We start from the raw sequence: 281,676 nt of genomic DNA on the forward strand, positions 1-281,676 counted from the left end.
CTGTGCACACAATGTCGTCTGCCTGCGGCAACGTTCTTCGCCCTCGTACAAGCTACCGCTCTGTCCGGCTCCCGGAGCAGGAGAAGCGGCTGCTTCGCGCACACAACAGCGGAGCGGCAGCCCTACGCTCCGAAGCGCTGCTTCAGCCGAAAGACGCCGGCCACCGGCGCTTCGCTTCGGACAGCTCCGGAGAGCCGTAGTGTGCGTCTGCACTAGACTGCATCATAGCGAAAAGCTTTGGCAGTGTGTCTCGCAGGGAGATAGCTTAGGAGCGCAGCGCACTTATGCCTCCCTTGCCCAGAAACACGATTTTACTGCACACTCCAAAAACAGTACTCTTCCCAGGGCAATATATAAGCTGCTTTCTGACGGCCGTGATCTTTCGATTACTCTTGCGCAGCTCGTTGTTTTAACGTGCACGTGCCGTCCTGGCATTCAGTGCACAGTTAAAGCAATCGCAAAAGTCCAGCAGCTGCTGACTCCCAAACACAAGGCGCTGGCTATGTTCTTGCTTCTCCACACTTCAACAGAGTCCTTCATTTCTGCAGCTGCCATCGAGTTTTCTGCATCTCGAGCCTTCTGGGACGAGCACCAATTTCCCAAGAGGGGCTGCATCAGGACGAAGTCAAAACCCAGGAAAGTTGTCTCGGAACACCTTCAATAAAGCATGCCAGCAGTGCATTGAAAAGGCAGGGAGCTTTAGCCACCGTCCTCTAGCAGTCGCAAGGCTGTGCACACAATGTCGTCTCCCTGCGGCAACGTTCTTCGCCCTCGTACAAGCTACCGCTCTCTCCGGCTCCCGGAGCAGGAGAAGCGGCTGCTTCGCGCACACAGCAGCGGAGCGGCAGCCCTACGCTCCGAAGCGCTGCTTCAGCCGAAAGACGCCGGCCACCGGCGCTTCGCTTCGGACAGCTCCGGAGAGCCGTAGTGTGCGTCTGCACTAGACTGCATCATAGCGAAAAGCTTTGGCAGTGTGTCTCGCAGGGAGATAGCTTAGGAGCGCAGCGCACTTATGCCTCCCTTGCCCAGAAACACGATTTTACTGCACACTCCAAAAACAGTACTCTTCCCAGGGCAATATATAAGCTGCTTTCTGACGGCCGTGATCTTTCGATTACTCTTGCGCAGCTCGTTGTTTTAACGTGCACGTGCCGTCCTGGCATTCAGTGCACAGTGAAAGCAATCGCAAAAGTCCAGCAGCTGCTGACTCCCAAAAACAAGGCGCTTGTCTACGTTCTTGCTTCTCGACAACTCAACGCAGCCCTTCATTTCTGCAGTTGCCATCGAGGTTTCTGCATCTCGAGCCTTCTGGGACGAGCACCAATTTCCCAGGAGGGGCTGCATCAGGACGAAGTCAAAACCCAGGAAAGTTGTCTCGGAACACCTTCAATAAAGCATGCCAGCAGTGCATTGAAAAGGCAGGGAGCTTTAGCCACCGTCCTCTAGCAGTCGCAAGGCTGTGCACACAATGTCGTCTCCCTGCGGCAACGTTCTTCGCCCTCGTACAAGCTACCGCTCTCTCCGGCTCCCGGAGCAGGAGAAGCGGCTGCTTCGCGCACACAGCAGCGGAGCGGCAGCCCTACGCTCCGAAGCGCTGCTTCAGCCGAAAGACGCCGGCCACCGGCGCTTGGCTTCGGACAGCTCCGGAGAGCCGTAGTGTGCGTCTGCACTAGACTGCATCATAGCGAAAAGCTTTGGCAGTGTGTCTCGCAGGGAGATAGCTTAGGAGCGCAGCGCACTTATGCCTCCCTTGCCCAGAAACACGATTTTACTGCACACTCCAAAAACAGTACTCTTCCCAGGGCAATATATAAGCTGCTTTCTGACGGCCGTGATCTTTCGATTACTCTTGCGCAGCTCGTTGTTTTAACGTGCACGTGCCGTCCTGGCATTCAGTGCACAGTGAAAGCAATCGCAAAAGTCCAGCAGCTGCTGACTCCCAAACACAAGGCGCTGGCTATGTTCTTGCTTCTCCACACTTCAACAGAGTCCTTCATTTCTGCAGCTGCCATCGAGTTTTCTGCATCTCGAGCCTTCTGGGACGAGCACCAATTTCCCAGGAGGGGCTGCATCAGGACGAAGTCAAAACCCAGGAAAGTTGTCTCGGAACACCTTCAATAAAGCATGCCAGCAGTGCATTGAAAAGGCAGGGAGCTTTAGCCACCGTCCTCTAGCAGTCGCAAAGCTGTGCACACAATGTCGTCTGCCTGCGGCAACGTTCTTCGCCCTCGTAAAAGCTACCTCTCTGTCCGGCTCCCGGAGCAGGAGAAGCGGCTGCTTCGCGCACAAAACAGCGGAGCGGCAGCCCTTCGCTCCGAAGCGCTGCTTCAGCCGAAAGACGCCGGCCACCGGCGCTTGGCTTCGGACAGCTCCGGAGAGCCGTAGTGTGCGTCTGCACTAGACTGCATGATAGCGAAAAGCTTTGGCAGTGTGTCTCGCAGGGAGATAGCTTAGGAGCGCAGCGCACTTATGCCTCCCTTGTCCAGAAACACGGATTTGCTGCACACTCCAAAAACACTGCTCTTTCCATGGTACTATGTAAGCTGCTGTCAGCCGCCCGTTCTCTTCTGCCCACTCTTGCCCAGCTGGTTGTTTTAACGTGCACGTGCCTTCCTGGAATTCAGTGCACAGTGAAAGCAATCGCAAAAGTCCAGCAGCTGCTGACTCCCAAAAACAAGGCGCTTGTCTACGTTCTTGCTTCTCGACAACTCAACGCAGCCCTTCATTTCTGCAGCTGCCATCGAGTTTTCTGCATCTCGAGCCTTCTGGGACGAGCACCAATTTCCCAGGAGGGGCTGCATCAGGACGAAGTCAAAACCCAGGAAAGTTGTCTCGGAACACCTTCAATAAAGCATGCCAGCAGTGCATTGAAAAGGCAGGGAGCTTTAGCCACCGTCCTCTAGCAGTCGCAAGGCTGTGCACACAATGTCGTCTGCCTGCGGCAACGTTCTTCGCCCTCGTACAAGCTACCGCTCTGTCCGGCTCCCGGAGCAGGAGAAGCGGCTGCTTCGCGCACACAACAGCGGAGCGGCAGCCCTACGCTCCGAAGCGCTGCTTCAGCCGAAAGACGCCGGCCACCGGCGCTTCGCTTCGGACAGCTCCGGAGAGCCGTAGTGTGCGTCTGCACTAGACTGCATCATAGCGAAAAGCTTTGGCAGTGTGTCTCGCAGGGAGATAGCTTAGGAGCGCAGCGCACTTATGCCTCCCTTGCCCAGAAACACGATTTTACTGCACACTCCAAAAACAGTACTCTTCCCAGGGCAATATATAAGCTGCTTTCTGACGGCCGTGATCTTTCGATTACTCTTGACAAGCTCGTTGTTTTAACGTGCACGTGCCGTCCTGGCATTCAGTGCACAGTGAAAGCAATCGCAAAAGTCCAGCAGCTGCTGACTCCCAAACACAAGGCGCTGGCTATGTTCTTGCTTCTCCACACTTCAACAGAGTCCTTCATTTCTGCAGCTGCCATCGAGTTTTCTGCATCTCGAGCCTTCTGGGACGAGCACCAATTTCCCAAGAGGGGCTGCATCAGGACGAAGTCAAAACCCAGGAAAGTTGTCTCGGAACACCTTCAATAAAGCATGCCAGCAGTGCATTGAAAAGGCAGGGAGCTTTAGCCACCGTCCTCTAGCAGTCGCAAGGCTGTGCACACAATGTCGTCTCCCTGCGGCAACGTTCTTCGCCCTCGTACAAGCTACCGCTCTCTCCGGCTCCCGGAGCAGGAGAAGCGGCTGCTTCGCGCACACAGCAGCGGAGCGGCAGCCCTACGCTCCGAAGCGCTGCTTCAGCCGAAAGACGCCGGCCACCGGCGCTTCGCTTCGGACAGCTCCGGAGAGCCGTAGTGTGCGTCTGCACTAGACTGCATCATAGCGAAAAGCTTTGGCAGTGTGTCTCGCAGGGAGATAGCTTAGGAGCGCAGCGCACTTATGCCTCCCTTGCCCAGAAACACGATTTTACTGCACACTCCAAAAACAGTACTCTTCCCAGGGCAATATATAAGCTGCTTTCTGACGGCCGTGATCTTTCGATTACTCTTGCCAAGCTCGTTGTTTTAACGTGCACGTGCCGTCCTGGCATTCAGTGCACAGTGAAAGCAATCGCAAAAGTCCAGCAGCTGCTGACTCCCAAACACAAGGCGCTGGCTATGTTCTTGCTTCTCCACACTTCAACAGAGTCCTTCATTTCTGCAGCTGCCATCGAGTTTTCTGCATCTCGAGCCTTCTGGGACGAGCACCAATTTCCCAGGAGGGGCTGCATCAGGACGAAGTCAAAACCCAGGAAAGTTGTCTCGGAACACCTTCAATAAAGCATGCCAGCAGTGCATTGAAAAGGCAGGGAGCTTTAGCCACCGTCCTCTAGCAGTCGCAAAGCTGTGCACACAATGTCGTCTGCCTGCGGCAACGTTCTTCGCCCTCGTAAAAGCTACCTCTCTGTCCGGCTCCCGGAGCAGGAGAAGCGGCTGCTTCGCGCACAAAACAGCGGAGCGGCAGCCCTTCGCTCCGAAGCGCTGCTTCAGCCGAAAGACGCCGGCCACCGGCGCTTGGCTTCGGACAGCTCCGGAGAGCCGTAGTGTGCGTCTGCACTAGACTGCATCATAGCGAAAAGCTTTGGCAGTGTGTCTCGCAGGGAGATAGCTTAGGAGCGCAGCGCACTTATGCCTCCCTTGTCCAGAAACACGATTTTACTGCACACTCCAAAAACAGTACTCTTCCCAGGGCAATATGCCAGATGTTCTCTGATGCCCGTGCTCCCTTCCTACTCTTGCGCAGCTCGTTGTTGTAACGTGCACATGCCGTCCTGGAATTCAGTGCACAGTGAAAGCAATCGCAAAAGTCCAGCAGCTGCTGACTCCCAAACACAAGGCGCTGGCTATGTTCTTGCTACTCGACGACTCAACGCAGCCCTTCATTTCTGCAGTTGCCATCGAGGTCTCTGCATGTCGGAGACTGAGAGGACGAGCACGAGTTTCCCACGAGGGGCTGCATCAGGAGGAATTCAAAACTCAGCGAATTTGCCCTGGAACACCTTCCATAAGGATGCTAGAATGGAATTGAAGAGGCAGGCGAGCGGCCACCACCGTCCTCTAGCAGTCCTTAGGGTGCGCGCAGAAGCCCGGTGCTCTGCGGCTTCGTTCTTCGCCCTCGTGCAAGCTACCGCTCTGTCCGGCTCCCGGAGCAGGAGAAGCGGCTGCTTCGCGCACACAACAGCGGAGCGGCAGCCCTACGCTCCGAAGCGCTGCTTCAGCCGAAAGACGCCGGCCACCGGCGCTTGGCTTCGGACAGCTCCGGAGAGCCGTAGTGTGCGTCTGCAACTAGACTGCATCATAGCGAAAAGCTTTGGCATTGTGTCTCGCAGGGAGATAGCTTAGGAGCGCAGCGCACTTATGCCTCCCTTGTCCAGAAACACGATTTTACTGCACACTCCAAAAACAGTACTCTTCCCAGGGCAATATATAAGCTGCTTTCTGACGGCCGTGATCTTTCGATTACTCTTGCGCAGCTCGTTGTTGCAGAGTGCACGTGCCTTCCTGGCATTCAGTGCACAGTGAAAGCAATCGCAAAAGTCCAGCAGCTGCTGACTCCCAAACACAAGGCGCTGGCTATGTTCTTGCTTCTCGACAACTCAACGCAGCCCTTCATTTCTGCAGTTGCCATCGAGGTCTCTGCATGTCGGAGACTCAGAGGACGAGCACGAGTTTCCCACGAGGGGCTGCATCAGGAGGAATTCAAAACTCCAGAAAATTGTCCTGGAACACCTTCCATAAGGATGCTAGAAGGGAATTGAAGAGGCAGGCGAGCGGCCACCTGGGTCCTCTAGCAGTCCTTCGGGTGTGCGCAAAAGCCCGGTGCTCTGCGGCTTCGTTCTTCGCCCCCGTACAAGCTACCGCTCTGTCCGGCTCCCGGAGCAGGAGAAGCGGCTGCTTCGCGCACACAACAGCGGAGCGGCAGCCCTACGCTCCGAAGCGCTGCTTCAGCCGAAAGACGCCGGCCACCGGCGCTTGGCTTCGGACAGCTCCGGAGAGCCGTAGTGTGCGTCTGCACTAGACTGCATGATAGCGAAAAGCTTTGGCAGTGTGTCTCGCAGGGAGATAGCTTAGGAGCGCAGCGCACTTATGCCTCCCTTGTCCAGAAACACGGATTTGCTGCACACTCCAAAAACACTGCTCTTTCCATGGTACTATGTAAGCTGCTGTCAGCCGCCCGTTCTCTTCTGCCCACTCTTGCCCAGCTGGTTGTTTTAACGTGCACGTGCCTTCCTGGAATTCAGTGCACAGTGAAAGCAATCGCAAAAGTCCAGCAGCTGCTGACTCCCAAAAACAAGGCGCTTGTCTACGTTCTTGCTTCTCGACAACTCAACGCAGCCCTTCATTTCTGCAGTTGCCATCGAGGTTTCTGCATCTCGAGCCTTCTGGGACGAGCACCAATTTCCCAGGAGGGGCTGCATCAGGACGAAGTCAAAACCCAGGAAAGTTGTCTCGGAACACCTTCAATAAAGCATGCCAGCAGTGCATTGAAAAGGCAGGGAGCTTTAGCCACCGTCCTCTAGCAGTCGCAAGGCTGTGCACACAATGTCGTCTCCCTGCGGCAACGTTCTTCGCCCTCGTACAAGCTACCGCTCTCTCCGGCTCCCGGAGCAGGAGAAGCGGCTGCTTCGCGCACACAACAGCGGAGCGGCAGCCCTACGCTCCGAAGCGCTGCTTCAGCCGAAAGACGCCGGCCACCGGCGCTTCGCTTCGGACAGCTCCGGAGAGCCGTAGTGTGCGTCTGCACTAGACTGCATCATAGCGAAAAGCTTTGGCAGTGTGTCTCGCAGGGAGATAGCTTAGGAGCGCAGCGCACTTATGCCTCCCTTGCCCAGAAACACGATTTTACTGCACACTCCAAAAACAGTACTCTTCCCAGGGCAATATATAAGCTGCTTTCTGACGGCCGTGATCTTTCGATTACTCTTGCGCAGCTCGTTGTTTTAACGTGCACGTGCCGTCCTGGCATTCAGTGCACAGTGAAAGCAATCGCAAAAGTCCAGCAGCTGCTGACTCCCAAACACAAGGCGCTGGCTATGTTCTTGCTTCTCCACACTTCAACAGAGTCCTTCATTTCTGCAGCTGCCATCGAGTTTTCTGCATCTCGAGCCTTCTGGGACGAGCACCAATTTCCCAGGAGGGGCTGCATCAGGACGAAGTCAAAACCCAGGAAAGTTGTCTCGGAACACCTTCAATAAAGCATGCCAGCAGTGCATTGAAAAGGCAGGGAGCTTTAGCCACCGTCCTCTAGCAGTCGCAAAGCTGTGCACACAATGTCGTCTGCCTGCGGCAACGTTCTTCGCCCTCGTAAAAGCTACCTCTCTGTCCGGCTCCCGGAGCAGGAGAAGCGGCTGCTTCGCGCACAAAACAGCGGAGCGGCAGCCCTTCGCTCCGAAGCGCTGCTTCAGCCGAAAGACGCCGGCCACCGGCGCTTCGCTTCGGACAGCTCCGGAGAGCCGTAGTGTGCGTCTGCACTAGACTGCATCATAGCGAAAAGCTTTGGCAGTGTGTCTCGCAGGGAGATAGCTTAGGAGCGCAGCGCACTTATGCCTCCCTTGTCCAGAAACACGGATTTGCTGCACACTCCAAAAACACTGCTCTTTCCATGGTACTATGTAAGCTGCTGTCAGCCGCCCGTTCTCTTCTGCCCACTCTTGCCCAGCTGGTTGTTTTAACGTGCACGTGCCTTCCTGGAATTCAGTGCACAGTGAAAGCAATCGCAAAAGTCCAGCAGCTGCTGACTCCCAAAAACAAGGCGCTTGTCTACGTTCTTGCTTCTCGACAACTCAACGCAGCCCTTCATTTCTGCAGCTGCCATCGAGTTTTCTGCATCTCGAGCCTTCTGGGACGAGCACCAATTTCCCAGGAGGGGCTGCATCAGGACGAAGTCAAAACCCAGGAAAGTTGTCTCGGAACACCTTCAATAAAGCATGCCAGCAGTGCATTGAAAAGGCAGGGAGCTTTAGCCACCGTCCTCTAGCAGTCGCAAGGCTGTGCACACAATGTCGTCTGCCTGCGGCAACGTTCTTCGCCCTCGTACAAGCTACCGCTCTGTCCGGCTCCCGGAGCAGGAGAAGCGGCTGCTTCGCGCACACAACAGCGGAGCGGCAGCCCTACGCTCCGAAGCGCTGCTTCAGCCGAAAGACGCCGGCCACCGGCGCTTGGCTTCGGACAGCTCCGGAGAGCCGTAGTGTGCGTCTGCAACTAGACTGCATCATAGCGAAAAGCTTTGGCAGTGTGTCTCGCAGGGAGATAGCTTAGGAGCGCAGCGCACTTATGCCTCCCTTGTCCAGAAACACGATTTTACTGCACACTCCAAAAACAGTACTCTTCCCAGGGCAATATATAAGCTGCTTTCTGACGGCCGTGATCTTTCGATGACTCTTGCCCAGCTCGTTGTTTTAACGTGCACAGGCCGTCCTGGCATTCAGTGCACAGTGAAAGCAATCGCAAAAGTCCAGCAGCTGCTGACTCCCAAACACAAGGCGCTGGCTATGTTCTTGCTACTCGACGACTCAACGCAGCCCTTCATTTCTGCAGTTGCCATCGAGGTCTCTGCATGTCGGAGACTGAGAGGACGAGCACGAGTTTCCCACGAGGGGCTGCATCAGGAGGAATTTAAAACTCAGCGAATTTGCCCTGGAACACCTTCCATAAGGATGCTAGAAAAGAATTGAAGAGGCAGGCGAGCGGCCACCACCGTCCTCTAGCAGTCCTTAGGGTGCGCGCAGAAGCCCGGTGCTCTGCGGCTTCGTTCTTCGCCCTCGTGCAAGCTACCGCTCTGTCCGGCTCCCGGAGCAGGAGAAGCGGCTGCTTCGCGCACACAAGAGCGGAGCGGCAGCCCTACGCTCCGAAGCGCTGCTTCAGCCGAAAGACGCCGGCCACCGGCGCTTGGCTTCGGACAGCTCCGGAGAGCCGTAGTGTGCGTCTGCAACTAGACTGCATCATAGCGAAAAGCTTTGGCAGTGTGTCTCGCAGGGAGATAGCTTAGGAGCGCAGCGCACTTATGCCTCCCTTGTCCAGAAACACGATTTTACTGCACACTCCAAAAACAGTACTCTTCCCAGGGCAATATATAAGCTGCTTTCTGACGGCCGTGATCTTTCGATTACTCTTGCGCAGCTCGTTGTTTTAACGTGCACGTGCCGTCCTGGCATTCAGTGCACAGTGAAAGCAATCGCAAAAGTCCAGCAGCTGCTGACTCCCAAACACAAGGCGCTGGCTATGTTCTTGCTTCTCCACACTTCAACAGAGTCCTTCATTTCTGCAGCTGCCATCGAGTTTTCTGCATCTCGAGCCTTCTGGGACGAGCACCAATTTCCCAGGAGGGGCTGCATCAGGACGAAGTCAAAACCCAGGAAAGTTGTCTCGGAACACCTTCAATAAAGCATGCCAGCAGTGCATTGAAAAGGCAGGGAGCTTTAGCCACCGTCCTCTAGCAGTCGCAAAGCTGTGCACACAATGTCGTCTGCCTGCGGCAACGTTCTTCGCCCTCGTGCAAGCTACCGCTCTGTCCGGCTCCCGGAGCAGGAGAAGCGGCTGCTTCGCGCACACAACAGCGGAGCGGCAGCCCTACGCTCCGAAGCGCTGCTTCAGCCGAAAGACGCCGGCCACCGGCGCTTGGCTTCGGACAGCTCCGGAGAGCCGTAGTGTGCATCTGCAACTAGACTGCATCATAGCGAAAAGCTTTGGCAGTGTGTCTCGCAGGGAGATAGCTTAGGAGCGCAGCGCACTTATGCCTCCCTTGTCCAGAAACACGATTTTACTGCACACTCCAAAAAAAGTACTCTTCCCAGGGCAATATACAAGCTGCTTTCTGATGGCCGTGATCTTTCGATTACTCTTGCGCAGCTCGTTGTTTTAACGTGCACGTGCCGTCCTGGCATTCAGTGCACAGTGAAAGCAATCGAAAAAGTCCAGCAGCTGCTGACTCCCAAACACAAGGCGCTGGCTTTGTTCTTGCTTCACCACACTTCAACAGAGTCCTTCATTTCTGCAGCTGCCATCGAGTTTTCTGCATCTCGAGCCTTCTGGGAAGAGCACCAATTTCCCAGGAGGGGCTGCATCAGGACGAAGTCAAAACCCAGGAAAGGTGTCTCGGAACACCTTCAATAAAGCATGCCAGCAGTGCATTGAAAAGGCAGGGAGCTTTAGCCACCGTCCTCTAGCAGTCGCAAAGCTGTGCACACAATGTCGTCTGCCTGCGGCAACGTTCTTCGCCCTCGTGCAAGCTACCGCTCTGTCCGGCTCCCGGAGCAGGAGAAGCGGCTGCTTCGCGCACACAACAGCGGAGCGGCAGCCCTACGCTCCGAAGCGCTGCTTCAGCCGAAAGACGCCGGCCACCGGCGCTTGGCTTCGGACAGCTCCGGAGAGCCGTAGTGTGCGTCTGCAACTAGACTGCATCATAGCGAAAAGCTTTGGCATTGTGTCTCGCAGGGAGATAGCTTAGGAGCGCAGCGCACTTATGCCTCCCTTGTCCAGAAACACGATTTTACTGCACACTCCAAAAACAGTACTCTTCCCAGTGCAATATATAAGCTGCTTTCTGACGGCCGTGATCTTTCGATTACTCTTGCGCAGCTCGTTGTTGCAGAGTGCACGTGCCTTCCTGGAATTCAGTGCACAGTGAAAGCAATCGCAAAAGTCCAGCAGCTGCTGACTCCCAAACACAAGGCGCTGGCTATGTTCTTGCTTCTCGACAACTCAACGCAGCCCTTCATTTCTGCAGTTGCCATCGAGGTCTCTGCATGTCGGAGACTCAGAGGACGAGCACGAGTTTCCCACGAGGGGCTGCATCAGGACGAATTCAAAACTCCAGAAAATTGTCCTGGAACACCTTCCATAAGGATGCTAGAAGGGAATTGAAGAGGCAGGCGAGCGGCCACCTGGGTCCTCTAGCAGTCCTTCGGGTGTGCGCAAAAGCCCGGTGCTCTGCGGCTTCGTTCTTCGCCCCCGTACAAGCTACCGCTCTGTCCGGCTCCCGGAGCAGGAGAAGCGGCTGCTTCGCGCACACAACAGCGGAGCGGCAGCCCTACGCTCCGAAGCGCTGCTTCAGCCGAAAGACGCCGGCCACCGGCGCTTGGCTTCGGACAGCTCCGGAGAGCCGTAGTGTGCGTCTGCACTAGACTGCATCATAGCGAAAAGCTTTGGCAGTGTGTCTCGCAGGGAGATAGCTTAGGAGCGCAGCGCACTTATGCCTCCCTTGTCCAGAAACACGGATTTGCTGCACACTCCAAAAACACTGCTCTTTCCATGGTACTATGTAAGCTGCTGTCAGCCGCCCGTTCTCTTCTGCCCACTCTTGCCCAGCTGGTTGTTTTAACGTGCACGTGCCTTCCTGGAATTCAGTGCACAGTGAAAGCAATCGCAAAAGTCCAGCAGCTGCTGACTCCCAAAAACAAGGCGCTTGTCTACGTTCTTGCTTCTCGACAACTCAACGCAGCCCTTCATTTCTGCAGCTGCCATCGAGTTTTCTGCATCTCGAGCCTTCTGGGACGAGCACCAATTTCCCAGGAGGGGCTGCATCAGGACGAAGTCAAAACCCAGGAAAGTTGTCTCGGAACACCTTCAATAAAGCATGCCAGCAGTGCATTGAAAAGGCAGGGAGCTTTAGCCACCGTCCTCTAGCAGTCGCAAGGCTGTGCACACAATGTCGTCTGCCTGCGGCAACGTTCTTGGCCCTCGTACAAGCTACCGCTCTGTCCGGCTCCCGGAGCAGGAGAAGCGGCTGCTTCGCGCACACAACAGCGGAGCGGCAGCCCTTCGCTCCGAAGCGCTGCTTCAGCCGAAAGACGCCGGCCACCGGCGCTTGGCTTCGGACAGCTCCGGAGAGCCGTAGTGTGCGTCTGCAACTAGACTGCATCATAGCGAAAAGCTTTGGCAGTGTGTCTCGCAGGGAGATAGCTTAGGAGCGCAGCGCACTTATGCCTCCCTTGTCCAGAAACACGATTTTACTGCACACTCCAAAAACAGTACTCTTCCCAGGGCAATATATAAGCTGCTTTCTGACGGCCGTGATCTTTCGATTACTCTTGCGCAGCTCGTTGTTGTAACGTGCACATGCCGTCCTGGAATTCAGTGCACAGTGAAAGCAATCGCAAAAGTCCAGCAGCTGCTGACTCCCAAACACAAGGCGCTGGCTATGTTCTTGCTACTCGACGACTCAACGCAGCCCTTCATTTCTGCAGTTGCCATCGAGGACTCTGCATGTCGGAGACTCAGAGGACGAGCACGAGTATCCCACGAGGGGCTGCATCAGGAGGAATTCAAAACTCAGCGAATTTGCCCTGGAACACCTTCCATAAGGATGCTAGAATGGAATTGAAGAGGCAGGCGAGCGGCCACCACCGTCCTCTAGCAGTCCTTAGGGTGCGCGCAGAAGCCCGGTGCTCTGCGGCTTCGTTCTTCGCCCTCGTGCAAGCTACCGCTCTGTCCGGCTCCCGGAGCAGGAGAAGCGGCTGCTTCGCGCACACAACAGCGGAGCGGCAGCCCTACGCTCCGAAGCGCTGCTTCAGCCGAAAGACGCCGGCCACCGGCGCTTCGCTTCGGACAGCTCCGGAGAGCCGTAGTGTGCGTCTGCAACTAGACTGCATCATAGCGAAAAGCTTTGGCATTGTGTCTCGCAGGGAGATAGCTTAGGAGCGCAGCGCACTTATGCCTCCCTTGTCCAGAAACACGATTTTACTGCACACTCCAAAAACAGTACTCTTCCCAGGGCAATATATAAGCTGCTTTCTGACGGCCGTGATCTTTCGATTACTCTTGCGCAGCTCGTTGTTGCAGAGTGCACGTGCCTTCCTGGAATTCAGTGCACAGTGAAAGCAATCGCAAAAGTCCAGCAGCTGCTGACTCCCAAACACAAGGCGCTGGCTATGTTCTTGCTTCTCGACAACTCAACGCAGCCCTTCATTTCTGCAGTTGCCATCGAGGTCTCTGCATGTCGGAGACTCAGAGGACGAGCACGAGTTTCCCACGAGGGGCTGCATCAGGACGAATTCAAAACTCCAGAAAATTGTCCTGGAACACCTTCCATAAGGATGCTAGAAGGGAATTGAAGAGGCAGGCGAGCGGCCACCACCGTCCTCTAGCAGTCCTTCGGGTGTGCGCAAAAGCCCGGTGGTCTGCGGCTTCGTTCTTCGCCCCCGTACAAGCTACCGCTCTCTCCGGCTCCCGGAGCAGGAGAAGCGGCTGCTTCGCGCACACAACAGCGGAGCGGCAGCCCTACGCTCCGAAGCGCTGCTTCAGCCGAAAGACGCCGGCCACCGGCGCTTGGCTTCGGACAGCTCCAGAGAGCCGTAGTGTGCGTCTGCACTAGACTGCATCATAGCGAAAAGCTTTGGCAGTGTGTCTCGCAGGGAGATAGCTTAGGAGCGCAGCGCACTTATGCCTCCCTTGTCCAGAAACACGATTTTACTGCACACTCCAAAAACAGTACTCTTCCCAGGGCAATATATAAGCTGCTTTCTGACGGCCGTGATCTTTCGATTACTCTTGCGCAGCTCGTTGTTTTAACGTGCACGTGCCGTCCTGGCATTCAGTGCACAGTGAAAGCAATCGCAAAAGTCCAGCAGCTGCTGACTCCCAAACACAAGGCGCTGGCTATGTTCTTGCTTCTCCACACTTCAACAGAGTCCTTCATTTCTGCAGCTGCCATCGAGTTTTCTGCATCTCGAGCCTTCTGGGACGAGCACCAATTTCCCAGGAGGGGCTGCATCAGGACGAAGTCAAAACCCAGGAAAGTTGTCTCGGAACACCTTCAATAAAGCATGCCAGCAGTGCATTGAAAAGGCAGGGAGCTTTAGCCACCGTCCTCTAGCAGTCGCAAAGCTGTGCACACAATGTCGTCTGCCTGCGGCAACGTTCTTCGCCCTCGTAAAAGCTACCTCTCTGTCCGGCTCCCGGAGCAGGAGAAGCGGCTGCTTCGCGCACAAAACAGCGGAGCGGCAGCCCTTCGCTCCGAAGCGCTGCTTCAGCCGAAAGACGCCGGCCACCGGCGCTTGGCTTCGGACAGCTCCGGAGAGCCGTAGTGTGCGTCTGCACTAGACTGCATCATAGCGAAAAGCTTTGGCAGTGTGTCTCGCAGGGAGATAGCTTAGGAGCGCAGCGCACTTATGCCTCCCTTGTCCAGAAACACGGATTTGCTGCACACTCCAAAAACACTGCTCTTTCCATGGTACTATGTAAGCTGCTGTCAGCCGCCCGTTCTCTTCTGCCCACTCTTGCCCAGCTGGTTGTTTTAACGTGCACGTGCCTTCCTGGAATTCAGTGCACAGTGAAAGCAATCGCAAAAGTCCAGCAGCTGCTGACTCCCAAAAACAAGGCGCTTGTCTACGTTCTTGCTTCTCGACAACTCAACGCAGCCCTTCATTTCTGCAGCTGCCATCGAGTTTTCTGCATCTCGAGCCTTCTGGGACGAGCACCAATTTCCCAGGAGGGGCTGCATCAGGACGAAGTCAAAACCCAGGAAAGTTGTCTCGGAACACCTTCAATAAAGCATGCCAGCAGTGCATTGAAAAGGCAGGGAGCTTTAGCCACCGTCCTCTAGCAGTCGCAAGGCTGTGCACACAATGTCGTCTGCCTGCGGCAACGTTCTTCGCCCTCGTACAAGCTACCGCTCTGTCCGGCTCCCGGAGCAGGAGAAGCGGCTGCTTCGCGCACACAACAGCGGAGCGGCAGCCCTACGCTCCGAAGCGCTGCTTCAGCCGAAAGACGCCGGCCACCGGCGCTTCGCTTCGGACAGCTCCGGAGAGCCGTAGTGTGCGTCTGCACTAGACTGCATCATAGCGAAAAGCTTTGGCAGTGTGTCTCGCAGGGAGATAGCTTAGGAGCGCAGCGCACTTATGCCTCCCTTGCCCAGAAACACGATTTTACTGCACACTCCAAAAACAGTACTCTTCCCAGGGCAATATATAAGCTGCTTTCTGACGGCCGTGATCTTTCGATTACTCTTGCCAAGCTCGTTGTTTTAACGTGCACGTGCCGTCCTGGCATTCAGTGCACAGTTAAAGCAATCGCAAAAGTCCAGCAGCTGCTGACTCCCAAACACAAGGCGCTGGCTATGTTCTTGCTTCTCCACACTTCAACAGAGTCCTTCATTTCTGCAGCTGCCATCGAGTTTTCTGCATCTCGAGCCTTCTGGGACGAGCACCAATTTCCCAAGAGGGGCTGCATCAGGACGAAGTCAAAACCCAGGAAAGTTGTCTCGGAACACCTTCAATAAAGCATGCCAGCAGTGCATTGAAAAGGCAGGGAGCTTTAGCCACCGTCCTCTAGCAGTCGCAAGGCTGTGCACACAATGTCGTCTCCCTGCGGCAACGTTCTTCGCCCTCGTACAAGCTACCGCTCTCTCCGGCTCCCGGAGCAGGAGAAGCGGCTGCTTCGCGCACACAGCAGCGGAGCGGCAGCCCTACGCTCCGAAGCGCTGCTTCAGCCGAAAGACGCCGGCCACCGGCGCTTGGCTTCGGACAGCTCCGGAGAGCCGTAGTGTGCGTCTGCACTAGACTGCATCATAGCGAAAAGCTTTGGCAGTGTGTCTCGCAGGGAGATAGCTTAGGAGCGCAGCGCACTTATGCCTCCCTTGCCCAGAAACACGATTTTACTGCACACTCCAAAAACAGTACTCTTCCCAGGGCAATATATAAGCTGCTTTCTGACGGCCGTGATCTTTCGATTACTCTTGCGCAGCTCGTTGTTTTAACGTGCACGTGCCGTCCTGGCATTCAGTGCACAGTGAAAGCAATCGCAAAAGTCCAGCAGCTGCTGACTCCCAAACACAAGGCGCTGGCTATGTTCTTGCTTCTCCACACTTCAACAGAGTCCTTCATTTCTGCAGCTGCCATCGAGTTTTCTGCATCTCGAGCCTTCTGGGACGAGCACCAATTTCCCAGGAGGGGCTGCATCAGGACGAAGTCAAAACCCAGGAAAGTTGTCTCGGAACACCTTCAATAAAGCATGCCAGCAGTGCATTGAAAAGGCAGGGAGCTTTAGCCACCGTCCTCTAGCAGTCGCAAAGCTGTGCACACAATGTCGTCTGCCTGCGGCAACGTTCTTCGCCCTCGTAAAAGCTACCTCTCTGTCCGGCTCCCGGAGCAGGAGAAGCGGCTGCTTCGCGCACAAAACAGCGGAGCGGCAGCCCTTCGCTCCGAAGCGCTGCTTCAGCCGAAAGACGCCGGCCACCGGCGCTTGGCTTCGGACAGCTCCGGAGAGCCGTAGTGTGCGTCTGCACTAGACTGCATGATAGCGAAAAGCTTTGGCAGTGTGTCTCGCAGGGAGATAGCTTAGGAGCGCAGCGCACTTATGCCTCCCTTGTCCAGAAACACGGATTTGCTGCACACTCCAAAAACACTGCTCTTTCCATGGTACTATGTAAGCTGCTGTCAGCCGCCCGTTCTCTTCTGCCCACTCTTGCCCAGCTGGTTGTTTTAACGTGCACGTGCCTTCCTGGAATTCAGTGCACAGTGAAAGCAATCGCAAAAGTCCAGCAGCTGCTGACTCCCAAAAACAAGGCGCTTGTCTACGTTCTTGCTTCTCGACAACTCAACGCAGCCCTTCATTTCTGCAGCTGCCATCGAGTTTTCTGCATCTCGAGCCTTCTGGGACGAGCACCAATTTCCCAGGAGGGGCTGCATCAGGACGAAGTCAAAACCCAGGAAAGTTGTCTCGGAACACCTTCAATAAAGCATGCCAGCAGTGCATTGAAAAGGCAGGGAGCTTTAGCCACCGTCCTCTAGCAGTCGCAAGGCTGTGCACACAATGTCGTCTGCCTGCGGCAACGTTCTTCGCCCTCGTACAAGCTACCGCTCTGTCCGGCTCCCGGAGCAGGAGAAGCGGCTGCTTCGCGCACACAACAGCGGAGCGGCAGCCCTACGCTCCGAAGCGCTGCTTCAGCCGAAAGACGCCGGCCACCGGCGCTTCGCTTCGGACAGCTCCGGAGAGCCGTAGTGTGCGTCTGCACTAGACTGCATCATAGCGAAAAGCTTTGGCAGTGTGTCTCGCAGGGAGATAGCTTAGGAGCGCAGCGCACTTATGCCTCCCTTGCCCAGAAACACGATTTTACTGCACACTCCAAAAACAGTACTCTTCCCAGGGCAATATATAAGCTGCTTTCTGACGGCCGTGATCTTTCGATTACTCTTGCCAAGCTCGTTGTTTTAACGTGCACGTGCCGTCCTGGCATTCAGTGCACAGTTAAAGCAATCGCAAAAGTCCAGCAGCTGCTGACTCCCAAAAACAAGGCGCTGGCTATGTTCTTGCTTCTCCACACTTCAACAGAGTCCTTCATTTCTGCAGCTGCCATCGAGTTTTCTGCATCTCGAGCCTTCTGGGACGAGCACCAATTTCCCAAGAGGGGCTGCATCAGGACGAAGTCAAAACCCAGGAAAGTTGTCTCGGAACACCTTCAATAAAGCATGCCAGCAGTGCATTGAAAAGGCAGGGAGCTTTAGCCACCGTCCTCTAGCAGTCGCAAGGCTGTGCACACAATGTCGTCTCCCTGCGGCAACGTTCTTCGCCCTCGTACAAGCTACCGCTCTCTCCGGCTCCCGGAGCAGGAGAAGCGGCTGCTTCGCGCACACAGCAGCGGAGCGGCAGCCCTACGCTCCGAAGCGCTGCTTCAGCCGAAAGACGCCGGCCACCGGCGCTTCGCTTCGGACAGCTCCGGAGAGCCGTAGTGTGCGTCTGCACTAGACTGCATCATAGCGAAAAGCTTTGGCAGTGTGTCTCGCAGGGAGATAGCTTAGGAGCGCAGCGCACTTATGCCTCCCTTGCCCAGAAACACGATTTTACTGCACACTCCAAAAACAGTACTCTTCCCAGGGCAATATATAAGCTGCTTTCTGACGGCCGTGATCTTTCGATTACTCTTGCGCAGCTCGTTGTTTTAACGTGCACGTGCCGTCCTGGCATTCAGTGCACAGTGAAAGCAATCGCAAAAGTCCAGCAGCTGCTGACTCCCAAACACAAGGCGCTGGCTATGTTCTTGCTTCTCCACACTTCAACAGAGTCCTTCATTTCTGCAGCTGCCATCGAGTTTTCTGCATCTCGAGCCTTCTGGGACGAGCACCAATTTCCCAGGAGGGGCTGCATCAGGACGAAGTCAAAACCCAGGAAAGTTGTCTCGGAACACCTTCAATAAAGCATGCCAGCAGTGCATTGAAAAGGCAGGGAGCTTTAGCCACCGTCCTCTAGCAGTCGCAAAGCTGTGCACACAATGTCGTCTGCCTGCGGCAACGTTCTTCGCCCTCGTAAAAGCTACCTCTCTGTCCGGCTCCCGGAGCAGGAGAAGCGGCTGCTTCGCGCACACAACAGCGGAGCGGCAGCCCTACGCTCCGAAGCGCTGCTTCAGCCGAAAGACGCCGGCCACCGGCGCTTGGCTTCGGACAGCTCCGGAGAGCCGTAGTGTGCGTCTGCACTAGACTGCATCATAGCGAAAAGCTTTGGCAGTGTGTCTCGCAGGGAGATAGCTTAGGAGCGCAGCGCACTTATGCCTCCCTTGTCCAGAAACACGATTTTACTGCACACTCCAAAAACAGTACTCTTCCCAGGGCAATATGCCAGATGTTCTCTGATGCCCGTGCTCCCTTCCTACTCTTGCGCAGCTCGTTGTTGTAACGTGCACATGCCGTCCTGGAATTCAGTGCACAGTGAAAGCAATCGCAAAAGTCCAGCAGCTGCTGACTCCCAAACACAAGGCGCTGGCTATGTTTTTGCTACTCGACGACTCAACGCAGCCCTTCATTTCTGCAGTTGCCATCGAGGTCTCTGCATGTCGGAGACTGAGAGGACGAGCACGAGTTTCCCACGAGGGGCTGCATCAGGAGGAATTCAAAACTCAGCGAATTTGCCCTGGAACACCTTCCATAAGGATGCTAGAATGGAATTGAAGAGGCAGGCGAGCGGCCACCACCGTCCTCTAGCAGTCCTTAGGGTGCGCGCAGAAGCCCGGTGCTCTGCGGCTTCGTTCTTCGCCCTCGTGCAAGCTACCGCTCTGTCCGGCTCCCGGAGCAGGAGAAGCGGCTGCTTCGCGCACACAACAGCGGAGCGGCAGCCCTACGCTCCGAAGCGCTGCTTCAGCCGAAAGACGCCGGCCACCGGCGCTTGGCTTCGGACAGCTCCGGAGAGCCGTAGTGTGCGTCTGCAACTAGACTGCATCATAGCGAAAAGCTTTGGCATTGTGTCTCGCAGGGAGATAGCTTAGGAGCGCAGCGCACTTATGCCTCCCTTGTCCAGAAACACGATTTTACTGCACACTCCAAAAACAGTACTCTTCCCAGGGCAATATATAAGCTGCTTTCTGACGGCCGTGATCTTTCGATTACTCTTGCGCAGCTCGTTGTTGCAGAGTGCACGTGCCTTCCTGGCATTCAGTGCACAGTGAAAGCAATCGCAAAAGTCCAGCAGCTGCTGACTCCCAAACACAAGGCGCTGGCTATGTTCTTGCTTCTCGACAACTCAACGCAGCCCTTCATTTCTGCAGTTGCCATCGAGGTCTCTGCATGTCGGAGACTCAGAGGACGAGCACGAGTTTCCCACGAGGGGCTGCATCAGGAGGAATTCAAAACTCCAGAAAATTGTCCTGGAACACCTTCCATAAGGATGCTAGAAGGGAATTGAAGAGGCAGGCGAGCGGCCACCTGGGTCCTCTAGCAGTCCTTCGGGTGTGCGCAAAAGCCCGGTGCTCTTCGGCTTCGTTCTTCGCCCCCGTACAAGCTACCGCTCTGTCCGGCTCCCGGAGCAGGAGAAGCGGCTGCTTCGCGCACACAACAGCGGAGCGGCAGCCCTACGCTCCGAAGCGCTGCTTCAGCCGAAAGACGCCGGCCACCGGCGCTTGGCTTCGGACAGCTCCGGAGAGCCGTAGTGTGCGTCTGCACTAGACTGCATGATAGCGAAAAGCTTTGGCAGTGTGTCTCGCAGGGAGATAGCTTAGGAGCGCAGCGCACTTATGCCTCCCTTGTCCAGAAACACGGATTTGCTGCACACTCCAAAAACACTGCTCTTTCCATGGTACTATGTAAGCTGCTGTCAGCCGCCCGTTCTCTTCTGCCCACTCTTGCCCAGCTGGTTGTTTTAACGTGCACGTGCCTTCCTGGAATTCAGTGCACAGTGAAAGCAATCGCAAAAGTCCAGCAGCTGCTGACTCCCAAAAACAAGGCGCTTGTCTACGTTCTTGCTTCTCGACAACTCAACGCAGCCCTTCATTTCTGCAGTTGCCATCGAGGTTTCTGCATCTCGAGCCTTCTGGGACGAGCACCAATTTCCCAGGAGGGGCTGCATCAGGACGAAGTCAAAACCCAGGAAAGTTGTCTCGGAACACCTTCAATAAAGCATGCCAGCAGTGCATTGAAAAGGCAGGGAGCTTTAGCCACCGTCCTCTAGCAGTCGCAAGGCTGTGCACACAATGTCGTCTCCCTGCGGCAACGTTCTTCGCCCTCGTACAAGCTACCGCTCTGTCCGGCTCCCGGAGCAGGAGAAGCGGCTGCTTCGCGCACACAGCAGCGGAGCGGCAGCCCTACGCTCCGAAGCGCTGCTTCAGCCGAAAGACGCCGGCCACCGGCGCTTCGCTTCGGACAGCTCCGGAGAGCCGTAGTGTGCGTCTGCACTAGACTGCATCATAGCGAAAAGCTTTGGCAGTGTGTCTCGCAGGGAGATAGCTTAGGAGCGCAGCGCACTTATGCCTCCCTTGTCCAGAAACACGATTTTACTGCACACTCCAAAAACAGTACTCTTCCCAGGGCAATATATAAGCTGCTTTCTGACGGCCGTGATCTTTCGATTACTCTTGCGCAGCTCGTTGTTTTAACGTGCACGTGCCGTCCTGGAATTCAGTGCACAGTGAAAGCAATCGCAAAAGTCCAGCAGCTGCTGACTCCCAAACACAAGGCGCTGGCTATGTTCTTGCTTCTCCACACTTCAACAGAGTCCTTCATTTCTGCAGCTGCCATCGAGTTTTCTGCATCTCGAGCCTTCTGGGACGAGCACCAATTTCCCAGGAGGGGCTGCATCAGGACGAAGTCAAAACCCAGGAAAGTTGTCTCGGAACACCTTCAATAAAGCATGCCAGCAGTGCATTGAAAAGGCAGGGAGCTTTAGCCACCGTCCTCTAGCAGTCGCAAAGCTGTGCACACAATGTCGTCTGCCTGCGGCAACGTTCTTCGCCCTCGTAAAAGCTACCTCTCTGTCCGGCTCCCGGAGCAGGAGAAGCGGCTGCTTCGCGCACAAAACAGCGGAGCGGCAGCCCTTCGCTCCGAAGCGCTGCTTCAGCCGAAAGACGCCGGCCACCGGCGCTTGGCTTCGGACAGCTCCGGAGAGCCGTAGTGTGCGTCTGCACTAGACTGCATCATAGCGAAAAGCTTTGGCAGTGTGTCTCGCAGGGAGATAGCTTAGGAGCGCAGCGCACTTATGCCTCCCTTGTCCAGAAACACGATTTTACTGCACACTCCAAAAACAGTACTCTTCCCAGGGCAATATGCCAGATGTTCTCTGATGCCCGTGCTCCCTTCCTACTCTTGCGCAGCTCGTTGTTGTAACGTGCACATGCCGTCCTGGAATTCAGTGCACAGTGAAAGCAATCGCAAAAGTCCAGCAGCTGCTGACTCCCAAACACAAGGCGCTGGCTATGTTCTTGCTACTCGACGACTCAACGCAGCCCTTCATTTCTGCAGTTGCCATCGAGGTCTCTGCATGTCGGAGACTGAGAGGACGAGCACGAGTTTCCCACGAGGGGCTGCATCAGGAGGAATTCAAAACTCAGCGAATTTGCCCTGGAACACCTTCCATAAGGATGCTAGAATGGAATTGAAGAGGCAGGCGAGCGGCCACCACCGTCCTCTAGCAGTCCTTAGGGTGCGCGCAGAAGCCCGGTGCTCTGCGGCTTCGTTCTTCGCCCTCGTGCAAGCTACCGCTCTGTCCGGCTCCCGGAGCAGGAGAAGCGGCTGCTTCGCGCACACAACAGCGGAGCGGCAGCCCTACGCTCCGAAGCGCTGCTTCAGCCGAAAGACGCCGGCCACCGGCGCTTGGCTTCGGACAGCTCCGGAGAGCCGTAGTGTGCGTCTGCAACTAGACTGCATCATAGCGAAAAGCTTTGGCATTGTGTCTCGCAGGGAGATAGCTTAGGAGCGCAGCGCACTTATGCCTCCCTTGTCCAGAAACACGATTTTACTGCACACTCCAAAAACAGTACTCTTCCCAGGGCAATATATAAGCTGCTTTCTGACGGCCGTGATCTTTCGATTACTCTTGCGCAGCTCGTTGTTGCAGAGTGCACGTGCCTTCCTGGCATTCAGTGCACAGTGAAAGCAATCGCAAAAGTCCAGCAGCTGCTGACTCCCAAACACAAGGCGCTGGCTATGTTCTTGCTTCTCGACAACTCAACGCAGCCCTTCATTTCTGCAGTTGCCATCGAGGTCTCTGCATGTCGGAGACTCAGAGGACGAGCACGAGTTTCCCACGAGGGGCTGCATCAGGAGGAATTCAAAACTCCAGAAAATTGTCCTGGAACACCTTCCATAAGGATGCTAGAAGGGAATTGAAGAGGCAGGCGAGCGGCCACCTGGGTCCTCTAGCAGTCCTTCGGGTGTGCGCAAAAGCCCGGTGCTCTGCGGCTTCGTTCTTCGCCCCCGTACAAGCTACCGCTCTGTCCGGCTCCCGGAGCAGGAGAAGCGGCTGCTTCGCGCACACAACAGCGGAGCGGCAGCCCTACGCTCCGAAGCGCTGCTTCAGCCGAAAGACGCCGGCCACCGGCGCTTGGCTTCGGACAGCTCCGGAGAGCCGTAGTGTGCGTCTGCACTAGACTGCATGATAGCGAAAAGCTTTGGCAGTGTGTCTCGCAGGGAGATAGCTTAGGAGCGCAGCGCACTTATGCCTCCCTTGTCCAGAAACACGGATTTGCTGCACACTCCAAAAACACTGCTCTTTCCATGGTACTATGTAAGCTGCTGTCAGCCGCCCGTTCTCTTCTGCCCACTCTTGCCCAGCTGGTTGTTTTAACGTGCACGTGCCTTCCTGGAATTCAGTGCACAGTGAAAGCAATCGCAAAAGTCCAGCAGCTGCTGACTCCCAAAAACAAGGCGCTTGTCTACGTTCTTGCTTCTCGACAACTCAACGCAGCCCTTCATTTCTGCAGTTGCCATCGAGGTTTCTGCATCTCGAGCCTTCTGGGACGAGCACCAATTTCCCAGGAGGGGCTGCATCAGGACGAAGTCAAAACCCAGGAAAGTTGTCTCGGAACACCTTCAATAAAGCATGCCAGCAGTGCATTGAAAAGGCAGGGAGCTTTAGCCACCGTCCTCTAGCAGTCGCAAGGCTGTGCACACAATGTCGTCTCCCTGCGGCAACGTTCTTCGCCCTCGTACAAGCTACCGCTCTCTCCGGCTCCCGGAGCAGGAGAAGCGGCTGCTTCGCGCACACAACAGCGGAGCGGCAGCCCTACGCTCCGAAGCGCTGCTTCAGCCGAAAGACGCCGGCCACCGGCGCTTCGCTTCGGACAGCTCCGGAGAGCCGTAGTGTGCGTCTGCACTAGACTGCATCATAGCGAAAAGCTTTGGCAGTGTGTCTCGCAGGGAGATAGCTTAGGAGCGCAGCGCACTTATGCCTCCCTTGCCCAGAAACACGATTTTACTGCACACTCCAAAAACAGTACTCTTCCCAGGGCAATATATAAGCTGCTTTCTGACGGCCGTGATCTTTCGATTACTCTTGCGCAGCTCGTTGTTTTAACGTGCACGTGCCGTCCTGGCATTCAGTGCACAGTGAAAGCAATCGCAAAAGTCCAGCAGCTGCTGACTCCCAAACACAAGGCGCTGGCTATGTTCTTGCTTCTCCACACTTCAACAGAGTCCTTCATTTCTGCAGCTGCCATCGAGTTTTCTGCATCTCGAGCCTTCTGGGACGAGCACCAATTTCCCAGGAGGGGCTGCATCAGGACGAAGTCAAAACCCAGGAAAGTTGTCTCGGAACACCTTCAATAAAGCATGCCAGCAGTGCATTGAAAAGGCAGGGAGCTTTAGCCACCGTCCTCTAGCAGTCGCAAAGCTGTGCACACAATGTCGTCTGCCTGCGGCAACGTTCTTCGCCCTCGTAAAAGCTACCTCTCTGTCCGGCTCCCGGAGCAGGAGAAGCGGCTGCTTCGCGCACAAAACAGCGGAGCGGCAGCCCTTCGCTCCGAAGCGCTGCTTCAGCCGAAAGACGCCGGCCACCGGCGCTTGGCTTCGGACAGCTCCGGAGAGCCGTAGTGTGCGTCTGCACTAGACTGCATCATAGCGAAAAGCTTTGGCAGTGTGTCTCGCAGGGAGATAGCTTAGGAGCGCAGCGCACTTATGCCTCCCTTGTCCAGAAACACGGATTTGCTGCACACTCCAAAAACACTGCTCTTTCCATGGTACTATGTAAGCTGCTGTCAGCCGCCCGTTCTCTTCTGCCCACTCTTGCCCAGCTGGTTGTTTTAACGTGCACGTGCCTTCCTGGAATTCAGTGCACAGTGAAAGCAATCGCAAAAGTCCAGCAGCTGCTGACTCCCAAAAACAAGGCGCTTGTCTACGTTCTTGCTTCTCGACAACTCAACGCAGCCCTTCATTTCTGCAGCTGCCATCGAGTTTTCTGCATCTCGAGCCTTCTGGGACGAGCACCAATTTCCCAGGAGGGGCTGCATCAGGACGAAGTCAAAACCCAGGAAAGTTGTCTCGGAACACCTTCAATAAAGCATGCCAGCAGTGCATTGAAAAGGCAGGGAGCTTTAGCCACCGTCCTCTAGCAGTCGCAAGGCTGTGCACACAATGTCGTCTGCCTGCGGCAACGTTCTTCGCCCTCGTACAAGCTACCGCTCTGTCCGGCTCCCGGAGCAGGAGAAGCGGCTGCTTCGCGCACACAACAGCGGAGCGGCAGCCCTACGCTCCGAAGCGCTGCTTCAGCCGAAAGACGCCGGCCACCGGCGCTTGGCTTCGGACAGCTCCGGAGAGCCGTAGTGTGCGTCTGCAACTAGACTGCATCATAGCGAAAAGCTTTGGCAGTGTGTCTCGCAGGGAGATAGCTTAGGAGCGCAGCGCACTTATGCCTCCCTTGTCCAGAAACACGATTTTACTGCACACTCCAAAAACAGTACTCTTCCCAGGGCAATATATAAGCTGCTTTCTGACGGCCGTGATCTTTCGATGACTCTTGCCCAGCTCGTTGTTTTAACGTGCACAGGCCGTCCTGGCATTCAGTGCACAGTGAAAGCAATCGCAAAAGTCCAGCAGCTGCTGACTCCCAAACACAAGGCGCTGGCTATGTTCTTGCTACTCGACGACTCAACGCAGCCCTTCATTTCTGCAGTTGCCATCGAGGTCTCTGCATGTCGGAGACTGAGAGGACGAGCACGAGTTTCCCACGAGGGGCTGCATCAGGAGGAATTTAAAACTCAGGGAATTTGCCCTGGAACACCTTCCATAAGGATGCTAGAAAAGAATTGAAGAGGCAGGCGAGCGGCCACCACCGTCCTCTAGCAGTCCTTAGGGTGCGCGCAGAAGCCCGGTGCTCTGCGGCTTCGTTCTTCGCCCTCGTGCAAGCTACCGCTCTGTCCGGCTCCCGGAGCAGGAGAAGCGGCTGCTTCGCGCACACAAGAGCGGAGCGGCAGCCCTACGCTCCGAAGCGCTGCTTCAGCCGAAAGACGCCGGCCACCGGCGCTTGGCTTCGGACAGCTCCGGAGAGCCGTAGTGTGCGTCTGCAACTAGACTGCATCATAGCGAAAAGCTTTGGCAGTGTGTCTCGCAGGGAGATAGCTTAGGAGCGCAGCGCACTTATGCCTCCCTTGTCCAGAAACACGATTTTACTGCACACTCCAAAAACAGTACTCTTCCCAGGGCAATATATAAGCTGCTTTCTGACGGCCGTGATCTTTCGATTACTCTTGCGCAGCTCGTTGTTTTAACGTGCACGTGCCGTCCTGGCATTCAGTGCACAGTGAAAGCAATCGCAAAAGTCCAGCAGCTGCTGACTCCCAAACACAAGGCGCTGGCTATGTTCTTGCTTCTCCACACTTCAACAGAGTCCTTCATTTCTGCAGCTGCCATCGAGTTTTCTGCATCTCGAGCCTTCTGGGACGAGCACCAATTTCCCAGGAGGGGCTGCATCAGGACGAAGTCAAAACCCAGGAAAGTTGTCTCGGAACACCTTCAATAAAGCATGCCAGCAGTGCATTGAAAAGGCAGGGAGCTTTAGCCACCGTCCTCTAGCAGTCGCAAAGCTGTGCACACAATGTCGTCTGCCTGCGGCAACGTTCTTCGCCCTCGTGCAAGCTACCGCTCTGTCCGGCTCCCGGAGCAGGAGAAGCGGCTGCTTCGCGCACACAACAGCGGAGCGGCAGCCCTACGCTCCGAAGCGCTGCTTCAGCCGAAAGACGCCGGCCACCGGCGCTTGGCTTCGGACAGCTCCGGAGAGCCGTAGTGTGCATCTGCAACTAGACTGCATCATAGCGAAAAGCTTTGGCAGTGTGTCTCGCAGGGAGATAGCTTAGGAGCGCAGCGCACTTATGCCTCCCTTGTCCAGAAACACGATTTTACTGCACACTCCAAAAAAAGTACTCTTCCCAGGGCAATATACAAGCTGCTTTCTGATGGCCGTGATCTTTCGATTACTCTTGCGCAGCTCGTTGTTTTAACGTGCACGTGCCGTCCTGGCATTCAGTGCACAGTGAAAGCAATCGCAAAAGTCCAGCAGCTGCTGACTCCCAAACACAAGGCGCTGGCTTTGTTCTTGCTTCACCACACTTCAACAGAGTCCTTCATTTCTGCAGCTGCCATCGAGTTTTCTGCATCTCGAGCCTTCTGGGAAGAGCACCAATTTCCCAGGAGGGGCTGCATCAGGACGAAGTCAAAACCCAGGAAAGGTGTCTCGGAACACCTTCAATAAAGCATGCCAGCAGTGCATTGAAAAGGCAGGGAGCTTTAGCCACCGTCCTCTAGCAGTCGCAAAGCTGTGCACACAATGTCGTCTGCCTGCGGCAACGTTCTTCGCCCTCGTGCAAGCTACCGCTCTGTCCGGCTCCCGGAGCAGGAGAAGCGGCTGCTTCGCGCACACAACAGCGGAGCGGCAGCCCTACGCTCCGAAGCGCTGCTTCAGCCGAAAGACGCCGGCCACCGGCGCTTGGCTTCGGACAGCTCCGGAGAGCCGTAGTGTGCGTCTGCAACTAGACTGCATCATAGCGAAAAGCTTTGGCATTGTGTCTCGCAGGGAGATAGCTTAGGAGCGCAGCGCACTTATGCCTCCCTTGTCCAGAAACACGATTTTACTGCACACTCCAAAAACAGTACTCTTCCCAGTGCAATATATAAGCTGCTTTCTGACGGCCGTGATCTTTCGATTACTCTTGCGCAGCTCGTTGTTGCAGAGTGCACGTGCCTTCCTGGAATTCAGTGCACAGTGAAAGCAATCGCAAAAGTCCAGCAGCTGCTGACTCCCAAACACAAGGCGCTGGCTATGTTCTTGCTTCTCGACAACTCAACGCAGCCCTTCATTTCTGCAGTTGCCATCGAGGTCTCTGCATGTCGGAGACTCAGAGGACGAGCACGAGTTTCCCACGAGGGGCTGCATCAGGACGAATTCAAAACTCCAGAAAATTGTCCTGGAACACCTTCCATAAGGATGCTAGAAGGGAATTGAAGAGGCAGGCGAGCGGCCACCTGGGTCCTCTAGCAGTCCTTCGGGTGTGCGCAAAAGCCCGGTGCTCTGCGGCTTCGTTCTTCGCCCCCGTACAAGCTACCGCTCTGTCCGGCTCCCGGAGCAGGAGAAGCGGCTGCTTCGCGCACACAACAGCGGAGCGGCAGCCCTACGCTCCGAAGCGCTGCTTCAGCCGAAAGACGCCGGCCACCGGCGCTTGGCTTCGGACAGCTCCGGAGAGCCGTAGTGTGCGTCTGCACTAGACTGCATCATAGCGAAAAGCTTTGGCAGTGTGTCTCGCAGGGAGATAGCTTAGGAGCGCAGCGCACTTATGCCTCCCTTGTCCAGAAACACGGATTTGCTGCACACTCCAAAAACACTGCTCTTTCCATGGTACTATGTAAGCTGCTGTCAGCCGCCCGTTCTCTTCTGCCCACTCTTGCCCAGCTGGTTGTTTTAACGTGCACGTGCCTTCCTGGAATTCAGTGCACAGTGAAAGCAATCGCAAAAGTCCAGCAGCTGCTGACTCCCAAAAACAAGGCGCTTGTCTACGTTCTTGCTTCTCGACAACTCAACGCAGCCCTTCATTTCTGCAGCTGCCATCGAGTTTTCTGCATCTCGAGCCTTCTGGGACGAGCACCAATTTCCCAGGAGGGGCTGCATCAGGACGAAGTCAAAACCCAGGAAAGTTGTCTCGGAACACCTTCAATAAAGCATGCCAGCAGTGCATTGAAAAGGCAGGGAGCTTTAGCCACCGTCCTCTAGCAGTCGCAAGGCTGTGCACACAATGTCGTCTGCCTGCGGCAACGTTCTTGGCCCTCGTACAAGCTACCGCTCTGTCCGGCTCCCGGAGCAGGAGAAGCGGCTGCTTCGCGCACACAACAGCGGAGCGGCAGCCCTTCGCTCCGAAGCGCTGCTTCAGCCGAAAGACGCCGGCCACCGGCGCTTGGCTTCGGACAGCTCCGGAGAGCCGTAGTGTGCGTCTGCAACTAGACTGCATCATAGCGAAAAGCTTTGGCAGTGTGTCTCGCAGGGAGATAGCTTAGGAGCGCAGCGCACTTATGCCTCCCTTGTCCAGAAACACGATTTTACTGCACACTCCAAAAACAGTACTCTTCCCAGGGCAATATATAAGCTGCTTTCTGACGGCCGTGATCTTTCGATTACTCTTGCGCAGCTCGTTGTTGTAACGTGCACATGCCGTCCTGGAATTCAGTGCACAGTGAAAGCAATCGCAAAAGTCCAGCAGCTGCTGACTCCCAAACACAAGGCGCTGGCTATGTTCTTGCTACTCGACGACTCAACGCAGCCCTTCATTTCTGCAGTTGCCATCGAGGACTCTGCATGTCGGAGACTCAGAGGACGAGCACGAGTATCCCACGAGGGGCTGCATCAGGAGGAATTCAAAACTCAGCGAATTTGCCCTGGAACACCTTCCATAAGGATGCTAGAATGGAATTGAAGAGGCAGGCGAGCGGCCACCACCGTCCTCTAGCAGTCCTTAGGGTGCGCGCAGAAGCCCGGTGCTCTGCGGCTTCGTTCTTCGCCCTCGTGCAAGCTACCGCTCTGTCCGGCTCCCGGAGCAGGAGAAGCGGCTGCTTCGCGCACACAACAGCGGAGCGGCAGCCCTACGCTCCGAAGCGCTGCTTCAGCCGAAAGACGCCGGCCACCGGCGCTTCGCTTCGGACAGCTCCGGAGAGCCGTAGTGTGCGTCTGCAACTAGACTGCATCATAGCGAAAAGCTTTGGCATTGTGTCTCGCAGGGAGATAGCTTAGGAGCGCAGCGCACTTATGCCTCCCTTGTCCAGAAACACGATTTTACTGCACACTCCAAAAACAGTACTCTTCCCAGGGCAATATATAAGCTGCTTTCTGACGGCCGTGATCTTTCGATTACTCTTGCGCAGCTCGTTGTTGCAGAGTGCACGTGCCTTCCTGGAATTCAGTGCACAGTGAAAGCAATCGCAAAAGTCCAGCAGCTGCTGACTCCCAAACACAAGGCGCTGGCTATGTTCTTGCTTCTCGACAACTCAACGCAGCCCTTCATTTCTGCAGTTGCCATCGAGGTCTCTGCATGTCGGAGACTCAGAGGACGAGCACGAGTTTCCCACGAGGGGCTGCATCAGGACGAATTCAAAACTCCAGAAAATTGTCCTGGAACACCTTCCATAAGGATGCTAGAAGGGAATTGAAGAGGCAGGCGAGCGGCCACCACCGTCCTCTAGCAGTCCTTCGGGTGTGCGCAAAAGCCCGGTGGTCTGCGGCTTCGTTCTTCGCCCCCGTACAAGCTACCGCTCTCTCCGGCTCCCGGAGCAGGAGAAGCGGCTGCTTCGCGCACACAACAGCGGAGCGGCAGCCCTACGCTCCGAAGCGCTGCTTCAGCCGAAAGACGCCGGCCACCGGCGCTTGGCTTCGGACAGCTCCAGAGAGCCGTAGTGTGCGTCTGCACTAGACTGCATCATAGCGAAAAGCTTTGGCAGTGTGTCTCGCAGGGAGATAGCTTAGGAGCGCAGCGCACTTATGCCTCCCTTGTCCAGAAACACGATTTTACTGCACACTCCAAAAACAGTACTCTTCCCAGGGCAATATATAAGCTGCTTTCTGACGGCCGTGATCTTTCGATTACTCTTGCGCAGCTCGTTGTTTTAACGTGCACGTGCCGTCCTGGCATTCAGTGCACAGTGAAAGCAATCGCAAAAGTCCAGCAGCTGCTGACTCCCAAACACAAGGCGCTGGCTATGTTCTTGCTTCTCCACACTTCAACAGAGTCCTTCATTTCTGCAGCTGCCATCGAGTTTTCTGCATCTCGAGCCTTCTGGGACGAGCACCAATTTCCCAGGAGGGGCTGCATCAGGACGAAGTCAAAACCCAGGAAAGTTGTCTCGGAACACCTTCAATAAAGCATGCCAGCAGTGCATTGAAAAGGCAGGGAGCTTTAGCCACCGTCCTCTAGCAGTCGCAAAGCTGTGCACACAATGTCGTCTGCCTGCGGCAACGTTCTTCGCCCTCGTAAAAGCTACCTCTCTGTCCGGCTCCCGGAGCAGGAGAAGCGGCTGCTTCGCGCACAAAACAGCGGAGCGGCAGCCCTTCGCTCCGAAGCGCTGCTTCAGCCGAAAGACGCCGGCCACCGGCGCTTGGCTTCGGACAGCTCCGGAGAGCCGTAGTGTGCGTCTGCACTAGACTGCATCATAGCGAAAAGCTTTGGCAGTGTGTCTCGCAGGGAGATAGCTTAGGAGCGCAGCGCACTTATGCCTCCCTTGTCCAGAAACACGGATTTGCTGCACACTCCAAAAACACTGCTCTTTCCATGGTACTATGTAAGCTGCTGTCAGCCGCCCGTTCTCTTCTGCCCACTCTTGCCCAGCTGGTTGTTTTAACGTGCACGTGCCTTCCTGGAATTCAGTGCACAGTGAAAGCAATCGCAAAAGTCCAGCAGCTGCTGACTCCCAAAAACAAGGCGCTTGTCTACGTTCTTGCTTCTCGACAACTCAACGCAGCCCTTCATTTCTGCAGCTGCCATCGAGTTTTCTGCATCTCGAGCCTTCTGGGACGAGCACCAATTTCCCAGGAGGGGCTGCATCAGGACGAAGTCAAAACCCAGGAAAGTTGTCTCGGAACACCTTCAATAAAGCATGCCAGCAGTGCATTGAAAAGGCAGGGAGCTTTAGCCACCGTCCTCTAGCAGTCGCAAGGCTGTGCACACAATGTCGTCTGCCTGCGGCAACGTTCTTCGCCCTCGTACAAGCTACCGCTCTGTCCGGCTCCCGGAGCAGGAGAAGCGGCTGCTTCGCGCACACAACAGCGGAGCGGCAGCCCTACGCTCCGAAGCGCTGCTTCAGCCGAAAGACGCCGGCCACCGGCGCTTCGCTTCGGACAGCTCCGGAGAGCCGTAGTGTGCGTCTGCACTAGACTGCATCATAGCGAAAAGCTTTGGCAGTGTGTCTCGCAGGGAGATAGCTTAGGAGCGCAGCGCACTTATGCCTCCCTTGCCCAGAAACACGATTTTACTGCACACTCCAAAAACAGTACTCTTCCCAGGGCAATATATAAGCTGCTTTCTGACGGCCGTGATCTTTCGATTACTCTTGCCAAGCTCGTTGTTTTAACGTGCACGTGCCGTCCTGGCATTCAGTGCACAGTTAAAGCAATCGCAAAAGTCCAGCAGCTGCTGACTCCCAAACACAAGGCGCTGGCTATGTTCTTGCTTCTCCACACTTCAACAGAGTCCTTCATTTCTGCAGCTGCCATCGAGTTTTCTGCATCTCGAGCCTTCTGGGACGAGCACCAATTTCCCAAGAGGGGCTGCATCAGGACGAAGTCAAAACCCAGGAAAGTTGTCTCGGAACACCTTCAATAAAGCATGCCAGCAGTGCATTGAAAAGGCAGGGAGCTTTAGCCACCGTCCTCTAGCAGTCGCAAGGCTGTGCACACAATGTCGTCTCCCTGCGGCAACGTTCTTCGCCCTCGTACAAGCTACCGCTCTCTCCGGCTCCCGGAGCAGGAGAAGCGGCTGCTTCGCGCACACAGCAGCGGAGCGGCAGCCCTACGCTCCGAAGCGCTGCTTCAGCCGAAAGACGCCGGCCACCGGCGCTTGGCTTCGGACAGCTCCGGAGAGCCGTAGTGTGCGTCTGCACTAGACTGCATCATAGCGAAAAGCTTTGGCAGTGTGTCTCGCAGGGAGATAGCTTAGGAGCGCAGCGCACTTATGCCTCCCTTGCCCAGAAACACGATTTTACTGCACACTCCAAAAACAGTACTCTTCCCAGGGCAATATATAAGCTGCTTTCTGACGGCCGTGATCTTTCGATTACTCTTGCGCAGCTCGTTGTTTTAACGTGCACGTGCCGTCCTGGCATTCAGTGCACAGTGAAAGCAATCGCAAAAGTCCAGCAGCTGCTGACTCCCAAACACAAGGCGCTGGCTATGTTCTTGCTTCTCCACACTTCAACAGAGTCCTTCATTTCTGCAGCTGCCATCGAGTTTTCTGCATCTCGAGCCTTCTGGGACGAGCACCAATTTCCCAGGAGGGGCTGCATCAGGACGAAGTCAAAACCCAGGAAAGTTGTCTCGGAACACCTTCAATAAAGCATGCCAGCAGTGCATTGAAAAGGCAGGGAGCTTTAGCCACCGTCCTCTAGCAGTCGCAAAGCTGTGCACACAATGTCGTCTGCCTGCGGCAACGTTCTTCGCCCTCGTAAAAGCTACCTCTCTGTCCGGCTCCCGGAGCAGGAGAAGCGGCTGCTTCGCGCACAAAACAGCGGAGCGGCAGCCCTTCGCTCCGAAGCGCTGCTTCAGCCGAAAGACGCCGGCCACCGGCGCTTGGCTTCGGACAGCTCCGGAGAGCCGTAGTGTGCGTCTGCACTAGACTGCATGATAGCGAAAAGCTTTGGCAGTGTGTCTCGCAGGGAGATAGCTTAGGAGCGCAGCGCACTTATGCCTCCCTTGTCCAGAAACACGGATTTGCTGCACACTCCAAAAACACTGCTCTTTCCATGGTACTATGTAAGCTGCTGTCAGCCGCCCGTTCTCTTCTGCCCACTCTTGCCCAGCTGGTTGTTTTAACGTGCACGTGCCTTCCTGGAATTCAGTGCACAGTGAAAGCAATCGCAAAAGTCCAGCAGCTGCTGACTCCCAAAAACAAGGCGCTTGTCTACGTTCTTGCTTCTCGACAACTCAACGCAGCCCTTCATTTCTGCAGCTGCCATCGAGTTTTCTGCATCTCGAGCCTTCTGGGACGAGCACCAATTTCCCAGGAGGGGCTGCATCAGGACGAAGTCAAAACCCAGGAAAGTTGTCTCGGAACACCTTCAATAAAGCATGCCAGCAGTGCATTGAAAAGGCAGGGAGCTTTAGCCACCGTCCTCTAGCAGTCGCAAGGCTGTGCACACAATGTCGTCTGCCTGCGGCAACGTTCTTCGCCCTCGTACAAGCTACCGCTCTGTCCGGCTCCCGGAGCAGGAGAAGCGGCTGCTTCGCGCACACAACAGCGGAGCGGCAGCCCTACGCTCCGAAGCGCTGCTTCAGCCGAAAGACGCCGGCCACCGGCGCTTCGCTTCGGACAGCTCCGGAGAGCCGTAGTGTGCGTCTGCACTAGACTGCATCATAGCGAAAAGCTTTGGCAGTGTGTCTCGCAGGGAGATAGCTTAGGAGCGCAGCGCACTTATGCCTCCCTTGCCCAGAAACACGATTTTACTGCACACTCCAAAAACAGTACTCTTCCCAGGGCAATATATAAGCTGCTTTCTGACGGCCGTGATCTTTCGATTACTCTTGCCAAGCTCGTTGTTTTAACGTGCACGTGCCGTCCTGGCATTCAGTGCACAGTTAAAGCAATCGCAAAAGTCCAGCAGCTGCTGACTCCCAAAAACAAGGCGCTGGCTATGTTCTTGCTTCTCCACACTTCAACAGAGTCCTTCATTTCTGCAGCTGCCATCGAGTTTTCTGCATCTCGAGCCTTCTGGGACGAGCACCAATTTCCCAAGAGGGGCTGCATCAGGACGAAGTCAAAACCCAGGAAAGTTGTCTCGGAACACCTTCAATAAAGCATGCCAGCAGTGCATTGAAAAGGCAGGGAGCTTTAGCCACCGTCCTCTAGCAGTCGCAAGGCTGTGCACACAATGTCGTCTCCCTGCGGCAACGTTCTTCGCCCTCGTACAAGCTACCGCTCTCTCCGGCTCCCGGAGCAGGAGAAGCGGCTGCTTCGCGCACACAGCAGCGGAGCGGCAGCCCTACGCTCCGAAGCGCTGCTTCAGCCGAAAGACGCCGGCCACCGGCGCTTCGCTTCGGACAGCTCCGGAGAGCCGTAGTGTGCGTCTGCACTAGACTGCATCATAGCGAAAAGCTTTGGCAGTGTGTCTCGCAGGGAGATAGCTTAGGAGCGCAGCGCACTTATGCCTCCCTTGCCCAGAAACACGATTTTACTGCACACTCCAAAAACAGTACTCTTCCCAGGGCAATATATAAGCTGCTTTCTGACGGCCGTGATCTTTCGATTACTCTTGCGCAGCTCGTTGTTTTAACGTGCACGTGCCGTCCTGGCATTCAGTGCACAGTGAAAGCAATCGCAAAAGTCCAGCAGCTGCTGACTCCCAAACACAAGGCGCTGGCTATGTTCTTGCTTCTCCACACTTCAACAGAGTCCTTCATTTCTGCAGCTGCCATCGAGTTTTCTGCATCTCGAGCCTTCTGGGACGAGCACCAATTTCCCAGGAGGGGCTGCATCAGGACGAAGTCAAAACCCAGGAAAGTTGTCTCGGAACACCTTCAATAAAGCATGCCAGCAGTGCATTGAAAAGGCAGGGAGCTTTAGCCACCGTCCTCTAGCAGTCGCAAAGCTGTGCACACAATGTCGTCTGCCTGCGGCAACGTTCTTCGCCCTCGTAAAAGCTACCTCTCTGTCCGGCTCCCGGAGCAGGAGAAGCGGCTGCTTCGCGCACACAACAGCGGAGCGGCAGCCCTACGCTCCGAAGCGCTGCTTCAGCCGAAAGACGCCGGCCACCGGCGCTTGGCTTCGGACAGCTCCGGAGAGCCGTAGTGTGCGTCTGCACTAGACTGCATCATAGCGAAAAGCTTTGGCAGTGTGTCTCGCAGGGAGATAGCTTAGGAGCGCAGCGCACTTATGCCTCCCTTGTCCAGAAACACGATTTTACTGCACACTCCAAAAACAGTACTCTTCCCAGGGCAATATGCCAGATGTTCTCTGATGCCCGTGCTCCCTTCCTACTCTTGCGCAGCTCGTTGTTGTAACGTGCACATGCCGTCCTGGAATTCAGTGCACAGTGAAAGCAATCGCAAAAGTCCAGCAGCTGCTGACTCCCAAACACAAGGCGCTGGCTATGTTTTTGCTACTCGACGACTCAACGCAGCCCTTCATTTCTGCAGTTGCCATCGAGGTCTCTGCATGTCGGAGACTGAGAGGACGAGCACGAGTTTCCCACGAGGGGCTGCATCAGGAGGAATTCAAAACTCAGCGAATTTGCCCTGGAACACCTTCCATAAGGATGCTAGAATGGAATTGAAGAGGCAGGCGAGCGGCCACCACCGTCCTCTAGCAGTCCTTAGGGTGCGCGCAGAAGCCCGGTGCTCTGCGGCTTCGTTCTTCGCCCTCGTGCAAGCTACCGCTCTGTCCGGCTCCCGGAGCAGGAGAAGCGGCTGCTTCGCGCACACAACAGCGGAGCGGCAGCCCTACGCTCCGAAGCGCTGCTTCAGCCGAAAGACGCCGGCCACCGGCGCTTGGCTTCGGACAGCTCCGGAGAGCCGTAGTGTGCGTCTGCAACTAGACTGCATCATAGCGAAAAGCTTTGGCATTGTGTCTCGCAGGGAGATAGCTTAGGAGCGCAGCGCACTTATGCCTCCCTTGTCCAGAAACACGATTTTACTGCACACTCCAAAAACAGTACTCTTCCCAGGGCAATATATAAGCTGCTTTCTGACGGCCGTGATCTTTCGATTACTCTTGCGCAGCTCGTTGTTGCAGAGTGCACGTGCCTTCCTGGCATTCAGTGCACAGTGAAAGCAATCGCAAAAGTCCAGCAGCTGCTGACTCCCAAACACAAGGCGCTGGCTATGTTCTTGCTTCTCGACAACTCAACGCAGCCCTTCATTTCTGCAGTTGCCATCGAGGTCTCTGCATGTCGGAGACTCAGAGGACGAGCACGAGTTTCCCACGAGGGGCTGCATCAGGAGGAATTCAAAACTCCAGAAAATTGTCCTGGAACACCTTCCATAAGGATGCTAGAAGGGAATTGAAGAGGCAGGCGAGCGGCCACCTGGGTCCTCTAGCAGTCCTTCGGGTGTGCGCAAAAGCCCGGTGCTCTTCGGCTTCGTTCTTCGCCCCCGTACAAGCTACCGCTCTGTCCGGCTCCCGGAGCAGGAGAAGCGGCTGCTTCGCGCACACAACAGCGGAGCGGCAGCCCTACGCTCCGAAGCGCTGCTTCAGCCGAAAGACGCCGGCCACCGGCGCTTGGCTTCGGACAGCTCCGGAGAGCCGTAGTGTGCGTCTGCACTAGACTGCATGATAGCGAAAAGCTTTGGCAGTGTGTCTCGCAGGGAGATAGCTTAGGAGCGCAGCGCACTTATGCCTCCCTTGTCCAGAAACACGGATTTGCTGCACACTCCAAAAACACTGCTCTTTCCATGGTACTATGTAAGCTGCTGTCAGCCGCCCGTTCTCTTCTGCCCACTCTTGCCCAGCTGGTTGTTTTAACGTGCACGTGCCTTCCTGGAATTCAGTGCACAGTGAAAGCAATCGCAAAAGTCCAGCAGCTGCTGACTCCCAAAAACAAGGCGCTTGTCTACGTTCTTGCTTCTCGACAACTCAACGCAGCCCTTCATTTCTGCAGTTGCCATCGAGGTTTCTGCATCTCGAGCCTTCTGGGACGAGCACCAATTTCCCAGGAGGGGCTGCATCAGGACGAAGTCAAAACCCAGGAAAGTTGTCTCGGAACACCTTCAATAAAGCATGCCAGCAGTGCATTGAAAAGGCAGGGAGCTTTAGCCACCGTCCTCTAGCAGTCGCAAGGCTGTGCACACAATGTCGTCTCCCTGCGGCAACGTTCTTCGCCCTCGTACAAGCTACCGCTCTGTCCGGCTCCCGGAGCAGGAGAAGCGGCTGCTTCGCGCACACAGCAGCGGAGCGGCAGCCCTACGCTCCGAAGCGCTGCTTCAGCCGAAAGACGCCGGCCACCGGCGCTTCGCTTCGGACAGCTCCGGAGAGCCGTAGTGTGCGTCTGCACTAGACTGCATCATAGCGAAAAGCTTTGGCAGTGTGTCTCGCAGGGAGATAGCTTAGGAGCGCAGCGCACTTATGCCTCCCTTGTCCAGAAACACGATTTTACTGCACACTCCAAAAACAGTACTCTTCCCAGGGCAATATATAAGCTGCTTTCTGACGGCCGTGATCTTTCGATTACTCTTGCGCAGCTCGTTGTTTTAACGTGCACGTGCCGTCCTGGAATTCAGTGCACAGTGAAAGCAATCGCAAAAGTCCAGCAGCTGCTGACTCCCAAACACAAGGCGCTGGCTATGTTCTTGCTTCTCCACACTTCAACAGAGTCCTTCATTTCTGCAGCTGCCATCGAGTTTTCTGCATCTCGAGCCTTCTGGGACGAGCACCAATTTCCCAGGAGGGGCTGCATCAGGACGAAGTCAAAACCCAGGAAAGTTGTCTCGGAACACCTTCAATAAAGCATGCCAGCAGTGCATTGAAAAGGCAGGGAGCTTTAGCCACCGTCCTCTAGCAGTCGCAAAGCTGTGCACACAATGTCGTCTGCCTGCGGCAACGTTCTTCGCCCTCGTAAAAGCTACCTCTCTGTCCGGCTCCCGGAGCAGGAGAAGCGGCTGCTTCGCGCACAAAACAGCGGAGCGGCAGCCCTTCGCTCCGAAGCGCTGCTTCAGCCGAAAGACGCCGGCCACCGGCGCTTGGCTTCGGACAGCTCCGGAGAGCCGTAGTGTGCGTCTGCACTAGACTGCATGATAGCGAAAAGCTTTGGCAGTGTGTCTCGCAGGGAGATAGCTTAGGAGCGCAGCGCACTTATGCCTCCCTTGTCCAGAAACACGGATTTGCTGCACACTCCAAAAACACTGCTCTTTCCATGGTACTATGTAAGCTGCTGTCAGCCGCCCGTTCTCTTCTGCCCACTCTTGCCCAGCTGGTTGTTTTAACGTGCACGTGCCTTCCTGGAATTCAGTGCACAGTGAAAGCAATCGCAAAAGTCCAGCAGCTGCTGACTCCCAAAAACAAGGCGCTTGTCTACGTTCTTGCTTCTCGACAACTCAACGCAGCCCTTCATTTCTGCAGCTGCCATCGAGTTTTCTGCATCTCGAGCCTTCTGGGACGAGCACCAATTTCCCAGGAGGGGCTGCATCAGGACGAAGTCAAAACCCAGGAAAGTTGTCTCGGAACACCTTCAATAAAGCATGCCAGCAGTGCATTGAAAAGGCAGGGAGCTTTAGCCACCGTCCTCTAGCAGTCGCAAGGCTGTGCACACAATGTCGTCTGCCTGCGGCAACGTTCTTCGCCCTCGTACAAGCTACCGCTCTGTCCGGCTCCCGGAGCAGGAGAAGCGGCTGCTTCGCGCACACAACAGCGGAGCGGCAGCCCTACGCTCCGAAGCGCTGCTTCAGCCGAAAGACGCCGGCCACCGGCGCTTCGCTTCGGACAGCTCCGGAGAGCCGTAGTGTGCGTCTGCACTAGACTGCATCATAGCGAAAAGCTTTGGCAGTGTGTCTCGCAGGGAGATAGCTTAGGAGCGCAGCGCACTTATGCCTCCCTTGCCCAGAAACACGATTTTACTGCACACTCCAAAAACAGTACTCTTCCCAGGGCAATATATAAGCTGCTTTCTGACGGCCGTGATCTTTCGATTACTCTTGCGCAGCTCGTTGTTTTAACGTGCACGTGCCGTCCTGGCATTCAGTGCACAGTGAAAGCAATCGCAAAAGTCCAGCAGCTGCTGACTCCCAAACACAAGGCGCTGGCTATGTTCTTGCTTCTCCACACTTCAACAGAGTCCTTCATTTCTGCAGCTGCCATCGAGTTTTCTGCATCTCGAGCCTTCTGGGACGAGCACCAATTTCCCAGGAGGGGCTGCATCAGGACGAAGTCAAAACCCAGGAAAGTTGTCTCGGAACACCTTCAATAAAGCATGCCAGCAGTGCATTGAAAAGGCAGGGAGCTTTAGCCACCGTCCTCTAGCAGTCGCAAGGCTGTGCACACAATGTCGTCTCCCTGCGGCAACGTTCTTCGCCCTCGTACAAGCTACCGCTCTCTCCGGCTCCCGGAGCAGGAGAAGCGGCTGCTTCGCGCACACAGCAGCGGAGCGGCAGCCCTACGCTCCGAAGCGCTGCTTCAGCCGAAAGACGCCGGCCACCGGCGCTTGGCTTCGGACAGCTCCGGAGAGCCGTAGTGTGCGTCTGCACTAGACTGCATCATAGCGAAAAGCTTTGGCAGTGTGTCTCGCAGGGAGATAGCTTAGGAGCGCAGCGCACTTATGCCTCCCTTGCCCAGAAACACGATTTTACTGCACACTCCAAAAACAGTACTCTTCCCAGGGCAATATATAAGCTGCTTTCTGACGGCCGTGATCTTTCGATTACTCTTGCCAAGCTCGTTGTTTTAACGTGCACGTGCCGTCCTGGCATTCAGTGCACAGTGAAAGCAATCGCAAAAGTCCAGCAGCTGCTGACTCCCAAACACAAGGCGCTGGCTATGTTCTTGCTTCTCCACACTTCAACAGAGTCCTTCATTTCTGCAGCTGCCATCGAGTTTTCTGCATCTCGAGCCTTCTGGGACGAGCACCAATTTCCCAGGAGGGGCTGCATCAGGACGAAGTCAAAACCCAGGAAAGTTGTCTCGGAACACCTTCAATAAAGCATGCCAGCAGTGCATTGAAAAGGCAGGGAGCTTTAGCCACCGTCCTCTAGCAGTCGCAAAGCTGTGCACACAATGTCGTCTGCCTGCGGCAACGTTCTTCGCCCTCGTAAAAGCTACCTCTCTGTCCGGCTCCCGGAGCAGGAGAAGCGGCTGCTTCGCGCACACAACAGCGGAGCGGCAGCCCTACGCTCCGAAGCGCTGCTTCAGCCGAAAGACGCCGGCCACCGGCGCTTGGCTTCGGACAGCTCCGGAGAGCCGTAGTGTGCGTCTGCACTAGACTGCATCATAGCGAAAAGCTTTGGCAGTGTGTCTCGCAGGGAGATAGCTTAGGAGCGCAGCGCACTTATGCCTCCCTTGTCCAGAAACACGATTTTACTGCACACTCCAAAAACAGTACTCTTCCCAGGGCAATATGCCAGATGTTCTCTGATGCCCGTGCTCCCTTCCTACTCTTGCGCAGCTCGTTGTTGTAACGTGCACATGCCGTCCTGGAATTCAGTGCACAGTGAAAGCAATCGCAAAAGTCCAGCAGCTGCTGACTCCCAAACACAAGGCGCTGGCTATGTTTTTGCTACTCGACGACTCAACGCAGCCCTTCATTTCTGCAGTTGCCATCGAGGTCTCTGCATGTCGGAGACTGAGAGGACGAGCACGAGTTTCCCACGAGGGGCTGCATCAGGAGGAATTCAAAACTCAGCGAATTTGCCCTGGAACACCTTCCATAAGGATGCTAGAATGGAATTGAAGAGGCAGGCGAGCGGCCACCACCGTCCTCTAGCAGTCCTTAGGGTGCGCGCAGAAGCCCGGTGCTCTGCGGCTTCGTTCTTCGCCCTCGTGCAAGCTACCGCTCTGTCCGGCTCCCGGAGCAGGAGAAGCGGCTGCTTCGCGCACACAACAGCGGAGCGGCAGCCCTACGCTCCGAAGCGCTGCTTCAGCCGAAAGACGCCGGCCACCGGCGCTTGGCTTCGGACAGCTCCGGAGAGCCGTAGTGTGCGTCTGCAACTAGACTGCATCATAGCGAAAAGCTTTGGCATTGTGTCTCGCAGGGAGATAGCTTAGGAGCGCAGCGCACTTATGCCTCCCTTGTCCAGAAACACGATTTTACTGCACACTCCAAAAACAGTACTCTTCCCAGGGCAATATATAAGCTGCTTTCTGACGGCCGTGATCTTTCGATTACTCTTGCGCAGCTCGTTGTTGCAGAGTGCACGTGCCTTCCTGGCATTCAGTGCACAGTGAAAGCAATCGCAAAAGTCCAGCAGCTGCTGACTCCCAAACACAAGGCGCTGGCTATGTTCTTGCTTCTCGACAACTCAACGCAGCCCTTCATTTCTGCAGTTGCCATCGAGGTCTCTGCATGTCGGAGACTCAGAGGACGAGCACGAGTTTCCCACGAGGGGCTGCATCAGGAGGAATTCAAAACTCCAGAAAATTGTCCTGGAACACCTTCCATAAGGATGCTAGAAGGGAATTGAAGAGGCAGGCGAGCGGCCACCTGGGTCCTCTAGCAGTCCTTCGGGTGTGCGCAAAAGCCCGGTGCTCTTCGGCTTCGTTCTTCGCCCCCGTACAAGCTACCGCTCTGTCCGGCTCCCGGAGCAGGAGAAGCGGCTGCTTCGCGCACACAACAGCGGAGCGGCAGCCCTACGCTCCGAAGCGCTGCTTCAGCCGAAAGACGCCGGCCACCGGCGCTTGGCTTCGGACAGCTCCGGAGAGCCGTAGTGTGCGTCTGCACTAGACTGCATGATAGCGAAAAGCTTTGGCAGTGTGTCTCGCAGGGAGATAGCTTAGGAGCGCAGCGCACTTATGCCTCCCTTGTCCAGAAACACGGATTTGCTGCACACTCCAAAAACACTGCTCTTTCCATGGTACTATGTAAGCTGCTGTCAGCCGCCCGTTCTCTTCTGCCCACTCTTGCCCAGCTGGTTGTTTTAACGTGCACGTGCCTTCCTGGAATTCAGTGCACAGTGAAAGCAATCGCAAAAGTCCAGCAGCTGCTGACTCCCAAAAACAAGGCGCTTGTCTACGTTCTTGCTTCTCGACAACTCAACGCAGCCCTTCATTTCTGCAGTTGCCATCGAGGTTTCTGCATCTCGAGCCTTCTGGGACGAGCACCAATTTCCCAGGAGGGGCTGCATCAGGACGAAGTCAAAACCCAGGAAAGTTGTCTCGGAACACCTTCAATAAAGCATGCCAGCAGTGCATTGAAAAGGCAGGGAGCTTTAGCCACCGTCCTCTAGCAGTCGCAAGGCTGTGCACACAATGTCGTCTCCCTGCGGCAACGTTCTTCGCCCTCGTACAAGCTACCGCTCTGTCCGGCTCCCGGAGCAGGAGAAGCGGCTGCTTCGCGCACACAGCAGCGGAGAGGCAGCCCTACGCTCCGAAGCGCTGCTTCAGCCGAAAGACGCCGGCCACCGGCGCTTCGCTTCGGACAGCTCCGGAGAGCCGTAGTGTGCGTCTGCACTAGACTGCATCATAGCGAAAAGCTTTGGCAGTGTGTCTCGCAGGGAGATAGCTTAGGAGCGCAGCGCACTTATGCCTCCCTTGCCCAGAAACACGATTTTACTGCACACTCCAAAAACAGTACTCTTCCCAGGGCAATATATAAGCTGCTTTCTGACGGCCGTGATCTTTCGATTACTCTTGCGCAGCTCGTTGTTGTAACGTGCACATGCCGTCCTGGAATTCAGTGCACAGTGAAAGCAATCGCAAAAGTCCAGCAGCTGCTGACTCCCAAACACAAGGCGCTGGCTATGTTCTTGCTTCTCCACACTTCAACAGAGTCCTTCATTTCTGCAGCTGCCATCGAGTTTTCTGCATCTCGAGCCTTCTGGGACGAGCACCAATTTCCCAGGAGGGGCTGCATCAGGACGAAGTCAAAACCCAGGAAAGTTGTCTCGGAACACCTTCAATAAAGCATGCCAGCAGTGCATTGAAAAGGCAGGGAGCTTTAGCCACCGTCCTCTAGCAGTCGCAAGGCTGTGCACACAATGTCGTCTGCCTGCGGCAACGTTCTTCGCCCTCGTAAAAGCTACCTCTCTGTCCGGCTCCCGGAGCAGGAGAAGCGGCTGCTTCGCGCACAAAACAGCGGAGCGGCAGCCCTTCGCTCCGAAGCGCTGCTTCAGCCGAAAGACGCCGGCCACCGGCGCTTCGCTTCGGACAGCTCCGGAGAGCCGTAGTGTGCGTCTGCACTAGACTGCATCATAGCGAAAAGCTTTGGCAGTGTGTCTCGCAGGGAGATAGCTTAGGAGCGCAGCGCACTTATGCCTCCCTTGTCCAGAAACACGGATTTGCTGCACACTCCAAAAACACTGCTCTTTCCATGGTACTATGTAAGCTGCTGTCAGCCGCCCGTTCTCTTCTGCCCACTCTTGCCCAGCTGGTTGTTTTAACGTGCACGTGCCTTCCTGGAATTCAGTGCACAGTGAAAGCAATCGCAAAAGTCCAGCAGCTGCTGACTCCCAAAAACAAGGCGCTTGTCTACGTTCTTGCTTCTCGACAACTCAACGCAGCCCTTCATTTCTGCAGCTGCCATCGAGTTTTCTGCATCTCGAGCCTTCTGGGACGAGCACCAATTTCCCAGGAGGGGCTGCATCAGGACGAAGTCAAAACCCAGGAAAGTTGTCTCGGAACACCTTCAATAAAGCATGCCAGCAGTGCATTGAAAAGGCAGGGAGCTTTAGCCACCGTCCTCTAGCAGTCGCAAGGCTGTGCACACAATGTCGTCTGCCTGCGGCAACGTTCTTCGCCCTCGTACAAGCTACCGCTCTGTCCGGCTCCCGGAGCAGGAGAAGCGGCTGCTTCGCGCACACAACAGCGGAGCGGCAGCCCTACGCTCCGAAGCGCTGCTTCAGCCGAAAGACGCCGGCCACCGGCGCTTCGCTTCGGACAGCTCCGGAGAGCCGTAGTGTGCGTCTGCACTAGACTGCATCATAGCGAAAAGCTTTGGCAGTGTGTCTCGCAGGGAGATAGCTTAGGAGCGCAGCGCACTTATGCCTCCCTTGCCCAGAAACACGATTTTACTGCACACTCCAAAAACAGTACTCTTCCCAGGGCAATATATAAGCTGCTTTCTGACGGCCGTGATCTTTCGATTACTCTTGCGCAGCTCGTTGTTGTAACGTGCACATGCCGTCCTGGAATTCAGTGCACAGTGAAAGCAATCGCAAAAGTCCAGCAGCTGCTGACTCCCAAAAACAAGGCGCTTGTCTACGTTCTTGCTTCTCGACAACTCAACGCAGCCCTTCATTTCTGCAGTTGCCATCGAGGTTTCTGCATCTCGAGCCTTCTGGGACGAGCACCAATTTCCCAGGAGGGGCTGCATCAGGACGAAGTCAAAACCCAGGAAAGTTGTCTCGGAACACCTTCAATAAAGCATGCCAGCAGTGCATTGAAAAGGCAGGGAGCTTTAGCCACCGTCCTCTAGCAGTCGCAAGGCTGTGCACACAATGTCGTCTCCCTGCGGCAACGTTCTTCGCCCTCGTACAAGCTACCGCTCTCTCCGGCTCCCGGAGCAGGAGAAGCGGCTGCTTCGCGCACACAGCAGCGGAGCGGCAGCCCTACGCTCCGAAGCGCTGCTTCAGCCGAAAGACGCCGGCCACCGGCGCTTCGCTTCGGACAGCTCCGGAGAGCCGTAGTGTGCGTCTGCACTAGACTGCATCATAGCGAAAAGCTTTGGCAGTGTGTCTCGCAGGGAGATAGCTTAGGAGCGCAGCGCACTTATGCCTCCCTTGCCCAGAAACACGATTTTACTGCACACTCCAAAAACAGTACTCTTCCCAGGGCAATATATAAGCTGCTTTCTGACGGCCGTGATCTTTCGATTACTCTTGCGCAGCTCGTTGTTTTAACGTGCACGTGCCGTCCTGGCATTCAGTGCACAGTGAAAGCAATCGCAAAAGTCCAGCAGCTGCTGACTCCCAAACACAAGGCGCTGGCTATGTTCTTGCTTCTCCACACTTCAACAGAGTCCTTCATTTCTGCAGCTGCCATCGAGTTTTCTGCATCTCGAGCCTTCTGGGACGAGCACCAATTTCCCAGGAGGGGCTGCATCAGGACGAAGTCAAAACCCAGGAAAGTTGTCTCGGAACACCTTCAATAAAGCATGCCAGCAGTGCATTGAAAAGGCAGGGAGCTTTAGCCACCGTCCTCTAGCAGTCGCAAAGCTGTGCACACAATGTCGTCTGCCTGCGGCAACGTTCTTCGCCCTCGTAAAAGCTACCTCTCTGTCCGGCTCCCGGAGCAGGAGAAGCGGCTGCTTCGCGCACAAAACAGCGGAGCGGCAGCCCTTCGCTCCGAAGCGCTGCTTCAGCCGAAAGACGCCGGCCACCGGCGCTTGGCTTCGGACAGCTCCGGAGAGCCGTAGTGTGCGTCTGCACTAGACTGCATCATAGCGAAAAGCTTTGGCAGTGTGTCTCGCAGGGAGATAGCTTAGGAGCGCAGCGCACTTATGCCTCCCTTGCCCAGAAACACGATTTTACTGCACACTCCAAAAACAGTACTCTTCCCAGGGCAATATATAAGCTGCTTTCTGACGGCCGTGATCTTTCGATTACTCTTGCGCAGCTCGTTGTTGTAACGTGCACATGCCGTCCTGGAATTCAGTGCACAGTGAAAGCAATCGCAAAAGTCCAGCAGCTGCTGACTCCCAAAAACAAGGCGCTTGTCTACGTTCTTGCTTCTCGACAACTCAACGCAGCCCTTCATTTCTGCAGTTGCCATCGAGGTTTCTGCATCTCGAGCCTTCTGGGACGAGCACCAATTTCCCAGGAGGGGCTGCATCAGGACGAAGTCAAAACCCAGGAAAGTTGTCTCGGAACACCTTCAATAAAGCATGCCAGCAGTGCATTGAAAAGGCAGGGAGCTTTAGCCACCGTCCTCTAGCAGTCGCAAGGCTGTGCACACAATGTCGTCTCCCTGCGGCAACGTTCTTCGCCCTCGTACAAGCTACCGCTCTCTCCGGCTCCCGGAGCAGGAGAAGCGGCTGCTTCGCGCACACAGCAGCGGAGCGGCAGCCCTACGCTCCGAAGCGCTGCTTCAGCCGAAAGACGCCGGCCACCGGCGCTTGGCTTCGGACAGCTCCGGAGAGCCGTAGTGTGCGTCTGCACTAGACTGCATCATAGCGAAAAGCTTTGGCAGTGTGTCTCGCAGGGAGATAGCTTAGGAGCGCAGCGCACTTATGCCTCCCTTGCCCAGAAACACGATTTTACTGCACACTCCAAAAACAGTACTCTTCCCAGGGCAATATATAAGCTGCTTTCTGACGGCCGTGATCTTTCGATTACTCTTGCCCAGCTCGTTGTTTTAACGTGCACGTGCCGTCCTGGCATTCAGTGCACAGTGAAAGCAATCGCAAAAGTCCAGCAGCTGCTGACTCCCAAACACAAGGCGCTGGCTATGTTCTTGCTTCTCCACACTTCAACAGAGTCCTTCATTTCTGCAGCTGCCATCGAGTTTTCTGCATCTCGAGCCTTCTGGGACGAGCACCAATTTCCCAGGAGGGGCTGCATCAGGACGAAGTCAAAACCCAGGAAAGTTGTCTCGGAACACCTTCAATAAAGCATGCCAGCAGTGCATTGAAAAGGCAGGGAGCTTTAGCCACCGTCCTCTAGCAGTCGCAAAGCTGTGCACACAATGTCGTCTGCCTGCGGCAACGTTCTTCGCCCTCGTAAAAGCTACCTCTCTGTCCGGCTCCCGGAGCAGGAGAAGCGGCTGCTTCGCGCACACAACAGCGGAGCGGCAGCCCTACGCTCCGAAGCGCTGCTTCAGCCGAAAGACGCCGGCCACCGGCGCTTGGCTTCGGACAGCTCCGGAGAGCCGTAGTGTGCGTCTGCACTAGACTGCATCATAGCGAAAAGCTTTGGCAGTGTGTCTCGCAGGGAGATAGCTTAGGAGCGCAGCGCACTTATGCCTCCCTTGTCCAGAAACACGATTTTACTGCACACTCCAAAAACAGTACTCTTCCCAGGGCAATATGCCAGATGTTCTCTGATGCCCGTGCTCCCTTCCTACTCTTGCGCAGCTCGTTGTTGTAACGTGCACATGCCGTCCTGGAATTCAGTGCACAGTGAAAGCAATCGCAAAAGTCCAGCAGCTGCTGACTCCCAAACACAAGGCGCTGGCTATGTTTTTGCTACTCGACGACTCAACGCAGCCCTTCATTTCTGCAGTTGCCATCGAGGTCTCTGCATGTCGGAGACTGAGAGGACGAGCACGAGTTTCCCACGAGGGGCTGCATCAGGAGGAATTCAAAACTCAGCGAATTTGCCCTGGAACACCTTCCATAAGGATGCTAGAATGGAATTGAAGAGGCAGGCGAGCGGCCACCACCGTCCTCTAGCAGTCCTTAGGGTGCGCGCAGAAGCCCGGTGCTCTGCGGCTTCGTTCTTCGCCCTCGTGCAAGCTACCGCTCTGTCCGGCTCCCGGAGCAGGAGAAGCGGCTGCTTCGCGCACACAACAGCGGAGCGGCAGCCCTACGCTCCGAAGCGCTGCTTCAGCCGAAAGACGCCGGCCACCGGCGCTTGGCTTCGGACAGCTCCGGAGAGCCGTAGTGTGCGTCTGCAACTAGACTGCATCATAGCGAAAAGCTTTGGCATTGTGTCTCGCAGGGAGATAGCTTAGGAGCGCAGCGCACTTATGCCTCCCTTGTCCAGAAACACGATTTTACTGCACACTCCAAAAACAGTACTCTTCCCAGGGCAATATATAAGCTGCTTTCTGACGGCCGTGATCTTTCGATTACTCTTGCGCAGCTCGTTGTTGCAGAGTGCACGTGCCTTCCTGGCATTCAGTGCACAGTGAAAGCAATCGCAAAAGTCCAGCAGCTGCTGACTCCCAAACACAAGGCGCTGGCTATGTTCTTGCTTCTCGACAACTCAACGCAGCCCTTCATTTCTGCAGTTGCCATCGAGGTCTCTGCATGTCGGAGACTCAGAGGACGAGCACGAGTTTCCCACGAGGGGCTGCATCAGGAGGAATTCAAAACTCCAGAAAATTGTCCTGGAACACCTTCCATAAGGATGCTAGAAGGGAATTGAAGAGGCAGGCGAGCGGCCACCTGGGTCCTCTAGCAGTCCTTCGGGTGTGCGCAAAAGCCCGGTGCTCTTCGGCTTCGTTCTTCGCCCCCGTACAAGCTACCGCTCTGTCCGGCTCCCGGAGCAGGAGAAGCGGCTGCTTCGCGCACACAACAGCGGAGCGGCAGCCCTACGCTCCGAAGCGCTGCTTCAGCCGAAAGACGCCGGCCACCGGCGCTTGGCTTCGGACAGCTCCGGAGAGCCGTAGTGTGCGTCTGCACTAGACTGCATGATAGCGAAAAGCTTTGGCAGTGTGTCTCGCAGGGAGATAGCTTAGGAGCGCAGCGCACTTATGCCTCCCTTGTCCAGAAACACGGATTTGCTGCACACTCCAAAAACACTGCTCTTTCCATGGTACTATGTAAGCTGCTGTCAGCCGCCCGTTCTCTTCTGCCCACTCTTGCCCAGCTGGTTGTTTTAACGTGCACGTGCCTTCCTGGAATTCAGTGCACAGTGAAAGCAATCGCAAAAGTCCAGCAGCTGCTGACTCCCAAAAACAAGGCGCTTGTCTACGTTCTTGCTTCTCGACAACTCAACGCAGCCCTTCATTTCTGCAGTTGCCATCGAGGTTTCTGCATCTCGAGCCTTCTGGGACGAGCACCAATTTCCCAGGAGGGGCTGCATCAGGACGAAGTCAAAACCCAGGAAAGTTGTCTCGGAACACCTTCAATAAAGCATGCCAGCAGTGCATTGAAAAGGCAGGGAGCTTTAGCCACCGTCCTCTAGCAGTCGCAAGGCTGTGCACACAATGTCGTCTCCCTGCGGCAACGTTCTTCGCCCTCGTACAAGCTACCGCTCTGTCCGGCTCCCGGAGCAGGAGAAGCGGCTGCTTCGCGCACACAGCAGCGGAGAGGCAGCCCTACGCTCCGAAGCGCTGCTTCAGCCGAAAGACGCCGGCCACCGGCGCTTCGCTTCGGACAGCTCCGGAGAGCCGTAGTGTGCGTCTGCACTAGACTGCATCATAGCGAAAAGCTTTGGCAGTGTGTCTCGCAGGGAGATAGCTTAGGAGCGCAGCGCACTTATGCCTCCCTTGCCCAGAAACACGATTTTACTGCACACTCCAAAAACAGTACTCTTCCCAGGGCAATATATAAGCTGCTTTCTGACGGCCGTGATCTTTCGATTACTCTTGCGCAGCTCGTTGTTGTAACGTGCACATGCCGTCCTGGAATTCAGTGCACAGTGAAAGCAATCGCAAAAGTCCAGCAGCTGCTGACTCCCAAACACAAGGCGCTGGCTATGTTCTTGCTTCTCCACACTTCAACAGAGTCCTTCATTTCTGCAGCTGCCATCGAGTTTTCTGCATCTCGAGCCTTCTGGGACGAGCACCAATTTCCCAGGAGGGGCTGCATCAGGACGAAGTCAAAACCCAGGAAAGTTGTCTCGGAACACCTTCAATAAAGCATGCCAGCAGTGCATTGAAAAGGCAGGGAGCTTTAGCCACCGTCCTCTAGCAGTCGCAAAGCTGTGCACACAATGTCGTCTGCCTGCGGCAACGTTCTTCGCCCTCGTAAAAGCTACCTCTCTGTCCGGCTCCCGGAGCAGGAGAAGCGGCTGCTTCGCGCACAAAACAGCGGAGCGGCAGCCCTTCGCTCCGAAGCGCTGCTTCAGCCGAAAGACGCCGGCCACCGGCGCTTCGCTTCGGACAGCTCCGGAGAGCCGTAGTGTGCGTCTGCACTAGACTGCATCATAGCGAAAAGCTTTGGCAGTGTGTCTCGCAGGGAGATAGCTTAGGAGCGCAGCGCACTTATGCCTCCCTTGTCCAGAAACACGGATTTGCTGCACACTCCAAAAACACTGCTCTTTCCATGGTACTATGTAAGCTGCTGTCAGCCGCCCGTTCTCTTCTGCCCACTCTTGCCCAGCTGGTTGTTTTAACGTGCACGTGCCTTCCTGGAATTCAGTGCACAGTGAAAGCAATCGCAAAAGTCCAGCAGCTGCTGACTCCCAAAAACAAGGCGCTTGTCTACGTTCTTGCTTCTCGACAACTCAACGCAGCCCTTCATTTCTGCAGCTGCCATCGAGTTTTCTGCATCTCGAGCCTTCTGGGACGAGCACCAATTTCCCAGGAGGGGCTGCATCAGGACGAAGTCAAAACCCAGGAAAGTTGTCTCGGAACACCTTCAATAAAGCATGCCAGCAGTGCATTGAAAAGGCAGGGAGCTTTAGCCACCGTCCTCTAGCAGTCGCAAGGCTGTGCACACAATGTCGTCTGCCTGCGGCAACGTTCTTCGCCCTCGTACAAGCTACCGCTCTGTCCGGCTCCCGGAGCAGGAGAAGCGGCTGCTTCGCGCACACAACAGCGGAGCGGCAGCCCTACGCTCCGAAGCGCTGCTTCAGCCGAAAGACGCCGGCCACCGGCGCTTCGCTTCGGACAGCTCCGGAGAGCCGTAGTGTGCGTCTGCACTAGACTGCATCATAGCGAAAAGCTTTGGCAGTGTGTCTCGCAGGGAGATAGCTTAGGAGCGCAGCGCACTTATGCCTCCCTTGCCCAGAAACACGATTTTACTGCACACTCCAAAAACAGTACTCTTCCCAGGGCAATATATAAGCTGCTTTCTGACGGCCGTGATCTTTCGATTACTCTTGCGCAGCTCGTTGTTTTAACGTGCACGTGCCGTCCTGGCATTCAGTGCACAGTGAAAGCAATCGCAAAAGTCCAGCAGCTGCTGACTCCCAAACACAAGGCGCTGGCTATGTTCTTGCTTCTCCACACTTCAACAGAGTCCTTCATTTCTGCAGCTGCCATCGAGTTTTCTGCATCTCGAGCCTTCTGGGACGAGCACCAATTTCCCAGGAGGGGCTGCATCAGGACGAAGTCAAAACCCAGGAAAGTTGTCTCGGAACACCTTCAATAAAGCATGCCAGCAGTGCATTGAAAAGGCAGGGAGCTTTAGCCACCGTCCTCTAGCAGTCGCAAGGCTGTGCACACAATGTCGTCTCCCTGCGGCAACGTTCTTCGCCCTCGTACAAGCTACCGCTCTCTCCGGCTCCCGGAGCAGGAGAAGCGGCTGCTTCGCGCACACAGCAGCGGAGCGGCAGCCCTACGCTCCGAAGCGCTGCTTCAGCCGAAAGACGCCGGCCACCGGCGCTTGGCTTCGGACAGCTCCGGAGAGCCGTAGTGTGCGTCTGCACTAGACTGCATCATAGCGAAAAGCTTTGGCAGTGTGTCTCGCAGGGAGATAGCTTAGGAGCGCAGCGCACTTATGCCTCCCTTGCCCAGAAACACGATTTTACTGCACACTCCAAAAACAGTACTCTTCCCAGGGCAATATATAAGCTGCTTTCTGACGGCCGTGATCTTTCGATTACTCTTGCCCAGCTCGTTGTTTTAACGTGCACGTGCCGTCCTGGCATTCAGTGCACAGTGAAAGCAATCGCAAAAGTCCAGCAGCTGCTGACTCCCAAACACAAGGCGCTGGCTATGTTCTTGCTTCTCCACACTTCAACAGAGTCCTTCATTTCTGCAGCTGCCATCGAGTTTTCTGCATCTCGAGCCTTCTGGGACGAGCACCAATTTCCCAGGAGGGGCTGCATCAGGACGAAGTCAAAACCCAGGAAAGTTGTCTCGGAACACCTTCAATAAAGCATGCCAGCAGTGCATTGAAAAGGCAGGGAGCTTTAGCCACCGTCCTCTAGCAGTCGCAAAGCTGTGCACACAATGTCGTCTGCCTGCGGCAACGTTCTTCGCCCTCGTAAAAGCTACCTCTCTGTCCGGCTCCCGGAGCAGGAGAAGCGGCTGCTTCGCGCACACAACAGCGGAGCGGCAGCCCTACGCTCCGAAGCGCTGCTTCAGCCGAAAGACGCCGGCCACCGGCGCTTGGCTTCGGACAGCTCCGGAGAGCCGTAGTGTGCGTCTGCACTAGACTGCATCATAGCGAAAAGCTTTGGCAGTGTGTCTCGCAGGGAGATAGCTTAGGAGCGCAGCGCACTTATGCCTCCCTTGTCCAGAAACACGATTTTACTGCACACTCCAAAAACAGTACTCTTCCCAGGGCAATATGCCAGATGTTCTCTGATGCCCGTGCTCCCTTCCTACTCTTGCGCAGCTGGTTGTTTTAACGTGCACGTGCCTTCCTGGAATTCAGTGCACAGTGAAAGCAATCGCAAAAGTCCAGCAGCTGCTGACTCCCAAACACAAGGCGCTGGCTATGTTTTTGCTACTCGACGACTCAACGCAGCCCTTCATTTCTGCAGTTGCCATCGAGGTCTCTGCATGTCGGAGACTGAGAGGACGAGCACGAGTTTCCCACGAGGGGCTGCATCAGGAGGAATTCAAAACTCAGCGAATTTGCCCTGGAACACCTTCCATAAGGATGCTAGAATGGAATTGAAGAGGCAGGCGAGCGGCCACCACCGTCCTCTAGCAGTCCTTAGGGTGCGCGCAGAAGCCCGGTGCTCTGCGGCTTCGTTCTTCGCCCTCGTGCAAGCTACCGCTCTGTCCGGCTCCCGGAGCAGGAGAAGCGGCTGCTTCGCGCACACAACAGCGGAGCGGCAGCCCTACGCTCCGAAGCGCTGCTTCAGCCGAAAGACGCCGGCCACCGGCGCTTGGCTTCGGACAGCTCCGGAGAGCCGTAGTGTGCGTCTGCAACTAGACTGCATCATAGCGAAAAGCTTTGGCATTGTGTCTCGCAGGGAGATAGCTTAGGAGCGCAGCGCACTTATGCCTCCCTTGTCCAGAAACACGATTTTACTGCACACTCCAAAAACAGTACTCTTCCCAGGGCAATATATAAGCTGCTTTCTGACGGCCGTGATCTTTCGATTACTCTTGCGCAGCTCGTTGTTGCAGAGTGCACGTGCCTTCCTGGCATTCAGTGCACAGTGAAAGCAATCGCAAAAGTCCAGCAGCTGCTGACTCCCAAACACAAGGCGCTGGCTATGTTCTTGCTTCTCGACAACTCAACGCAGCCCTTCATTTCTGCAGTTGCCATCGAGGTCTCTGCATGTCGGAGACTCAGAGGACGAGCACGAGTTTCCCACGAGGGGCTGCATCAGGAGGAATTCAAAACTCCAGAAAATTGTCCTGGAACACCTTCCATAAGGATGCTAGAAGGGAATTGAAGAGGCAGGCGAGCGGCCACCTGGGTCCTCTAGCAGTCCTTCGGGTGTGCGCAAAAGCCCGGTGCTCTTCGGCTTCGTTCTTCGCCCCCGTACAAGCTACCGCTCTGTCCGGCTCCCGGAGCAGGAGAAGCGGCTGCTTCGCGCACACAACAGCGGAGCGGCAGCCCTACGCTCCGAAGCGCTGCTTCAGCCGAAAGACGCCGGCCACCGGCGCTTGGCTTCGGACAGCTCCGGAGAGCCGTAGTGTGCGTCTGCACTAGACTGCATGATAGCGAAAAGCTTTGGCAGTGTGTCTCGCAGGGAGATAGCTTAGGAGCGCAGCGCACTTATGCCTCCCTTGTCCAGAAACACGGATTTGCTGCACACTCCAAAAACACTGCTCTTTCCATGGTACTATGTAAGCTGCTGTCAGCCGCCCGTTCTCTTCTGCCCACTCTTGCCCAGCTGGTTGTTTTAACGTGCACGTGCCTTCCTGGAATTCAGTGCACAGTGAAAGCAATCGCAAAAGTCCAGCAGCTGCTGACTCCCAAAAACAAGGCGCTTGTCTACGTTCTTGCTTCTCGACAACTCAACGCAGCCCTTCATTTCTGCAGTTGCCATCGAGGTTTCTGCATCTCGAGCCTTCTGGGACGAGCACCAATTTCCCAGGAGGGGCTGCATCAGGACGAAGTCAAAACCCAGGAAAGTTGTCTCGGAACACCTTCAATAAAGCATGCCAGCAGTGCATTGAAAAGGCAGGGAGCTTTAGCCACCGTCCTCTAGCAGTCGCAAGGCTGTGCACACAATGTCGTCTCCCTGCGGCAACGTTCTTCGCCCTCGTACAAGCTACCGCTCTGTCCGGCTCCCGGAGCAGGAGAAGCGGCTGCTTCGCGCACACAGCAGCGGAGAGGCAGCCCTACGCTCCGAAGCGCTGCTTCAGCCGAAAGACGCCGGCCACCGGCGCTTCGCTTCGGACAGCTCCGGAGAGCCGTAGTGTGCGTCTGCACTAGACTGCATCATAGCGAAAAGCTTTGGCAGTGTGTCTCGCAGGGAGATAGCTTAGGAGCGCAGCGCACTTATGCCTCCCTTGCCCAGAAACACGATTTTACTGCACACTCCAAAAACAGTACTCTTCCCAGGGCAATATATAAGCTGCTTTCTGACGGCCGTGATCTTTCGATTACTCTTGCGCAGCTCGTTGTTGTAACGTGCACATGCCGTCCTGGAATTCAGTGCACAGTGAAAGCAATCGCAAAAGTCCAGCAGCTGCTGACTCCCAAACACAAGGCGCTGGCTATGTTCTTGCTTCTCCACACTTCAACAGAGTCCTTCATTTCTGCAGCTGCCATCGAGTTTTCTGCATCTCGAGCCTTCTGGGACGAGCACCAATTTCCCAGGAGGGGCTGCATCAGGACGAAGTCAAAACCCAGGAAAGTTGTCTCGGAACACCTTCAATAAAGCATGCCAGCAGTGCATTGAAAAGGCAGGGAGCTTTAGCCACCGTCCTCTAGCAGTCGCAAAGCTGTGCACACAATGTCGTCTGCCTGCGGCAACGTTCTTCGCCCTCGTAAAAGCTACCTCTCTGTCCGGCTCCCGGAGCAGGAGAAGCGGCTGCTTCGCGCACAAAACAGCGGAGCGGCAGCCCTTCGCTCCGAAGCGCTGCTTCAGCCGAAAGACGCCGGCCACCGGCGCTTCGCTTCGGACAGCTCCGGAGAGCCGTAGTGTGCGTCTGCACTAGACTGCATCATAGCGAAAAGCTTTGGCAGTGTGTCTCGCAGGGAGATAGCTTAGGAGCGCAGCGCACTTATGCCTCCCTTGTCCAGAAACACGGATTTGCTGCACACTCCAAAAACACTGCTCTTTCCATGGTACTATGTAAGCTGCTGTCAGCCGCCCGTTCTCTTCTGCCCACTCTTGCCCAGCTGGTTGTTTTAACGTGCACGTGCCTTCCTGGAATTCAGTGCACAGTGAAAGCAATCGCAAAAGTCCAGCAGCTGCTGACTCCCAAAAACAAGGCGCTTGTCTACGTTCTTGCTTCTCGACAACTCAACGCAGCCCTTCATTTCTGCAGCTGCCATCGAGTTTTCTGCATCTCGAGCCTTCTGGGACGAGCACCAATTTCCCAGGAGGGGCTGCATCAGGACGAAGTCAAAACCCAGGAAAGTTGTCTCGGAACACCTTCAATAAAGCATGCCAGCAGTGCATTGAAAAGGCAGGGAGCTTTAGCCACCGTCCTCTAGCAGTCGCAAGGCTGTGCACACAATGTCGTCTGCCTGCGGCAACGTTCTTCGCCCTCGTACAAGCTACCGCTCTGTCCGGCTCCCGGAGCAGGAGAAGCGGCTGCTTCGCGCACACAACAGCGGAGCGGCAGCCCTACGCTCCGAAGCGCTGCTTCAGCCGAAAGACGCCGGCCACCGGCGCTTCGCTTCGGACAGCTCCGGAGAGCCGTAGTGTGCGTCTGCACTAGACTGCATCATAGCGAAAAGCTTTGGCAGTGTGTCTCGCAGGGAGATAGCTTAGGAGCGCAGCGCACTTATGCCTCCCTTGCCCAGAAACACGATTTTACTGCACACTCCAAAAACAGTACTCTTCCCAGGGCAATATATAAGCTGCTTTCTGACGGCCGTGATCTTTCGATTACTCTTGCGCAGCTCGTTGTTGTAACGTGCACATGCCGTCCTGGAATTCAGTGCACAGTGAAAGCAATCGCAAAAGTCCAGCAGCTGCTGACTCCCAAAAACAAGGCGCTTGTCTACGTTCTTGCTTCTCGACAACTCAACGCAGCCCTTCATTTCTGCAGCTGCCATCGAGTTTTCTGCATCTCGAGCCTTCTGGGACGAGCACCAATTTCCCAGGAGGGGCTGCATCAGGACGAAGTCAAAACCCAGGAAAGTTGTCTCGGAACACCTTCAATAAAGCATGCCAGCAGTGCATTGAAAAGGCAGGGAGCTTTAGCCACCGTCCTCTAGCAGTCGCAAGGCTGTGCACACAATGTCGTCTCCCTGCGGCAACGTTCTTCGCCCTCGTACAAGCTACCGCTCTCTCCGGCTCCCGGAGCAGGAGAAGCGGCTGCTTCGCGCACACAGCAGCGGAGCGGCAGCCCTACGCTCCGAAGCGCTGCTTCAGCCGAAAGACGCCAGCCACCGGCGCTTCGCTTCGGACAGCTCCGGAGAGCCGTAGTGTGCGTCTGCACTAGACTGCATCATAGCGAAAAGCTTTGGCAGTGTGTCTCGCAGGGAGATAGCTTAGGAGCGCAGCGCACTTATGCCTCCCTTGCCCAGAAACACGATTTTACTGCACACTCCAAAAACAGTACTCTTCCCAGGGCAATATATAAGCTGCTTTCTGACGGCCGTGATCTTTCGATTACTCTTGCGCAGCTCGTTGTTTTAACGTGCACGTGCCGTCCTGGCATTCAGTGCACAGTGAAAGCAATCGCAAAAGTCCAGCAGCTGCTGACTCCCAAACACAAGGCGCTGGCTATGTTCTTGCTTCTCCACACTTCAACAGAGTCCTTCATTTCTGCAGCTGCCATCGAGTTTTCTGCATCTCGAGCCTTCTGGGACGAGCACCAATTTCCCAGGAGGGGCTGCATCAGGACGAAGTCAAAACCCAGGAAAGTTGTCTCGGAACACCTTCAATAAAGCATGCCAGCAGTGCATTGAAAAGGCAGGGAGCTTTAGCCACCGTCCTCTAGCAGTCGCAAAGCTGTGCACACAATGTCGTCTGCCTGCGGCAACGTTCTTCGCCCTCGTAAAAGCTACCTCTCTGTCCGGCTCCCGGAGCAGGAGAAGCGGCTGCTTCGCGCACAAAACAGCGGAGCGGCAGCCCTTCGCTCCGAAGCGCTGCTTCAGCCGAAAGACGCCGGCCACCGGCGCTTGGCTTCGGACAGCTCCGGAGAGCCGTAGTGTGCGTCTGCACTAGACTGCATCATAGCGAAAAGCTTTGGCAGTGTGTCTCGCAGGGAGATAGCTTAGGAGCGCAGCGCACTTATGCCTCCCTTGCCCAGAAACACGATTTTACTGCACACTCCAAAAACAGTACTCTTCCCAGGGCAATATATAAGCTGCTTTCTGACGGCCGTGATCTTTCGATTACTCTTGCGCAGCTCGTTGTTGTAACGTGCACATGCCGTCCTGGAATTCAGTGCACAGTGAAAGCAATCGCAAAAGTCCAGCAGCTGCTGACTCCCAAAAACAAGGCGCTTGTCTACGTTCTTGCTTCTCGACAACTCAACGCAGCCCTTCATTTCTGCAGTTGCCATCGAGGTTTCTGCATCTCGAGCCTTCTGGGACGAGCACCAATTTCCCAGGAGGGGCTGCATCAGGACGAAGTCAAAACCCAGGAAAGTTGTCTCGGAACACCTTCAATAAAGCATGCCAGCAGTGCATTGAAAAGGCAGGGAGCTTTAGCCACCGTCCTCTAGCAGTCGCAAGGCTGTGCACACAATGTCGTCTCCCTGCGGCAACGTTCTTCGCCCTCGTACAAGCTACCGCTCTCTCCGGCTCCCGGAGCAGGAGAAGCGGCTGCTTCGCGCACACAGCAGCGGAGCGGCAGCCCTACGCTCCGAAGCGCTGCTTCAGCCGAAAGACGCCGGCCACCGGCGCTTCGCTTCGGACAGCTCCGGAGAGCCGTAGTGTGCGTCTGCACTAGACTGCATCATAGCGAAAAGCTTTGGCAGTGTGTCTCGCAGGGAGATAGCTTAGGAGCGCAGCGCACTTATGCCTCCCTTGCCCAGAAACACGATTTTACTGCACACTCCAAAAACAGTACTCTTCCCAGGGCAATATATAAGCTGCTTTCTGACGGCCGTGATCTTTCGATTACTCTTGCGCAGCTCGTTGTTTTAACGTGCACGTGCCGTCCTGGCATTCAGTGCACAGTGAAAGCAATCGCAAAAGTCCAGCAGCTGCTGACTCCCAAACACAAGGCGCTGGCTATGTTCTTGCTTCTCCACACTTCAACAGAGTCCTTCATTTCTGCAGCTGCCATCGAGTTTTCTGCATCTCGAGCCTTCTGGGACGAGCACCAATTTCCCAGGAGGGGCTGCATCAGGACGAAGTCAAAACCCAGGAAAGTTGTCTCGGAACACCTTCAATAAAGCATGCCAGCAGTGCATTGAAAAGGCAGGGAGCTTTAGCCACCGTCCTCTAGCAGTCGCAAAGCTGTGCACACAATGTCGTCTGCCTGCGGCAACGTTCTTCGCCCTCGTAAAAGCTACCTCTCTGTCCGGCTCCCGGAGCAGGAGAAGCGGCTGCTTCGCGCACAAAACAGCGGAGCGGCAGCCCTTCGCTCCGAAGCGCTGCTTCAGCCGAAAGACGCCGGCCACCGGCGCTTGGCTTCGGACAGCTCCGGAGAGCCGTAGTGTGCGTCTGCACTAGACTGCATCATAGCGAAAAGCTTTGGCAGTGTGTCTCGCAGGGAGATAGCTTAGGAGCGCAGCGCACTTATGCCTCCCTTGTCCAGAAACACGGATTTGCTGCACACTCCAAAAACACTGCTCTTTCCATGGTACTATGTAAGCTGCTGTCAGCCGCCCGTTCTCTTCTGCCCACTCTTGCCCAGCTGGTTGTTTTAACGTGCACGTGCCTTCCTGGAATTCAGTGCACAGTGAAAGCAATCGCAAAAGTCCAGCAGCTGCTGACTCCCAAAAACAAGGCGCTTGTCTACGTTCTTGCTTCTCGACAACTCAACGCAGCCCTTCATTTCTGCAGCTGCCATCGAGTTTTCTGCATGTCGGAGACTCAGAGGACGAGCACGAGTTTCCCACGAGGGGCTGCATCAGGACGAAGTCAAAACCCAGGAAAGTTGTCTCGGAACACCTTCAATAAAGCATGCCAGCAGTGCATTGAAAAGGCAGGGAGCTTTAGCCACCGTCCTCTAGCAGTCGCAAGGCTGTGCACACAATGTCGTCTGCCTGCGGCAACGTTCTTCGCCCTCGTACAAGCTACCGCTCTGTCCGGCTCCCGGAGCAGGAGAAGCGGCTGCTTCGCGCACACAACAGCGGAGCGGCAGCCCTACGCTCCGAAGCGCTGCTTCAGCCGAAAGACGCCGGCCACCGGCGCTTCGCTTCGGACAGCTCCGGAGAGCCGTAGTGTGCGTCTGCACTAGACTGCATCATAGCGAAAAGCTTTGGCAGTGTGTCTCGCAGGGAGATAGCTTAGGAGCGCAGCGCACTTATGCCTCCCTTGTCCAGAAACACGATTTTACTGCACACTCCAAAAACAGTACTCTTCCCAGGGCAATATATAAGCTGCTTTCTGACGGCCGTGATCTTTCGATTACTCTTGCCAAGCTCGTTGTTTTAACGTGCACGTGCCGTCCTGGCATTCAGTGCACAGTTAAAGCAATCGCAAAAGTCCAGCAGCTGCTGACTCCCAAACACAAGGCGCTGGCTATGTTCTTGCTTCTCCACACTTCAACAGAGTCCTTCATTTCTGCAGCTGCCATCGAGTTTTCTGCATCTCGAGCCTTCTGGGACGAGCACCAATTTCCCAAGAGGGGCTGCATCAGGACGAAGTCAAAACCCAGGAAAGTTGTCTCGGAACACCTTCAATAAAGCATGCCAGCAGTGCATTGAAAAGGCAGGGAGCTTTAGCCACCGTCCTCTAGCAGTCGCAAGGCTGTGCACACAATGTCGTCTCCCTGCGGCAACGTTCTTCGCCCTCGTACAAGCTACCGCTCTCTCCGGCTCCCGGAGCAGGAGAAGCGGCTGCTTCGCGCACACAGCAGCGGAGCGGCAGCCCTACGCTCCGAAGCGCTGCTTCAGCCGAAAGACGCCGGCCACCGGCGCTTCGCTTCGGACAGCTCCGGAGAGCCGTAGTGTGCGTCTGCACTAGACTGCATCATAGCGAAAAGCTTTGGCAGTGTGTCTCGCAGGGAGATAGCTTAGGAGCGCAGCGCACTTATGCCTCCCTTGCCCAGAAACACGATTTTACTGCACACTCCAAAAACAGTACTCTTCCCAGGGCAATATATAAGCTGCTTTCTGACGGCCGTGATCTTTCGATTACTCTTGCGCAGCTCGTTGTTTTAACGTGCACGTGCCGTCCTGGCATTCAGTGCACAGTGAAAGCAATCGCAAAAGTCCAGCAGCTGCTGACTCCCAAAAACAAGGCGCTTGTCTACGTTCTTGCTTCTCGACAACTCAACGCAGCCCTTCATTTCTGCAGTTGCCATCGAGGTTTCTGCATCTCGAGCCTTCTGGGACGAGCACCAATTTCCCAGGAGGGGCTGCATCAGGACGAAGTCAAAACCCAGGAAAGTTGTCTCGGAACACCTTCAATAAAGCATGCCAGCAGTGCATTGAAAAGGCAGGGAGCTTTAGCCACCGTCCTCTAGCAGTCGCAAGGCTGTGCACACAATGTCGTCTCCCTGCGGCAACGTTCTTCGCCCTCGTACAAGCTACCGCTCTCTCCGGCTCCCGGAGCAGGAGAAGCGGCTGCTTCGCGCACACAGCAGCGGAGCGGCAGCCCTACGCTCCGAAGCGCTGCTTCAGCCGAAAGACGCCGGCCACCGGCGCTTGGCTTCGGACAGCTCCGGAGAGCCGTAGTGTGCGTCTGCACTAGACTGCATCATAGCGAAAAGCTTTGGCAGTGTGTCTCGCAGGGAGATAGCTTAGGAGCGCAGCGCACTTATGCCTCCCTTGCCCAGAAACACGATTTTACTGCACACTCCAAAAACAGTACTCTTCCCAGGGCAATATATAAGCTGCTTTCTGACGGCCGTGATCTTTCGATTACTCTTGCGCAGCTCGTTGTTTTAACGTGCACGTGCCGTCCTGGCATTCAGTGCACAGTGAAAGCAATCGCAAAAGTCCAGCAGCTGCTGACTCCCAAACACAAGGCGCTGGCTATGTTCTTGCTTCTCCACACTTCAACAGAGTCCTTCATTTCTGCAGCTGCCATCGAGTTTTCTGCATCTCGAGCCTTCTGGGACGAGCACCAATTTCCCAGGAGGGGCTGCATCAGGACGAAGTCAAAACCCAGGAAAGTTGTCTCGGAACACCTTCAATAAAGCATGCCAGCAGTGCATTGAAAAGGCAGGGAGCTTTAGCCACCGTCCTCTAGCAGTCGCAAAGCTGTGCACACAATGTCGTCTGCCTGCGGCAACGTTCTTCGCCCTCGTAAAAGCTACCTCTCTGTCCGGCTCCCGGAGCAGGAGAAGCGGCTGCTTCGCGCACAAAACAGCGGAGCGGCAGCCCTTCGCTCCGAAGCGCTGCTTCAGCCGAAAGACGCCGGCCACCGGCGCTTGGCTTCGGACAGCTCCGGAGAGCCGTAGTGTGCGTCTGCACTAGACTGCATGATAGCGAAAAGCTTTGGCAGTGTGTCTCGCAGGGAGATAGCTTAGGAGCGCAGCGCACTTATGCCTCCCTTGTCCAGAAACACGGATTTGCTGCACACTCCAAAAACACTGCTCTTTCCATGGTACTATGTAAGCTGCTGTCAGCCGCCCGTTCTCTTCTGCCCACTCTTGCCCAGCTGGTTGTTTTAACGTGCACGTGCCTTCCTGGAATTCAGTGCACAGTGAAAGCAATCGCAAAAGTCCAGCAGCTGCTGACTCCCAAAAACAAGGCGCTTGTCTACGTTCTTGCTTCTCGACAACTCAACGCAGCCCTTCATTTCTGCAGCTGCCATCGAGTTTTCTGCATCTCGAGCCTTCTGGGACGAGCACCAATTTCCCAGGAGGGGCTGCATCAGGACGAAGTCAAAACCCAGGAAAGTTGTCTCGGAACACCTTCAATAAAGCATGCCAGCAGTGCATTGAAAAGGCAGGGAGCTTTAGCCACCGTCCTCTAGCAGTCGCAAGGCTGTGCACACAATGTCGTCTGCCTGCGGCAACGTTCTTCGCCCTCGTACAAGCTACCGCTCTGTCCGGCTCCCGGAGCAGGAGAAGCGGCTGCTTCGCGCACACAACAGCGGAGCGGCAGCCCTACGCTCCGAAGCGCTGCTTCAGCCGAAAGACGCCGGCCACCGGCGCTTCGCTTCGGACAGCTCCGGAGAGCCGTAGTGTGCGTCTGCACTAGACTGCATCATAGCGAAAAGCTTTGGCAGTGTGTCTCGCAGGGAGATAGCTTAGGAGCGCAGCGCACTTATGCCTCCCTTGCCCAGAAACACGATTTTACTGCACACTCCAAAAACAGTACTCTTCCCAGGGCAATATATAAGCTGCTTTCTGACGGCCGTGATCTTTCGATTACTCTTGACAAGCTCGTTGTTTTAACGTGCACGTGCCGTCCTGGCATTCAGTGCACAGTGAAAGCAATCGCAAAAGTCCAGCAGCTGCTGACTCCCAAACACAAGGCGCTGGCTATGTTCTTGCTTCTCCACACTTCAACAGAGTCCTTCATTTCTGCAGCTGCCATCGAGTTTTCTGCATCTCGAGCCTTCTGGGACGAGCACCAATTTCCCAAGAGGGGCTGCATCAGGACGAAGTCAAAACCCAGGAAAGTTGTCTCGGAACACCTTCAATAAAGCATGCCAGCAGTGCATTGAAAAGGCAGGGAGCTTTAGCCACCGTCCTCTAGCAGTCGCAAGGCTGTGCACACAATGTCGTCTCCCTGCGGCAACGTTCTTCGCCCTCGTACAAGCTACCGCTCTCTCCGGCTCCCGGAGCAGGAGAAGCGGCTGCTTCGCGCACACAGCAGCGGAGCGGCAGCCCTACGCTCCGAAGCGCTGCTTCAGCCGAAAGACGCCGGCCACCGGCGCTTGGCTTCGGACAGCTCCGGAGAGCCGTAGTGTGCGTCTGCACTAGACTGCATCATAGCGAAAAGCTTTGGCAGTGTGTCTCGCAGGGAGATAGCTTAGGAGCGCAGCGCACTTATGCCTCCCTTGCCCAGAAACACGATTTTACTGCACACTCCAAAAACAGTACTCTTCCCAGGGCAATATATAAGCTGCTTTCTGACGGCCGTGATCTTTCGATTACTCTTGCGCAGCTCGTTGTTTTAACGTGCACGTGCCGTCCTGGCATTCAGTGCACAGTGAAAGCAATCGCAAAAGTCCAGCAGCTGCTGACTCCCAAACACAAGGCGCTGGCTATGTTCTTGCTTCTCCACACTTCAACAGAGTCCTTCATTTCTGCAGCTGCCATCGAGTTTTCTGCATCTCGAGCCTTCTGGGACGAGCACCAATTTCCCAGGAGGGGCTGCATCAGGACGAAGTCAAAACCCAGGAAAGTTGTCTCGGAACACCTTCAATAAAGCATGCCAGCAGTGCATTGAAAAGGCAGGGAGCTTTAGCCACCGTCCTCTAGCAGTCGCAAAGCTGTGCACACAATGTCGTCTGCCTGCGGCAACGTTCTTCGCCCTCGTAAAAGCTACCTCTCTGTCCGGCTCCCGGAGCAGGAGAAGCGGCTGCTTCGCGCACAAAACAGCGGAGCGGCAGCCCTTCGCTCCGAAGCGCTGCTTCAGCCGAAAGACGCCGGCCACCGGCGCTTGGCTTCGGACAGCTCCGGAGAGCCGTAGTGTGCGTCTGCACTAGACTGCATCATAGCGAAAAGCTTTGGCAGTGTGTCTCGCAGGGAGATAGCTTAGGAGCGCAGCGCACTTATGCCTCCCTTGTCCAGAAACACGATTTTACTGCACACTCCAAAAACAGTACTCTTCCCAGGGCAATATGCCAGATGTTCTCTGATGCCCGTGCTCCCTTCCTACTCTTGCGCAGCTCGTTGTTGTAACGTGCACATGCCGTCCTGGAATTCAGTGCACAGTGAAAGCAATCGCAAAAGTCCAGCAGCTGCTGACTCCCAAACACAAGGCGCTGGCTATGTTCTTGCTACTCGACGACTCAACGCAGCCCTTCATTTCTGCAGTTGCCATCGAGGTCTCTGCATGTCGGAGACTGAGAGGACGAGCACGAGTTTCCCACGAGGGGCTGCATCAGGAGGAATTCAAAACTCAGCGAATTTGCCCTGGAACACCTTCCATAAGGATGCTAGAATGGAATTGAAGAGGCAGGCGAGCGGCCACCACCGTCCTCTAGCAGTCCTTAGGGTGCGCGCAGAAGCCCGGTGCTCTGCGGCTTCGTTCTTCGCCCTCGTGCAAGCTACCGCTCTGTCCGGCTCCCGGAGCAGGAGAAGCGGCTGCTTCGCGCACACAACAGCGGAGCGGCAGCCCTACGCTCCGAAGCGCTGCTTCAGCCGAAAGACGCCGGCCACCGGCGCTTGGCTTCGGACAGCTCCGGAGAGCCGTAGTGTGCGTCTGCAACTAGACTGCATCATAGCGAAAAGCTTTGGCATTGTGTCTCGCAGGGAGATAGCTTAGGAGCGCAGCGCACTTATGCCTCCCTTGTCCAGAAACACGATTTTACTGCACACTCCAAAAACAGTACTCTTCCCAGGGCAATATATAAGCTGCTTTCTGACGGCCGTGATCTTTCGATTACTCTTGCGCAGCTCGTTGTTGCAGAGTGCACGTGCCTTCCTGGCATTCAGTGCACAGTGAAAGCAATCGCAAAAGTCCAGCAGCTGCTGACTCCCAAACACAAGGCGCTGGCTATGTTCTTGCTTCTCGACAACTCAACGCAGCCCTTCATTTCTGCAGTTGCCATCGAGGTCTCTGCATGTCGGAGACTCAGAGGACGAGCACGAGTTTCCCACGAGGGGCTGCATCAGGAGGAATTCAAAACTCCAGAAAATTGTCCTGGAACACCTTCCATAAGGATGCTAGAAGGGAATTGAAGAGGCAGGCGAGCGGCCACCTGGGTCCTCTAGCAGTCCTTCGGGTGTGCGCAAAAGCCCGGTGCTCTGCGGCTTCGTTCTTCGCCCCCGTACAAGCTACCGCTCTGTCCGGCTCCCGGAGCAGGAGAAGCGGCTGCTTCGCGCACACAACAGCGGAGCGGCAGCCCTACGCTCCGAAGCGCTGCTTCAGCCGAAAGACGCCGGCCACCGGCGCTTGGCTTCGGACAGCTCCGGAGAGCCGTAGTGTGCGTCTGCACTAGACTGCATGATAGCGAAAAGCTTTGGCAGTGTGTCTCGCAGGGAGATAGCTTAGGAGCGCAGCGCACTTATGCCTCCCTTGTCCAGAAACACGGATTTGCTGCACACTCCAAAAACACTGCTCTTTCCATGGTACTATGTAAGCTGCTGTCAGCCGCCCGTTCTCTTCTGCCCACTCTTGCCCAGCTGGTTGTTTTAACGTGCACGTGCCTTCCTGGAATTCAGTGCACAGTGAAAGCAATCGCAAAAGTCCAGCAGCTGCTGACTCCCAAAAACAAGGCGCTTGTCTACGTTCTTGCTTCTCGACAACTCAACGCAGCCCTTCATTTCTGCAGTTGCCATCGAGGTTTCTGCATCTCGAGCCTTCTGGGACGAGCACCAATTTCCCAGGAGGGGCTGCATCAGGACGAAGTCAAAACCCAGGAAAGTTGTCTCGGAACACCTTCAATAAAGCATGCCAGCAGTGCATTGAAAAGGCAGGGAGCTTTAGCCACCGTCCTCTAGCAGTCGCAAGGCTGTGCACACAATGTCGTCTCCCTGCGGCAACGTTCTTCGCCCTCGTACAAGCTACCGCTCTCTCCGGCTCCCGGAGCAGGAGAAGCGGCTGCTTCGCGCACACAGCAGCGGAGCGGCAGCCCTACGCTCCGAAGCGCTGCTTCAGCCGAAAGACGCCGGCCACCGGCGCTTCGCTTCGGACAGCTCCGGAGAGCCGTAGTGTGCGTCTGCACTAGACTGCATCATAGCGAAAAGCTTTGGCAGTGTGTCTCGCAGGGAGATAGCTTAGGAGCGCAGCGCACTTATGCCTCCCTTGTCCAGAAACACGATTTTACTGCACACTCCAAAAACAGTACTCTTCCCAGGGCAATATATAAGCTGCTTTCTGACGGCCGTGATCTTTCGATTACTCTTGCGCAGCTCGTTGTTTTAACGTGCACGTGCCGTCCTGGCATTCAGTGCACAGTGAAAGCAATCGCAAAAGTCCAGCAGCTGCTGACTCCCAAACACAAGGCGCTGGCTATGTTCTTGCTTCTCCACACTTCAACAGAGTCCTTCATTTCTGCAGCTGCCATCGAGTTTTCTGCATCTCGAGCCTTCTGGGACGAGCACCAATTTCCCAGGAGGGGCTGCATCAGGACGAAGTCAAAACCCAGGAAAGTTGTCTCGGAACACCTTCAATAAAGCATGCCAGCAGTGCATTGAAAAGGCAGGGAGCTTTAGCCACCGTCCTCTAGCAGTCGCAAAGCTGTGCACACAATGTCGTCTGCCTGCGGCAACGTTCTTCGCCCTCGTAAAAGCTACCTCTCTGTCCGGCTCCCGGAGCAGGAGAAGCGGCTGCTTCGCGCACAAAACAGCGGAGCGGCAGCCCTTCGCTCCGAAGCGCTGCTTCAGCCGAAAGACGCCGGCCACCGGCGCTTGGCTTCGGACAGCTCCGGAGAGCCGTAGTGTGCGTCTGCACTAGACTGCATCATAGCGAAAAGCTTTGGCAGTGTGTCTCGCAGGGAGATAGCTTAGGAGCGCAGCGCACTTATGCCTCCCTTGTCCAGAAACACGGATTTGCTGCACACTCCAAAAACACTGCTCTTTCCATGGTACTATGTAAGCTGCTGTCAGCCGCCCGTTCTCTTCTGCCCACTCTTGCCCAGCTGGTTGTTTTAACGTGCACGTGCCTTCCTGGAATTCAGTGCACAGTGAAAGCAATCGCAAAAGTCCAGCAGCTGCTGACTCCCAAAAACAAGGCGCTTGTCTACGTTCTTGCTTCTCGACAACTCAACGCAGCCCTTCATTTCTGCAGCTGCCATCGAGTTTTCTGCATCTCGAGCCTTCTGGGACGAGCACCAATTTCCCAGGAGGGGCTGCATCAGGACGAAGTCAAAACCCAGGAAAGTTGTCTCGGAACACCTTCAATAAAGCATGCCAGCAGTGCATTGAAAAGGCAGGGAGCTTTAGCCACCGTCCTCTAGCAGTCGCAAGGCTGTGCACACAATGTCGTCTGCCTGCGGCAACGTTCTTCGCCCTCGTACAAGCTACCGCTCTGTCCGGCTCCCGGAGCAGGAGAAGCGGCTGCTTCGCGCACACAACAGCGGAGCGGCAGCCCTACGCTCCGAAGCGCTGCTTCAGCCGAAAGACGCCGGCCACCGGCGCTTGGCTTCGGACAGCTCCGGAGAGCCGTAGTGTGCGTCTGCAACTAGACTGCATCATAGCGAAAAGCTTTGGCAGTGTGTCTCGCAGGGAGATAGCTTAGGAGCGCAGCGCACTTATGCCTCCCTTGTCCAGAAACACGATTTTACTGCACACTCCAAAAACAGTACTCTTCCCAGGGCAATATATAAGCTGCTTTCTGACGGCCGTGATCTTTCGATGACTCTTGCCCAGCTCGTTGTTTTAACGTGCACAGGCCGTCCTGGCATTCAGTGCACAGTGAAAGCAATCGCAAAAGTCCAGCAGCTGCTGACTCCCAAACACAAGGCGCTGGCTATGTTCTTGCTACTCGACGACTCAACGCAGCCCTTCATTTCTGCAGTTGCCATCGAGGTCTCTGCATGTCGGAGACTGAGAGGACGAGCACGAGTTTCCCACGAGGGGCTGCATCAGGAGGAATTTAAAACTCAGGGAATTTGCCCTGGAACACCTTCCATAAGGATGCTAGAAAAGAATTGAAGAGGCAGGCGAGCGGCCACCACCGTCCTCTAGCAGTCCTTAGGGTGCGCGCAGAAGCCCGGTGCTCTGCGGCTTCGTTCTTCGCCCTCGTGCAAGCTACCGCTCTGTCCGGCTCCCGGAGCAGGAGAAGCGGCTGCTTCGCGCACACAAGAGCGGAGCGGCAGCCCTACGCTCCGAAGCGCTGCTTCAGCCGAAAGACGCCGGCCACCGGCGCTTGGCTTCGGACAGCTCCGGAGAGCCGTAGTGTGCGTCTGCAACTAGACTGCATCATAGCGAAAAGCTTTGGCAGTGTGTCTCGCAGGGAGATAGCTTAGGAGCGCAGCGCACTTATGCCTCCCTTGTCCAGAAACACGATTTTACTGCACACTCCAAAAACAGTACTCTTCCCAGGGCAATATATAAGCTGCTTTCTGACGGCCGTGATCTTTCGATTACTCTTGCGCAGCTCGTTGTTTTAACGTGCACGTGCCGTCCTGGCATTCAGTGCACAGTGAAAGCAATCGCAAAAGTCCAGCAGCTGCTGACTCCCAAACACAAGGCGCTGGCTATGTTCTTGCTTCTCCACACTTCAACAGAGTCCTTCATTTCTGCAGCTGCCATCGAGTTTTCTGCATCTCGAGCCTTCTGGGACGAGCACCAATTTCCCAGGAGGGGCTGCATCAGGACGAAGTCAAAACCCAGGAAAGTTGTCTCGGAACACCTTCAATAAAGCATGCCAGCAGTGCATTGAAAAGGCAGGGAGCTTTAGCCACCGTCCTCTAGCAGTCGCAAAGCTGTGCACACAATGTCGTCTGCCTGCGGCAACGTTCTTCGCCCTCGTGCAAGCTACCGCTCTGTCCGGCTCCCGGAGCAGGAGAAGCGGCTGCTTCGCGCACACAACAGCGGAGCGGCAGCCCTTCGCTCCGAAGCGCTGCTTCAGCCGAAAGACGCCGGCCACCGGCGCTTGGCTTCGGACAGCTCCGGAGAGCCGTAGTGTGCATCTGCAACTAGACTGCATCATAGCGAAAAGCTTTGGCAGTGTGTCTCGCAGGGAGATAGCTTAGGAGCGCAGCGCACTTATGCCTCCCTTGTCCAGAAACACGATTTTACTGCACACTCCAAAAAAAGTACTCTTCCCAGGGCAATATACAAGCTGCTTTCTGATGGCCGTGATCTTTCGATTACTCTTGCGCAGCTCGTTGTTTTAACGTGCACGTGCCGTCCTGGCATTCAGTGCACAGTGAAAGCAATCGAAAAAGTCCAGCAGCTGCTGACTCCCAAACACAAGGCGCTGGCTTTGTTCTTGCTTCACCACACTTCAACAGAGTCCTTCATTTCTGCAGCTGCCATCGAGTTTTCTGCATCTCGAGCCTTCTGGGAAGAGCACCAATTTCCCAGGAGGGGCTGCATCAGGACGAAGTCAAAACCCAGGAAAGGTGTCTCGGAACACCTTCAATAAAGCATGCCAGCAGTGCATTGAAAAGGCAGGGAGCTTTAGCCACCGTCCTCTAGCAGTCGCAAAGCTGTGCACACAATGTCGTCTGCCTGCGGCAACGTTCTTCGCCCTCGTGCAAGCTACCGCTCTGTCCGGCTCCCGGAGCAGGAGAAGCGGCTGCTTCGCGCACACAACAGCGGAGCGGCAGCCCTACGCTCCGAAGCGCTGCTTCAGCCGAAAGACGCCGGCCACCGGCGCTTGGCTTCGGACAGCTCCGGAGAGCCGTAGTGTGCGTCTGCAACTAGACTGCATCATAGCGAAAAGCTTTGGCATTGTGTCTCGCAGGGAGATAGCTTAGGAGCGCAGCGCACTTATGCCTCCCTTGTCCAGAAACACGATTTTACTGCACACTCCAAAAACAGTACTCTTCCCAGTGCAATATATAAGCTGCTTTCTGACGGCCGTGATCTTTCGATTACTCTTGCGCAGCTCGTTGTTGCAGAGTGCACGTGCCTTCCTGGAATTCAGTGCACAGTGAAAGCAATCGCAAAAGTCCAGCAGCTGCTGACTCCCAAACACAAGGCGCTGGCTATGTTCTTGCTTCTCGACAACTCAACGCAGCCCTTCATTTCTGCAGTTGCCATCGAGGTCTCTGCATGTCGGAGACTCAGAGGACGAGCACGAGTTTCCCACGAGGGGCTGCATCAGGAGGAATTCAAAACTCCAGAAAATTGTCCTGGAACACCTTCCATAAGGATGCTAGAAGGGAATTGAAGAGGCAGGCGAGCGGCCACCTGGGTCCTCTAGCAGTCCTTCGGGTGTGCGCAAAAGCCCGGTGCTCTGCGGCTTCGTTCTTCGCCCCCGTACAAGCTACCGCTCTGTCCGGCTCCTGGAGCAGGAGAAGCGGCTGCTTCGCGCACACAACAGCGGAGCGGCAGCCCTACGCTCCGAAGCGCTGCTTCAGCCGAAAGACGCCGGCCACCGGCGCTTGGCTTCGGACAGCTCCGGAGAGCCGTAGTGTGCGTCTGCACTAGACTGCATGATAGCGAAAAGCTTTGGCAGTGTGTCTCGCAGGGAGATAGCTTAGGAGCGCAGCGCACTTATGCCTCCCTTGTCCAGAAACACGGATTTGCTGCACACTCCAAAAACACTGCTCTTTCCATGGTACTATGTAAGCTGCTGTCAGCCGCCCGTTCTCTTCTGCCCACTCTTGCCCAGCTGGTTGTTTTAACGTGCACGTGCCTTCCTGGAATTCAGTGCACAGTGAAAGCAATCGCAAAAGTCCAGCAGCTGCTGACTCCCAAAAACAAGGCGCTTGTCTACGTTCTTGCTTCTCGACAACTCAACGCAGCCCTTCATTTCTGCAGCTGCCATCGAGTTTTCTGCATCTCGAGCCTTCTGGGACGAGCACCAATTTCCCAGGAGGGGCTGCATCAGGACGAAGTCAAAACCCAGGAAAGTTGTCTCGGAACACCTTCAATAAAGCATGCCAGCAGTGCATTGAAAAGGCAGGGAGCTTTAGCCACCGTCCTCTAGCAGTCGCAAGGCTGTGCACACAATGTCGTCTGCCTGCGGCAACGTTCTTGGCCCTCGTACAAGCTACCGCTCTGTCCGGCTCCCGGAGCAGGAGAAGCGGCTGCTTCGCGCACACAACAGCGGAGCGGCAGCCCTTCGCTCCGAAGCGCTGCTTCAGCCGAAAGACGCCGGCCACCGGCGCTTGGCTTCGGACAGCTCCGGAGAGCCGTAGTGTGCGTCTGCAACTAGACTGCATCATAGCGAAAAGCTTTGGCAGTGTGTCTCGCAGGGAGATAGCTTAGGAGCGCAGCGCACTTATGCCTCCCTTGTCCAGAAACACGATTTTACTGCACACTCCAAAAACAGTACTCTTCCCAGGGCAATATATAAGCTGCTTTCTGACGGCCGTGATCTTTCGATTACTCTTGCGCAGCTCGTTGTTGTAACGTGCACATGCCGTCCTGGAATTCAGTGCACAGTGAAAGCAATCGCAAAAGTCCAGCAGCTGCTGACTCCCAAACACAAGGCGCTGGCTATGTTCTTGCTACTCGACGACTCAACGCAGCCCTTCATTTCTGCAGTTGCCATCGAGGACTCTGCATGTCGGAGACTCAGAGGACGAGCACGAGTATCCCACGAGGGGCTGCATCAGGAGGAATTCAAAACTCAGCGAATTTGCCCTGGAACACCTTCCATAAGGATGCTAGAATGGAATTGAAGAGGCAGGCGAGCGGCCACCACCGTCCTCTAGCAGTCCTTAGGGTGCGCGCAGAAGCCCGGTGCTCTGCGGCTTCGTTCTTCGCCCTCGTGCAAGCTACCGCTCTGTCCGGCTCCCGGAGCAGGAGAAGCGGCTGCTTCGCGCACACAACAGCGGAGCGGCAGCCCTACGCTCCGAAGCGCTGCTTCAGCCGAAAGACGCCGGCCACCGGCGCTTCGCTTCGGACAGCTCCGGAGAGCCGTAGTGTGCGTCTGCAACTAGACTGCATCATAGCGAAAAGCTTTGGCATTGTGTCTCGCAGGGAGATAGCTTAGGAGCGCAGCGCACTTATGCCTCCCTTGTCCAGAAACACGATTTTACTGCACACTCCAAAAACAGTACTCTTCCCAGGGCAATATATAAGCTGCTTTCTGACGGCCGTGATCTTTCGATTACTCTTGCGCAGCTCGTTGTTGCAGAGTGCACGTGCCTTCCTGGAATTCAGTGCACAGTGAAAGCAATCGCAAAAGTCCAGCAGCTGCTGACTCCCAAACACAAGGCGCTGGCTATGTTCTTGCTTCTCGACAACTCAACGCAGCCCTTCATTTCTGCAGTTGCCATCGAGGTCTCTGCATGTCGGAGACTCAGAGGACGAGCACGAGTTTCCCACGAGGGGCTGCATCAGGACGAATTCAAAACTCCAGAAAATTGTCCTGGAACACCTTCCATAAGGATGCTAGAAGGGAATTGAAGAGGCAGGCGAGCGGCCACCACCGTCCTCTAGCAGTCCTTCGGGTGTGCGCAAAAGCCCGGTGGTCTGCGGCTTCGTTCTTCGCCCCCGTACAAGCTACCGCTCTCTCCGGCTCCCGGAGCAGGAGAAGCGGCTGCTTCGCGCACACAACAGCGGAGCGGCAGCCCTACGCTCCGAAGCGCTGCTTCAGCCGAAAGACGCCGGCCACCGGCGCTTGGCTTCGGACAGCTCCAGAGAGCCGTAGTGTGCGTCTGCACTAGACTGCATCATAGCGAAAAGCTTTGGCAGTGTGTCTCGCAGGGAGATAGCTTAGGAGCGCAGCGCACTTATGCCTCCCTTGTCCAGAAACACGATTTTACTGCACACTCCAAAAACAGTACTCTTCCCAGGGCAATATATAAGCTGCTTTCTGACGGCCGTGATCTTTCGATTACTCTTGCGCAGCTCGTTGTTTTAACGTGCACGTGCCGTCCTGGCATTCAGTGCACAGTGAAAGCAATCGCAAAAGTCCAGCAGCTGCTGACTCCCAAACACAAGGCGCTGGCTATGTTCTTGCTTCTCCACACTTCAACAGAGTCCTTCATTTCTGCAGCTGCCATCGAGTTTTCTGCATCTCGAGCCTTCTGGGACGAGCACCAATTTCCCAGGAGGGGCTGCATCAGGACGAAGTCAAAACCCAGGAAAGTTGTCTCGGAACACCTTCAATAAAGCATGCCAGCAGTGCATTGAAAAGGCAGGGAGCTTTAGCCACCGTCCTCTAGCAGTCGCAAAGCTGTGCACACAATGTCGTCTGCCTGCGGCAACGTTCTTCGCCCTCGTAAAAGCTACCTCTCTGTCCGGCTCCCGGAGCAGGAGAAGCGGCTGCTTCGCGCACAAAACAGCGGAGCGGCAGCCCTTCGCTCCGAAGCGCTGCTTCAGCCGAAAGACGCCGGCCACCGGCGCTTGGCTTCGGACAGCTCCGGAGAGCCGTAGTGTGCGTCTGCACTAGACTGCATGATAGCGAAAAGCTTTGGCAGTGTGTCTCGCAGGGAGATAGCTTAGGAGCGCAGCGCACTTATGCCTCCCTTGTCCAGAAACACGGATTTGCTGCACACTCCAAAAACACTGCTCTTTCCATGGTACTATGTAAGCTGCTGTCAGCCGCCCGTTCTCTTCTGCCCACTCTTGCCCAGCTGGTTGTTTTAACGTGCACGTGCCTTCCTGGAATTCAGTGCACAGTGAAAGCAATCGCAAAAGTCCAGCAGCTGCTGACTCCCAAAAACAAGGCGCTTGTCTACGTTCTTGCTTCTCGACAACTCAACGCAGCCCTTCATTTCTGCAGCTGCCATCGAGTTTTCTGCATCTCGAGCCTTCTGGGACGAGCACCAATTTCCCAGGAGGGGCTGCATCAGGACGAAGTCAAAACCCAGGAAAGTTGTCTCGGAACACCTTCAATAAAGCATGCCAGCAGTGCATTGAAAAGGCAGGGAGCTTTAGCCACCGTCCTCTAGCAGTCGCAAGGCTGTGCACACAATGTCGTCTGCCTGCGGCAACGTTCTTCGCCCTCGTACAAGCTACCGCTCTGTCCGGCTCCCGGAGCAGGAGAAGCGGCTGCTTCGCGCACACAACAGCGGAGCGGCAGCCCTACGCTCCGAAGCGCTGCTTCAGCCGAAAGACGCCGGCCACCGGCGCTTCGCTTCGGACAGCTCCGGAGAGCCGTAGTGTGCGTCTGCACTAGACTGCATCATAGCGAAAAGCTTTGGCAGTGTGTCTCGCAGGGAGATAGCTTAGGAGCGCAGCGCACTTATGCCTCCCTTGCCCAGAAACACGATTTTACTGCACACTCCAAAAACAGTACTCTTCCCAGGGCAATATATAAGCTGCTTTCTGACGGCCGTGATCTTTCGATTACTCTTGCCAAGCTCGTTGTTTTAACGTGCACGTGCCGTCCTGGCATTCAGTGCACAGTTAAAGCAATCGCAAAAGTCCAGCAGCTGCTGACTCCCAAACACAAGGCGCTGGCTATGTTCTTGCTTCTCCACACTTCAACAGAGTCCTTCATTTCTGCAGCTGCCATCGAGTTTTCTGCATCTCGAGCCTTCTGGGACGAGCACCAATTTCCCAAGAGGGGCTGCATCAGGACGAAGTCAAAACCCAGGAAAGTTGTCTCGGAACACCTTCAATAAAGCATGCCAGCAGTGCATTGAAAAGGCAGGGAGCTTTAGCCACCGTCCTCTAGCAGTCGCAAGGCTGTGCACACAATGTCGTCTCCCTGCGGCAACGTTCTTCGCCCTCGTACAAGCTACCGCTCTCTCCGGCTCCCGGAGCAGGAGAAGCGGCTGCTTCGCGCACACAGCAGCGGAGCGGCAGCCCTACGCTCCGAAGCGCTGCTTCAGCCGAAAGACGCCGGCCACCGGCGCTTGGCTTCGGACAGCTCCGGAGAGCCGTAGTGTGCGTCTGCACTAGACTGCATCATAGCGAAAAGCTTTGGCAGTGTGTCTCGCAGGGAGATAGCTTAGGAGCGCAGCGCACTTATGCCTCCCTTGCCCAGAAACACGATTTTACTGCACACTCCAAAAACAGTACTCTTCCCAGGGCAATATATAAGCTGCTTTCTGACGGCCGTGATCTTTCGATTACTCTTGCGCAGCTCGTTGTTTTAACGTGCACGTGCCGTCCTGGCATTCAGTGCACAGTGAAAGCAATCGCAAAAGTCCAGCAGCTGCTGACTCCCAAACACAAGGCGCTGGCTATGTTCTTGCTTCTCCACACTTCAACAGAGTCCTTCATTTCTGCAGCTGCCATCGAGTTTTCTGCATCTCGAGCCTTCTGGGACGAGCACCAATTTCCCAGGAGGGGCTGCATCAGGACGAAGTCAAAACCCAGGAAAGTTGTCTCGGAACACCTTCAATAAAGCATGCCAGCAGTGCATTGAAAAGGCAGGGAGCTTTAGCCACCGTTTTCTAGCAGTCGCAAAGCTGTGCACACAATGTCGTCTGCCTGCGGCAACGTTCTTCGCCCTCGTAAAAGCTACCTCTCTGTCCGGCTCCCGGAGCAGGAGAAGCGGCTGCTTCGCGCACAAAACAGCGGAGCGGCAGCCCTTCGCTCCGAAGCGCTGCTTCAGCCGAAAGACGCCGGCCACCGGCGCTTGGCTTCGGACAGCTCCGGAGAGCCGTAGTGTGCGTCTGCACTAGACTGCATCATAGCGAAAAGCTTTGGCAGTGTGTCTCGCAGGGAGATAGCTTAGGAGCGCAGCGCACTTATGCCTCCCTTGTCCAGAAACACGGATTTGCTGCACACTCCAAAAACACTGCTCTTTCCATGGTACTATGTAAGCTGCTGTCAGCCGCCCGTTCTCTTCTGCCCACTCTTGCCCAGCTGGTTGTTTTAACGTGCACGTGCCTTCCTGGAATTCAGTGCACAGTGAAAGCAATCGCAAAAGTCCAGCAGCTGCTGACTCCCAAAAACAAGGCGCTTGTCTACGTTCTTGCTTCTCGACAACTCAACGCAGCCCTTCATTTCTGCAGCTGCCATCGAGTTTTCTGCATCTCGAGCCTTCTGGGACGAGCACCAATTTCCCAGGAGGGGCTGCATCAGGACGAAGTCAAAACCCAGGAAAGTTGTCTCGGAACACCTTCAATAAAGCATGCCAGCAGTGCATTGAAAAGGCAGGGAGCTTTAGCCACCGTCCTCTAGCAGTCGCAAGGCTGTGCACACAATGTCGTCTGCCTGCGGCAACGTTCTTCGCCCTCGTACAAGCTACCGCTCTGTCCGGCTCCCGGAGCAGGAGAAGCGGCTGCTTCGCGCACACAACAGCGGAGCGGCAGCCCTACGCTCCGAAGCGCTGCTTCAGCCGAAAGACGCCGGCCACCGGCGCTTCGCTTCGGACAGCTCCGGAGAGCCGTAGTGTGCGTCTGCACTAGACTGCATCATAGCGAAAAGCTTTGGCAGTGTGTCTCGCAGGGAGATAGCTTAGGAGCGCAGCGCACTTATGCCTCCCTTGCCCAGAAACACGATTTTACTGCACACTCCAAAAACAGTACTCTTCCCAGGGCAATATATAAGCTGCTTTCTGACGGCCGTGATCTTTCGATTACTCTTGCCAAGCTCGTTGTTTTAACGTGCACGTGCCGTCCTGGCATTCAGTGCACAGTTAAAGCAATCGCAAAAGTCCAGCAGCTGCTGACTCCCAAACACAAGGCGCTGGCTATGTTCTTGCTTCTCCACACTTCAACAGAGTCCTTCATTTCTGCAGCTGCCATCGAGTTTTCTGCATCTCGAGCCTTCTGGGACGAGCACCAATTTCCCAAGAGGGGCTGCATCAGGACGAAGTCAAAACCCAGGAAAGTTGTCTCGGAACACCTTCAATAAAGCATGCCAGCAGTGCATTGAAAAGGCAGGGAGCTTTAGCCACCGTCCTCTAGCAGTCGCAAGGCTGTGCACACAATGTCGTCTCCCTGCGGCAACGTTCTTCGCCCTCGTACAAGCTACCGCTCTCTCCGGCTCCCGGAGCAGGAGAAGCGGCTGCTTCGCGCACACAGCAGCGGAGCGGCAGCCCTACGCTCCGAAGCGCTGCTTCAGCCGAAAGACGCCGGCCACCGGCGCTTCGCTTCGGACAGCTCCGGAGAGCCGTAGTGTGCGTCTGCACTAGACTGCATCATAGCGAAAAGCTTTGGCAGTGTGTCTCGCAGGGAGATAGCTTAGGAGCGCAGCGCACTTATGCCTCCCTTGCCCAGAAACACGATTTTACTGCACACTCCAAAAACAGTACTCTTCCCAGGGCAATATATAAGCTGCTTTCTGACGGCCGTGATCTTTCGATTACTCTTGCGCAGCTCGTTGTTTTAACGTGCACGTGCCGTCCTGGCATTCAGTGCACAGTGAAAGCAATCGCAAAAGTCCAGCAGCTGCTGACTCCCAAACACAAGGCGCTGGCTATGTTCTTGCTTCTCCACACTTCAACAGAGTCCTTCATTTCTGCAGCTGCCATCGAGTTTTCTGCATCTCGAGCCTTCTGGGACGAGCACCAATTTCCCAGGAGGGGCTGCATCAGGACGAAGTCAAAACCCAGGAAAGTTGTCTCGGAACACCTTCAATAAAGCATGCCAGCAGTGCATTGAAAAGGCAGGGAGCTTTAGCCACCGTCCTCTAGCAGTCGCAAAGCTGTGCACACAATGTCGTCTGCCTGCGGCAACGTTCTTCGCCCTCGTAAAAGCTACCTCTCTGTCCGGCTCCCGGAGCAGCAGAAGCGGCTGCTTCGCGCACAAAACAGCGGAGCGGCAGCCCTTCGCTCCGAAGCGCTGCTTCAGCCGAAAGACGCCGGCCACCGGCGCTTGGCTTCGGACAGCTCCGGAGAGCCGTAGTGTGCGTCTGCACTAGACTGCATCATAGCGAAAAGCTTTGGCAGTGTGTCTCGCAGGGAGATAGCTTAGGAGCGCAGCGCACTTATGCCTCCCTTGTCCAAAAACACGATTTTACTGCACACTCCAAAAACAGTACTCTTCCCAGGGCAATATGCCAGATGTTCTCTGATGCCCGTGCTCCCTTCCTACTCTTGCGCAGCTCGTTGTTGTAACGTGCACATGCCGTCCTGGAATTCAGTGCACAGTGAAAGCAATCGCAAAAGTCCAGCAGCTGCTGACTCCCAAACACAAGGCGCTGGCTATGTTCTTGCTACTCGACGACTCAACGCAGCCCTTCATTTCTGCAGTTGCCATCGAGGTCTCTGCATGTCGGAGACTGAGAGGACGAGCACGAGTTTCCCACGAGGGGCTGCATCAGGAGGAATTCAAAACTCAGCGAATTTGCCCTGGAACACCTTCCATAAGGATGCTAGAATGGAATTGAAGAGGCAGGCGAGCGGCCACCACCGTCCTCTAGCAGTCCTTAGGGTGCGCGCAGAAGCCCGGTGCTCTGCGGCTTCGTTCTTCGCCCTCGTGCAAGCTACCGCTCTGTCCGGCTCCCGGAGCAGGAGAAGCGGCTGCTTCGCGCACACAACAGCGGAGCGGCAGCCCTACGCTCCGAAGCGCTGCTTCAGCCGAAAGACGCTGGCCACCGGCGCTTGGCTTCGGACAGCTCCGGAGAGCCGTAGTGTGCGTCTGCAACTAGACTGCATCATAGCGAAAAGCTTTGGCATTGTGTCTCGCAGGGAGATAGCTTAGGAGCGCAGCGCACTTATGCCTCCCTTGTCCAGAAACACGATTTTACTGCACACTCCAAAAACAGTACTCTTCCCAGGGCAATATATAAGCTGCTTTCTGACGGCCGTGATCTTTCGATTACTCTTGCGCAGCTCGTTGTTGCAGAGTGCACGTGCCTTCCTGGAATTCAGTGCACAGTGAAAGCAATCGCAAAAGTCCAGCAGCTGCTGACTCCCAAACACAAGGCGCTGGCTATGTTCTTGCTTCTCGACAACTCAACGCAGCCCTTCATTTCTGCAGTTGCCATCGAGGTCTCTGCATGTCGGAGACTCAGAGGACGAGCACGAGTTTCCCACGAGGGGCTGCATCAGGACGAATTCAAAACTCCAGAAAATTGTCCTGGAACACCTTCCATAAGGATGCTAGAAGGGAATTGAAGAGGCAGGCGAGCGGCCACCACCGTCCTCTAGCAGTCCTTCGGGTGTGCGCAAAAGCCCGGTGCTCTTCGGCTTCGTTCTTCGCCCCCGTACAAGCTACCGCTCTGTCCGGCTCCCGGAGCAGGAGAAGCGGCTGCTTCGCGCACACAACAGCGGAGCGGCAGCCCTACGCTCCGAAGCGCTGCTTCAGCCGAAAGACGCCGGCCACCGGCGCTTGGCTTCGGACAGCTCCAGAGAGCCGTAGTGTGGGTATGCACTAGACTGCATCATAGCGAAAAGCTTTGGCAGTGTGTCTCGCAGGGAGATAGCTTAGGAGCGCAGCGCACTTATGCCTCCCTTGTCCAGAAACACGGATTTGCTGCACACTCCAAAAACACTGCTCTTTCCATGGTACTATGTAAGCTGCTGTCAGCCGCCCGTTCTCTTCTGCCCACTCTTGCCCAGCTGGTTGTTTTAACGTGCACGTGCCTTCCTGGAATTCAGTGCACAGTGAAAGCAATCGCAAAAGTCCAGCAGCTGCTGACTCCCAAAAACAAGGCGCTTGTCTACGTTCTTGCTTCTCGACAACTCAACGCAGCCCTTCATTTCTGCAGCTGCCATCGAGTTTTCTGCATCTCGAGCCTTCTGGGACGAGCACCAATTTCCCAGGAGGGGCTGCATCAGGACGAAGTCAAAACCCAGGAAAGTTGTCTCGGAACACCTTCAATAAAGCATGCCAGCAGTGCATTGAAAAGGCAGGGAGCTTTAGCCACCGTCCTCTAGCAGTCGCAAGGCTGTGCACACAATGTCGTCTGCCTGCGGCAACGTTCTTCGCCCTCGTACAAGCTACCGCTCTGTCCGGCTCCCGGAGCAGGAGAAGCGGCTGCTTCGCGCACACAACAGCGGAGCGGCAGCCCTACGCTCCGAAGCGCTGCTTCAGCCGAAAGACGCCGGCCACCGGCGCTTGGCTTCGGACAGCTCCGGAGAGCCGTAGTGTGCGTCTGCAACTAGACTGCATCATAGCGAAAAGCTTTGGCAGTGTGTCTCGCAGGGAGATAGCTTAGGAGCGCAGCGCACTTATGCCTCCCTTGTCCAGAAACACGATTTTACTGCACACTCCAAAAACAGTACTCTTCCCAGGGCAATATATAAGCTGCTTTCTGACGGCCGTGATCTTTCGATTACTCTTGCGCAGCTCGTTGTTGTAACGTGCACATGCCGTCCTGGAATTCAGTGCACAGTGAAAGCAATCGCAAAACTCCAGCAGCTGCTGACTCCCAAACACAAGGCGCTGGCTATGTTCTTGCTACTCGACGACTCAACGCAGCCCTTCATTTCTGCAGTTGCCATCGAGGTCTCTGCATGTCGGAGACTGAGAGGACGAGCACGAGTTTCCCACGAGGGGCTGCATCAGGAGGAATTCAAAACTCAGCGAATTTGCCCTGGAACACCTTCCATAAGGATGCTAGAAAAGAATTGAAGAGGCAGGCGAGCGGCCACCACCGTCCTCTAGCAGTCCTTAGGGTGCGCGCAGAAGCCCGGTGCTCTGCGGCTTCGTTCTTCGCCCTCGTGCAAGCTACCGCTCTGTCCGGCTCCCGGAGCAGGAGAAGCGGCTGCTTCGCGCACACAACAGCGGAGCGGCAGCCCTACGCTCCGAAGCGCTGCTTCAGCCGAAAGACGCCGGCCACCGGCGCTTGGCTTCGGACAGCTCCAGAGAGCCGTAGTGTGGGTATGCACTAGACTGCATCATAGCGAAAAGCTTTGGCAGTGTGTCTCGCAGGGAGATAGCTTAGGAGCGCAGCGCACTTATGCCTCCCTTGTCCAGAAACACGGATTTGCTGCACACTCCAAAAACACTGCTCTTTCCATGGTACTATGTAAGCTGCTGTCAGCCGCCCGTTCTCTTCTGCCCACTCTTGCCCAGCTGGTTGTTTTAACGTGCACGTGCCTTCCTGGAATTCAGTGCACAGTGAAAGCAATCGCAAAAGTCCAGCAGCTGCTGACTCCCAAAAACAAGGCGCTTGTCTACGTTCTTGCTTCTCGACAACTCAACGCAGCCCTTCATTTCTGCAGCTGCCATCGAGTTTTCTGCATCTCGAGCCTTCTGGGACGAGCACCAATTTCCCAGGAGGGGCTGCATCAGGACGAAGTCAAAACCCAGGAAAGTTGTCTCGGAACACCTTCAATAAAGCATGCCAGCAGTGCATTGAAAAGGCAGGGAGCTTTAGCCACCGTCCTCTAGCAGTCGCAAGGCTGTGCACACAATGTCGTCTGCCTGCGGCAACGTTCTTCGCCCTCGTACAAGCTACCGCTCTGTCCGGCTCCCGGAGCAGGAGAAGCGGCTGCTTCGCGCACACAAGAGCGGAGCGGCAGCCCTACGCTCCGAAGCGCTGCTTCAGCCGAAAGACGCCGGCCACCGGCGCTTGGCTTCGGACAGCTCCGGAGAGCCGTAGTGTGCGTCTGCAACTAGACTGCATCATAGCGAAAAGCTTTGGCAGTGTGTCTCGCAGGGAGATAGCTTAGGAGCGCAGCGCACTTATGCCTCCCTTGTCCAGAAACACGATTTTACTGCACACTCCAAAAACAGTACTCTTCCCAGGGCAATATATAAGCTGCTTTCTGACGGCCGTGATCTTTCGATTACTCTTGCGCAGCTCGTTGTTGTAACGTGCACATGCCGTCCTGGAATTCAGTGCACAGTGAAAGCAATCGCAAAAGTCCAGCAGCTGCTGACTCCCAAACACAAGGCGCTGGCTATGTTCTTGCTACTCGACGACTCAACGCAGCCCTTCATTTCTGCAGTTGCCATCGAGGTCTCTGCATGTCGGAGACTGAGAGGACGAGCACGAGTTTCCCACGAGGGGCTGCATCAGGAGGAATTTAAAACTCAGGGAATTTGCCCTGGAACACCTTCCATAAGGATGCTAGAAAAGAATTGAAGAGGCAGGCGAGCGGCCACCACCGTCCTCTAGCAGTCCTTAGGGTGCGCGCAGAAGCCCGGTGCTCTGCGGCTTCGTTCTTCGCCCTCGTGCAAGCTACCGCTCTGTCCGGCTCCCGGAGCAGGAGAAGCGGCTGCTTCGCGCACACAACAGCGGAGCGGCAGCCCTACGCTCCGAAGCGCTGCTTCAGCCGAAAGACGCCGGCCACCGGCGCTTGGCTTCGGACAGCTCCGGAGAGCCGTAGTGTGCGTCTGCAACTAGACTGCATCATAGCGAAAAGCTTTGGCAGTGTGTCTCGCAGGGAGATAGCTTAGGAGCGCAGCGCACTTATGCCTCCCTTGTCCAGAAACACGATTTTACTGCACACTCCAAAAACAGTACTCTTCCCAGGGCAATATATAAGCTGCTTTCTGACGGCCGTGATCTTTCGATTACTCTTGCGCAGCTGGTTGTTTTAACGTGCACGTGCCGTCCTGGCATTCAGTGCACAGTGAAAGCAATCGCAAAAGTCCAGCAGCTGCTGACTCCCAAACACAAGGCGCTGGCTATGTTCTTGCTTCTCCACACTTCAACAGAGTCCTTCATTTCTGCAGCTGCCATCGAGTTTTCTGCATCTCGAGCCTTCTGGGACGAGCACCAATTTCCCAGGAGGGGCTGCATCAGGACGAAGTCAAAACCCAGGAAAGTTGTCTCGGAACACCTTCAATAAAGCATGCCAGCAGTGCATTGAAAAGGCAGGGAGCTTTAGCCACCGTCCTCTAGCAGTCGCAAGGCTGTGCACACAATGTCGTCTCCCTGCGGCAACGTTCTTCGCCCTCGTACAAGCTACCGCTCTGTCCGGCTCCCGGAGCAGGAGAAGCGGCTGCTTCGCGCACACAGCAGCGGAGAGGCAGCCCTACGCTCCGAAGCGCTGCTTCAGCCGAAAGACGCCGGCCACCGGCGCTTCGCTTCGGACAGCTCCGGAGAGCCGTAGTGTGCGTCTGCACTAGACTGCATGATAGCGAAAAGCTTTGGCAGTGTGTCTCGCAGGGAGATAGCTTAGGAGCGCAGCGCACTTATGCCTCCCTTGCCCAGAAACACGATTTTACTGCACACTCCAAAAACAGTACTCTTCCCAGGGCAATATATAAGCTGCTTTCTGACGGCCGTGATCTTTCGATTACTCTTGCGCAGCTCGTTGTTGTAACGTGCACATGCCGTCCTGGAATTCAGTGCACAGTGAAAGCAATCGCAAAAGTCCAGCAGCTGCTGACTCCCAAACACAAGGCGCTGGCTATGTTCTTGCTTCTCCACACTTCAACAGAGTCCTTCATTTCTGCAGCTGCCATCGAGTTTTCTGCATCTCGAGCCTTCTGGGACGAGCACCAATTTCCCAGGAGGGGCTGCATCAGGACGAAGTCAAAACCCAGGAAAGTTGTCTCGGAACACCTTCAATAAAGCATGCCAGCAGTGCATTGAAAAGGCAGGGAGCTTTAGCCACCGTCCTCTAGCAGTCGCAAAGCTGTGCACACAATGTCGTCTGCCTGCGGCAACGTTCTTCGCCCTCGTAAAAGCTACCTCTCTGTCCGGCTCCCGGAGCAGGAGAAGCGGCTGCTTCGCGCACAAAACAGCGGAGCGGCAGCCCTTCGCTCCGAAGCGCTGCTTCAGCCGAAAGACGCCGGCCACCGGCGCTTGGCTTCGGACAGCTCCGGAGAGCCGTAGTGTGCGTCTGCACTAGACTGCATCATAGCGAAAAGCTTTGGCAGTGTGTCTCGCAGGGAGATAGCTTAGGAGCGCAGCGCACTTATGCCTCCCTTGTCCAGAAACACGGATTTGCTGCACACTCCAAAAACACTGCTCTTTCCATGGTACTATGTAAGCTGCTGTCAGCCGCCCGTTCTCTTCTGCCCACTCTTGCCCAGCTGGTTGTTTTAACGTGCACGTGCCTTCCTGGAATTCAGTGCACAGTGAAAGCAATCGCAAAAGTCCAGCAGCTGCTGACTCCCAAAAACAAGGCGCTTGTCTACGTTCTTGCTTCTCGACAACTCAACGCAGCCCTTCATTTCTGCAGCTGCCATCGAGTTTTCTGCATCTCGAGCCTTCTGGGACGAGCACCAATTTCCCAGGAGGGGCTGCATCAGGACGAAGTCAAAACCCAGGAAAGTTGTCTCGGAACACCTTCAATAAAGCATGCCAGCAGTGCATTGAAAAGGCAGGGAGCTTTAGCCACCGTCCTCTAGCAGTCGCAAGGCTGTGCACACAATGTCGTCTGCCTGCGGCAACGTTCTTCGCCCTCGTACAAGCTACCGCTCTGTCCGGCTCCCGGAGCAGGAGAAGCGGCTGCTTCGCGCACACAACAGCGGAGCGGCAGCCCTACGCTCCGAAGCGCTGCTTCAGCCGAAAGACGCCGGCCACCGGCGCTTGGCTTCGGACAGCTCCGGAGAGCCGTAGTGTGCGTCTGCACTAGACTGCATCATAGCGAAAAGCTTTGGCAGTGTGTCTCGCAGGGAGATAGCTTAGGAGCGCAGCGCACTTATGCCTCCCTTGCCCAGAAACACGATTTTACTGCACACTCCAAAAACAGTACTCTTCCCAGGGCAATATATAAGCTGCTTTCTGACGGCCGTGATCTTTCGATTACTCTTGCGCAGCTCGTTGTTGTAACGTGCACATGCCGTCCTGGAATTCAGTGCACAGTGAAAGCAATCGCAAAAGTCCAGCAGCTGCTGACTCCCAAAAACAAGGCGCTTGTCTACGTTCTTGCTTCTCGACAACTCAACGCAGCCCTTCATTTCTGCAGTTGCCATCGAGGTTTCTGCATCTCGAGCCTTCTGGGACGAGCACCAATTTCCCAGGAGGGGCTGCATCAGGACGAAGTCAAAACCCAGGAAAGTTGTCTCGGAACACCTTCAATAAAGCATGCCAGCAGTGCATTGAAAAGGCAGGGAGCTTTAGCCACCGTCCTCTAGCAGTCGCAAGGCTGTGCACACAATGTCGTCTCCCTGCGGCAACGTTCTTCGCCCTCGTACAAGCTACCGCTCTCTCCGGCTCCCGGAGCAGGAGAAGCGGCTGCTTCGCGCACACAGCAGCGGAGCGGCAGCCCTACGCTCCGAAGCGCTGCTTCAGCCGAAAGACGCCGGCCACCGGCGCTTCGCTTCGGACAGCTCCGGAGAGCCGTAGTGTGCGTCTGCACTAGACTGCATCATAGCGAAAAGCTTTGGCAGTGTGTCTCGCAGGGAGATAGCTTAGGAGCGCAGCGCACTTATGCCTCCCTTGCCCAGAAACACGATTTTACTGCACACTCCAAAAACAGTACTCTTCCCAGGGCAATATATAAGCTGCTTTCTGACGGCCGTGATCTTTCGATTACTCTTGCGCAGCTCGTTGTTTTAACGTGCACGTGCCGTCCTGGCATTCAGTGCACAGTGAAAGCAATCGCAAAAGTCCAGCAGCTGCTGACTCCCAAACACAAGGCGCTGGCTATGTTCTTGCTTCTCCACACTTCAACAGAGTCCTTCATTTCTGCAGCTGCCATCGAGTTTTCTGCATCTCGAGCCTTCTGGGACGAGCACCAATTTCCCAGGAGGGGCTGCATCAGGACGAAGTCAAAACCCAGGAAAGTTGTCTCGGAACACCTTCAATAAAGCATGCCAGCAGTGCATTGAAAAGGCAGGGAGCTTTAGCCACCGTCCTCTAGCAGTCGCAAAGCTGTGCACACAATGTCGTCTGCCTGCGGCAACGTTCTTCGCCCTCGTAAAAGCTACCTCTCTGTCCGGCTCCCGGAGCAGGAGAAGCGGCTGCTTCGCGCACAAAACAGCGGAGCGGCAGCCCTTCGCTCCGAAGTGCTGCTTCAGCCGAAAGACGCCGGCCACCGGCGCTTCGCTTCGGACAGCTCCGGAGAGCCGTAGTGTGCGTCTGCACTAGACTGCATCATAGCGAAAAGCTTTGGCAGTGTGTCTCGCAGGGAGATAGCTTAGGAGCGCAGCGCACTTATGCCTCCCTTGTCCAGAAACACGGATTTGCTGCACACTCCAAAAACACTGCTCTTTCCATGGTACTATGTAAGCTGCTGTCAGCCGCCCGTTCTCTTCTGCCCACTCTTGCCCAGCTGGTTGTTTTAACGTGCACGTGCCTTCCTGGAATTCAGTGCACAGTGAAAGCAATCGCAAAAGTCCAGCAGCTGCTGACTCCCAAAAACAAGGCGCTTGTCTACGTTCTTGCTTCTCGACAACTCAACGCAGCCCTTCATTTCTGCAGCTGCCATCGAGTTTTCTGCATCTCGAGCCTTCTGGGACGAGCACCAATTTCCCAGGAGGGGCTGCATCAGGACGAAGTCAAAACCCAGGAAAGTTGTCTCGGAACACCTTCAATAAAGCATGCCAGCAGTGCATTGAAAAGGCAGGGAGCTTTAGCCACCGTCCTCTAGCAGTCGCAAGGCTGTGCACACAATGTCGTCTGCCTGCGGCAACGTTCTTCGCCCTCGTACAAGCTACCGCTCTGTCCGGCTCCCGGAGCAGGAGAAGCGGCTGCTTCGCGCACACAACAGCGGAGCGGCAGCCCTACGCTCCGAAGCGCTGCTTCAGCCGAAAGACGCCGGCCACCGGCGCTTGGCTTCGGACAGCTCCGGAGAGCCGTAGTGTGCGTCTGCAACTAGACTGCATCATAGCGAAAAGCTTTGGCAGTGTGTCTCGCAGGGAGATAGCTTAGGAGCGCAGCGCACTTATGCCTCCCTTGTCCAGAAACACGATTTTACTGCACACTCCAAAAACAGTACTCTTCCCAGGGCAATATATAAGCTGCTTTCTGACGGCCGTGATCTTTCGATTACTCTTGCGCAGCTCGTTGTTGTAACGTGCACATGCCGTCCTGGAATTCAGTGCACAGTGAAAGCAATCGCAAAAGTCCAGCAGCTGCTGACTCCCAAACACAAGGCGCTGGCTATGTTCTTGCTACTCGACGACTCAACGCAGCCCTTCATTTCTGCAGTTGCCATCGAGGTCTCTGCATGTCGGAGACTGAGAGGACGAGCACGAGTTTCCCACGAGGGGCTGCATCAGGAGGAATTCAAAACTCAGCGAATTTGCCCTGGAACACCTTCCATAAGGATGCTAGAAAAGAATTGAAGAGGCAGGCGAGCGGCCACCACCGTCCTCTAGCAGTCCTTAGGGTGCGCGCAGAAGCCCGGTGCTCTGCGGCTTCGTTCTTCGCCCTCGTGCAAGCTACCGCTCTGTCCGGCTCCCGGAGCAGGAGAAGCGGCTGCTTCGCGCACACAACAGCGGAGCGGCAGCCCTACGCTCCGAAGCGCTGCTTCAGCCGAAAGACGCCGGCCACCGGCGCTTGGCTTCGGACAGCTCCAGAGAGCCGTAGTGTGGGTATGCACTAGACTGCATCATAGCGAAAAGCTTTGGCAGTGTGTCTCGCAGGGAGATAGCTTAGGAGCGCAGCGCACTTATGCCTCCCTTGTCCAGAAACACGGATTTGCTGCACACTCCAAAAACACTGCTCTTTCCATGGTACTATGTAAGCTGCTGTCAGCCGCCCGTTCTCTTCTGCCCACTCTTGCCCAGCTGGTTGTTTTAACGTGCACGTGCCTTCCTGGAATTCAGTGCACAGTGAAAGCAATCGCAAAAGTCCAGCAGCTGCTGACTCCCAAAAACAAGGCGCTTGTCTACGTTCTTGCTTCTCGACAACTCAACGCAGCCCTTCATTTCTGCAGCTGCCATCGAGTTTTCTGCATCTCGAGCCTTCTGGGACGAGCACCAATTTCCCAGGAGGGGCTGCATCAGGACGAAGTCAAAACCCAGGAAAGTTGTCTCGGAACACCTTCAATAAAGCATGCCAGCAGTGCATTGAAAAGGCAGGGAGCTTTAGCCACCGTCCTCTAGCAGTCGCAAGGCTGTGCACACAATGTCGTCTGCCTGCGGCAACGTTCTTCGCCCTCGTACAAGCTACCGCTCTGTCCGGCTCCCGGAGCAGGAGAAGCGGCTGCTTCGCGCACACAAGAGCGGAGCGGCAGCCCTACGCTCCGAAGCGCTGCTTCAGCCGAAAGACGCCGGCCACCGGCGCTTGGCTTCGGACAGCTCCGGAGAGCCGTAGTGTGCCTCTGCAACTAGACTGCATCATAGCGAAAAGCTTTGGCAGTGTGTCTCGCAGGGAGATAGCTTAGGAGCGCAGCGCACTTATGCCTCCCTTGTCCAGAAACACGATTTTACTGCACACTCCAAAAACAGTACTCTTCCCAGGGCAATATATAAGCTGCTTTCTGACGGCCGTGATCTTTCGATTACTCTTGCGCAGCTCGTTGTTGTAACGTGCACATGCCGTCCTGGAATTCAGTGCACAGTGAAAGCAATCGCAAAAGTCCAGCAGCTGCTGACTCCCAAACACAAGGCGCTGGCTATGTTCTTGCTACTCGACGACTCAACGCAGCCCTTCATTTCTGCAGTTGCCATCGAGGTCTCTGCATGTCGGAGACTGAGAGGACGAGCACGAGTTTCCCACGAGGGGCTGCATCAGGAGGAATTTAAAACTCAGGGAATTTGCCCTGGAACACCTTCCATAAGGATGCTAGAAAAGAATTGAAGAGGCAGGCGAGCGGCCACCACCGTCCTCTAGCAGTCCTTAGGGTGCGCGCAGAAGCCCGGTGCTCTGCGGCTTCGTTCTTCGCCCTCGTGCAAGCTACCGCTCTGTCCGGCTCCCGGAGCAGGAGAAGCGGCTGCTTCGCGCACACAACAGCGGAGCGGCAGCCCTACGCTCCGAAGCGCTGCTTCAGCCGAAAGACGCCGGCCACCGGCGCTTGGCTTCGGACAGCTCCGGAGAGCCGTAGTGTGCGTCTGCAACTAGACTGCATCATAGCGAAAAGCTTTGGCAGTGTGTCTCGCAGGGAGATAGCTTAGGAGCGCAGCGCACTTATGCCTCCCTTGTCCAGAAACACGATTTTACTGCACACTCCAAAAACAGTACTCTTCCCAGGGCAATATATAAGCTGCTTTCTGACGGCCGTGATCTTTCGATTACTCTTGCGCAGCTGGTTGTTTTAACGTGCACGTGCCGTCCTGGCATTCAGTGCACAGTGAAAGCAATCGCAAAAGTCCAGCAGCTGCTGACTCCCAAACACAAGGCGCTGGCTATGTTCTTGCTTCTCCACACTTCAACAGAGTCCTTCATTTCTGCAGCTGCCATCGAGTTTTCTGCATCTCGAGCCTTCTGGGACGAGCACCAATTTCCCAGGAGGGGCTGCATCAGGACGAAGTCAAAACCCAGGAAAGTTGTCTCGGAACACCTTCAATAAAGCATGCCAGCAGTGCATTGAAAAGGCAGGGAGCTTTAGCCACCGTCCTCTAGCAGTCGCAAGGCTGTGCACACAATGTCGTCTCCCTGCGGCAACGTTCTTCGCCCTCGTACAAGCTACCGCTCTGTCCGGCTCCCGGAGCAGGAGAAGCGGCTGCTTCGCGCACACAGCAGCGGAGAGGCAGCCCTACGCTCCGAAGCGCTGCTTCAGCCGAAAGACGCCGGCCACCGGCGCTTCGCTTCGGACAGCTCCGGAGAGCCGTAGTGTGCGTCTGCACTAGACTGCATCATAGCGAAAAGCTTTGGCAGTGTGTCTCGCAGGGAGATAGCTTAGGAGCGCAGCGCACTTATGCCTCCCTTGCCCAGAAACACGATTTTACTGCACACTCCAAAAACAGTACTCTTCCCAGGGCAATATATAAGCTGCTTTCTGACGGCCGTGATCTTTCGATTACTCTTGCGCAGCTCGTTGTTGTAACGTGCACATGCCGTCCTGGAATTCAGTGCACAGTGAAAGCAATCGCAAAAGTCCAGCAGCTGCTGACTCCCAAACACAAGGCGCTGGCTATGTTCTTGCTTCTCCACACTTCAACAGAGTCCTTCATTTCTGCAGCTGCCATCGAGTTTTCTGCATCTCGAGCCTTCTGGGACGAGCACCAATTTCCCAGGAGGGGCTGCATCAGGACGAAGTCAAAACCCAGGAAAGTTGTCTCGGAACACCTTCAATAAAGCATGCCAGCAGTGCATTGAAAAGGCAGGGAGCTTTAGCCACCGTCCTCTAGCAGTCGCAAAGCTGTGCACACAATGTCGTCTGCCTGCGGCAACGTTCTTCGCCCTCGTAAAAGCTACCTCTCTGTCCGGCTCCCGGAGCAGGAGAAGCGGCTGCTTCGCGCACAAAACAGCGGAGCGGCAGCCCTTCGCTCCGAAGCGCTGCTTCAGCCGAAAGACGCCGGCCACCGGCGCTTCGCTTCGGACAGCTCCGGAGAGCCGTAGTGTGCGTCTGCACTAGACTGCATCATAGCGAAAAGCTTTGGCAGTGTGTCTCGCAGGGAGATAGCTTAGGAGCGCAGCGCACTTATGCCTCCCTTGTCCAGAAACACGGATTTGCTGCACACTCCAAAAACACTGCTCTTTCCATGGTACTATGTAAGCTGCTGTCAGCCGCCCGTTCTCTTCTGCCCACTCTTGCCCAGCTGGTTGTTTTAACGTGCACGTGCCTTCCTGGAATTCAGTGCACAGTGAAAGCAATCGCAAAAGTCCAGCAGCTGCTGACTCCCAAAAACAAGGCGCTTGTCTACGTTCTTGCTTCTCGACAACTCAACGCAGCCCTTCATTTCTGCAGCTGCCATCGAGTTTTCTGCATCTCGAGCCTTCTGGGACGAGCACCAATTTCCCAGGAGGGGCTGCATCAGGACGAAGTCAAAACCCAGGAAAGTTGTCTCGGAACACCTTCAATAAAGCATGCCAGCAGTGCATTGAAAAGGCAGGGAGCTTTAGCCACCGTCCTCTAGCAGTCGCAAGGCTGTGCACACAATGTCGTCTGCCTGCGGCAACGTTCTTCGCCCTCGTACAAGCTACCGCTCTGTCCGGCTCCCGGAGCAGGAGAAGCGGCTGCTTCGCGCACACAACAGCGGAGCGGCAGCCCTACGCTCCGAAGCGCTGCTTCAGCCGAAAGACGCCGGCCACCGGCGCTTCGCTTCGGACAGCTCCGGAGAGCCGTAGTGTGCGTCTGCACTAGACTGCATCATAGCGAAAAGCTTTGGCAGTGTGTCTCGCAGGGAGATAGCTTAGGAGCGCAGCGCACTTATGCCTCCCTTGCCCAGAAACACGATTTTACTGCACACTCCAAAAACAGTACTCTTCCCAGGGCAATATATAAGCTGCTTTCTGACGGCCGTGATCTTTCGATTACTCTTGCGCAGCTCGTTGTTGTAACGTGCACATGCCGTCCTGGAATTCAGTGCACAGTGAAAGCAATCGCAAAAGTCCAGCAGCTGCTGACTCCCAAAAACAAGGCGCTTGTCTACGTTCTTGCTTCTCGACAACTCAACGCAGCCCTTCATTTCTGCAGTTGCCATCGAGGTTTCTGCATCTCGAGCCTTCTGGGACGAGCACCAATTTCCCAGGAGGGGCTGCATCAGGACGAAGTCAAAACCCAGGAAAGTTGTCTCGGAACACCTTCAATAAAGCATGCCAGCAGTGCATTGAAAAGGCAGGGAGCTTTAGCCACCGTCCTCTAGCAGTCGCAAGGCTGTGCACACAATGTCGTCTCCCTGCGGCAACGTTCTTCGCCCTCGTACAAGCTACCGCTCTCTCCGGCTCCCGGAGCAGGAGAAGCGGCTGCTTCGCGCACACAGCAGCGGAGCGGCAGCCCTACGCTCCGAAGCGCTGCTTCAGCCGAAAGACGCCGGCCACCGGCGCTTCGCTTCGGACAGCTCCGGAGAGCCGTAGTGTGCGTCTGCACTAGACTGCATCATAGCGAAAAGCTTTGGCAGTGTGTCTCGCAGGGAGATAGCTTAGGAGCGCAGCGCACTTATGCCTCCCTTGCCCAGAAACACGATTTTACTGCACACTCCAAAAACAGTACTCTTCCCAGGGCAATATATAAGCTGCTTTCTGACGGCCGTGATCTTTCGATTACTCTTGCGCAGCTCGTTGTTTTAACGTGCACGTGCCGTCCTGGCATTCAGTGCACAGTGAAAGCAATCGCAAAAGTCCAGCAGCTGCTGACTCCCAAACACAAGGCGCTGGCTATGTTCTTGCTTCTCCACACTTCAACAGAGTCCTTCATTTCTGCAGCTGCCATCGAGTTTTCTGCATCTCGAGCCTTCTGGGACGAGCACCAATTTCCCAGGAGGGGCTGCATCAGGACGAAGTCAAAACCCAGGAAAGTTGTCTCGGAACACCTTCAATAAAGCATGCCAGCAGTGCATTGAAAAGGCAGGGAGCTTTAGCCACCGTCCTCTAGCAGTCGCAAAGCTGTGCACACAATGTCGTCTGCCTGCGGCAACGTTCTTCGCCCTCGTAAAAGCTACCTCTCTGTCCGGCTCCCGGAGCAGGAGAAGCGGCTGCTTCGCGCACAAAACAGCGGAGCGGCAGCCCTTCGCTCCGAAGCGCTGCTTCAGCCGAAAGACGCCGGCCACCGGCGCTTGGCTTCGGACAGCTCCGGAGAGCCGTAGTGTGCGTCTGCACTAGACTGCATCATAGCGAAAAGCTTTGGCAGTGTGTCTCGCAGGGAGATAGCTTAGGAGCGCAGCGCACTTATGCCTCCCTTGTCCAGAAACACGGATTTGCTGCACACTCCAAAAACACTGCTCTTTCCATGGTACTATGTAAGCTGCTGTCAGCCGCCCGTTCTCTTCTGCCCACTCTTGCCCAGCTGGTTGTTTTAACGTGCACGTGCCTTCCTGGAATTCAGTGCACAGTGAAAGCAATCGCAAAAGTCCAGCAGCTGCTGACTCCCAAAAACAAGGCGCTTGTCTACGTTCTTGCTTCTCGACAACTCAACGCAGCCCTTCATTTCTGCAGCTGCCATCGAGTTTTCTGCATGTCGGAGACTCAGAGGACGAGCACGAGTTTCCCACGAGGGGCTGCATCAGGACGAAGTCAAAACCCAGGAAAGTTGTCTCGGAACACCTTCAATAAAGCATGCCAGCAGTGCATTGAAAAGGCAGGGAGCTTTAGCCACCGTCCTCTAGCAGTCGCAAGGCTGTGCACACAATGTCGTCTGCCTGCGGCAACGTTCTTCGCCCTCGTACAAGCTACCGCTCTGTCCGGCTCCCGGAGCAGGAGAAGCGGCTGCTTCGCGCACACAACAGCGGAGCGGCAGCCCTACGCTCCGAAGCGCTGCTTCAGCCGAAAGACGCCGGCCACCGGCGCTTCGCTTCGGACAGCTCCGGAGAGCCGTAGTGTGCGTCTGCACTAGACTGCATCATAGCGAAAAGCTTTGGCAGTGTGTCTCGCAGGGAGATAGCTTAGGAGCGCAGCGCACTTATGCCTCCCTTGCCCAGAAACACGATTTTACTGCACACTCCAAAAACAGTACTCTTCCCAGGGCAATATATAAGCTGCTTTCTGACGGCCGTGATCTTTCGATTACTCTTGCCAAGCTCGTTGTTTTAACGTGCACGTGCCGTCCTGGCATTCAGTGCACAGTTAAAGCAATCGCAAAAGTCCAGCAGCTGCTGACTCCCAAACACAAGGCGCTGGCTATGTTCTTGCTTCTCCACACTTCAACAGAGTCCTTCATTTCTGCAGCTGCCATCGAGTTTTCTGCATCTCGAGCCTTCTGGGACGAGCACCAATTTCCCAAGAGGGGCTGCATCAGGACGAAGTCAAAACCCAGGAAAGTTGTCTCGGAACACCTTCAATAAAGCATGCCAGCAGTGCATTGAAAAGGCAGGGAGCTTTAGCCACCGTCCTCTAGCAGTCGCAAGGCTGTGCACACAATGTCGTCTCCCTGCGGCAACGTTCTTCGCCCTCGTACAAGCTACCGCTCTCTCCGGCTCCCGGAGCAGGAGAAGCGGCTGCTTCGCGCACACAGCAGCGGAGCGGCAGCCCTACGCTCCGAAGCGCTGCTTCAGCCGAAAGACGCCGGCCACCGGCGCTTCGCTTCGGACAGCTCCGGAGAGCCGTAGTGTGCGTCTGCACTAGACTGCATCATAGCGAAAAGCTTTGGCAGTGTGTCTCGCAGGGAGATAGCTTAGGAGCGCAGCGCACTTATGCCTCCCTTGCCCAGAAACACGATTTTACTGCACACTCCAAAAACAGTACTCTTCCCAGGGCAATATATAAGCTGCTTTCTGACGGCCGTGATCTTTCGATTACTCTTGCGCAGCTCGTTGTTTTAACGTGCACGTGCCGTCCTGGCATTCAGTGCACAGTGAAAGCAATCGCAAAAGTCCAGCAGCTGCTGACTCCCAAAAACAAGGCGCTTGTCTACGTTCTTGCTTCTCGACAACTCAACGCAGCCCTTCATTTCTGCAGTTGCCATCGAGGTTTCTGCATCTCGAGCCTTCTGGGACGAGCACCAATTTCCCAGGAGGGGCTGCATCAGGACGAAGTCAAAACCCAGGAAAGTTGTCTCGGAACACCTTCAATAAAGCATGCCAGCAGTGCATTGAAAAGGCAGGGAGCTTTAGCCACCGTCCTCTAGCAGTCGCAAGGCTGTGCACACAATGTCGTCTCCCTGCGGCAACGTTCTTCGCCCTCGTACAAGCTACCGCTCTCTCCGGCTCCCGGAGCAGGAGAAGCGGCTGCTTCGCGCACACAGCAGCGGAGCGGCAGCCCTACGCTCCGAAGCGCTGCTTCAGCCGAAAGACGCCGGCCACCGGCGCTTGGCTTCGGACAGCTCCGGAGAGCCGTAGTGTGCGTCTGCACTAGACTGCATCATAGCGAAAAGCTTTGGCAGTGTGTCTCGCAGGGAGATAGCTTAGGAGCGCAGCGCACTTATGCCTCCCTTGCCCAGAAACACGATTTTACTGCACACTCCAAAAACAGTACTCTTCCCAGGGCAATATATAAGCTGCTTTCTGACGGCCGTGATCTTTCGATTACTCTTGCGCAGCTCGTTGTTTTAACGTGCACGTGCCGTCCTGGCATTCAGTGCACAGTGAAAGCAATCGCAAAAGTCCAGCAGCTGCTGACTCCCAAACACAAGGCGCTGGCTATGTTCTTGCTTCTCCACACTTCAACAGAGTCCTTCATTTCTGCAGCTGCCATCGAGTTTTCTGCATCTCGAGCCTTCTGGGACGAGCACCAATTTCCCAGGAGGGGCTGCATCAGGACGAAGTCAAAACCCAGGAAAGTTGTCTCGGAACACCTTCAATAAAGCATGCCAGCAGTGCATTGAAAAGGCAGGGAGCTTTAGCCACCGTCCTCTAGCAGTCGCAAAGCTGTGCACACAATGTCGTCTGCCTGCGGCAACGTTCTTCGCCCTCGTAAAAGCTACCTCTCTGTCCGGCTCCCGGAGCAGGAGAAGCGGCTGCTTCGCGCACAAAACAGCGGAGCGGCAGCCCTTCGCTCCGAAGCGCTGCTTCAGCCGAAAGACGCCGGCCACCGGCGCTTCGCTTCGGACAGCTCCGGAGAGCCGTAGTGTGCGTCTGCACTAGACTGCATGATAGCGAAAAGCTTTGGCAGTGTGTCTCGCAGGGAGATAGCTTAGGAGCGCAGCGCACTTATGCCTCCCTTGTCCAGAAACACGGATTTGCTGCACACTCCAAAAACACTGCTCTTTCCATGGTACTATGTAAGCTGCTGTCAGCCGCCCGTTCTCTTCTGCCCACTCTTGCCCAGCTGGTTGTTTTAACGTGCACGTGCCTTCCTGGAATTCAGTGCACAGTGAAAGCAATCGCAAAAGTCCAGCAGCTGCTGACTCCCAAAAACAAGGCGCTTGTCTACGTTCTTGCTTCTCGACAACTCAACGCAGCCCTTCATTTCTGCAGCTGCCATCGAGTTTTCTGCATCTCGAGCCTTCTGGGACGAGCACCAATTTCCCAGGAGGGGCTGCATCAGGACGAAGTCAAAACCCAGGAAAGTTGTCTCGGAACACCTTCAATAAAGCATGCCAGCAGTGCATTGAAAAGGCAGGGAGCTTTAGCCACCGTCCTCTAGCAGTCGCAAGGCTGTGCACACAATGTCGTCTGCCTGCGGCAACGTTCTTCGCCCTCGTACAAGCTACCGCTCTGTCCGGCTCCCGGAGCAGGAGAAGCGGCTGCTTCGCGCACACAACAGCGGAGCGGCAGCCCTACGCTCCGAAGCGCTGCTTCAGCCGAAAGACGCCGGCCACCGGCGCTTCGCTTCGGACAGCTCCGGAGAGCCGTAGTGTGCGTCTGCACTAGACTGCATCATAGCGAAAAGCTTTGGCAGTGTGTCTCGCAGGGAGATAGCTTAGGAGCGCAGCGCACTTATGCCTCCCTTGCCCAGAAACACGATTTTACTGCACACTCCAAAAACAGTACTCTTCCCAGGGCAATATATAAGCTGCTTTCTGACGGCCGTGATCTTTCGATTACTCTTGACAAGCTCGTTGTTTTAACGTGCACGTGCCGTCCTGGCATTCAGTGCACAGTGAAAGCAATCGCAAAAGTCCAGCAGCTGCTGACTCCCAAACACAAGGCGCTGGCTATGTTCTTGCTTCTCCACACTTCAACAGAGTCCTTCATTTCTGCAGCTGCCATCGAGTTTTCTGCATCTCGAGCCTTCTGGGACGAGCACCAATTTCCCAAGAGGGGCTGCATCAGGACGAAGTCAAAACCCAGGAAAGTTGTCTCGGAACACCTTCAATAAAGCATGCCAGCAGTGCATTGAAAAGGCAGGGAGCTTTAGCCACCGTCCTCTAGCAGTCGCAAGGCTGTGCACACAATGTCGTCTCCCTGCGGCAACGTTCTTCGCCCTCGTACAAGCTACCGCTCTCTCCGGCTCCCGGAGCAGGAGAAGCGGCTGCTTCGCGCACACAGCAGCGGAGCGGCAGCCCTACGCTCCGAAGCGCTGCTTCAGCCGAAAGACGCCGGCCACCGGCGCTTCGCTTCGGACAGCTCCGGAGAGCCGTAGTGTGCGTCTGCACTAGACTGCATGATAGCGAAAAGCTTTGGCAGTGTGTCTCGCAGGGAGATAGCTTAGGAGCGCAGCGCACTTATGCCTCCCTTGCCCAGAAACACGATTTTACTGCACACTCCAAAAACAGTACTCTTCCCAGGGCAATATATAAGCTGCTTTCTGACGGCCGTGATCTTTCGATTACTCTTGCCAAGCTCGTTGTTTTAACGTGCACGTGCCGTCCTGGCATTCAGTGCACAGTGAAAGCAATCGCAAAAGTCCAGCAGCTGCTGACTCCCAAACACAAGGCGCTGGCTATGTTCTTGCTTCTCCACACTTCAACAGAGTCCTTCATTTCTGCAGCTGCCATCGAGTTTTCTGCATCTCGAGCCTTCTGGGACGAGCACCAATTTCCCAGGAGGGGCTGCATCAGGACGAAGTCAAAACCCAGGAAAGTTGTCTCGGAACACCTTCAATAAAGCATGCCAGCAGTGCATTGAAAAGGCAGGGAGCTTTAGCCACCGTCCTCTAGCAGTCGCAAAGCTGTGCACACAATGTCGTCTGCCTGCGGCAACGTTCTTCGCCCTCGTAAAAGCTACCTCTCTGTCCGGCTCCCGGAGCAGGAGAAGCGGCTGCTTCGCGCACAAAACAGCGGAGCGGCAGCCCTTCGCTCCGAAGCGCTGCTTCAGCCGAAAGACGCCGGCCACCGGCGCTTGGCTTCGGACAGCTCCGGAGAGCCGTAGTGTGCGTCTGCACTAGACTGCATCATAGCGAAAAGCTTTGGCAGTGTGTCTCGCAGGGAGATAGCTTAGGAGCGCAGCGCACTTATGCCTCCCTTGTCCAGAAACACGATTTTACTGCACACTCCAAAAACAGTACTCTTCCCAGGGCAATATGCCAGATGTTCTCTGATGCCCGTGCTCCCTTCCTACTCTTGCGCAGCTCGTTGTTGTAACGTGCACATGCCGTCCTGGAATTCAGTGCACAGTGAAAGCAATCGCAAAAGTCCAGCAGCTGCTGACTCCCAAACACAAGGCGCTGGCTATGTTCTTGCTACTCGACGACTCAACGCAGCCCTTCATTTCTGCAGTTGCCATCGAGGTCTCTGCATGTCGGAGACTGAGAGGACGAGCACGAGTTTCCCACGAGGGGCTGCATCAGGAGGAATTCAAAACTCAGCGAATTTGCCCTGGAACACCTTCCATAAGGATGCTAGAATGGAATTGAAGAGGCAGGCGAGCGGCCACCACCGTCCTCTAGCAGTCCTTAGGGTGCGCGCAGAAGCCCGGTGCTCTGCGGCTTCGTTCTTCGCCCTCGTGCAAGCTACCGCTCTGTCCGGCTCCCGGAGCAGGAGAAGCGGCTGCTTCGCGCACACAACAGCGGAGCGGCAGCCCTACGCTCCGAAGCGCTGCTTCAGCCGAAAGACGCCGGCCACCGGCGCTTGGCTTCGGACAGCTCCGGAGAGCCGTAGTGTGCGTCTGCAACTAGACTGCATCATAGCGAAAAGCTTTGGCATTGTGTCTCGCAGGGAGATAGCTTAGGAGCGCAGCGCACTTATGCCTCCCTTGTCCAGAAACACGATTTTACTGCACACTCCAAAAACAGTACTCTTCCCAGGGCAATATATAAGCTGCTTTCTGACGGCCGTGATCTTTCGATTACTCTTGCGCAGCTCGTTGTTGCAGAGTGCACGTGCCTTCCTGGCATTCAGTGCACAGTGAAAGCAATCGCAAAAGTCCAGCAGCTGCTGACTCCCAAACACAAGGCGCTGGCTATGTTCTTGCTTCTCGACAACTCAACGCAGCCCTTCATTTCTGCAGTTGCCATCGAGGTCTCTGCATGTCGGAGACTCAGAGGACGAGCACGAGTTTCCCACGAGGGGCTGCATCAGGAGGAATTCAAAACTCCAGAAAATTGTCCTGGAACACCTTCCATAAGGATGCTAGAAGGGAATTGAAGAGGCAGGCGAGCGGCCACCTGGGTCCTCTAGCAGTCCTTCGGGTGTGCGCAAAAGCCCGGTGCTCTGCGGCTTCGTTCTTCGCCCCCGTACAAGCTACCGCTCTGTCCGGCTCCCGGAGCAGGAGAAGCGGCTGCTTCGCGCACACAACAGCGGAGCGGCAGCCCTACGCTCCGAAGCGCTGCTTCAGCCGAAAGACGCCGGCCACCGGCGCTTGGCTTCGGACAGCTCCGGAGAGCCGTAGTGTGCGTCTGCACTAGACTGCATGATAGCGAAAAGCTTTGGCAGTGTGTCTCGCAGGGAGATAGCTTAGGAGCGCAGCGCACTTATGCCTCCCTTGTCCAGAAACACGGATTTGCTGCACACTCCAAAAACACTGCTCTTTCCATGGTACTATGTAAGCTGCTGTCAGCCGCCCGTTCTCTTCTGCCCACTCTTGCCCAGCTGGTTGTTTTAACGTGCACGTGCCTTCCTGGAATTCAGTGCACAGTGAAAGCAATCGCAAAAGTCCAGCAGCTGCTGACTCCCAAAAACAAGGCGCTTGTCTACGTTCTTGCTTCTCGACAACTCAACGCAGCCCTTCATTTCTGCAGTTGCCATCGAGGTTTCTGCATCTCGAGCCTTCTGGGACGAGCACCAATTTCCCAGGAGGGGCTGCATCAGGACGAAGTCAAAACCCAGGAAAGTTGTCTCGGAACACCTTCAATAAAGCATGCCAGCAGTGCATTGAAAAGGCAGGGAGCTTTAGCCACCGTCCTCTAGCAGTCGCAAGGCTGTGCACACAATGTCGTCTCCCTGCGGCAACGTTCTTCGCCCTCGTACAAGCTACCGCTCTCTCCGGCTCCCGGAGCAGGAGAAGCGGCTGCTTCGCGCACACAGCAGCGGAGCGGCAGCCCTACGCTCCGAAGCGCTGCTTCAGCCGAAAGACGCCGGCCACCGGCGCTTCGCTTCGGACAGCTCCGGAGAGCCGTAGTGTGCGTCTGCACTAGACTGCATCATAGCGAAAAGCTTTGGCAGTGTGTCTCGCAGGGAGATAGCTTAGGAGCGCAGCGCACTTATGCCTCCCTTGCCCAGAAACACGATTTTACTGCACACTCCAAAAACAGTACTCTTCCCAGGGCAATATATAAGCTGCTTTCTGACGGCCGTGATCTTTCGATTACTCTTGCGCAGCTCGTTGTTTTAACGTGCACGTGCCGTCCTGGCATTCAGTGCACAGTGAAAGCAATCGCAAAAGTCCAGCAGCTGCTGACTCCCAAACACAAGGCGCTGGCTATGTTCTTGCTTCTCCACACTTCAACAGAGTCCTTCATTTCTGCAGCTGCCATCGAGTTTTCTGCATCTCGAGCCTTCTGGGACGAGCACCAATTTCCCAGGAGGGGCTGCATCAGGACGAAGTCAAAACCCAGGAAAGTTGTCTCGGAACACCTTCAATAAAGCATGCCAGCAGTGCATTGAAAAGGCAGGGAGCTTTAGCCACCGTCCTCTAGCAGTCGCAAAGCTGTGCACACAATGTCGTCTGCCTGCGGCAACGTTCTTCGCCCTCGTAAAAGCTACCTCTCTGTCCGGCTCCCGGAGCAGGAGAAGCGGCTGCTTCGCGCACAAAACAGCGGAGCGGCAGCCCTTCGCTCCGAAGCGCTGCTTCAGCCGAAAGACGCCGGCCACCGGCGCTTGGCTTCGGACAGCTCCGGAGAGCCGTAGTGTGCGTCTGCACTAGACTGCATCATAGCGAAAAGCTTTGGCAGTGTGTCTCGCAGGGAGATAGCTTAGGAGCGCAGCGCACTTATGCCTCCCTTGTCCAGAAACACGGATTTGCTGCACACTCCAAAAACACTGCTCTTTCCATGGTACTATGTAAGCTGCTGTCAGCCGCCCGTTCTCTTCTGCCCACTCTTGCCCAGCTGGTTGTTTTAACGTGCACGTGCCTTCCTGGAATTCAGTGCACAGTGAAAGCAATCGCAAAAGTCCAGCAGCTGCTGACTCCCAAAAACAAGGCGCTTGTCTACGTTCTTGCTTCTCGACAACTCAACGCAGCCCTTCATTTCTGCAGCTGCCATCGAGTTTTCTGCATCTCGAGCCTTCTGGGACGAGCACCAATTTCCCAGGAGGGGCTGCATCAGGACGAAGTCAAAACCCAGGAAAGTTGTCTCGGAACACCTTCAATAAAGCATGCCAGCAGTGCATTGAAAAGGCAGGGAGCTTTAGCCACCGTCCTCTAGCAGTCGCAAGGCTGTGCACACAATGTCGTCTGCCTGCGGCAACGTTCTTCGCCCTCGTACAAGCTACCGCTCTGTCCGGCTCCCGGAGCAGGAGAAGCGGCTGCTTCGCGCACACAACAGCGGAGCGGCAGCCCTACGCTCCGAAGCGCTGCTTCAGCCGAAAGACGCCGGCCACCGGCGCTTGGCTTCGGACAGCTCCGGAGAGCCGTAGTGTGCGTCTGCAACTAGACTGCATCATAGCGAAAAGCTTTGGCAGTGTGTCTCGCAGGGAGATAGCTTAGGAGCGCAGCGCACTTATGCCTCCCTTGTCCAGAAACACGATTTTACTGCACACTCCAAAAACAGTACTCTTCCCAGGGCAATATATAAGCTGCTTTCTGACGGCCGTGATCTTTCGATGACTCTTGCCCAGCTCGTTGTTTTAACGTGCACAGGCCGTCCTGGCATTCAGTGCACAGTGAAAGCAATCGCAAAAGTCCAGCAGCTGCTGACTCCCAAACACAAGGCGCTGGCTATGTTCTTGCTACTCGACGACTCAACGCAGCCCTTCATTTCTGCAGTTGCCATCGAGGTCTCTGCATGTCGGAGACTGAGAGGACGAGCACGAGTTTCCCACGAGGGGCTGCATCAGGAGGAATTTAAAACTCAGGGAATTTGCCCTGGAACACCTTCCATAAGGATGCTAGAAAAGAATTGAAGTGGCAGGCGAGCGGCCACCACCGTCCTCTAGCAGTCCTTAGGGTGCGCGCAGAAGCCCGGTGCTCTGCGGCTTCGTTCTTCGCCCTCGTGCAAGCTACCGCTCTGTCCGGCTCCCGGAGCAGGAGAAGCGGCTGCTTCGCGCACACAAGAGCGGAGCGGCAGCCCTACGCTCCGAAGCGCTGCTTCAGCCGAAAGACGCCGGCCACCGGCGCTTGGCTTCGGACAGCTCCGGAGAGCCGTAGTGTGCGTCTGCAACTAGACTGCATCATAGCGAAAAGCTTTGGCAGTGTGTCTCGCAGGGAGATAGCTTAGGAGCGCAGCGCACTTATGCCTCCCTTGTCCAGAAACACGATTTTACTGCACACTCCAAAAACAGTACTCTTCCCAGGGCAATATATAAGCTGCTTTCTGACGGCCGTGATCTTTCGATTACTCTTGCGCAGCTCGTTGTTTTAACGTGCACGTGCCGTCCTGGCATTCAGTGCACAGTGAAAGCAATCGCAAAAGTCCAGCAGCTGCTGACTCCCAAACACAAGGCGCTGGCTATGTTCTTGCTTCTCCACACTTCAACAGAGTCCTTCATTTCTGCAGCTGCCATCGAGTTTTCTGCATCTCGAGCCTTCTGGGACGAGCACCAATTTCCCAGGAGGGGCTGCATCAGGACGAAGTCAAAACCCAGGAAAGTTGTCTCGGAACACCTTCAATAAAGCATGCCAGCAGTGCATTGAAAAGGCAGGGAGCTTTAGCCACCGTCCTCTAGCAGTCGCAAAGCTGTGCACACAATGTCGTCTGCCTGCGGCAACGTTCTTCGCCCTCGTGCAAGCTACCGCTCTGTCCGGCTCCCGGAGCAGGAGAAGCGGCTGCTTCGCGCACACAACAGCGGAGCGGCAGCCCTTCGCTCCGAAGCGCTGCTTCAGCCGAAAGACGCCGGCCACCGGCGCTTGGCTTCGGACAGCTCCGGAGAGCCGTAGTGTGCATCTGCAACTAGACTGCATCATAGCGAAAAGCTTTGGCAGTGTGTCTCGCAGGGAGATAGCTTAGGAGCGCAGCGCACTTATGCCTCCCTTGTCCAGAAACACGATTTTACTGCACACTCCAAAAAAAGTACTCTTCCCAGGGCAATATACAAGCTGCTTTCTGATGGCCGTGATCTTTCGATTACTCTTGCGCAGCTCGTTGTTTTAACGTGCACGTGCCGTCCTGGCATTCAGTGCACAGTGAAAGCAATCGAAAAAGTCCAGCAGCTGCTGACTCCCAAACACAAGGCGCTGGCTTTGTTCTTGCTTCACCACACTTCAACAGAGTCCTTCATTTCTGCAGCTGCCATCGAGTTTTCTGCATCTCGAGCCTTCTGGGAAGAGCACCAATTTCCCAGGAGGGGCTGCATCAGGACGAAGTCAAAACCCAGGAAAGGTGTCTCGGAACACCTTCAATAAAGCATGCCAGCAGTGCATTGAAAAGGCAGGGAGCTTTAGCCACCGTCCTCTAGCAGTCGCAAAGCTGTGCACACAATGTCGTCTGCCTGCGGCAACGTTCTTCGCCCTCGTGCAAGCTACCGCTCTGTCCGGCTCCCGGAGCAGGAGAAGCGGCTGCTTCGCGCACACAACAGCGGAGCGGCAGCCCTACGCTCCGAAGCGCTGCTTCAGCCGAAAGACGCCGGCCACCGGCGCTTGGCTTCGGACAGCTCCGGAGAGCCGTAGTGTGCGTCTGCAACTAGACTGCATCATAGCGAAAAGCTTTGGCATTGTGTCTCGCAGGGAGATAGCTTAGGAGCGCAGCGCACTTATGCCTCCCTTGTCCAGAAACACGATTTTACTGCACACTCCAAAAACAGTACTCTTCCCAGTGCAATATATAAGCTGCTTTCTGACGGCCGTGATCTTTCGATTACTCTTGCGCAGCTCGTTGTTGCAGAGTGCACGTGCCTTCCTGGAATTCAGTGCACAGTGAAAGCAATCGCAAAAGTCCAGCAGCTGCTGACTCCCAAACACAAGGCGCTGGCTATGTTCTTGCTTCTCGACAACTCAACGCAGCCCTTCATTTCTGCAGTTGCCATCGAGGTCTCTGCATGTCGGAGACTCAGAGGACGAGCACGAGTTTCCCACGAGGGGCTGCATCAGGAGGAATTCAAAACTCCAGAAAATTGTCCTGGAACACCTTCCATAAGGATGCTAGAAGGGAATTGAAGAGGCAGGCGAGCGGCCACCTGGGTCCTCTAGCAGTCCTTCGGGTGTGCGCAAAAGCCCGGTGCTCTGCGGCTTCGTTCTTCGCCCCCGTACAAGCTACCGCTCTGTCCGGCTCCCGGAGCAGGAGAAGCGGCTGCTTCGCGCACACAACAGCGGAGCGGCAGCCCTACGCTCCGAAGCGCTGCTTCAGCCGAAAGACGCCGGCCACCGGCGCTTGGCTTCGGACAGCTCCGGAGAGCCGTAGTGTGCGTCTGCACTAGACTGCATCATAGCGAAAAGCTTTGGCAGTGTGTCTCGCAGGGAGATAGCTTAGGAGCGCAGCGCACTTATGCCTCCCTTGTCCAGAAACACGGATTTGCTGCACACTCCAAAAACACTGCTCTTTCCATGGTACTATGTAAGCTGCTGTCAGCCGCCCGTTCTCTTCTGCCCACTCTTGCCCAGCTGGTTGTTTTAACGTGCACGTGCCTTCCTGGAATTCAGTGCACAGTGAAAGCAATCGCAAAAGTCCAGCAGCTGCTGACTCCCAAAAACAAGGCGCTTGTCTACGTTCTTGCTTCTCGACAACTCAACGCAGCCCTTCATTTCTGCAGCTGCCATCGAGTTTTCTGCATCTCGAGCCTTCTGGGACGAGCACCAATTTCCCAGGAGGGGCTGCATCAGGACGAAGTCAAAACCCAGGAAAGTTGTCTCGGAACACCTTCAATAAAGCATGCCAGCAGTGCATTGAAAAGGCAGGGAGCTTTAGCCACCGTCCTCTAGCAGTCGCAAGGCTGTGCACACAATGTCGTCTGCCTGCGGCAACGTTCTTGGCCCTCGTACAAGCTACCGCTCTGTCCGGCTCCCGGAGCAGGAGAAGCGGCTGCTTCGCGCACACAACAGCGGAGCGGCAGCCCTTCGCTCCGAAGCGCTGCTTCAGCCGAAAGACGCCGGCCACCGGCGCTTGGCTTCGGACAGCTCCGGAGAGCCGTAGTGTGCGTCTGCAACTAGACTGCATCATAGCGAAAAGCTTTGGCAGTGTGTCTCGCAGGGAGATAGCTTAGGAGCGCAGCGCACTTATGCCTCCCTTGTCCAGAAACACGATTTTACTGCACACTCCAAAAACAGTACTCTTCCCAGGGCAATATATAAGCTGCTTTCTGACGGCCGTGATCTTTCGATTACTCTTGCGCAGCTCGTTGTTGTAACGTGCACATGCCGTCCTGGAATTCAGTGCACAGTGAAAGCAATCGCAAAAGTCCAGCAGCTGCTGACTCCCAAACACAAGGCGCTGGCTATGTTCTTGCTACTCGACGACTCAACGCAGCCCTTCATTTCTGCAGTTGCCATCGAGGACTCTGCATGTCGGAGACTCAGAGGACGAGCACGAGTATCCCACGAGGGGCTGCATCAGGAGGAATTCAAAACTCAGCGAATTTGCCCTGGAACACCTTCCATAAGGATGCTAGAATGGAATTGAAGAGGCAGGCGAGCGGCCACCACCGTCCTCTAGCAGTCCTTAGGGTGCGCGCAGAAGCCCGGTGCTCTGCGGCTTCGTTCTTCGCCCTCGTGCAAGCTACCGCTCTGTCCGGCTCCCGGAGCAGGAGAAGCGGCTGCTTCGCGCACACAACAGCGGAGCGGCAGCCCTACGCTCCGAAGCGCTGCTTCAGCCGAAAGACGCCGGCCACCGGCGCTTCGCTTCGGACAGCTCCGGAGAGCCGTAGTGTGCGTCTGCAACTAGACTGCATCATAGCGAAAAGCTTTGGCATTGTGTCTCGCAGGGAGATAGCTTAGGAGCGCAGCGCACTTATGCCTCCCTTGTCCAGAAACACGATTTTACTGCACACTCCAAAAACAGTACTCTTCCCAGGGCAATATATAAGCTGCTTTCTGACGGCCGTGATCTTTCGATTACTCTTGCGCAGCTCGTTGTTGCAGAGTGCACGTGCCTTCCTGGAATTCAGTGCACAGTGAAAGCAATCGCAAAAGTCCAGCAGCTGCTGACTCCCAAACACAAGGCGCTGGCTATGTTCTTGCTTCTCGACAACTCAACGCAGCCCTTCATTTCTGCAGTTGCCATCGAGGTCTCTGCATGTCGGAGACTCAGAGGACGAGCACGAGTTTCCCACGAGGGGCTGCATCAGGACGAATTCAAAACTCCAGAAAATTGTCCTGGAACACCTTCCATAAGGATGCTAGAAGGGAATTGAAGAGGCAGGCGAGCGGCCACCACCGTCCTCTAGCAGTCCTTCGGGTGTGCGCAAAAGCCCGGTGGTCTGCGGCTTCGTTCTTCGCCCCCGTACAAGCTACCGCTCTCTCCGGCTCCCGGAGCAGGAGAAGCGGCTGCTTCGCGCACACAACAGCGGAGCGGCAGCCCTACGCTCCGAAGCGCTGCTTCAGCCGAAAGACGCCGGCCACCGGCGCTTGGCTTCGGACAGCTCCAGAGAGCCGTAGTGTGCGTCTGCACTAGACTGCATCATAGCGAAAAGCTTTGGCAGTGTGTCTCGCAGGGAGATAGCTTAGGAGCGCAGCGCACTTATGCCTCCCTTGTCCAGAAACACGATTTTACTGCACACTCCAAAAACAGTACTCTTCCCAGGGCAATATATAAGCTGCTTTCTGACGGCCGTGATCTTTCGATTACTCTTGCGCAGCTCGTTGTTTTAACGTGCACGTGCCGTCCTGGCATTCAGTGCACAGTGAAAGCAATCGCAAAAGTCCAGCAGCTGCTGACTCCCAAACACAAGGCGCTGGCTATGTTCTTGCTTCTCCACACTTCAACAGAGTCCTTCATTTCTGCAGCTGCCATCGAGTTTTCTGCATCTCGAGCCTTCTGGGACGAGCACCAATTTCCCAGGAGGGGCTGCATCAGGACGAAGTCAAAACCCAGGAAAGTTGTCTCGGAACACCTTCAATAAAGCATGCCAGCAGTGCATTGAAAAGGCAGGGAGCTTTAGCCACCGTCCTCTAGCAGTCGCAAAGCTGTGCACACAATGTCGTCTGCCTGCGGCAACGTTCTTCGCCCTCGTAAAAGCTACCTCTCTGTCCGGCTCCCGGAGCAGGAGAAGCGGCTGCTTCGCGCACAAAACAGCGGAGCGGCAGCCCTTCGCTCCGAAGCGCTGCTTCAGCCGAAAGACGCCGGCCACCGGCGCTTGGCTTCGGACAGCTCCGGAGAGCCGTAGTGTGCGTCTGCACTAGACTGCATGATAGCGAAAAGCTTTGGCAGTGTGTCTCGCAGGGAGATAGCTTAGGAGCGCAGCGCACTTATGCCTCCCTTGTCCAGAAACACGGATTTGCTGCACACTCCAAAAACACTGCTCTTTCCATGGTACTATGTAAGCTGCTGTCAGCCGCCCGTTCTCTTCTGCCCACTCTTGCCCAGCTGGTTGTTTTAACGTGCACGTGCCTTCCTGGAATTCAGTGCACAGTGAAAGCAATCGCAAAAGTCCAGCAGCTGCTGACTCCCAAAAACAAGGCGCTTGTCTACGTTCTTGCTTCTCGACAACTCAACGCAGCCCTTCATTTCTGCAGCTGCCATCGAGTTTTCTGCATCTCGAGCCTTCTGGGACGAGCACCAATTTCCCAGGAGGGGCTGCATCAGGACGAAGTCAAAACCCAGGAAAGTTGTCTCGGAACACCTTCAATAAAGCATGCCAGCAGTGCATTGAAAAGGCAGGGAGCTTTAGCCACCGTCCTCTAGCAGTCGCAAGGCTGTGCACACAATGTCGTCTGCCTGCGGCAACGTTCTTCGCCCTCGTACAAGCTACCGCTCTGTCCGGCTCCCGGAGCAGGAGAAGCGGCTGCTTCGCGCACACAACAGCGGAGCGGCAGCCCTACGCTCCGAAGCGCTGCTTCAGCCGAAAGACGCCGGCCACCGGCGCTTCGCTTCGGACAGCTCCGGAGAGCCGTAGTGTGCGTCTGCACTAGACTGCATCATAGCGAAAAGCTTTGGCAGTGTGTCTCGCAGGGAGATAGCTTAGGAGCGCAGCGCACTTATGCCTCCCTTGCCCAGAAACACGATTTTACTGCACACTCCAAAAACAGTACTCTTCCCAGGGCAATATATAAGCTGCTTTCTGACGGCCGTGATCTTTCGATTACTCTTGCCAAGCTCGTTGTTTTAACGTGCACGTGCCGTCCTGGCATTCAGTGCACAGTTAAAGCAATCGCAAAAGTCCAGCAGCTGCTGACTCCCAAACACAAGGCGCTGGCTATGTTCTTGCTTCTCCACACTTCAACAGAGTCCTTCATTTCTGCAGCTGCCATCGAGTTTTCTGCATCTCGAGCCTTCTGGGACGAGCACCAATTTCCCAAGAGGGGCTGCATCAGGACGAAGTCAAAACCCAGGAAAGTTGTCTCGGAACACCTTCAATAAAGCATGCCAGCAGTGCATTGAAAAGGCAGGGAGCTTTAGCCACCGTCCTCTAGCAGTCGCAAGGCTGTGCACACAATGTCGTCTCCCTGCGGCAACGTTCTTCGCCCTCGTACAAGCTACCGCTCTCTCCGGCTCCCGGAGCAGGAGAAGCGGCTGCTTCGCGCACACAGCAGCGGAGCGGCAGCCCTACGCTCCGAAGCGCTGCTTCAGCCGAAAGACGCCGGCCACCGGCGCTTGGCTTCGGACAGCTCCGGAGAGCCGTAGTGTGCGTCTGCACTAGACTGCATCATAGCGAAAAGCTTTGGCAGTGTGTCTCGCAGGGAGATAGCTTAGGAGCGCAGCGCACTTATGCCTCCCTTGCCCAGAAACACGATTTTACTGCACACTCCAAAAACAGTACTCTTCCCAGGGCAATATATAAGCTGCTTTCTGACGGCCGTGATCTTTCGATTACTCTTGCGCAGCTCGTTGTTTTAACGTGCACGTGCCGTCCTGGCATTCAGTGCACAGTGAAAGCAATCGCAAAAGTCCAGCAGCTGCTGACTCCCAAACACAAGGCGCTGGCTATGTTCTTGCTTCTCCACACTTCAACAGAGTCCTTCATTTCTGCAGCTGCCATCGAGTTTTCTGCATCTCGAGCCTTCTGGGACGAGCACCAATTTCCCAGGAGGGGCTGCATCAGGACGAAGTCAAAACCCAGGAAAGTTGTCTCGGAACACCTTCAATAAAGCATGCCAGCAGTGCATTGAAAAGGCAGGGAGCTTTAGCCACCGTCCTCTAGCAGTCGCAAAGCTGTGCACACAATGTCGTCTGCCTGCGGCAACGTTCTTCGCCCTCGTAAAAGCTACCTCTCTGTCCGGCTCCCGGAGCAGGAGAAGCGGCTGCTTCGCGCACAAAACAGCGGAGCGGCAGCCCTTCGCTCCGAAGCGCTGCTTCAGCCGAAAGACGCCGGCCACCGGCGCTTGGCTTCGGACAGCTCCGGAGAGCCGTAGTGTGCGTCTGCACTAGACTGCATCATAGCGAAAAGCTTTGGCAGTGTGTCTCGCAGGGAGATAGCTTAGGAGCGCAGCGCACTTATGCCTCCCTTGTCCAGAAACACGGATTTGCTGCACACTCCAAAAACACTGCTCTTTCCATGGTACTATGTAAGCTGCTGTCAGCCGCCCGTTCTCTTCTGCCCACTCTTGCCCAGCTGGTTGTTTTAACGTGCACGTGCCTTCCTGGAATTCAGTGCACAGTGAAAGCAATCGCAAAAGTCCAGCAGCTGCTGACTCCCAAAAACAAGGCGCTTGTCTACGTTCTTGCTTCTCGACAACTCAACGCAGCCCTTCATTTCTGCAGCTGCCATCGAGTTTTCTGCATCTCGAGCCTTCTGGGACGAGCACCAATTTCCCAGGAGGGGCTGCATCAGGACGAAGTCAAAACCCAGGAAAGTTGTCTCGGAACACCTTCAATAAAGCATGCCAGCAGTGCATTGAAAAGGCAGGGAGCTTTAGCCACCGTCCTCTAGCAGTCGCAAGGCTGTGCACACAATGTCGTCTGCCTGCGGCAACGTTCTTCGCCCTCGTACAAGCTACCGCTCTGTCCGGCTCCCGGAGCAGGAGAAGCGGCTGCTTCGCGCACACAACAGCGGAGCGGCAGCCCTACGCTCCGAAGCGCTGCTTCAGCCGAAAGACGCCGGCCACCGGCGCTTCGCTTCGGACAGCTCCGGAGAGCCGTAGTGTGCGTCTGCACTAGACTGCATCATAGCGAAAAGCTTTGGCAGTGTGTCTCGCAGGGAGATAGCTTAGGAGCGCAGCGCACTTATGCCTCCCTTGCCCAGAAACACGATTTTACTGCACACTCCAAAAACAGTACTCTTCCCAGGGCAATATATAAGCTGCTTTCTGACGGCCGTGATCTTTCGATTACTCTTGCCAAGCTCGTTGTTTTAACGTGCACGTGCCGTCCTGGCATTCAGTGCACAGTTAAAGCAATCGCAAAAGTCCAGCAGCTGCTGACTCCCAAACACAAGGCGCTGGCTATGTTCTTGCTTCTCCACACTTCAACAGAGTCCTTCATTTCTGCAGCTGCCATCGAGTTTTCTGCATCTCGAGCCTTCTGGGACGAGCACCAATTTCCCAAGAGGGGCTGCATCAGGACGAAGTCAAAACCCAGGAAAGTTGTCTCGGAACACCTTCAATAAAGCATGCCAGCAGTGCATTGAAAAGGCAGGGAGCTTTAGCCACCGTCCTCTAGCAGTCGCAAGGCTGTGCACACAATGTCGTCTCCCTGCGGCAACGTTCTTCGCCCTCGTACAAGCTACCGCTCTCTCCGGCTCCCGGAGCAGGAGAAGCGGCTGCTTCGCGCACACAGCAGCGGAGCGGCAGCCCTACGCTCCGAAGCGCTGCTTCAGCCGAAAGACGCCGGCCACCGGCGCTTCGCTTCGGACAGCTCCGGAGAGCCGTAGTGTGCGTCTGCACTAGACTGCATCATAGCGAAAAGCTTTGGCAGTGTGTCTCGCAGGGAGATAGCTTAGGAGCGCAGCGCACTTATGCCTCCCTTGCCCAGAAACACGATTTTACTGCACACTCCAAAAACAGTACTCTTCCCAGGGCAATATATAAGCTGCTTTCTGACGGCCGTGATCTTTCGATTACTCTTGCGCAGCTCGTTGTTTTAACGTGCACGTGCCGTCCTGGCATTCAGTGCACAGTGAAAGCAATCGCAAAAGTCCAGCAGCTGCTGACTCCCAAACACAAGGCGCTGGCTATGTTCTTGCTTCTCCACACTTCAACAGAGTCCTTCATTTCTGCAGCTGCCATCGAGTTTTCTGCATCTCGAGCCTTCTGGGACGAGCACCAATTTCCCAGGAGGGGCTGCATCAGGACGAAGTCAAAACCCAGGAAAGTTGTCTCGGAACACCTTCAATAAAGCATGCCAGCAGTGCATTGAAAAGGCAGGGAGCTTTAGCCACCGTCCTCTAGCAGTCGCAAAGCTGTGCACACAATGTCGTCTGCCTGCGGCAACGTTCTTCGCCCTCGTAAAAGCTACCTCTCTGTCCGGCTCCCGGAGCAGCAGAAGCGGCTGCTTCGCGCACAAAACAGCGGAGCGGCAGCCCTTCGCTCCGAAGCGCTGCTTCAGCCGAAAGACGCCGGCCACCGGCGCTTGGCTTCGGACAGCTCCGGAGAGCCGTAGTGTGCGTCTGCACTAGACTGCATCATAGCGAAAAGCTTTGGCAGTGTGTCTCGCAGGGAGATAGCTTAGGAGCGCAGCGCACTTATGCCTCCCTTGTCCAAAAACACGATTTTACTGCACACTCCAAAAACAGTACTCTTCCCAGGGCAATATGCCAGATGTTCTCTGATGCCCGTGCTCCCTTCCTACTCTTGCGCAGCTCGTTGTTGTAACGTGCACATGCCGTCCTGGAATTCAGTGCACAGTGAAAGCAATCGCAAAAGTCCAGCAGCTGCTGACTCCCAAACACAAGGCGCTGGCTATGTTCTTGCTACTCGACGACTCAACGCAGCCCTTCATTTCTGCAGTTGCCATCGAGGTCTCTGCATGTCGGAGACTGAGAGGACGAGCACGAGTTTCCCACGAGGGGCTGCATCAGGAGGAATTCAAAACTCAGCGAATTTGCCCTGGAACACCTTCCATAAGGATGCTAGAATGGAATTGAAGAGGCAGGCGAGCGGCCACCACCGTCCTCTAGCAGTCCTTAGGGTGCGCGCAGAAGCCCGGTGCTCTGCGGCTTCGTTCTTCGCCCTCGTGCAAGCTACCGCTCTGTCCGGCTCCCGGAGCAGGAGAAGCGGCTGCTTCGCGCACACAACAGCGGAGCGGCAGCCCTACGCTCCGAAGCGCTGCTTCAGCCGAAAGACGCCGGCCACCGGCGCTTGGCTTCGGACAGCTCCGGAGAGCCGTAGTGTGCGTCTGCAACTAGACTGCATCATAGCGAAAAGCTTTGGCATTGTGTCTCGCAGGGAGATAGCTTAGGAGCGCAGCGCACTTATGCCTCCCTTGTCCAGAAACACGATTTTACTGCACACTCCAAAAACAGTACTCTTCCCAGGGCAATATATAAGCTGCTTTCTGACGGCCGTGATCTTTCGATTACTCTTGCGCAGCTCGTTGTTGCAGAGTGCACGTGCCTTCCTGGAATTCAGTGCACAGTGAAAGCAATCGCAAAAGTCCAGCAGCTGCTGACTCCCAAACACAAGGCGCTGGCTATGTTCTTGCTTCTCGACAACTCAACGCAGCCCTTCATTTCTGCAGTTGCCATCGAGGTCTCTGCATGTCGGAGACTCAGAGGACGAGCACGAGTTTCCCACGAGGGGCTGCATCAGGACGAATTCAAAACTCCAGAAAATTGTCCTGGAACACCTTCCATAAGGATGCTAGAAGGGAATTGAAGAGGCAGGCGAGCGGCCACCACCGTCCTCTAGCAGTCCTTCGGGTGTGCGCAAAAGCCCGGTGCTCTTCGGCTTCGTTCTTCGCCCCCGTACAAGCTACCGCTCTGTCCGGCTCCCGGAGCAGGAGAAGCGGCTGCTTCGCGCACACAACAGCGGAGCGGCAGCCCTACGCTCCGAAGCGCTGCTTCAGCCGAAAGACGCCGGCCACCGGCGCTTGGCTTCGGACAGCTCCAGAGAGCCGTAGTGTGGGTATGCACTAGACTGCATCATAGCGAAAAGCTTTGGCAGTGTGTCTCGCAGGGAGATAGCTTAGGAGCGCAGCGCACTTATGCCTCCCTTGTCCAGAAACACGGATTTGCTGCACACTCCAAAAACACTGCTCTTTCCATGGTACTATGTAAGCTGCTGTCAGCCGCCCGTTCTCTTCTGCCCACTCTTGCCCAGCTGGTTGTTTTAACGTGCACGTGCCTTCCTGGAATTCAGTGCACAGTGAAAGCAATCGCAAAAGTCCAGCAGCTGCTGACTCCCAAAAACAAGGCGCTTGTCTACGTTCTTGCTTCTCGACAACTCAACGCAGCCCTTCATTTCTGCAGCTGCCATCGAGTTTTCTGCATCTCGAGCCTTCTGGGACGAGCACCAATTTCCCAGGAGGGGCTGCATCAGGACGAAGTCAAAACCCAGGAAAGTTGTCTCGGAACACCTTCAATAAAGCATGCCAGCAGTGCATTGAAAAGGCAGGGAGCTTTAGCCACCGTCCTCTAGCAGTCGCAAGGCTGTGCACACAATGTCGTCTGCCTGCGGCAACGTTCTTCGCCCTCGTACAAGCTACCGCTCTGTCCGGCTCCCGGAGCAGGAGAAGCGGCTGCTTCGCGCACACAAGAGCGGAGCGGCAGCCCTACGCTCCGAAGCGCTGCTTCAGCCGAAAGACGCCGGCCACCGGCGCTTGGCTTCGGACAGCTCCGGAGAGCCGTAGTGTGCGTCTGCAACTAGACTGCATCATAGCGAAAAGCTTTGGCAGTGTGTCTCGCAGGGAGATAGCTTAGGAGCGCAGCGCACTTATGCCTCCCTTGTCCAGAAACACGATTTTACTGCACACTCCAAAAACAGTACTCTTCCCAGGGCAATATATAAGCTGCTTTCTGACGGCCGTGATCTTTCGATTACTCTTGCGCAGCTCGTTGTTGTAACGTGCACATGCCGTCCTGGAATTCAGTGCACAGTGAAAGCAATCGCAAAAGTCCAGCAGCTGCTGACTCCCAAACACAAGGCGCTGGCTATGTTCTTGCTACTCGACGACTCAACGCAGCCCTTCATTTCTGCAGTTGCCATCGAGGTCTCTGCATGTCGGAGACTGAGAGGACGAGCACGAGTTTCCCACGAGGGGCTGCATCAGGAGGAATTCAAAACTCAGCGAATTTGCCCTGGAACACCTTCCATAAGGATGCTAGAAAAGAATTGAAGAGGCAGGCGAGCGGCCACCACCGTCCTCTAGCAGTCCTTAGGGTGCGCGCAGAAGCCCGGTGCTCTGCGGCTTCGTTCTTCGCCCTCGTGCAAGCTACCGCTCTGTCCGGCTCCCGGAGCAGGAGAAGCGGCTGCTTCGCGCACACAACAGCGGAGCGGCAGCCCTACGCTCCGAAGCGCTGCTTCAGCCGAAAGACGCCGGCCACCGGCGCTTGGCTTCGGACAGCTCCAGAGAGCCGTAGTGTGGGTATGCACTAGACTGCATCATAGCGAAAAGCTTTGGCAGTGTGTCTCGCAGGGAGATAGCTTAGGAGCGCAGCGCACTTATGCCTCCCTTGTCCAGAAACACGGATTTGCTGCACACTCCAAAAACACTGCTCTTTCCATGGTACTATGTAAGCTGCTGTCAGCCGCCCGTTCTCTTCTGCCCACTCTTGCCCAGCTGGTTGTTTTAACGTGCACGTGCCTTCCTGGAATTCAGTGCACAGTGAAAGCAATCGCAAAAGTCCAGCAGCTGCTGACTCCCAAAAACAAGGCGCTTGTCTACGTTCTTGCTTCTCGACAACTCAACGCAGCCCTTCATTTCTGCAGCTGCCATCGAGTTTTCTGCATCTCGAGCCTTCTGGGACGAGCACCAATTTCCCAGGAGGGGCTGCATCAGGACGAAGTCAAAACCCAGGAAAGTTGTCTCGGAACACCTTCAATAAAGCATGCCAGCAGTGCATTGAAAAGGCAGGGAGCTTTAGCCACCGTCCTCTAGCAGTCGCAAGGCTGTGCACACAATGTCGTCTGCCTGCGGCAATGTTCTTCGCCCTCGTACAAGCTACCGCTCTGTCCGGCTCCCGGAGCAGGAGAAGCGGCTGCTTCGCGCACACAAGAGCGGAGCGGCAGCCCTACGCTCCGAAGCGCTGCTTCAGCCGAAAGACGCCGGCCACCGGCGCTTGGCTTCGGACAGCTCCGGAGAGCCGTAGTGTGCGTCTGCAACTAGACTGCATCATAGCGAAAAGCTTTGGCAGTGTGTCTCGCAGGGAGATAGCTTAGGAGCGCAGCGCACTTATGCCTCCCTTGTCCAGAAACACGATTTTACTGCACACTCCAAAAACAGTACTCTTCCCAGGGCAATATATAAGCTGCTTTCTGACGGCCGTGATCTTTCGATTACTCTTGCGCAGCTCGTTGTTGTAACGTGCACATGCCGTCCTGGAATTCAGTGCACAGTGAAAGCAATCGCAAAAGTCCAGCAGCTGCTGACTCCCAAACACAAGGCGCTGGCTATGTTCTTGCTACTCGACGACTCAACGCAGCCCTTCATTTCTGCAGTTGCCATCGAGGTCTCTGCATGTCGGAGACTGAGAGGACGAGCACGAGTTTCCCACGAGGGGCTGCATCAGGAGGAATTTAAAACTCAGGGAATTTGCCCTGGAACACCTTCCATAAGGATGCTAGAAAAGAATTGAAGAGGCAGGCGAGCGGCCACCACCGTCCTCTAGCAGTCCTTAGGGTGCGCGCAGAAGCCCGGTGCTCTGCGGCTTCGTTCTTCGCCCCCGTACAAGCTACCGCTCTGTCCGGCTCCCGGAGCAGGAGAAGCGGCTGCTTCGCGCACACAACAGCGGAGCGGCAGCCCTACGCTCCGAAGCGCTGCTTCAGCCGAAAGACGCCGGCCACCGGCGCTTGGCTTCGGACAGCTCCAGAGAGCCGTAGTGTGGGTATGCACTAGACTGCATCATAGCGAAAAGCTTTGGCAGTGTGTCTCGCAGGGAGATAGCTTAGGAGCGCAGCGCACTTATGCCTCCCTTGTCCAGAAACACGGATTTGCTGCACACTCCAAAAACACTGCTCTTTCCATGGTACTATGTAAGCTGCTGTCAGCCGCCCGTTCTCTTCTGCCCACTCTTGCCCAGCTGGTTGTTTTAACGTGCACGTGCCTTCCTGGAATTCAGTGCACAGTGAAAGCAATCGCAAAAGTCCAGCAGCTGCTGACTCCCAAAAACAAGGCGCTTGTCTACGTTCTTGCTTCTCGACAACTCAACGCAGCCCTTCATTTCTGCAGCTGCCATCGAGTTTTCTGCATCTCGAGCCTTCTGGGACGAGCACCAATTTCCCAGGAGGGGCTGCATCAGGACGAAGTCAAAACCCAGGAAAGTTGTCTCGGAACACCTTCAATAAAGCATGCCAGCAGTGCATTGAAAAGGCAGGGAGCTTTAGCCACCGTCCTCTAGCAGTCGCAAGGCTGTGCACACAATGTCGTCTGCCTGCGGCAACGTTCTTCGCCCTCGTACAAGCTACCGCTCTGTCCGGCTCCCGGAGCAGGAGAAGCGGCTGCTTCGCGCACACAAGAGCGGAGCGGCAGCCCTACGCTCCGAAGCGCTGCTTCAGCCGAAAGACGCCGGCCACCGGCGCTTGGCTTCGGACAGCTCCGGAGAGCCGTAGTGTGCGTCTGCAACTAGACTGCATCATAGCGAAAAGCTTTGGCAGTGTGTCTCGCAGGGAGATAGCTTAGGAGCGCAGCGCACTTATGCCTCCCTTGTCCAGAAACACGATTTTACTGCACACTCCAAAAACAGTACTCTTCCCAGGGCAATATATAAGCTGCTTTCTGACGGCCGTGATCTTTCGATTACTCTTGCGCAGCTCGTTGTTGTAACGTGCACATGCCGTCCTGGAATTCAGTGCACAGTGAAAGCAATCGCAAAAGTCCAGCAGCTGCTGACTCCCAAACACAAGGCGCTGGCTATGTTCTTGCTACTCGACGACTCAACGCAGCCCTTCATTTCTGCAGTTGCCATCGAGGTCTCTGCATGTCGGAGACTGAGAGGACGAGCACGAGTTTCCCACGAGGGGCTGCATCAGGAGGAATTCAAAACTCAGCGAATTTGCCCTGGAACACCTTCCATAAGGATGCTAGAAAAGAATTGAAGAGGCAGGCGAGCGGCCACCACCGTCCTCTAGCAGTCCTTAGGGTGCGCGCAGAAGCCCGGTGCTCTGCGGCTTCGTTCTTCGCCCTCGTGCAAGCTACCGCTCTGTCCGGCTCCCGGAGCAGGAGAAGCGGCTGCTTCGCGCACACAACAGCGGAGCGGCAGCCCTACGCTCCGAAGCGCTGCTTCAGCCGAAAGACGCCGGCCACCGGCGCTTGGCTTCGGACAGCTCCAGAGAGCCGTAGTGTGGGTATGCACTAGACTGCATCATAGCGAAAAGCTTTGGCAGTGTGTCTCGCAGGGAGATAGCTTAGGAGCGCAGCGCACTTATGCCTCCCTTGTCCAGAAACACGGATTTGCTGCACACTCCAAAAACACTGCTCTTTCCATGGTACTATGTAAGCTGCTGTCAGCCGCCCGTTCTCTTCTGCCCACTCTTGCCCAGCTGGTTGTTTTAACGTGCACGTGCCTTCCTGGAATTCAGTGCACAGTGAAAGCAATCGCAAAAGTCCAGCAGCTGCTGACTCCCAAAAACAAGGCGCTTGTCTACGTTCTTGCTTCTCGACAACTCAACGCAGCCCTTCATTTCTGCAGCTGCCATCGAGTTTTCTGCATCTCGAGCCTTCTGGGACGAGCACCAATTTCCCAGGAGGGGCTGCATCAGGACGAAGTCAAAACCCAGGAAAGTTGTCTCGGAACACCTTCAATAAAGCATGCCAGCAGTGCATTGAAAAGGCAGGGAGCTTTAGCCACCGTCCTCTAGCAGTCGCAAGGCTGTGCACACAATGTCGTCTGCCTGCGGCAATGTTCTTCGCCCTCGTACAAGCTACCGCTCTGTCCGGCTCCCGGAGCAGGAGAAGCGGCTGCTTCGCGCACACAAGAGCGGAGCGGCAGCCCTACGCTCCGAAGCGCTGCTTCAGCCGAAAGACGCCGGCCACCGGCGCTTGGCTTCGGACAGCTCCGGAGAGCCGTAGTGTGCGTCTGCAACTAGACTGCATCATAGCGAAAAGCTTTGGCAGTGTGTCTCGCAGGGAGATAGCTTAGGAGCGCAGCGCACTTATGCCTCCCTTGTCCAGAAACACGATTTTACTGCACACTCCAAAAACAGTACTCTTCCCAGGGCAATATATAAGCTGCTTTCTGACGGCCGTGATCTTTCGATTACTCTTGCGCAGCTCGTTGTTGTAACGTGCACATGCCGTCCTGGAATTCAGTGCACAGTGAAAGCAATCGCAAAAGTCCAGCAGCTGCTGACTCCCAAACACAAGGCGCTGGCTATGTTCTTGCTACTCGACGACTCAACGCAGCCCTTCATTTCTGCAGTTGCCATCGAGGTCTCTGCATGTCGGAGACTGAGAGGACGAGCACGAGTTTCCCACGAGGGGCTGCATCAGGAGGAATTTAAAACTCAGGGAATTTGCCCTGGAACACCTTCCATAAGGATGCTAGAAAAGAATTGAAGAGGCAGGCGAGCGGCCACCACCGTCCTCTAGCAGTCCTTAGGGTGCGCGCAGAAGCCCGGTGCTCTGCGGCTTCGTTCTTCGCCCTCGTGCAAGCTACCGCTCTGTCCGGCTCCCGGAGCAGGAGAAGCGGCTGCTTCGCGCACACAACAGCGGAGCGGCAGCCCTACGCTCCGAAGCGCTGCTTCAGCCGAAAGACGCCGGCCACCGGCGCTTGGCTTCGGACAGCTCCGGAGAGCCGTAGTGTGCGTCTGCAACTAGACTGCATCATAGCGAAAAGCTTTGGCAGTGTGTCTCGCAGGGAGATAGCTTAGGAGCGCAGCGCACTTATGCCTCCCTTGTCCAGAAACACGATTTTACTGCACACTCCAAAAACAGTACTCTTCCCAGGGCAATATATAAGCTGCTTTCTGACGGCCGTGATCTTTCGATTACTCTTGCGCAGCTGGTTGTTTTAACGTGCACGTGCCGTCCTGGCATTCAGTGCACAGTGAAAGCAATCGCAAAAGTCCAGCAGCTGCTGACTCCCAAACACAAGGCGCTGGCTATGTTCTTGCTTCTCCACACTTCAACAGAGTCCTTCATTTCTGCAGCTGCCATCGAGTTTTCTGCATCTCGAGCCTTCTGGGACGAGCACCAATTTCCCAGGAGGGGCTGCATCAGGACGAAGTCAAAACCCAGGAAAGTTGTCTCGGAACACCTTCAATAAAGCATGCCAGCAGTGCATTGAAAAGGCAGGGAGCTTTAGCCACCGTCCTCTAGCAGTCGCAAAGCTGTGCACACAATGTCGTCTGCCTGCGGCAACGTTCTTCGCCCTCGTGCAAGCTACCGCTCTGTCCGGCTCCCGGAGCAGGAGAAGCGGCTGCTTCGCGCACACAACAGCGGAGCGGCAGCCCTTCGCTCCGAAGCGCTGCTTCAGCCGAAAGACGCCGGCCACCGGCGCTTGGCTTCGGACAGCTCCGGAGAGCCGTAGTGTGCGTCTGCACTAGACTGCATCATAGCGAAAAGCTTTGGCAGTGTGTCTCGCAGGGAGATAGCTTAGGAGCGCAGCGCACTTATGCCTCCCTTGTCCAGAAACACGATTTTACTGCACACTCCAAAAACAGTACTCTTCCCAGGGCAATATGCCAGATGTTCTCTGATGCCCGTGCTCCCTTCCTACTCTTGCGCAGCTCGTTGTTGTAACGTGCACATGCCGTCCTGGAATTCAGTGAACAGTGAAAGCAATCGCAAAAGTCCAGCAGCTGCTGACTCCCAAACACAAGGCGCTGGCTATGTTCTTGCTACTCGACGACTCAACGCAGCCCTTCATTTCTGCAGTTGCCATCGAGGTCTCTGCATGTCGGAGACTGAGAGGACGAGCACGAGTTTCCCACGAGGGGCTGCATCAGGAGGAATTCAAAACTCAGCGAATTTGCCCTGGAACACCTTCCATAAGGATGCTAGAATGGAATTGAAGAGGCAGGCGAGCGGCCACCACCGTCCTCTAGCAGTCCTTAGGGTGCGCGCAGAAGCCCGGTGCTCTGCGGCTTCGTTCTTCGCCCTCGTGCAAGCTACCGCTCTGTCCGGCTCCCGGAGCAGGAGAAGCGGCTGCTTCGCGCACACAAGAGCGGAGCGGCAGCCCTACGCTCCGAAGCGCTGCTTCAGCCGAAAGACGCCGGCCACCGGCGCTTGGCTTCGGACAGCTCCGGAGAGCCGTAGTGTGCGTCTGCAACTAGACTGCATCATAGCGAAAAGCTTTGGCATTGTGTCTCGCAGGGAGATAGCTTAGGAGCGCAGCGCACTTATGCCTCCCTTGTCCAGAAACACGATTTTACTGCACACTCCAAAAACAGTACTCTTCCCAGGGCAATATATAAGCTGCTTTCTGACGGCCGTGATCTTTCGATTACTCTTGCGCAGCTCGTTGTTGCAGAGTGCACGTGCCTTCCTGGAATTCAGTGCACAGTGAAAGCAATCGCAAAAGTCCAGCAGCTGCTGACTCCCAAACACTTAGGCGCTGGCTATGTTCTTGCTTCTCGACAACTCAACGCAGCCCTTCATTTCTGCAGTTGCCATCGAGGTCTCTGCATGTCGGAGACTCAGAGGACGAGCACGAGTTTCCCACGAGGGGCTGCATCAGGAGGAATTCAAAACTCCAGAAAATTGTCCTGGAACACCTTCCATAAGGATGCTAGAAGGGAATTGAAGAGGCAGGCGAGCGGCCACCTGGGTCCTCTAGCAGTCCTTCGGGTGTGCGCAAAAGCCCGGTGCTCTGCGGCTTCGTTCTTCGCCCCCGTACAAGCTACCGCTCTGTCCGGCTCCCGGAGCAGGAGAAGCGGCTGCTTCGCGCACACAACAGCGGAGCGGCAGCCCTACGCTCCGAAGCGCTGCTTCAGCCGAAAGACGCCGGCCACCGGCGCTTGGCTTCGGACAGCTCCGGAGAGCCGTAGTGTGCGTCTGCACTAGACTGCATGATAGCGAAAAGCTTTGGCAGTGTGTCTCGCAGGGAGATAGCTTAGGAGCGCAGCGCACTTATGCCTCCCTTGTCCAGAAACACGGATTTGCTGCACACTCCAAAAACACTGCTCTTTCCATGGTACTATGTAAGCTGCTGTCAGCCGCCCGTTCTCTTCTGCCCACTCTTGCCCAGCTGGTTGTTTTAACGTGCACGTGCCTTCCTGGAATTCAGTGCACAGTGAAAGCAATCGCAAAAGTCCAGCAGCTGCTGACTCCCAAAAACAAGGCGCTTGTCTACGTTCTTGCTTCTCGACAACTCAACGCAGCCCTTCATTTCTGCAGCTGCCATCGAGGTTTCTGCATCTCGAGCCTTCTGGGACGAGCACGAGTTTCCCACGAGGGGCTGCATCAGGACGAAGTCAAAACCCAGGAAAGTTGTCTCGGAACACCTTCAATAAAGCATGCCAGCAGTGCATTGAAAAGGCAGGGAGCTTTAGCCACCGTCCTCTAGCAGTCGCAAGGCTGTGCACACAATGTCGTCTCCCTGCGGCAACGTTCTTCGCCCTCGTACAAGCTACCGCTCTGTCCGGCTCCCGGAGCAGGAGAAGCGGCTGCTTCGCGCACACAGCAGCGGAGCGGCAGCCCTACGCTCCGAAGCGCTGCTTCAGCCGAAAGACGCCGGCCACCGGCGCTTCGCTTCGGACAGCTCCGGAGAGCCGTAGTGTGCGTCTGCACTAGACTGCATCATAGCGAAAAGCTTTGGCAGTGTGTCTCGCAGGGAGATAGCTTAGGAGCGCAGCGCACTTATGCCTCCCTTGCCCAGAAACACGATTTTACTGCACACTCCAAAAACAGTACTCTTCCCAGGGCAATATATAAGCTGCTTTCTGACGGCCGTGATCTTTCGATTACTCTTGCGCAGCTCGTTGTTTTAACGTGCACGTGCCGTCCTGGCATTCAGTGCACAGTGAAAGCAATCGCAAAAGTCCAGCAGCTGCTGACTCCCAAACACAAGGCGCTGGCTATGTTCTTGCTTCTCCACACTTCAACAGAGTCCTTCATTTCTGCAGCTGCCATCGAGTTTTCTGCATCTCGAGCCTTCTGGGACGAGCACCAATTTCCCAGGAGGGGCTGCATCAGGACGAAGTCAAAACCCAGGAAAGTTGTCTCGGAACACCTTCAATAAAGCATGCCAGCAGTGCATTGAAAAGGCAGGGAGCTTTAGCCACCGTCCTCTAGCAGTCGCAAAGCTGTGCACACAATGTCGTCTGCCTGCGGCAACGTTCTTCGCCCTCGTAAAAGCTACCTCTCTGTCCGGCTCCCGGAGCAGGAGAAGCGGCTGCTTCGCGCACAAAACAGCGGAGCGGCAGCCCTTCGCTCCGAAGCGCTGCTTCAGCCGAAAGACGCCGGCCACCGGCGCTTGGCTTCGGACAGCTCCGGAGAGCCGTAGTGTGCGTCTGCACTAGACTGCATGATAGCGAAAAGCTTTGGCAGTGTGTCTCGCAGGGAGATAGCTTAGGAGCGCAGCGCACTTATGCCTCCCTTGTCCAGAAACACGGATTTGCTGCACACTCCAAAAACACTGCTCTTTCCATGGTACTATGTAAGCTGCTGTCAGCCGCCCGTTCTCTTCTGCCCACTCTTGCCCAGCTGGTTGTTTTAACGTGCACGTGCCTTCCTGGAATTCAGTGCACAGTGAAAGCAATCGCAAAAGTCCAGCAGCTGCTGACTCCCAAAAACAAGGCGCTTGTCTACGTTCTTGCTTCTCGACAACTCAACGCAGCCCTTCATTTCTGCAGCTGCCATCGAGTTTTCTGCATCTCGAGCCTTCTGGGACGAGCACCAATTTCCCAGGAGGGGCTGCATCAGGACGAAGTCAAAACCCAGGAAAGTTGTCTCGGAACACCTTCAATAAAGCATGCCAGCAGTGCATTGAAAAGGCAGGGAGCTTTAGCCACCGTCCTCTAGCAGTCGCAAGGCTGTGCACACAATGTCGTCTGCCTGCGGCAACGTTCTTCGCCCTCGTACAAGCTACCGCTCTGTCCGGCTCCCGGAGCAGGAGAAGCGGCTGCTTCGCGCACACAACAGCGGAGCGGCAGCCCTACGCTCCGAAGCGCTGCTTCAGCCGAAAGACGCCGGCCACCGGCGCTTCGCTTCGGACAGCTCCGGAGAGCCGTAGTGTGCGTCTGCACTAGACTGCATCATAGCGAAAAGCTTTGGCAGTGTGTCTCGCAGGGAGATAGCTTAGGAGCGCAGCGCACTTATGCCTCCCTTGCCCAGAAACACGATTTTACTGCACACTCCAAAAACAGTACTCTTCCCAGGGCAATATATAAGCTGCTTTCTGACGGCCGTGATCTTTCGATTACTCTTGCCAAGCTCGTTGTTTCAACGTGCACGTGCCGTCCTGGCATTCAGTGCACAGTGAAAGCAATCGCAAAAGTCCAGCAGCTGCTGACTCCCAAACACAAGGCGCTGGCTATGTTCTTGCTTCTCCACACTTCAACAGAGTCCTTCATTTCTGCAGCTGCCATCGAGTTTTCTGCATCTCGAGCCTTCTGGGACGAGCACCAATTTCCCAGGAGGGGCTGCATCAGGACGAAGTCAAAACCCAGGAAAGTTGTCTCGGAACACCTTCAATAAAGCATGCCAGCAGTGCATTGAAAAGGCAGGGAGCTTTAGCCACCGTCCTCTAGCAGTCGCAAAGCTGTGCACACAATGTCGTCTGCCTGCGGCAACGTTCTTCGCCCTCGTAAAAGCTACCTCTCTGTCCGGCTCCCGGAGCAGGAGAAGCGGCTGCTTCGCGCACAAAACAGCGGAGCGGCAGCCCTTCGCTCCGAAGCGCTGCTTCAGCCGAAAGACGCCGGCCACCGGCGCTTGGCTTCGGACAGCTCCGGAGAGCCGTAGTGTGCGTCTGCACTAGACTGCATCATAGCGAAAAGCTTTGGCAGTGTGTCTCGCAGGGAGATAGCTTAGGAGCGCAGCGCACTTATGCCTCCCTTGTCCAGAAACACGATTTTACTGCACACTCCAAAAACAGTACTCTTCCCAGGGCAATATGCCAGATGTTCTCTGATGCCCGTGCTCCCTTCCTACTCTTGCGCAGCTCGTTGTTGTAACGTGCACATGCCGTCCTGGAATTCAGTGCACAGTGAAAGCAATCGCAAAAGTCCAGCAGCTGCTGACTCCCAAACACAAGGCGCTGGCTATGTTCTTGCTACTCGACGACTCAACGCAGCCCTTCATTTCTGCAGTTGCCATCGAGGTCTCTGCATGTCGGAGACTGAGAGGACGAGCACGAGTTTCCCACGAGGGGCTGCATCAGGAGGAATTCAAAACTCAGCGAATTTGCCCTGGAACACCTTCCATAAGGATGCTAGAATGGAATTGAAGAGGCAGGCGAGCGGCCACCACCGTCCTCTAGCAGTCCTTAGGGTGCGCGCAGAAGCCCGGTGCTCTGCGGCTTCGTTCTTCGCCCTCGTGCAAGCTACCGCTCTGTCCGGCTCCCGGAGCAGGAGAAGCGGCTGCTTCGCGCACACAACAGCGGAGCGGCAGCCCTACGCTCCGAAGCGCTGCTTCAGCCGAAAGACGCCGGCCACCGGCGCTTGGCTTCGGACAGCTCCGGAGAGCCGTAGTGTGCGTCTGCAACTAGACTGCATCATAGCGAAAAGCTTTGGCATTGTGTCTCGCAGGGAGATAGCTTAGGAGCGCAGCGCACTTATGCCTCCCTTGTCCAGAAACACGATTTTACTGCACACTCCAAAAACAGTACTCTTCCCAGGGCAATATATAAGCTGCTTTCTGACGGCCGTGATCTTTCGATTACTCTTGCGCAGCTCGTTGTTGCAGAGTGCACGTGCCTTCCTGGCATTCAGTGCACAGTGAAAGCAATCGCAAAAGTCCAGCAGCTGCTGACTCCCAAACACAAGGCGCTGGCTATGTTCTTGCTTCTCGACAACTCAACGCAGCCCTTCATTTCTGCAGTTGCCATCGAGGTCTCTGCATGTCGGAGACTGAGAGGACGAGCACGAGTTTCCCACGAGGGGCTGCATCAGGACGAATTCAAAACTCCAGAAAATTGTCCTGGAACACCTTCCATAAGGATGCTAGAAGGGAATTGAAGAGGCAGGCGAGCGGCCACCTGGGTCCTCTAGCAGTCCTTCGGGTGTGCGCAAAAGCCCGGTGCTCTGCGGCTTCGTTCTTCGCCCCCGTACAAGCTACCGCTCTGTCCGGCTCCCGGAGCAGGAGAAGCGGCTGCTTCGCGCACACAACAGCGGAGCGGCAGCCCTACGCTCCGAAGCGCTGCTTCAGCCGAAAGACGCCGGCCACCGGCGCTTGGCTTCGGACAGCTCCGGAGAGCCGTAGTGTGCGTCTGCACTAGACTGCATGATAGCGAAAAGCTTTGGCAGTGTGTCTCGCAGGGAGATAGCTTAGGAGCGCAGCGCACTTATGCCTCCCTTGTCCAGAAACACGGATTTTACTGCACACTCCAAAAACACTGCTCTTTCCATGGTACTATGTAAGCTGCTGTCAGCCGCCCGTTCTCTTCTGCCCACTCTTGCCCAGCTGGTTGTTTTAACGTGCACGTGCCTTCCTGGAATTCAGTGCACAGTGAAAGCAATCGCAAAAGTCCAGCAGCTGCTGACTCCCAAAAACAAGGCGCTTGTCTACGTTCTTGCTTCTCGACAACTCAACGCAGCCCTTCATTTCTGCAGCTGCCATCGAGGTTTCTGCATCTCGAGCCTTCTGGGACGAGCACCAATTTCCCAGGAGGGGCTGCATCAGGACGAAGTCAAAACCCAGGAAAGTTGTCTCGGAACACCTTCAATAAAGCATGCCAGCAGTGCATTGAAAAGGCAGGGAGCTTTAGCCACCGTCCTCTAGCAGTCGCAAGGCTGTGCACACAATGTCGTCTCCCTGCGGCAACGTTCTTCGCCCTCGTACAAGCTACCGCTCTCTCCGGCTCCCGGAGCAGGAGAAGCGGCTGCTTCGCGCACACAGCAGCGGAGCGGCAGCCCTACGCTCCGAAGCGCTGCTTCAGCCGAAAGACGCCGGCCACCGGCGCTTCGCTTCGGACAGCTCCGGAGAGCCGTAGTGTGCGTCTGCACTAGACTGCATCATAGCGAAAAGCTTTGGCAGTGTGTCTCGCAGGGAGATAGCTTAGGAGCGCAGCGCACTTATGCCTCCCTTGCCCAGAAACACGATTTTACTGCACACTCCAAAAACAGTACTCTTCCCAGGGCAATATATAAGCTGCTTTCTGACGGCCGTGATCTTTCGATTACTCTTGCGCAGCTCGTTGTTTTAACGTGCACGTGCCGTCCTGGCATTCAGTGCACAGTGAAAGCAATCGCAAAAGTCCAGCAGCTGCTGACTCCCAAACACAAGGCGCTGGCTATGTTCTTGCTTCTCCACACTTCAACAGAGTCCTTCATTTCTGCAGCTGCCATCGAGTTTTCTGCATCTCGAGCCTTCTGGGACGAGCACCAATTTCCCAGGAGGGGCTGCATCAGGACGAAGTCAAAACCCAGGAAAGTTGTCTCGGAACACCTTCAATAAAGCATGCCAGCAGTGCATTGAAAAGGCAGGGAGCTATAGCCACCGTCCTCTAGCAGTCGCAAAGCTGTGCACACAATGTCGTCTGCCTGCGGCAATGTTCTTCGCCCTCGTAAAAGCTACCTCTCTGTCCGGCTCCCGGAGCAGGAGAAGCGGCTGCTTCGCGCACAAAACAGCGAAGCGGCAGCCCTTCGCTCCGAAGCGCTGCTTCAGCCGAAAGACGCCGGCCACCGGCGCTTGGCTTCGGACAGCTCCGGAGAGCCGTAGTGTGCGTCTGCACTAGACTGCATCATAGCGAAAAGCTTTGGCAGTGTGTCTCGCAGGGAGATAGCTTAGGAGCGCAGCGCACTTATGCCTCCCTTGTCCAGAAACACGGATTTGCTGCACACTCCAAAAACACTGCTCTTTCCATGGTACTATGTAAGCTGCTGTCAGCCGCCCGTTCTCTTCTGCCCACTCTTGCCCAGCTGGTTGTTTTAACGTGCACGTGCCTTCCTGGAATTCAGTGCACAGTGAAAGCAATCGCAAAAGTCCAGCAGCTGCTGACTCCCAAAAACAAGGCGCTTGTCTACGTTCTTGCTTCTCGACAACTCAACGCAGCCCTTCATTTCTGCAGCTGCCATCGAGTTTTCTGCATCTCGAGCCTTCTGGGACGAGCACCAATTTCCCAGGAGGGGCTGCATCAGGACGAAGTCAAAACCCAGGAAAGTTGTCTCGGAACACCTTCAATAAAGCATGCCAGCAGTGCATTGAAAAGGCAGGGAGCTTTAGCCACCGTCCTCTAGCAGTCGCAAGGCTGTGCACACAATGTCGTCTGCCTGCGGCAACGTTCTTCGCCCTCGTACAAGCTACCGCTCTGTCCGGCTCCCGGAGCAGGAGAAGCGGCTGCTTCGCGCACACAACAGCGGAGCGGCAGCCCTACGCTCCGAAGCGCTGCTTCAGCCGAAAGACGCCGGCCACCGGCGCTTCGCTTCGGACAGCTCCGGAGAGCCGTAGTGTGCGTCTGCACTAGACTGCATCATAGCGAAAAGCTTTGGCAGTGTGTCTCGCAGGGAGATAGCTTAGGAGCGCAGCGCACTTATGCCTCCCTTGCCCAGAAACACGATTTTACTGCACACTCCAAAAACAGTACTCTTCCCAGGGCAATATATAAGCTGCTTTCTGACGGCCGTGATCTTTCGATTACTCTTGCCAAGCTCGTTGTTTTAACGTGCACGTGCCGTCCTGGCATTCAGTGCACAGTTAAAGCAATCGCAAAAGTCCAGCAGCTGCTGACTCCCAAACACAAGACGCTGGCTATGTTCTTGCTTCTCCACACTTCAACAGAGTCCTTCATTTCTGCAGCTGCCATCGAGTTTTCTGCATCTCGAGCCTTCTGGGACGAGCACCAATTTCCCAGGAGGGGCTGCATCAGGACGAAGTCAAAACCCAGGAAAGTTGTCTCGGAACACCTTCAATAAAGCATGCCAGCAGTGCATTGAAAAGGCAGGGAGCTTTAGCCACCGTCCTCTAGCAGTCGCAAGGCTGTGCACACAATGTCGTCTCCCTGCGGCAACGTTCTTCGCCCTCGTACAAGCTACCGCTCTCTCCGGCTCCCGGAGCAGGAGAAGCGGCTGCTTCGCGCACACAGCAGCGGAGCGGCAGCCCTACGCTCCGAAGCGCTGCTTCAGCCGAAAGACGCCGGCCACCGGCGCTTCGCTTCGGACAGCTCCGGAGAGCCGTAGTGTGCGTCTGCACTAGACTGCATCATAGCGAAAAGCTTTGGCAGTGTGTCTCGCAGGGAGATAGCTTAGGAGCGCAGCGCACTTATGCCTCCCTTGCCCAGAAACACGATTTTACTGCACACTCCAAAAACAGTACTCTTCCCAGGGCAATATATAAGCTGCTTTCTGACGGCCGTGATCTTTCGATTACTCTTGCGCAGCTCGTTGTTTTAACGTGCACGTGCCGTCCTGGCATTCAGTGCACAGTGAAAGCAATCGCAAAAGTCCAGCAGCTGCTGACTCCCAAACACAAGGCGCTGGCTATGTTCTTGCTTCTCCACACTTCAACAGAGTCCTTCATTTCTGCAGCTGCCATCGAGTTTTCTGCATCTCGAGCCTTCTGGGACGAGCACCAATTTCCCAGGAGGGGCTGCATCAGGACGAAGTCAAAACCCAGGAAAGTTGTCTCGGAACACCTTCAATAAAGCATGCCAGCAGTGCATTGAAAAGGCAGGGAGCTTTAGCCACCGTCCTCTAGCAGTCGCAAAGCTGTGCACACAATGTCGTCTGCCTGCGGCAACGTTCTTCGCCCTCGTAAAAGCTACCTCTCTGTCCGGCTCCCGGAGCAGGAGAAGCGGCTGCTTCGCGCACAAAACAGCGGAGCGGCAGCCCTTCGCTCCGAAGCGCTGCTTCAGCCGAAAGACGCCGGCCACCGGCGCTTGGCTTCGGACAGCTCCGGAGAGCCGTAGTGTGCGTCTGCACTAGACTGCATCATAGCGAAAAGCTTTGGCAGTGTGTCTCGCAGGGAGATAGCTTAGGAGCGCAGCGCACTTATGCCTCCCTTGTCCAGAAACACGATTTTACTGCACACTCCAAAAACAGTACTCTTCCCAGGGCAATATGCCAGATGTTCTCTGATGCCCGTGCTCCCTTCCTACTCTTGCGCAGCTCGTTGTTGTAACGTGCACATGCCGTCCTGGAATTCAGTGCACAGTGAAAGCAATCGCAAAAGTCCAGCAGCTGCTGACTCCCAAACACAAGGCGCTGGCTATGTTCTTGCTACTCGACGACTCAACGCAGCCCTTCATTTCTGCAGTTGCCATCGAGGTCTCTGCATGTCGGAGACTGAGAGGACGAGCACGAGTTTCCCACGAGGGGCTGCATCAGGAGGAATTCAAAACTCAGCGAATTTGCCCTGGAACACCTTCCATAAGGATGCTAGAATGGAATTGAAGAGGCAGGCGAGCGGCCACCACCGTCCTCTAGCAGTCCTTAGGGTGCGCGCAGAAGCCCGGTGCTCTGCGGCTTCGTTCTTCGCCCTCGTGCAAGCTACCGCTCTGTCCGGCTCCCGGAGCAGGAGAAGCGGCTGCTTCGCGCACACAACAGCGGAGCGGCAGCCCTACGCTCCGAAGCGCTGCTTCAGCCGAAAGACGCCGGCCACCGGCGCTTGGCTTCGGACAGCTCCGGAGAGCCGTAGTGTGCGTCTGCACTAGACTGCATCATAGCGAAAAGCTTTGGCAGTGTGTCTCGCAGGGAGATAGCTTAGGAGCGCAGCGCACTTATGCCTCCCTTGCCCAGAAACACGATTTTACTGCACACTCCAAAAACAGTACTCTTCCCAGGGCAATATATAAGCTGCTTTCTGACGGCCGTGATCTTTCGATTACTCTTGCGCAGCTCGTTGTTTTAACGTGCACGTGCCGTCCTGGCATTCAGTGCACAGTGAAAGCAATCGCAAAAGTCCAGCAGCTGCTGACTCCCAAACACAAGGCGCTGGCTATGTTCTTGCTTCTCGACAACTCAACGCAGCCCTTCATTTCTGCAGTTGCCATCGAGGTCTCTGCATGTCGGAGACTCAGAGGACGAGCACGAGTTTCCCACGAGGGGCTGCATCAGGAGGAATTCAAAACTCCAGAAAATTGTCCTGGAACACCTTCCATAAGGATGCTAGAAGGGAATTGAAGAGGCAGGCGAGCGGCCACCTGGGTCCTCTAGCAGTCCTTCGGGTGTGCGCAAAAGCCCGGTGCTCTGTGGCTTCGTTCTTCGCCCCCGTACAAGCTACCGCTCTGTCCGGCTCCCGGAGCAGGAGAAGCGGCTGCTTCGCGCACACAACAGCGGAGCGGCAGCCCTACGCTCCGAAGCGCTGCTTCAGCCGAAAGACGCCGGCCACCGGCGCTTGGCTTCGGACAGCTCCGGAGAGCCGTAGTGTGCGTCTGCACTAGACTGCATGATAGCGAAAAGCTTTGGCAGTGTGTCTCGCAGGGAGATAGCTTAGGAGCGCAGCGCACTTATGCCTCCCTTGTCCAGAAACACGGATTTGCTGCACACTCCAAAAACACTGCTCTTTCCATGGTACTATGTAAGCTGCTGTCAGCCGCCCGTTCTCTTCTGCCCACTCTTGCCCAGCTGGTTGTTTTAACGTGCACGTGCCTTCCTGGAATTCAGTGCACAGTGAAAGCAATCGCAAAAGTCCAGCAGCTGCTGACTCCCAAAAACAAGGCGCTTGTCTACGTTCTTGCTTCTCGACAACTCAACGCAGCCCTTCATTTCTGCAGCTGCCATCGAGGTTTCTGCATCTCGAGCCTTCTGGGACGAGCACCAATTTCCCAGGAGGGGCTGCATCAGGACGAAGTCAAAACCCAGGAAAGTTGTCTCGGAACACCTTCAATAAAGCATGCCAGCAGTGCATTGAAAAGGCAGGGAGCTTTAGCCACCGTCCTCTAGCAGTCGCAAGGCTGTGCACACAATGTCGTCTCCCTGCGGCAACGTTCTTCGCCCTCGTACAAGCTACCGCTCTCTCCGGCTCCCGGAGCAGGAGAAGCGGCTGCTTCGCGCACACAGCAGCGGAGCGGCAGCCCTACGCTCCGAAGCGCTGCTTCAGCCGAAAGACGCCGGCCACCGGCGCTTCGCTTCGGACAGCTCCGGAGAGCCGTAGTGTGCGTCTGCACTAGACTGCATCATAGCGAAAAGCTTTGGCAGTGTGTCTCGCAGGGAGATAGCTTAGGAGCGCAGCGCACTTATGCCTCCCTTGCCCAGAAACACGATTTTACTGCACACTCCAAAAACAGTACTCTTCCCAGGGCAATATATAAGCTGCTTTCTGACGGCCGTGATCTTTCGATTACTCTTGCGCAGCTCGTTGTTTTAACGTGCACGTGCCGTCCTGGCATTCAGTGCACAGTGAAAGCAATCGCAAAAGTCCAGCAGCTGCTGACTCCCAAACACAAGGCGCTGGCTATGTTCTTGCTTCTCCACACTTCAACAGAGTCCTTCATTTCTGCAGCTGCCATCGAGTTTTCTGCATCTCGAGCCTTCTGGGACGAGCACCAATTTCCCAGGAGGGGCTGCATCAGGACGAAGTCAAAACCCAGGAAAGTTGTCTCGGAACACCTTCAATAAAGCATGCCAGCAGTGCATTGAAAAGGCAGGGAGCTTTAGCCACCGTCCTCTAGCAGTCGCAAAGCTGTGCACACAATGTCGTCTGCCTGCGGCAACGTTCTTCGCCCTCGTAAAAGCTACCTCTCTGTCCGGCTCCCGGAGCAGGAGAAGCGGCTGCTTCGCGCACAAAACAGCGGAGCGGCAGCCCTTCGCTCCGAAGCGCTGCTTCAGCCGAAAGACGCCGGCCACCGGCGCTTGGCTTCGGACAGCTCCGGAGAGCCGTAGTGTGCGTCTGCACTAGACTGCATCATAGCGAAAAGCTTTGGCAGTGTGTCTCGCAGGGAGATAGCTTAGGAGCGCAGCGCACTTATGCCTCCCTTGTCCAGAAACACGATTTTACTGCACACTCCAAAAACAGTACTCTTCCCAGGGCAATATGCCAGATGTTCTCTGATGCCCGTGCTCCCTTCCTACTCTTGCGCAGCTCGTTGTTGTAACGTGCACATGCCGTCCTGGAATTCAGTGCACAGTGAAAGCAATCGCAAAAGTCCAGCAGCTGCTGACTCCCAAACACAAGGCGCTGGCTATGTTCTTGCTACTCGACGACTCAACGCAGCCCTTCATTTCTGCAGTTGCCATCGAGGTCTCTGCATGTCGGAGACTGAGAGGACGAGCACGAGTTTCCCACGAGGGGCTGCATCAGGAGGAATTCAAAACTCAGCGAATTTGCCCTGGAACACCTTCCATAAGGATGCTAGAATGGAATTGAAGAGGCAGGCGAGCGGCCACCACCGTCCTCTAGCAGTCCTTAGGGTGCGCGCAGAAGCCCGGTGCTCTGCGGCTTCGTTCTTCGCCCTCGTGCAAGCTACCGCTCTGTCCGGCTCCCGGAGCAGGAGAAGCGGCTGCTTCGCGCACACAACAGCGGAGCGGCAGCCCTACGCTCCGAAGCGCTGCTTCAGCCGAAAGACGCCGGCCACCGGCGCTTGGCTTCGGACAGCTCCGGAGAGCCGTAGTGTGCGTCTGCACTAGACTGCATCATAGCGAAAAGCTTTGGCAGTGTGTCTCGCAGGGAGATAGCTTAGGAGCGCAGCGCACTTATGCCTCCCTTGCCCAGAAACACGATTTTACTGCACACTCCAAAAACAGTACTCTTCCCAGGGCAATATATAAGCTGCTTTCTGACGGCCGTGATCTTTCGATTACTCTTGCGCAGCTCGTTGTTTTAACGTGCACGTGCCGTCCTGGCATTCAGTGCACAGTGAAAGCAATCGCAAAAGTCCAGCAGCTGCTGACTCCCAAACACAAGGCGCTGGCTATGTTCTTGCTTCTCGACAACTCAACGCAGCCCTTCATTTCTGCAGTTGCCATCGAGGTCTCTGCATGTCGGAGACTCAGAGGACGAGCACGAGTTTCCCACGAGGGGCTGCATCAGGAGGAATTCAAAACTCCAGAAAATTGTCCTGGAACACCTTCCATAAGGATGCTAGAAGGGAATTGAAGAGGCAGGCGAGCGGCCACCTGGGTCCTCTAGCAGTCCTTCGGGTGTGCGCAAAAGCCCGGTGCTCTGCGGCTTCGTTCTTCGCCCCCGTACAAGCTACCGCTCTGTCCGGCTCCCGGAGCAGGAGAAGCGGCTGCTTCGCGCACACAACAGCGGAGCGGCAGCCCTACGCTCCGAAGCGCTGCTTCAGCCGAAAGACGCCGGCCACCGGCGCTTGGCTTCGGACAGCTCCGGAGAGCCGTAGTGTGCGTCTGCACTAGACTGCATGATAGCGAAAAGCTTTGGCAGTGTGTCTCGCAGGGAGATAGCTTAGGAGCGCAGCGCACTTATGCCTCCCTTGTCCAGAAACACGGATTTGCTGCACACTCCAAAAACACTGCTCTTTCCATGGTACTATGTAAGCTGCTGTCAGCCGCCCGTTCTCTTCTGCCCACTCTTGCCCAGCTGGTTGTTTTAACGTGCACGTGCCTTCCTGGAATTCAGTGCACAGTGAAAGCAATCGCAAAAGTCCAGCAGCTGCTGACTCCCAAAAACAAGGCGCTTGTCTACGTTCTTGCTTCTCGACAACTCAACGCAGCCCTTCATTTCTGCAGCTGCCATCGAGGTTTCTGCATCTCGAGCCTTCTGGGACGAGCACCAATTTCCCAGGAGGGGCTGCATCAGGACGAAGTCAAAACCCAGGAAAGTTGTCTCGGAACACCTTCAATAAAGCATGCCAGCAGTGCATTGAAAAGGCAGGGAGCTTTAGCCACCGTCCTCTAGCAGTCGCAAGGCTGTGCACACAATGTCGTCTCCCTGCGGCAACGTTCTTCGCCCTCGTACAAGCTACCGCTCTCTCCGGCTCCCGGAGCAGGAGAAGCGGCTGCTTCGCGCACACAGCAGCGGAGCGGCAGCCCTACGCTCCGAAGCGCTGCTTCAGCCGAAAGACGCCGGCCACCGGCGCTTCGCTTCGGACAGCTCCGGAGAGCCGTAGTGTGCGTCTGCACTAGACTGCATCATAGCGAAAAGCTTTGGCAGTGTGTCTCGCAGGGAGATAGCTTAGGAGCGCAGCGCACTTATGCCTCCCTTGCCCAGAAACACGATTTTACTGCACACTCCAAAAACAGTACTCTTCCCAGGGCAATATATAAGCTGCTTTCTGACGGCCGTGATCTTTCGATTACTCTTGCGCAGCTCGTTGTTTTAACGTGCACGTGCCGTCCTGGCATTCAGTGCACAGTGAAAGCAATCGCAAAAGTCCAGCAGCTGCTGACTCCCAAACACAAGGCGCTGGCTATGTTCTTGCTTCTCCACACTTCAACAGAGTCCTTCATTTCTGCAGCTGCCATCGAGTTTTCTGCATCTCGAGCCTTCTGGGACGAGCACCAATTTCCCAGGAGGGGCTGCATCAGGACGAAGTCAAAACCCAGGAAAGTTGTCTCGGAACACCTTCAATAAAGCATGCCAGCAGTGCATTGAAAAGGCAGGGAGCTTTAGCCACCGTCCTCTAGCAGTCGCAAAGCTGTGCACACAATGTCGTCTGCCTGCGGCAACGTTCTTCGCCCTCGTAAAAGCTACCTCTCTGTCCGGCTCCCGGAGCAGGAGAAGCGGCTGCTTCGCGCACAAAACAGCGGAGCGGCAGCCCTTCGCTCCGAAGCGCTGCTTCAGCCGAAAGACGCCGGCCACCGGCGCTTGGCTTCGGACAGCTCCGGAGAGCCGTAGTGTGCGTCTGCACTAGACTGCATCATAGCGAAAAGCTTTGGCAGTGTGTCTCGCAGGGAGATAGCTTAGGAGCGCAGCGCACTTATGCCTCCCTTGTCCAGAAACACGGATTTGCTGCACACTCCAAAAACACTGCTCTTTCCATGGTACTATGTAAGCTGCTGTCAGCCGCCCGTTCTCTTCTGCCCACTCTTGCCCAGCTGGTTGTTTTAACGTGCACGTGCCTTCCTGGAATTCAGTGCACAGTGAAAGCAATCGCAAAAGTCCAGCAGCTGCTGACTCCCAAAAACAAGGCGCTTGTCTACGTTCTTGCTTCTCGACAACTCAACGCAGCCCTTCATTTCTGCAGCTGCCATCGAGTTTTCTGCATCTCGAGCCTTCTGGGACGAGCACCAATTTCCCAGGAGGGGCTGCATCAGGACGAAGTCAAAACCCAGGAAAGTTGTCTCGGAACACCTTCAATAAAGCATGCCAGCAGTGCATTGAAAAGGCAGGGAGCTTTAGCCACCGTCCTCTAGCAGTCGCAAGGCTGTGCACACAATGTCGTCTCCCTGCGGCAACGTTCTTCGCCCTCGTACAAGCTACCGCTCTCTCCGGCTCCCGGAGCAGGAGAAGCGGCTGCTTCGCGCACACAGCAGCGGAGCGGCAGCCCTACGCTCCGAAGCGCTGCTTCAGCCGAAAGACGCCGGCCACCGGCGCTTCGCTTCGGACAGCTCCGGAGAGCCGTAGTGTGCGTCTGCACTAGACTGCATCATAGCGAAAAGCTTTGGCAGTGTGTCTCGCAGGGAGATAGCTTAGGAGCGCAGCGCACTTATGCCTCCCTTGTCCAGAAACACGATTTTACTGCACACTCCAAAAACAGTACTCTTCCCAGGGCAATATATAAGCTGCTTTCTGACGGCCGTGATCTTTCGATTACTCTTGCCAAGCTCGTTGTTTTAACGTGCACGTGCCGTCCTGGCATTCAGTGCACAGTTAAAGCAATCGCAAAAGTCCAGCAGCTGCTGACTCCCAAACACAAGACGCTGGCTATGTTCTTGCTTCTCCACACTTCAACAGAGTCCTTCATTTCTGCAGCTGCCATCGAGTTTTCTGCATCTCGAGCCTTCTGGGACGAGCACCAATTTCCCAGGAGGGGCTGCATCAGGACGAAGTCAAAACCCAGGAAAGTTGTCTCGGAACACCTTCAATAAAGCATGCCAGCAGTGCATTGAAAAGGCAGGGAGCTTTAGCCACCGTCCTCTAGCAGTCGCAAGGCTGTGCACACAATGTCGTCTCCCTGCGGCAACGTTCTTCGCCCTCGTACAAGCTACCGCTCTCTCCGGCTCCCGGAGCAGGAGAAGCGGCTGCTTCGCGCACACAGCAGCGGAGCGGCAGCCCTACGCTCCGAAGCGCTGCTTCAGCCGAAAGACGCCGGCCACCGGCGCTTCGCTTCGGACAGCTCCGGAGAGCCGTAGTGTGCGTCTGCACTAGACTGCATCATAGCGAAAAGCTTTGGCAGTGTGTCTCGCAGGGAGATAGCTTAGGAGCGCAGCGCACTTATGCCTCCCTTGCCCAGAAACACGATTTTACTGCACACTCCAAAAACAGTACTCTTCCCAGGGCAATATATAAGCTGCTTTCTGACGGCCGTGATCTTTCGATTACTCTTGCGCAGCTCGTTGTTTTAACGTGCACGTGCCGTCCTGGCATTCAGTGCACAGTGAAAGCAATCGCAAAAGTCCAGCAGCTGCTGACTCCCAAACACAAGGCGCTGGCTATGTTCTTGCTTCTCCACACTTCAACAGAGTCCTTCATTTCTGCAGCTGCCATCGAGTTTTCTGCATCTCGAGCCTTCTGGGACGAGCACCAATTTCCCAGGAGGGGCTGCATCAGGACGAAGTCAAAACCCAGGAAAGTTGTCTCGGAACACCTTCAATAAAGCATGCCAGCAGTGCATTGAAAAGGCAGGGAGCTTTAGCCACCGTCCTCTAGCAGTCGCAAAGCTGTGCACACAATGTCGTCTGCCTGCGGCAACGTTCTTCGCCCTCGTAAAAGCTACCTCTCTGTCCGGCTCCCGGAGCAGGAGAAGCGGCTGCTTCGCGCACAAAACAGCGGAGCGGCAGCCCTTCGCTCCGAAGCGCTGCTTCAGCCGAAAGACGCCGGCCACCGGCGCTTGGCTTCGGACAGCTCCGGAGAGCCGTAGTGTGCGTCTGCACTAGACTGCATCATAGCGAAAAGCTTTGGCAGTGTGTCTCGCAGGGAGATAGCTTAGGAGCGCAGCGCACTTATGCCTCCCTTGTCCAGAAACACGATTTTACTGCACACTCCAAAAACAGTACTCTTCCCAGGGCAATATGCCAGATGTTCTCTGATGCCCGTGCTCCCTTCCTACTCTTGCGCAGCTCGTTGTTGTAACGTGCACATGCCGTCCTGGAATTCAGTGCACAGTGAAAGCAATCGCAAAAGTCCAGCAGCTGCTGACTCCCAAACACAAGGCGCTGGCTATGTTCTTGCTACTCGACGACTCAACGCAGCCCTTCATTTCTGCAGTTGCCATCGAGGTCTCTGCATGTCGGAGACTGAGAGGACGAGCACGAGTTTCCCACGAGGGGCTGCATCAGGAGGAATTCAAAACTCAGCGAATTTGCCCTGGAACACCTTCCATAAGGATGCTAGAATGGAATTGAAGAGGCAGGCGAGCGGCCACCACCGTCCTCTAGCAGTCCTTAGGGTGCGCGCAGAAGCCCGGTGCTCTGCGGCTTCGTTCTTCGCCCTCGTGCAAGCTACCGCTCTGTCCGGCTCCCGGAGCAGGAGAAGCGGCTGCTTCGCGCACACAACAGCGGAGCGGCAGCCCTACGCTCCGAAGCGCTGCTTCAGCCGAAAGACGCCGGCCACCGGCGCTTGGCTTCGGACAGCTCCGGAGAGCCGTAGTGTGCGTCTGCACTAGACTGCATCATAGCGAAAAGCTTTGGCAGTGTGTCTCGCAGGGAGATAGCTTAGGAGCGCAGCGCACTTATGCCTCCCTTGCCCAGAAACACGATTTTACTGCACACTCCAAAAACAGTACTCTTCCCAGGGCAATATATAAGCTGCTTTCTGACGGCCGTGATCTTTCGATTACTCTTGCGCAGCTCGTTGTTTTAACGTGCACGTGCCGTCCTGGCATTCAGTGCACAGTGAAAGCAATCGCAAAAGTCCAGCAGCTGCTGACTCCCAAACACAAGGCGCTGGCTATGTTCTTGCTTCTCGACAACTCAACGCAGCCCTTCATTTCTGCAGTTGCCATCGAGGTCTCTGCATGTCGGAGACTCAGAGGACGAGCACGAGTTTCCCACGAGGGGCTGCATCAGGAGGAATTCAAAACTCCAGAAAATTGTCCTGGAACACCTTCCATAAGGATGCTAGAAGGGAATTGAAGAGGCAGGCGAGCGGCCACCTGGGTCCTCTAGCAGTCCTTCGGGTGTGCGCAAAAGCCCGGTGCTCTGTGGCTTCGTTCTTCGCCCCCGTACAAGCTACCGCTCTGTCCGGCTCCCGGAGCAGGAGAAGCGGCTGCTTCGCGCACACAACAGCGGAGCGGCAGCCCTACGCTCCGAAGCGCTGCTTCAGCCGAAAGACGCCGGCCACCGGCGCTTGGCTTCGGACAGCTCCGGAGAGCCGTAGTGTGCGTCTGCACTAGACTGCATGATAGCGAAAAGCTTTGGCAGTGTGTCTCGCAGGGAGATAGCTTAGGAGCGCAGCGCACTTATGCCTCCCTTGTCCAGAAACACGGATTTGCTGCACACTCCAAAAACACTGCTCTTTCCATGGTACTATGTAAGCTGCTGTCAGCCGCCCGTTCTCTTCTGCCCACTCTTGCCCAGCTGGTTGTTTTAACGTGCACGTGCCTTCCTGGAATTCAGTGCACAGTGAAAGCAATCGCAAAAGTCCAGCAGCTGCTGACTCCCAAAAACAAGGCGCTTGTCTACGTTCTTGCTTCTCGACAACTCAACGCAGCCCTTCATTTCTGCAGCTGCCATCGAGGTTTCTGCATCTCGAGCCTTCTGGGACGAGCACCAATTTCCCAGGAGGGGCTGCATCAGGACGAAGTCAAAACCCAGGAAAGTTGTCTCGGAACACCTTCAATAAAGCATGCCAGCAGTGCATTGAAAAGGCAGGGAGCTTTAGCCACCGTCCTCTAGCAGTCGCAAGGCTGTGCACACAATGTCGTCTCCCTGCGGCAACGTTCTTCGCCCTCGTACAAGCTACCGCTCTCTCCGGCTCCCGGAGCAGGAGAAGCGGCTGCTTCGCGCACACAGCAGCGGAGCGGCAGCCCTACGCTCCGAAGCGCTGCTTCAGCCGAAAGACGCCGGCCACCGGCGCTTCGCTTCGGACAGCTCCGGAGAGCCGTAGTGTGCGTCTGCACTAGACTGCATCATAGCGAAAAGCTTTGGCAGTGTGTCTCGCAGGGAGATAGCTTAGGAGCGCAGCGCACTTATGCCTCCCTTGCCCAGAAACACGATTTTACTGCACACTCCAAAAACAGTACTCTTCCCAGGGCAATATATAAGCTGCTTTCTGACGGCCGTGATCTTTCGATTACTCTTGCGCAGCTCGTTGTTTTAACGTGCACGTGCCGTCCTGGCATTCAGTGCACAGTGAAAGCAATCGCAAAAGTCCAGCAGCTGCTGACTCCCAAACACAAGGCGCTGGCTATGTTCTTGCTTCTCCACACTTCAACAGAGTCCTTCATTTCTGCAGCTGCCATCGAGTTTTCTGCATCTCGAGCCTTCTGGGACGAGCACCAATTTCCCAGGAGGGGCTGCATCAGGACGAAGTCAAAACCCAGGAAAGTTGTCTCGGAACACCTTCAATAAAGCATGCCAGCAGTGCATTGAAAAGGCAGGGAGCTTTAGCCACCGTCCTCTAGCAGTCGCAAAGCTGTGCACACAATGTCGTCTGCCTGCGGCAACGTTCTTCGCCCTCGTAAAAGCTACCTCTCTGTCCGGCTCCCGGAGCAGGAGAAGCGGCTGCTTCGCGCACAAAACAGCGGAGCGGCAGCCCTTCGCTCCGAAGCGCTGCTTCAGCCGAAAGACGCCGGCCACCGGCGCTTGGCTTCGGACAGCTCCGGAGAGCCGTAGTGTGCGTCTGCACTAGACTGCATCATAGCGAAAAGCTTTGGCAGTGTGTCTCGCAGGGAGATAGCTTAGGAGCGCAGCGCACTTATGCCTCCCTTGTCCAGAAACACGATTTTACTGCACACTCCAAAAACAGTACTCTTCCCAGGGCAATATGCCAGATGTTCTCTGATGCCCGTGCTCCCTTCCTACTCTTGCGCAGCTCGTTGTTGTAACGTGCACATGCCGTCCTGGAATTCAGTGCACAGTGAAAGCAATCGCAAAAGTCCAGCAGCTGCTGACTCCCAAACACAAGGCGCTGGCTATGTTCTTGCTACTCGACGACTCAACGCAGCCCTTCATTTCTGCAGTTGCCATCGAGGTCTCTGCATGTCGGAGACTGAGAGGACGAGCACGAGTTTCCCACGAGGGGCTGCATCAGGAGGAATTCAAAACTCAGCGAATTTGCCCTGGAACACCTTCCATAAGGATGCTAGAATGGAATTGAAGAGGCAGGCGAGCGGCCACCACCGTCCTCTAGCAGTCCTTAGGGTGCGCGCAGAAGCCCGGTGCTCTGCGGCTTCGTTCTTCGCCCTCGTGCAAGCTACCGCTCTGTCCGGCTCCCGGAGCAGGAGAAGCGGCTGCTTCGCGCACACAACAGCGGAGCGGCAGCCCTACGCTCCGAAGCGCTGCTTCAGCCGAAAGACGCCGGCCACCGGCGCTTGGCTTCGGACAGCTCCGGAGAGCCGTAGTGTGCGTCTGCACTAGACTGCATCATAGCGAAAAGCTTTGGCAGTGTGTCTCGCAGGGAGATAGCTTAGGAGCGCAGCGCACTTATGCCTCCCTTGCCCAGAAACACGATTTTACTGCACACTCCAAAAACAGTACTCTTCCCAGGGCAATATATAAGCTGCTTTCTGACGGCCGTGATCTTTCGATTACTCTTGCGCAGCTCGTTGTTTTAACGTGCACGTGCCGTCCTGGCATTCAGTGCACAGTGAAAGCAATCGCAAAAGTCCAGCAGCTGCTGACTCCCAAACACAAGGCGCTGGCTATGTTCTTGCTTCTCGACAACTCAACGCAGCCCTTCATTTCTGCAGTTGCCATCGAGGTCTCTGCATGTCGGAGACTCAGAGGACGAGCACGAGTTTCCCACGAGGGGCTGCATCAGGAGGAATTCAAAACTCCAGAAAATTGTCCTGGAACACCTTCCATAAGGATGCTAGAAGGGAATTGAAGAGGCAGGCGAGCGGCCACCTGGGTCCTCTAGCAGTCCTTCGGGTGTGCGCAAAAGCCCGGTGCTCTGCGGCTTCGTTCTTCGCCCCCGTACAAGCTACCGCTCTGTCCGGCTCCCGGAGCAGGAGAAGCGGCTGCTTCGCGCACACAACAGCGGAGCGGCAGCCCTACGCTCCGAAGCGCTGCTTCAGCCGAAAGACGCCGGCCACCGGCGCTTGGCTTCGGACAGCTCCGGAGAGCCGTAGTGTGCGTCTGCACTAGACTGCATGATAGCGAAAAGCTTTGGCAGTGTGTCTCGCAGGGAGATAGCTTAGGAGCGCAGCGCACTTATGCCTCCCTTGTCCAGAAACACGGATTTGCTGCACACTCCAAAAACACTGCTCTTTCCATGGTACTATGTAAGCTGCTGTCAGCCGCCCGTTCTCTTCTGCCCACTCTTGCCCAGCTGGTTGTTTTAACGTGCACGTGCCTTCCTGGAATTCAGTGCACAGTGAAAGCAATCGCAAAAGTCCAGCAGCTGCTGACTCCCAAAAACAAGGCGCTTGTCTACGTTCTTGCTTCTCGACAACTCAACGCAGCCCTTCATTTCTGCAGCTGCCATCGAGGTTTCTGCATCTCGAGCCTTCTGGGACGAGCACCAATTTCCCAGGAGGGGCTGCATCAGGACGAAGTCAAAACCCAGGAAAGTTGTCTCGGAACACCTTCAATAAAGCATGCCAGCAGTGCATTGAAAAGGCAGGGAGCTTTAGCCACCGTCCTCTAGCAGTCGCAAGGCTGTGCACACAATGTCGTCTCCCTGCGGCAACGTTCTTCGCCCTCGTACAAGCTACCGCTCTCTCCGGCTCCCGGAGCAGGAGAAGCGGCTGCTTCGCGCACACAGCAGCGGAGCGGCAGCCCTACGCTCCGAAGCGCTGCTTCAGCCGAAAGACGCCGGCCACCGGCGCTTCGCTTCGGACAGCTCCGGAGAGCCGTAGTGTGCGTCTGCACTAGACTGCATCATAGCGAAAAGCTTTGGCAGTGTGTCTCGCAGGGAGATAGCTTAGGAGCGCAGCGCACTTATGCCTCCCTTGCCCAGAAACACGATTTTACTGCACACTCCAAAAACAGTACTCTTCCCAGGGCAATATATAAGCTGCTTTCTGACGGCCGTGATCTTTCGATTACTCTTGCGCAGCTCGTTGTTTTAACGTGCACGTGCCGTCCTGGCATTCAGTGCACAGTGAAAGCAATCGCAAAAGTCCAGCAGCTGCTGACTCCCAAACACAAGGCGCTGGCTATGTTCTTGCTTCTCCACACTTCAACAGAGTCCTTCATTTCTGCAGCTGCCATCGAGTTTTCTGCATCTCGAGCCTTCTGGGACGAGCACCAATTTCCCAGGAGGGGCTGCATCAGGACGAAGTCAAAACCCAGGAAAGTTGTCTCGGAACACCTTCAATAAAGCATGCCAGCAGTGCATTGAAAAGGCAGGGAGCTTTAGCCACCGTCCTCTAGCAGTCGCAAAGCTGTGCACACAATGTCGTCTGCCTGCGGCAACGTTCTTCGCCCTCGTAAAAGCTACCTCTCTGTCCGGCTCCCGGAGCAGGAGAAGCGGCTGCTTCGCGCACAAAACAGCGGAGCGGCAGCCCTTCGCTCCGAAGCGCTGCTTCAGCCGAAAGACGCCGGCCACCGGCGCTTGGCTTCGGACAGCTCCGGAGAGCCGTAGTGTGCGTCTGCACTAGACTGCATCATAGCGAAAAGCTTTGGCAGTGTGTCTCGCAGGGAGATAGCTTAGGAGCGCAGCGCACTTATGCCTCCCTTGTCCAGAAACACGGATTTGCTGCACACTCCAAAAACACTGCTCTTTCCATGGTACTATGTAAGCTGCTGTCAGCCGCCCGTTCTCTTCTGCCCACTCTTGCCCAGCTGGTTGTTTTAACGTGCACGTGCCTTCCTGGAATTCAGTGCACAGTGAAAGCAATCGCAAAAGTCCAGCAGCTGCTGACTCCCAAAAACAAGGCGCTTGTCTACGTTCTTGCTTCTCGACAACTCAACGCAGCCCTTCATTTCTGCAGCTGCCATCGAGTTTTCTGCATCTCGAGCCTTCTGGGACGAGCACCAATTTCCCAGGAGGGGCTGCATCAGGACGAAGTCAAAACCCAGGAAAGTTGTCTCGGAACACCTTCAATAAAGCATGCCAGCAGTGCATTGAAAAGGCAGGGAGCTTTAGCCACCGTCCTCTAGCAGTCGCAAGGCTGTGCACACAATGTCGTCTCCCTGCGGCAACGTTCTTCGCCCTCGTACAAGCTACCGCTCTCTCCGGCTCCCGGAGCAGGAGAAGCGGCTGCTTCGCGCACACAGCAGCGGAGCGGCAGCCCTACGCTCCGAAGCGCTGCTTCAGCCGAAAGACGCCGGCCACCGGCGCTTCGCTTCGGACAGCTCCGGAGAGCCGTAGTGTGCGTCTGCACTAGACTGCATCATAGCGAAAAGCTTTGGCAGTGTGTCTCGCAGGGAGATAGCTTAGGAGCGCAGCGCACTTATGCCTCCCTTGTCCAGAAACACGATTTTACTGCACACTCCAAAAACAGTACTCTTCCCAGGGCAATATGCCAGATGCTCTCTGATGCCCGTGCTCCCTTCCTACTCTTGCCCAGCTCGTTGTTGTAACGTGCACATGCCGTCCTGGAATTCAGTGCACAGTGAAAGCAATCGCAAAAGTCCAGCAGCTGCTGACTCCCAAACACAAGGCGCTGGCTATGTTCTTGCTACTCGACGACTCAACGCAGCCCTTCATTTCTGCAGTTGCCATCGAGGTCTCTGCATGTCGGAGACTGAGAGGACGAGCACGAGTTTCCCACGAGGGGCTGCATCAGGAGGAATTCAAAACTCAGGGAATTTGCCCTGGAACACCTTCCATAAGGATGCTAGAAAAGAATTGAAGAGGCAGGCGAGCGGCCACCACCGTCCTCTAGCAGTCCTTAGGGTGCGCGCAGAAGCCCGGTGCTCTGCGGCTTCGTTCTTCGCCCTCGTACAAGCTACCGCTCTGTCCGGCTCCCGGAGCAGGAGAAGCGGCTGCTTCGCGCACACAACAGCGGAGCGGCAGCCCTACGCTCCGAAGCGCTGCTTCAGCCGAAAGACGCCGGCCACCGGCGCTTGGCTTCGGACAGCTCCGGAGAGCCGTAGTGTGCGTCTGCAACTAGACTGCATCATAGCGAAAAGCTTTGGCAGTGTGTCTCGCAGGGAGATAGCTTAGGAGCGCAGCGCACTTATGCCTCCCTTGTCCAGAAACACGATTTTACTGCACACTCCAAAAACAGTACTCTTCCCAGGGCAATATATAAGCTGCTTTCTGACGGCCGTGATCTTTCGATTACTCTTGCGCAGCTCGTTGTTTTAACGTGCACGTGCCGTCCTGGCATTCAGTGCACAGTGAAAGCAATCGCAAAAGTCCAGCAGCTGCTGACTCCCAAACACAAGGCGCTGGCTATGTTCTTGCTTCTCCACACTTCAACAGAGTCCTTCATTTCTGCAGCTGCCATCGAGTTTTCTGCATCTCGAGCCTTCTGGGACGAGCACCAATTTCCCAGGAGGGGCTGCATCAGGACGAAGTCAAAACCCAGGAAAGTTGTCTCGGAACACCTTCAATAAAGCATGCCAGCAGTGCATTGAAAAGGCAGGGAGCTTTAGCCACCGTCCTCTAGCAGTCGCAAAGCTGTGCACACAATGTCGTCTGCCTGCGGCAACGTTCTTCGCCCTCGTAAAAGCTACCTCTCTGTCCGGCTCCCGGAGCAGGAGAAGCGGCTGCTTCGCGCACACAACAGCGGAGCGGCAGCCCTACGCTCCGAAGCGCTGCTTCAGCCGAAAGACGCCGGCCACCGGCGCTTGGCTTCGGACAGCTCCGGAGAGCCGTAGTGTGCGTCTGCAACTAGACTGCATCATAGCGAAAAGCTTTGGCAGTGTGTCTCGCAGGGAGATAGCTTAGGAGCGCAGCGCACTTATGCCTCCCTTGTCCAGAAACACGATTTTACTGCACACTCCAAAAACAGTACTCTTCCCAGGGCAATATATAAGCTGCTTTCTGACGGCCGTGATCTTTCGATTACTCTTGCGCAGCTCGTTGTTTTAACGTGCACGTGCCGTCCTGGCATTCAGTGCACAGTGAAAGCAATCGCAAAAGTCCAGCAGCTGCTGACTCCCAAACACAAGGCGCTGGCTATGTTCTTGCTTCTCCACACTTCAACAGAGTCCTTCATTTCTGCAGCTGCCATCGAGTTTTCTGCATCTCGAGCCTTCTGGGACGAGCACCAATTTCCCAGGAGGGGCTGCATCAGGACGAAGTCAAAACCCAGGAAAGGTGTCTCGGAACACCTTCAATAAAGCATGCCAGCAGTGCATTGAAAAGGCAGGGAGCTTTAGCCACCGTCCTCTAGCAGTCGCAAAGCTGTGCACACAATGTCGTCTGCCTGCGGCAACGTTCTTCGCCCTCGTGCAAGCTACCGCTCTGTCCGGCTCCCGGAGCAGGAGAAGCGGCTGCTTCGCGCACACAACAGCGGAGCGGCAGCCCTACGCTCCGAAGCGCTGCTTCAGCCGAAAGACGCCGGCCACCGGCGCTTGGCTTCGGACAGCTCCGGAGAGCCGTAGTGTGCGTCTGCAACTAGACTGCATCATAGCGAAAAGCTTTGGCATTGTGTCTCGCAGGGAGATAGCTTAGGAGCGCAGCGCACTTATGCCTCCCTTGTCCAGAAACACGATTTTACTGCACACTCCAAAAACAGTACTCTTCCCAGTGCAATATATAAGCTGCTTTCTGACGGCCGTGATCTTTCGATTACTCTTGCGCAGCTCGTTGTTGCAGAGTGCACGTGCCTTCCTGGAATTCAGTGCACAGTGAAAGCAATCGCAAAAGTCCAGCAGCTGCTGACTCCCAAACACAAGGCGCTGGCTATGTTCTTGCTTCTCGACAACTCAACGCAGCCCTTCATTTCTGCAGTTGCCATCGAGGTCTCTGCATGTCGGAGACTCAGAGGACGAGCACGAGTTTCCCACGAGGGGCTGCATCAGGAGGAATTCAAAACTCCAGAAAATTGTCCTGGAACACCTTCCATAAGGATGCTAGAAGGGAATTGAAGAGGCAGGCGAGCGGCCACCTGGGTCCTCTAGCAGTCCTTCGGGTGTGCGCAAAAGCCCGGTGCTCTGCGGCTTCGTTCTTCGCCCCCGTACAAGCTACCGCTCTGTCCGGCTCCCGGAGCAGGAGAAGCGGCTGCTTCGCGCACACAACAGCGGAGCGGCAGCCCTTCGCTCCGAAGCGCTGCTTCAGCCGAAAGACGCCGGCCACCGGCGCTTGGCTTCGGACAGCTCCGGAGAGCCGTAGTGTGCGTCTGCACTAGACTGCATCATAGCGAAAAGCTTTGGCAGTGTGTCTCGCAGGGAGATAGCTTAGGAGCGCAGCGCACTTATGCCTCCCTTGTCCAGAAACACGGATTTGCTGCACACTCCAAAAACACTGCTCTTTCCATGGTACTATGTAAGCTGCTGTCAGCCGCCCGTTCTCTTCTGCCCACTCTTGCCCAGCTGGTTGTTTTAACGTGCACGTGCCTTCCTGGAATTCAGTGCACAGTGAAAGCAATCGCAAAAGTCCAGCAGCTGCTGACTCCCAAAAACAAGGCGCTTGTCTACGTTCTTGCTTCTCGACAACTCAACGCAGCCCTTCATTTCTGCAGCTGCCATCGAGTTTTCTGCATCTCGAGCCTTCTGGGACGAGCACCAATTTCCCAGGAGGGGCTGCATCAGGACGAAGTCAAAACCCAGGAAAGTTGTCTCGGAACACCTTCAATAAAGCATTCCAGCAGTGCATTGAAAAGGCAGGGAGCTTTAGCCACCGTCCTCTAGCAGTCGCAAGGCTGTGCACACAATGTCGTCTGCCTGCGGCAACGTTCTTGGCCCTCGTACAAGCTACCGCTCTGTCCGGCTCCCGGAGCAGGAGAAGCGGCTGCTTCGCGCACACAACAGCGGAGCGGCAGCCCTACGCTCCGAAGCGCTGCTTCAGCCGAAAGACGCCGGCCACCGGCGCTTGGCTTCGGACAGCTCCGGAGAGCCGTAGTGTGCGTCTGCAACTAGACTGCATCATAGCGAAAAGCTTTGGCAGTGTGTCTCGCAGGGAGATAGCTTAGGAGCGCAGCGCACTTATGCCTCCCTTGTCCAGAAACACGATTTTACTGCACACTCCAAAAACAGTACTCTTCCCAGGGCAATATATAAGCTGCTTTCTGACGGCCGTGATCTTTCGATTACTCTTGCGCAGCTCGTTGTTTTAACGTGCACGTGCCGTCCTGGCATTCAGTGCACAGTGAAAGCAATCGCAAAAGTCCAGGTGCTGCTGACTCCCAAACACAAGGCGCTGGCTATGTTCTTGCTTCTCCACACTTCAACAGAGTCCTTCATTTCTGCAGTTGCCATCGAGGTCTCTGCATGTCGGAGACTCAGAGGACGAGCACGAGTTTCCCACGAGGGGCTGCATCAGGACGAATTCAAAACTCCAGAAAATTGTCCTGGAACACCTTCCATAAGGATGCTAGAAGGGAATTGAAGAGGCAGGCGAGCGGCCACCACCGTCCTCTAGCAGTCCTTCGGGTGTGCGCAAAAGCCCGGTGCTCTGCGGCTTCGTTCTTCGCCCCCGTACAAGCTACCGCTCTCTCCGGCTCCCGGAGCAGGAGAAGCGGCTGCTTCGCGCACACAACAGCGGAGCGGCAGCCCTACGCTCCGAAGCGCTGCTTCAGCCGAAAGACGCCGGCCACCGGCGCTTGGCTTCGGACAGCTCCAGAGAGCCGTAGTGTGCGTCTGCACTAGACTGCATCATAGCGAAAAGCTTTGGCAGTGTGTCTCGCAGGGAGATAGCTTAGGAGCGCAGCGCACTTATGCCTCCCTTGTCCAGAAACACGATTTTACTGCACACTCCAAAAACAGTACTCTTCCCAGGGCAATATATAAGCTGCTTTCTGACGGCCGTGATCTTTCGATTACTCTTGCGCAGCTCGTTGTTTTAACGTGCACGTGCCGTCCTGGCATTCAGTGCACAGTGAAAGCAATCGCAAAAGTCCAGCAGCTGCTGACTCCCAAACACAAGGCGCTGGCTATGTTCTTGCTTCTCCACACTTCAACAGAGTCCTTCATTTCTGCAGCTGCCATCGAGTTTTCTGCATCTCGAGCCTTCTGGGACGAGCACCAATTTCCCAGGAGGGGCTGCATCAGGACGAAGTCAAAACCCAGGAAAGTTGTCTCGGAACACCTTCAATAAAGCATGCCAGCAGTGCATTGAAAAGGCAGGGAGCTTTAGCCACCGTCCTCTAGCAGTCGCAAAGCTGTGCACACAATGTCGTCTGCCTGCGGCAACGTTCTTCGCCCTCGTAAAAGCTACCTCTCTGTCCGGCTCCCGGAGCAGGAGAAGCGGCTGCTTCGCGCACAAAACAGCGGAGCGGCAGCCCTTCGCTCCGAAGCGCTGCTTCAGCCGAAAGACGCCGGCCACCGGCGCTTGGCTTCGGACAGCTCCGGAGAGCCGTAGTGTGCGTCTGCACTAGACTGCATCATAGCGAAAAGCTTTGGCAGTGTGTCTCGCAGGGAGATAGCTTAGGAGCGCAGCGCACTTATGCCTCCCTTGTCCAGAAACACGGATTTGCTGCACACTCCAAAAACACTGCTCTTTCCATGGTACTATGTAAGCTGCTGTCAGCCGCCCGTTCTCTTCTGCCCACTCTTGCCCAGCTGGTTGTTTTAACGTGCACGTGCCTTCCTGGAATTCAGTGCACAGTGAAAGCAATCGCAAAAGTCCAGCAGCTGCTGACTCCCAAAAACAAGGCGCTTGTCTACGTTCTTGCTTCTCGACAACTCAACGCAGCCCTTCATTTCTGCAGCTGCCATCGAGTTTTCTGCATCTCGAGCCTTCTGGGACGAGCACCAATTTCCCAGGAGGGGCTGCATCAGGACGAAGTCAAAACCCAGGAAAGTTGTCTCGGAACACCTTCAATAAAGCATGCCAGCAGTGCATTGAAAAGGCAGGGAGCTTTAGCCACCGTCCTCTAGCAGTCGCAAGGCTGTGCACACAATGTCGTCTGCCTGCGGCAACGTTCTTCGCCCTCGTACAAGCTACCGCTCTGTCCGGCTCCCGGAGCAGGAGAAGCGGCTGCTTCGCGCACACAACAGCGGAGCGGCAGCCCTACGCTCCGAAGCGCTGCTTCAGCCGAAAGACGCCGGCCACCGGCGCTTCGCTTCGGACAGCTCCGGAGAGCCGTAGTGTGCGTCTGCACTAGACTGCATCATAGCGAAAAGCTTTGGCAGTGTGTCTCGCAGGGAGATAGCTTAGGAGCGCAGCGCACTTATGCCTCCCTTGCCCAGAAACACGATTTTACTGCACACTCCAAAAACAGTACTCTTCCCAGGGCAATATATAAGCTGCTTTCTGACGGCCGTGATCTTTCGATTACTCTTGCCAAGCTCGTTGTTTTAACGTGCACGTGCCGTCCTGGCATTCAGTGCACAGTTAAAGCAATCGCAAAAGTCCAGCAGCTGCTGACTCCCAAACACAAGGCGCTGGCTATGTTCTTGCTTCTCCACACTTCAACAGAGTCCTTCATTTCTGCAGCTGCCATCGAGTTTTCTGCATCTCGAGCCTTCTGGGACGAGCACCAATTTCCCAAGAGGGGCTGCATCAGGACGAAGTCAAAACCCAGGAAAGTTGTCTCGGAACACCTTCAATAAAGCATGCCAGCAGTGCATTGAAAAGGCAGGGAGCTTTAGCCACCGTCCTCTAGCAGTCGCAAGGCTGTGCACACAATGTCGTCTCCCTGCGGCAACGTTCTTCGCCCTCGTACAAGCTACCGCTCTCTCCGGCTCCCGGAGCAGGAGAAGCGGCTGCTTCGCGCACACAGCAGCGGAGCGGCAGCCCTACGCTCCGAAGCGCTGCTTCAGCCGAAAGACGCCGGCCACCGGCGCTTGGCTTCGGACAGCTCCGGAGAGCCGTAGTGTGCGTCTGCACTAGACTGCATCATAGCGAAAAGCTTTGGCAGTGTGTCTCGCAGGGAGATAGCTTAGGAGCGCAGCGCACTTATGCCTCCCTTGCCCAGAAACACGATTTTACTGCACACTCCAAAAACAGTACTCTTCCCAGGGCAATATATAAGCTGCTTTCTGACGGCCGTGATCTTTCGATTACTCTTGCGCAGCTCGTTGTTTTAACGTGCACGTGCCGTCCTGGCATTCAGTGCACAGTGAAAGCAATCGCAAAAGTCCAGCAGCTGCTGACTCCCAAACACAAGGCGCTGGCTATGTTCTTGCTTCTCCACACTTCAACAGAGTCCTTCATTTCTGCAGCTGCCATCGAGTTTTCTGCATCTCGAGCCTTCTGGGACGAGCACCAATTTCCCAGGAGGGGCTGCATCAGGACGAAGTCAAAACCCAGGAAAGTTGTCTCGGAACACCTTCAATAAAGCATGCCAGCAGTGCATTGAAAAGGCAGGGAGCTTTAGCCACCGTCCTCTAGCAGTCGCAAAGCTGTGCACACAATGTCGTCTGCCTGCGGCAACGTTCTTCGCCCTCGTAAAAGCTACCTCTCTGTCCGGCTCCCGGAGCAGGAGAAGCGGCTGCTTCGCGCACAAAACAGCGGAGCGGCAGCCCTTCGCTCCGAAGCGCTGCTTCAGCCGAAAGACGCCGGCCACCGGCGCTTGGCTTCGGACAGCTCCGGAGAGCCGTAGTGTGCGTCTGCACTAGACTGCATCATAGCGAAAAGCTTTGGCAGTGTGTCTCGCAGGGAGATAGCTTAGGAGCGCAGCGCACTTATGCCTCCCTTGTCCAGAAACACGGATTTGCTGCACACTCCAAAAACACTGCTCTTTCCATGGTACTATGTAAGCTGCTGTCAGCCGCCCGTTCTCTTCTGCCCACTCTTGCCCAGCTGGTTGTTTTAACGTGCACGTGCCTTCCTGGAATTCAGTGCACAGTGAAAGCAATCGCAAAAGTCCAGCAGCTGCTGACTCCCAAAAACAAGGCGCTTGTCTACGTTCTTGCTTCTCGACAACTCAACGCAGCCCTTCATTTCTGCAGCTGCCATCGAGTTTTCTGCATCTCGAGCCTTCTGGGACGAGCACCAATTTCCCAGGAGGGGCTGCATCAGGACGAAGTCAAAACCCAGGAAAGTTGTCTCGGAACACCTTCAATAAAGCATGCCAGCAGTGCATTGAAAAGGCAGGGAGCTTTAGCCACCGTCCTCTAGCAGTCGCAAGGCTGTGCACACAATGTCGTCTGCCTGCGGCAACGTTCTTCGCCCTCGTACAAGCTACCGCTCTGTCCGGCTCCCGGAGCAGGAGAAGCGGCTGCTTCGCGCACACAACAGCGGAGCGGCAGCCCTACGCTCCGAAGCGCTGCTTCAGCCGAAAGACGCCGGCCACCGGCGCTTCGCTTCGGACAGCTCCGGAGAGCCGTAGTGTGCGTCTGCACTAGACTGCATCATAGCGAAAAGCTTTGGCAGTGTGTCTCGCAGGGAGATAGCTTAGGAGCGCAGCGCACTTATGCCTCCCTTGCCCAGAAACACGATTTTACTGCACACTCCAAAAACAGTACTCTTCCCAGGGCAATATATAAGCTGCTTTCTGACGGCCGTGATCTTTCGATTACTCTTGCGCAGCTCGTTGTTTTAACGTGCACGTGCCGTCCTGGCATTCAGTGCACAGTGAAAGCAATCGCAAAAGTCCAGCAGCTGCTGACTCCCAAACACAAGGCGCTGGCTATGTTCTTGCTTCTCCACACTTCAACAGAGTCCTTCATTTCTGCAGCTGCCATCGAGTTTTCTGCATCTCGAGCCTTCTGGGACGAGCACCAATTTCCCAGGAGGGGCTGCATCAGGACGAAGTCAAAACCCAGGAAAGTTGTCTCGGAACACCTTCAATAAAGCATGCCAGCAGTGCATTGAAAAGGCAGGGAGCTTTAGCCACCGTCCTCTAGCAGTCGCAAGGCTGTGCACACAATGTCGTCTCCCTGCGGCAACGTTCTTCGCCCTCGTACAAGCTACCGCTCTCTCCGGCTCCCGGAGCAGGAGAAGCGGCTGCTTCGCGCACACAGCAGCGGAGCGGCAGCCCTACGCTCCGAAGCGCTGCTTCAGCCGAAAGACGCCGGCCACCGGCGCTTCGCTTCGGACAGCTCCGGAGAGCCGTAGTGTGCGTCTGCACTAGACTGCATCATAGCGAAAAGCTTTGGCAGTGTGTCTCGCAGGGAGATAGCTTAGGAGCGCAGCGCACTTATGCCTCCCTTGCCCAGAAACACGATTTTACTGCACACTCCAAAAACAGTACTCTTCCCAGGGCAATATATAAGCTGCTTTCTGACGGCCGTGATCTTTCGATTACTCTTGCGCAGCTCGTTGTTTTAACGTGCACGTGCCGTCCTGGCATTCAGTGCACAGTGAAAGCAATCGCAAAAGTCCAGCAGCTGCTGACTCCCAAACACAAGGCGCTGGCTATGTTCTTGCTTCTCCACACTTCAACAGAGTCCTTCATTTCTGCAGCTGCCATCGAGTTTTCTGCATCTCGAGCCTTCTGGGACGAGCACCAATTTCCCAGGAGGGGCTGCATCAGGACGAAGTCAAAACCCAGGAAAGTTGTCTCGGAACACCTTCAATAAAGCATGCCAGCAGTGCATTGAAAAGGCAGGGAGCTTTAGCCACCGTCCTCTAGCAGTCGCAAAGCTGTGCACACAATGTCGTCTGCCTGCGGCAACGTTCTTCGCCCTCGTAAAAGCTACCTCTCTGTCCGGCTCCCGGAGCAGGAGAAGCGGCTGCTTCGCGCACAAAACAGCGGAGCGGCAGCCCTTCGCTCCGAAGCGCTGCTTCAGCCGAAAGACGCCGGCCACCGGCGCTTGGCTTCGGACAGCTCCGGAGAGCCGTAGTGTGCGTCTGCACTAGACTGCATCATAGCGAAAAGCTTTGGCAGTGTGTCTCGCAGGGAGATAGCTTAGGAGCGCAGCGCACTTATGCCTCCCTTGTCCAGAAACACGATTTTACTGCACACTCCAAAAACAGTACTCTTCCCAGGGCAATATGCCAGATGTTCTCTGATGCCCGTGCTCCCTTCCTACTCTTGCGCAGCTCGTTGTTGTAACGTGCACATGCCGTCCTGGAATTCAGTGCACAGTGAAAGCAATCGCAAAAGTCCAGCAGCTGCTGACTCCCAAACACAAGGCGCTGGCTATGTTCTTGCTTCTCGACGACTCAACGCAGCCCTTCATTTCTGCAGTTGCCATCGAGGTCTCTGCATGTCGGAGACTGAGAGGACGAGCACGAGTTTCCCACGAGGGGCTGCATCAGGAGGAATTCAAAACTCAGCGAATTTGCCCTGGAACACCTTCCATAAGGATGCTAGAATGGAATTGAAGAGGCAGGCGAGCGGCCACCACCGTCCTCTAGCAGTCCTTAGGGTGCGCGCAGAAGCCCGGTGCTCTGCGGCTTCGTTCTTCGCCCTCGTGCAAGCTACCGCTCTGTCCGGCTCCCGGAGCAGGAGAAGCGGCTGCTTCGCGCACACAACAGCGGAGCGGCAGCCCTACGCTCCGAAGCGCTGCTTCAGCCGAAAGACGCCGGCCACCGGCGCTTGGCTTCGGACAGCTCCGGAGAGCCGTAGTGTGCGTCTGCAACTAGACTGCATCATAGCGAAAAGCTTTGGCATTGTGTCTCGCAGGGAGATAGCTTAGGAGCGCAGCGCACTTATGCCTCCCTTGTCCAGAAACACGATTTTACTGCACACTCCAAAAACAGTACTCTTCCCAGGGCAATATATAAGCTGCTTTCTGACGGCCGTGATCTTTCGATTACTCTTGCGCAGCTCGTTGTTGCAGAGTGCACGTGCCTTCCTGGAATTCAGTGCACAGTGAAAGCAATCGCAAAAGTCCAGCAGCTGCTGACTCCCAAACACAAGGCGCTGGCTATGTTCTTGCTTCTCGACAACTCAACGCAGCCCTTCATTTCTGCAGTTGCCATCGAGGTCTCTGCATGTCGGAGACTCAGAGGACGAGCACGAGTTTCCCACGAGGGGCTGCATCAGGACGAATTCAAAACTCCAGAAAATTGTCCTGGAACACCTTCCATAAGGATGCTAGAAGGGAATTGAAGAGGCAGGCGAGCGGCCACCACCGTCCTCTAGCAGTCCTTCGGGTGTGCGCAAAAGCCCGGTGCTCTTCGGCTTCGTTCTTCGCCCCCGTACAAGCTACCGCTCTGTCCGGCTCCCGGAGCAGGAGAAGCGGCTGCTTCGCGCACACAACAGCGGAGCGGCAGCCCTACGCTCCGAAGCGCTGCTTCAGCCGAAAGACGCCGGCCACCGGCGCTTGGCTTCGGACAGCTCCAGAGAGCCGTAGTGTGGGTATGCACTAGACTGCATCATAGCGAAAAGCTTTGGCAGTGTGTCTCGCAGGGAGATAGCTTAGGAGCGCAGCGCACTTATGCCTCCCTTGTCCAGAAACACGGATTTGCTGCACACTCCAAAAACACTGCTCTTTCCATGGTACTATGTAAGCTGCTGTCAGCCGCCCGTTCTCTTCTGCCCACTCTTGCCCAGCTGGTTGTTTTAACGTGCACGTGCCTTCCTGGAATTCAGTGCACAGTGAAAGCAATCGCAAAAGTCCAGCAGCTGCTGACTCCCAAAAACAAGGCGCTTGTCTACGTTCTTGCTTCTCGACAACTCAACGCAGCCCTTCATTTCTGCAGCTGCCATCGAGTTTTCTGCATCTCGAGCCTTCTGGGACGAGCACCAATTTCCCAGGAGGGGCTGCATCAGGACGAAGTCAAAACCCAGGAAAGTTGTCTCGGAACACCTTCAATAAAGCATGCCAGCAGTGCATTGAAAAGGCAGGGAGCTTTAGCCACCGTCCTCTAGCAGTCGCAAGGCTGTGCACACAATGTCGTCTGCCTGCGGCAACGTTCTTCGCCCTCGTACAAGCTACCGCTCTGTCCGGCTCCCGGAGCAGGAGAAGCGGCTGCTTCGCGCACACAAGAGCGGAGCGGCAGCCCTACGCTCCGAAGCGCTGCTTCAGCCGAAAGACGCCGGCCACCGGCGCTTGGCTTCGGACAGCTCCGGAGAGCCGTAGTGTGCGTCTGCAACTAGACTGCATCATAGCGAAAAGCTTTGGCAGTGTGTCTCGCAGGGAGATAGCTTAGGAGCGCAGCGCACTTATGCCTCCCTTGTCCAGAAACACGATTTTACTGCACACTCCAAAAACAGTACTCTTCCCAGGGCAATATATAAGCTGCTTTCTGACGGCCGTGATCTTTCGATTACTCTTGCGCAGCTCGTTGTTGTAACGTGCACATGCCGTCCTGGAATTCAGTGCACAGTGAAAGCAATCGCAAAAGTCCAGCAGCTGCTGACTCCCAAACACAAGGCGCTGGCTATGTTCTTGCTACTCGACGACTCAACGCAGCCCTTCATTTCTGCAGTTGCCATCGAGGTCTCTGCATGTCGGAGACTGAGAGGACGAGCACGAGTTTCCCACGAGGGGCTGCATCAGGAGGAATTCAAAACTCAGCGAATTTGCCCTGGAACACCTTCCATAAGGATGCTAGAAAAGAATTGAAGAGGCAGGCGAGCGGCCACCACCGTCCTCTAGCAGTCCTTAGGGTGCGCGCAGAAGCCCGGTGCTCTGCGGCTTCGTTCTTCGCCCTCGTGCAAGCTACCGCTCTGTCCGGCTCCCGGAGCAGGAGAAGCGGCTGCTTCGCGCACACAAGAGCGGAGCGGCAGCCCTACGCTCCGAAGCGCTGCTTCAGCCGAAAGACGCCGGCCACCGGCGCTTGGCTTCGGACAGCTCCAGAGAGCCGTAGTGTGGGTATGCACTAGACTGCATCATAGCGAAAAGCTTTGGCAGTGTGTCTCGCAGGGAGATAGCTTAGGAGCGCAGCGCACTTATGCCTCCCTTGTCCAGAAACACGGATTTGCTGCACACTCCAAAAACACTGCTCTTTCCATGGTACTATGTAAGCTGCTGTCAGCCGCCCGTTCTCTTCTGCCCACTCTTGCCCAGCTGGTTGTTTTAACGTGCACGTGCCTTCCTGGAATTCAGTGCACAGTGAAAGCAATCGCAAAAGTCCAGCAGCTGCTGACTCCCAAAAACAAGGCGCTTGTCTACGTTCTTGCTTCTCGACAACTCAACGCAGCCCTTCATTTCTGCAGCTGCCATCGAGTTTTCTGCATCTCGAGCCTTCTGGGACGAGCACCAATTTCCCAGGAGGGGCTGCATCAGGACGAAGTCAAAACCCAGGAAAGTTGTCTCGGAACACCTTCAATAAAGCATGCCAGCAGTGCATTGAAAAGGCAGGGAGCTTTAGCCACCGTCCTCTAGCAGTCGCAAGGCTGTGCACACAATGTCGTCTGCCTGCGGCAACGTTCTTCGCCCTCGTACAAGCTACCGCTCTGTCCGGCTCCCGGAGCAGGAGAAGCGTCTGCTTCTCGCACACAACAGCGGAGCGGCAGCCCTACGCTCCGAAGCGCTGCTTCAGCCGAAAGACGCCGGCCACCGGCGCTTGGCTTCGGACAGCTCCGGAGAGCCGTAGTGTGCGTCTGCACTAGACTGCATCATAGCGAAAAGCTTTGGCAGTGTGTCTCGCAGGGAGATAGCTTAGGAGCGCAGCGCACTTATGCCTCCCTTGTCCAGAAACACGATTTTACTGCACACTCCAAAAACAGTACTCTTCCCAGGGCAATATGCCAGATGTTCTCTGATGCCCGTGCTCCCTTCCTACTCTTGCGCAGCTCGTTGTTGTAACGTGCACATGCCGTCCTGGAATTCAGTGAACAGTGAAAGCAATCGCAAAAGTCCAGCAGCTGCTGACTCCCAAACACAAGGCGCTGGCTATGTTCTTGCTACTCGACGACTCAACGCAGCCCTTCATTTCTGCAGTTGCCATCGAGGTCTCTGCATGTCGGAGACTGAGAGGACGAGCACGAGTTTCCCACGAGGGGCTGCATCAGGAGGAATTCAAAACTCAGCGAATTTGCCCTGGAACACCTTCCATAAGGATGCTAGAATGGAATTGAAGAGGCAGGCGAGCGGCCACCACCGTCCTCTAGCAGTCCTTAGGGTGCGCGCAGAAGCCCGGTGCTCTGCGGCTTCGTTCTTCGCCCTCGTGCAAGCTACCGCTCTGTCCGGCTCCCGGAGCAGGAGAAGCGGCTGCTTCGCGCACACAAGAGCGGAGCGGCAGCCCTACGCTCCGAAGCGCTGCTTCAGCCGAAAGACGCCGGCCACCGGCGCTTGGCTTCGGACAGCTCCGGAGAGCCGTAGTGTGCGTCTGCAACTAGACTGCATCATAGCGAAAAGCTTTGGCATTGTGTCTCGCAGGGAGATAGCTTAGGAGCGCAGCGCACTTATGCCTCCCTTGTCCAGAAACACGATTTTACTGCACACTCCAAAAACAGTACTCTTCCCAGGGCAATATATAAGCTGCTTTCTGACGGCCGTGATCTTTCGATTACTCTTGCGCAGCTCGTTGTTGCAGAGTGCACGTGCCTTCCTGGAATTCAGTGCACAGTGAAAGCAATCGCAAAAGTCCAGCAGCTGCTGACTCCCAAACACTTAGGCGCTGGCTATGTTCTTGCTTCTCGACAACTCAACGCAGCCCTTCATTTCTGCAGTTGCCATCGAGGTCTCTGCATGTCGGAGACTCAGAGGACGAGCACGAGTTTCCCACGAGGGGCTGCATCAGGAGGAATTCAAAACTCCAGAAAATTGTCCTGGAACACCTTCCATAAGGATGCTAGAAGGGAATTGAAGAGGCAGGCGAGCGGCCACCTGGGTCCTCTAGCAGTCCTTCGGGTGTGCGCAAAAGCCCGGTGCTCTGCGGCTTCGTTCTTCGCCCCCGTACAAGCTACCGCTCTGTCCGGCTCCCGGAGCAGGAGAAGCGGCTGCTTCGCGCACACAACAGCGGAGCGGCAGCCCTACGCTCCGAAGCGCTGCTTCAGCCGAAAGACGCCGGCCACCGGCGCTTGGCTTCGGACAGCTCCGGAGAGCCGTAGTGTGCGTCTGCACTAGACTGCATGATAGCGAAAAGCTTTGGCAGTGTGTCTCGCAGGGAGATAGCTTAGGAGCGCAGCGCACTTATGCCTCCCTTGTCCAGAAACACGGATTTGCTGCACACTCCAAAAACACTGCTCTTTCCATGGTACTATGTAAGCTGCTGTCAGCCGCCCGTTCTCTTCTGCCCACTCTTGCCCAGCTGGTTGTTTTAACGTGCACGTGCCTTCCTGGAATTCAGTGCACAGTGAAAGCAATCGCAAAAGTCCAGCAGCTGCTGACTCCCAAAAACAAGGCGCTTGTCTACGTTCTTGCTTCTCGACAACTCAACGCAGCCCTTCATTTCTGCAGCTGCCATCGAGGTTTCTGCATCTCGAGCCTTCTGGGACGAGCACGAGTTTCCCACGAGGGGCTGCATCAGGACGAAGTCAAAACCCAGGAAAGTTGTCTCGGAACACCTTCAATAAAGCATGCCAGCAGTGCATTGAAAAGGCAGGGAGCTTTAGCCACCGTCCTCTAGCAGTCGCAAGGCTGTGCACACAATGTCGTCTCCCTGCGGCAACGTTCTTCGCCCTCGTACAAGCTACCGCTCTGTCCGGCTCCCGGAGCAGGAGAAGCGGCTGCTTCGCGCACACAGCAGCGGAGCGGCAGCCCTACGCTCCGAAGCGCTGCTTCAGCCGAAAGACGCCGGCCACCGGCGCTTCGCTTCGGACAGCTCCGGAGAGCCGTAGTGTGCGTCTGCACTAGACTGCATCATAGCGAAAAGCTTTGGCAGTGTGTCTCGCAGGGAGATAGCTTAGGAGCGCAGCGCACTTATGCCTCCCTTGCCCAGAAACACGATTTTACTGCACACTCCAAAAACAGTACTCTTCCCAGGGCAATATATAAGCTGCTTTCTGACGGCCGTGATCTTTCGATTACTCTTGCGCAGCTCGTTGTTTTAACGTGCACGTGCCGTCCTGGCATTCAGTGCACAGTGAAAGCAATCGCAAAAGTCCAGCAGCTGCTGACTCCCAAACACAAGGCGCTGGCTATGTTCTTGCTTCTCCACACTTCAACAGAGTCCTTCATTTCTGCAGCTGCCATCGAGTTTTCTGCATCTCGAGCCTTCTGGGACGAGCACCAATTTCCCAGGAGGGGCTGCATCAGGACGAAGTCAAAACCCAGGAAAGTTGTCTCGGAACACCTTCAATAAAGCATGCCAGCAGTGCATTGAAAAGGCAGGGAGCTTTAGCCACCGTCCTCTAGCAGTCGCAAAGCTGTGCACACAATGTCGTCTGCCTGCGGCAACGTTCTTCGCCCTCGTAAAAGCTACCTCTCTGTCCGGCTCCCGGAGCAGGAGAAGCGGCTGCTTCGCGCACAAAACAGCGGAGCGGCAGCCCTTCGCTCCGAAGCGCTGCTTCAGCCGAAAGACGCCGGCCACCGGCGCTTGGCTTCGGACAGCTCCGGAGAGCCGTAGTGTGCGTCTGCACTAGACTGCATGATAGCGAAAAGCTTTGGCAGTGTGTCTCGCAGGGAGATAGCTTAGGAGCGCAGCGCACTTATGCCTCCCTTGTCCAGAAACACGGATTTGCTGCACACTCCAAAAACACTGCTCTTTCCATGGTACTATGTAAGCTGCTGTCAGCCGCCCGTTCTCTTCTGCCCACTCTTGCCCAGCTGGTTGTTTTAACGTGCACGTGCCTTCCTGGAATTCAGTGCACAGTGAAAGCAATCGCAAAAGTCCAGCAGCTGCTGACTCCCAAAAACAAGGCGCTTGTCTACGTTCTTGCTTCTCGACAACTCAACGCAGCCCTTCATTTCTGCAGCTGCCATCGAGTTTTCTGCATCTCGAGCCTTCTGGGACGAGCACCAATTTCCCAGGAGGGGCTGCATCAGGACGAAGTCAAAACCCAGGAAAGTTGTCTCGGAACACCTTCAATAAAGCATGCCAGCAGTGCATTGAAAAGGCAGGGAGCTTTAGCCACCGTCCTCTAGCAGTCGCAAGGCTGTGCACACAATGTCGTCTGCCTGCGGCAACGTTCTTCGCCCTCGTACAAGCTACCGCTCTGTCCGGCTCCCGGAGCAGGAGAAGCGGCTGCTTCGCGCACACAACAGCGGAGCGGCAGCCCTACGCTCCGAAGCGCTGCTTCAGCCGAAAGACGCCGGCCACCGGCGCTTCGCTTCGGACAGCTCCGGAGAGCCGTAGTGTGCGTCTGCACTAGACTGCATCATAGCGAAAAGCTTTGGCAGTGTGTCTCGCAGGGAGATAGCTTAGGAGCGCAGCGCACTTATGCCTCCCTTGCCCAGAAACACGATTTTACTGCACACTCCAAAAACAGTACTCTTCCCAGGGCAATATATAAGCTGCTTTCTGACGGCCGTGATCTTTCGATTACTCTTGCCAAGCTCGTTGTTTCAACGTGCACGTGCCGTCCTGGCATTCAGTGCACAGTGAAAGCAATCGCAAAAGTCCAGCAGCTGCTGACTCCCAAACACAAGGCGCTGGCTATGTTCTTGCTTCTCCACACTTCAACAGAGTCCTTCATTTCTGCAGCTGCCATCGAGTTTTCTGCATCTCGAGCCTTCTGGGACGAGCACCAATTTCCCAGGAGGGGCTGCATCAGGACGAAGTCAAAACCCAGGAAAGTTGTCTCGGAACACCTTCAATAAAGCATGCCAGCAGTGCATTGAAAAGGCAGGGAGCTTTAGCCACCGTCCTCTAGCAGTCGCAAAGCTGTGCACACAATGTCGTCTGCCTGCGGCAACGTTCTTCGCCCTCGTAAAAGCTACCTCTCTGTCCGGCTCCCGGAGCAGGAGAAGCGGCTGCTTCGCGCACAAAACAGCGGAGCGGCAGCCCTTCGCTCCGAAGCGCTGCTTCAGCCGAAAGACGCCGGCCACCGGCGCTTGGCTTCGGACAGCTCCGGAGAGCCGTAGTGTGCGTCTGCACTAGACTGCATCATAGCGAAAAGCTTTGGCAGTGTGTCTCGCAGGGAGATAGCTTAGGAGCGCAGCGCACTTATGCCTCCCTTGTCCAGAAACACGATTTTACTGCACACTCCAAAAACAGTACTCTTCCCAGGGCAATATGCCAGATGTTCTCTGATGCCCGTGCTCCCTTCCTACTCTTGCGCAGCTCGTTGTTGTAACGTGCACATGCCGTCCTGGAATTCAGTGCACAGTGAAAGCAATCGCAAAAGTCCAGCAGCTGCTGACTCCCAAACACAAGGCGCTGGCTATGTTCTTGCTACTCGACGACTCAACGCAGCCCTTCATTTCTGCAGTTGCCATCGAGGTCTCTGCATGTCGGAGACTGAGAGGACGAGCACGAGTTTCCCACGAGGGGCTGCATCAGGAGGAATTCAAAACTCAGGGAATTTGCCCTGGAACACCTTCCATAAGGATGCTAGAAAAGAATTGAAGAGGCAGGCGAGCGGCCACCACCGTCCTCTAGCAGTCCTTAGGGTGCGCGCAGAAGCCCGGTGCTCTGCGGCTTCGTTCTTCGCCCTCGTGCAAGCTACCGCTCTGTCCGGCTCCCGGAGCAGGAGAAGCGGCTGCTTCGCGCACACAAGAGCGGAGCGGCAGCCCTACGCTCCGAAGCGCTGCTTCAGCCGAAAGACGCCGGCCACCGGCGCTTGGCTTCGGACAGCTCCGGAGAGCCGTAGTGTGCGTCTGCAACTAGACTGCATCATAGCGAAAAGCTTTGGCATTGTGTCTCGCAGGGAGATAGCTTAGGAGCGCAGCGCACTTATGCCTCCCTTGTCCAGAAACACGATTTTACTGCACACTCCAAAAACAGTACTCTTCCCAGGGCAATATATAAGCTGCTTTCTGACGGCCGTGATCTTTCGATTACTCTTGCGCAGCTCGTTGTTGCAGAGTGCACGTGCCTTCCTGGAATTCAGTGCACAGTGAAAGCAATCGCAAAAGTCCAGCAGCTGCTGACTCCCAAACACTTAGGCGCTGGCTATGTTCTTGCTTCTCGACAACTCAACGCAGCCCTTCATTTCTGCAGTTGCCATCGAGGTCTCTGCATGTCGGAGACTCAGAGGACGAGCACGAGTTTCCCACGAGGGGCTGCATCAGGAGGAATTCAAAACTCCAGAAAATTGTCCTGGAACACCTTCCATAAGGATGCTAGAAGGGAATTGAAGAGGCAGGCGAGCGGCCACCTGGGTCCTCTAGCAGTCCTTCGGGTGTGCGCAAAAGCCCGGTGCTCTGCGGCTTCGTTCTTCGCCCCCGTACAAGCTACCGCTCTGTCCGGCTCCTGGAGCAGGAGAAGCGGCTGCTTCGCGCACACAACAGCGGAGCGGCAGCCCTACGCTCCGAAGCGCTGCTTCAGCCGAAAGACGCCGGCCACCGGCGCTTGGCTTCGGACAGCTCCGGAGAGCCGTAGTGTGCGTCTGCACTAGACTGCATGATAGCGAAAAGCTTTGGCAGTGTGTCTCGCAGGGAGATAGCTTAGGAGCGCAGCGCACTTATGCCTCCCTTGTCCAGAAACACGGATTTGCTGCACACTCCAAAAACACTGCTCTTTCCATGGTACTATGTAAGCTGCTGTCAGCCGCCCGTTCTCTTCTGCCCACTCTTGCCCAGCTGGTTGTTTTAACGTGCACGTGCCTTCCTGGAATTCAGTGCACAGTGAAAGCAATCGCAAAAGTCCAGCAGCTGCTGACTCCCAAAAACAAGGCGCTTGTCTACGTTCTTGCTTCTCGACAACTCAACGCAGCCCTTCATTTCTGCAGCTGCCATCGAGGTTTCTGCATCTCGAGCCTTCTGGGACGAGCACGAGTTTCCCACGAGGGGCTGCATCAGGACGAAGTCAAAACCCAGGAAAGTTGTCTCGGAACACCTTCAATAAAGCATGCCAGCAGTGCATTGAAAAGGCAGGGAGCTTTAGCCACCGTCCTCTAGCAGTCGCAAGGCTGTGCACACAATGTCGTCTCCCTGCGGCAACGTTCTTCGCCCTCGTACAAGCTACCGCTCTGTCCGGCTCCCGGAGCAGGAGAAGCGGCTGCTTCGCGCACACAGCAGCGGAGCGGCAGCCCTACGCTCCGAAGCGCTGCTTCAGCCGAAAGACGCCGGCCACCGGCGCTTCGCTTCGGACAGCTCCGGAGAGCCGTAGTGTGCGTCTGCACTAGACTGCATCATAGCGAAAAGCTTTGGCAGTGTGTCTCGCAGGGAGATAGCTTAGGAGCGCAGCGCACTTATGCCTCCCTTGCCCAGAAACACGATTTTACTGCACACTCCAAAAACAGTACTCTTCCCAGGGCAATATATAAGCTGCTTTCTGACGGCCGTGATCTTTCGATTACTCTTGCGCAGCTCGTTGTTTTAACGTGCACGTGCCGTCCTGGCATTCAGTGCACAGTGAAAGCAATCGCAAAAGTCCAGCAGCTGCTGACTCCCAAACACAAGGCGCTGGCTATGTTCTTGCTTCTCCACACTTCAACAGAGTCCTTCATTTCTGCAGCTGCCATCGAGTTTTCTGCATCTCGAGCCTTCTGGGACGAGCACCAATTTCCCAGGAGGGGCTGCATCAGGACGAAGTCAAAACCCAGGAAAGTTGTCTCGGAACACCTTCAATAAAGCATGCCAGCAGTGCATTGAAAAGGCAGGGAGCTTTAGCCACCGTCCTCTAGCAGTCGCAAAGCTGTGCACACAATGTCGTCTGCCTGCGGCAACGTTCTTCGCCCTCGTAAAAGCTACCTCTCTGTCCGGCTCCCGGAGCAGGAGAAGCGGCTGCTTCGCGCACAAAACAGCGGAGCGGCAGCCCTTCGCTCCGAAGCGCTGCTTCAGCCGAAAGACGCCGGCCACCGGCGCTTGGCTTCGGACAGCTCCGGAGAGCCGTAGTGTGCGTCTGCACTAGACTGCATGATAGCGAAAAGCTTTGGCAGTGTGTCTCGCAGGGAGATAGCTTAGGAGCGCAGCGCACTTATGCCTCCCTTGTCCAGAAACACGGATTTGCTGCACACTCCAAAAACACTGCTCTTTCCATGGTACTATGTAAGCTGCTGTCAGCCGCCCGTTCTCTTCTGCCCACTCTTGCCCAGCTGGTTGTTTTAACGTGCACGTGCCTTCCTGGAATTCAGTGCACAGTGAAAGCAATCGCAAAAGTCCAGCAGCTGCTGACTCCCAAAAACAAGGCGCTTGTCTACGTTCTTGCTTCTCGACAACTCAACGCAGCCCTTCATTTCTGCAGCTGCCATCGAGTTTTCTGCATCTCGAGCCTTCTGGGACGAGCACCAATTTCCCAGGAGGGGCTGCATCAGGACGAAGTCAAAACCCAGGAAAGTTGTCTCGGAACACCTTCAATAAAGCATGCCAGCAGTGCATTGAAAAGGCAGGGAGCTTTAGCCACCGTCCTCTAGCAGTCGCAAGGCTGTGCACACAATGTCGTCTGCCTGCGGCAACGTTCTTCGCCCTCGTACAAGCTACCGCTCTGTCCGGCTCCCGGAGCAGGAGAAGCGGCTGCTTCGCGCACACAACAGCGGAGCGGCAGCCCTACGCTCCGAAGCGCTGCTTCAGCCGAAAGACGCCGGCCACCGGCGCTTGGCTTCGGACAGCTCCGGAGAGCCGTAGTGTGCGTCTGCACTAGACTGCATCATAGCGAAAAGCTTTGGCAGTGTGTCTCGCAGGGAGATAGCTTAGGAGCGCAGCGCACTTATGCCTCCCTTGCCCAGAAACACGATTTTACTGCACACTCCAAAAACAGTACTCTTCCCAGGGCAATATATAAGCTGCTTTCTGACGGCCGTGATCTTTCGATTACTCTTGCCAAGCTCGTTGTTTCAACGTGCACGTGCCGTCCTGGCATTCAGTGCACAGTGAAAGCAATCGCAAAAGTCCAGCAGCTGCTGACTCCCAAACACAAGGCGCTGGCTATGTTCTTGCTTCTCCACACTTCAACAGAGTCCTTCATTTCTGCAGCTGCCATCGAGTTTTCTGCATCTCGAGCCTTCTGGGACGAGCACCAATTTCCCAGGAGGGGCTGCATCAGGACGAAGTCAAAACCCAGGAAAGTTGTCTCGGAACACCTTCAATAAAGCATGCCAGCAGTGCATTGAAAAGGCAGGGAGCTTTAGCCACCGTCCTCTAGCAGTCGCAAAGCTGTGCACACAATGTCGTCTGCCTGCGGCAACGTTCTTCGCCCTCGTAAAAGCTACCTCTCTGTCCGGCTCCCGGAGCAGGAGAAGCGGCTGCTTCGCGCACAAAACAGCGGAGCGGCAGCCCTTCGCTCCGAAGCGCTGCTTCAGCCGAAAGACGCCGGCCACCGGCGCTTGGCTTCGGACAGCTCCGGAGAGCCGTAGTGTGCGTCTGCACTAGACTGCATCATAGCGAAAAGCTTTGGCAGTGTGTCTCGCAGGGAGATAGCTTAGGAGCGCAGCGCACTTATGCCTCCCTTGTCCAGAAACACGATTTTACTGCACACTCCAAAAACAGTACTCTTCCCAGGGCAATATGCCAGATGTTCTCTGATGCCCGTGCTCCCTTCCTACTCTTGCGCAGCTCGTTGTTGTAACGTGCACATGCCGTCCTGGAATTCAGTGCACAGTGAAAGCAATCGCAAAAGTCCAGCAGCTGCTGACTCCCAAACACAAGGCGCTGGCTATGTTCTTGCTACTCGACGACTCAACGCAGCCCTTCATTTCTGCAGTTGCCATCGAGGTCTCTGCATGTCGGAGACTGAGAGGACGAGCACGAGTTTCCCACGAGGGGCTGCATCAGGAGGAATTCAAAACTCAGCGAATTTGCCCTGGAACACCTTCCATAAGGATGCTAGAATGGAATTGAAGAGGCAGGCGAGCGGCCACCACCGTCCTCTAGCAGTCCTTAGGGTGCGCGCAGAAGCCCGGTGCTCTGCGGCTTCGTTCTTCGCCCTCGTGCAAGCTACCGCTCTGTCCGGCTCCCGGAGCAGGAGAAGCGGCTGCTTCGCGCACACAACAGCGGAGCGGCAGCCCTACGCTCCGAAGCGCTGCTTCAGCCGAAAGACGCCGGCCACCGGCGCTTGGCTTCGGACAGCTCCGGAGAGCCGTAGTGTGCGTCTGCAACTAGACTGCATCATAGCGAAAAGCTTTGGCATTGTGTCTCGCAGGGAGATAGCTTAGGAGCGCAGCGCACTTATGCCTCCCTTGTCCAGAAACACGATTTTACTGCACACTCCAAAAACAGTACTCTTCCCAGGGCAATATATAAGCTGCTTTCTGACGGCCGTGATCTTTCGATTACTCTTGCGCAGCTCGTTGTTGCAGAGTGCACGTGCCTTCCTGGCATTCAGTGCACAGTGAAAGCAATCGCAAAAGTCCAGCAGCTGCTGACTCCCAAACACAAGGCGCTGGCTATGTTCTTGCTTCTCGACAACTCAACGCAGCCCTTCATTTCTGCAGTTGCCATCGAGGTCTCTGCATGTCGGAGACTCAGAGGACGAGCACGAGTTTCCCACGAGGGGCTGCATCAGGACGAATTCAAAACTCCAGAAAATTGTCCTGGAACACCTTCCATAAGGATGCTAGAAGGGAATTGAAGAGGCAGGCGAGCGGCCACCTGGGTCCTCTAGCAGTCCTTCGGGTGTGCGCAAAAGCCCGGTGCTCTGCGGCTTCGTTCTTCGCCCCCGTACAAGCTACCGCTCTGTCCGGCTCCCGGAGCAGGAGAAGCGGCTGCTTCGCGCACACAACAGCGGAGCGGCAGCCCTACGCTCCGAAGCGCTGCTTCAGCCGAAAGACGCCGGCCACCGGCGCTTGGCTTCGGACAGCTCCGGAGAGCCGTAGTGTGCGTCTGCACTAGACTGCATGATAGCGAAAAGCTTTGGCAGTGTGTCTCGCAGGGAGATAGCTTAGGAGCGCAGCGCACTTATGCCTCCCTTGTCCAGAAACACGGATTTTACTGCACACTCCAAAAACACTGCTCTTTCCATGGTACTATGTAAGCTGCTGTCAGCCGCCCGTTCTCTTCTGCCCACTCTTGCCCAGCTGGTTGTTTTAACGTGCACGTGCCTTCCTGGAATTCAGTGCACAGTGAAAGCAATCGCAAAAGTCCAGCAGCTGCTGACTCCCAAAAACAAGGCGCTTGTCTACGTTCTTGCTTCTCGACAACTCAACGCAGCCCTTCATTTCTGCAGCTGCCATCGAGGTTTCTGCATCTCGAGCCTTCTGGGACGAGCACCAATTTCCCAGGAGGGGCTGCATCAGGACGAAGTCAAAACCCAGGAAAGTTGTCTCGGAACACCTTCAATAAAGCATGCCAGCAGTGCATTGAAAAGGCAGGGAGCTTTAGCCACCGTCCTCTAGCAGTCGCAAGGCTGTGCACACAATGTCGTCTCCCTGCGGCAACGTTCTTCGCCCTCGTACAAGCTACCGCTCTCTCCGGCTCCCGGAGCAGGAGAAGCGGCTGCTTCGCGCACACAGCAGCGGAGCGGCAGCCCTACGCTCCGAAGCGCTGCTTCAGCCGAAAGACGCCGGCCACCGGCGCTTCGCTTCGGACAGCTCCGGAGAGCCGTAGTGTGCGTCTGCACTAGACTGCATCATAGCGAAAAGCTTTGGCAGTGTGTCTCGCAGGGAGATAGCTTAGGAGCGCAGCGCACTTATGCCTCCCTTGCCCAGAAACACGATTTTACTGCACACTCCAAAAACAGTACTCTTCCCAGGGCAATATATAAGCTGCTTTCTGACGGCCGTGATCTTTCGATTACTCTTGCGCAGCTCGTTGTTTTAACGTGCACGTGCCGTCCTGGCATTCAGTGCACAGTGAAAGCAATCGCAAAAGTCCAGCAGCTGCTGACTCCCAAACACAAGGCGCTGGCTATGTTCTTGCTTCTCCACACTTCAACAGAGTCCTTCATTTCTGCAGCTGCCATCGAGTTTTCTGCATCTCGAGCCTTCTGGGACGAGCACCAATTTCCCAGGAGGGGCTGCATCAGGACGAAGTCAAAACCCAGGAAAGTTGTCTCGGAACACCTTCAATAAAGCATGCCAGCAGTGCATTGAAAAGGCAGGGAGCTATAGCCACCGTCCTCTAGCAGTCGCAAAGCTGTGCACACAATGTCGTCTGCCTGCGGCAACGTTCTTCGCCCTCGTAAAAGCTACCTCTCTGTCCGGCTCCCGGAGCAGGAGAAGCGGCTGCTTCGCGCACAAAACAGCGAAGCGGCAGCCCTTCGCTCCGAAGCGCTGCTTCAGCCGAAAGACGCCGGCCACCGGCGCTTGGCTTCGGACAGCTCCGGAGAGCCGTAGTGTGCGTCTGCACTAGACTGCATCATAGCGAAAAGCTTTGGCAGTGTGTCTCGCAGGGAGATAGCTTAGGAGCGCAGCGCACTTATGCCTCCCTTGTCCAGAAACACGGATTTGCTGCACACTCCAAAAACACTGCTCTTTCCATGGTACTATGTAAGCTGCTGTCAGCCGCCCGTTCTCTTCTGCCCACTCTTGCCCAGCTGGTTGTTTTAACGTGCACGTGCCTTCCTGGAATTCAGTGCACAGTGAAAGCAATCGCAAAAGTCCAGCAGCTGCTGACTCCCAAAAACAAGGCGCTTGTCTACGTTCTTGCTTCTCGACAACTCAACGCAGCCCTTCATTTCTGCAGCTGCCATCGAGTTTTCTGCATCTCGAGCCTTCTGGGACGAGCACCAATTTCCCAGGAGGGGCTGCATCAGGACGAAGTCAAAACCCAGGAAAGTTGTCTCGGAACACCTTCAATAAAGCATGCCAGCAGTGCATTGAAAAGGCAGGGAGCTTTAGCCACCGTCCTCTAGCAGTCGCAAGGCTGTGCACACAATGTCGTCTGCCTGCGGCAACGTTCTTCGCCCTCGTACAAGCTACCGCTCTGTCCGGCTCCCGGAGCAGGAGAAGCGGCTGCTTCGCGCACACAACAGCGGAGCGGCAGCCCTACGCTCCGAAGCGCTGCTTCAGCCGAAAGACGCCGGCCACCGGCGCTTCGCTTCGGACAGCTCCGGAGAGCCGTAGTGTGCGTCTGCACTAGACTGCATCATAGCGAAAAGCTTTGGCAGTGTGTCTCGCAGGGAGATAGCTTAGGAGCGCAGCGCACTTATGCCTCCCTTGCCCAGAAACACGATTTTACTGCACACTCCAAAAACAGTACTCTTCCCAGGGCAATATATAAGCTGCTTTCTGACGGCCGTGATCTTTCGATTACTCTTGCCAAGCTCGTTGTTTTAACGTGCACGTGCCGTCCTGGCATTCAGTGCACAGTTAAAGCAATCGCAAAAGTCCAGCAGCTGCTGACTCCCAAACACAAGACGCTGGCTATGTTCTTGCTTCTCCACACTTCAACAGAGTCCTTCATTTCTGCAGCTGCCATCGAGTTTTCTGCATCTCGAGCCTTCTGGGACGAGCACCAATTTCCCAAGAGGGGCTGCATCAGGACGAAGTCAAAACCCAGGAAAGTTGTCTCGGAACACCTTCAATAAAGCATGCCAGCAGTGCATTGAAAAGGCAGGGAGCTTTAGCCACCGTCCTCTAGCAGTCGCAAGGCTGTGCACACAATGTCGTCTCCCTGCGGCAACGTTCTTCGCCCTCGTACAAGCTACCGCTCTCTCCGGCTCCCGGAGCAGGAGAAGCGGCTGCTTCGCGCACACAGCAGCGGAGCGGCAGCCCTACGCTCCGAAGCGCTGCTTCAGCCGAAAGACGCCGGCCACCGGCGCTTCGCTTCGGACAGCTCCGGAGAGCCGTAGTGTGCGTCTGCACTAGACTGCATCATAGCGAAAAGCTTTGGCAGTGTGTCTCGCAGGGAGATAGCTTAGGAGCGCAGCGCACTTATGCCTCCCTTGCCCAGAAACACGATTTTACTGCACACTCCAAAAACAGTACTCTTCCCAGGGCAATATATAAGCTGCTTTCTGACGGCCGTGATCTTTCGATTACTCTTGCGCAGCTCGTTGTTTTAACGTGCACGTGCCGTCCTGGCATTCAGTGCACAGTGAAAGCAATCGCAAAAGTCCAGCAGCTGCTGACTCCCAAACACAAGGCGCTGGCTATGTTCTTGCTTCTCCACACTTCAACAGAGTCCTTCATTTCTGCAGCTGCCATCGAGTTTTCTGCATCTCGAGCCTTCTGGGACGAGCACCAATTTCCCAGGAGGGGCTGCATCAGGACGAAGTCAAAACCCAGGAAAGTTGTCTCGGAACACCTTCAATAAAGCATGCCAGCAGTGCATTGAAAAGGCAGGGAGCTTTAGCCACCGTCCTCTAGCAGTCGCAAAGCTGTGCACACAATGTCGTCTGCCTGCGGCAACGTTCTTCGCCCTCGTAAAAGCTACCTCTCTGTCCGGCTCCCGGAGCAGGAGAAGCGGCTGCTTCGCGCACAAAACAGCGGAGCGGCAGCCCTTCGCTCCGAAGCGCTGCTTCAGCCGAAAGACGCCGGCCACCGGCGCTTGGCTTCGGACAGCTCCGGAGAGCCGTAGTGTGCGTCTGCACTAGACTGCATCATAGCGAAAAGCTTTGGCAGTGTGTCTCGCAGGGAGATAGCTTAGGAGCGCAGCGCACTTATGCCTCCCTTGTCCAGAAACACGATTTTACTGCACACTCCAAAAACAGTACTCTTCCCAGGGCAATATGCCAGATGTTCTCTGATGCCCGTGCTCCCTTCCTACTCTTGCGCAGCTCGTTGTTGTAACGTGCACATGCCGTCCTGGAATTCAGTGCACAGTGAAAGCAATCGCAAAAGTCCAGCAGCTGCTGACTCCCAAACACAAGGCGCTGGCTATGTTCTTGCTACTCGACGACTCAACGCAGCCCTTCATTTCTGCAGTTGCCATCGAGGTCTCTGCATGTCGGAGACTGAGAGGACGAGCACGAGTTTCCCACGAGGGGCTGCATCAGGAGGAATTCAAAACTCAGCGAATTTGCCCTGGAACACCTTCCATAAGGATGCTAGAATGGAATTGAAGAGGCAGGCGAGCGGCCACCACCGTCCTCTAGCAGTCCTTAGGGTGCGCGCAGAAGCCCGGTGCTCTGCGGCTTCGTTCTTCGCCCTCGTGCAAGCTACCGCTCTGTCCGGCTCCCGGAGCAGGAGAAGCGGCTGCTTCGCGCACACAACAGCGGAGCGGCAGCCCTACGCTCCGAAGCGCTGCTTCAGCCGAAAGACGCCGGCCACCGGCGCTTGGCTTCGGACAGCTCCGGAGAGCCGTAGTGTGCGTCTGCACTAGACTGCATCATAGCGAAAAGCTTTGGCAGTGTGTCTCGCAGGGAGATAGCTTAGGAGCGCAGCGCACTTATGCCTCCCTTGCCCAGAAACACGATTTTACTGCACACTCCAAAAACAGTACTCTTCCCAGGGCAATATATAAGCTGCTTTCTGACGGCCGTGATCTTTCGATTACTCTTGCGCAGCTCGTTGTTTTAACGTGCACGTGCCGTCCTGGCATTCAGTGCACAGTGAAAGCAATCGCAAAAGTCCAGCAGCTGCTGACTCCCAAACACAAGGCGCTGGCTATGTTCTTGCTTCTCGACAACTCAACGCAGCCCTTCATTTCTGCAGTTGCCATCGAGGTCTCTGCATGTCGGAGACTCAGAGGACGAGCACGAGTTTCCCACGAGGGGCTGCATCAGGAGGAATTCAAAACTCCAGAAAATTGTCCTGGAACACCTTCCATAAGGATGCTAGAAGGGAATTGAAGAGGCAGGCGAGCGGCCACCTGGGTCCTCTAGCAGTCCTTCGGGTGTGCGCAAAAGCCCGGTGCTCTGTGGCTTCGTTCTTCGCCCCCGTACAAGCTACCGCTCTGTCCGGCTCCCGGAGCAGGAGAAGCGGCTGCTTCGCGCACACAACAGCGGAGCGGCAGCCCTACGCTCCGAAGCGCTGCTTCAGCCGAAAGACGCCGGCCACCGGCGCTTGGCTTCGGACAGCTCCGGAGAGCCGTAGTGTGCGTCTGCACTAGACTGCATGATAGCGAAAAGCTTTGGCAGTGTGTCTCGCAGGGAGATAGCTTAGGAGCGCAGCGCACTTATGCCTCCCTTGTCCAGAAACACGGATTTGCTGCACACTCCAAAAACACTGCTCTTTCCATGGTACTATGTAAGCTGCTGTCAGCCGCCCGTTCTCTTCTGCCCACTCTTGCCCAGCTGGTTGTTTTAACGTGCACGTGCCTTCCTGGAATTCAGTGCACAGTGAAAGCAATCGCAAAAGTCCAGCAGCTGCTGACTCCCAAAAACAAGGCGCTTGTCTACGTTCTTGCTTCTCGACAACTCAACGCAGCCCTTCATTTCTGCAGCTGCCATCGAGGTTTCTGCATCTCGAGCCTTCTGGGACGAGCACCAATTTCCCAGGAGGGGCTGCATCAGGACGAAGTCAAAACCCAGGAAAGTTGTCTCGGAACACCTTCAATAAAGCATGCCAGCAGTGCATTGAAAAGGCAGGGAGCTTTAGCCACCGTCCTCTAGCAGTCGCAAGGCTGTGCACACAATGTCGTCTCCCTGCGGCAACGTTCTTCGCCCTCGTACAAGCTACCGCTCTCTCCGGCTCCCGGAGCAGGAGAAGCGGCTGCTTCGCGCACACAGCAGCGGAGCGGCAGCCCTACGCTCCGAAGCGCTGCTTCAGCCGAAAGACGCCGGCCACCGGCGCTTCGCTTCGGACAGCTCCGGAGAGCCGTAGTGTGCGTCTGCACTAGACTGCATCATAGCGAAAAGCTTTGGCAGTGTGTCTCGCAGGGAGATAGCTTAGGAGCGCAGCGCACTTATGCCTCCCTTGCCCAGAAACACGATTTTACTGCACACTCCAAAAACAGTACTCTTCCCAGGGCAATATATAAGCTGCTTTCTGACGGCCGTGATCTTTCGATTACTCTTGCGCAGCTCGTTGTTTTAACGTGCACGTGCCGTCCTGGCATTCAGTGCACAGTGAAAGCAATCGCAAAAGTCCAGCAGCTGCTGACTCCCAAACACAAGGCGCTGGCTATGTTCTTGCTTCTCCACACTTCAACAGAGTCCTTCATTTCTGCAGCTGCCATCGAGTTTTCTGCATCTCGAGCCTTCTGGGACGAGCACCAATTTCCCAGGAGGGGCTGCATCAGGACGAAGTCAAAACCCAGGAAAGTTGTCTCGGAACACCTTCAATAAAGCATGCCAGCAGTGCATTGAAAAGGCAGGGAGCTTTAGCCACCGTCCTCTAGCAGTCGCAAAGCTGTGCACACAATGTCGTCTGCCTGCGGCAACGTTCTTCGCCCTCGTAAAAGCTACCTCTCTGTCCGGCTCCCGGAGCAGGAGAAGCGGCTGCTTCGCGCACAAAACAGCGGAGCGGCAGCCCTTCGCTCCGAAGCGCTGCTTCAGCCGAAAGACGCCGGCCACCGGCGCTTGGCTTCGGACAGCTCCGGAGAGCCGTAGTGTGCGTCTGCACTAGACTGCATCATAGCGAAAAGCTTTGGCAGTGTGTCTCGCAGGGAGATAGCTTAGGAGCGCAGCGCACTTATGCCTCCCTTGTCCAGAAACACGATTTTACTGCACACTCCAAAAACAGTACTCTTCCCAGGGCAATATGCCAGATGTTCTCTGATGCCCGTGCTCCCTTCCTACTCTTGCGCAGCTCGTTGTTGTAACGTGCACATGCCGTCCTGGAATTCAGTGCACAGTGAAAGCAATCGCAAAAGTCCAGCAGCTGCTGACTCCCAAACACAAGGCGCTGGCTATGTTCTTGCTACTCGACGACTCAACGCAGCCCTTCATTTCTGCAGTTGCCATCGAGGTCTCTGCATGTCGGAGACTGAGAGGACGAGCACGAGTTTCCCACGAGGGGCTGCATCAGGAGGAATTCAAAACTCAGCGAATTTGCCCTGGAACACCTTCCATAAGGATGCTAGAATGGAATTGAAGAGGCAGGCGAGCGGCCACCACCGTCCTCTAGCAGTCCTTAGGGTGCGCGCAGAAGCCCGGTGCTCTGCGGCTTCGTTCTTCGCCCTCGTGCAAGCTACCGCTCTGTCCGGCTCCCGGAGCAGGAGAAGCGGCTGCTTCGCGCACACAACAGCGGAGCGGCAGCCCTACGCTCCGAAGCGCTGCTTCAGCCGAAAGACGCCGGCCACCGGCGCTTGGCTTCGGACAGCTCCGGAGAGCCGTAGTGTGCGTCTGCACTAGACTGCATCATAGCGAAAAGCTTTGGCAGTGTGTCTCGCAGGGAGATAGCTTAGGAGCGCAGCGCACTTATGCCTCCCTTGCCCAGAAACACGATTTTACTGCACACTCCAAAAACAGTACTCTTCCCAGGGCAATATATAAGCTGCTTTCTGACGGCCGTGATCTTTCGATTACTCTTGCGCAGCTCGTTGTTTTAACGTGCACGTGCCGTCCTGGCATTCAGTGCACAGTGAAAGCAATCGCAAAAGTCCAGCAGCTGCTGACTCCCAAACACAAGGCGCTGGCTATGTTCTTGCTTCTCGACAACTCAACGCAGCCCTTCATTTCTGCAGTTGCCATCGAGGTCTCTGCATGTCGGAGACTCAGAGGACGAGCACGAGTTTCCCACGAGGGGCTGCATCAGGAGGAATTCAAAACTCCAGAAAATTGTCCTGGAACACCTTCCATAAGGATGCTAGAAGGGAATTGAAGAGGCAGGCGAGCGGCCACCTGGGTCCTCTAGCAGTCCTTCGGGTGTGCGCAAAAGCCCGGTGCTCTGCGGCTTCGTTCTTCGCCCCCGTACAAGCTACCGCTCTGTCCGGCTCCCGGAGCAGGAGAAGCGGCTGCTTCGCGCACACAACAGCGGAGCGGCAGCCCTACGCTCCGAAGCGCTGCTTCAGCCGAAAGACGCCGGCCACCGGCGCTTGGCTTCGGACAGCTCCGGAGAGCCGTAGTGTGCGTCTGCACTAGACTGCATGATAGCGAAAAGCTTTGGCAGTGTGTCTCGCAGGGAGATAGCTTAGGAGCGCAGCGCACTTATGCCTCCCTTGTCCAGAAACACGGATTTGCTGCACACTCCAAAAACACTGCTCTTTCCATGGTACTATGTAAGCTGCTGTCAGCCGCCCGTTCTCTTCTGCCCACTCTTGCCCAGCTGGTTGTTTTAACGTGCACGTGCCTTCCTGGAATTCAGTGCACAGTGAAAGCAATCGCAAAAGTCCAGCAGCTGCTGACTCCCAAAAACAAGGCGCTTGTCTACGTTCTTGCTTCTCGACAACTCAACGCAGCCCTTCATTTCTGCAGCTGCCATCGAGGTTTCTGCATCTCGAGCCTTCTGGGACGAGCACCAATTTCCCAGGAGGGGCTGCATCAGGACGAAGTCAAAACCCAGGAAAGTTGTCTCGGAACACCTTCAATAAAGCATGCCAGCAGTGCATTGAAAAGGCAGGGAGCTTTAGCCACCGTCCTCTAGCAGTCGCAAGGCTGTGCACACAATGTCGTCTGCCTGCGGCAACGTTCTTCGCCCTCGTACAAGCTACCGCTCTCTCCGGCTCCCGGAGCAGGAGAAGCGGCTGCTTCGCGCACACAGCAGCGGAGCGGCAGCCCTACGCTCCGAAGCGCTGCTTCAGCCGAAAGACGCCGGCCACCGGCGCTTCGCTTCGGACAGCTCCGGAGAGCCGTAGTGTGCGTCTGCACTAGACTGCATCATAGCGAAAAGCTTTGGCAGTGTGTCTCGCAGGGAGATAGCTTAGGAGCGCAGCGCACTTATGCCTCCCTTGCCCAGAAACACGATTTTACTGCACACTCCAAAACCAGTACTCTTCCCAGGGCAATATATAAGCTGCTTTCTGACGGCCGTGATCTTTCGATTACTCTTGCGCAGCTCGTTGTTTTAACGTGCACGTGCCGTCCTGGCATTCAGTGCACAGTGAAAGCAATCGCAAAAGTCCAGCAGCTGCTGACTCCCAAACACAAGGCGCTGGCTATGTTCTTGCTTCTCCACACTTCAACAGAGTCCTTCATTTCTGCAGCTGCCATCGAGTTTTCTGCATCTCGAGCCTTCTGGGACGAGCACCAATTTCCCAGGAGGGGCTGCATCAGGACGAAGTCAAAACCCAGGAAAGTTGTCTCGGAACACCTTCAATAAAGCATGCCAGCAGTGCATTGAAAAGGCAGGGAGCTTTAGCCACCGTCCTCTAGCAGTCGCAAAGCTGTGCACACAATGTCGTCTGCCTGCGGCAACGTTCTTCGCCCTCGTAAAAGCTACCTCTCTGTCCGGCTCCCGGAGCAGGAGAAGCGGCTGCTTCGCGCACAAAACAGCGGAGCGGCAGCCCTTCGCTCCGAAGCGCTGCTTCAGCCGAAAGACGCCGGCCACCGGCGCTTGGCTTCGGACAGCTCCGGAGAGCCGTAGTGTGCGTCTGCACTAGACTGCATCATAGCGAAAAGCTTTGGCAGTGTGTCTCGCAGGGAGATAGCTTAGGAGCGCAGCGCACTTATGCCTCCCTTGTCCAGAAACACGGATTTGCTGCACACTCCAAAAACACTGCTCTTTCCATGGTACTATGTAAGCTGCTGTCAGCCGCCCGTTCTCTTCTGCCCACTCTTGCCCAGCTGGTTGTTTTAACGTGCACGTGCCTTCCTGGAATTCAGTGCACAGTGAAAGCAATCGCAAAAGTCCAGCAGCTGCTGACTCCCAAAAACAAGGCGCTTGTCTACGTTCTTGCTTCTCGACAACTCAACGCAGCCCTTCATTTCTGCAGCTGCCATCGAGTTTTCTGCATCTCGAGCCTTCTGGGACGAGCACCAATTTCCCAGGAGGGGCTGCATCAGGACGAAGTCAAAACCCAGGAAAGTTGTCTCGGAACACCTTCAATAAAGCATGCCAGCAGTGCATTGAAAAGGCAGGGAGCTTTAGCCACCGTCCTCTAGCAGTCGCAAGGCTGTGCACACAATGTCGTCTCCCTGCGGCAACGTTCTTCGCCCTCGTACAAGCTACCGCTCTCTCCGGCTCCCGGAGCAGGAGAAGCGGCTGCTTCGCGCACACAGCAGCGGAGCGGCAGCCCTACGCTCCGAAGCGCTGCTTCAGCCGAAAGACGCCGGCCACCGGCGCTTCGCTTCGGACAGCTCCGGAGAGCCGTAGTGTGCGTCTGCACTAGACTGCATCATAGCGAAAAGCTTTGGCAGTGTGTCTCGCAGGGAGATAGCTTAGGAGCGCAGCGCACTTATGCCTCCCTTGTCCAGAAACACGATTTTACTGCACACTCCAAAAACAGTACTCTTCCCAGGGCAATATGCCAGATGCTCTCTGATGCCCGTGCTCCCTTCCTACTCTTGCCCAGCTCGTTGTTGTAACGTGCACATGCCGTCCTGGAATTCAGTGCACAGTGAAAGCAATCGCAAAAGTCCAGCAGCTGCTGACTCCCAAACACAAGGCGCTGGCTATGTTCTTGCTACTCGACGACTCAACGCAGCCCTTCATTTCTGCAGTTGCCATCGAGGTCTCTGCATGTCGGAGACTGAGAGGACGAGCACGAGTTTCCCACGAGGGGCTGCATCAGGAGGAATTCAAAACTCAGGGAATTTGCCCTGGAACACCTTCCATAAGGATGCTAGAAAAGAATTGAAGAGGCAGGCGAGCGGCCACCACCGTCCTCTAGCAGTCCTTAGGGTGCGCGCAGAAGCCCGGTGCTCTGCGGCTTCGTTCTTCGCCCTCGTACAAGCTACCGCTCTGTCCGGCTCCCGGAGCAGGAGAAGCGGCTGCTTCGCGCACACAACAGCGGAGCGGCAGCCCTACGCTCCGAAGCGCTGCTTCAGCCGAAAGACGCCGGCCACCGGCGCTTGGCTTCGGACAGCTCCGGAGAGCCGTAGTGTGCGTCTGCAACTAGACTGCATCATAGCGAAAAGCTTTGGCAGTGTGTCTCGCAGGGAGATAGCTTAGGAGCGCAGCGCACTTATGCCTCCCTTGTCCAGAAACACGATTTTACTGCACACTCCAAAAACAGTACTCTTCCCAGGGCAATATATAAGCTGCTTTCTGACGGCCGTGATCTTTCGATTACTCTTGCGCAGCTCGTTGTTTTAACGTGCACGTGCCGTCCTGGCATTCAGTGCACAGTGAAAGCAATCGCAAAAGTCCAGCAGCTGCTGACTCCCAAACACAAGGCGCTGGCTATGTTCTTGCTTCTCCACACTTCAACAGAGTCCTTCATTTCTGCAGCTGCCATCGAGTTTTCTGCATCTCGAGCCTTCTGGGACGAGCACCAATTTCCCAGGAGGGGCTGCATCAGGACGAAGTCAAAACCCAGGAAAGTTGTCTCGGAACACCTTCAATAAAGCATGCCAGCAGTGCATTGAAAAGGCAGGGAGCTTTAGCCACCGTCCTCTAGCAGTCGCAAAGCTGTGCACACAATGTCGTCTGCCTGCGGCAACGTTCTTCGCCCTCGTAAAAGCTACCTCTCTGTCCGGCTCCCGGAGCAGGAGAAGCGGCTGCTTCGCGCACACAACAGCGGAGCGGCAGCCCTACGCTCCGAAGCGCTGCTTCAGCCGAAAGACGCCGGCCACCGGCGCTTGGCTTCGGACAGCTCCGGAGAGCCGTAGTGTGCGTCTGCAACTAGACTGCATCATAGCGAAAAGCTTTGGCAGTGTGTCTCGCAGGGAGATAGCTTAGGAGCGCAGCGCACTTATGCCTCCCTTGTCCAGAAACACGATTTTACTGCACACTCCAAAAACAGTACTCTTCCCAGGGCAATATATAAGCTGCTTTCTGACGGCCGTGATCTTTCGATTACTCTTGCGCAGCTCGTTGTTTTAACGTGCACGTGCCGTCCTGGCATTCAGTGCACAGTGAAAGCAATCGCAAAAGTCCAGCAGCTGCTGACTCCCAAACACAAGGCGCTGGCTATGTTCTTGCTTCTCCACACTTCAACAGAGTCCTTCATTTCTGCAGCTGCCATCGAGTTTTCTGCATCTCGAGCCTTCTGGGACGAGCACCAATTTCCCAGGAGGGGCTGCATCAGGACGAAGTCAAAACCCAGGAAAGGTGTCTCGGAACACCTTCAATAAAGCATGCCAGCAGTGCATTGAAAAGGCAGGGAGCTTTAGCCACCGTCCTCTAGCAGTCGCAAAGCTGTGCACACAATGTCGTCTGCCTGCGGCAACGTTCTTCGCCCTCGTGCAAGCTACCGCTCTGTCCGGCTCCCGGAGCAGGAGAAGCGGCTGCTTCGCGCACACAACAGCGGAGCGGCAGCCCTACGCTCCGAAGCGCTGCTTCAGCCGAAAGACGCCGGCCACCGGCGCTTGGCTTCGGACAGCTCCGGAGAGCCGTAGTGTGCGTCTGCAACTAGACTGCATCATAGCGAAAAGCTTTGGCATTGTGTCTCGCAGGGAGATAGCTTAGGAGCGCAGCGCACTTATGCCTCCCTTGTCCAGAAACACGATTTTACTGCACACTCCAAAAACAGTACTCTTCCCAGTGCAATATATAAGCTGCTTTCTGACGGCCGTGATCTTTCGATTACTCTTGCGCAGCTCGTTGTTGCAGAGTGCACGTGCCTTCCTGGAATTCAGTGCACAGTGAAAGCAATCGCAAAAGTCCAGCAGCTGCTGACTCCCAAACACAAGGCGCTGGCTATGTTCTTGCTTCTCGACAACTCAACGCAGCCCTTCATTTCTGCAGTTGCCATCGAGGTCTCTGCATGTCGGAGACTCAGAGGATGAGCACGAGTTTCCCACGAGGGGCTGCATCAGGAGGAATTCAAAACTCCAGAAAATTGTCCTGGAACACCTTCCATAAGGATGCTAGAAGGGAATTGAAGAGGCAGGCGAGCGGCCACCTGGGTCCTCTAGCAGTCCTTCGGGTGTGCGCAAAAGCCCGGTGCTCTGCGGCTTCGTTCTTCGCCCCCGTACAAGCTACCGCTCTGTCCGGCTCCCGGAGCAGGAGAAGCGGCTGCTTCGCGCACACAACAGCGGAGCGGCAGCCCTTCGCTCCGAAGCGCTGCTTCAGCCGAAAGACGCCGGCCACCGGCGCTTGGCTTCGGACAGCTCCGGAGAGCCGTAGTGTGCGTCTGCACTAGACTGCATCATAGCGAAAAGCTTTGGCAGTGTGTCTCGCAGGGAGATAGCTTAGGAGCGCAGCGCACTTATGCCTCCCTTGTCCAGAAACACGGATTTGCTGCACACTCCAAAAACACTGCTCTTTCCATGGTACTATGTAAGCTGCTGTCAGCCGCCCGTTCTCTTCTGCCCACTCTTGCCCAGCTGGTTGTTTTAACGTGCACGTGCCTTCCTGGAATTCAGTGCACAGTGAAAGCAATCGCAAAAGTCCAGCAGCTGCTGACTCCCAAAAACAAGGCGCTTGTCTACGTTCTTGCTTCTCGACAACTCAACGCAGCCCTTCATTTCTGCAGCTGCCATCGAGTTTTCTGCATCTCGAGCCTTCTGGGACGAGCACCAATTTCCCAGGAGGGGCTGCATCAGGACGAAGTCAAAACCCAGGAAAGTTGTCTCGGAACACCTTCAATAAAGCATTCCAGCAGTGCATTGAAAAGGCAGGGAGCTTTAGCCACCGTCCTCTAGCAGTCGCAAGGCTGTGCACACAATGTCGTCTGCCTGCGGCAACGTTCTTGGCCCTCGTACAAGCTACCGCTCTGTCCGGCTCCCGGAGCAGGAGAAGCGGCTGCTTCGCGCACACAACAGCGGAGCGGCAGCCCTACGCTCCGAAGCGCTGCTTCAGCCGAAAGACGCCGGCCACCGGCGCTTGGCTTCGGACAGCTCCGGAGAGCCGTAGTGTGCGTCTGCAACTAGACTGCATCATAGCGAAAAGCTTTGGCAGTGTGTCTCGCAGGGAGATAGCTTAGGAGCGCAGCGCACTTATGCCTCCCTTGTCCAGAAACACGATTTTACTGCACACTCCAAAAACAGTACTCTTCCCAGGGCAATATATAAGCTGCTTTCTGACGGCCGTGATCTTTCGATTACTCTTGCGCAGCTCGTTGTTTTAACGTGCACGTGCCGTCCTGGCATTCAGTGCACAGTGAAAGCAATCGCAAAAGTCCAGGTGCTGCTGACTCCCAAACACAAGGCGCTGGCTATGTTCTTGCTTCTCCACACTTCAACAGAGTCCTTCATTTCTGCAGTTGCCATCGAGGTCTCTGCATGTCGGAGACTCAGAGGACGAGCACGAGTTTCCCACGAGGGGCTGCATCAGGACGAATTCAAAACTCCAGAAAATTGTCCTGGAACACCTTCCATAAGGATGCTAGAAGGGAATTGAAGAGGCAGGCGAGCGGCCACCACCGTCCTCTAGCAGTCCTTCGGGTGTGCGCAAAAGCCCGGTGCTCTGCGGCTTCGTTCTTCGCCCCCGTACAAGCTACCGCTCTCTCCGGCTCCCGGAGCAGGAGAAGCGGCTGCTTCGCGCACACAACAGCGGAGCGGCAGCCCTACGCTCCGAAGCGCTGCTTCAGCCGAAAGACGCCGGCCACCGGCGCTTGGCTTCGGACAGCTCCAGAGAGCCGTAGTGTGCGTCTGCACTAGACTGCATCATAGCGAAAAGCTTTGGCAGTGTGTCTCGCAGGGAGATAGCTTAGGAGCGCAGCGCACTTATGCCTCCCTTGTCCAGAAACACGATTTTACTGCACACTCCAAAAACAGTACTCTTCCCAGGGCAATATATAAGCTGCTTTCTGACGGCCGTGATCTTTCGATTACTCTTGCGCAGCTCGTTGTTTTAACGTGCACGTGCCGTCCTGGCATTCAGTGCACAGTGAAAGCAATCGCAAAAGTCCAGCAGCTGCTGACTCCCAAACACAAGGCGCTGGCTATGTTCTTGCTTCTCCACACTTCAACAGAGTCCTTCATTTCTGCAGCTGCCATCGAGTTTTCTGCATCTCGAGCCTTCTGGGACGAGCACCAATTTCCCAAGAGGGGCTGCATCAGGACGAAGTCAAAACCCAGGAAAGTTGTCTCGGAACACCTTCAATAAAGCATGCCAGCAGTGCATTGAAAAGGCAGGGAGCTTTAGCCACCGTCCTCTAGCAGTCGCAAAGCTGTGCACACAATGTCGTCTGCCTGCGGCAACGTTCTTCGCCCTCGTAAAAGCTACCTCTCTGTCCGGCTCCCGGAGCAGGAGAAGCGGCTGCTTCGCGCACAAAACAGCGGAGCGGCAGCCCTTCGCTCCGAAGCGCTGCTTCAGCCGAAAGACGCCGGCCACCGGCGCTTGGCTTCGGACAGCTCCGGAGAGCCGTAGTGTGCGTCTGCACTAGACTGCATCATAGCGAAAAGCTTTGGCAGTGTGTCTCGCAGGGAGATAGCTTAGGAGCGCAGCGCACTTATGCCTCCCTTGTCCAGAAACACGGATTTGCTGCACACTCCAAAAACACTGCTCTTTCCATGGTACTATGTAAGCTGCTGTCAGCCGCCCGTTCTCTTCTGCCCACTCTTGCCCAGCTGGTTGTTTTAACGTGCACGTGCCTTCCTGGAATTCAGTGCACAGTGAAAGCAATCGCAAAAGTCCAGCAGCTGCTGACTCCCAAAAACAAGGCGCTTGTCTACGTTCTTGCTTCTCGACAACTCAACGCAGCCCTTCATTTCTGCAGCTGCCATCGAGTTTTCTGCATCTCGAGCCTTCTGGGACGAGCACCAATTTCCCAGGAGGGGCTGCATCAGGACGAAGTCAAAACCCAGGAAAGTTGTCTCGGAACACCTTCAATAAAGCATGCCAGCAGTGCATTGAAAAGGCAGGGAGCTTTAGCCACCGTCCTCTAGCAGTCGCAAGGCTGTGCACACAATGTCGTCTGCCTGCGGCAACGTTCTTCGCCCTCGTACAAGCTACCGCTCTGTCCGGCTCCCGGAGCAGGAGAAGCGGCTGCTTCGCGCACACAACAGCGGAGCGGCAGCCCTACGCTCCGAAGCGCTGCTTCAGCCGAAAGACGCCGGCCACCGGCGCTTCGCTTCGGACAGCTCCGGAGAGCCGTAGTGTGCGTCTGCACTAGACTGCATCATAGCGAAAAGCTTTGGCAGTGTGTCTCGCAGGGAGATAGCTTAGGAGCGCAGCGCACTTATGCCTCCCTTGCCCAGAAACACGATTTTACTGCACACTCCAAAAACAGTACTCTTCCCAGGGCAATATATAAGCTGCTTTCTGACGGCCGTGATCTTTCGATTACTCTTGCCAAGCTCGTTGTTTTAACGTGCACGTGCCGTCCTGGCATTCAGTGCACAGTTAAAGCAATCGCAAAAGTCCAGCAGCTGCTGACTCCCAAACACAAGGCGCTGGCTATGTTCTTGCTTCTCCACACTTCAACAGAGTCCTTCATTTCTGCAGCTGCCATCGAGTTTTCTGCATCTCGAGCCTTCTGGGACGAGCACCAATTTCCCAAGAGGGGCTGCATCAGGACGAAGTCAAAACCCAGGAAAGTTGTCTCGGAACACCTTCAATAAAGCATGCCAGCAGTGCATTGAAAAGGCAGGGAGCTTTAGCCACCGTCCTCTAGCAGTCGCAAGGCTGTGCACACAATGTCGTCTCCCTGCGGCAACGTTCTTCGCCCTCGTACAAGCTACCGCTCTCTCCGGCTCCCGGAGCAGGAGAAGCGGCTGCTTCGCGCACACAGCAGCGGAGCGGCAGCCCTACGCTCCGAAGCGCTGCTTCAGCCGAAAGACGCCGGCCACCGGCGCTTGGCTTCGGACAGCTCCGGAGAGCCGTAGTGTGCGTCTGCACTAGACTGCATCATAGCGAAAAGCTTTGGCAGTGTGTCTCGCAGGGAGATAGCTTAGGAGCGCAGCGCACTTATGCCTCCCTTGCCCAGAAACACGATTTTACTGCACACTCCAAAAACAGTACTCTTCCCAGGGCAATATATAAGCTGCTTTCTGACGGCCGTGATCTTTCGATTACTCTTGCGCAGCTCGTTGTTTTAACGTGCACGTGCCGTCCTGGCATTCAGTGCACAGTGAAAGCAATCGCAAAAGTCCAGCAGCTGCTGACTCCCAAACACAAGGCGCTGGCTATGTTCTTGCTTCTCCACACTTCAACAGAGTCCTTCATTTCTGCAGCTGCCATCGAGTTTTCTGCATCTCGAGCCTTCTGGGACGAGCACCAATTTCCCAGGAGGGGCTGCATCAGGACGAAGTCAAAACCCAGGAAAGTTGTCTCGGAACACCTTCAATAAAGCATGCCAGCAGTGCATTGAAAAGGCAGGGAGCTTTAGCCACCGTCCTCTAGCAGTCGCAAAGCTGTGCACACAATGTCGTCTGCCTGCGGCAACGTTCTTCGCCCTCGTAAAAGCTACCTCTCTGTCCGGCTCCCGGAGCAGGAGAAGCGGCTGCTTCGCGCACAAAACAGCGGAGCGGCAGCCCTTCGCTCCGAAGCGCTGCTTCAGCCGAAAGACGCCGGCCACCGGCGCTTGGCTTCGGACAGCTCCGGAGAGCCGTAGTGTGCGTCTGCACTAGACTGCATCATAGCGAAAAGCTTTGGCAGTGTGTCTCGCAGGGAGATAGCTTAGGAGCGCAGCGCACTTATGCCTCCCTTGTCCAGAAACACGGATTTGCTGCACACTCCAAAAACACTGCTCTTTCCATGGTACTATGTAAGCTGCTGTCAGCCGCCCGTTCTCTTCTGCCCACTCTTGCCCAGCTGGTTGTTTTAACGTGCACGTGCCTTCCTGGAATTCAGTGCACAGTGAAAGCAATCGCAAAAGTCCAGCAGCTGCTGACTCCCAAAAACAAGGCGCTTGTCTACGTTCTTGCTTCTCGACAACTCAACGCAGCCCTTCATTTCTGCAGCTGCCATCGAGTTTTCTGCATCTCGAGCCTTCTGGGACGAGCACCAATTTCCCAGGAGGGGCTGCATCAGGACGAAGTCAAAACCCAGGAAAGTTGTCTCGGAACACCTTCAATAAAGCATGCCAGCAGTGCATTGAAAAGGCAGGGAGCTTTAGCCACCGTCCTCTAGCAGTCGCAAGGCTGTGCACACAATGTCGTCTGCCTGCGGCAACGTTCTTCGCCCTCGTACAAGCTACCGCTCTGTCCGGCTCCCGGAGCAGGAGAAGCGGCTGCTTCGCGCACACAACAGCGGAGCGGCAGCCCTACGCTCCGAAGCGCTGCTTCAGCCGAAAGACGCCGGCCACCGGCGCTTCGCTTCGGACAGCTCCGGAGAGCCGTAGTGTGCGTCTGCACTAGACTGCATCATAGCGAAAAGCTTTGGCAGTGTGTCTCGCAGGGAGATAGCTTAGGAGCGCAGCGCACTTATGCCTCCCTTGCCCAGAAACACGATTTTACTGCACACTCCAAAAACAGTACTCTTCCCAGGGCAATATATAAGCTGCTTTCTGACGGCCGTGATCTTTCGATTACTCTTGCGCAGCTCGTTGTTTTAACGTGCACGTGCCGTCCTGGCATTCAGTGCACAGTGAAAGCAATCGCAAAAGTCCAGCAGCTGCTGACTCCCAAACACAAGGCGCTGGCTATGTTCTTGCTTCTCCACACTTCAACAGAGTCCTTCATTTCTGCAGCTGCCATCGAGTTTTCTGCATCTCGAGCCTTCTGGGACGAGCACCAATTTCCCAGGAGGGGCTGCATCAGGACGAAGTCAAAACCCAGGAAAGTTGTCTCGGAACACCTTCAATAAAGCATGCCAGCAGTGCATTGAAAAGGCAGGGAGCTTTAGCCACCGTCCTCTAGCAGTCGCAAGGCTGTGCACACAATGTCGTCTCCCTGCGGCAACGTTCTTCGCCCTCGTACAAGCTACCGCTCTCTCCGGCTCCCGGAGCAGGAGAAGCGGCTGCTTCGCGCACACAGCAGCGGAGCGGCAGCCCTACGCTCCGAAGCGCTGCTTCAGCCGAAAGACGCCGGCCACCGGCGCTTCGCTTCGGACAGCTCCGGAGAGCCGTAGTGTGCGTCTGCACTAGACTGCATCATAGCGAAAAGCTTTGGCAGTGTGTCTCGCAGGGAGATAGCTTAGGAGCGCAGCGCACTTATGCCTCCCTTGCCCAGAAACACGATTTTACTGCACACTCCAAAAACAGTACTCTTCCCAGGGCAATATATAAGCTGCTTTCTGACGGCCGTGATCTTTCGATTACTCTTGCGCAGCTCGTTGTTTTAACGTGCACGTGCCGTCCTGGCATTCAGTGCACAGTGAAAGCAATCGCAAAAGTCCAGCAGCTGCTGACTCCCAAACACAAGGCGCTGGCTATGTTCTTGCTTCTCCACACTTCAACAGAGTCCTTCATTTCTGCAGCTGCCATCGAGTTTTCTGCATCTCGAGCCTTCTGGGACGAGCACCAATTTCCCAGGAGGGGCTGCATCAGGACGAAGTCAAAACCCAGGAAAGTTGTCTCGGAACACCTTCAATAAAGCATGCCAGCAGTGCATTGAAAAGGCAGGGAGCTTTAGCCACCGTCCTCTAGCAGTCGCAAAGCTGTGCACACAATGTCGTCTGCCTGCGGCAACGTTCTTCGCCCTCGTAAAAGCTACCTCTCTGTCCGGCTCCCGGAGCAGGAGAAGCGGCTGCTTCGCGCACAAAACAGCGGAGCGGCAGCCCTTCGCTCCGAAGCGCTGCTTCAGCCGAAAGACGCCGGCCACCGGCGCTTGGCTTCGGACAGCTCCGGAGAGCCGTAGTGTGCGTCTGCACTAGACTGCATCATAGCGAAAAGCTTTGGCAGTGTGTCTCGCAGGGAGATAGCTTAGGAGCGCAGCGCACTTATGCCTCCCTTGTCCAGAAACACGATTTTACTGCACACTCCAAAAACAGTACTCTTCCCAGGGCAATATGCCAGATGTTCTCTGATGCCCGTGCTCCCTTCCTACTCTTGCGCAGCTCGTTGTTGTAACGTGCACATGCCGTCCTGGAATTCAGTGCACAGTGAAAGCAATCGCAAAAGTCCAGCAGCTGCTGACTCCCAAACACAAGGCGCTGGCTATGTTCTTGCTTCTCGACGACTCAACGCAGCCCTTCATTTCTGCAGTTGCCATCGAGGTCTCTGCATGTCGGAGACTGAGAGGACGAGCACGAGTTTCCCACGAGGGGCTGCATCAGGAGGAATTCAAAACTCAGCGAATTTGCCCTGGAACACCTTCCATAAGGATGCTAGAATGGAATTGAAGAGGCAGGCGAGCGGCCACCACCGTCCTCTAGCAGTCCTTAGGGTGCGCGCAGAAGCCCGGTGCTCTGCGGCTTCGTTCTTCGCCCTCGTGCAAGCTACCGCTCTGTCCGGCTCCCGGAGCAGGAGAAGCGGCTGCTTCGCGCACACAACAGCGGAGCGGCAGCCCTACGCTCCGAAGCGCTGCTTCAGCCGAAAGACGCCGGCCACCGGCGCTTGGCTTCGGACAGCTCCGGAGAGCCGTAGTGTGCGTCTGCAACTAGACTGCATCATAGCGAAAAGCTTTGGCATTGTGTCTCGCAGGGAGATAGCTTAGGAGTGCAGCGCACTTATGCCTCCCTTGTCCAGAAACACGATTTTACTGCACACTCCAAAAACAGTACTCTTCCCAGGGCAATATATAAGCTGCTTTCTGACGGCCGTGATCTTTCGATTACTCTTGCGCAGCTCGTTGTTGCAGAGTGCACGTGCCTTCCTGGAATTCAGTGCACAGTGAAAGCAATCGCAAAAGTCCAGCAGCTGCTGACTCCCAAACACAAGGCGCTGGCTATGTTCTTGCTTCTCGACAACTCAACGCAGCCCTTCATTTCTGCAGTTGCCATCGAGGTCTCTGCATGTCGGAGACTCAGAGGACGAGCACGAGTTTCCCACGAGGGGCTGCATCAGGACGAATTCAAAACTCCAGAAAATTGTCCTGGAACACCTTCCATAAGGATGCTAGAAGGGAATTGAAGAGGCAGGCGAGCGGCCACCACCGTCCTCTAGCAGTCCTTCGGGTGTGCGCAAAAGCCCGGTGCTCTTCGGCTTCGTTCTTCGCCCCCGTACAAGCTACCGCTCTGTCCGGCTCCCGGAGCAGGAGAAGCGGCTGCTTCGCGCACACAACAGCGGAGCGGCAGCCCTACGCTCCGAAGCGCTGCTTCAGCCGAAAGACGCCGGCCACCGGCGCTTGGCTTCGGACAGCTCCAGAGAGCCGTAGTGTGGGTATGCACTAGACTGCATCATAGCGAAAAGCTTTGGCAGTGTGTCTCGCAGGGAGATAGCTTAGGAGCGCAGCGCACTTATGCCTCCCTTGTCCAGAAACACGGATTTGCTGCACACTCCAAAAACACTGCTCTTTCCATGGTACTATGTAAGCTGCTGTCAGCCGCCCGTTCTCTTCTGCCCACTCTTGCCCAGCTGGTTGTTTTAACGTGCACGTGCCTTCCTGGAATTCAGTGCACAGTGAAAGCAATCGCAAAAGTCCAGCAGCTGCTGACTCCCAAAAACAAGGCGCTTGTCTACGTTCTTGCTTCTCGACAACTCAACGCAGCCCTTCATTTCTGCAGCTGCCATCGAGTTTTCTGCATCTCGAGCCTTCTGGGACGAGCACCAATTTCCCAGGAGGGGCTGCATCAGGACGAAGTCAAAACCCAGGAAAGTTGTCTCGGAACACCTTCAATAAAGCATGCCAGCAGTGCATTGAAAAGGCAGGGAGCTTTAGCCACCGTCCTCTAGCAGTCGCAAGGCTGTGCACACAATGTCGTCTGCCTGCGGCAACGTTCTTCGCCCTCGTACAAGCTACCGCTCTGTCCGGCTCCCGGAGCAGGAGAAGCGGCTGCTTCGCGCACACAAGAGCGGAGCGGCAGCCCTACGCTCCGAAGCGCTGCTTCAGCCGAAAGACGCCGGCCACCGGCGCTTGGCTTCGGACAGCTCCGGAGAGCCGTAGTGTGCGTCTGCAACTAGACTGCATCATAGCGAAAAGCTTTGGCAGTGTGTCTCGCAGGGAGATAGCTTAGGAGCGCAGCGCACTTATGCCTCCCTTGTCCAGAAACACGATTTTACTGCACACTCCAAAAACAGTACTCTTCCCAGGGCAATATATAAGCTGCTTTCTGACGGCCGTGATCTTTCGATTACTCTTGCGCAGCTCGTTGTTGTAACGTGCACATGCCGTCCTGGAATTCAGTGCACAGTGAAAGCAATCGCAAAAGTCCAGCAGCTGCTGACTCCCAAACACAAGGCGCTGGCTATGTTCTTGCTACTCGACGACTCAACGCAGCCCTTCATTTCTGCAGTTGCCATCGAGGTCTCTGCATGTCGGAGACTGAGAGGACGAGCACGAGTTTCCCACGAGGGGCTGCATCAGGAGGAATTCAAAACTCAGCGAATTTGCCCTGGAACACCTTCCATAAGGATGCTAGAAAAGAATTGAAGAGGCAGGCGAGCGGCCACCACCGTCCTCTAGCAGTCCTTAGGGTGCGCGCAGAAGCCCGGTGCTCTGCGGCTTCGTTCTTCGCCCTCGTGCAAGCTACCGCTCTGTCCGGCTCCCGGAGCAGGAGAAGCGGCTGCTTCGCGCACACAAGAGCGGAGCGGCAGCCCTACGCTCCGAAGCGCTGCTTCAGCCGAAAGACGCCGGCCACCGGCGCTTGGCTTCGGACAGCTCCAGAGAGCCGTAGTGTGGGTATGCACTAGACTGCATCATAGCGAAAAGCTTTGGCAGTGTGTCTCGCAGGGAGATAGCTTAGGAGCGCAGCGCACTTATGCCTCCCTTGTCCAGAAACACGGATTTGCTGCACACTCCAAAAACACTGCTCTTTCCATGGTACTATGTAAGCTGCTGTCAGCCGCCCGTTCTCTTCTGCCCACTCTTGCCCAGCTGGTTGTTTTAACGTGCACGTGCCTTCCTGGAATTCAGTGCACAGTGAAAGCAATCGCAAAAGTCCAGCAGCTGCTGACTCCCAAAAACAAGGCGCTTGTCTACGTTCTTGCTTCTCGACAACTCAACGCAGCCCTTCATTTCTGCAGCTGCCATCGAGTTTTCTGCATCTCGAGCCTTCTGGGACGAGCACCAATTTCCCAGGAGGGGCTGCATCAGGACGAAGTCAAAACCCAGGAAAGTTGTCTCGGAACACCTTCAATAAAGCATGCCAGCAGTGCATTGAAAAGGCAGGGAGCTTTAGCCACCGTCCTCTAGCAGTCGCAAGGCTGTGCACACAATGTCGTCTGCCTGCGGCAACGTTCTTCGCCCTCGTACAAGCTACCGCTCTGTCCGGCTCCCGGAGCAGGAGAAGCGGCTGCTTCGCGCACACAACAGCGGAGCGGCAGCCCTACGCTCCGAAGCGCTGCTTCAGCCGAAAGACGCCGGCCACCGGCGCTTCGCTTCGGACAGCTCCGGAGAGCCGTAGTGTGCGTCTGCAACTAGACTGCATCATAGCGAAAAGCTTTGGCAGTGTGTCTCGCAGGGAGATAGCTTAGGAGCGCAGCGCACTTATGCCTCCCTTGTCCAGAAACACGATTTTACTGCACACTCCAAAAACAGTACTCTTCCCAGGGCAATATATAAGCTGCTTTCTGACGGCCGTGATCTTTCGATTACTCTTGCGCAGCTCGTTGTTGTAACGTGCACATGCCGTCCTGGAATTCAGTGCACAGTGAAAGCAATCGCAAAAGTCCAGCAGCTGCTGACTCCCAAACACAAGGCGCTGGCTATGTTCTTGCTACTCGACGACTCAACGCAGCCCTTCATTTCTGCAGTTGCCATCGAGGTCTCTGCATGTCGGAGACTGAGAGGACGAGCACGAGTTTCCCACGAGGGGCTGCATCAGGAGGAATTTAAAACTCAGGGAATTTGCCCTGGAACACCTTCCATAAGGATGCTAGAAAAGAATTGAAGAGGCAGGCGAGCGGCCACCACCGTCCTCTAGCAGTCCTTAGGGTGCGCGCAGAAGCCCGGTGCTCTGCGGCTTCGTTCTTCGCCCTCGTGCAAGCTACCGCTCTGTCCGGCTCCCGGAGCAGGAGAAGCGGCTGCTTCGCGCACACAACAGCGGAGCGGCAGCCCTACGCTCCGAAGCGCTGCTTCAGCCGAAAGACGCCGGCCACCGGCGCTTGGCTTCGGACAGCTCCGGAGAGCCGTAGTGTGCGTCTGCAACTAGACTGCATCATAGCGAAAAGCTTTGGCAGTGTGTCTCGCAGGGAGATAGCTTAGGAGCGCAGCGCACTTATGCCTCCCTTGTCCAGAAACACGATTTTACTGCACACTCCAAAAACAGTACTCTTCCCAGGGCAATATATAAGCTGCTTTCTGACGGCCGTGATCTTTCGATTACTCTTGCGCAGCTCGTTGTTTTAACGTGCACGTGCCGTCCTGGCATTCAGTGCACAGTGAAAGCAATCGCAAAAGTCCAGCAGCTGCTGACTCCCAAACACAAGGCGCTGGCTATGTTCTTGCTTCTCCACACTTCAACAGAGTCCTTCATTTCTGCAGCTGCCATCGAGTTTTCTGCATCTCGAGCCTTCTGGGACGAGCACCAATTTCCCAGGAGGGGCTGCATCAGGACGAAGTCAAAACCCAGGAAAGTTGTCTCGGAACACCTTCAATAAAGCATGCCAGCAGTGCATTGAAAAGGCAGGGAGCTTTAGCCACCGTCCTCTAGCAGTCGCAAAGCTGTGCACACAATGTCGTCTGCCTGCGGCAACGTTCTTCGCCCTCGTGCAAGCTACCGCTCTGTCCGGCTCCCGGAGCAGGAGAAGCGGCTGCTTCGCGCACACAACAGCGGAGCGGCAGCCCTTCGCTCCGAAGCGCTGCTTCAGCCGAAAGACGCCGGCCACCGGCGCTTGGCTTCGGACAGCTCCGGAGAGCCGGAGTGTGCGTCTGCACTAGACTGCATCATAGCGAAAAGCTTTGGCAGTGTGTCTCGCAGGGAGATAGCTTAGGAGCGCAGCGCACTTATGCCTCCCTTGTCCAGAAACACGGATTTGCTGCACACTCCAAAAACACTGCTCTTTCCATGGTACTATGTAAGCTGCTGTCAGCCGCCCGTTCTCTTCTGCCCACTCTTGCCCAGCTGGTTGTTTTAACGTGCACGTGCCTTCCTGGAATTCAGTGCACAGTGAAAGCAATCGCAAAAGTCCAGCAGCTGCTGACTCCCAAAAACAAGGCGCTTGTCTACGTTCTTGCTTCTCGACAACTCAACGCAGCCCTTCATTTCTGCAGCTGCCATCGAGTTTTCTGCATCTCGAGCCTTCTGGGACGAGCACCAATTTCCCAGGAGGGGCTGCATCAGGACGAAGTCAAAACCCAGGAAAGTTGTCTCGGAACACCTTCAATAAAGCATGCCAGCAGTGCATTGAAAAGGCAGGGAGCTTTAGCCACCGTCCTCTAGCAGTCGCAAGGCTGTGCACACAATGTCGTCTGCCTGCGGCAACGTTCTTCGCCCTCGTACAAGCTACCGCTCTGTCCGGCTCCCGGAGCAGGAGAAGCGGCTGCTTCGCGCACACAACAGCGGAGCGGCAGCCCTACGCTCCGAAGCGCTGCTTCAGCCGAAAGACGCCGGCCACCGGCGCTTCGCTTCGGACAGCTCCGGAGAGCCGTAGTGTGCGTCTGCACTAGACTGCATCATAGCGAAAAGCTTTGGCAGTGTGTCTCGCAGGGAGATAGCTTAGGAGCGCAGCGCACTTATGCCTCCCTTGCCCAGAAACACGATTTTACTGCACACTCCAAAAACAGTACTCTTCCCAGGGCAATATATAAGCTGCTTTCTGACGGCCGTGATCTTTCGATTACTCTTGCCAAGCTCGTTGTTTTAACGTGCACGTGCCGTCCTGGCATTCAGTGCACAGTGAAAGCAATCGCAAAAGTCCAGCAGCTGCTGACTCCCAAACACAAGGCGCTGGCTATGTTCTTGCTTCTCCACACTTCAACAGAGTCCTTCATTTCTGCAGCTGCCATCGAGTTTTCTGCATCTCGAGCCTTCTGGGACGAGCACCAATTTCCCAGGAGGGGCTGCATCAGGACGAAGTCAAAACCCAGGAAAGTTGTCTCGGAACACCTTCAATAAAGCATGCCAGCAGTGCATTGAAAAGGCAGGGAGCTTTAGCCACCGTCCTCTAGCAGTCGCAAGGCTGTGCACACAATGTCGTCTCCCTGCGGCAACGTTCTTCGCCCTCGTACAAGCTACCGCTCTCTCCGGCTCCCGGAGCAGGAGAAGCGGCTGCTTCGCGCACACAGCAGCGGAGCGGCAGCCCTACGCTCCGAAGCGCTGCTTCAGCCGAAAGACGCCGGCCACCGGCGCTTCGCTTCGGACAGCTCCGGAGAGCCGTAGTGTGCGTCTGCACTAGACTGCATCATAGCGAAAAGCTTTGGCAGTGTGTCTCGCAGGGAGATAGCTTAGGAGCGCAGCGCACTTATGCCTCCCTTGCCCAGAAACACGATTTTACTGCACACTCCAAAAACAGTACTCTTCCCAGGGCAATATATAAGCTGCTTTCTGACGGCCGTGATCTTTCGATTACTCTTGCCCAGCTCGTTGTTTTAACGTGCACGTGCCGTCCTGGCATTCAGTGCACAGTGAAAGCAATCGCAAAAGTCCAGCAGCTGCTGACTCCCAAACACAAGGCGCTGGCTATGTTCTTGCTTCTCCACACTTCAACAGAGTCCTTCATTTCTGCAGCTGCCATCGAGTTTTCTGCATCTCGAGCCTTCTGGGACGAGCACCAATTTCCCAGGAGGGGCTGCATCAGGACGAAGTCAAAACCCAGGAAAGTTGTCTCGGAACACCTTCAATAAAGCATGCCAGCAGTGCATTGAAAAGGCAGGGAGCTTTAGCCACCGTCCTCTAGCAGTCGCAAAGCTGTGCACACAATGTCGTCTGCCTGCGGCAACGTTCTTCGCCCTCGTAAAAGCTACCTCTCTGTCCGGCTCCCGGAGCAGGAGAAGCGGCTGCTTCGCGCACACAACAGCGGAGCGGCAGCCCTACGCTCCGAAGCGCTGCTTCAGCCGAAAGACGCCGGCCACCGGCGCTTGGCTTCGGACAGCTCCGGAGAGCCGTAGTGTGCGTCTGCACTAGACTGCATCATAGCGAAAAGCTTTGGCAGTGTGTCTCGCAGGGAGATAGCTTAGGAGCGCAGCGCACTTATGCCTCCCTTGTCCAGAAACACGATTTTACTGCACACTCCAAAAACAGTACTCTTCCCAGGGCAATATGCCAGATGTTCTCTGATGCCCGTGCTCCCTTCCTACTCTTGCGCAGCTCGTTGTTGTAACGTGCACATGCCGTCCTGGAATTCAGTGCACAGTGAAAGCAATCGCAAAAGTCCAGCAGCTGCTGACTCCCAAACACAAGGCGCTGGCTATGTTCTTGCTACTCGACGACTCAACGCAGCCCTTCATTTCTGCAGTTGCCATCGAGGTCTCTGCATGTCGGAGACTGAGAGGACGAGCACGAGTTTCCCACGAGGGGCTGCATCAGGAGGAATTCAAAACTCAGCGAATTTGCCCTGGAACACCTTCCATAAGGATGCTAGAATGGAATTGAAGAGGCAGGCGAGCGGCCACCACCGTCCTCTAGCAGTCCTTAGGGTGCGCGCAGAAGCCCGGTGCTCTGCGGCTTCGTTCTTCGCCCTCGTGCAAGCTACCGCTCTGTCCGGCTCCCGGAGCAGGAGAAGCGGCTGCTTCGCGCACACAACAGCGGAGCGGCAGCCCTACGCTCCGAAGCGCTGCTTCAGCCGAAAGATGCCGGCCACCGGCGCTTGGCTTCGGACAGCTCCGGAGAGCCGTAGTGTGCGTCTGCAACTAGACTGCATCATAGCGAAAAGCTTTGGCATTGTGTCTCGCAGGGAGATAGCTTAGGAGCGCAGCGCACTTATGCCTCCCTTGTCCAGAAACACGATTTTACTGCACACTCCAAAAACAGTACTCTTCCCAGGGCAATATATAAGCTGCTTTCTGACGGCCGTGATCTTTCGATTACTCTTGCGCAGCTCGTTGTTGCAGAGTGCACGTGCCTTCCTGGCATTCAGTGCACAGTGAAAGCAATCGCAAAAGTCCAGCAGCTGCTGACTCCCAAACACAAGGCGCTGGCTATGTTCTTGCTTCTCGACAACTCAACGCAGCCCTTCATTTCTGCAGTTGCCATCGAGGTCTCTGCATGTCGGAGACTCAGAGGACGAGCACGAGTTTCCCACGAGGGGCTGCATCAGGAGGAATTCAAAACTCCAGAAAATTGTCCTGGAACACCTTCCATAAGGATGCTAGAAGGGAATTGAAGAGGCAGGCGAGCGGCCACCTGGGTCCTCTAGCAGTCCTTCGGGTGTGCGCAAAAGCCCGGTGCTCTGCGGCTTCGTTCTTCGCCCCCGTACAAGCTACCGCTCTGTCCGGCTCCCGGAGCAGGAGAAGCGGCTGCTTCGCGCACACAACAGCGGAGCGGCAGCCCTACGCTCCGAAGCGCTGCTTCAGCCGAAAGACGCCGGCCACCGGCGCTTGGCTTCGGACAGCTCCGGAGAGCCGTAGTGTGCGTCTGCACTAGACTGCATCATAGCGAAAAGCTTTGGCAGTGTGTCTCGCAGGGAGATAGCTTAGGAGCGCAGCGCACTTATGCCTCCCTTGTCCAGAAACACGGATTTGCTGCACACTCCAAAAACACTGCTCTTTCCATGGTACTATGTAAGCTGCTGTCAGCCGCCCGTTCTCTTCTGCCCACTCTTGCCCAGCTGGTTGTTTTAACGTGCACGTGCCTTCCTGGAATTCAGTGCACAGTGAAAGCAATCGCAAAAGTCCAGCAGCTGCTGACTCCCAAAAACAAGGCGCTTGTCTACGTTCTTGCTTCTCGACAACTCAACGCAGCCCTTCATTTCTGCAGCTGCCATCGAGGTTTCTGCATCTCGAGCCTTCTGGGACGAGCACCAATTTCCCAGGAGGGGCTGCATCAGGACGAAGTCAAAACCCAGGAAAGTTGTCTCGGAACACCTTCAATAAAGCATGCCAGCAGTGCATTGAAAAGGCAGGGAGCTTTAGCCACCGTCCTCTAGCAGTCGCAAGGCTGTGCACACAATGTCGTCTCCCTGCGGCAACGTTCTTCGCCCTCGTACAAGCTACCGCTCTGTCCGGCTCCCGGAGCAGGAGAAGCGGCTGCTTCGCGCACACAGCAGCGGAGCGGCAGCCCTACGCTCCGAAGCGCTGCTTCAGCCGAAAGACGCCGGCCACCGGCGCTTCGCTTCGGACAGCTCCGGAGAGCCGTAGTGTGCGTCTGCACTAGACTGCATCATAGCGAAAAGCTTTGGCAGTGTGTCTCGCAGGGAGATAGCTTAGGAGCGCAGCGCACTTATGCCTCCCTTGTCCAGAAACACGATTTTACTGCACACTCCAAAAACAGTACTCTTCCCAGGGCAATATATAAGCTGCTTTCTGACGGCCGTGATCTTTCGATTACTCTTGCGCAGCTCGTTGTTTTAACGTGCACGTGCCGTCCTGGCATTCAGTGCACAGTGAAAGCAATCGCAAAAGTCCAGCAGCTGCTGACTCCCAAACACAAGGCGCTGGCTATGTTCTTGCTTCTCCACACTTCAACAGAGTCCTTCATTTCTGCAGCTGCCATCGAGTTTTCTGCATCTCGAGCCTTCTGGGACGAGCACCAATTTCCCAGGAGGGGCTGCATCAGGACGAAGTCAAAACCCAGGAAAGTTGTCTCGGAACACCTTCAATAAAGCATGCCAGCAGTGCATTGAAAAGGCAGGGAGCTTTAGCCACCGTCCTCTAGCAGTCGCAAAGCTGTGCACACAATGTCGTCTGCCTGCGGCAACGTTCTTCGCCCTCGTAAAAGCTACCTCTCTGTCCGGCTCCCGGAGCAGGAGAAGCGGCTGCTTCGCGCACAAAACAGCGGAGCGGCAGCCCTTCGCTCCGAAGCGCTGCTTCAGCCGAAAGACGCCGGCCACCGGCGCTTGGCTTCGGACAGCTCCGGAGAGCCGTAGTGTGCGTCTGCACTAGACTGCATGATAGCGAAAAGCTTTGGCAGTGTGTCTCGCAGGGAGATAGCTTAGGAGCGCAGCGCACTTATGCCTCCCTTGTCCAGAAACACGGATTTGCTGCACACTCCAAAAACACTGCTCTTTCCATGGTACTATGTAAGCTGCTGTCAGCCGCCCGTTCTCTTCTGCCCACTCTTGCCCAGCTGGTTGTTTTAACGTGCACGTGCCTTCCTGGAATTCAGTGCACAGTGAAAGCAATCGCAAAAGTCCAGCAGCTGCTGACTCCCAAAAACAAGGCGCTTGTCTACGTTCTTGCTTCTCGACAACTCAACGCAGCCCTTCATTTCTGCAGCTGCCATCGAGTTTTCTGCATCTCGAGCCTTCTGGGACGAGCACCAATTTCCCAGGAGGGGCTGCATCAGGACGAAGTCAAAACCCAGGAAAGTTGTCTCGGAACACCTTCAATAAAGCATGCCAGCAGTGCATTGAAAAGGCAGGGAGCTTTAGCCACCGTCCTCTAGCAGTCGCAAGGCTGTGCACACAATGTCGTCTGCCTGCGGCAACGTTCTTCGCCCTCGTACAAGCTACCGCTCTGTCCGGCTCCCGGAGCAGGAGAAGCGGCTGCTTCGCGCACACAACAGCGGAGCGGCAGCCCTACGCTCCGAAGCGCTGCTTCAGCCGAAAGACGCCGGCCACCGGCGCTTCGCTTCGGACAGCTCCGGAGAGCCGTAGTGTGCGTCTGCACTAGACTGCATCATAGCGAAAAGCTTTGGCAGTGTGTCTCGCAGGGAGATAGCTTAGGAGCGCAGCGCACTTATGCCTCCCTTGCCCAGAAACACGATTTTACTGCACACTCCAAAAACAGTACTCTTCCCAGGGCAATATATAAGCTGCTTTCTGACGGCCGTGATCTTTCGATTACTCTTGCGCAGCTCGTTGTTTTAACGTGCACGTGCCGTCCTGGCATTCAGTGCACAGTGAAAGCAATCGCAAAAGTCCAGCAGCTGCTGACTCCCAAACACAAGGCGCTGGCTATGTTCTTGCTTCTCCACACTTCAACAGAGTCCTTCATTTCTGCAGCTGCCATCGAGTTTTCTGCATCTCGAGCCTTCTGGGACGAGCACCAATTTCCCAGGAGGGGCTGCATCAGGACGAAGTCAAAACCCAGGAAAGTTGTCTCGGAACACCTTCAATAAAGCATGCCAGCAGTGCATTGAAAAGGCAGGGAGCTTTAGCCACCGTCCTCTAGCAGTCGCAAGGCTGTGCACACAATGTCGTCTCCCTGCGGCAACGTTCTTCGCCCTCGTACAAGCTACCGCTCTCTCCGGCTCCCGGAGCAGGAGAAGCGGCTGCTTCGCGCACACAGCAGCGGAGCGGCAGCCCTACGCTCCGAAGCGCTGCTTCAGCCGAAAGACGCCGGCCACCGGCGCTTGGCTTCGGACAGCTCCGGAGAGCCGTAGTGTGCGTCTGCACTAGACTGCATCATAGCGAAAAGCTTTGGCAGTGTGTCTCGCAGGGAGATAGCTTAGGAGCGCAGCGCACTTATGCCTCCCTTGCCCAGAAACACGATTTTACTGCACACTCCAAAAACAGTACTCTTCCCAGGGCAATATATAAGCTGCTTTCTGACGGCCGTGATCTTTCGATTACTCTTGCCCAGCTCGTTGTTTTAACGTGCACGTGCCGTCCTGGCATTCAGTGCACAGTGAAAGCAATCGCAAAAGTCCAGCAGCTGCTGACTCCCAAACACAAGGCGCTGGCTATGTTCTTGCTTCTCCACACTTCAACAGAGTCCTTCATTTCTGCAGCTGCCATCGAGTTTTCTGCATCTCGAGCCTTCTGGGACGAGCACCAATTTCCCAGGAGGGGCTGCATCAGGACGAAGTCAAAACCCAGGAAAGTTGTCTCGGAACACCTTCAATAAAGCATGCCAGCAGTGCATTGAAAAGGCAGGGAGCTTTAGCCACCGTCCTCTAGCAGTCGCAAAGCTGTGCACACAATGTCGTCTGCCTGCGGCAACGTTCTTCGCCCTCGTAAAAGCTACCTCTCTGTCCGGCTCCCGGAGCAGGAGAAGCGGCTGCTTCGCGCACACAACAGCGGAGCGGCAGCCCTACGCTCCGAAGCGCTGCTTCAGCCGAAAGACGCCGGCCACCGGCGCTTGGCTTCGGACAGCTCCGGAGAGCCGTAGTGTGCGTCTGCACTAGACTGCATCATAGCGAAAAGCTTTGGCAGTGTGTCTCGCAGGGAGATAGCTTAGGAGCGCAGCGCACTTATGCCTCCCTTGTCCAGAAACACGATTTTACTGCACACTCCAAAAACAGTACTCTTCCCAGGGCAATATGCCAGATGTTCTCTGATGCCCGTGCTCCCTTCCTACTCTTGCGCAGCTCGTTGTTGTAACGTGCACATGCCGTCCTGGAATTCAGTGCACAGTGAAAGCAATCGCAAAAGTCCAGCAGCTGCTGTCTCCCAAACACAAGGCGCTGGCTATGTTTTTGCTACTCGACGACTCAACGCAGCCCTTCATTTCTGCAGTTGCCATCGAGGTCTCTGCATGTCGGAGACTGAGAGGACGAGCACGAGTTTCCCACGAGGGGCTGCATCAGGAGGAATTCAAAACTCAGCGAATTTGCCCTGGAACACCTTCCATAAGGATGCTAGAATGGAATTGAAGAGGCAGGCGAGCGGCCACCACCGTCCTCTAGCAGTCCTTAGGGTGCGCGCAGAAGCCCGGTGCTCTGCGGCTTCGTTCTTCGCCCTCGTGCAAGCTACCGCTCTGTCCGGCTCCCGGAGCAGGAGAAGCGGCTGCTTCGCGCACACAACAGCGGAGCGGCAGCCCTACGCTCCGAAGCGCTGCTTCAGCCGAAAGACGCCGGCCACCGGCGCTTGGCTTCGGACAGCTCCGGAGAGCCGTAGTGTGCGTCTGCAACTAGACTGCATCATAGCGAAAAGCTTTGGCATTGTGTCTCGCAGGGAGATAGCTTAGGAGCGCAGCGCACTTATGCCTCCCTTGTCCAGAAACACGATTTTACTGCACACTCCAAAAACAGTACTCTTCCCAGGGCAATATATAAGCTGCTTTCTGACGGCCGTGATCTTTCGATTACTCTTGCGCAGCTCGTTGTTGCAGAGTGCACGTGCCTTCCTGGCATTCAGTGCACAGTGAAAGCAATCGCAAAAGTCCAGCAGCTGCTGACTCCCAAACACAAGGCGCTGGCTATGTTCTTGCTTCTCGACAACTCAACGCAGCCCTTCATTTCTGCAGTTGCCATCGAGGTCTCTGCATGTCGGAGACTCAGAGGACGAGCACGAGTTTCCCACGAGGGGCTGCATCAGGAGGAATTCAAAACTCCAGAAAATTGTCCTGGAACACCTTCCATAAGGATGCTAGAAGGGAATTGAAGAGGCAGGCGAGCGGCCACCTGGGTCCTCTAGCAGTCCTTCGGGTGTGCGCAAAAGCCCGGTGCTCTTCGGCTTCGTTCTTCGCCCCCGTACAAGCTACCGCTCTGTCCGGCTCCCGGAGCAGGAGAAGCGGCTGCTTCGCGCACACAACAGCGGAGCGGCAGCCCTACGCTCCGAAGCGCTGCTTCAGCCGAAAGACGCCGGCCACCGGCGCTTGGCTTCGGACAGCTCCGGAGAGCCGTAGTGTGCGTCTGCACTAGACTGCATGATAGCGAAAAGCTTTGGCAGTGTGTCTCGCAGGGAGATAGCTTAGGAGCGCAGCGCACTTATGCCTCCCTTGTCCAGAAACACGGATTTGCTGCACACTCCAAAAACACTGCTCTTTCCATGGTACTATGTAAGCTGCTGTCAGCCGCCCGTTCTCTTCTGCCCACTCTTGCCCAGCTGGTTGTTTTAACGTGCACGTGCCTTCCTGGAATTCAGTGCACAGTGAAAGCAATCGCAAAAGTCCAGCAGCTGCTGACTCCCAAAAACAAGGCGCTTGTCTACGTTCTTGCTTCTCGACAACTCAACGCAGCCCTTCATTTCTGCAGTTGCCATCGAGGTTTCTGCATCTCGAGCCTTCTGGGACGAGCACCAATTTCCCAGGAGGGGCTGCATCAGGACGAAGTCAAAACCCAGGAAAGTTGTCTCGGAACACCTTCAATAAAGCATGCCAGCAGTGCATTGAAAAGGCAGGGAGCTTTAGCCACCGTCCTCTAGCAGTCGCAAGGCTGTGCACACAATGTCGTCTCCCTGCGGCAACGTTCTTCGCCCTCGTACAAGCTACCGCTCTGTCCGGCTCCCGGAGCAGGAGAAGCGGCTGCTTCGCGCACACAGCAGCGGAGAGGCAGCCCTACGCTCCGAAGCGCTGCTTCAGCCGAAAGACGCCGGCCACCGGCGCTTCGCTTCGGACAGCTCCGGAGAGCCGTAGTGTGCGTCTGCACTAGACTGCATCATAGCGAAAAGCTTTGGCAGTGTGTCTCGCAGGGAGATAGCTTAGGAGCGCAGCGCACTTATGCCTCCCTTGCCCAGAAACACGATTTTACTGCACACTCCAAAAACAGTACTCTTCCCAGGGCAATATATAAGCTGCTTTCTGACGGCCGTGATCTTTCGATTACTCTTGCGCAGCTCGTTGTTGTAACGTGCACATGCCGTCCTGGAATTCAGTGCACAGTGAAAGCAATCGCAAAAGTCCAGCAGCTGCTGACTCCCAAACACAAGGCGCTGGCTATGTTCTTGCTTCTCCACACTTCAACAGAGTCCTTCATTTCTGCAGCTGCCATCGAGTTTTCTGCATCTCGAGCCTTCTGGGACGAGCACCAATTTCCCAGGAGGGGCTGCATCAGGACGAAGTCAAAACCCAGGAAAGTTGTCTCGGAACACCTTCAATAAAGCATGCCAGCAGTGCATTGAAAAGGCAGGGAGCTTTAGCCACCGTCCTCTAGCAGTCGCAAAGCTGTGCACACAATGTCGTCTGCCTGCGGCAACGTTCTTCGCCCTCGTAAAAGCTACCTCTCTGTCCGGCTCCCGGAGCAGGAGAAGCGGCTGCTTCGCGCACAAAACAGCGGAGCGGCAGCCCTTCGCTCCGAAGCGCTGCTTCAGCCGAAAGACGCCGGCCACCGGCGCTTGGCTTCGGACAGCTCCGGAGAGCCGTAGTGTGCGTCTGCACTAGACTGCATCATAGCGAAAAGCTTTGGCAGTGTGTCTCGCAGGGAGATAGCTTAGGAGCGCAGCGCACTTATGCCTCCCTTGTCCAGAAACACGGATTTGCTGCACACTCCAAAAACACTGCTCTTTCCATGGTACTATGTAAGCTGCTGTCAGCCGCCCGTTCTCTTCTGCCCACTCTTGCCCAGCTGGTTGTTTTAACGTGCACGTGCCTTCCTGGAATTCAGTGCACAGTGAAAGCAATCGCAAAAGTCCAGCAGCTGCTGACTCCCAAAAACAAGGCGCTTGTCTACGTTCTTGCTTCTCGACAACTCAACGCAGCCCTTCATTTCTGCAGCTGCCATCGAGTTTTCTGCATCTCGAGCCTTCTGGGACGAGCACCAATTTCCCAGGAGGGGCTGCATCAGGACGAAGTCAAAACCCAGGAAAGTTGTCTCGGAACACCTTCAATAAAGCATGCCAGCAGTGCATTGAAAAGGCAGGGAGCTTTAGCCACCGTCCTCTAGCAGTCGCAAGGCTGTGCACACAATGTCGTCTGCCTGCGGCAACGTTCTTCGCCCTCGTACAAGCTACCGCTCTGTCCGGCTCCCGGAGCAGGAGAAGCGGCTGCTTCGCGCACACAACAGCGGAGCGGCAGCCCTACGCTCCGAAGCGCTGCTTCAGCCGAAAGACGCCGGCCACCGGCGCTTCGCTTCGGACAGCTCCGGAGAGCCGTAGTGTGCGTCTGCACTAGACTGCATCATAGCGAAAAGCTTTGGCAGTGTGTCTCGCAGGGAGATAGCTTAGGAGCGCAGCGCACTTATGCCTCCCTTGCCCAGAAACACGATTTTACTGCACACTCCAAAAACAGTACTCTTCCCAGGGCAATATATAAGCTGCTTTCTGACGGCCGTGATCTTTCGATTACTCTTGCGCAGCTCGTTGTTGTAACGTGCACATGCCGTCCTGGAATTCAGTGCACAGTGAAAGCAATCGCAAAAGTCCAGCAGCTGCTGACTCCCAAAAACAAGGCGCTTGTCTACGTTCTTGCTTCTCGACAACTCAACGCAGCCCTTCATTTCTGCAGTTGCCATCGAGGTTTCTGCATCTCGAGCCTTCTGGGACGAGCACCAATTTCCCAGGAGGGGCTGCATCAGGACGAAGTCAAAACCCAGGAAAGTTGTCTCGGAACACCTTCAATAAAGCATGCCAGCAGTGCATTGAAAAGGCAGGGAGCTTTAGCCACCGTCCTCTAGCAGTCGCAAGGCTGTGCACACAATGTCGTCTCCCTGCGGCAACGTTCTTCGCCCTCGTACAAGCTACCGCTCTCTCCGGCTCCCGGAGCAGGAGAAGCGGCTGCTTCGCGCACACAGCAGCGGAGCGGCAGCCCTACGCTCCGAAGCGCTGCTTCAGCCGAAAGACGCCGGCCACCGGCGCTTCGCTTCGGACAGCTCCGGAGAGCCGTAGTGTGCGTCTGCACTAGACTGCATCATAGCGAAAAGCTTTGGCAGTGTGTCTCGCAGGGAGATAGCTTAGGAGCGCAGCGCACTTATGCCTCCCTTGCCCAGAAACACGATTTTACTGCACACTCCAAAAACAGTACTCTTCCCAGGGCAATATATAAGCTGCTTTCTGACGGCCGTGATCTTTCGATTACTCTTGCGCAGCTCGTTGTTTTAACGTGCACGTGCCGTCCTGGCATTCAGTGCACAGTGAAAGCAATCGCAAAAGTCCAGCAGCTGCTGACTCCCAAACACAAGGCGCTGGCTATGTTCTTGCTTCTCCACACTTCAACAGAGTCCTTCATTTCTGCAGCTGCCATCGAGTTTTCTGCATCTCGAGCCTTCTGGGACGAGCACCAATTTCCCAGGAGGGGCTGCATCAGGACGAAGTCAAAACCCAGGAAAGTTGTCTCGGAACACCTTCAATAAAGCATGCCAGCAGTGCATTGAAAAGGCAGGGAGCTTTAGCCACCGTCCTCTAGCAGTCGCAAAGCTGTGCACACAATGTCGTCTGCCTGCGGCAACGTTCTTCGCCCTCGTAAAAGCTACCTCTCTGTCCGGCTCCCGGAGCAGGAGAAGCGGCTGCTTCGCGCACAAAACAGCGGAGCGGCAGCCCTTCGCTCCGAAGCGCTGCTTCAGCCGAAAGACGCCGGCCACCGGCGCTTGGCTTCGGACAGCTCCGGAGAGCCGTAGTGTGCGTCTGCACTAGACTGCATCATAGCGAAAAGCTTTGGCAGTGTGTCTCGCAGGGAGATAGCTTAGGAGCGCAGCGCACTTATGCCTCCCTTGTCCAGAAACACGGATTTGCTGCACACTCCAAAAACACTGCTCTTTCCATGGTACTATGTAAGCTGCTGTCAGCCGCCCGTTCTCTTCTGCCCACTCTTGCCCAGCTGGTTGTTTTAACGTGCACGTGCCTTCCTGGAATTCAGTGCACAGTGAAAGCAATCGCAAAAGTCCAGCAGCTGCTGACTCCCAAAAACAAGGCGCTTGTCTACGTTCTTGCTTCTCGACAACTCAACGCAGCCCTTCATTTCTGCAGCTGCCATCGAGTTTTCTGCATGTCGGAGACTCAGAGGACGAGCACGAGTTTCCCACGAGGGGCTGCATCAGGACGAAGTCAAAACCCAGGAAAGTTGTCTCGGAACACCTTCAATAAAGCATGCCAGCAGTGCATTGAAAAGGCAGGGAGCTTTAGCCACCGTCCTCTAGCAGTCGCAAGGCTGTGCACACAATGTCGTCTGCCTGCGGCAACGTTCTTCGCCCTCGTACAAGCTACCGCTCTGTCCGGCTCCCGGAGCAGGAGAAGCGGCTGCTTCGCGCACACAACAGCGGAGCGGCAGCCCTACGCTCCGAAGCGCTGCTTCAGCCGAAAGACGCCGGCCACCGGCGCTTCGCTTCGGACAGCTCCGGAGAGCCGTAGTGTGCGTCTGCACTAGACTGCATCATAGCGAAAAGCTTTGGCAGTGTGTCTCGCAGGGAGATAGCTTAGGAGCGCAGCGCACTTATGCCTCCCTTGCCCAGAAACACGATTTTACTGCACACTCCAAAAACAGTACTCTTCCCAGGGCAATATATAAGCTGCTTTCTGACGGCCGTGATCTTTCGATTACTCTTGCCAAGCTCGTTGTTTTAACGTGCACGTGCCGTCCTGGCATTCAGTGCACAGTTAAAGCAATCGCAAAAGTCCAGCAGCTGCTGACTCCCAAACACAAGGCGCTGGCTATGTTCTTGCTTCTCCACACTTCAACAGAGTCCTTCATTTCTGCAGCTGCCATCGAGTTTTCTGCATCTCGAGCCTTCTGGGACGAGCACCAATTTCCCAAGAGGGGCTGCATCAGGACGAAGTCAAAACCCAGGAAAGTTGTCTCGGAACACCTTCAATAAAGCATGCCAGCAGTGCATTGAAAAGGCAGGGAGCTTTAGCCACCGTCCTCTAGCAGTCGCAAGGCTGTGCACACAATGTCGTCTCCCTGCGGCAACGTTCTTCGCCCTCGTACAAGCTACCGCTCTCTCCGGCTCCCGGAGCAGGAGAAGCGGCTGCTTCGCGCACACAGCAGCGGAGCGGCAGCCCTACGCTCCGAAGCGCTGCTTCAGCCGAAAGACGCCGGCCACCGGCGCTTCGCTTCGGACAGCTCCGGAGAGCCGTAGTGTGCGTCTGCACTAGACTGCATCATAGCGAAAAGCTTTGGCAGTGTGTCTCGCAGGGAGATAGCTTAGGAGCGCAGCGCACTTATGCCTCCCTTGCCCAGAAACACGATTTTACTGCACACTCCAAAAACAGTACTCTTCCCAGGGCAATATATAAGCTGCTTTCTGACGGCCGTGATCTTTCGATTACTCTTGCGCAGCTCGTTGTTTTAACGTGCACGTGCCGTCCTGGCATTCAGTGCACAGTGAAAGCAATCGCAAAAGTCCAGCAGCTGCTGACTCCCAAAAACAAGGCGCTTGTCTACGTTCTTGCTTCTCGACAACTCAACGCAGCCCTTCATTTCTGCAGTTGCCATCGAGGTTTCTGCATCTCGAGCCTTCTGGGACGAGCACCAATTTCCCAGGAGGGGCTGCATCAGGACGAAGTCAAAACCCAGGAAAGTTGTCTCGGAACACCTTCAATAAAGCATGCCAGCAGTGCATTGAAAAGGCAGGGAGCTTTAGCCACCGTCCTCTAGCAGTCGCAAGGCTGTGCACACAATGTCGTCTCCCTGCGGCAACGTTCTTCGCCCTCGTACAAGCTACCGCTCTCTCCGGCTCCCGGAGCAGGAGAAGCGGCTGCTTCGCGCACACAGCAGCGGAGCGGCAGCCCTACGCTCCGAAGCGCTGCTTCAGCCGAAAGACGCCGGCCACCGGCGCTTGGCTTCGGACAGCTCCGGAGAGCCGTAGTGTGCGTCTGCACTAGACTGCATCATAGCGAAAAGCTTTGGCAGTGTGTCTCGCAGGGAGATAGCTTAGGAGCGCAGCGCACTTATGCCTCCCTTGCCCAGAAACACGATTTTACTGCACACTCCAAAAACAGTACTCTTCCCAGGGCAATATATAAGCTGCTTTCTGACGGCCGTGATCTTTCGATTACTCTTGCGCAGCTCGTTGTTTTAACGTGCACGTGCCGTCCTGGCATTCAGTGCACAGTGAAAGCAATCGCAAAAGTCCAGCAGCTGCTGACTCCCAAACACAAGGCGCTGGCTATGTTCTTGCTTCTCCACACTTCAACAGAGTCCTTCATTTCTGCAGCTGCCATCGAGTTTTCTGCATCTCGAGCCTTCTGGGACGAGCACCAATTTCCCAGGAGGGGCTGCATCAGGACGAAGTCAAAACCCAGGAAAGTTGTCTCGGAACACCTTCAATAAAGCATGCCAGCAGTGCATTGAAAAGGCAGGGAGCTTTAGCCACCGTCCTCTAGCAGTCGCAAAGCTGTGCACACAATGTCGTCTGCCTGCGGCAACGTTCTTCGCCCTCGTAAAAGCTACCTCTCTGTCCGGCTCCCGGAGCAGGAGAAGCGGCTGCTTCGCGCACAAAACAGCGGAGCGGCAGCCCTTCGCTCCGAAGCGCTGCTTCAGCCGAAAGACGCCGGCCACCGGCGCTTGGCTTCGGACAGCTCCGGAGAGCCGTAGTGTGCGTCTGCACTAGACTGCATGATAGCGAAAAGCTTTGGCAGTGTGTCTCGCAGGGAGATAGCTTAGGAGCGCAGCGCACTTATGCCTCCCTTGTCCAGAAACACGGATTTGCTGCACACTCCAAAAACACTGCTCTTTCCATGGTACTATGTAAGCTGCTGTCAGCCGCCCGTTCTCTTCTGCCCACTCTTGCCCAGCTGGTTGTTTTAACGTGCACGTGCCTTCCTGGAATTCAGTGCACAGTGAAAGCAATCGCAAAAGTCCAGCAGCTGCTGACTCCCAAAAACAAGGCGCTTGTCTACGTTCTTGCTTCTCGACAACTCAACGCAGCCCTTCATTTCTGCAGCTGCCATCGAGTTTTCTGCATCTCGAGCCTTCTGGGACGAGCACCAATTTCCCAGGAGGGGCTGCATCAGGACGAAGTCAAAACCCAGGAAAGTTGTCTCGGAACACCTTCAATAAAGCATGCCAGCAGTGCATTGAAAAGGCAGGGAGCTTTAGCCACCGTCCTCTAGCAGTCGCAAGGCTGTGCACACAATGTCGTCTGCCTGCGGCAACGTTCTTCGCCCTCGTACAAGCTACCGCTCTGTCCGGCTCCCGGAGCAGGAGAAGCGGCTGCTTCGCGCACACAACAGCGGAGCGGCAGCCCTACGCTCCGAAGCGCTGCTTCAGCCGAAAGACGCCGGCCACCGGCGCTTCGCTTCGGACAGCTCCGGAGAGCCGTAGTGTGCGTCTGCACTAGACTGCATCATAGCGAAAAGCTTTGGCAGTGTGTCTCGCAGGGAGATAGCTTAGGAGCGCAGCGCACTTATGCCTCCCTTGCCCAGAAACACGATTTTACTGCACACTCCAAAAACAGTACTCTTCCCAGGGCAATATATAAGCTGCTTTCTGACGGCCGTGATCTTTCGATTACTCTTGACAAGCTCGTTGTTTTAACGTGCACGTGCCGTCCTGGCATTCAGTGCACAGTGAAAGCAATCGCAAAAGTCCAGCAGCTGCTGACTCCCAAACACAAGGCGCTGGCTATGTTCTTGCTTCTCCACACTTCAACAGAGTCCTTCATTTCTGCAGCTGCCATCGAGTTTTCTGCATCTCGAGCCTTCTGGGACGAGCACCAATTTCCCAAGAGGGGCTGCATCAGGACGAAGTCAAAACCCAGGAAAGTTGTCTCGGAACACCTTCAATAAAGCATGCCAGCAGTGCATTGAAAAGGCAGGGAGCTTTAGCCACCGTCCTCTAGCAGTCGCAAGGCTGTGCACACAATGTCGTCTCCCTGCGGCAACGTTCTTCGCCCTCGTACAAGCTACCGCTCTCTCCGGCTCCCGGAGCAGGAGAAGCGGCTGCTTCGCGCACACAGCAGCGGAGCGGCAGCCCTACGCTCCGAAGCGCTGCTTCAGCCGAAAGACGCCGGCCACCGGCGCTTCGCTTCGGACAGCTCCGGAGAGCCGTAGTGTGCGTCTGCACTAGACTGCATCATAGCGAAAAGCTTTGGCAGTGTGTCTCGCAGGGAGATAGCTTAGGAGCGCAGCGCACTTATGCCTCCCTTGCCCAGAAACACGATTTTACTGCACACTCCAAAAACAGTACTCTTCCCAGGGCAATATATAAGCTGCTTTCTGACGGCCGTGATCTTTCGATTACTCTTGCCAAGCTCGTTGTTTTAACGTGCACGTGCCGTCCTGGCATTCAGTGCACAGTGAAAGCAATCGCAAAAGTCCAGCAGCTGCTGACTCCCAAACACAAGGCGCTGGCTATGTTCTTGCTTCTCCACACTTCAACAGAGTCCTTCATTTCTGCAGCTGCCATCGAGTTTTCTGCATCTCGAGCCTTCTGGGACGAGCACCAATTTCCCAGGAGGGGCTGCATCAGGACGAAGTCAAAACCCAGGAAAGTTGTCTCGGAACACCTTCAATAAAGCATGCCAGCAGTGCATTGAAAAGGCAGGGAGCTTTAGCCACCGTCCTCTAGCAGTCGCAAAGCTGTGCACACAATGTCGTCTGCCTGCGGCAACGTTCTTCGCCCTCGTAAAAGCTACCTCTCTGTCCGGCTCCCGGAGCAGGAGAAGCGGCTGCTTCGCGCACAAAACAGCGGAGCGGCAGCCCTTCGCTCCGAAGCGCTGCTTCAGCCGAAAGACGCCGGCCACCGGCGCTTGGCTTCGGACAGCTCCGGAGAGCCGTAGTGTGCGTCTGCACTAGACTGCATCATAGCGAAAAGCTTTGGCAGTGTGTCTCGCAGGGAGATAGCTTAGGAGCGCAGCGCACTTATGCCTCCCTTGTCCAGAAACACGATTTTACTGCACACTCCAAAAACAGTACTCTTCCCAGGGCAATATGCCAGATGTTCTCTGATGCCCGTGCTCCCTTCCTACTCTTGCGCAGCTCGTTGTTGTAACGTGCACATGCCGTCCTGGAATTCAGTGCACAGTGAAAGCAATCGCAAAAGTCCAGCAGCTGCTGACTCCCAAACACAAGGCGCTGGCTATGTTCTTGCTACTCGACGACTCAACGCAGCCCTTCATTTCTGCAGTTGCCATCGAGGTCTCTGCATGTCGGAGACTGAGAGGACGAGCACGAGTTTCCCACGAGGGGCTGCATCAGGAGGAATTCAAAACTCAGCGAATTTGCCCTGGAACACCTTCCATAAGGATGCTAGAATGGAATTGAAGAGGCAGGCGAGCGGCCACCACCGTCCTCTAGCAGTCCTTAGGGTGCGCGCAGAAGCCCGGTGCTCTGCGGCTTCGTTCTTCGCCCTCGTGCAAGCTACCGCTCTGTCCGGCTCCCGGAGCAGGAGAAGCGGCTGCTTCGCGCACACAACAGCGGAGCGGCAGCCCTACGCTCCGAAGCGCTGCTTCAGCCGAAAGACGCCGGCCACCGGCGCTTGGCTTCGGACAGCTCCGGAGAGCCGTAGTGTGCGTCTGCAACTAGACTGCATCATAGCGAAAAGCTTTGGCATTGTGTCTCGCAGGGAGATAGCTTAGGAGCGCAGCGCACTTATGCCTCCCTTGTCCAGAAACACGATTTTACTGCACACTCCAAAAACAGTACTCTTCCCAGGGCAATATATAAGCTGCTTTCTGACGGCCGTGATCTTTCGATTACTCTTGCGCAGCTCGTTGTTGCAGAGTGCACGTGCCTTCCTGGCATTCAGTGCACAGTGAAAGCAATCGCAAAAGTCCAGCAGCTGCTGACTCCCAAACACAAGGCGCTGGCTATGTTCTTGCTTCTCGACAACTCAACGCAGCCCTTCATTTCTGCAGTTGCCATCGAGGTCTCTGCATGTCGGAGACTCAGAGGACGAGCACGAGTTTCCCACGAGGGGCTGCATCAGGAGGAATTCAAAACTCCAGAAAATTGTCCTGGAACACCTTCCATAAGGATGCTAGAAGGGAATTGAAGAGGCAGGCGAGCGGCCACCTGGGTCCTCTAGCAGTCCTTCGGGTGTGCGCAAAAGCCCGGTGCTCTGCGGCTTCGTTCTTCGCCCCCGTACAAGCTACCGCTCTGTCCGGCTCCCGGAGCAGGAGAAGCGGCTGCTTCGCGCACACAACAGCGGAGCGGCAGCCCTACGCTCCGAAGCGCTGCTTCAGCCGAAAGACGCCGGCCACCGGCGCTTGGCTTCGGACAGCTCCGGAGAGCCGTAGTGTGCGTCTGCACTAGACTGCATGATAGCGAAAAGCTTTGGCAGTGTGTCTCGCAGGGAGATAGCTTAGGAGCGCAGCGCACTTATGCCTCCCTTGTCCAGAAACACGGATTTGCTGCACACTCCAAAAACACTGCTCTTTCCATGGTACTATGTAAGCTGCTGTCAGCCGCCCGTTCTCTTCTGCCCACTCTTGCCCAGCTGGTTGTTTTAACGTGCACGTGCCTTCCTGGAATTCAGTGCACAGTGAAAGCAATCGCAAAAGTCCAGCAGCTGCTGACTCCCAAAAACAAGGCGCTTGTCTACGTTCTTGCTTCTCGACAACTCAACGCAGCCCTTCATTTCTGCAGTTGCCATCGAGGTTTCTGCATCTCGAGCCTTCTGGGACGAGCACCAATTTCCCAGGAGGGGCTGCATCAGGACGAAGTCAAAACCCAGGAAAGTTGTCTCGGAACACCTTCAATAAAGCATGCCAGCAGTGCATTGAAAAGGCAGGGAGCTTTAGCCACCGTCCTCTAGCAGTCGCAAGGCTGTGCACACAATGTCGTCTCCCTGCGGCAACGTTCTTCGCCCTCGTACAAGCTACCGCTCTCTCCGGCTCCCGGAGCAGGAGAAGCGGCTGCTTCGCGCACACAGCAGCGGAGCGGCAGCCCTACGCTCCGAAGCGCTGCTTCAGCCGAAAGACGCCGGCCACCGGCGCTTCGCTTCGGACAGCTCCGGAGAGCCGTAGTGTGCGTCTGCACTAGACTGCATCATAGCGAAAAGCTTTGGCAGTGTGTCTCGCAGGGAGATAGCTTAGGAGCGCAGCGCACTTATGCCTCCCTTGCCCAGAAACACGATTTTACTGCACACTCCAAAAACAGTACTCTTCCCAGGGCAATATATAAGCTGCTTTCTGACGGCCGTGATCTTTCGATTACTCTTGCGCAGCTCGTTGTTTTAACGTGCACGTGCCGTCCTGGCATTCAGTGCACAGTGAAAGCAATCGCAAAAGTCCAGCAGCTGCTGACTCCCAAACACAAGGCGCTGGCTATGTTCTTGCTTCTCCACACTTCAACAGAGTCCTTCATTTCTGCAGCTGCCATCGAGTTTTCTGCATCTCGAGCCTTCTGGGACGAGCACCAATTTCCCAGGAGGGGCTGCATCAGGACGAAGTCAAAACCCAGGAAAGTTGTCTCGGAACACCTTCAATAAAGCATGCCAGCAGTGCATTGAAAAGGCAGGGAGCTTTAGCCACCGTCCTCTAGCAGTCGCAAAGCTGTGCACACAATGTCGTCTGCCTGCGGCAACGTTCTTCGCCCTCGTAAAAGCTACCTCTCTGTCCGGCTCCCGGAGCAGGAGAAGCGGCTGCTTCGCGCACAAAACAGCGGAGCGGCAGCCCTTCGCTCCGAAGCGCTGCTTCAGCCGAAAGACGCCGGCCACCGGCGCTTGGCTTCGGACAGCTCCGGAGAGCCGTAGTGTGCGTCTGCACTAGACTGCATCATAGCGAAAAGCTTTGGCAGTGTGTCTCGCAGGGAGATAGCTTAGGAGCGCAGCGCACTTATGCCTCCCTTGTCCAGAAACACGGATTTGCTGCACACTCCAAAAACACTGCTCTTTCCATGGTACTATGTAAGCTGCTGTCAGCCGCCCGTTCTCTTCTGCCCACTCTTGCCCAGCTGGTTGTTTTAACGTGCACGTGCCTTCCTGGAATTCAGTGCACAGTGAAAGCAATCGCAAAAGTCCAGCAGCTGCTGACTCCCAAAAACAAGGCGCTTGTCTACGTTCTTGCTTCTCGACAACTCAACGCAGCCCTTCATTTCTGCAGCTGCCATCGAGTTTTCTGCATCTCGAGCCTTCTGGGACGAGCACCAATTTCCCAGGAGGGGCTGCATCAGGACGAAGTCAAAACCCAGGAAAGTTGTCTCGGAACACCTTCAATAAAGCATGCCAGCAGTGCATTGAAAAGGCAGGGAGCTTTAGCCACCGTCCTCTAGCAGTCGCAAGGCTGTGCACACAATGTCGTCTGCCTGCGGCAACGTTCTTCGCCCTCGTACAAGCTACCGCTCTGTCCGGCTCCCGGAGCAGGAGAAGCGGCTGCTTCGCGCACACAACAGCGGAGCGGCAGCCCTACGCTCCGAAGCGCTGCTTCAGCCGAAAGACGCCGGCCACCGGCGCTTGGCTTCGGACAGCTCCGGAGAGCCGTAGTGTGCGTCTGCAACTAGACTGCATCATAGCGAAAAGCTTTGGCAGTGTGTCTCGCAGGGAGATAGCTTAGGAGCGCAGCGCACTTATGCCTCCCTTGTCCAGAAACACGATTTTACTGCACACTCCAAAAACAGTACTCTTCCCAGGGCAATATATAAGCTGCTTTCTGACGGCCGTGATCTTTCGATGACTCTTGCCCAGCTCGTTGTTTTAACGTGCACAGGCCGTCCTGGCATTCAGTGCACAGTGAAAGCAATCGCAAAAGTCCAGCAGCTGCTGACTCCCAAACACAAGGCGCTGGCTATGTTCTTGCTACTCGACGACTCAACGCAGCCCTTCATTTCTGCAGTTGCCATCGAGGTCTCTGCATGTCGGAGACTGAGAGGACGAGCACGAGTTTCCCACGAGGGGCTGCATCAGGAGGAATTTAAAACTCAGGGAATTTGCCCTGGAACACCTTCCATAAGGATGCTAGAAAAGAATTGAAGAGGCAGGCGAGCGGCCACCACCGTCCTCTAGCAGTCCTTAGGGTGCGCGCAGAAGCCCGGTGCTCTGCGGCTTCGTTCTTCGCCCTCGTGCAAGCTACCGCTCTGTCCGGCTCCCGGAGCAGGAGAAGCGGCTGCTTCGCGCACACAAGAGCGGAGCGGCAGCCCTACGCTCCGAAGCGCTGCTTCAGCCGAAAGACGCCGGCCACCGGCGCTTGGCTTCGGACAGCTCCGGAGAGCCGTAGTGTGCGTCTGCAACTAGACTGCATCATAGCGAAAAGCTTTGGCAGTGTGTCTCGCAGGGAGATAGCTTAGGAGCGCAGCGCACTTATGCCTCCCTTGTCCAGAAACACGATTTTACTGCACACTCCAAAAACAGTACTCTTCCCAGGGCAATATATAAGCTGCTTTCTGACGGCCGTGATCTTTCGATTACTCTTGCGCAGCTCGTTGTTTTAACGTGCACGTGCCGTCCTGGCATTCAGTGCACAGTGAAAGCAATCGCAAAAGTCCAGCAGCTGCTGACTCCCAAACACAAGGCGCTGGCTATGTTCTTGCTTCTCCACACTTCAACAGAGTCCTTCATTTCTGCAGCTGCCATCGAGTTTTCTGCATCTCGAGCCTTCTGGGACGAGCACCAATTTCCCAGGAGGGGCTGCATCAGGACGAAGTCAAAACCCAGGAAAGTTGTCTCGGAACACCTTCAATAAAGCATGCCAGCAGTGCATTGAAAAGGCAGGGAGCTTTAGCCACCGTCCTCTAGCAGTCGCAAAGCTGTGCACACAATGTCGTCTGCCTGCGGCAACGTTCTTCGCCCTCGTGCAAGCTACCGCTCTGTCCGGCTCCCGGAGCAGGAGAAGCGGCTGCTTCGCGCACACAACAGCGGAGCGGCAGCCCTTCGCTCCGAAGCGCTGCTTCAGCCGAAAGACGCCGGCCACCGGCGCTTGGCTTCGGACAGCTCCGGAGAGCCGTAGTGTGCATCTGCAACTAGACTGCATCATAGCGAAAAGCTTTGGCAGTGTGTCTCGCAGGGAGATAGCTTAGGAGCGCAGCGCACTTATGCCTCCCTTGTCCAGAAACACGATTTTACTGCACACTCCAAAAAAAGTACTCTTCCCAGGGCAATATACAAGCTGCTTTCTGATGGCCGTGATCTTTCGATTACTCTTGCGCAGCTCGTTGTTTTAACGTGCACGTGCCGTCCTGGCATTCAGTGCACAGTGAAAGCAATCGAAAAAGTCCAGCAGCTGCTGACTCCCAAACACAAGGCGCTGGCTTTGTTCTTGCTTCACCACACTTCAACAGAGTCCTTCATTTCTGCAGCTGCCATCGAGTTTTCTGCATCTCGAGCCTTCTGGGAAGAGCACCAATTTCCCAGGAGGGGCTGCATCAGGACGAAGTCAAAACCCAGGAAAGGTGTCTCGGAACACCTTCAATAAAGCATGCCAGCAGTGCATTGAAAAGGCAGGGAGCTTTAGCCACCGTCCTCTAGCAGTCGCAAAGCTGTGCACACAATGTCGTCTGCCTGCGGCAACGTTCTTCGCCCTCGTGCAAGCTACCGCTCTGTCCGGCTCCCGGAGCAGGAGAAGCGGCTGCTTCGCGCACACAACAGCGGAGCGGCAGCCCTACGCTCCGAAGCGCTGCTTCAGCCGAAAGACGCCGGCCACCGGCGCTTGGCTTCGGACAGCTTCGGAGAGCCGTAGTGTGCGTCTGCAACTAGACTGCATCATAGCGAAAAGCTTTGGCATTGTGTCTCGCAGGGAGATAGCTTAGGAGCGCAGCGCACTTATGCCTCCCTTGTCCAGAAACACGATTTTACTGCACACTCCAAAAACAGTACTCTTCCCAGTGCAATATATAAGCTGCTTTCTGACGGCCGTGATCTTTCGATTACTCTTGCGCAGCTCGTTGTTGCAGAGTGCACGTGCCTTCCTGGAATTCAGTGCACAGTGAAAGCAATCGCAAAAGTCCAGCAGCTGCTGACTCCCAAACACAAGGCGCTGGCTATGTTCTTGCTTCTCGACAACTCAACGCAGCCCTTCATTTCTGCAGTTGCCATCGAGGTCTCTGCATGTCGGAGACTCAGAGGACGAGCACGAGTTTCCCACGAGGGGCTGCATCAGGAGGAATTCAAAACTCCAGAAAATTGTCCTGGAACACCTTCCATAAGGATGCTAGAAGGGAATTGAAGAGGCAGGCGAGCGGCCACCTGGGTCCTCTAGCAGTCCTTCGGGTGTGCGCAAAAGCCCGGTGCTCTGCGGCTTCGTTCTTCGCCCCCGTACAAGCTACCGCTCTGTCCGGCTCCCGGAGCAGGAGAAGCGGCTGCTTCGCGCACACAACAGCGGAGCGGCAGCCCTACGCTCCGAAGCGCTGCTTCAGCCGAAAGACGCCGGCCACCGGCGCTTGGCTTCGGACAGCTCCGGAGAGCCGTAGTGTGCGTCTGCACTAGACTGCATCATAGCGAAAAGCTTTGGCAGTGTGTCTCGCAGGGAGATAGCTTAGGAGCGCAGCGCACTTATGCCTCCCTTGTCCAGAAACACGGATTTGCTGCACACTCCAAAAACACTGCTCTTTCCATGGTACTATGTAAGCTGCTGTCAGCCGCCCGTTCTCTTCTGCCCACTCTTGCCCAGCTGGTTGTTTTAACGTGCACGTGCCTTCCTGGAATTCAGTGCACAGTGAAAGCAATCGCAAAAGTCCAGCAGCTGCTGACTCCCAAAAACAAGGCGCTTGTCTACGTTCTTGCTTCTCGACAACTCAACGCAGCCCTTCATTTCTGCAGCTGCCATCGAGTTTTCTGCATCTCGAGCCTTCTGGGACGAGCACCAATTTCCCAGGAGGGGCTGCATCAGGACGAAGTCAAAACCCAGGAAAGTTGTCTCGGAACACCTTCAATAAAGCATGCCAGCAGTGCATTGAAAAGGCAGGGAGCTTTAGCCACCGTCCTCTAGCAGTCGCAAGGCTGTGCACACAATGTCGTCTGCCTGCGGCAACGTTCTTGGCCCTCGTACAAGCTACCGCTCTGTCCGGCTCCCGGAGCAGGAGAAGCGGCTGCTTCGCGCACACAACAGCGGAGCGGCAGCCCTTCGCTCCGAAGCGCTGCTTCAGCCGAAAGACGCCGGCCACCGGCGCTTGGCTTCGGACAGCTCCGGAGAGCCGTAGTGTGCGTCTGCAACTAGACTGCATCATAGCGAAAAGCTTTGGCAGTGTGTCTCGCAGGGAGATAGCTTAGGAGCGCAGCGCACTTATGCCTCCCTTGTCCAGAAACACGATTTTACTGCACACTCCAAAAACAGTACTCTTCCCAGGGCAATATATAAGCTGCTTTCTGACGGCCGTGATCTTTCGATTACTCTTGCGCAGCTCGTTGTTGTAACGTGCACATGCCGTCCTGGAATTCAGTGCACAGTGAAAGCAATCGCAAAAGTCCAGCAGCTGCTGACTCCCAAACACAAGGCGCTGGCTATGTTCTTGCTACTCGACGACTCAACGCAGCCCTTCATTTCTGCAGTTGCCATCGAGGACTCTGCATGTCGGAGACTCAGAGGACGAGCACGAGTATCCCACGAGGGGCTGCATCAGGAGGAATTCAAAACTCAGCGAATTTGCCCTGGAACACCTTCCATAAGGATGCTAGAATGGAATTGAAGAGGCAGGCGAGCGGCCACCACCGTCCTCTAGCAGTCCTTAGGGTGCGCGCAGAAGCCCGGTGCTCTGCGGCTTCGTTCTTCGCCCTCGTGCAAGCTACCGCTCTGTCCGGCTCCCGGAGCAGGAGAAGCGGCTGCTTCGCGCACACAACAGCGGAGCGGCAGCCCTACGCTCCGAAGCGCTGCTTCAGCCGAAAGACGCCGGCCACCGGCGCTTCGCTTCGGACAGCTCCGGAGAGCCGTAGTGTGCGTCTGCAACTAGACTGCATCATAGCGAAAAGCTTTGGCATTGTGTCTCGCAGGGAGATAGCTTAGGAGCGCAGCGCACTTATGCCTCCCTTGTCCAGAAACACGATTTTACTGCACACTCCAAAAACAGTACTCTTCCCAGGGCAATATATAAGCTGCTTTCTGACGGCCGTGATCTTTCGATTACTCTTGCGCAGCTCGTTGTTGCAGAGTGCACGTGCCTTCCTGGAATTCAGTGCACAGTGAAAGCAATCGCAAAAGTCCAGCAGCTGCTGACTCCCAAACACAAGGCGCTGGCTATGTTCTTGCTTCTCGACAACTCAACGCAGCCCTTCATTTCTGCAGTTGCCATCGAGGTCTCTGCATGTCGGAGACTCAGAGGACGAGCACGAGTTTCCCACGAGGGGCTGCATCAGGACGAATTCAAAACTCCAAAAAATTGTCCTGGAACACCTTCCATAAGGATGCTAGAAGGGAATTGAAGAGGCAGGCGAGCGGCCACCACCGTCCTCTAGCAGTCCTTCGGGTGTGCGCAAAAGCCCGGTGGTCTGCGGCTTCGTTCTTCGCCCCCGTACAAGCTACCGCTCTCTCCGGCTCCCGGAGCAGGAGAAGCGGCTGCTTCGCGCACACAACAGCGGAGCGGCAGCCCTACGCTCCGAAGCGCTGCTTCAGCCGAAAGACGCCGGCCACCGGCGCTTGGCTTCGGACAGCTCCAGAGAGCCGTAGTGTGCGTCTGCACTAGACTGCATCATAGCGAAAAGCTTTGGCAGTGTGTCTCGCAGGGAGATAGCTTAGGAGCGCAGCGCACTTATGCCTCCCTTGTCCAGAAACACGATTTTACTGCACACTCCAAAAACAGTACTCTTCCCAGGGCAATATATAAGCTGCTTTCTGACGGCCGTGATCTTTCGATTACTCTTGCGCAGCTCGTTGTTTTAACGTGCACGTGCCGTCCTGGCATTCAGTGCACAGTGAAAGCAATCGCAAAAGTCCAGCAGCTGCTGACTCCCAAACACAAGGCGCTGGCTATGTTCTTGCTTCTCCACACTTCAACAGAGTCCTTCATTTCTGCAGCTGCCATCGAGTTTTCTGCATCTCGAGCCTTCTGGGACGAGCACCAATTTCCCAGGAGGGGCTGCATCAGGACGAAGTCAAAACCCAGGAAAGTTGTCTCGGAACACCTTCAATAAAGCATGCCAGCAGTGCATTGAAAAGGCAGGGAGCTTTAGCCACCGTCCTCTAGCAGTCGCAAAGCTGTGCACACAATGTCGTCTGCCTGCGGCAACGTTCTTCGCCCTCGTACAAGCTACCTCTCTGTCCGGCTCCCGGAGCAGGAGAAGCGGCTGCTTCGCGCACAAAACAGCGGAGCGGCAGCCCTTCGCTCCGAAGCGCTGCTTCAGCCGAAAGACGCCGGCCACCGGCGCTTGGCTTCGGACAGCTCCGGAGAGCCGTAGTGTGCGTCTGCACTAGACTGCATGATAGCGAAAAGCTTTGGCAGTGTGTCTCGCAGGGAGATAGCTTAGGAGCGCAGCGCACTTATGCCTCCCTTGTCCAGAAACACGGATTTGCTGCACACTCCAAAAACACTGCTCTTTCCATGGTACTATGTAAGCTGCTGTCAGCCGCCCGTTCTCTTCTGCCCACTCTTGCCCAGCTGGTTGTTTTAACGTGCACGTGCCTTCCTGGAATTCAGTGCACAGTGAAAGCAATCGCAAAAGTCCAGCAGCTGCTGACTCCCAAAAACAAGGCGCTTGTCTACGTTCTTGCTTCTCGACAACTCAACGCAGCCCTTCATTTCTGCAGCTGCCATCGAGTTTTCTGCATCTCGAGCCTTCTGGGACGAGCACCAATTTCCCAGGAGGGGCTGCATCAGGACGAAGTCAAAACCCAGGAAAGTTGTCTCGGAACACCTTCAATAAAGCATGCCAGCAGTGCATTGAAAAGGCAGGGAGCTTTAGCCACCGTCCTCTAGCAGTCGCAAGGCTGTGCACACAATGTCGTCTGCCTGCGGCAACGTTCTTCGCCCTCGTACAAGCTACCGCTCTGTCCGGCTCCCGGAGCAGGAGAAGCGGCTGCTTCGCGCACACAACAGCGGAGCGGCAGCCCTACGCTCCGAAGCGCTGCTTCAGCCGAAAGACGCCGGCCACCGGCGCTTCGCTTCGGACAGCTCCGGAGAGCCGTAGTGTGCGTCTGCACTAGACTGCATCATAGCGAAAAGCTTTGGCAGTGTGTCTCGCAGGGAGATAGCTTAGGAGCGCAGCGCACTTATGCCTCCCTTGCCCAGAAACACGATTTTACTGCACACTCCAAAAACAGTACTCTTCCCAGGGCAATATATAAGCTGCTTTCTGACGGCCGTGATCTTTCGATTACTCTTGCCAAGCTCGTTGTTTTAACGTGCACGTGCCGTCCTGGCATTCAGTGCACAGTTAAAGCAATCGCAAAAGTCCAGCAGCTGCTGACTCCCAAACACAAGGCGCTGGCTATGTTCTTGCTTCTCCACACTTCAACAGAGTCCTTCATTTCTGCAGCTGCCATCGAGTTTTCTGCATCTCGAGCCTTCTGGGACGAGCACCAATTTCCCAAGAGGGGCTGCATCAGGACGAAGTCAAAACCCAGGAAAGTTGTCTCGGAACACCTTCAATAAAGCATGCCAGCAGTGCATTGAAAAGGCAGGGAGCTTTAGCCACCGTCCTCTAGCAGTCGCAAGGCTGTGCACACAATGTCGTCTCCCTGCGGCAACGTTCTTCGCCCTCGTACAAGCTACCGCTCTCTCCGGCTCCCGGAGCAGGAGAAGCGGCTGCTTCGCGCACACAGCAGCGGAGCGGCAGCCCTACGCTCCGAAGCGCTGCTTCAGCCGAAAGACGCCGGCCACCGGCGCTTGGCTTCGGACAGCTCCGGAGAGCCGTAGTGTGCGTCTGCACTAGACTGCATCATAGCGAAAAGCTTTGGCAGTGTGTCTCGCAGGGAGATAGCTTAGGAGCGCAGCGCACTTATGCCTCCCTTGCCCAGAAACACGATTTTACTGCACACTCCAAAAACAGTACTCTTCCCAGGGCAATATATAAGCTGCTTTCTGACGGCCGTGATCTTTCGATTACTCTTGCGCAGCTCGTTGTTTTAACGTGCACGTGCCGTCCTGGCATTCAGTGCACAGTGAAAGCAATCGCAAAAGTCCAGCAGCTGCTGACTCCCAAACACAAGGCGCTGGCTATGTTCTTGCTTCTCCACACTTCAACAGAGTCCTTCATTTCTGCAGCTGCCATCGAGTTTTCTGCATCTCGAGCCTTCTGGGACGAGCACCAATTTCCCAGGAGGGGCTGCATCAGGACGAAGTCAAAACCCAGGAAAGTTGTCTCGGAACACCTTCAATAAAGCATGCCAGCAGTGCATTGAAAAGGCAGGGAGCTTTAGCCACCGTCCTCTAGCAGTCGCAAAGCTGTGCACACAATGTCGTCTGCCTGCGGCAACGTTCTTCGCCCTCGTAAAAGCTACCTCTCTGTCCGGCTCCCGGAGCAGGAGAAGCGGCTGCTTCGCGCACAAAACAGCGGAGCGGCAGCCCTTCGCTCCGAAGCGCTGCTTCAGCCGAAAGACGCCGGCCACCGGCGCTTGGCTTCGGACAGCTCCGGAGAGCCGTAGTGTGCGTCTGCACTAGACTGCATCATAGCGAAAAGCTTTGGCAGTGTGTCTCGCAGGGAGATAGCTTAGGAGCGCAGCGCACTTATGCCTCCCTTGTCCAGAAACACGGATTTGCTGCACACTCCAAAAACACTGCTCTTTCCATGGTACTATGTAAGCTGCTGTCAGCCGCCCGTTCTCTTCTGCCCACTCTTGCCCAGCTGGTTGTTTTAACGTGCACGTGCCTTCCTGGAATTCAGTGCACAGTGAAAGCAATCGCAAAAGTCCAGCAGCTGCTGACTCCCAAAAACAAGGCGCTTGTCTACGTTCTTGCTTCTCGACAACTCAACGCAGCCCTTCATTTCTGCAGCTGCCATCGAGTTTTCTGCATCTCGAGCCTTCTGGGACGAGCACCAATTTCCCAGGAGGGGCTGCATCAGGACGAAGTCAAAACCCAGGAAAGTTGTCTCGGAACACCTTCAATAAAGCATGCCAGCAGTGCATTGAAAAGGCAGGGAGCTTTAGCCACCGTCCTCTAGCAGTCGCAAGGCTGTGCACACAATGTCGTCTGCCTGCGGCAACGTTCTTCGCCCTCGTACAAGCTACCGCTCTGTCCGGCTCCCGGAGCAGGAGAAGCGGCTGCTTCGCGCACACAACAGCGGAGCGGCAGCCCTACGCTCCGAAGCGCTGCTTCAGCCGAAAGACGCCGGCCACCGGCGCTTCGCTTCGGACAGCTCCGGAGAGCCGTAGTGTGCGTCTGCACTAGACTGCATCATAGCGAAAAGCTTTGGCAGTGTGTCTCGCAGGGAGATAGCTTAGGAGCGCAGCGCACTTATGCCTCCCTTGCCCAGAAACACGATTTTACTGCACACTCCAAAAACAGTACTCTTCCCAGGGCAATATATAAGCTGCTTTCTGACGGCCGTGATCTTTCGATTACTCTTGCCAAGCTCGTTGTTTTAACGTGCACGTGCCGTCCTGGCATTCAGTGCACAGTTAAAGCAATCGCAAAAGTCCAGCAGCTGCTGACTCCCAAACACAAGGCGCTGGCTATGTTCTTGCTTCTCCACACTTCAACAGAGTCCTTCATTTCTGCAGCTGCCATCGAGTTTTCTGCATCTCGAGCCTTCTGGGACGAGCACCAATTTCCCAAGAGGGGCTGCATCAGGACGAAGTCAAAACCCAGGAAAGTTGTCTCGGAACACCTTCAATAAAGCATGCCAGCAGTGCATTGAAAAGGCAGGGAGCTTTAGCCACCGTCCTCTAGCAGTCGCAAGGCTGTGCACACAATGTCGTCTCCCTGCGGCAACGTTCTTCGCCCTCGTACAAGCTACCGCTCTCTCCGGCTCCCGGAGCAGGAGAAGCGGCTGCTTCGCGCACACAGCAGCGGAGCGGCAGCCCTACGCTCCGAAGCGCTGCTTCAGCCGAAAGACGCCGGCCACCGGCGCTTCGCTTCGGACAGCTCCGGAGAGCCGTAGTGTGCGTCTGCACTAGACTGCATCATAGCGAAAAGCTTTGGCAGTGTGTCTCGCAGGGAGATAGCTTAGGAGCGCAGCGCACTTATGCCTCCCTTGCCCAGAAACACGATTTTACTGCACACTCCAAAAACAGTACTCTTCCCAGGGCAATATATAAGCTGCTTTCTGACGGCCGTGATCTTTCGATTACTCTTGCGCAGCTCGTTGTTTTAACGTGCACGTGCCGTCCTGGCATTCAGTGCACAGTGAAAGCAATCGCAAAAGTCCAGCAGCTGCTGACTCCCAAACACAAGGCGCTGGCTATGTTCTTGCTTCTCCACACTTCAACAGAGTCCTTCATTTCTGCAGCTGCCATCGAGTTTTCTGCATCTCGAGCCTTCTGGGACGAGCACCAATTTCCCAGGAGGGGCTGCATCAGGACGAAGTCAAAACCCAGGAAAGTTGTCTCGGAACACCTTCAATAAAGCATGCCAGCAGTGCATTGAAAAGGCAGGGAGCTTTAGCCACCGTCCTCTAGCAGTCGCAAAGCTGTGCACACAATGTCGTCTGCCTGCGGCAACGTTCTTCGCCCTCGTAAAAGCTACCTCTCTGTCCGGCTCCCGGAGCAGCAGAAGCGGCTGCTTCGCGCACAAAACAGCGGAGCGGCAGCCCTTCGCTCCGAAGCGCTGCTTCAGCCGAAAGACGCCGGCCACCGGCGCTTGGCTTCGGACAGCTCCGGAGAGCCGTAGTGTGCGTCTGCACTAGACTGCATCATAGCGAAAAGCTTTGGCAGTGTGTCTCGCAGGGAGATAGCTTAGGAGCGCAGCGCACTTATGCCTCCCTTGTCCAAAAACACGATTTTACTGCACACTCCAAAAACAGTACTCTTCCCAGGGCAATATGCCAGATGTTCTCTGATGCCCGTGCTCCCTTCCTACTCTTGCGCAGCTCGTTGTTGTAACGTGCACATGCCGTCCTGGAATTCAGTGCACAGTGAAAGCAATCGCAAAAGTCCAGCAGCTGCTGACTCCCAAACACAAGGCGCTGGCTATGTTCTTGCTACTCGACGACTCAACGCAGCCCTTCATTTCTGCAGTTGCCATCGAGGTCTCTGCATGTCGGAGACTGAGAGGACGAGCACGAGTTTCCCACGAGGGGCTGCATCAGGAGGAATTCAAAACTCAGCGAATTTGCCCTGGAACACCTTCCATAAGGATGCTAGAATGGAATTGAAGAGGCAGGCGAGCGGCCACCACCGTCCTCTAGCAGTCCTTAGGGTGCGCGCAGAAGCCCGGTGCTCTGCGGCTTCGTTCTTCGCCCTCGTGCAAGCTACCGCTCTGTCCGGCTCCCGGAGCAGGAGAAGCGGCTGCTTCGCGCACACAACAGCGGAGCGGCAGCCCTACGCTCCGAAGCGCTGCTTCAGCCGAAAGACGCCGGCCACCGGCGCTTGGCTTCGGACAGCTCCGGAGAGCCGTAGTGTGCGTCTGCAACTAGACTGCATCATAGCGAAAAGCTTTGGCATTGTGTCTCGCAGGGAGATAGCTTAGGAGCGCAGCGCACTTATGCCTCCCTTGTCCAGAAACACGATTTTACTGCACACTCCAAAAACAGTACTCTTCCCAGGGCAATATATAAGCTGCTTTCTGACGGCCGTGATCTTTCGATTACTCTTGCGCAGCTCGTTGTTGCAGAGTGCACGTGCCTTCCTGGAATTCAGTGCACAGTGAAAGCAATCGCAAAAGTCCAGCAGCTGCTGACTCCCAAACACAAGGCGCTGGCTATGTTCTTGCTTCTCGACAACTCAACGCAGCCCTTCATTTCTGCAGTTGCCATCGAGGTCTCTGCATGTCGGAGACTCAGAGGACGAGCACGAGTTTCCCACGAGGGGCTGCATCAGGACGAATTCAAAACTCCAGAAAATTGTCCTGGAACACCTTCCATAAGGATGCTAGAAGGGAATTGAAGAGGCAGGCGAGCGGCCACCACCGTCCTCTAGCAGTCCTTCGGGTGTGCGCAAAAGCCCGGTGCTCTTCGGCTTCGTTCTTCGCCCCCGTACAAGCTACCGCTCTGTCCGGCTCCCGGAGCAGGAGAAGCGGCTGCTTCGCGCACACAACAGCGGAGCGGCAGCCCTACGCTCCGAAGCGCTGCTTCAGCCGAAAGACGCCGGCCACCGGCGCTTGGCTTCGGACAGCTCCAGAGAGCCGTAGTGTGGGTATGCACTAGACTGCATCATAGCGAAAAGCTTTGGCAGTGTGTCTCGCAGGGAGATAGCTTAGGAGCGCAGCGCACTTATGCCTCCCTTGTCCAGAAACACGGATTTGCTGCACACTCCAAAAACACTGCTCTTTCCATGGTACTATGTAAGCTGCTGTCAGCCGCCCGTTCTCTTCTGCCCACTCTTGCCCAGCTGGTTGTTTTAACGTGCACGTGCCTTCCTGGAATTCAGTGCACAGTGAAAGCAATCGCAAAAGTCCAGCAGCTGCTGACTCCCAAAAACAAGGCGCTTGTCTACGTTCTTGCTTCTCGACAACTCAACGCAGCCCTTCATTTCTGCAGCTGCCATCGAGTTTTCTGCATCTCGAGCCTTCTGGGACGAGCACCAATTTCCCAGGAGGGGCTGCATCAGGACGAAGTCAAAACCCAGGAAAGTTGTCTCGGAACACCTTCAATAAAGCATGCCAGCAGTGCATTGAAAAGGCAGGGAGCTTTAGCCACCGTCCTCTAGCAGTCGCAAGGCTGTGCACACAATGTCGTCTGCCTGCGGCAACGTTCTTCGCCCTCGTACAAGCTACCGCTCTGTCCGGCTCCCGGAGCAGGAGAAGCGGCTGCTTCGCGCACACAAGAGCGGAGCGGCAGCCCTACGCTCCGAAGCGCTGCTTCAGCCGAAAGACGCCGGCCACCGGCGCTTGGCTTCGGACAGCTCCGGAGAGCCGTAGTGTGCGTCTGCAACTAGACTGCATCATAGCGAAAAGCTTTGGCAGTGTGTCTCGCAGGGAGATAGCTTAGGAGCGCAGCGCACTTATGCCTCCCTTGTCCAGAAACACGATTTTACTGCACACTCCAAAAACAGTACTCTTCCCAGGGCAATATATAAGCTGCTTTCTGACGGCCGTGATCTTTCGATTACTCTTGCGCAGCTCGTTGTTGTAACGTGCACATGCCGTCCTGGAATTCAGTGCACAGTGAAAGCAATCGCAAAAGTCCAGCAGCTGCTGACTCCCAAACACAAGGCGCTGGCTATGTTCTTGCTACTCGACGACTCAACGCAGCCCTTCATTTCTGCAGTTGCCATCGAGGTCTCTGCATGTCGGAGACTGAGAGGACGAGCACGAGTTTCCCACGAGGGGCTGCATCAGGAGGAATTCAAAACTCAGCGAATTTGCCCTGGAACACCTTCCATAAGGATGCTAGAAAAGAATTGAAGAGGCAGGCGAGCGGCCACCACCGTCCTCTAGCAGTCCTTAGGGTGCGCGCAGAAGCCCGGTGCTCTGCGGCTTCGTTCTTCGCCCTCGTGCAAGCTACCGCTCTGTCCGGCTCCCGGAGCAGGAGAAGCGGCTGCTTCGCGCACACAACAGCGGAGCGGCAGCCCTACGCTCCGAAGCGCTGCTTCAGCCGAAAGACGCCGGCCACCGGCGCTTGGCTTCGGACAGCTCCAGAGAGCCGTAGTGTGGGTATGCACTAGACTGCATCATAGCGAAAAGCTTTGGCAGTGTGTCTCGCAGGGAGATAGCTTAGGAGCGCAGCGCACTTATGCCTCCCTTGTCCAGAAACACGGATTTGCTGCACACTCCAAAAACACTGCTCTTTCCATGGTACTATGTAAGCTGCTGTCAGCCGCCCGTTCTCTTCTGCCCACTCTTGCCCAGCTGGTTGTTTTAACGTGCACGTGCCTTCCTGGAATTCAGTGCACAGTGAAAGCAATCGCAAAAGTCCAGCAGCTGCTGACTCCCAAAAACAAGGCGCTTGTCTACGTTCTTGCTTCTCGACAACTCAACGCAGCCCTTCATTTCTGCAGCTGCCATCGAGTTTTCTGCATCTCGAGCCTTCTGGGACGAGCACCAATTTCCCAGGAGGGGCTGCATCAGGACGAAGTCAAAACCCAGGAAAGTTGTCTCGGAACACCTTCAATAAAGCATGCCAGCAGTGCATTGAAAAGGCAGGGAGCTTTAGCCACCGTCCTCTAGCAGTCGCAAGGCTGTGCACACAATGTCGTCTGCCTGCGGCAACGTTCTTCGCCCTCGTACAAGCTACCGCTCTGTCCGGCTCCCGGAGCAGGAGAAGCGGCTGCTTCGCGCACACAAGAGCGGAGCGGCAGCCCTACGCTCCGAAGCGCTGCTTCAGCCGAAAGACGCCGGCCACCGGCGCTTGGCTTCGGACAGCTCCGGAGAGCCGTAGTGTGCGTCTGCAACTAGACTGCATCATAGCGAAAAGCTTTGGCAGTGTGTCTCGCAGGGAGATAGCTTAGGAGCGCAGCGCACTTATGCCTCCCTTGTCCAGAAACACGATTTTACTGCACACTCCAAAAACAGTACTCTTCCCAGGGCAATATATAAGCTGCTTTCTGACGGCCGTGATCTTTCGATTACTCTTGCGCAGCTCGTTGTTGTAACGTGCACATGCCGTCCTGGAATTCAGTGCACAGTGAAAGCAATCGCAAAAGTCCAGCAGCTGCTGACTCCCAAACACAAGGCGCTGGCTATGTTCTTGCTACTCGACGACTCAACGCAGCCCTTCATTTCTGCAGTTGCCATCGAGGTCTCTGCATGTCGGAGACTGAGAGGACGAGCACGAGTTTCCCACGAGGGGCTGCATCAGGAGGAATTTAAAACTCAGGGAATTTGCCCTGGAACACCTTCCATAAGGATGCTAGAAAAGAATTGAAGAGGCAGGCGAGCGGCCACCACCGTCCTCTAGCAGTCCTTAGGGTGCGCGCAGAAGCCCGGTGCTCTGCGGCTTCGTTCTTCGCCCTCGTGCAAGCTACCGCTCTGTCCGGCTCCCGGAGCAGGAGAAGCGGCTGCTTCGCGCACACAACAGCGGAGCGGCAGCCCTACGCTCCGAAGCGCTGCTTCAGCCGAAAGACGCCGGCCACCGGCGCTTGGCTTCGGACAGCTCCGGAGAGCCGTAGTGTGCGTCTGCAACTAGACTGCATCATAGCGAAAAGCTTTGGCAGTGTGTCTCGCAGGGAGATAGCTTAGGAGCGCAGCGCACTTATGCCTCCCTTGTCCAGAAACACGATTTTACTGCACACTCCAAAAACAGTACTCTTCCCAGGGCAATATATAAGCTGCTTTCTGACGGCCGTGATCTTTCGATTACTCTTGCGCAGCTGGTTGTTTTAACGTGCACGTGCCGTCCTGGCATTCAGTGCACAGTGAAAGCAATCGCAAAAGTCCAGCAGCTGCTGACTCCCAAACACAAGGCGCTGGCTATGTTCTTGCTTCTCCACACTTCAACAGAGTCCTTCATTTCTGCAGCTGCCATCGAGTTTTCTGCATCTCGAGCCTTCTGGGACGAGCACCAATTTCCCAGGAGGGGCTGCATCAGGACGAAGTCAAAACCCAGGAAAGTTGTCTCGGAACACCTTCAATAAAGCATGCCAGCAGTGCATTGAAAAGGCAGGGAGCTTTAGCCACCGTCCTCTAGCAGTCGCAAAGCTGTGCACACAATGTCGTCTGCCTGCGGCAACGTTCTTCGCCCTCGTGCAAGCTACCGCTCTGTCCGGCTCCCGGAGCAGGAGAAGCGGCTGCTTCGCGCACACAACAGCGGAGCGGCAGCCCTTCGCTCCGAAGCGCTGCTTCAGCCGAAAGACGCCGGCCACCGGCGCTTGGCTTCGGACAGCTCCGGAGAGCCGTAGTGTGCGTCTGCACTAGACTGCATCATAGCGAAAAGCTTTGGCAGTGTGTCTCGCAGGGAGATAGCTTAGGAGCGCAGCGCACTTATGCCTCCCTTGTCCAGAAACACGATTTTACTGCACACTCCAAAAACAGTACTCTTCCCAGGGCAATATGCCAGATGTTCTCTGATGCCCGTGCTCCCTTCCTACTCTTGCGCAGCTCGTTGTTGTAACGTGCACATGCCGTCCTGGAATTCAGTGCACAGTGAAAGCAATCGCAAAAGTCCAGCAGCTGCTGACTCCCAAACACAAGGCGCTGGCTATGTTCTTGCTACTCGACGACTCAACGCAGCCCTTCATTTCTGCAGTTGCCATCGAGGTCTCTGCATGTCGGAGACTGAGAGGACGAGCACGAGTTTCCCACGAGGGGCTGCATCAGGAGGAATTCAAAACTCAGCGAATTTGCCCTGGAACACCTTCCATAAGGATGCTAGAATGGAATTGAAGAGGCAGGCGAGCGGCCACCACCGTCCTCTAGCAGTCCTTAGGGTGCGCGCAGAAGCCCGGTGCTCTGCGGCTTCGTTCTTCGCCCTCGTGCAAGCTACCGCTCTGTCCGGCTCCCGGAGCAGGAGAAGCGGCTGCTTCGCGCACACAACAGCGGAGCGGCAGCCCTACGCTCCGAAGCGCTGCTTCAGCCGAAAGACGCCGGCCACCGGCGCTTGGCTTCGGACAGCTCCGGAGAGCCGTAGTGTGCGTCTGCAACTAGACTGCATCATAGCGAAAAGCTTTGGCATTGTGTCTCGCAGGGAGATAGCTTAGGAGCGCAGCGCACTTATGCCTCCCTTGTCCAGAAACACGATTTTACTGCACACTCCAAAAACAGTACTCTTCCCAGGGCAATATATAAGCTGCTTTCTGACGGCCGTGATCTTTCGATTACTCTTGCGCAGCTCGTTGTTGCAGAGTGCACGTGCCTTCCTGGCATTCAGTGCACAGTGAAAGCAATCGCAAAAGTCCAGCAGCTGCTGACTCCCAAACACTTAGGCGCTGGCTATGTTCTTGCTTCTCGACAACTCAACGCAGCCCTTCATTTCTGCAGTTGCCATCGAGGTCTCTGCATGTCGGAGACTCAGAGGACGAGCACGAGTTTCCCACGAGGGGCTGCATCAGGAGGAATTCAAAACTCCAGAAAATTGTCCTGGAACACCTTCCATAAGGATGCTAGAAGGGAATTGAAGAGGCAGGCGAGCGGCCACCTGGGTCCTCTAGCAGTCCTTCGGGTGTGCGCAAAAGCCCGGTGCTCTGCGGCTTCGTTCTTCGCCCCCGTACAAGCTACCGCTCTGTCCGGCTCCCGGAGCAGGAGAAGCGGCTGCTTCGCGCACACAACAGCGGAGCGGCAGCCCTACGCTCCGAAGCGCTGCTTCAGCCGAAAGACGCCGGCCACCGGCGCTTGGCTTCGGACAGCTCCGGAGAGCCGTAGTGTGCGTCTGCACTAGACTGCATGATAGCGAAAAGCTTTGGCAGTGTGTCTCGCAGGGAGATAGCTTAGGAGCGCAGCGCACTTATGCCTCCCTTGTCCAGAAACACGGATTTGCTGCACACTCCAAAAACACTGCTCTTTCCATGGTACTATGTAAGCTGCTGTCAGCCGCCCGTTCTCTTCTGCCCACTCTTGCCCAGCTGGTTGTTTTAACGTGCACGTGCCTTCCTGGAATTCAGTGCACAGTGAAAGCAATCGCAAAAGTCCAGCAGCTGCTGACTCCCAAAAACAAGGCGCTTGTCTACGTTCTTGCTTCTCGACAACTCAACGCAGCCCTTCATTTCTGCAGCTGCCATCGAGGTTTCTGCATCTCGAGCCTTCTGGGACGAGCACCAATTTCCCAGGAGGGGCTGCATCAGGACGAAGTCAAAACCCAGGAAAGTTGTCTCGGAACACCTTCAATAAAGCATGCCAGCAGTGCATTGAAAAGGCAGGGAGCTTTAGCCACCGTCCTCTAGCAGTCGCAAGGCTGTGCACACAATGTCGTCTCCCTGCGGCAACGTTCTTCGCCCTCGTACAAGCTACCGCTCTGTCCGGCTCCCGGAGCAGGAGAAGCGGCTGCTTCGCGCACACAGCAGCGGAGCGGCAGCCCTACGCTCCGAAGCGCTGCTTCAGCCGAAAGACGCCGGCCACCGGCGCTTCGCTTCGGACAGCTCCGGAGAGCCGTAGTGTGCGTCTGCACTAGACTGCATCATAGCGAAAAGCTTTGGCAGTGTGTCTCGCAGGGAGATAGCTTAGGAGCGCAGCGCACTTATGCCTCCCTTGCCCAGAAACACGATTTTACTGCACACTCCAAAAACAGTACTCTTCCCAGGGCAATATATAAGCTGCTTTCTGACGGCCGTGATCTTTCGATTACTCTTGCGCAGCTCGTTGTTTTAACGTGCACGTGCCGTCCTGGCATTCAGTGCACAGTGAAAGCAATCGCAAAAGTCCAGCAGCTGCTGACTCCCAAACACAAGGCGCTGGCTATGTTCTTGCTTCTCCACACTTCAACAGAGTCCTTCATTTCTGCAGCTGCCATCGAGTTTTCTGCATCTCGAGCCTTCTGGGACGAGCACCAATTTCCCAGGAGGGGCTGCATCAGGACGAAGTCAAAACCCAGGAAAGTTGTCTCGGAACACCTTCAATAAAGCATGCCAGCAGTGCATTGAAAAGGCAGGGAGCTTTAGCCACCGTCCTCTAGCAGTCGCAAAGCTGTGCACACAATGTCGTCTGCCTGCGGCAACGTTCTTCGCCCTCGTAAAAGCTACCTCTCTGTCCGGCTCCCGGAGCAGGAGAAGCGGCTGCTTCGCGCACAAAACAGCGGAGCGGCAGCCCTTCGCTCCGAAGCGCTGCTTCAGCCGAAAGACGCCGGCCACCGGCGCTTGGCTTCGGACAGCTCCGGAGAGCCGTAGTGTGCGTCTGCACTAGACTGCATGATAGCGAAAAGCTTTGGCAGTGTGTCTCGCAGGGAGATAGCTTAGGAGCGCAGCGCACTTATGCCTCCCTTGTCCAGAAACACGGATTTGCTGCACACTCCAAAAACACTGCTCTTTCCATGGTACTATGTAAGCTGCTGTCAGCCGCCCGTTCTCTTCTGCCCACTCTTGCCCAGCTGGTTGTTTTAACGTGCACGTGCCTTCCTGGAATTCAGTGCACAGTGAAAGCAATCGCAAAAGTCCAGCAGCTGCTGACTCCCAAAAACAAGGCGCTTGTCTACGCTCTTGCTTCTCGACAACTCAACGCAGCCCTTCATTTCTGCAGCTGCCATCGAGTTTTCTGCATCTCGAGCCTTCTGGGACGAGCACCAATTTCCCAGGAGGGGCTGCATCAGGACGAAGTCAAAACCCAGGAAAGTTGTCTCGGAACACCTTCAATAAAGCATGCCAGCAGTGCATTGAAAAGGCAGGGAGCTTTAGCCACCGTCCTCTAGCAGTCGCAAGGCTGTGCACACAATGTCGTCTGCCTGCGGCAACGTTCTTCGCCCTCGTACAAGCTACCGCTCTGTCCGGCTCCCGGAGCAGGAGAAGCGGCTGCTTCGCGCACACAACAGCGGAGCGGCAGCCCTACGCTCCGAAGCGCTGCTTCAGCCGAAAGACGCCGGCCACCGGCGCTTCGCTTCGGACAGCTCCGGAGAGCCGTAGTGTGCGTCTGCACTAGACTGCATCATAGCGAAAAGCTTTGGCAGTGTGTCTCGCAGGGAGATAGCTTAGGAGCGCAGCGCACTTATGCCTCCCTTGCCCAGAAACACGATTTTACTGCACACTCCAAAAACAGTACTCTTCCCAGGGCAATATATAAGCTGCTTTCTGACGGCCGTGATCTTTCGATTACTCTTGCCAAGCTCGTTGTTTCAACGTGCACGTGCCGTCCTGGCATTCAGTGCACAGTGAAAGCAATCGCAAAAGTCCAGCAGCTGCTGACTCCCAAACACAAGGCGCTGGCTATGTTCTTGCTTCTCCACACTTCAACAGAGTCCTTCATTTCTGCAGCTGCCATCGAGTTTTCTGCATCTCGAGCCTTCTGGGACGAGCACCAATTTCCCAGGAGGGGCTGCATCAGGACGAAGTCAAAACCCAGGAAAGTTGTCTCGGAACACCTTCAATAAAGCATGCCAGCAGTGCATTGAAAAGGCAGGGAGCTTTAGCCACCGTCCTCTAGCAGTCGCAAAGCTGTGCACACAATGTCGTCTGCCTGCGGCAACGTTCTTCGCCCTCGTAAAAGCTACCTCTCTGTCCGGCTCCCGGAGCAGGAGAAGCGGCTGCTTCGCGCACAAAACAGCGGAGCGGCAGCCCTTCGCTCCGAAGCGCTGCTTCAGCCGAAAGACGCCGGCCACCGGCGCTTGGCTTCGGACAGCTCCGGAGAGCCGTAGTGTGCGTCTGCACTAGACTGCATCATAGCGAAAAGCTTTGGCAGTGTGTCTCGCAGGGAGATAGCTTAGGAGCGCAGCGCACTTATGCCTCCCTTGTCCAGAAACACGATTTTACTGCACACTCCAAAAACAGTACTCTTCCCAGGGCAATATGCCAGATGTTCTCTGATGCCCGTGCTCCCTTCCTACTCTTGCGCAGCTCGTTGTTGTAACGTGCACATGCCGTCCTGGAATTCAGTGCACAGTGAAAGCAATCGCAAAAGTCCAGCAGCTGCTGACTCCCAAACACAAGGCGCTGGCTATGTTCTTGCTACTCGACGACTCAACGCAGCCCTTCATTTCTGCAGTTGCCATCGAGGTCTCTGCATGTCGGAGACTGAGAGGACGAGCACGAGTTTCCCACGAGGGGCTGCATCAGGAGGAATTCAAAACTCAGCGAATTTGCCCTGGAACACCTTCCATAAGGATGCTAGAATGGAATTGAAGAGGCAGGCGAGCGGCCACCACCGTCCTCTAGCAGTCCTTAGGGTGCGCGCAGAAGCCCGGTGCTCTGCGGCTTCGTTCTTCGCCCTCGTGCAAGCTACCGCTCTGTCCGGCTCCCGGAGCAGGAGAAGCGGCTGCTTCGCGCACACAACAGCGGAGCGGCAGCCCTACGCTCCGAAGCGCTGCTTCAGCCGAAAGACGCCGGCCACCGGCGCTTGGCTTCGGACAGCTCCGGAGAGCCGTAGTGTGCGTCTGCAACTAGACTGCATCATAGCGAAAAGCTTTGGCATTGTGTCTCGCAGGGAGATAGCTTAGGAGCGCAGCGCACTTATGCCTCCCTTGTCCAGAAACACGATTTTACTGCACACTCCAAAAACAGTACTCTTCCCAGGGCAATATATAAGCTGCTTTCTGACGGCCGTGATCTTTCGATTACTCTTGCGCAGCTCGTTGTTGCAGAGTGCACGTGCCTTCCTGGCATTCAGTGCACAGTGAAAGCAATCGCAAAAGTCCAGCAGCTGCTGACTCCCAAACACAAGGCGCTGGCTATGTTCTTGCTTCTCGACAACTCAACGCAGCCCTTCATTTCTGCAGTTGCCATCGAGGTCTCTGCATGTCGGAGACTCAGAGGACGAGCACGAGTTTCCCACGAGGGGCTGCATCAGGACGAATTCAAAACTCCAGAAAATTGTCCTGGAACACCTTCCATAAGGATGCTAGAAGGGAATTGAAGAGGCAGGCGAGCGGCCACCTGGGTCCTCTAGCAGTCCTTCGGGTGTGCGCAAAAGCCCGGTGCTCTGCGGCTTCGTTCTTCGCCCCCGTACAAGCTACCGCTCTGTCCGGCTCCCGGAGCAGGAGAAGCGGCTGCTTCGCGCACACAACAGCGGAGCGGCAGCCCTACGCTCCGAAGCGCTGCTTCAGCCGAAAGACGCCGGCCACCGGCGCTTGGCTTCGGACAGCTCCGGAGAGCCGTAGTGTGCGTCTGCACTAGACTGCATGATAGCGAAAAGCTTTGGCAGTGTGTCTCGCAGGGAGATAGCTTAGGAGCGCAGCGCACTTATGCCTCCCTTGTCCAGAAACACGGATTTTACTGCACACTCCAAAAACACTGCTCTTTCCATGGTACTATGTAAGCTGCTGTCAGCCGCCCGTTCTCTTCTGCCCACTCTTGCCCAGCTGGTTGTTTTAACGTGCACGTGCCTTCCTGGAATTCAGTGCACAGTGAAAGCAATCGCAAAAGTCCAGCAGCTGCTGACTCCCAAAAACAAGGCGCTTGTCTACGTTCTTGCTTCTCGACAACTCAACGCAGCCCTTCATTTCTGCAGCTGCCATCGAGGTTTCTGCATCTCGAGCCTTCTGGGACGAGCACCAATTTCCCAGGAGGGGCTGCATCAGGACGAAGTCAAAACCCAGGAAAGTTGTCTCGGAACACCTTCAATAAAGCATGCCAGCAGTGCATTGAAAAGGCAGGGAGCTTTAGCCACCGTCCTCTAGCAGTCGCAAGGCTGTGCACACAATGTCGTCTCCCTGCGGCAACGTTCTTCGCCCTCGTACAAGCTACCGCTCTGTCCGGCTCCCGGAGCAGGAGAAGCGGCTGCTTCGCGCACACAGCAGCGGAGCGGCAGCCCTACGCTCCGAAGCGCTGCTTCAGCCGAAAGACGCCGGCCACCGGCGCTTCGCTTCGGACAGCTCCGGAGAGCCGTAGTGTGCGTCTGCACTAGACTGCATCATAGCGAAAAGCTTTGGCAGTGTGTCTCGCAGGGAGATAGCTTAGGAGCGCAGCGCACTTATGCCTCCCTTGCCCAGAAACACGATTTTACTGCACACTCCAAAAACAGTACTCTTCCCAGGGCAATATATAAGCTGCTTTCTGACGGCCGTGATCTTTCGATTACTCTTGCGCAGCTCGTTGTTTTAACGTGCACGTGCCGTCCTGGCATTCAGTGCACAGTGAAAGCAATCGCAAAAGTCCAGCAGCTGCTGACTCCCAAACACAAGGCGCTGGCTATGTTCTTGCTTCTCCACACTTCAACAGAGTCCTTCATTTCTGCAGCTGCCATCGAGTTTTCTGCATCTCGAGCCTTCTGGGACGAGCACCAATTTCCCAGGAGGGGCTGCATCAGGACGAAGTCAAAACCCAGGAAAGTTGTCTCGGAACACCTTCAATAAAGCATGCCAGCAGTGCATTGAAAAGGCAGGGAGCTATAGCCACCGTCCTCTAGCAGTCGCAAAGCTGTGCACACAATGTCGTCTGCCTGCGGCAACGTTCTTCGCCCTCGTAAAAGCTACCTCTCTGTCCGGCTCCCGGAGCAGGAGAAGCGGCTGCTTCGCGCACAAAACAGCGAAGCGGCAGCCCTTCGCTCCGAAGCGCTGCTTCAGCCGAAAGACGCCGGCCACCGGCGCTTGGCTTCGGACAGCTCCGGAGAGCCGTAGTGTGCGTCTGCACTAGACTGCATCATAGCGAAAAGCTTTGGCAGTGTGTCTCGCAGGGAGATAGCTTAGGAGCGCAGCGCACTTATGCCTCCCTTGTCCAGAAACACGGATTTGCTGCACACTCCAAAAACACTGCTCTTTCCATGGTACTATGTAAGCTGCTGTCAGCCGCCCGTTCTCTTCTGCCCACTCTTGCCCAGCTGGTTGTTTTAACGTGCACGTGCCTTCCTGGAATTCAGTGCACAGTGAAAGCAATCGCAAAAGTCCAGCAGCTGCTGACTCCCAAAAACAAGGCGCTTGTCTACGTTCTTGCTTCTCGACAACTCAACGCAGCCCTTCATTTCTGCAGCTGCCATCGAGTTTTCTGCATCTCGAGCCTTCTGGGACGAGCACCAATTTCCCAGGAGGGGCTGCATCAGGACGAAGTCAAAACCCAGGAAAGTTGTCTCGGAACACCTTCAATAAAGCATGCCAGCAGTGCATTGAAAAGGCAGGGAGCTTTAGCCACCGTCCTCTAGCAGTCGCAAGGCTGTGCACACAATGTCGTCTGCCTGCGGCAACGTTCTTCGCCCTCGTACAAGCTACCGCTCTGTCCGGCTCCCGGAGCAGGAGAAGCGGCTGCTTCGCGCACACAACAGCGGAGCGGCAGCCCTACGCTCCGAAGCGCTGCTTCAGCCGAAAGACGCCGGCCACCGGCGCTTCGCTTCGGACAGCTCCGGAGAGCCGTAGTGTGCGTCTGCACTAGACTGCATCATAGCGAAAAGCTTTGGCAGTGTGTCTCGCAGGGAGATAGCTTAGGAGCGCAGCGCACTTATGCCTCCCTTGCCCAGAAACACGATTTTACTGCACACTCCAAAAACAGTACTCTTCCCAGGGCAATATATAAGCTGCTTTCTGACGGCCGTGATCTTTCGATTACTCTTGCCAAGCTCGTTGTTTTAACGTGCACGTGCCGTCCTGGCATTCAGTGCACAGTTAAAGCAATCGCAAAAGTCCAGCAGCTGCTGACTCCCAAACACAAGACGCTGGCTATGTTCTTGCTTCTCCACACTTCAACAGAGTCCTTCATTTCTGCAGCTGCCATCGAGTTTTCTGCATCTCGAGCCTTCTGGGACGAGCACCAATTTCCCAAGAGGGGCTGCATCAGGACGAAGTCAAAACCCAGGAAAGTTGTCTCGGAACACCTTCAATAAAGCATGCCAGCAGTGCATTGAAAAGGCAGGGAGCTTTAGCCACCGTCCTCTAGCAGTCGCAAGGCTGTGCACACAATGTCGTCTCCCTGCGGCAACGTTCTTCGCCCTCGTACAAGCTACCGCTCTCTCCGGCTCCCGGAGCAGGAGAAGCGGCTGCTTCGCGCACACAGCAGCGGAGCGGCAGCCCTACGCTCCGAAGCGCTGCTTCAGCCGAAAGACGCCGGCCACCGGCGCTTCGCTTCGGACAGCTCCGGAGAGCCGTAGTGTGCGTCTGCACTAGACTGCATCATAGCGAAAAGCTTTGGCAGTGTGTCTCGCAGGGAGATAGCTTAGGAGCGCAGCGCACTTATGCCTCCCTTGCCCAGAAACACGATTTTACTGCACACTCCAAAAACAGTACTCTTCCCAGGGCAATATATAAGCTGCTTTCTGACGGCCGTGATCTTTCGATTACTCTTGCGCAGCTCGTTGTTTTAACGTGCACGTGCCGTCCTGGCATTCAGTGCACAGTGAAAGCAATCGCAAAAGTCCAGCAGCTGCTGACTCCCAAACACAAGGCGCTGGCTATGTTCTTGCTTCTCCACACTTCAACAGAGTCCTTCATTTCTGCAGCTGCCATCGAGTTTTCTGCATCTCGAGCCTTCTGGGACGAGCACCAATTTCCCAGGAGGGGCTGCATCAGGACGAAGTCAAAACCCAGGAAAGTTGTCTCGGAACACCTTCAATAAAGCATGCCAGCAGTGCATTGAAAAGGCAGGGAGCTTTAGCCACCGTCCTCTAGCAGTCGCAAAGCTGTGCACACAATGTCGTCTGCCTGCGGCAACGTTCTTCGCCCTCGTAAAAGCTACCTCTCTGTCCGGCTCCCGGAGCAGGAGAAGCGGCTGCTTCGCGCACAAAACAGCGGAGCGGCAGCCCTTCGCTCCGAAGCGCTGCTTCAGCCGAAAGACGCCGGCCACCGGCGCTTGGCTTCGGACAGCTCCGGAGAGCCGTAGTGTGCGTCTGCACTAGACTGCATCATAGCGAAAAGCTTTGGCAGTGTGTCTCGCAGGGAGATAGCTTAGGAGCGCAGCGCACTTATGCCTCCCTTGTCCAGAAACACGATTTTACTGCACACTCCAAAAACAGTACTCTTCCCAGGGCAATATGCCAGATGTTCTCTGATGCCCGTGCTCCCTTCCTACTCTTGCGCAGCTCGTTGTTGTAACGTGCACATGCCGTCCTGGAATTCAGTGCACAGTGAAAGCAATCGCAAAAGTCCAGCAGCTGCTGACTCCCAAACACAAGGCGCTGGCTATGTTCTTGCTACTCGACGACTCAACGCAGCCCTTCATTTCTGCAGTTGCCATCGAGGTCTCTGCATGTCGGAGACTGAGAGGACGAGCACGAGTTTCCCACGAGGGGCTGCATCAGGAGGAATTCAAAACTCAGCGAATTTGCCCTGGAACACCTTCCATAAGGATGCTAGAAGGGAATTGAAGAGGCAGGCGAGCGGCCACCACCGTCCTCTAGCAGTCCTTAGGGTGCGCGCAGAAGCCCGGTGCTCTGCGGCTTCGTTCTTCGCCCTCGTGCAAGCTACCGCTCTGTCCGGCTCCCGGAGCAGGAGAAGCGGCTGCTTCGCGCACACAACAGCGGAGCGGCAGCCCTACGCTCCGAAGCGCTGCTTCAGCCGAAAGACGCCGGCCACCGGCGCTTGGCTTCGGACAGCTCCGGAGAGCCGTAGTGTGCGTCTGCACTAGACTGCATCATAGCGAAAAGCTTTGGCAGTGTGTCTCGCAGGGAGATAGCTTAGGAGCGCAGCGCACTTATGCCTCCCTTGCCCAGAAACACGATTTTACTGCACACTCCAAAAACAGTACTCTTCCCAGGGCAATATATAAGCTGCTTTCTGACGGCCGTGATCTTTCGATTACTCTTGCGCAGCTCGTTGTTTTAACGTGCACGTGCCGTCCTGGCATTCAGTGCACAGTGAAAGCAATCGCAAAAGTCCAGCAGCTGCTGACTCCCAAACACAAGGCGCTGGCTATGTTCTTGCTTCTCGACAACTCAACGCAGCCCTTCATTTCTGCAGTTGCCATCGAGGTCTCTGCATGTCGGAGACTCAGAGGACGAGCACGAGTTTCCCACGAGGGGCTGCATCAGGAGGAATTCAAAACTCCAGAAAATTGTCCTGGAACACCTTCCATAAGGATGCTAGAAGGGAATTGAAGAGGCAGGCGAGCGGCCACCTGGGTCCTCTAGCAGTCCTTCGGGTGTGCGCAAAAGCCCGGTGCTCTGTGGCTTCGTTCTTCGCCCCCGTACAAGCTACCGCTCTGTCCGGCTCCCGGAGCAGGAGAAGCGGCTGCTTCGCGCACACAACAGCGGAGCGGCAGCCCTACGCTCCGAAGCGCTGCTTCAGCCGAAAGACGCCGGCCACCGGCGCTTGGCTTCGGACAGCTCCGGAGAGCCGTAGTGTGCGTCTGCACTAGACTGCATGATAGCGAAAAGCTTTGGCAGTGTGTCTCGCAGGGAGATAGCTTAGGAGCGCAGCGCACTTATGCCTCCCTTGTCCAGAAACACGGATTTGCTGCACACTCCAAAAACACTGCTCTTTCCATGGTACTATGTAAGCTGCTGTCAGCCGCCCGTTCTCTTCTGCCCACTCTTGCCCAGCTGGTTGTTTTAACGTGCACGTGCCTTCCTGGAATTCAGTGCACAGTGAAAGCAATCGCAAAAGTCCAGCAGCTGCTGACTCCCAAAAACAAGGCGCTTGTCTACGTTCTTGCTTCTCGACAACTCAACGCAGCCCTTCATTTCTGCAGCTGCCATCGAGGTTTCTGCATCTCGAGCCTTCTGGGACGAGCACCAATTTCCCAGGAGGGGCTGCATCAGGACGAAGTCAAAACCCAGGAAAGTTGTCTCGGAACACCTTCAATAAAGCATGCCAGCAGTGCATTGAAAAGGCAGGGAGCTTTAGCCACCGTCCTCTAGCAGTCGCAAGGCTGTGCACACAATGTCGTCTCCCTGCGGCAACGTTCTTCGCCCTCGTACAAGCTACCGCTCTCTCCGGCTCCCGGAGCAGGAGAAGCGGCTGCTTCGCGCACACAGCAGCGGAGCGGCAGCCCTACGCTCCGAAGCGCTGCTTCAGCCGAAAGACGCCGGCCACCGGCGCTTCGCTTCGGACAGCTCCGGAGAGCCGTAGTGTGCGTCTGCACTAGACTGCATCATAGCGAAAAGCTTTGGCAGTGTGTCTCGCAGGGAGATAGCTTAGGAGCGCAGCGCACTTATGCCTCCCTTGCCCAGAAACACGATTTTACTGCACACTCCAAAAACAGTACTCTTCCCAGGGCAATATATAAGCTGCTTTCTGACGGCCGTGATCTTTCGATTACTCTTGCGCAGCTCGTTGTTTTAACGTGCACGTGCCGTCCTGGCATTCAGTGCACAGTGAAAGCAATCGCAAAAGTCCAGCAGCTGCTGACTCCCAAACACAAGGCGCTGGCTATGTTCTTGCTTCTCCACACTTCAACAGAGTCCTTCATTTCTGCAGCTGCCATCGAGTTTTCTGCATCTCGAGCCTTCTGGGATGAGCACCAATTTCCCAGGAGGGGCTGCATCAGGACGAAGTCAAAACCCAGGAAAGTTGTCTCGGAACACCTTCAATAAAGCATGCCAGCAGTGCATTGAAAAGGCAGGGAGCTTTAGCCACCGTCCTCTAGCAGTCGCAAAGCTGTGCACACAATGTCGTCTGCCTGCGGCAACGTTCTTCGCCCTCGTAAAAGCTACCTCTCTGTCCGGCTCCCGGAGCAGGAGAAGCGGCTGCTTCGCGCACAAAACAGCGGAGCGGCAGCCCTTCGCTCCGAAGCGCTGCTTCAGCCGAAAGACGCCGGCCACCGGCGCTTGGCTTCGGACAGCTCCGGAGAGCCGTAGTGTGCGTCTGCACTAGACTGCATCATAGCGAAAAGCTTTGGCAGTGTGTCTCGCAGGGAGATAGCTTAGGAGCGCAGCGCACTTATGCCTCCCTTGTCCAGAAACACGATTTTACTGCACACTCCAAAAACAGTACTCTTCCCAGGGCAATATGCCAGATGTTCTCTGATGCCCGTGCTCCCTTCCTACTCTTGCGCAGCTCGTTGTTGTAACGTGCACATGCCGTCCTGGAATTCAGTGCACAGTGAAAGCAATCGCAAAAGTCCAGCAGCTGCTGACTCCCAAACACAAGGCGCTGGCTATGTTCTTGCTACTCGACGACTCAACGCAGCCCTTCATTTCTGCAGTTGCCATCGAGGTCTCTGCATGTCGGAGACTGAGAGGACGAGCACGAGTTTCCCACGAGGGGCTGCATCAGGAGGAATTCAAAACTCAGCGAATTTGCCCTGGAACACCTTCCATAAGGATGCTAGAATGGAATTGAAGAGGCAGGCGAGCGGCCACCACCGTCCTCTAGCAGTCCTTAGGGTGCGCGCAGAAGCCCGGTGCTCTGCGGCTTCGTTCTTCGCCCTCGTGCAAGCTACCGCTCTGTCCGGCTCCCGGAGCAGGAGAAGCGGCTGCTTCGCGCACACAACAGCGGAGCGGCAGCCCTACGCTCCGAAGCGCTGCTTCAGCCGAAAGACGCCGGCCACCGGCGCTTGGCTTCGGACAGCTCCGGAGAGCCGTAGTGTGCGTCTGCACTAGACTGCATCATAGCGAAAAGCTTTGGCAGTGTGTCTCGCAGGGAGATAGCTTAGGAGCGCAGCGCACTTATGCCTCCCTTGCCCAGAAACACGATTTTACTGCACACTCCAAAAACAGTACTCTTCCCAGGGCAATATATAAGCTGCTTTCTGACGGCCGTGATCTTTCGATTACTCTTGCGCAGCTCGTTGTTTTAACGTGCACGTGCCGTCCTGGCATTCAGTGCACAGTGAAAGCAATCGCAAAAGTCCAGCAGCTGCTGACTCCCAAACACAAGGCGCTGGCTATGTTCTTGCTTCTCGACAACTCAACGCAGCCCTTCATTTCTGCAGTTGCCATCGAGGTCTCTGCATGTCGGAGACTCAGAGGACGAGCACGAGTTTCCCACGAGGGGCTGCATCAGGAGGAATTCAAAACTCCAGAAAATTGTCCTGGAACACCTTCCATAAGGATGCTAGAAGGGAATTGAAGAGGCAGGCGAGCGGCCACCTGGGTCCTCTAGCAGTCCTTCGGGTGTGCGCAAAAGCCCGGTGCTCTGCGGCTTCGTTCTTCGCCCCCGTACAAGCTACCGCTCTGTCCGGCTCCCGGAGCAGGAGAAGCGGCTGCTTCGCGCACACAACAGCGGAGCGGCAGCCCTACGCTCCGAAGCGCTGCTTCAGCCGAAAGACGCCGGCCACCGGCGCTTGGCTTCGGACAGCTCCGGAGAGCCGTAGTGTGCGTCTGCACTAGACTGCATGATAGCGAAAAGCTTTGGCAGTGTGTCTCGCAGGGAGATAGCTTAGGAGCGCAGCGCACTTATGCCTCCCTTGTCCAGAAACACGGATTTGCTGCACACTCCAAAAACACTGCTCTTTCCATGGTACTATGTAAGCTGCTGTCAGCCGCCCGTTCTCTTCTGCCCACTCTTGCCCAGCTGGTTGTTTTAACGTGCACGTGCCTTCCTGGAATTCAGTGCACAGTGAAAGCAATCGCAAAAGTCCAGCAGCTGCTGACTCCCAAAAACAAGGCGCTTGTCTACGTTCTTGCTTCTCGACAACTCAACGCAGCCCTTCATTTCTGCAGCTGCCATCGAGGTTTCTGCATCTCGAGCCTTCTGGGACGAGCACCAATTTCCCAGGAGGGGCTGCATCAGGACGAAGTCAAAACCCAGGAAAGTTGTCTCGGAACACCTTCAATAAAGCATGCCAGCAGTGCATTGAAAAGGCAGGGAGCTTTAGCCACCGTCCTCTAGCAGTCGCAAGGCTGTGCACACAATGTCGTCTCCCTGCGGCAACGTTCTTCGCCCTCGTACAAGCTACCGCTCTCTCCGGCTCCCGGAGCAGGAGAAGCGGCTGCTTCGCGCACACAGCAGCGGAGCGGCAGCCCTACGCTCCGAAGCGCTGCTTCAGCCGAAAGACGCCGGCCACCGGCGCTTCGCTTCGGACAGCTCCGGAGAGCCGTAGTGTGCGTCTGCACTAGACTGCATCATAGCGAAAAGCTTTGGCAGTGTGTCTCGCAGGGAGATAGCTTAGGAGCGCAGCGCACTTATGCCTCCCTTGCCCAGAAACACGATTTTACTGCACACTCCAAAAACAGTACTCTTCCCAGGGCAATATATAAGCTGCTTTCTGACGGCCGTGATCTTTCGATTACTCTTGCGCAGCTCGTTGTTTTAACGTGCACGTGCCGTCCTGGCATTCAGTGCACAGTGAAAGCAATCGCAAAAGTCCAGCAGCTGCTGACTCCCAAACACAAGGCGCTGGCTATGTTCTTGCTTCTCCACACTTCAACAGAGTCCTTCATTTCTGCAGCTGCCATCGAGTTTTCTGCATCTCGAGCCTTCTGGGACGAGCACCAATTTCCCAGGAGGGGCTGCATCAGGACGAAGTCAAAACCCAGGAAAGTTGTCTCGGAACACCTTCAATAAAGCATGCCAGCAGTGCATTGAAAAGGCAGGGAGCTTTAGCCACCGTCCTCTAGCAGTCGCAAAGCTGTGCACACAATGTCGTCTGCCTGCGGCAACGTTCTTCGCCCTCGTAAAAGCTACCTCTCTGTCCGGCTCCCGGAGCAGGAGAAGCGGCTGCTTCGCGCACAAAACAGCGGAGCGGCAGCCCTTCGCTCCGAAGCGCTGCTTCAGCCGAAAGACGCCGGCCACCGGCGCTTGGCTTCGGACAGCTCCGGAGAGCCGTAGTGTGCGTCTGCACTAGACTGCATCATAGCGAAAAGCTTTGGCAGTGTGTCTCGCAGGGAGATAGCTTAGGAGCGCAGCGCACTTATGCCTCCCTTGTCCAGAAACACGATTTTACTGCACACTCCAAAAACAGTACTCTTCCCAGGGCAATATGCCAGATGTTCTCTGATGCCCGTGCTCCCTTCCTACTCTTGCGCAGCTCGTTGTTGTAACGTGCACATGCCGTCCTGGAATTCAGTGCACAGTGAAAGCAATCGCAAAAGTCCAGCAGCTGCTGACTCCCAAACACAAGGCGCTGGCTATGTTCTTGCTACTCGACGACTCAACGCAGCCCTTCATTTCTGCAGTTGCCATCGAGGTCTCTGCATGTCGGAGACTGAGAGGACGAGCACGAGTTTCCCACGAGGGGCTGCATCAGGAGGAATTCAAAACTCAGCGAATTTGCCCTGGAACACCTTCCATAAGGATGCTAGAATGGAATTGAAGAGGCAGGCGAGCGGCCACCACCGTCCTCTAGCAGTCCTTAGGGTGCGCGCAGAAGCCCGGTGCTCTGCGGCTTCGTTCTTCGCCCTCGTGCAAGCTACCGCTCTGTCCGGCTCCCGGAGCAGGAGAAGCGGCTGCTTCGCGCACACAACAGCGGAGCGGCAGCCCTACGCTCCGAAGCGCTGCTTCAGCCGAAAGACGCCGGCCACCGGCGCTTGGCTTCGGACAGCTCCGGAGAGCCGTAGTGTGCGTCTGCAACTAGACTGCATCATAGCGAAAAGCTTTGGCATTGTGTCTCGCAGGGAGATAGCTTAGGAGCGCAGCGCACTTATGCCTCCCTTGTCCAGAAACACGATTTTACTGCACACTCCAAAAACAGTACTCTTCCCAGGGCAATATATAAGCTGCTTTCTGACGGCCGTGATCTTTCGATTACTCTTGCGCAGCTCGTTGTTGCAGAGTGCACGTGCCTTCCTGGCATTCAGTGCACAGTGAAAGCAATCGCAAAAGTCCAGCAGCTGCTGACTCCCAAACACAAGGCGCTGGCTATGTTCTTGCTTCTCGACAACTCAACGCAGCCCTTCATTTCTGCAGTTGCCATCGAGGTCTCTGCATGTCGGAGACTCAGAGGACGAGCACGAGTTTCCCACGAGGGGCTGCATCAGGAGGAATTCAAAACTCCAGAAAATTGTCCTGGAACACCTTCCATAAGGATGCTAGAAGGGAATTGAAGAGGCAGGCGAGCGGCCACCTGGGTCCTCTAGCAGTCCTTCGGGTGTGCGCAAAAGCCCGGTGCTCTGCGGCTTCGTTCTTCGCCCCCGTACAAGCTACCGCTCTGTCCGGCTCCCGGAGCAGGAGAAGCGGCTGCTTCGCGCACACAACAGCGGAGCGGCAGCCCTACGCTCCGAAGCGCTGCTTCAGCCGAAAGACGCCGGCCACCGGCGCTTGGCTTCGGACAGCTCCGGAGAGCCGTAGTGTGCGTCTGCACTAGACTGCATGATAGCGAAAAGCTTTGGCAGTGTGTCTCGCAGGGAGATAGCTTAGGAGCGCAGCGCACTTATGCCTCCCTTGTCCAGAAACACGGATTTGCTGCACACTCCAAAAACACTGCTCTTTCCATGGTACTATGTAAGCTGCTGTCAGCCGCCCGTTCTCTTCTGCCCACTCTTGCCCAGCTGGTTGTTTTAACGTGCACGTGCCTTCCTGGAATTCAGTGCACAGTGAAAGCAATCGCAAAAGTCCAGCAGCTGCTGACTCCCAAACACAAGGCGCTTGTCTACGTTCTTGCTTCTCGACAACTCAACGCAGCCCTTCATTTCTGCATCTCGAGCCTTCTGGGACGAGCACCAATTTCCCAGGAGGGGCTGCATCAGGACGAAGTCAAAACCCAGGAAAGTTGTCTCGGAACACCTTCAATAAAGCATGCCAGCAGTGCATTGAAAAGGCAGGGAGCTTTAGCCACCGTCCTCTAGCAGTCGCAAGGCTGTGCACACAATGTCGTCTGCCTGCGGCAACGTTCTTCGCCCTCGTACAAGCTACCGCTCTGTCCGGCTCCCGGAGCAGGAGAAGCGGCTGCTTCGCGCACACAACAGCGGAGCGGCAGCCCTACGCTCCGAAGCGCTGCTTCAGCCGAAAGACGCCGGCCACCGGCGCTTGGCTTCGGACAGCTCCGGAGAGCCGTAGTGTGCGTCTGCAACTAGACTGCATCATAGCGAAAAGCTTTGGCAGTGTGTCTCGCAGGGAGATAGCTTAGGAGCGCAGCGCACTTATGCCTCCCTTGTCCAGAAACACGATTTTACTGCACACTCCAAAAACAGTACTCTTCCCAGGGCAATATATAAGCTGCTTTCTGACGGCCGTGATCTTTCGATTACTCTTGCGCAGCTCGTTGTTTTAACGTGCACATGCCGTCCTGGAATTCAGTGCACAGTGAAAGCAATCGCAAAAGTCCAGCAGCTGCTGACTCCCAAACACAAGGCGCTGGCTATGTTCTTGCTACTCGACGACTCAACGCAGCCCTTCATTTCTGCAGTTGCCATCGAGGACTCTGCATGTCGGAGACTCAGAGGACGAGCACGAGTTTCCCACGAGGGGCTGCATCAGGAGGAATTCAAAACTCAGCGAATTTGCCCTGGAACACCTTCCATAAGGATGCTAGAATGGAATTGAAGAGGCAGGCGAGCGGCCACCACCGTCCTCTAGCAGTCCTTAGGGTGCGCGCAGAAGCCCGGTGCTCTGCGGCTTCGTTCTTCGCCCTCGTGCAAGCTACCGCTCTGTCCGGCTCCCGGAGCAGGAGAAGCGGCTGCTTCGCGCACACAACAGCGGAGCGGCAGCCCTACGCTCCGAAGCGCTGCTTCAGCCGAAAGACGCCGGCCACCGGCGCTTCGCTTCGGACAGCTCCGGAGAGCCGTAGTGTGCGTCTGCAACTAGACTGCATCATAGCGAAAAGCTTTGGCATTGTGTCTCGCAGGGAGATAGCTTAGGAGCGCAGCGCACTTATGCCTCCCTTGTCCAGAAACACGATTTTACTGCACACTCCAAAAACAGTACTCTTCCCAGGGCAATATATAAGCTGCTTTCTGACGGCCGTGATCTTTCGATTACTCTTGCGCAGCTCGTTGTTGCAGAGTGCACGTGCCTTCCTGGAATTCAGTGCACAGTGAAAGCAATCGCAAAAGTCCAGCAGCTGCTGACTCCCAAACACAAGGCGCTGGCTATGTTCTTGCTTCTCGACAACTCAACGCAGCCCTTCATTTCTGCAGTTGCCATCGAGGTCTCTGCATGTCGGAGACTCAGAGGACGAGCACGAGTTTCCCACGAGGGGCTGCATCAGGACGAATTCAAAACTCCAGAAAATTGTCCTGGAACACCTTCCATAAGGATGCTAGAAGGGAATTGAAGAGGCAGGCGAGCGGCCACCACCGTCCTCTAGCAGTCCTTAGGGTGTGCGCAAAAGCCCGGTGGTCTGCGGCTTCGTTCTTCGCCCCCGTACAAGCTACCGCTCTCTCCGGCTCCCGGAGCAGGAGAAGCGGCTGCTTCGCGCACACAACAGCGGAGCGGCAGCCCTACGCTCCGAAGCGCTGCTTCAGCCGAAAGACGCCGGCCACCGGCGCTTGGCTTCGGACAGCTCCGGAGAGCCGTAGTGTGGGTATGCACTAGACTGCATCATAGCGAAAAGCTTTGGCAGTGTGTCTCGCAGGGAGATAGCTTAGGAGCGCAGCGCACTTATGCCTCCCTTGTCCAGAAACACGGATTTGCTGCACACTCCAAAAACACTGCTCTTTCCATGGTACTATGTAAGCTGCTGTCAGCCGCCCGTTCTCTTCTGCCCACTCTTGCCCAGCTGGTTGTTTTAACGTGCACGTGCCTTCCTGGAATTCAGTGCACAGTGAAAGCAATCGCAAAAGTCCAGCAGCTGCTGACTCCCAAAAACAAGGCGCTTGTCTACGTTCTTGCTTCTCGACAACTCAACGCAGCCCTTCATTTCTGCAGCTGCCATCGAGTTTTCTGCATCTCGAGCCTTCTGGGACGAGCACCAATTTCCCAGGAGGGGCTGCATCAGGACGAAGTCAAAACCCAGGAAAGTTGTCTCGGAACACCTTCAATAAAGCATGCCAGCAGTGCATTGAAAAGGCAGGGAGCTTTAGCCACCGTCCTCTAGCAGTCGCAAGGCTGTGCACACAATGTCGTCTCCCTGCGGCAACGTTCTTCGCCCTCGTACAAGCTACCGCTCTGTCCGGCTCCCGGAGCAGGAGAAGCGGCTGCTTCGCGCACACAACAGCGGAGCGGCAGCCCTACGCTCCGAAGCGCTGCTTCAGCCGAAAGACGCCGGCCACCGGCGCTTGGCTTCGGACAGCTCCGGAGAGCCGTAGTGTGCGTCTGCACTAGACTGCATCATAGCGAAAAGCTTTGGCAGTGTGTCTCGCAGGGAGATAGCTTAGGAGCGCAGCGCACTTATGCCTCCCTTGCCCAGAAACACGATTTTACTGCACACTCCAAAAACAGTACTCTTCCCAGGGCAATATATAAGCTGCTTTCTGACGGCCGTGATCTTTCGATTACTCTTGCGCAGCTCGTTGTTTTAACGTGCACGTGCCGTCCTGGCATTCAGTGCACAGTGAAAGCAATCGCAAAAGTCCAGCAGCTGCTGACTCCCAAACACAAGGCGCTGGCTATGTTCTTGCTTCTCCACACTTCAACAGAGTCCTTCATTTCTGCAGCTGCCATCGAGTTTTCTGCATCTCGAGCCTTCTGGGACGAGCACCAATTTCCCAGGAGGGGCTGCATCAGGACGAAGTCAAAACCCAGGAAAGTTGTCTCGGAACACCTTCAATAAAGCATGCCAGCAGTGCATTGAAAAGGCAGGGAGCTTTAGCCACCGTCCTCTAGCAGTCGCAAAGCTGTGCACACAATGTCGTCTGCCTGCGGCAACGTTCTTCGCCCTCGTAAAAGCTACCTCTCTGTCCGGCTCCCGGAGCAGGAGAAGCGGCTGCTTCGCGCACAAAACAGCGGAGCGGCAGCCCTTCGCTCCGAAGCGCTGCTTCAGCCGAAAGACGCCGGCCACCGGCGCTTGGCTTCGGACAGCTCCGGAGAGCCGTAGTGTGCGTCTGCACTAGACTGCATCATAGCGAAAAGCTTTGGCAGTGTGTCTCGCAGGGAGATAGCTTAGGAGCGCAGCGCACTTATGCCTCCCTTGTCCAGAAACACGGATTTGCTGCACACTCCAAAAACACTGCTCTTTCCATGGTACTATGTAAGCTGCTGTCAGCCGCCCGTTCTCTTCTGCCCACTCTTGCCCAGCTGGTTGTTTTAACGTGCACGTGCCTTCCTGGAATTCAGTGCACAGTGAAAGCAATCGCAAAAGTCCAGCAGCTGCTGACTCCCAAAAACAAGGCGCTTGTCTACGTTCTTGCTTCTCGACAACTCAACGCAGCCCTTCATTTCTGCAGCTGCCATCGAGTTTTCTGCATCTCGAGCCTTCTGGGACGAGCACCAATTTCCCAGGAGGGGCTGCATCAGGACGAAGTCAAAACCCAGGAAAGTTGTCTCGGAACACCTTCAATAAAGCATGCCAGCAGTGCATTGAAAAGGCAGGGAGCTTTAGCCACCGTCCTCTAGCAGTCGCAAGGCTGTGCACACAATGTCGTCTGCCTGCGGCAACGTTCTTCGCCCTCGTACAAGCTACCGCTCTGTCCGGCTCCCGGAGCAGGAGAAGCGGCTGCTTCGCGCACACAACAGCGGAGCGGCAGCCCTACGCTCCGAAGCGCTGCTTCAGCCGAAAGACGCCGGCCACCGGCGCTTCGCTTCGGACAGCTCCGGAGAGCCGTAGTGTGCGTCTGCACTAGACTGCATCATAGCGAAAAGCTTTGGCAGTGTGTCTCGCAGGGAGATAGCTTAGGAGCGCAGCGCACTTATGCCTCCCTTGCCCAGAAACACGATTTTACTGCACACTCCAAAAACAGTACTCTTCCCAGGGCAATATATAAGCTGCTTTCTGACGGCCGTGATCTTTCGATTACTCTTGCCAAGCTCGTTGTTTTAACGTGCACGTGCCGTCCTGGCATTCAGTGCACAGTTAAAGCAATCGCAAAAGTCCAGCAGCTGCTGACTCCCAAACACAAGGCGCTGGCTATGTTCTTGCTTCTCCACACTTCAACAGAGTCCTTCATTTCTGCAGCTGCCATCGAGTTTTCTGCATCTCGAGCCTTCTGGGACGAGCACCAATTTCCCAAGAGGGGCTGCATCAGGACGAAGTCAAAACCCAGGAAAGTTGTCTCGGAACACCTTCAATAAAGCATGCCAGCAGTGCATTGAAAAGGCAGGGAGCTTTAGCCACCGTCCTCTAGCAGTCGCAAGGCTGTGCACACAATGTCGTCTCCCTGCGGCAACGTTCTTCGCCCTCGTACAAGCTACCGCTCTCTCCGGCTCCCGGAGCAGGAGAAGCGGCTGCTTCGCGCACACAGCAGCGGAGCGGCAGCCCTACGCTCCGAAGCGCTGCTTCAGCCGAAAGACGCCGGCCACCGGCGCTTGGCTTCGGACAGCTCCGGAGAGCCGTAGTGTGCGTCTGCACTAGACTGCATCATAGCGAAAAGCTTTGGCAGTGTGTCTCGCAGGGAGATAGCTTAGGAGCGCAGCGCACTTATGCCTCCCTTGCCCAGAAACACGATTTTACTGCACACTCCAAAAACAGTACTCTTCCCAGGGCAATATATAAGCTGCTTTCTGACGGCCGTGATCTTTCGATTACTCTTGCGCAGCTCGTTGTTTTAACGTGCACGTGCCGTCCTGGCATTCAGTGCACAGTGAAAGCAATCGCAAAAGTCCAGCAGCTGCTGACTCCCAAACACAAGGCGCTGGCTATGTTCTTGCTTCTCCACACTTCAACAGAGTCCTTCATTTCTGCAGCTGCCATCGAGTTTTCTGCATCTCGAGCCTTCTGGGACGAGCACCAATTTCCCAGGAGGGGCTGCATCAGGACGAAGTCAAAACCCAGGAAAGTTGTCTCGGAACACCTTCAATAAAGCATGCCAGCAGTGCATTGAAAAGGCAGGGAGCTTTAGCCACCGTCCTCTAGCAGTCGCAAAGCTGTGCACACAATGTCGTCTGCCTGCGGCAACGTTCTTCGCCCTCGTAAAAGCTACCTCTCTGTCCGGCTCCCGGAGCAGGAGAAGCGGCTGCTTCGCGCACAAAACAGCGGAGCGGCAGCCCTTCGCTCCGAAGCGCTGCTTCAGCCGAAAGACGCCGGCCACCGGCGCTTGGCTTCGGACAGCTCCGGAGAGCCGTAGTGTGCGTCTGCACTAGACTGCATCATAGCGAAAAGCTTTGGCAGTGTGTCTCGCAGGGAGATAGCTTAGGAGCGCAGCGCACTTATGCCTCCCTTGTCCAGAAACACGATTTTACTGCACACTCCAAAAACAGTACTCTTCCCAGGGCAATATGCCAGATGTTCTCTGATGCCCGTGCTCCCTTCCTACTCTTGCGCAGCTCGTTGTTGTAACGTGCACATGCCGTCCTGGAATTCAGTGCACAGTGAAAGCAATCGCAAAAGTCCAGCAGCTGCTGACTCCCAAACACAAGGCGCTGGCTATGTTCTTGCTACTCGACGACTCAACGCAGCCCTTCATTTCTGCAGTTGCCATCGAGGTCTCTGCATGTCGGAGACTCAGAGGACGAGCACGAGTTTCCCACGAGGGGCTGCATCAGGAGGAATTCAAAACTCAGCGAATTTGCCCTGGAACACCTTCCATAAGGATGCTAGAATGGAATTGAAGAGGCAGGCGAGCGGCCACCACCGTCCTCTAGCAGTCCTTAGGGTGCGCGCAGAAGCCCGGTGCTCTGCGGCTTCGTTCTTCGCCCTCGTGCAAGCTACCGCTCTGTCCGGCTCCCGGAGCAGGAGAAGCGGCTGCTTCGCGCACACAACAGCGGAGCGGCAGCCCTACGCTCCGAAGCGCTGCTTCAGCCGAAAGACGCCGGCCACCGGCGCTTGGCTTCGGACAGCTCCGGAGAGCCGTAGTGTGCGTCTGCAACTAGACTGCATCATAGCGAAAAGCTTTGGCATTGTGTCTCGCAGGGAGATAGCTTAGGAGCGCAGCGCACTTATGCCTCCCTTGTCCAGAAACACGATTTTACTGCACACTCCAAAAACAGTACTCTTCCCAGGGCAATATATAAGCTGCTTTCTGACGGCCGTGATCTTTCGATTACTCTTGCGCAGCTCGTTGTTGCAGAGTGCACGTGCCTTCCTGGAATTCAGTGCACAGTGAAAGCAATCGCAAAAGTCCAGCAGCTGCTGACTCCCAAACACAAGGCGCTGGCTATGTTCTTGCTTCTCGACAACTCAACGCAGCCCTTCATTTCTGCAGTTGCCATCGAGGTCTCTGCATGTCGGAGACTCAGAGGACGAGCACGAGTTTCCCACGAGGGGCTGCATCAGGACGAATTCAAAACTCCAGAAAATTGTCCTGGAACACCTTCCATAAGGATGCTAGAAGGGAATTGAAGAGGCAGGCGAGCGGCCACCACCGTCCTCTAGCAGTCCTTCGGGTGTGCGCAAAAGCCCGGTGCTCTTCGGCTTCGTTCTTCGCCCCCGTACAAGCTACCGCTCTGTCCGGCTCCCGGAGCAGGAGAAGCGGCTGCTTCGCGCACACAACAGCGGAGCGGCAGCCCTACGCTCCGAAGCGCTGCTTCAGCCGAAAGACGCCGGCCACCGGCGCTTGGCTTCGGACAGCTCCAGAGAGCCGTAGTGTGGGTATGCACTAGACTGCATCATAGCGAAAAGCTTTGGCAGTGTGTCTCGCAGGGAGATAGCTTAGGAGCGCAGCGCACTTATGCCTCCCTTGTCCAGAAACACGGATTTGCTGCACACTCCAAAAACACTGCTCTTTCCATGGTACTATGTAAGCTGCTGTCAGCCGCCCGTTCTCTTCTGCCCACTCTTGCCCAGCTGGTTGTTTTAACGTGCACGTGCCTTCCTGGAATTCAGTGCACAGTGAAAGCAATCGCAAAAGTCCAGCAGCTGCTGACTCCCAAAAACAAGGCGCTTGTCTACGTTCTTGCTTCTCGACAACTCAACGCAGCCCTTCATTTCTGCAGCTGCCATCGAGTTTTCTGCATCTCGAGCCTTCTGGGACGAGCACCAATTTCCCAGGAGGGGCTGCATCAGGACGAAGTCAAAACCCAGGAAAGTTGTCTCGGAACACCTTCAATAAAGCATGCCAGCAGTGCATTGAAAAGGCAGGGAGCTTTAGCCACCGTCGTCTAGCAGTCGCAAGGCTGTGCACACAATGTCGTCTGCCTGCGGCAACGTTCTTCGCCCTCGTACAAGCTACCGCTCTGTCCGGCTCCCGGAGCAGGAGAAGCGGCTGCTTCGCGCACACAACAGCGGAGCGGCAGCCCTACGCTCCGAAGCGCTGCTTCAGCCGAAAGACGCCGGCCACCGGCGCTTGGCTTCGGACAGCTCCGGAGAGCCGTAGTGTGCGTCTGCAACTAGACTGCATCATAGCGAAAAGCTTTGGCAGTGTGTCTCGCAGGGAGATAGCTTAGGAGCGCAGCGCACTTATGCCTCCCTTGTCCAGAAACACGATTTTACTGCACACTCCAAAAACAGTACTCTTCCCAGGGCAATATATAAGCTGCTTTCTGACGGCCGTGATCTTTCGATTACTCTTGCGCAGCTGGTTGTTTTAACGTGCACGTGCCGTCCTGGCATTCAGTGCACAGTGAAAGCAATCGCAAAAGTCCAGCAGCTGCTGACTCCCAAACACAAGGCGCTGGCTATGTTCTTGCTTCTCCACACTTCAACAGAGTCCTTCATTTCTGCAGCTGCCATCGAGTTTTCTGCATCTCGAGCCTTCTGGGACGAGCACCAATTTCCCAGGAGGGGCTGCATCAGGACGAAGTCAAAACCCAGGAAAGTTGTCTCGGAACACCTTCAATAAAGCATGCCAGCAGTGCATTGAAAAGGCAGGGAGCTTTAGCCACCGTCCTCTAGCAGTCGCAAAGCTGTGCACACAATGTCGTCTGCCTGCGGCAACGTTCTTCGCCCTCGTAAAAGCTACCGCTCTGTCCGGCTCCCGGAGCAGGAGAAGCGGCTGCTTCGCGCACACAACAGCGGAGCGGCAGCCCTTCGCTCCGAAGCGCTGCTTCAGCCGAAAGACGCCGGCCACCGGCGCTTGGCTTCGGACAGCTCCGGAGAGCCGTAGTGTGCGTCTGCACTAGACTGCATCATAGCGAAAAGCTTTGGCAGTGTGTCTCGCAGGGAGATAGCTTAGGAGCGCAGCGCACTTATGCCTCCCTTGTCCAGAAACACGATTTTACTGCACACTCCAAAAACAGTACTCTTCCCAGGGCAATATGCCAGATGTTCTCTGATGCCCGTGCTCCCTTCCTACTCTTGCGCAGCTCGTTGTTGTAACGTGCACATGCCGTCCTGGAATTCAGTGCACAGTGAAAGCAATCGCAAAAGTCCAGCAGCTGCTGACTCCCAAACACAAGGCGCTGGCTATGTTCTTGCTACTCGACGACTCAACGCAGCCCTTCATTTCTGCAGTTGCCATCGAGGTCTCTGCATGTCGGAGACTCAGAGGACGAGCACGAGTTTCCCACGAGGGGCTGCATCAGGAGGAATTCAAAACTCAGCGAATTTGCCCTGGAACACCTTCCATAAGGATGCTAGAATGGAATTGAAGAGGCAGGCGAGCGGCCACCACCGTCCTCTAGCAGTCCTTAGGGTGCGCGCAGAAGCCCGGTGCTCTGCGGCTTCGTTCTTCGCCCTCGTGCAAGCTACCGCTCTGTCCGGCTCCCGGAGCAGGAGAAGCGGCTGCTTCGCGCACACAACAGCGGAGCGGCAGCCCTACGCTCCGAAGCGCTGCTTCAGCCGAAAGACGCCGGCCACCGGCGCTTGGCTTCGGACAGCTCCGGAGAGCCGTAGTGTGCGTCTGCAACTAGACTGCATCATAGCGAAAAGCTTTGGCATTGTGTCTCGCAGGGAGATAGCTTAGGAGCGCAGCGCACTTATGCCTCCCTTGTCCAGAAACACGATTTTACTGCACACTCCAAAAACAGTACTCTTCCCAGGGCAATATATAAGCTGCTTTCTGACGGCCGTGATCTTTCGATTACTCTTGCGCAGCTCGTTGTTGCAGAGTGCACGTGCCTTCCTGGAATTCAGTGCACAGTGAAAGCAATCGCAAAAGTCCAGCAGCTGCTGACTCCCAAACACAAGGCGCTGGCTATGTTCTTGCTTCTCCACACTTCAACAGAGTCCTTCATTTCTGCAGCTGCCATCGAGTTTTCTGCATCTCGAGCCTTCTGGGACGAGCACCAATTTCCCAGGAGGGGCTGCATCAGGACGAAGTCAAAACCCAGGAAAGTTGTCTCGGAACACCTTCAATAAAGCATGCCAGCAGTGCATTGAAAAGGCAGGGAGCTTTAGCCACCGTCCTCTAGCAGTCGCAAAGCTGTGCACACAATGTCGTCTGCCTGCGGCAACGTTCTTCGCCCTCGTAAAAGCTACCTCTCTGTCCGGCTCCCGGAGCAGGAGAAGCGGCTGCTTCGCGCACAAAACAGCGGAGCGGCAGCCCTTCGCTCCGAAGCGCTGCTTCAGCCGAAAGACGCCGGCCACCGGCGCTTGGCTTCGGACAGCTCCGGAGAGCCGTAGTGTGCGTCTGCACTAGACTGCATCATAGCGAAAAGCTTTGGCAGTGTGTCTCGCAGGGAGATAGCTTAGGAGCGCAGCGCACTTATGCCTCCCTTGTCCAGAAACACGATTTTACTGCACACTCCAAAAACAGTACTCTTCCCAGGGCAATATGCCAGATGTTCTCTGATGCCCGTGCTCCCTTCCTACTCTTGCGCAGCTCGTTGTTGTAACGTGCACATGCCGTCCTGGAATTCAGTGCACAGTGAAAGCAATCGCAAAAGTCCAGCAGCTGCTGACTCCCAAACACAAGGCGCTGGCTATGTTCTTGCTACTCGACGACTCAACGCAGCCCTTCATTTCTGCAGTTGCCATCGAGGTCTCTGCATGTCGGAGACTGAGAGGACGAGCACGAGTTTCCCACGAGGGGCTGCATCAGGAGGAATTCAAAACTCAGCGAATTTGCCCTGGAACACCTTCCATAAGGATGCTAGAATGGAATTGAAGAGGCAGGCGAGCGGCCACCACCGTCCTCTAGCAGTCCTTAGGGTGCGCGCAGAAGCCCGGTGCTCTGCGGCTTCGTTCTTCGCCCTCGTGCAAGCTACCGCTCTGTCCGGCTCCCGGAGCAGGAGAAGCGGCTGCTTCGCGCACACAACAGCGGAGCGGCAGCCCTACGCTCCGAAGCGCTGCTTCAGCCGAAAGATGCCGGCCACCGGCGCTTGGCTTCGGACAGCTCCGGAGAGCCGTAGTGTGCGTCTGCAACTAGACTGCATCATAGCGAAAAGCTTTGGCATTGTGTCTCGCAGGGAGATAGCTTAGGAGCGCAGCGCACTTATGCCTCCCTTGTCCAGAAACACGATTTTACTGCACACTCCAAAAACAGTACTCTTCCCAGGGCAATATATAAGCTGCTTTCTGACGGCCGTGATCTTTCGATTACTCTTGCGCAGCTCGTTGTTGCAGAGTGCACGTGCCTTCCTGGAATTCAGTGCACAGTGAAAGCAATCGCAAAAGTCCAGCAGCTGCTGACTCCCAAACACAAGGCGCTGGCTATGTTCTTGCTTCTCGACAACTCAACGCAGCCCTTCATTTCTGCAGTTGCCATCGAGGTCTCTGCATGTCGGAGACTCAGAGGACGAGCACGAGTTTCCCACGAGGGGCTGCATCAGGACGAATTCAAAACTCCAGAAAATTGTCCTGGAACACCTTCCATAAGGATGCTAGAAAAGAATTGAAGAGGCAGGCGAGCGGCCACCACCGTCCTCTAGCAGTCCTTCGGGTGTGCGCAAAAGCCCGGTGCTCTTCGGCTTCGTTCTTCGCCCCCGTACAAGCTACCGCTCTGTCCGGCTCCCGGAGCAGGAGAAGCGGCTGCTTCGCGCACACAACAGCGGAGCGGCAGCCCTACGCTCCGAAGCGCTGCTTCAGCCGAAAGACGCCGGCCACCGGCGCTTGGCTTCGGACAGCTCCGGAGAGCCGTAGTGTGCGTCTGCACTAGACTGCATCATAGCGAAAAGCTTTGGCAGTGTGTCTCGCAGGGAGATAGCTTAGGAGCGCAGCGCACTTATGCCTCCCTTGTCCAGAAACACGGATTTGCTGCACACTCCAAAAACACTGCTCTTTCCATGGTACTATGTAAGCTGCTGTCAGCCGCCCGTTCTCTTCTGCCCACTCTTGCCCAGCTGGTTGTTTTAACGTGCACGTGCCTTCCTGGAATTCAGTGCACAGTGAAAGCAATCGCAAAAGTCCAGCAGCTGCTGACTCCCAAAAACAAGGCGCTTGTCTACGTTCTTGCTTCTCGACAACTCAACGCAGCCCTTCATTTCTGCAGCTGCCATCGAGTTTTCTGCATCTCGAGCCTTCTGGGACGAGCACCAATTTCCCAGGAGGGGCTGCATCAGGACGAAGTCAAAACCCAGGAAAGGTGTCTCGGAACACCTTCAATAAAGCATGCCAGCAGTGCATTGAAAAGGCAGGGAGCTTTAGCCACCGTCCTCTAGCAGTCGCAAGGCTGTGCACACAATGTCGTCTGCCTGCGGCAACGTTCTTCGCCCTCGTACAAGCTACCGCTCTGTCCGGCTCCCGGAGCAGGAGAAGCGGCTGCTTCGCGCACACAAGAGCGGAGCGGCAGCCCTACGCTCCGAAGCGCTGCTTCAGCCGAAAGACGCCGGCCACCGGCGCTTGGCTTCGGACAGCTCCGGAGAGCCGTAGTGTGCGTCTGCAACTAGACTGCATCATAGCGAAAAGCTTTGGCAGTGTGTCTCGCAGGGAGATAGCTTAGGAGCGCAGCGCACTTATGCCTCCCTTGTCCAGAAACACGATTTTACTGCACACTCCAAAAACAGTACTCTTCCCAGGGCAATATATAAGCTGCTTTCTGACGGCCGTGATCTTTCGATTACTCTTGCGCAGCTCGTTGTTTTAACGTGCACGTGCCTTCCTGGAATTCAGTGCACAGTGAAAGCAATCGCAAAAGTCCAGCAGCTGCTGACTCCCAAAAACAAGGCGCTTGTCTACGTTCTTGCTTCTCGACAACTCAACGCAGCCCTTCATTTCTGCAGCTGCCATCGAGGTTTCTGCATCTCGAGCCTTCTGGGACGAGCACCAATTTCCCAGGAGGGGCTGCATCAGGACGAAGTCAAAACCCAGGAAAGTTGTCTCGGAACACCTTCAATAAAGCATTCCAGCAGTGCATTGAAAAGGCAGGGAGCTTTAGCCACCGTCCTCTAGCAGTCGCAAGGCTGTGCACACAATGTCGTCTGCCTGCGGCAACGTTCTTCGCCCTCGTACAAGCTACCGCTCTGTCCGGCTCCCGGAGCAGGAGAAGCGGCTGCTTCGCGCACACAACAGCGGAGCGGCAGCCCTACGCTCCGAAGCGCTGCTTCAGCCGAAAGACGCCGGCCACCGGCGCTTGGCTTCGGACAGCTCCGGAGAGCCGTAGTGTGCGTCTGCAACTAGACTGCATGATAGCGAAAAGCTTTGGCAGTGTGTCTCGCAGGGAGATAGCTTAGGAGCGCAGCGCACTTATGCCTCCCTTGTCCAGAAACACGATTTTACTGCACACTCCAAAAACAGTACTCTTCCCAGTGCAATATATAAGCTGCTTTCTGACGGCCGTGATCTTTCGATTACTCTTGCCAAGCTCGTTGTTTTAACGTGCACGTGCCGTCCTGGCATTCAGTGCACAGTTAAAGCAATCGCAAAAGTCCAGCAGCTGCTGACTCCCAAACACAAGGCGCTGGCTATGTTCTTGCTTCTCGACAACTCAACGCAGCCCTTCATTTCTGCAGTTGCCATCGAGGTCTCTGCATGTCGGAGACTCAGAGGACGAGCACGAGTTTCCCACGAGGGGCTGCATCAGGAGGAATTCAAAACTCCAGAAAATTGTCCTGGAACACCTTCCATAAGGATGCTAGAAGGGAATTGAAGAGGCAGGCGAGCGGCCACCTGGGTCCTCTAGCAGTCCTTCGGGTGTGCGCAAAAGCCCGGTGCTCTGCGGCTTCGTTCTTCGCCCCCGTACAAGCTACCGCTCTGTCCGGCTCCCGGAGCAGGAGAAGCGGCTGCTTCGCGCACACAACAGCGGAGCGGCAGCCCTACGCTCCGAAGCGCTGCTTCAGCCGAAAGACGCCGGCCACCGGCGCTTGGCTTCGGACAGCTCCGGAGAGCCGTAGTGTGCGTCTGCACTAGACTGCATCATAGCGAAAAGCTTTGGCAGTGTGTCTCGCAGGGAGATAGCTTAGGAGCGCAGCGCACTTATGCCTCCCTTGTCCAGAAACACGAATTTGCTGCACACTCCAAAAACACTGCTCTTTCCATGGTACTATGTAAGCTGCTGTCAGCCGCCCGTTCTCTTCTGCCCACTCTTGCCCAGCTGGTTGTTTTAACGTGCACGTGCCTTCCTGGAATTCAGTGCACAGTGAAAGCAATCGCAAAAGTCCAGCAGCTGCTGACTCCCAAAAACAAGGCGCTTGTCTACGTTCTTGCTTCTCGACAACTCAACGCAGCCCTTCATTTCTGCAGCTGCCATCGAGGTTTCTGCATCTCGAGCCTTCTGGGACGAGCACCAATTTCCCAGGAGGGGCTGCATCAGGACGAAGTCAAAACCCAGGAAAGTTGTCTCGGAACACCTTCAATAAAGCATTCCAGCAGTGCATTGAAAAGGCAGGGAGCTTTAGCCACCGTCCTCTAGCAGTCGCAAGGCTGTGCACACAATGTCGTCTGCCTGCGGCAACGTTCTTGGCCCTCGTACAAGCTACCGCTCTGTCCGGCTCCCGGAGCAGGAGAAGCGGCTGCTTCGCGCACACAACAGCGGAGCGGCAGCCCTTCGCTCCGAAGCGCTGCTTCAGCCGAAAGACGCCGGCCACCGGCGCTTGGCTTCGGACAGCTCCGGAGAGCCGTAGTGTGCGTCTGCAACTAGACTGCATGATAGCGAAAAGCTTTGGCAGTGTGTCTCGCAGGGAGATAGCTTAGGAGCGCAGCGCACTTATGCCTCCCTTGTCCAGAAACACGATTTTACTGCACACTCCAAAAACAGTACTCTTCCCAGGGCAATATATAAGCTGCTTTCTGACGGCCGTGATCTTTCGATTACTCTTGCGCAGCTCGTTGTTGTAACGTGCACATGCCGTCCTGGAATTCAGTGCACAGTGAAAGCAATCGCAAAAGTCCAGCAGCTGCTGACTCCCAAACACAAGGCGCTGGCTATGTTCTTGCTACTCGACGACTCAACGCAGCCCTTCATTTCTGCAGTTGCCATCGAGGTCTCTGCATGTCGGAGACTCAGAGGACGAGCACGAGTTTCCCACGAGGGGCTGCATCAGGAGGAATTCAAAACTCAGCGAATTTGCCCTGGAACACCTTCCATAAGGATGCTAGAATGGAATTGAAGAGGCAGGCGAGCGGCCACCACCGTCCTCTAGCAGTCCTTAGGGTGCGCGCAGAAGCCCGGTGCTCTGCGGCTTCGTTCTTCGCCCTCGTGCAAGCTACCGCTCTGTCCGGCTCCCGGAGCAGGAGAAGCGGCTGCTTCGCGCACACAACAGCGGAGCGGCAGCCCTACGCTCCGAAGCGCTGCTTCAGCCGAAAGACGCCGGCCACCGGCGCTTGGCTTCGGACAGCTCCGGAGAGCCGTAGTGTGCGTCTGCAACTAGACTGCATGATAGCGAAAAGCTTTGGCATTGTGTCTCGCAGGGAGATAGCTTAGGAGCGCAGCGCACTTATGCCTCCCTTGTCCAGAAACACGATTTTACTGCACACTCCAAAAACAGTACTCTTCCCAGGGCAATATATAAGCTGCTTTCTGACGGCCGTGATCTTTCGATTACTCTTGCGCAGCTCGTTGTTGTAACGTGCACGTGCCGTCCTGGCATTCAGTGCACAGTGAAAGCAATCGCAAAAGTCCAGCAGCTGCTGACTCCCAAACACAAGGCGCTGGCTATGTTCTTGCTTCTCCACACTTCAACAGAGTCCTTCATTTCTGCAGCTGCCATCGAGTTTTCTGCATCTCGAGCCTTCTGGGACGAGCACCAATTTCCCAGGAGGGGCTGCATCAGGACGAAGTCAAAACCCAGGAAAGTTGTCTCGGAACACCTTCAATAAAGCATGCCAGCAGTGCATTGAAAAGGCAGGGAGCTTTAGCCACCGTCGTCTAGCAGTCGCAAGGCTGTGCACACAATGTCGTCTCCCTGCGGCAACGTTCTTCGCCCTCGTACAAGCTACCGCTCTGTCCGGCTCCCGGAGCAGGAGAAGCGGCTGCTTCGCGCTCACAGCAACGGAGCGGGAGCCGTCCGCTCCGAAGCGCTGCTTCAGCCGAAAGACGCCGGCCACCGGCGCTTGGCTTCGGACAGCTCCGGAGAGCCGTAGTGTGCGTCTGCAACTAGACTGCATCATAGCGAAAAGCTTTGGCAGTGTGTCTCGCAGGGAGATAGCTTAGGAGCGCAGCGCACTTATGCCTCCCTTGTCCAGAAACACGATTTTACTGCACACTCCAAAAAAAGTACTCTTCCCAGGGCAATATACAAGCTGCTTTCTGATGGCCGTGATCTTTCGATTACTCTTGCGCAGCTCGTTGTTTTAACGTGCACGTGCCGTCCTGGCATTCAGTGCACAGTGAAAGCAATCGAAAAAGTCCAGCAGCTGCTGACTCCCAAACACAAGGCGCTGGCTTTGTTCTTGCTTCACCACACTTCAACAGAGTCCTTCATTTCTGCAGCTGCCATCGAGTTTTCTGCATCTCGAGCCTTCTGGGAAGAGCACCAATTTCCCAGGAGGGGCTGCATCAGGACGAAGTCAAAACCCAGGAAAGGTGTCTCGGAACACCTTCAATAAAGCATGCCAGCAGTGAATTGAAAAGGCAGGTAGCTTTAGCCACCGTCCTCTAGCAGTCGCAAAGCTGTGCACACAATGTCGTCTCCCTGCGGCAACGTTCTTCGCCCTCGTGCAAGCTACCGCTCTGTCCGGCTCGCGGAGCAGGAGAAGCGGCTGCTTCGCGCACACAACAGCGGAGCGGCAGCCCTTCGCTCCGAAGCGCTGCTTCAGCCGAAAGACGCCGGCCACCGGCGCTTGGCTTCGGACAGCTCCGGAGAGCCGTAGTGTGCGTCTGCAACTAGACTGCATCATAGCGAAAAGCTTTGGCATTGTGTCTCGCAGGGAGATAGCTTAGGAGCGCAGCGCACTTATGCCTCCCTTGTCCAGAAACACGATTTTACTGCACACTCCAAAAACAGTACTCTTCCCAGGGCAATATATAAGCTGCTTTCTGACGGCCGTGATCTTTCGATTACTCTTGCGCAGCTCGTTGTTGCAGAGTGCACGTGCCTTCCTGGAATTCAGTGCACAGTGAAAGCAATCGCAAAAGTCCAGCAGCTGCTGACTCCCAAACACAAGGCGCTGGCTATGTTCTTGCTTCTCGACAACTCAACGCAGCCCTTCATTTCTGCAGTTGCCATCGAGGTCTCTGCATGTCGGAGACTCAGAGGACGAGCACGAGTTTCCCACGAGGGGCTGCATCAGGAGGAATTCAAAACTCCAGAAAATTGTCCTGGAACACCTTCCATAAGGATGCTAGAAGGGAATTGAAGAGGCAGGCGAGCGGCCACCTGGGTCCTCTAGCAGTCCTTCGGGTGTGCGCAAAAGCCCGGTGCTCTGCGGCTTCGTTCTTCGCCCCCGTACAAGCTACCGCTCTGTCCGGCTCCCGGAGCAGGAGAAGCGGCTGCTTCGCGCACACAACAGCGGAGCGGCAGCCCTACGCTCCGAAGCGCTGCTTCAGCCGAAAGACGCCGGCCACCGGCGCTTGGCTTCGGACAGCTCCGGAGAGCCGTAGTGTGCGTCTGCACTAGACTGCATCATAGCGAAAAGCTTTGGCAGTGTGTCTCGCAGGGAGATAGCTTAGGAGCGCAGCGCACTTATGCCTCCCTTGTCCAGAAACACGGATTTGCTGCACACTCCAAAAACACTGCTCTTTCCATGGTACTATGTAAGCTGCTGTCAGCCGCCCGTTCTCTTCTGCCCACTCTTGCCCAGCTGGTTGTTTTAACGTGCACGTGCCTTCCTGGAATTCAGTGCACAGTGAAAGCAATCGCAAAAGTCCAGCAGCTGCTGACTCCCAAAAACAAGGCGCTTGTCTACGTTCTTGCTTCTCGACAACTCAACGCAGCCCTTCATTTCTGCAGCTGCCATCGAGGTTTCTGCATCTCGAGCCTTCTGGGACGAGCACCAATTTCCCAGGAGGGGCTGCATCAGGACGAAGTCAAAACCCAGGAAAGTTGTCTCGGAACACCTTCAATAAAGCATTCCAGCAGTGCATTGAAAAGGCAGGGAGCTTTAGCCACCGTCCTCTAGCAGTCGCAAGGCTGTGCACACAATGTCGTCTGCCTGCGGCAACGTTCTTCGCCCTCGTACAAGCTACCGCTCTGTCCGGCTCGCGGAGCAGGAGAAGCGGCTGCTTCGCGCACACAACAGCGGAGCGGCAGCCCTACGCTCCGAAGCGCTGCTTCAGCCGAAAGACGCCGGCCACCGGCGCTTGGCTTCGGACAGCTCCGGAGAGCCGTAGTGTGCGTCTGCAACTAGACTGCATGATAGCGAAAAGCTTTGGCAGTGTGTCTCGCAGGGAGATAGCTTAGGAGCGCAGCGCACTTATGCCTCCCTTGTCCAGAAACACGATTTTACTGCACACTCCAAAAACAGTACTCTTCCCAGTGCAATATATAAGCTGCTTTCTGACGGCCGTGATCTTTCGATTACTCTTGCCAAGCTCGTTGTTTTAACGTGCACGTGCCGTCCTGGCATTCAGTGCACAGTTAAAGCAATCGCAAAAGTCCAGCAGCTGCTGACTCCCAAACACAAGGCGCTGGCTATGTTCTTGCTTCTCGACAACTCAACGCAGCCCTTCATTTCTGCAGTTGCCATCGAGGTCTCTGCATGTCGGAGACTCAGAGGACGAGCACGAGTTTCCCACGAGGGGCTGCATCAGGAGGAATTCAAAACTCCAGAAAATTGTCCTGGAACACCTTCCATAAGGATGCTAGAAGGGAATTGAAGAGGCAGGCGAGCGGCCACCTGGGTCCTCTAGCAGTCCTTCGGGTGTGCGCAAAAGCCCGGTGCTCTGCGGCTTCGTTCTTCGCCCCCGTACAAGCTACCGCTCTGTCCGGCTCCCGGAGCAGGAGAAGCGGCTGCTTCGCGCACACAACAGCGGAGCGGCAGCCCTACGCTCCGAAGCGCTGCTTCAGCCGAAAGACGCCGGCCACCGGCGCTTGGCTTCGGACAGCTCCGGAGAGCCGTAGTGTGCGTCTGCACTAGACTGCATCATAGCGAAAAGCTTTGGCAGTGTGTCTCGCAGGGAGATAGCTTAGGAGCGCAGCGCACTTATGCCTCCCTTGTCCAGAAACACGGATTTGCTGCACACTCCAAAAACACTGCTCTTTCCATGGTACTATGTAAGCTGCTGTCAGCCGCCCGTTCTCTTCTGCCCACTCTTGCCCAGCTGGTTGTTTTAACGTGCACGTGCCTTCCTGGAATTCAGTGCACAGTGAAAGCAATCGCAAAAGTCCAGCAGCTGCTGACTCCCAAAAACAAGGCGCTTGTCTACGTTCTTGCTTCTCGACAACTCAACGCAGCCCTTCATTTCTGCAGCTGCCATCGAGGTTTCTGCATCTCGAGCCTTCTGGGACGAGCACCAATTTCCCAGGAGGGGCTGCATCAGGACGAAGTCAAAACCCAGGAAAGTTGTCTCGGAACACCTTCAATAAAGCATTCCAGCAGTGCATTGAAAAGGCAGGGAGCTTTAGCCACCGTCCTCTAGCAGTCGCAAGGCTGTGCACACAATGTCGTCTGCCTGCGGCAACGTTCTTGGCCCTCGTACAAGCTACCGCTCTGTCCGGCTCCCGGAGCAGGAGAAGCGGCTGCTTCGCGCACACAACAGCGGAGCGGCAGCCCTTCGCTCCGAAGCGCTGCTTCAGCCGAAAGACGCCGGCCACCGGCGCTTGGCTTCGGACAGCTCCGGAGAGCCGTAGTGTGCGTCTGCAACTAGACTGCATGATAGCGAAAAGCTTTGGCAGTGTGTCTCGCAGGGAGATAGCTTAGGAGCGCAGCGCACTTATGCCTCCCTTGTCCAGAAACACGATTTTACTGCACACTCCAAAAACAGTACTCTTCCCAGGGCAATATATAAGCTGCTTTCTGACGGCCGTGATCTTTCGATTACTCTTGCGCAGCTCGTTGTTGTAACGTGCACATGCCGTCCTGGAATTCAGTGCACAGTGAAAGCAATCGCAAAAGTCCAGCAGCTGCTGACTCCCAAACACAAGGCGCTGGCTATGTTCTTGCTACTCGACGACTCAACGCAACCCTTCATTTCTGCAGTTGCCATCGAGGTCTCTGCATGTCGGAGACTGAGAGGACGAGCACGAGTTTCCCACGAGGGGCTGCATCAGGAGGAATTCAAAACTCAGCGAATTTGCCCTGGAACACCTTCCATAAGGATGCTAGAATGGAATTGAAGAGGCAGGCGAGCGGCCACCACCGTCCTCTAGCAGTCCTTAGGGTGCGCGCAGAAGCCCGGTGCTCTGCGGCTTCGTTCTTCGCCCTCGTGCAAGCTACCGCTCTGTCCGGCTCCCGGAGCAGGAGAAGCGGCTGCTTCGCGCACACAACAGCGGAGCGGCAGCCCTACGCTCCGAAGCGCTGCTTCAGCCGAAAGACGCCGGCCACCGGCGCTTGGCTTCGGACAGCTCCGGAGAGCCGTAGTGTGCGTCTGCAACTAGACTGCATCATAGCGAAAAGCTTTGGCATTGTGTCTCGCAGGGAGATAGCTTAGGAGCGCAGCGCACTTATGCCTCCCTTGTCCAGAAACACGATTTTACTGCACACTCCAAAAACAGTACTCTTCCCAGGGCAATATATAAGCTGCTTTCTGACGGCCGTGATCTTTCGATTACTCTTGCGCAGCTCGTTGTTGCAGAGTGCACGTGCCTTCCTGGAATTCAGTGCACAGTGAAAGCAATCGCAAAAGTCCAGCAGCTGCTGACTCCCAAACACAAGGCGCTGGCTATGTTCTTGCTACTCGATGACTCAACGCAGCCCTTCATTTCTGCAGTTGCCATCGAGGTCTCTGCATGTCGGAGACTCAGAGGACGAGCACGAGTTTCCCACGAGGGGCTGCATCAGGACGAATTCAAAACTCCAGAAAATTGTCCTGGAACACCTTCCATAAGGATGCTAGAATGGAATTGAAGAGGCAGGCGAGCGGCCACCACCGTCCTCTAGCAGTCCTTCGGGTGTGCGCAAAAGCCCGGTGCTCTTCGGCTTCGTTCTTCGCCCCCGTACAAGCTACCGCTCTCTCCGGCTCCCGGAGCAGGAGAAGCGGCTGCTTCGCGCACACAACAGCGGAGCGGCAGCCCTACGCTCCGAAGCGCTGCTTCAGCCGAAAGACGCCGGCCACCGGCGCTTGGCTTCGGACAGCTCCAGAGAGCCGTAGTGTGGGTATGCACTAGACTGCATCATAGCGAAAAGCTTTGGCAGTGTGTCTCGCAGGGAGATAGCTTAGGAGCGCAGCGCACTTATGCCTCCCTTGTCCAGAAACACGGATTTGCTGCACACTCCAAAAACACTGCTCTTTCCATGGTACTATGTAAGCTGCTGTCAGCCGCCCGTTCTCTTCTGCCCACTCTTGCCCAGCTGGTTGTTTTAACGTGCACGTGCCTTCCTGGAATTCAGTGCACAGTGAAAGCAATCGCAAAAGTCCAGCAGCTGCTGACTCCCAAAAACAAGGCGCTTGTACTACGTTCTTGCTTCTCGACAACTCAACGCAGCCCTTCATTTCTGCAGCTGCCATCGAGTTTTCTGCATCTCGAGCCTTCTGGGACGAGCACCAATTTCCCAGGAGGGGCTGCATCAGGACGAAGTCAAAACCCAGGAAAGTTGTCTCGGAACACCTTCAATAAAGCATGCCAGCAGTGCATTGAAAAGGCAGGGAGCTTTAGCCACCGTCCTCTAGCAGTCGCAAGGCTGTGCACACAATGTCGTCTGCCTGCGGCAACGTTCTTCGCCCTCGTACAAGCTACCGCTCTGTCCGGCTCCCGGAGCAGGAGAAGCGGCTGCTTCGCGCACACAACAGCGGAGCGGCAGCCCTACGCTCCGAAGCGCTGCTTCAGCCGAAAGACGCCGGCCACCGGCGCTTGGCTTCGGACAGCTCCGGAGAGCCGTAGTGTGCGTCTGCAACTAGACTGCATCATAGCGAAAAGCTTTGGCAGTGTGTCTCGCAGGGAGATAGCTTAGGAGCGCAGCGCACTTATGCCTCCCTTGTCCAGAAACACGATTTTACTGCACACTCCAAAAACAGTACTCTTCCCAGGGCAATATATAAGCTGCTTTCTGATGGCCGTGATCTTTCGATTACTCTTGCGCAGCTCGTTGTTGTAACGTGCACATGCCGTCCTGGAATTCAGTGCACAGTGAAAGCAATCGCAAAAGTCCAGCAGCTGCTGACTCCCAAACACAAGGCGCTGGCTATGTTCTTGCTACTCGACGACTCAACGCAGCCCTTCATTTCTGCAGTTGCCATCGAGGTCTCTGCATGTCGGAGACTGAGAGGACGAGCACGAGTTTCCCACGAGGGGCTGCATCAGGAGGAATTCAAAACTCAGCGAATTTGCCCTGGAACACCTTCCATAAGGATGCTAGAAAAGAATTGAAGAGGCAGGCGAGCGGCCACCACCGTCCTCTAGCAGTCCTTAGGGTGCGCGCAGAAGCCCGGTGCTCTGCGGCTTCGTTCTTCGCCCTCGTGCAAGCTACCGCTCTGTCCGGCTCCCGGAGCAGGAGAAGCGGCTGCTTCGCGCACACAACAGCGGAGCGGCAGCCCTACGCTCCGAAGCGCTGCTTCAGCCGAAAGACGCCGGCCACCGGCGCTTGGCTTCGGACAGCTCCGGAGAGCCGTAGTGTGCGTCTGCAACTAGACTGCATGATAGCGAAAAGCTTTGGCATTGTGTCTCGCAGGGAGATAGCTTAGGAGCGCAGCGCACTTATGCCTCCCTTGTCCAGAAACACGATTTTACTGCACACTCCAAAAACAGTACTCTTCCCAGGGCAATATATAAGCTGCTTTCTGACGGCCGTGATCTTTCGATTACTCTTGCGCAGCTCGTTGTTGTAACGTGCACGTGCCGTCCTGGCATTCAGTGCACAGTGAAAGCAATCGCAAAAGTCCAGCAGCTGCTGACTCCCAAACACAAGGCGCTGGCTATGTTCTTGCTTCTCCACACTTCAACAGAGTCCTTCATTTCTGCAGCTGCCATCGAGTTTTCTGCATCTCGAGCCTTCTGGGACGAGCACCAATTTCCCAGGAGGGGCTGCATCAGGACGAAGTCAAAACCCAGGAAAGTTGTCTCGGAACACCTTCAATAAAGCATGCCAGCAGTGCATTGAAAAGGCAGGGAGCTTTAGCCACCGTCGTCTAGCAGTCGCAAGGCTGTGCACACAATGTCGTCTCCCTGCGGCAACGTTCTTCGCCCTCGTACAAGCTACCGCTCTGTCCGGCTCCCGGAGCAGGAGAAGCGGCTGCTTCGCGCTCACAGCAACGGAGCGGGAGCCGTCCGCTCCGAAGCGCTGCTTCAGCCGAAAGACGCCGGCCACCGGCGCTTGGCTTCGGACAGCTCCGGAGAGCCGTAGTGTGCGTCTGCAACTAGACTGCATCATAGCGAAAAGCTTTGGCAGTGTGTCTCGCAGGGAGATAGCTTAGGAGCGCAGCGCACTTATGCCTCCCTTGTCCAGAAACACGATTTTACTGCACACTCCAAAAAAAGTACTCTTCCCAGGGCAATATACAAGCTGCTTTCTGATGGCCGTGATCTTTCGATTACTCTTGCGCAGCTCGTTGTTTTAACGTGCACGTGCCGTCCTGGCATTCAGTGCACAGTGAAAGCAATCGAAAAAGTCCAGCAGCTGCTGACTCCCAAACACAAGGCGCTGGCTTTGTTCTTGCTTCACCACACTTCAACAGAGTCCTTCATTTCTGCAGCTGCCATCGAGTTTTCTGCATCTCGAGCCTTCTGGGAAGAGCACCAATTTCCCAGGAGGGGCTGCATCAGGACGAAGTCAAAACCCAGGAAAGGTGTCTCGGAACACCTTCAATAAAGCATGCCAGCAGTGAATTGAAAAGGCAGGTAGCTTTAGCCACCGTCCTCTAGCAGTCGCAAAGCTGTGCACACAATGTCGTCTCCCTGCGGCAACGTTCTTCGCCCTCGTGCAAGCTACCGCTCTGTCCGGCTCGCGGAGCAGGAGAAGCGGCTGCTTCGCGCACACAACAGCGGAGCGGCAGCCCTACGCTCCGAAGCGCTGCTTCAGCCGAAAGACGCCGGCCACCGGCGCTTGGCTTCGGACAGCTCCGGAGAGCCGTAGTGTGCGTCTGCAACTAGACTGCATCATAGCGAAAAGCTTTGGCATTGTGTCTCGCAGGGAGAGAGCTTAGGAGCGCAGCGCACTTATGCCTCCCTTGTCCAGAAACACGATTTTACTGCACACTCCAAAAACAGTACTCTTCCCAGGGCAATATATAAGCTGCTTTCTGACGGCCGTGATCTTTCGATTACTCTTGCGCAGCTCGTTGTTGCAGAGTGCACGTGCCTTCCTGGAATTCAGTGCACAGTGAAAGCAATCGCAAAAGTCCAGCAGCTGCTGACTCCCAAACACAAGGCGCTGGCTATGTTCTTGCTTCTCGACAACTCAACGCAGCCCTTCATTTCTGCAGTTGCCATCGAGGTCTCTGCATGTCGGAGACTCAGAGGACGAGCACGAGTTTCCCACGAGGGGCTGCATCAGGAGGAATTCAAAACTCCAGAAAATTGTCCTGGAACACCTTCCATAAGGATGCTAGAAGGGAATTGAAGAGGCAGGCGAGCGGCCACCTGGGTCCTCTAGCAGTCCTTCGGGTGTGCGCAAAAGCCCGGTGCTCTGCGGCTTCGTTCTTCGCCCCCGTACAAGCTACCGCTCTGTCCGGCTCCCGGAGCAGGAGAAGCGGCTGCTTCGCGCACACAACAGCGGAGCGGCAGCCCTACGCTCCGAAGCGCTGCTTCAGCCGAAAGACGCCGGCCACCGGCGCTTGGCTTCGGACAGCTCCGGAGAGCCGTAGTGTGCGTCTGCACTAGACTGCATCATAGCGAAAAGCTTTGGCAGTGTGTCTCGCAGGGAGATAGCTTAGGAGCGCAGCGCACTTATGCCTCCCTTGTCCAGAAACACGGATTTGCTGCACACTCCAAAAACACTGCTCTTTCCATGGTACTATGTAAGCTGCTGTCAGCCGCCCGTTCTCTTCTGCCCACTCTTGCCCAGCTGGTTGTTTTAACGTGCACGTGCCTTCCTGGAATTCAGTGCACAGTGAAAGCAATCGCAAAAGTCCAGCAGCTGCTGACTCCCAAAAACAAGGCGCTTGTCTACGTTCTTGCTTCTCGACAACTCAACGCAGCCCTTCATTTCTGCAGCTGCCATCGAGGTTTCTGCATCTCGAGCCTTCTGGGACGAGCACCAATTTCCCAGGAGGGGCTGCATCAGGACGAAGTCAAAACCCAGGAAAGTTGTCTCGGAACACCTTCAATAAAGCATTCCAGCAGTGCATTGAAAAGGCAGGGAGCTTTAGCCACCGTCCTCTAGCAGTCGCAAGGCTGTGCACACAATGTCGTCTGCCTGCGGCAACGTTCTTGGCCCTCGTACAAGCTACCGCTCTGTCCGGCTCCCGGAGCAGGAGAAGCGGCTGCTTCGCGCACACAACAGCGGAGCGGCAGCCCTTCGCTCCGAAGCGCTGCTTCAGCCGAAAGACGCCGGCCACCGGCGCTTGGCTTCGGACAGCTCCGGAGAGCCGTAGTGTGCGTCTGCAACTAGACTGCATGATAGCGAAAAGCTTTGGCAGTGTGTCTCGCAGGGAGATAGCTTAGGAGCGCAGCGCACTTATGCCTCCCTTGTCCAGAAACACGATTTTACTGCACACTCCAAAAACAGTACTCTTCCCAGGGCAATATATAAGCTGCTTTCTGACGGCCGTGATCTTTCGATTACTCTTGCGCAGCTCGTTGTTGTAACGTGCACATGCCGTCCTGGAATTCAGTGCACAGTGAAAGCAATCGCAAAAGTCCAGCAGCTGCTGACTCCCAAACACAAGGCGCTGGCTATGTTCTTGCTACTCGACGACTCAACGCAGCCCTTCATTTCTGCAGTTGCCATCGAGGTCTCTGCATGTCGGAGACTGAGAGGACGAGCACGAGTTTCCCACGAGGGGCTGCATCAGGAGGAATTCAAAACTCAGGGAATTTGCCCTGGAACACCTTCCATAAGGATGCTAGAAAAGAATTGAAGAGGCAGGCGAGCGGCCACCACCGTCCTCTAGCAGTCCTTAGGGTGCGCGCAGAAGCCCGGTGCTCTGCGGCTTCGTTCTTCGCCCTCGTGCAAGCTACCGCTCTGTCCGGCTCCCGGAGCAGGAGAAGCGGCTGCTTCGCGCACACAACAGCGGAGCGGCAGCCCTACGCTCCGAAGCGCTGCTTCAGCCGAAAGACGCCGGCCACCGGCGCTTGGCTTCGGACAGCTCCGGAGAGCCGTAGTGTGCGTCTGCAACTAGACTGCATCATAGCGAAAAGCTTTGGCAGTGTGTCTCGCAGGGAGATAGCTTAGGAGCGCAGCGCACTTATGCCTCCCTTGTCCAGAAACACGATTTTACTGCACACTCCAAAAACAGTACTCTTCCCAGGGCAATATATAAGCTGCTTTCTGACGGCCGTGATCTTTCGATTACTCTTGCGCAGCTCGTTGTTTTAACGTGCACGTGCCGTCCTGGCATTCAGTGCACAGTGAAAGCAATCGCAAAAGTCCAGCAGCTGCTGACTCCCAAACACAAGGCGCTGGCTATGTTCTTGCTTCTCCACACTTCAACAGAGTCCTTCATTTCTGCAGCTGCCATCGAGTTTTCTGCATCTCGAGCCTTCTGGGACGAGCACCAATTTCCCAGGAGGGGCTGCATCAGGACGAAGTCAAAACCCAGGAAAGTTGTCTCGGAACACCTTCAATAAAGCATGCCAGCAGTGCATTGAAAAGGCAGGGAGCTTTAGCCACCGTCCTCTAGCAGTCGCAAAGCTGTGCACACAATGTCGTCTGCCTGCGGCAACGTTCTTCGCCCTCGTAAAAGCTACCGCTCTGTCCGGCTCCCGGAGCAGGAGAAGCGGCTGCTTCGCGCACAAAACAGCGGAGCGGCAGCCCTTCGCTCCGAAGCGCTGCTTCAGCCGAAAGACGCCGGCCACCGGCGCTTGGCTTCGGACAGCTCCGGAGAGCCGTAGTGTGCGTCTGCACTAGACTGCATCATAGCGAAAAGCTTTGGCAGTGTGTCTCGCAGGGAGATAGCTTAGGAGCGCAGCGCACTTATGCCTCCCTTGTCCAGAAACACGATTTTACTGCACACTCCAAAAACAGTACTCTTCCCAGGGCAATATGCCAGATGTTCTCTGATGCCCGTGCTCCCTTCCTACTCTTGCGCAGCTCGTTGTTGTAACGTGCACATGCCGTCCTGGAATTCAGTGCACAGTGAAAGCAATCGCAAAAGTCCAGCAGCTGCTGACTCCCAAACACAAGGCGCTGGCTATGTTCTTGCTACTCGACGACTCAACGCAGCCCTTCATTTCTGCAGTTGCCATCGAGGTCTCTGCATGTCGGAGACTGAGAGGACGAGCACGAGTTTCCCACGAGGGGCTGCATCAGGAGGAATTCAAAACTCAGGGAATTTGCCCTGGAACACCTTCCATAAGGATGCTAGAATGGAATTGAAGAGGCAGGCGAGCGGCCACCACCGTCCTCTAGCAGTCCTTAGGGTGCGCGCAGAAGCCCGGTGCTCTGCGGCTTCGTTCTTCGCCCTCGTGCAAGCTACCGCTCTGTCCGGCTCCCGGAGCAGGAGAAGCGGCTGCTTCGCGCACACAACAGCGGAGCGGCAGCCCTACGCTCCGAAGCGCTGCTTCAGCCGAAAGACGCCGGCCACCGGCGCTTGGCTTCGGACAGCTCCGGAGAGCCGTAGTGTGCGTCTGCAACTAGACTGCATCATAGCGAAAAGCTTTGGCATTGTGTCTCGCAGGGAGATAGCTTAGGAGCGCAGCGCACTTATGCCTCCCTTGTCCAGAAACACGATTTTACTGCACACTCCAAAAACAGTACTCTTCCCAGGGCAATATATAAGCTGCTTTCTGACGGCCGTGATCTTTCGATTACTCTTGCGCAGCTCGTTGTTGCAGAGTGCACGTGCCTTCCTGGAATTCAGTGCACAGTGAAAGCAATCGCAAAAGTCCAGCAGCTGCTGACTCCCAAACACAAGGCGCTGGCTATGTTCTTGCTTCTCGACAACTCAACGCAGCCCTTCATTTCTGCAGTTGCCATCGAGGTCTCTGCATGTCGGAGACTCAGAGGACGAGCACGAGTTTCCCACGAGGGGCTGCATCAGGACGAATTCAAAACTCCAGAAAATTGTCCTGGAACACCTTCCATAAGGATGCTAGAAGGGAATTGAAGAGGCAGGCGAGCGGCCACCACCGTCCTCTAGCAGTCCTTCGGGTGTGCGCAAAAGCCCGGTGCTCTTCGGCTTCGTTCTTCGCCCCCGTACAAGCTACCGCTCTGTCCGGCTCCCGGAGCAGGAGAAGCGGCTGCTTCGCGCACACAACAGCGGAGCGGCAGCCCTACGCTCCGAAGCGCTGCTTCAGCCGAAAGACGCCGGCCACCGGCGCTTGGCTTCGGACAGCTCCAGAGAGCCGTAGTGTGGGTATGCACTAGACTGCATCATAGCGAAAAGCTTTGGCAGTGTGTCTCGCAGGGAGATAGCTTAGGAGCGCAGCGCACTTATGCCTCCCTTGTCCAGAAACACGGATTTGCTGCACACTCCAAAAACACTGCTCTTTCCATGGTACTATGTAAGCTGCTGTCAGCCGCCCGTTCTCTTCTGCCCACTCTTGCCCAGCTGGTTGTTTTAACGTGCACGTGCCTTCCTGGAATTCAGTGCACAGTGAAAGCAATCGCAAAAGTCCAGCAGCTGCTGACTCCCAAACACAAGGCGCTGGCTTTGTTCTTGCTTCTCGACAACTCAACGCAGCCCTTCATTTCTGCAGCTGCCATCGAGTTTTCTGCATCTCGAGCCTTCTGGGACGAGCACCAATTTCCCAGGAGGGGCTGCATCAGGACGAAGTCAAAACCCAGGAAAGTTGTCTCGGAACACCTTCAATAAAGCATGCCAGCAGTGCATTGAAAAGGCAGGGAGCTTTAGCCACCGTCCTCTAGCAGTCGCAAGGCTGTGCACACAATGTCGTCTGCCTGCGGCAACGTTCTTCGCCCTCGTACAAGCTACCGCTCTGTCCGGCTCCCGGAGCAGGAGAAGCGGCTGCTTCGCGCACACAACAGCGGAGCGGCAGCCCTACGCTCCGAAGCGCTGCTTCAGCCGAAAGACGCCGGCCACCGGCGCTTGGCTTCGGACAGCTCCGGAGAGCCGTAGTGTGCGTCTGCAACTAGACTGCATCATAGCGAAAAGCTTTGGCAGTGTGTCTCGCAGGGAGATAGCTTAGGAGCGCAGCGCACTTATGCCTCCCTTGTCCAGAAACACGATTTTACTGCACACTCCAAAAACAGTACTCTTCCCAGGGCAATATATAAGCTGCTTTCTGACGGCCGTGATCTTTCGATTACTCTTGCGCAGCTCGTTGTTTTAACGTGCACGTGCCGTCCTGGCATTCAGTGCACAGTGAAAGCAATCGCAAAAGTCCAGCAGCTGCTGACTCCCAAACACAAGGCGCTGGCTATGTTCTTGCTTCTCCACACTTCAACAGAGTCCTTCATTTCTGCAGCTGCCATCGAGTTTTCTGCATCTCGAGCCTTCTGGGACGAGCACCAATTTCCCAGGAGGGGCTGCATCAGGACGAAGTCAAAACCCAGGAAAGTTGTCTCGGAACACCTTCAATAAAGCATGCCAGCAGTGCATTGAAAAGGCAGGGAGCTTTAGCCACCGTCCTCTAGCAGTCGCAAAGCTGTGCACACAATGTCGTCTGCCTGCGGCAACGTTCTTCGCCCTCGTAAAAGCTACCGCTCTGTCCGGCTCCCGGAGCAGGAGAAGCGGCTGCTTCGCGCACACAACAGCGGAGCGGCAGCCCTTCGCTCCGAAGCGCTGCTTCAGCCGAAAGACGCCGGCCACCGGCGCTTGGCTTCGGACAGCTCCGGAGAGCCGTAGTGTGCGTCTGCACTAGACTGCATCATAGCGAAAAGCTTTGGCAGTGTGTCTCGCAGGGAGATAGCTTAGGAGCGCAGCGCACTTATGCCTCCCTTGTCCAGAAACACGATTTTACTGCACACTCCAAAAACAGTACTCTTCCCAGGGCAATATGCCAGATGTTCTCTGATGCCCGTGCTCCCTTCCTACTCTTGCGCAGCTCGTTGTTGTAACGTGCACATGCCGTCCTGGAATTCAGTGCACAGTGAAAGCAATCGCAAAAGTCCAGCAGCTGCTGACTCCCAAACACAAGGCGCTGGCTATGTTCTTGCTACTCGACGACTCAACGCAGCCCTTCATTTCTGCAGTTGCCATCGAGGTCTCTGCATGTCGGAGACTCAGAGGACGAGCACGAGTTTCCCACGAGGGGCTGCATCAGGAGGAATTCAAAACTCAGCGAATTTGCCCTGGAACACCTTCCATAAGGATGCTAGAATGGAATTGAAGAGGCAGGCGAGCGGCCACCACCGTCCTCTAGCAGTCCTTAGGGTGCGCGCAGAAGCCCGGTGCTCTGCGGCTTCGTTCTTCGCCCTCGTGCAAGCTACCGCTCTGTCCGGCTCCCGGAGCAGGAGAAGCGGCTGCTTCGCGCACACAACAGCGGAGCGGCAGCCCTACGCTCCGAAGCGCTGCTTCAGCCGAAAGACGCCGGCCACCGGCGCTTGGCTTCGGACAGCTCCGGAGAGCCGTAGTGTGCGTCTGCAACTAGACTGCATCATAGCGAAAAGCTTTGGCAGTGTGTCTCGCAGGGAGATAGCTTAGGAGCGCAGCGCACTTATGCCTCCCTTGTCCAGAAACACGATTTTACTGCACACTCCAAAAACAGTACTCTTCCCAGGGCAATATATAAGCTGCTTTCTGACGGCCGTGATCTTTCGATTACTCTTGCGCAGCTCGTTGTTGCAGAGTGCACGTGCCTTCCTGGAATTCAGTGCACAGTGAAAGCAATCGCAAAAGTCCAGCAGCTGCTGACTCCCAAACACAAGGCGCTGGCTATGTTCTTGCTTCTCGACAACTCAACGCAGCCCTTCATTTCTGCAGTTGCCATCGAGGTCTCTGCATGTCGGAGACTCAGAGGACGAGCACGAGTTTCCCACGAGGGGCTGCATCAGGACGAATTCAAAACTCCAGAAAATTGTCCTGGAACACCTTCCATAAGGATGCTAGAAGGGAATTGAAGAGGCAGGCGAGCGGCCACCACCGTCCTCTAGCAGTCCTTCGGGTGTGCGCAAAAGCCCGGTGCTCTTCGGCTTCGTTCTTCGCCCCCGTACAAGCTACCGCTCTGTCCGGCTCCCGGAGCAGGAGAAGCGGCTGCTTCGCGCACACAACAGCGGAGCGGCAGCCCTACGCTCCGAAGCGCTGCTTCAGCCGAAAGACGCCGGCCACCGGCGCTTGGCTTCGGACAGCTCCAGAGAGCCGTAGTGTGGGTATGCACTAGACTGCATCATAGCGAAAAGCTTTGGCAGTGTGTCTCGCAGGGAGATAGCTTAGGAGCGCAGCGCACTTATGCCTCCCTTGTCCAGAAACACGGATTTGCTGCACACTCCAAAAACACTGCTCTTTCCATGGTACTATGTAAGCTGCTGTCAGCCGCCCGTTCTCTTCTGCCCACTCTTGCCCAGCTGGTTGTTTTAACGTGCACGTGCCTTCCTGGAATTCAGTGCACAGTGAAAGCAATCGCAAAAGTCCAGCAGCTGCTGACTCCCAAACACAAGGCGCTGGCTTTGTTCTTGCTTCTCGACAACTCAACGCAGCCCTTCATTTCTGCAGCTGCCATCGAGTTTTCTGCATCTCGAGCCTTCTGGGACGAGCACCAATTTCCCAGGAGGGGCTGCATCAGGACGAAGTCAAAACCCAGGAAAGTTGTCTCGGAACACCTTCAATAAAGCATGCCAGCAGTGCATTGAAAAGGCAGGTAGCTTTAGCCACCGTCCTCTAGCAGTCGCAAGGCTGTGCACACAATGTCGTCTGCCTGCGGCAACGTTCTTCGCCCTCGTACAAGCTACCGCTCTGTCCGGCTCCCGGAGCAGGAGAAGCGGCTGCTTCGCGCACACAACAGCGGAGCGGCAGCCCTACGCTCCGAAGCGCTGCTTCAGCCGAAAGACGCCGGCCACCGGCGCTTGGCTTCGGACAGCTCCGGAGAGCCGTAGTGTGCGTCTGCAACTAGACTGCATCATAGCGAAAAGCTTTGGCAGTGTGTCTCGCAGGGAGATAGCTTAGGAGCGCAGCGCACTTATGCCTCCCTTGTCCAGAAACACGATTTTACTGCACACTCCAAAAACAGTACTCTTCCCAGGGCAATATATAAGCTGCTTTCTGACGGCCGTGATCTTTCGATTACTCTTGCGCAGCTCGTTGTTGTAACGTGCACATGCCGTCCTGGAATTCAGTGCACAGTGAAAGCAATCGCAAAAGTCCAGCAGCTGCTGACTCCCAAACACAAGGCGCTGGCTATGTTCTTGCTACTCGACGACTCAACGCAGCCCTTCATTTCTGCAGTTGCCATCGAGGTCTCTGCATGTCGGAGACTGAGAGGACGAGCACGAGTTTCCCACGAGGGGCTGCATCAGGAGGAATTTAAAACTCAACGAATTTGCCCTGGAACACCTTCCATAAGGATGCTAGAATGGAATTGAAGAGGCAGGCGAGCGGCCACCACCGTCCTCTAGCAGTCCTTAGGGTGCGCGCAGAAGCCCGGTGCTCTGCGGCTTCGTTCTTCGCCCTCGTGCAAGCTACCGCTCTGTCCGGCTCCCGGAGCAGGAGAAGCGGCTGCTTCGCGCACACAAGAGCGGAGCGGCAGCCCTACGCTCCGAAGCGCTGCTTCAGCCGAAAGACGCCGGCCACCGGCGCTTGGCTTCGGACAGCTCCGGAGAGCCGTAGTGTGCGTCTGCAACTAGACTGCATCATAGCGAAAAGCTTTGGCAGTGTGTCTCGCAGGGAGATAGCTTAGGAGCGCAGCGCACTTATGCCTCCCTTGTCCAGAAACACGATTTTACTGCACACTCCAAAAACAGTACTCTTCCCAGGGCAATATATAAGCTGCTTTCTGACGGCCGTGATCTTTCGATTACTCTTGCGCAGCTCGTTGTTGTAACGTGCACGTGCCGTCCTGGCATTCAGTGCACAGTGAAAGCAATCGCAAAAGTCCAGCAGCTGCTGACTCCCAAACACAAGGCGCTGGCTATGTTCTTGCTTCTCCACACTTCAACAGAGTCCTTCATTTCTGCAGCTGCCATCGAGTTTTCTGCATCTCGAGCCTTCTGGGACGAGCACCAATTTCCCAGGAGGGGCTGCATCAGGACGAAGTCAAAACCCAGGAAAGTTGTCTCGGAACACCTTCAATAAAGCATGCCAGCAGTGCATTGAAAAGGCAGGGAGCTTTAGCCACCGTCCTCTAGCAGTCGCAAGGCTGTGCACACAATGTCGTCTGCCTGCGGCAACGTTCTTCGCCCTCGTAAAAGCTACCGCTCTGTCCGGCTCCCGGAGCAGGAGAAGCGGCTGCTTCGCGCACACAACAGCGGAGCGGCAGCCCTTCGCTCCGAAGCGCTGCTTCAGCCGAAAGACGCCGGCCACCGGCGCTTGGCTTCGGACAGCTCCGGAGAGCCGTAGTGTGCGTCTGCACTAGACTGCATCATAGCGAAAAGCTTTGGCAGTGTGTCTCGCAGGGAGATAGCTTAGGAGCGCAGCGCACTTATGCCTCCCTTGTCCAGAAACACGATTTTACTGCACACTCCAAAAACAGTACTCTTCCCAGGGCAATATGCCAGATGTTCTCTGATGCCCGTGCTCCCTTCCTACTCTTGCGCAGCTCGTTGTTGTAACGTGCACATGCCGTCCTGGAATTCAGTGCACAGTGAAAGCAATCGCAAAAGTCCAGCAGCTGCTGACTCCCAAACACAAGGCGCTGGCTATGTTCTTGCTACTCGACGACTCAACGCAGCCCTTCATTTCTGCAGTTGCCATCGAGGTCTCTGCATGTCGGAGACTGAGAGGACGAGCACGAGTTTCCCACGAGGGGCTGCATCAGGAGGAATTCAAAACTCAGCGAATTTGCCCTGGAACACCTTCCATAAGGATGCTAGAATGGAATTGAAGAGGCAGGCGAGCGGCCACCACCGTCCTCTAGCAGTCCTTAGGGTGCGCGCAGAAGCCCGGTGCTCTGCGGCTTCGTTCTTCGCCCTCGTGCAAGCTACCGCTCTGTCCGGCTCCCGGAGCAGGAGAAGCGGCTGCTTCGCGCACACAACAGCGGAGCGGCAGCCCTACGCTCCGAAGCGCTGCTTCAGCCGAAAGACGCCGGCCACCGGCGCTTGGCTTCGGACAGCTCCGGAGAGCCGTAGTGTGCGTCTGCAACTAGACTGCATCATAGCGAAAAGCTTTGGCATTGTGTCTCGCAGGGAGATAGCTTAGGAGCGCAGCGCACTTATGCCTCCCTTGTCCAGAAACACGATTTTACTGCACACTCCAAAAACAGTACTCTTCCCAGGGCAATATATAAGCTGCTTTCTGACGGCCGTGATCTTTCGATTACTCTTGCGCAGCTCGTTGTTGCAGAGTGCACGTGCCTTCCTGGAATTCAGTGCACAGTGAAAGCAATCGCAAAAGTCCAGCAGCTGCTGACTCCCAAACACAAGGCGCTGGCTATGTTCTTGCTTCTCGACAACTCAACGCAGCCCTTCATTTCTGCAGTTGCCATCGAGGTCTCTGCATGTCGGAGACTCAGAGGACGAGCACGAGTTTCCCACGAGGGGCTGCATCAGGACGAATTCAAAACTCCAGAAAATTGTCCTGGAACACCTTCCATAAGGATGCTAGAAGGGAATTGAAGAGGCAGGCGAGCGGCCACCACCGTCCTCTAGCAGTCCTTCGGGTGTGCGCAAAAGCCCGGTGCTCTTCGGCTTCGTTCTTCGCCCCCGTACAAGCTACCGCTCTGTCCGGCTCCCGGAGCAGGAGAAGCGGCTGCTTCGCGCACACAACAGCGGAGCGGCAGCCCTACGCTCCGAAGCGCTGCTTCAGCCGAAAGACGCCGGCCACCGGCGCTTGGCTTCGGACAGCTCCAGAGAGCCGTAGTGTGGGTATGCACTAGACTGCATCATAGCGAAAAGCTTTGGCAGTGTGTCTCGCAGGGAGATAGCTTAGGAGCGCAGCGCACTTATGCCTCCCTTGTCCAGAAACACGGATTTGCTGCACACTCCAAAAACACTGCTCTTTCCATGGTACTATGTAAGCTGCTGTCAGCCGCCCGTTCTCTTCTGCCCACTCTTGCCCAGCTGGTTGTTTTAACGTGCACGTGCCTTCCTGGAATTCAGTGCACAGTGAAAGCAATCGCAAAAGTCCAGCAGCTGCTGACTCCCAAACACAAGGCGCTGGCTTTGTTCTTGCTTCTCGACAACTCAACGCAGCCCTTCATTTCTGCAGCTGCCATCGAGTTTTCTGCATCTCGAGCCTTCTGGGACGAGCACCAATTTCCCAGGAGGGGCTGCATCAGGACGAAGTCAAAACCCAGGAAAGTTGTCTCGGAACACCTTCAATAAAGCATGCCAGCAGTGCATTGAAAAGGCAGGTAGCTTTAGCCACCGTCCTCTAGCAGTCGCAAGGCTGTGCACACAATGTCGTCTGCCTGCGGCAACGTTCTTCGCCCTCGTACAAGCTACCGCTCTGTCCGGCTCCCGGAGCAGGAGAAGCGGCTGCTTCGCGCACACAACAGCGGAGCGGCAGCCCTACGCTCCGAAGCGCTGCTTCAGCCGAAAGACGCCGGCCACCGGCGCTTGGCTTCGGACAGCTCCGGAGAGCCGTAGTGTGCGTCTGCAACTAGACTGCATCATAGCGAAAAGCTTTGGCAGTGTGTCTCGCAGGGAGATAGCTTAGGAGCGCAGCGCACTTATGCCTCCCTTGTCCAGAAACACGATTTTACTGCACACTCCAAAAACAGTACTCTTCCCAGGGCAATATATAAGCTGCTTTCTGACGGCCGTGATCTTTCGATTACTCTTGCGCAGCTCGTTGTTGTAACGTGCACATGCCGTCCTGGAATTCAGTGCACAGTGAAAGCAATCGCAAAAGTCCAGCAGCTGCTGACTCCCAAACACAAGGCGCTGGCTATGTTCTTGCTACTCGACGACTCAACGCAGCCCTTCATTTCTGCAGTTGCCATCGAGGTCTCTGCATGTCGGAGACTGAGAGGACGAGCACGAGTTTCCCACGAGGGGCTGCATCAGGAGGAATTTAAAACTCAACGAATTTGCCCTGGAACACCTTCCATAAGGATGCTAGAAAAGAATTGAAGAGGCAGGCGAGCGGCCACCACCGTCCTCTAGCAGTCCTTAGGGTGCGCGCAGAAGCCCGGTGCTCTGCGGCTTCGTTCTTCGCCCTCGTGCAAGCTACCGCTCTGTCCGGCTCCCGGAGCAGGAGAAGCGGCTGCTTCGCGCACACAAGAGCGGAGCGGCAGCCCTACGCTCCGAAGCGCTGCTTCAGCCGAAAGACGCCGGCCACCGGCGCTTGGCTTCGGACAGCTCCGGAGAGCCGTAGTGTGCGTCTGCAACTAGACTGCATCATAGCGAAAAGCTTTGGCAGTGTGTCTCGCAGGGAGATAGCTTAGGAGCGCAGCGCACTTATGCCTCCCTTGTCCAGAAACACGATTTTACTGCACACTCCAAAAACAGTACTCTTCCCAGGGCAATATATAAGCTGCTTTCTGACGGCCGTGATCTTTCGATTACTCTTGCGCAGCTCGTTGTTGTAACGTGCACGTGCCGTCCTGGCATTCAGTGCACAGTGAAAGCAATCGCAAAAGTCCAGCAGCTGCTGACTCCCAAACACAAGGCGCTGGCTATGTTCTTGCTTCTCCACACTTCAACAGAGTCCTTCATTTCTGCAGCTGCCATCGAGTTTTCTGCATCTCGAGCCTTCTGGGACGAGCACCAATTTCCCAGGAGGGGCTGCATCAGGACGAAGTCAAAACCCAGGAAAGTTGTCTCGGAACACCTTCAATAAAGCATGCCAGCAGTGCATTGAAAAGGCAGGGAGCTTTAGCCACCGTCCTCTAGCAGTCGCAAGGCTGTGCACACAATGTCGTCTGCCTGCGGCAACGTTCTTCGCCCTCGTAAAAGCTACCGCTCTGTCCGGCTCCCGGAGCAGGAGAAGCGGCTGCTTCGCGCACACAACAGCGGAGCGGCAGCCCTTCGCTCCGAAGCGCTGCTTCAGCCGAAAGACGCCGGCCACCGGCGCTTGGCTTCGGACAGCTCCGGAGAGCCGTAGTGTGCGTCTGCACTAGACTGCATCATAGCGAAAAGCTTTGGCAGTGTGTCTCGCAGGGAGATAGCTTAGGAGCGCAGCGCACTTATGCCTCCCTTGTCCAGAAACACGATTTTACTGCACACTCCAAAAACAGTACTCTTCCCAGGGCAATATGCCAGATGTTCT

The sequence above is a fragment of the Lonchura striata genome, chromosome 6 (genome assembly GCF_050655825.1).
Source record: "Lonchura striata isolate lonStrDom1 chromosome 6, ASM5065582v1, whole genome shotgun sequence".
Taxonomy (NCBI): Eukaryota; Metazoa; Chordata; class Aves; order Passeriformes; family Estrildidae; genus Lonchura; species Lonchura striata.